Source organism: Trichosurus vulpecula, chromosome 7, assembly GCF_011100635.1.
Source record: "Trichosurus vulpecula isolate mTriVul1 chromosome 7, mTriVul1.pri, whole genome shotgun sequence".
NCBI lineage: Eukaryota > Metazoa > Chordata > Mammalia > Diprotodontia > Phalangeridae > Trichosurus > Trichosurus vulpecula.
Genome location: NC_050579.1, coordinates 184868252 through 185156609, shown reverse-complemented (window position 1 = coordinate 185156609; position 288358 = coordinate 184868252). Strand labels below are relative to the sequence as shown.

Sequence of the window (288358 nt, the reverse complement as noted above, 5' to 3'; positions counted from 1 at the left end):
ATTAGTACCTCAAATAAAAATCTGACATTTTACGTGATGTTCCACATCAGTGGAATCCCCACTTGTGCAAAGACATTTGGGGAAATGTCTTCTCATACCTCTTCTTTGGGGACAAGCTTGTTCTCTGTAATTCTTCAATATTCCCTTTTGATTGTTTTCTTGTTTTTTTCACTTACATTGTTGTATTCATTGCGTGTGTATACTCTTTGTGTGTGTATATGTTATATTAGGAAGGCAGAATTTATGATTTCAAAGAGAATCTCATATGTGTCTAAAAGGTCCGGAACCGCAGGATATAAGGAATTCTCTAGGCAGAAGGCAGGAGAACTAAAACATGTATTTACACTCCACAGTAACAAGCCCACAAACCAGCGTCCCCATTTTGATATTTTCATCAAAAGCTTCCAGGCCCAATAAGTCCGCCTCACAAGGGTAACCAGGAGGCCACAGAGAAGCGAGATAGTATAAGGCAAAATCGTATACATGCTTCCCCTCTATGGTAAGAAGATTACCCACTGGCCTCCAGTCCTTGCTCAGCACTCCAGTCAGCTCTGCTACTGGCAGCTCAGCTTCGGCTGTAGGCGTCTCTGGCTCCAACCGGAAAAGGAAGAGAGGATCTTCAAGTTGTCCTCTCCCCTCTTATAGGTTTTTTGACATCATCAAGCGCCACCTGAATGACCAGGGCCGATTGGTTCTTGACTTGGCCCCTCCCCCTAGTGCAGACCAGGTTAACACACCTTCCTTCAGCCAGCCCCATGACTCATCACACAGGAAGTTCTCTGATTTCTGGCATGGTCGCTGGGCTTCCTGCCCCGGAAGAGCAAACCCCAGTGTCCAGGGAAGCCCAATGAGGTAAGCTGAGTCATTCAAAGAAAACAAAGTCCATTCTGGTTACATATGTACATATACACACACACATATACACAATGCATATATGTGGGTGTATATAAATGTATACACATTCAAATGTGGGCATATATGGATATGTGTATATACATATACACACATACATCTATATACACATACATATATACTTACACATATACATACATATATATAGATAGACAGATAGATAGATAGATAGATAGATAGATAGATAGATAGATAGATCTTGCCCTGAGATGAGGTAAGAAGGCCAATTCGCCATTTGGCAACAGGCTGAGGGTCATGTGGATTAGGTAGGTGCTCTGATTGGCATTAGAAATCTTGCTGGACATGAGTACCTGCTTCGTCCTTAGTTAAGGTGATTGCATTTTCTTGTGCTCAGGATAATATAGAGCCATGGCCTCTATATTCAGACGAAGAATTGTCGCTGTCCCCAAATTCCACCATTCTCATAATAGATTTAAAAATGGTTGTTTAATTTGATAGAGGGCATATGACTTAACCCCAAAACAACAATATATGAAGGGAGGCCTTGGCAAAATTCTTCTATTGGTCCTGACCCCAAAGATGAGAATCTTTGATTGTTTAGTCTTGTTGTCTCCAGGCCCCAAATAACCAGGTCAGAAACATAGTAACTGCTCAGTAATCAATGTAGATGAAGATCTTTAACTACTCCATTCCTTTCAAGTATCTCTTACATTCCAGCCATATGGTCCAAAGATCAGCCTGCTGGAAGGACTCATCAGGATAGCAATTCCCCTAGGTATCTTCAGTTACCAGATTAGTGGCTGCTAAAATCCAGTTTTATATGCCTTTCTCATTATGAGTGGAGTCATTGGCAAATGAGCCAAAATATCATTCCTTAGAAGCTGGGACCTCATAGGTGGGGTTCACTGAGCTTTCGCTAGAGGCAATATGTCCTTGACAGTTGCAATCTGTTGGTGAAGGGCACTAGCAGATAAGGAACTAGGGAAAATGTGATTTTGAATATATGCTTTCCATTTAAAGATAGAAGCCTTCTATGCCCCATTCATCATATCAGACATGCCACCTTGCATTACCTAATTCACAATGGGCAACTTGGGATGAAAGGCAAATATATGGCTCTGTAGCATTGATTCAGAAGCAACTAGGACCAGGTAGTAGGTGAGCAACTTCTTTTCAGAAGTCATATAGTAAACAGTCACTTAGGGGAGCTTGAAGCAGCAAAAGCCCCATGGTTGTTTATTCTGGCCACTCCTGGGTGCCTGCCAAAGGCTCTGCTCAGTCTGGTCTTTACAAAGACTTCCAAAAAAATGAACCCCACAAAGTCATAAGGGTCCAAAGGAAGACTGCTAGACTACTTTAGGTGATTATAGCCTGTTTTGGTCCCATGAAAAAGAGGGAGACTTGTGGAGGACTCAGTAAAAGTAGGCCATCAGGCCACCCAGGTGGGGAATGTGGATGCTTCAAAACCTGAGGAGTTCAATAAGCCTTTGGATTTCCTTTTTAAATAGGGGGAGCGTAACCAGAATCATGTGTATACTTCCAGTCAACTGTATAGGTGTGTTGTAGGGTGTAGGGTGCATTCAAGGAATACTAGTACTTCTGGTGTGAGGGCTTTCCACCTTCGGTGTCCACCTGATCAAGGTCTCTCTTAAGAACTTTGGAACTGATTGAGTGACATGGGAGACACTGGCACAGGATCACCCAGAATAGCATACCCTCATCACAGAAGGTGCTGTGCTCTATGAGTAAAGCAGAACTAAAGTAGCTCAGAAGAAATATGAGATGCACAAATTTAGATAATCTGCCTCACGTGGACTATTTGTGCCCAGTCTGTGGTAGAGCATTCCAAGCTCATATTGGTCTGATCAACCATAGCCATACACACTGAAACTTGACTCTAACTACAGTGATATCATTTTGGTCCTCTTTGAGAAGGAAGGACAACAACCATTTCTTTTTTTTTTTTTTTGGCAGGGGGGAAGGCAGGGCAATTGGGGTTAAGTGACTTGCCCAATGTTACACAGCTAGTAAGTGTGTCAAGTGTCTGAGGCCGGATTTGAACTCAGGTCCTCCTGACTCCAGGGCTGGTGTTCTACTCACTGCACCACCTAGCTGCCCCAACAACTATTTCTAAAATTTCCCTGAGCAGGTTGAACACTTGATTTTCTTCAAACATCTTTTTTTTTTCATTCAAATATAGTATTTCATTGATGAAAGGAATTCTGAAGGTGAAACTTTTCCTATGATATAGAGCAACAACTTTTAACCCAAACTATTGGGGAGTTGCTCTCCATATCTTTTTCATCAGTCATAGTTAGCAGTAAAAAAAAATCAAGTCCACATTCAATATATGTTATTTACATATTTATGAATTTATACAGTGTATCCCAAAAAGACAGTGTAGTTTTAAGTTATGAAAGCTTATGGATTAATAGCTCTAAATTGCACTAAGATTTTTGGGACATTTATAAATGTGCTATGTGTGCAAATAATTTATAATTAATAGTCATAAAACTTAAATGAAAATGAAAATTTAAAAAGGATGAAGCAACATTTAATCCTAAAGTCAATAGTGAGCCACTATAGTTTATCCAATAAGGGAGTGACATGGTCATGCCTATCCTCTAAGAAAATCACTTTGGCAGCTGTGAAGAGGATAGTCTGGGGAGGGGTGTAACAACAATGCTATTTACCACTACTGTGGCTGTGTAAGGCCAGTAACACCAGCACACAGGAGGGCTGCTAGCCCAAGTTCTTTAATCTGCTTTTCTAAGAAAAGGAACTTTAAAGGGTTAACAGTGTCACTTTAATTAAACATACATATATCATTCACTTAGTTCAGGGGAAAAAGTCAGCACCCTGAATTTCAGAGCAAATACGAACAGAAATTACAAACAGAGAAAATATGAACACAGAAAATAACACAAATCAACAGACAGGCTTCTATCTGTCTGACCAAAGCTATACATACAAAGTTACCAGAGAGAGAAACACCAACATCTCTTCTAATGAGTGAGCCCCAAACAAAATGCTAACCTCAGAGTATATATGCCCTTTGTCAGGGCCCAAGGGCTTCATACCTCTCCAGGGTTTGACACCTCTGCAGGGCTTTACACCTCTTCAGGGCTTCATACCTCTTGTGACCTAATTAGCAAAAGGGTATGGGACTTCCTACAAACAAAAGCAAGGCTCAATCAAAGGTACTTGGTTGCCTTAGTGCTAAAAAGCACTCCAAAAGAAAAAACAGTAAAAAGTCTCACTTTGTTTGCCCTTACAAAGGGAGAGACAATTAGAGAGGGAAACCAATTGGAAGTCATTAAAATAGTCCAGGTAAAGGATAATGATGGCCTGAACTAGGGCAATGACAGTGAGAACAGAAAGAAGGGGACAAATGAGAAAGACATGACAGTAGAGATGACACAATTTGGCAACTGAATATCCATGTGAGGGCAAGTAAGGAGTCAAAGATGGTCATGAATAGGAGTGATTGAAAGGATAATGGTGTCCTCAACAGGGAAGTTTGGAAGGTGTGTGGCTTTGCCATTTCCTTCTCCAGCTCATTTTACAGATGAGGAAACTGAGGCCAACAGGGTTAAGTGACTTACCCAGGGTCACACAACTAGTAAGTGTCTAAGGCCAGATTTGAACTCAGGAAGATAAGTCTTTCTGATTCCAGTCCTGGCCTTCTAGCCACTGTACCATCTACACACTCCACCCGTATTTGGGTATCATGGGGAGACAGGGATATGACCCATATTCCACCCTCTGATCGGGTGGTAACACACTCCTTGGGATCAGCTCATGACCTATAAGGAGACTCCTCACCTCCCCCACACACACCCTTGGAGACCCCTGTGTTAGAGAGTTACCTAGACCACTGAGAAGTTTCAAAAGCTTGCTCTTGGTCACACTACTAATTTGTGTTACAAGTGGGACAACTATCCATCACTCTTCACTGCTTCTTACCTGTATAAATGTTGTATCTCGCTAATAGAATATAAGGTCTTATAAACAGAGAAGTTTTTTTTTTCTTTTTTATCTTTATGTCTTGCCCCAAATAAACACTAAATAACTGCTTAGTGAATTGAATTCAAGAAATAGTTGTCTGGAAGGGGGCCTATCTGAAAGATTTTGTTTACGAGTCTGTCTTTAATATGTCATTAATATCAAGGCTGAAATAGCAATTTTTAGGAATAGTTACTTTCATAAAACTAAGATGTATATTTTTAAAAAATGCCAAAGTGGAAAAGCACTATTTAAAACTTTGGAGGGAATTCAATGAGAAATATGAAAATAATTAGAAGCCTCAGACTACAATTTATTTTTGACTTTTGTTTTTGTTGCAACATGCATATGGGATGGGGAGGAAGGGGAAAGCACAATGAGGAGAAAATTGCAATGATTGATTTGCTACATAAAGTTATCTAAGCTACCACAACAATGCCATGGGTTGTGAAATTACTCATTGAATTCCTAATTGTCAATGTGGTTGTTTTGGACAATGGTGTATTTTGTTTCCTGAATGATTCAAATTAGCTGTTGGGGGTAGCAGGGATCCGCAGGATTGAGGAAGGCAGAAAGCAGCTCCATTTACCAGTAAGTACCCCGCCCTTTGTTTTGCTTTGACTTTGTACACACTCTTTTATACATTAAAGAGTGCTTTGGCTCTTTTGATGTGCTATCTTAATACTTATTTTTCAACATATGATTGGGTGAACAGATGGCTTCTAGTGATTTATAGATGCAAATGTTATAATTACAAAGTGCTAGGGGTAGGATAAATGTTGGCAGGTCATGTAGTCCATCTTAGGCCTACATCTGCTCTCTCAGGCTGATGGCTTCTTTGTCTTGCTTAGAGTGACTTACTAAAATCCTTCTGCCATGTGACAATTGGACAGGAATCTGAAGGTGGGCAAAAGCAGAACTAGGTTCCTGGTTAAACTTCAAAATTCATTGCATAAATGTATAGGATTGTGTATTTACGATTGGAAGGAACCATAAAAGTCATCAAATCCATCTCTTTCATTTTATACATGAAGAAACTGAGGCCCAGAGAAGTCAAGTCACCTGCCCATTGTCATATAACTAATAAGTATCTAAGGTAGGATTTGAACTCCTACTGCAAGGACAGCTCTTTTATTCACTACCACCATAGTGCCTCCCATCCAATCCAATCCAATAAATATTTCTTAAACACTTATTATGTATAAAATACACTGTGTACAAAAATAAAGATAGGCAGCTAGGTGGAACAGTGGATAGAATGTTGACCCTGAAGTCAAGAGAACCTGAGTTCAAATGCGGGCCTCAGACTCTTACTATCTCTAAGTAGTACTGGGGAAGTCACTTAACTCTGTTTACCTCAATTTCCTCTTCTGTAAAATGAGCTGGAGAAGGAAATGGCAAACCATCACAGTATCTTTACCAAGAAAACCCCAAATGGGGTCACAAAATGTTGTGTGACTCTAACTGAAATGACTGAACAACAACAGATTTTTTTTTTAAAAAAAAAAAAAGGAAAACTATTTTCTTCCCTCAAGGAGCTTGCACTTATTTTGGGTGCAGGATCCAACATGTAAACAAATAAGATGATTTGAAAAGAGAAAGTTCACTGACTACAAGGAAGATCAGAAAAAGCTTTTAGAATAAGAAGCTTTAAGTGGCAATATGGGGGGTGTCTCAAAATATGGCCCTCTATGAGAAGACATACATGCGTTATGACATAATTGGTGGAGGGGGGAGAGAGGGGACTATTAACATCTATGATATCACTGACACTGATTCATTGAATTATTAATTGAATTATTGCTTGATGGCACTCTGTGGAGGATCATAGAAACACACTGAAAGCTCTGAGAACTTTACTTCATCTTTTTCCCTAACTTACTTTGACAGTCTGGCTTCAGCTTAACTGACCTGAATCTTTGATTTAGTTAACTTGGTGGTTCTCAAGTTAATTTTTTGCCTGAACCTCACCTCCAGCACAGTTGCAAAGACCTAGACAGGCACCATCAGTATTCATAACAGTTTTTGGGCCACTGAACATTGAGCACGCAAATTCCTTACCGGCAATAACACCACATGTACATCTTGAATAGCTGATCCTCTAATCTGATTCCAGGTCCAATTTTTTGGTAATACTTCTCAGATATCTTCTTTTTAAAAAAAATTAAACAAGCATTTATTATCTATTCCTCTCACTGTCCTAATTGACTAGAAAAAAAGTCCTCATAACAAATATACATAGCTCAACAAAATAAATTGCTATATTGTCTATGTAAAAAAAAAGTATGTCTCATTTTGCATTTTAACTTCTTGAACATATCCTATCATATCCTATTCTTAGCCATTATTTGCACCCCACATTCCCACTTTCGTGAATCTTCTTTGTGTGACATCTAAGCTTAAGTGGGAACTATACATTTAGGATTATTATGACTATTTATTATTAATGTAGTAAATTCTCAGTGAGGAAATTGGTCTGCCAAAACAGATCACACCTCTACTATTTGTGACCTTGGAGTTGAATAGGTCATCAAAAAGTTTAAGTGACTTGCCCACAGTCACATAGCCAGTATGTGTCAGAGGCATCAAAAGTTCAGGTCTAAGGATTTAGCTTCTAGAGAAAGGGGATATGGTAAAGGCTGGTGAGAGCAAAGAGAGAGAAAAGTATTATTTCGAGGGAAGAAACAAGGTTCACTGGGGAGGGAGTTGGTTATCCTGACCAGGGCTTCTCCCAAAAAGACAGAAGCATTGAGACTAGGTTGAACCGAAGCATAAATGGATTTTATTCCACTAGACATCAGAATGTCAGACTTAGCTAGACTTAGGCCTAGGAAGTGGGAGTAGGGTAGATTGTCCAAAAGGATTCAGGACTAAAAGAGGGTCACAATGTTTAGAAACAATGGAGAGAACAAAGAAAGAAATTGTTTAATGTTTCAAACTGGGGCAAAGTTGAATTATGTGAAAATTTATTGGTGGTGAGGTATGTAAAATGTGAGTTAGTGTTGTAAGATGGGGAACCACACCAAATGTCATCACAATGAACCTCTGAAAAACTGTGAGGTGTTTGAAAATTACCAATAGTGTCCACTGATTGATTTCTCCTTTTTGCAGCCTCTGTCACTCAGTTGTCAACTGCCTTCCTGCTGCCCAACGTAGAACCCCCTGGGTCACTTTTGAGTACTGCCCCCCACACTAACTCAAAAACCCAGTGCCCTGTCTTCAACCAGCTCTCCTATGAATACAACAATTTGATAACATAATGTTTTCATATTAAGGAATAGATTCTTAAGAGTGGAATGGCAGGCCGATGGGTGAGATTTTTTTGTTTTTGTTTTTTAGAGGGCTTTCCTGACGACTGTCAAATTACATTCTTTGGCAAATGACTACATGTAAGGCAAGTGCTGTCCCAGACCGCTAAGGTTACTATTTTGCCAACTCTAGTTTTTATTGAATAAATAATTTAGAATTAATAACTATTTATTTTGAGCTGCCACATTGTACCCCAGTATCCTGTAAGAATGAGTTCTGCTTATCGTTTACCAGGTGAAGTACAATTAAAGGGGAAGCATGGCGCATGAGATACTTAGTGGAGTAGTAGCAGTAGCAGCATCTTGCATGCTAGATTTCAAGCTCCCTAGGATCTGTGTTCCAATGCTGACTCAGACCCTAGCTGTGTGACTCTGGGCAAGTCAGTTAACCTTTTTGTGTCTCTATTTCCTTCATGACCTCTATTGTCCCTTCTAGTTCTAAATCAATTTTCCTGTTAATCTTCTCTTCAAATTAACTTACAAACTGGCTTTCACCTCCCACCACCACTAATTGTTTTTCTGGAGACTAGTGTAACCAGAATGGACTTTGTTTTCTTTGAATGACTCAGCTTACCTCATTGAGCTTCCCTGGACACTGGGGTTTGCTGTTCCGGGGCAGGAAGCCCAGCGACCATGCCAGGAATCAGAGAACTTCCTGTGTGATGAGTCGTGGGGCTGGCTGAGGGGAGGTGTGTTAACCTGGTCTACGCTAGGGGGAGGGGCCAAGTCAAGAACCAATCGGCCCTGGTCATTCAGGCGGCGCTTGATGATGTCAAAAACTCTATAAGAGGGGAGAGGACAGCTTGAAGATCCTCTCTTCCTTTTCCGGTTGGAGCCAGAGACGCCTACAGCCGAAGCTGAGCTGCCGGTAGCAGAGCTGACTGGAGGCTAGTGGGTAATCTTCTTACTGTAGAGGGGAAGCATGCATACGATTTTGCCTTATACCATCTCGCTTCTCTGTGGCCTCCTGGTTACCCTTGTGAGGCGGACTTATTGGGCCTGGAAGCTTTTGATGAAAATATCAAAATGGGGACGCTGGTTTGTGGGCTTGTTACTGTGGAGTGTAAATACATGCTTTAGTTCTCCTGCCTTTTGCCTAGAGAATTCCTTATATCCTGCGGTTCCGGACCTGTTAGGCACATATGAGATTCTCTTTGAAATCATAAATTCTGCCTTCCTAATATAACTAGGTTGGGCTGTATTGCAGAATTATATAAAATTTTATGATTTCACAAGCATTTTCCATACACTGATCTCATTTCATCATCCTGGCAGATGGAAAATCTGAGGCTCTGAGAAGTAAAATGACTTTTTCACAGTCACAGAAGCAAGTGGGAAAGCCAGGACTCAAACCTAGGACTTCTTATGACAAATCTAGTATTATTTTCACAATATCTCAACTATTATTTTTTCCCATTATCGTGCCTGTGGGTTAAAGTGGAGACCAGCCAAGGTGGAGCAAGGAATTTGTGAGCCCTGGGCAAAATGTGAAATCTTCAACTCCCATATGTTATTGGCCATTCACTAACCCTTGAACCTTCACTACAGGCTAAGATAATATTTATAAAGCACTTAACCCACTGCCTAGCACATAGTAGGTGCTTAATAAATGCTTATTTTTTCCACTTTCTTCCTGCTCCCTTGATAACACAGGCAACTTAATCAGAAAGCAAATAACTGCATGTCACGGAGAGTTTAATGTTCAGCCATTAAAGATACATGCATATTTAAAAAAATTAGCCTATAAGAGTTGAAAATGCAAAATGGCATGCAATCCCCTTTTCCTTCTGCAGAGACCATGACAGACTGATAGAAAAGAGGGCAAAGGATGATAAAACTCACATAGTTTTTCCACTGTCTGTGAACAGTTGGCTTCTCATTGGTTATCCTGATTCCGGTATCTCCCCCCTCCAATCCATCTTCCACACAACTATCAAATTAATATCACTCAAACATAGATCTGACCATGTCACTCTATTTCTCAAAATCTTCATTGGCTACCTATTGCCTCTAGAATAAAATACAAAATATATTTAAATATACAATATATTTACTAGTGCTTAAAACCCTCCACTATCTGGCTCCTACCTATTATCTCGTTCTTACTTCATGCTGTTTCCCTTAACAGACCCTTTTTGAGCCAAAATGACCTGATAGGTTTCTCCAAACATGAAATTCCATTGTTTGTTTTTATGACTTTGCACAGGAAGTCCCCTATGCCTAGAATGACTTTCCTCAATTCTTTCAAAGAAGTAAGTGCCAGTTTATTCACATGTTGTTGTTTACCCTTTTCTCGAAGAGGATCCATTGACTCACATGTGAATTGAATATGAGTAGGGCAGAGATGTGCAAAGTCATGAGCCTCACTCTCTCCTCCTGAATCGCGGAAGTCTAGCGATAACAAAGATCAAGATGCAGTGAGTAACCATGGCTTTTCTCATTCATTCACGAGTCTTCTGATCCTCCCAGTCTTTAGTGCTTTCTCCCTCTTAAAATTACTTTGCAGAATATACCTTGTACTTGCTAATTGGTGTATATGTTGTTCCCTACTTCCAGCCCCTAGAAGGATGAAAATTTTATGAGGATAACAACTGTTCCATTTTTTTAATTTATTTCCCCAATACCTACCATGATGCCATTACATGGTAGGTTCTTGATAAATTTCTGTTAAATTGAATTGGGGGAGGGGGAGGGAAACACACTTCCTTCTCAAAATTGATATTCTGCAGTAATTTTCATATAAGTAGTCTGAGAGAAATTAATGTAGCTTCCAAATGCTCCTAAATTACTCCTAAGGAATAGTAAGTGTTCTCAAAGAGACTGAAGAGAACAGTCTTGGAGTATATAAGAAATATTGAAACAATTGCAACGAGCAGATGTTTTCTACAGGACAAGTGGAAATGGATTTAAATTACATCAAGAGAGATTTGGATTGGGTATTATTTCTAACATAATGATTGAATGAAGGAATGTATTAGTGAGGGTCATTGCAGACTCCATGAATTTTAAAGAAGTTGGACAATTTTCTGGAAAGAAGCACTCAGACTCTATGAGGCATTACTAATGCTACGGAATCTCACAGGTATTTCCAGAAAGTGGTTTATGCCATACTTGCACACAATGAATTGCTTCTGGAATGTGCACATATATTCTATTTCTCATATATTTGGAATAGATATGTAGATCTCTTTTTTAAATACATAACCCCCTTGAATTTTGGTCCATTAATTTGCAAGTTATATAAGTGACCACCAGGAAGTTCTAATGCTAAGCACTATTACAGAATCTCACAGGTGTCATCTAGTCCATCCCAAACCTGATAGGAATTCCCATCATGACACACATTATGAGAAACAGTTGTCTAGCTTCTCCTAGAAACCCTCTAAATGAGATCTAAAATAAGAGCTTCTATTTTACAAAGTCTAAAAATAAATGCAGATATATAATACTATAATATTTATTATTGTTATTATCATCTGATTGATTTTACCTTACAATGCCCCCAGGCAGCTTTTTTAAAACTATTGAGTCACAGAACATATACCCATCTGCATTGGTGGAGGAACGTTCCTCATTAGGAGTACACTGATAAAATTACAGAGCTAGAGGATGAATAATAAAAGCTATAATAACTAATAATTATATGGCACTTTAAGTTTTGCAAAGCATTTTACAAGTACCTCGTTACATCTTCACAATTACCCTGAGAGGTTGGTGATATTAATGAGAAAGCTGAGTCAGCCAGCCTCACTTAATAAGTGACTTGCCCAGGGTCACACAGCTAAGAAGTATCTGATGCCAGATATGAACTCAGGGCTTCCTGACTCCAGTTCGAGACCTCTGTCCATTGTGCTACCCGTCTACACATGTGTGTGTATTATAGCAGCTTATTTGCTACTTCTTTGTACTCTCCTGTTCTTAGTTTACCCGCTTCTGAATTTATGTGTACATTTCACTATAATCTGTATAGCTGTAATCAGTGCGATCAGTTTTCTTTCTTTGATATGTATTGCATGATGTCTTCTCAATTTTTTTGTATTTCTCGGATATTACTTTTTTTAATAACACATTTAGTATTCTATTAAAATGATTTACCAGAATTTATTCAACCATTCACCATGTTATTTCCACATCACCATTTATGTTATTTCCAGTTCTTTGCAATTATAATAGTTCTGATATATATATGTATATGTGTATATTTATGTCACACATACATGCAAGAATGGACCTATTCACAAATTATCAATTCAGAGTTTTGTCACGTTTAGTTATTTTTGTCAATTTAATGAAGGTAAAGTGAGGTTTCAAAGTAATTTTACTTGGCATTTCCCTAATTATTAATGAGGCTGAATGTTTTTTTCCAGCTATGGTTTCTCTAATAATTATCACTTATGCCCTTTTGCAATTTATTTAATGGTGACTGACATACTTCAATACCCCAAAGGATTAGCAAACTAAACAATATGGGCATTCCCCCAGTGATGTTCATTGAAACCCATTCGTGTTCTGCTGCCATCTGTGACTCTCATCAATGTCCTCTTAAAAGTTTGTTATATGAGATCAATCCAACATGTCAAGGCCTTCTCATATCCTCTTGACATTGTAATAAAAACCAAGCAAACGTGACAGCTCTATTTGTTATTCCAGGATGTTGAACTCAAATATTTGTATTAATTTCTTAAAAATATTTGGATGTTGAGCTTTTATCTTTCATATTTCCTATACATGGTTTTTATTTAATCTTGACTCTGTTTTTGGCATGTTATTTTTTAAGGTAACCATTAATCTTTTCCTTCTATTTGTTTAATGATTAAACTGGTCCTCACAAATATATTACTACATTATCCTCTCTTTTTATAGTTCATTTTCTTACCAGCTGGAATTATATGATGTGAGATGAGGATCTAAATTTATTTTCCCCATATGGCTAGCCAGATTTGCCAGCCACATTTATTAAATAATAATGGCAATACAATAATTATAATTAAAATAATAATATTAGTAACATCCTTACCCTAGTTTATATATACAGATTTGTCAACCACTAACCTGGTGGTTTAGTGTTTCTTCATTCCAGTTCACATAATGCTGACTCTGTGTTTCATTTAAATATAGTGTTAAATAAAACCCCCTCCATGTCTATTCTGTTATGCATTTTAAAAATTATAATTGTAAGATGTATTTAATCAAGGGATTATTTTGCATCTAATGATATGATCACATAATAATTGTATTCTCTTGCTAAAATGATGCATTGGATTGTTTTCCTAAGAATGAGCTATTCACTTATTCCTGGTATGAATCCTACCTGATATTAACAAATTATTTTAAATGTGTTTTATTCTGTTTGCTAAGACTTGTTTAACATTTTGACTATTAGTGATATTGAGTGATAGTCATTGCATTGTTTTGGTCAAATATTAGAATTTATGCCATATTTGCCTCACAAAAATAAATAGGTGGTATAGAGATTCGTTTTTTTTTGAAGAAGTTATTTATTTTTTGGAAAAAAACTCATCTATCTACTAATTTGGATTAGATTTGTGTTGTGCTAGGACTTTGGCTTGTTGTTGTGGTTGTTAATGGCATTTTGCTGAGTTGTTTGTTTATGATTGCTATGTTTTCCTCTGAAATAGGTATATTTAATTTGTCTATTTACTTGTATCAGTTTCAGTGATTTGTATTTTTGTAAATAATCAGCCAATGCATGTAACTTCTCAAATTTATCAAAATATAATTTTAAATATTCCCTGTACTGTTTGTAATTTATTTTGAATTTGGCATTTCCTTTTTAAGCTACACTGAGTTATCTCTCTTTTTGTTGATTAGAGTTCCAGCTGTTTGTTAATATTCTTGGTCTTTAATTTTTAAAATTTTGTATTCTTTTTTTTGGAGAAGGAAATGACAAACCAGTATCTTTGCCAAGAAAACCCGATATGAGGTCTTGAAGAGTAGAACACAATTGAAATGACTGAACAACTATGACATTTGTTTTCTTTTTCTTGTCTTTATTTCTCTTTGGGCTATCTTACTTTGTTGCTTTTCTAATTTCTGTAGGTGCAGTATCAATTCATTTGGCCTTTATTTTCATATTTATGAATAATCTATGTGGTATCAAAATTCTGCTTAAGGATTGGAAAAGGTCATTTGTAAATTCATTATGACCAGATGTTTGTTTTGTCAGTGATTCATTACTGACCTTACTCTCACTAAATATATTACACACTTACTCAGTAGTATAAAATTCTCTCTAAGAATTGTCTTGGTTGCATTTTATGCATTCTAATAAGTAGTATCTTCTACTATACTTTTTCAAATATTTTAACTTTTACCTCTTCCCAATTACTGTTTATTAGATTTTCTTTTTAGTCTTTAGGTATCATATCATTGTACCTTTTATTAATATTTCTTGTTTATTTATAATTTCCTTAATTATAATCTGAAATATTTATGAAAGAAACTCCAGTGGCTGTATGTGTGTGTGTGTGTGTGTGTGTGTGTGTATAATCACATATTTGCCCTTACAAACCAACACATACCTCCCAGGGTTGTCATGAGAATCAAATGAGATAACAATTGTGAAGCACTTAGCACAGTGCCTGGCAAGAGTAGGAACTTTATCAATGTTAGCTTCTATTAATTATTATTAAATTGAGCGAGGACTCTATGTGTCTCAGTATGTGATGCATTTTTGTGAAAGCTTGATGTGCATCTTTAAAACAAGTGCATCCTCTGTTTATTCTTTTCAATTCTCCCTGGATGTCTACTATTTCTAAATAATGTACTAAATTAGTAGTACATCTGGAATTTCCTTGTGGCTAAGCTTTTTATTAGGTTATCAGTTCTTATAATGGAAGAGTGAAGTTCCTTTAAATTGTTTTAGCTATGTATTAATGCAGTCTGTTAACTTTTCTGTTATAATACTGAATTGTTTGGCATATGAAAATCAAATATTTTTTTCATTCATTAAAGTTCCTTTTGGCATTGTATAATTCATGTGTCTATATCTTTTGATGTTTTGTGGTTTGAATTCAACTTTCCTGTCATTATCACTTTCCAGCACTTTAAAACTTGTAGTTGCATGATATATTTCAGACTAGCATCTAAATATCAATCCAATCCTTTTTTTTTGCACTGAATATTTCTTTTAGATTCTGCTTTTTAATCCATTCTTTAACCGTTTTCCTTTTAATGCAGGAATTTTGACCATTTGCATTTAATCAATAATGTGCTAACTTTTTTTGGCATTTTAAGTTTTCCACTTTATTTATTAATATTTTCTCAATTCATTGAAATATAATTCATTTTGATAATGGTTTCCACTGCTAAAAGTAATTTTTAAAAAACTTTTTGTCTTTTATACTATTTGCTGTATAAGATTGCCTATGATATTATGTCCTTTTGGTTAAAGATTGGAATGATCATTTTGCAATTACCAACTCCTTTTTAAAATTAAACAAAGTTATGAATTTAACAAATACCAACAAATGTGTACATTTTGACATAACAAAAAGAGAAAAAGAAGATTTGATATAAACTGAGAAATTCATTGGATGCAGTATGTTGTCATTTTTAATGTATATTCTCAAATCAGGATGTCAGCTCTAAAGCTCCCTGAGTTGTCTATGTTGCCTACTCAACTGATTTCTGATTGTCTTTGTATCTTCTTTAAATATTTCATTGACATTACTTTCTTTTCTTCATCTTCCTTCTATTCGTCACCCCACCCCCCAAAAACCCTTGCATAAAGTTAATATAATCTGACAAAACAAATCTCTACCTTAGCTTTATCGGAAAATATAGATCTCATTTTGTATCTCTGTGATATCATCTCTCTGTCAATGTCTTCATCATTAGTCTTCTCGAGTCATAGGTGGTCATTAAATTGATCAGGGTTCTTAAGAGTTTCAAAGTTGTTTTTCTTTACAGTGTTGTAGTCAGTATTCTTGCTTTGCATCGGTTCATTAAAGTCTTTCCAGATTTCCCTTAGTCCAATTCTTTCAACATTTCTTAGGATTTAATAATGTTAAAATATTCAATAATATTCCACTACATTCATATAGAATGATATGTTTGGCTATTCCCCAATTTACAGTCATTCCATTAGTTTTCAGTTTTTGCTGCAACAAAAAACCAAGTATAAGCATTTTTGCACATATGGATCCTTTCCCTTTGCTTCTGTTCTTTTTGGAATATATGCCTAGCAGTGGCATCTCTGGATCAGAGTATGAATAATGTAGTGACTTTTCAGGTATTAGTTTTAAATTGCTTTCCAGAATAGTTGGACCAATTCAAATCTTAATCAACAGTATATTAATGTCTGTCCTTTATATCCCTTCCAATAATTGTCTTCTGTTATCTTTGTCATATTGATGACTGAGATGGAACCCCAGAGTGTTTCTGTTTGAACTTTCACTTATTATTGGTGATCTGTAATCTTTTAAATATGATTATTGACAGCTTGCTTTCCTTTTTTTTCGAAAACTGCTTGTTCAAATCCTCTGGCTATTTATCAATCAGAGAATGACTTCTTTTTATATATTTAAATAAATACCCTATAACCTCACTATTAATGTCAAGGGTGCCGCCATCCTCCAAGTCACTTAGGCTTGTAATCTCAGTGTCATTCTCACTTCCTCAGTCTCACTCACCCCAATTATCCAGTCCATTGCCAAATCTTAGTCTCTTCATATTTACAATATCTTTCCATTCACACAGACACCACTCTAGTTCAGGCCTTCAACATTTCTCACTTGGGCTATGTCAATACTCTACTAATGAGTTTATTGGCTTCAATTCTCTCCCCATTCAATCTGTCTTCCACTCAGTTGCCAAAGACATTTTCCTAAAGCATGTGACTGACCATGTCAGTGCCCTACGCAATAAAACTCCAGTGGCTTCCTATTACCTCTAGGACCAAATGTAAATTCCTCCACTTGGTATTCAAAGTTCTTCATGAACTCACCTCTTTCTACCTTTCCAGTTTTCTCATACTTTACTCCCCTCCATGTACTCTATGATCCAACCACACTTGCCTTCTTGCTGTTCCTTTCATCAAATGTTCCATCTCCCATTTCTGTGCCTTTTCACTGGCTGTCTGCATGACTGAAATGCTGTCCTTTATCACCTCTGACTTGTAGTTTGGCCAGCTTCCTACAAGACTCAGCTCAAACTCCACTTTATGCAGGAAGTCATGCTAGGTCCCCTAGCTGCCAGTGCCTTCTACTTTGAGCTTACTTTCCATCTAATTTGTATATATCTTGTATATACTTAATTATTTAAGTATTCTCTTCCTCACTCAAATGTGAGCTCCTTGAGAACAAAGACTGGCTTTGCCTTTTTATCCACAGAGTTTAGCACATTGCCTGAACCATAGTAAACACTTAATACATGCTCATCAACTGACTATATCTCGGGACCTTTATGAAAGAAACAGTGCAGTTAACCCCTGATTAGCCACTTCTCTTCTAATTTTTTGCTGTATTGAATATGTTTTGTGCACAGACTTTTCTATGTCTTTTGGTATTGGGAATGTTGCCTCACTGTTTATTTCTTAGAATGATTGCTATGGTAGAACAACTGAAAGCAAAGCTATTTGCCTAGAGTGTACTACAATTCCTGGAGATCTTGGGATTGCCTGGACATCTATTGCCATTGGCAGAGGAAGAAATAGTTCTCAAAAGAAAAAAAAAACACAAACCATTAATAAACTTGTGAAAGATTGCTCCCGATTACTAAAAGTAATAGAAATGCCTATCAATTAAAGTTTCACACAGAAAATTGACAAAGATATTTTTAAATGGAAATAATAAGTGTTAGAGGATCTGCAGGAAGAAACACCAATATATTGTTGGTGGAACTGTGCCCTCATCCAAAGAGTCTGGAAAGCAATTTGAAATTATGTTTTTAAAAGTGAATCCATATCCTTTGATCTAGAGATTGCACTGCTAGACTTATATTCCCATGGAAGTCAAAGACAAAAGGAAAATTCCATATAAGCCACAAGATTCATAGCAACATTTATGCCCAATGATTGCAGAATGGCTAAGTAAATTATTGTTTATGCATGTGATAGAATATTATTGTTCCATAAAAATTATGCATATGAAGAATTCAGAGAAGCAGCAGAAGACTGGCATGTACTGATGCAAAGTAAACAGGACCGGAGGGTATGGACAATGACTATCAAACTATAAATGGAAAGAACAAAAACCATTGAATGTTGCATGATTATGATGATGGGGGAAGCTTGCCCCAGAGAAGAGATGAGGAAAATATACCTCCCTTCACTCTTCACAGAGGTAGGGGACCAAAGAATATTTTATACTGTCAGAGTCAATGGATATCTTGGTTAATTTTGCTAATGTTTCTCTCTCTGTCTCTCTGTCTCTGTCTCTCTCTCTCCCTCCCTCTCTCTCTCTCTCTCTCTCTTTCTCTCTCTCTCTCTCTCTCTCTCTCTCTCTCTCTCTCTCTCTCTCTCTTGTATTCTAAAATGAAGGTTGAGAGTGAGGTGACAGAGACTTGGGATAACAGAACAAAGGTGGGAAACTGATTCTAATGGATCATCTGATAGCTTCAGCCCCCCACACACACACACACCCTGTGGAGCCATTTTCACCTTCTAAGTTTGGAAATGCTGAGGGCAAAGTCCTTCTGTCCTTGCCCTGGTTATAATTCTGTTTCTACCCATGCCAGGGCTGCCTCCAGCTATCACATCTGAGTAGAGAGAAGCAATGTTACTATTGGTATTCAATATCATATCTTTTTCCAACAACTTATGCCATATTAGAAGAATAGAACCAGATCCCTACTGACATTTTTACTATAAATGAAAGCTGAAGATAGTTGAACATTGTTGGTGCTTGTTTCAGCTGACCTCATAAATTCTGCTGCCATAGAGCAATCTAGGGTGAGAAGAGTAATTGAAGGAGCTGGGTTGGGATCTTTTCTATAGTGAGACAGCACTATTTTGGTTATCTGGGGTCCCTCATGATTTCCTTTCTGTGTGTACCATTGGTATACCTCATTTCTCAGGAAGAGAAAATAGAAAACATCATCTATGTGAATCTAGGTGGTTTTTCCTCTGCCTGCAACCATGGTATCAAGTGACCTCAAGGTCTAGATGTAAATTACAACACTTTATTTTTATAGGGTATACACAGTAGGGCTTTGGAGCCTGACAGTAAACTACATTTTATGATATTGATTACAAACTATATTTAGTTAAAAGCAAAAAGCAGGAACACATTTTTAAACGTGTGCTAACCCTAAAAGAAAACTGAAGATTGTATTTGACTTGAAAAGGGCAAGCACAAGGAAATGGTGATGGATAAATACAATATCGGTTTATTGATCTTTTATCTTATTAAGAATAAAATGCTATTCCAATTTGGAGTCAACTAAAACTACTAAGCAGTGTCTTAGAGGGCATATGGCTAAATCAGAGCACCAAGACTATTTTATATGAGTGTTTCTCAGAGAAAAGATCAAGGCTGTCTTTTTTTTCTATCCCAGTGCTCATTGAAAAGGCTAAACCAAAAAGGCCATCATGAATGATGTTCAAAGACTTATAGCCCTGTAAGGAGCCCTACTTCCACAATTCTTGAAATGCTCCTCCTTTTCACCCCATGAACATATTTATTGCTATTGGGATACAAGGAGGTTCCTATGAGATAATAATTTGAATGGCACTGACAAGTCACACTGCTGGCAACAGTGAAGATGATTTTCTGGAAGGTGAGAAAACCACCTGGGAAAAGGCTGTTTCTGCCTTCAAGTCACTAATTAACTTTGCAGGAAGGCAGCCCTGTTACACTGCCCAGGAGGTCATGTAGTGGCACATGCTTCATTTCACTTTGAAGTAAAAAAGACAAAGGAACAAAAAGCGACCCAACATGAGGAAATTTTTCAAGAAAGAAAGTGCCAGAGCAACTGCTGGGGGGTCAGTGGCCATTCAGTCCTAAGTCTCATACTAACAGCACCTGCACCTGCTTTCAAATGCCTCCTGAGCATCACAGGTCACCAAAAGGTTAAATTAGGTTTCATATATTCCCCTTAAGAAAAGACTCTTTACTCTGCCCTCCCCACATTCTATTCTGGCCACAAGATGGACCTGAGGTATATTTGAAAGCATGTTCTTATATTTGCTAAATTTCATATTCTCCATTCTTTCAAATCTTAATTGTAAACTCAAGTAAATTGGACATTTTTATGTCTCTCAAAAACAGAAAACTAAATTGAGCTGTTTATAATTTTGAGTGGAACTCAGTTGGTTTTCTTCTCCAAGCATAAATAACCTTTGATAGAAGAATGGTTTTCCTCAGATAGACCTAGAAGGGAAATAGAAAAGCGTTTTTGTTTGTTTTTCATTCATTTGGCACCACTACATTGAATTCAAATGGTTTGGTTTTGATATTAGTTTTTATTTTCTATTTTGTCTGACTGTTTTTATTGATGGTTTTTGCTTACAAGAATAAGTACTGTAAAAAGAAAAAAGTTACGCACCCCAGATTTTAGAGAATGGGTCTTTATCATACAGATGAATTTCTAAAAAGTAAAATGTATTATAAAAAAAAGTGTCAAATTTGAGGTCACAGCCTGCAAAACTCCCAAGTGAAACCCAAACCAGATTAAAATGTAACTGGGAAATGTTTAATAAAATAAAGAAAAATACAGCATCAATAATAGCTGACCTTTACATAGCGCTTACTATGTACCAGGTACTATACTGAGCCCTTTAGAATTATTGTCTTATTTGATATAACACGTAACATAGATAATGTTAATTTGTGGTTTTCTAAGAAAAATATGTAGCTCACAAAGATCTCTTTCTATTTGAGTTTGACATGCTGGAAAGAAAGTGAGGAAAATAGAATCTTGAGAAAGTTCTTAAGAAAAAAATTTTTGGTCTAGGCTCATGATGCCATTAGTGTGGGAACCCACTTCATTGATACAGTTCGCAACTTTTCTATAAAAAAGTAATTTGCCCTGAATTACACAGCCAGTATTTGTCATAGGCAGCACTTGAACACAGGTCCTTCTGACTCCAAAATTAATCCTCAGGCTATTGTGGCACATTGCTTCTTAATTGTTAGTATGGTGTATCTTTTCTTTGATGTCCTGCTCAAGGACTTGGAAGTGACCCTAGGATCTTCCAGTCAAGGTTAGCAGAGCATAGACTCTCATAGATCTTCCTAGAATGCATGTTCTTCCTAAGAACAGTGAGGCTCCTCTCCAAAAATTAGGTTAACAAATTCTTTAGCCATGGGACCCGTGAAACAAATAAAAACACACATTGGGCCTTATTCTTGTGTCATCCATTCTACACCTACGAGGACAGGAGCAGAGAAGTGGCAAATGAGATAGAAGATACACACAATCCTAATTTAATTGTTGGTATTCAATATCATGTCTTTATCCAACAACCTATACCCTAATGGAAGAAGTGAACCACATCCCTATTGCTATAAAGGAAAGCAGAAGATAGCTGAATACTACCACTCAACAAGCATTTATTAAGCACTTACTGTTAGACACTGAAGACAGAGAGAAGTGCAATAGCATCTGCCCCTGAGGAATTGCAATTGAATTGGGGATACATCAAGTTCATACCCAGATATATACAAAAATTGACAAGAGAAAATTTTAAGCAGGTGGCATTGTTTGGGGGTGGTAGGAAAGAGGATGCATAAAGGCTTCGTATACAAGGTGGCAGTTGACCTGAGCTTTGAACAACATTCCAAACTTGAGGCACAGGCTTTGCAAAGGCACAGGGAAAAGAGGTAGAGTGCTACATAAAAGGAAGAGAAAGAAGGCCATTTTAGCTGTACTGTATATTATGCCTGAAGGAGGGTATCTTATAATATGGTATAAAAGGTAATTAGGAACAAATTATGAAGAGCTTTAGATGGCTAACAGTTAAGATTTTTCTCCTAGAAGTAATAGGGAGCCACAAGAGTTTGTTGAGAAGAGGAAGGGCAAGGTTGAATCCATGTTTTAGGAAAATCATTTTTTTAGGTGAAAATGGTTAGTGGAAAATGGATTGGAGTGGGAACAAATTTGAGACAGGAAGGTCAGTTAGAAGACCATTGCAATAATTTAATTGAGAGGTGATTAAAAAAACAAATTAGTGTCAAAGCCAGGGCTCAAAACCTTGATCTTCCAGTTCATTGTTCCTTCCAATACACCATACTGCCTCCTATACAGGGGAGTTCATTTTGAATTTTGTTTAATGCCAAAATAGGATGAATATTACCTATGAACATCTTGTGAATTTTCTCACATGGAGGAAGACCTTCAGGTGCAGAGTAATTGTCTTGGCCACCAGCTAAGAGAGGTAATGATAACACGCGGAAATTCTGTTCTGCACCTGCCAGAACGGCCATATGAACCACACAGAGCCAGTCTTTGCACACAACCTGCAACATACTTCATGTCAGTTCATTCATTCATTCAATTAATATTTTATGGAGCACCCCACCGGGAGCTTGGCAGAGATACAGCACTTCCTATAAACAAACAAACCATGAAGAGCAAAGACTCTGGGACTCCTCTGATGCCCTCAGTTGGAACTTATTGATGCCTCCTAAATGGGGATATGATGGTGTATAGAGTAACAACTTTGTTGAAGGCCATTGAGCCAGAGGAATTACTACTTACTTGGTAGCTTTTGTCTTCTCTCTTTAGAGGTGAGGGTACTTACAATTGCTAACATTTAACTCTAAGGCTTTAATGTTTGCAAAGCACTTTATATGCATTTTTTCATTTGAGCCCCAGGACAACCCTGAGAGGGAGATGCTATTATTATCCCATTTTGCAGATGAAGAAACTGAGGCTGAGAGAAATTAAGAGATTTGCCTAGTGCTCCATAGCTAGTAAGTATTTGAGGCAAGATTCAAACTTAGTAATTTCTAACTTGAAGCCCAGTATTTTCTGCTATGCCATTTCATTGCCTTGTTATAATTCATGTTCTGTTTCATTCTGGGAGAAAGAAGGGACATGTGACAGTACTGATTAAACAGGGCAGGGATGATGTTTTTGGCATAGTGCTTTGTACACAGCAGGTTCTTAAGAGGTGTTGAATTAAGGGCTGCCCAAGAGGCGCATAAGTGAATGTTTCTAAAATGGTTCTGGGAGTCTGCATTGTAAATGCATACAAAACAAACTTGATCATGGGGGTGTTATTTTTTTTTGAAGAAGCAGTATGGCATATTGGACAGGAAGCTAGAATTGAAGACTGGAAGAAGTGGATTCAAATCCTGATTCTAAAGCAAGCTGTGTGACCCTGACCTCCAATCTGAGCTATTTCCTTGCTCCATCACCTGGACTCCTTCCGGCACGTCCATACTGCTTTCTAGAAGCCTTTCCTGATCTCTCTTAATTCTAGTCCCTTCCTGCTGTCAATCATTTCCAATTTATCCTGCACATATTTTGTTCGTGCATAGTTGTTTTCATGTTGTCTCTCCCCTATCAGATAGTGAGATTCTTAAAAGCAGGGACTAGTTTTATTTGGTTGGTTGGTTTGGTTTGTTTGTTTTTTGCTTTTCTTTACATTTTCAGTGTTTAGCACTGACTGGCACAGAGTAGATTAATAATTAATAATTAATAAATAAATGTTAATGATAATAATGATTAGTAACAATTAATAATAGTAGTAGTAATAATAAATAATAGTAGTTTTTAAAGCTTAATAAAAATGCTTATTGACTGACAAAATTATGGAAAAAACTTTTATATGTATATTGAGTAAATGAATGAATTGATGAAAGAAAAAGCATTTATCAAGCACTTGATATGTGTCAAGCATTAAGGATATAAATTTTTAAAATGGGACATTCCCTGACTTCACAGAGCTTATCTTATAATAAAGAAATAATACATATAGGGACATTGGTGGCCAATGAGGGACATTTTGCTCTGGAAAGTTTTAGGGATGATAAGAAGAGCCAAGAGAAGGAGAGTGGATTCACATACGCTGAAAAATTAAATAAGCAGTTAATTTATGCAATAACTCAACACTGTAAAGTCAAACAACTTTGAAATCTGTAAGTACTAGCCAAGTATTAACCAGGACTGAGCCTGCTTAGTTTCTGAAATCACACAAGATCGGATAACATTCAGGGTTGTAAAATTGTAGACTGAGGTACAATGAGATTAAGTAGCTTTCCAATGGTCAAATATTAAGTGTCTGAAGCCACATTTGAACTCAGGTCTTCCTGATTTAAGGTCCAACACTCTATCCACTGCACCACTTGCTTGCCTCGAAAACAATGAAATGACAAATGATTCCAGAGGACCAAGGATGAAACATACCATTCACTTCCTGACATAGAAATGATGGAATTTGGGTATAGATTGAGACATATACATACATACATACATACACACATACACACATACATATATGCATATGCATATACATATGCATATGTGTGTATACATGTATGTATATATATACATACATATACATGTTATAATCAGCCAATGAGAGGTTTTGTTTTTTGTTTTACTTGACTATGCACAGTTATTTTAATGAATTTATTTTTCTTTTCCTTTTAAAAAAAATTGGTATAAGGGGTGGGAGGCAGAGAAAATACATTTCTGTCCATTAAAAGAAAACATTTTAAAATAGATTGAGGGTGGTGTTATAGATGTGGAACATTTGTGCACTTTTAGGTGAAGTTACTGTCTTGTTAGTTTTGCTTAATTGTTCTCCTTTGGTAGGAAAGAGAACTCTCACAGAGTGGGGGTAATGTGGAAATATATGTTAAGTAAAAACAAAACAGTGATAAAAAATTTTTATAAGGAAATAAATTATACTTTTAAAAGATTTTATGATGGTTAAAGCTAAAAAGGTGGGGTGGAAAAGAAAGAGGTAAGAAGAGGGGGGAAGAAGAAGGTATGTGCATGACAGCAAGCAAGATTTCCAAGGATTAGAGTGAAGCATATGTGGGCCAGCTCCATAGAGTGGACTATGTGTCTTTCTGACTAGGACGTTGCAAAGCCCCAAAGCAGGAGTTCTAAAAAAAGTATCCCATAGCATAGTCTCTAGCCTAAAGAGTTCAATGGTAAAGTGTCAGGTAAGAAGAGGGCCATGCATAGACACATACACACAAATACATATAACAAAATAGGAATATATATATATATGTGTGTGTGTGTGTGTATACTGTTGTAAACATGTGTGTACACATGTATTGTATATATAGCTATAGTTGTGTATATATTATGTATATGCCTCTGTACGTGCATATACGTATGTGTACATATGTATATTTTTATATATATGTACACACATATTTGAAGGAATGCTAATTTTCCTCAAATCTCAAGAGGTTGAAAGCTCCTGCAAAATGGAAGATACTAGTGAAATAATGGCTAAAGAGCATTCAGAATGCTGCAGCCTAAATGTATTTTAATTGAATTCTATCATTATCTTCAGGTTTTAGACTGAACCTCAGCCTATCTCATAGGGGAATTTAGAGAATGTGTGACATTATCAGTATAGCATTTAGAGCTCTTTTGAGAAAGAACTGTGTAAATGAAAGCTATTGTTATTAATATGTGGATTTTTACATTTTCTGCATGGCCTTGAGGTCTTTAATTTAACGAATGTTTCATTATTCTACATATTTGTCACCCATGTTCCTTGTGTGAAATGTAGCTTAGATATACATTTTTTAGAGCAAAGATACTGGAACACCTCATACTTAATATCTTCAGAAAAACACCTTCATGTAACTTGGAAAATTTATTTTGAGCAAATGTGACTGGGTTATGAAAAACTAGAAAACTGTCCTACCAACCATGTATACTTATCTCAAATAAGCTATTCAGAAACGTAAATTGATTCATCTTCATATGAATCTTGCAATTCTCTTTCAGTCACTTAATGCTGTTTCTCGGGGGACATACTGATGTTGAAATTACCAAATACTTACCAAATGTACATCTGGTGGTCTCCATATGCTAGGGATAGAAGACCTTCATTGAAGCTTGATTTGTAGTCTGAAGATGTTTACTTGACAGGTGCTCATTAAAGATGGCATTATAGTGTAGTGGGAAAAACATAGGATCAGTTGGCTTAAGACCTGGTTTTAAGTCCTCATGATTCTTCCTTCTCCCATCTATATCCATATACCACCACTCAAGCCCAATATTTTGGCCTTCTGAGATGACCCCGATTTCCTTGTTTCCATAATCAGTTTTCTACTCACTTCAATCCCTTGGACTTCAGTATTCCAAAGATACTCTGCTACCAATCCAGTCTGGCTTTTGAAATTACATTTGCTGTCCTCCCAACTGGAGGCCTGCATGTTTAACCACAAGCTAAGGATTGTTCTTTCCCTTTCCCCCAACCTGAGAATTTGCACCTGCCTCGGTTGGGAACCAATTGCCAATTATAGGAGAAGACACAATAAGCAGCCACCAACAAAATAATAAATGAAGGGTTCCAAAACAATGGCATTGGGGAGCAATGCCAATGACCTGCCAAATAACCTGAATTTACATCACTCAATTTATCCTTTTGACTTAAGTCACTAACTCCAATAAAATCTAGTTAAAATGAGAATGTGTTAACCAGAAGGAATCATCATAAGATGGTCATGGGTGAGGAGCGAGCATGGGAGAGTTTGAGAGAAGAAAAATCCTGGTCTTTTGACTTCTGGCTTTGAAAAAGAAGAAATGTGATTTCAGAATCTCTTCAGGTGTTTGAAGCGAAAGAAAGACTCTGGGCAGAAGCAGACATGTAGAGGATCTAGAAAACTCCATTATCTCTATCACCAGCTTATGATACTGGAGACCTCAACGAATTCTTCTTTGGGTGAGATCTGGGACTCCCTCTCTTGGTTGAACTGAGTTATCTTACTCCCAATAGGAAAACTCATTGTCTGGCATATATTCTCCTGTGTATACTTTCTCTAATATCGACTGTCTTGGATAAATGGGTTCATTTGCCACCCACTCTCCCTCCTCCCAAAAAAACCTGATAGGAAGCTTAAAGATAATCTAGTTACCCAATCATTTAACAGATGAGGAAACCAAGGCTCAGAGAAATTAAGTTACTTTTCCAAGGTCATGTAGCTACTGCATTCAAATTCAGATTCTATGACTCTAAATCCAGGGCTCTCTCCACCACATATTGGCACAAATGCATTAGCAGACATTTATTTATTATATGAGTTTGTGGGAACATAGATCTAGAACTGGAAGGGAATTTAGAGGTCATCTAGTCCTCCCCCTTCATTTTACAGGTGAAGAAACTGAGGCCCAGAAAGATTGACTTGTCTAAGTTCACACCAGGTCCTCTGACTACAAATGCAACATTATTTCCATTGTGTCGTGTTGTTTTATCCCCTAGAAATCAGTAGAGATCAGAAAGAATGAGACACAGATCAGGTAAATCTTGAAGAAGGGTAAAAGATTGGACAAAGTTCAGAGCAATGGGGCAGTGCCTTGATAGGCCATGCCCTTATGGGAGATCCTAAGTAGGAGAAAAGAACACAAAATTTTGGAATTTTTGGAGCTATAAGAGAAAAAATGAACTTTAACTAAAAGATATCTGGTAAATAGTTATCCGGCCTCTAGTTGAAGACCTCCCATATGAAAGATTCCATTACTTTCCAAGGTAAGTTGTTCCACTTTTAAATAGTACCCATCGGGGCAGCTAGGTGGTACAATGAGTAGAACACCAGCCCTGGAGTCAGGAGGACCCGAGTTCAAATTTGGCCTCAGACACTTGACACACTCACTAGCTGTGTGACCTTGGGCAAGTCACTTAACCCCAATTGCCCTGCCTTCCCCCCTCCAAAAAAAATAAAACAAAATAAGTAGTGCCCATTGATAGGAAACATTTCCTGACATCAGGCCTAAATTTGCTTCTTTGGGTCCTCCTATTTCTGCCCTTTGAGGACACCAATTTAATCCTCTTCCACAAGACAGCCCTTGAAACATCAGAAGACAGCTATCATACCCCCACCCCCACTCTACCCCTCACCATGTTTTTTCTTCTCCATGTAATATATTTCCAGTTTCGAGATGTGTAGCTTGTGGGAGAGAAATGAAAACTGACTTTTCCAGCCTCACCAATTCTCCCTTGATAGAAGGACCTAAATCAGTCATGGACCCCAAGTGGAATTTTTTTTCCTGAGCAAAGTCTCTCTGTAAGGCATGGGAAAGGCAAGAGGGAAAAGAACATGCTTATGAAAAATGAGTGCCAGCAATGAATTTAAATTTACATTTTTGAAAAACATTTGCCTACTGGTTATTATTTATTCTAATACATAAACTTTCTGTACTAAGAACATTGGCCATGTGTTACAATGGAATGAATACTTTATTCGTAATGAGAAGACATGTATTAAAAATTATCTTTGCTATGCCTCTGTTGTTTTAGTTAGTTAGGTAGCGGTACTGGGCTTGGAGCCAAGTAGACACGAGATCAAATCCAGCCTCAGAAACTTACTAGTCGTGTGACCCTGGGCAAGTCACTTAAACTCTATTTGCCTCATTTTCCTCAACTGTAAAATAGTACCTACTTCCCAGGGTTGTTGTCAGGATCAAATGGGATGAAAGCACTTAGCATGATACCTGGTACATAGTAGGTATTTAATAAATGCTTATTTCCTTCCTTCCTACCAAGACAAGTCACTTAACTTTTCCAGGCCTCACTTTCCTCATCTTCAAAATGAGAGGGCTGGACTGGAAGGCTGCTAAAAATTCCTTCCAACTTTCAATCTATGGTCTTCTAATAACATAAGCATCTTTTGAAATCCCCACATTTCAGCAAGACAGTGAGTCTTCTTATGCCAATGTCCTGCCATCAGTGTGATTCTGTATGCCCCTGTAGGTCAAGAAATGAACAAAAATCATGAGATGGATAGGACAGCTGTGCCAAAAGAAAACGTGCACACAGACAAGACTCATCTCAGAGGGAAAATAGATGGGACAAAACATGATGGCATTTGTACATGACAAAACACAACTAGCAAAGTACACAAAGTGGGACTGCCCAACTTGCTGCCAGACCTGCAAGTCCTAAAATTTAAAAGACCAGTAATTTACAACCAGTAATTTATGCAGTTCTTGTAACTCCCAGATACAAATGCAAATGTCCTGCTTTAGGAATGCTGACCTTCAAAGACCCAGAATGGAGCCTTGGCAAGCAGAAATTTTTCTCCAATTTTGCACGCAGAAGCCACAGCTTAGAATACCTAAAGTGAACCTGTCATTCTGTATATGGAGCTGCCATTTAACTGGCTTGATATAGCTCTTAATATTTAAATGGAAAAGTGTATAAAATCACTGTAGATTGTGACTAATTATGGTACATCATTTCTGTCCTCCTTCAAATCCTCCAGTGCAGGATTCTGAACTTTCCACATCTATTTTACAAAATGATGCCTCCCCCTCCCAGATATAAGGAAAGAAGAATTTAAAGGAAACTCAAGGTTAACTCTATGCTGACCATTTTTATTTTAATAATTTTATGGAAATTGTTCTAAATTGTACTGTATTCTTCTCTACCTTAGTGAATTTAGCATAATGTGATACTGTCTTAAAGATTCAGTGTCATATGTTGTGACAGCCCCCTAATTTGTTTCCCTCCCTTGACCTTCTTCCCTCTAATCCATCTTCCACACAGCTGTCACACCGTTGAACAGTATAGTTCTGACCATGTCACTCCCTCACTCAAGAAGTTTCATTAGCTCCTCATTACCTCAAGAATAAAATACAAACTTCCTTGACTTGAAAAAAGCCCTTTACCATCTGGCTCCAACCTCTCTTCCCTGGCCTATTTCATAGAACATCCCCTCAAGTACCCTATTCGCCATTTCTTGTAGATAGCATTCCATCTCCTGCCTCCATAACTTTGCATAGGCTAAAATGTTCTTTTCCCATTCCTCAGTATAGCGGAATTCTGAATGCCATCTCATGCACTAGGCATTTCCTGATCCCTAGTGTTTGGTGTTCTTTCTATGCTACCCACCCTAAAATTCTTTTATATTTCCTTTGTGTATATTTTGTATTTGTTTATTTGTGCCTGCCACAGGGTTCTTAGTTGTGTTATGAACCCCTCTGACAGTCTGGTAAGGTCTATGGACCCCTTCTAGGAATAGTATTTTTAAATGCATAAAATAAGATATATAGGATTCTAAAGGAAACCAATTGTATTGAAAGATGGTTATCAAAATAGATATTTTAAAAGCAAGTAAATAAGTTTACATTTATCCCTACTAAGTTTCATATTATTGAATCAGCTTCATTCCTTCCCCATCCCCAATTTTTGCATCCTGATTCTGTGATCCAGTGTATTAACTCTCTCTCTCTCTCTCTCTCTCTCTCTCTCTCTCTCTCTCTCTCTCTCTCCATCAGCTTTGTAATATCTGCAAATTTAATCAACATGGCGTGTATGCCTTTTTCTAAGACAGCAGTATTAAAAAATTTAAACGGCACAGGGCCAAGCATAGAAATATGTGACATTCAATTTAGCAAGCATTAAATAAGTACCTACTATGTGCAAAGCACTATGATTGGTACTTGGAATAAAAAAATCAAAGACTCTATCTTCAAGAAGCTTACATTCTGAGAGGAGAGGGGAATAAGGACAGGGGAGGATGCAACATGTACATAGATGAGTGAAAATAGAGTATTTGAAGCCCATGTGATAAACCATAAAATAGGTGGATTCAAAACTGCTTCAATAATATCTTGCATTTATACAGTGCTTTAAGGTACATATAGTACTAGATAGATGGATGGATGGATGGAAGGATAGACATAGATATTGATAAAGAAATCTCTAATATTTCTATCTATCTGTCTATATCTACTCATTTAATGCTCACAGCCACCCTGCAAGGGAGTTGCCTTTATACCTCCATTTTGTAAAGGAGAAACCTGAAAATGAGAGAGGTTAAGTAATTTGCCTAGAGTCACACAGCTAAGGAAGTGTATAAGGTAAGTTCTGAATAAAGGTCTTCCCAAGTCCCAAGTTCAGCACTCCATCCACTGGGCCACCCAGCCACTTCATTTCAACAGCAAGGGCCAAAAAGTATCTATTCATCATTCATTTGGATGCACTGGTTTCAATCTCGGAAATGATGCCTATGATGTTAACTCTTTGGCTCATCTGCCCTTCCCCAAAGTTTCCTCTGGTAGATCTCAGAATTTATCCCATGGCTTAGTCTTCATACAGGTGGGTACAAAAACTCTCAATACTCTTCAAGAAGCCTGGAAGTCAAGAACTTCCACTGCTCAGCCACGTGGTTCCCTGCTCTATGACTGCCATCTCAGGTTGAGAGGTCACACCTCACCTCTCCAAAGCTGGAGCCAGGAGCTTTCCTGTTATTACAGATTGAAGACTTCCCTCACCACTGCCTCCTGTTAAACAGGTCTTTCCAAATGGACTTCACAGACTTAATGAGCACTAGTGGATCTAGCTATCACATCAGTTTTGAATCCACCTACTGTAGGTTAGCCCATACTCTTCTACCTTTCCCACAAGAATAGCATGCGAGACTTATTAAATGCTCTGCTAAAATTCCCCAACCATATCTATGGCATTCTGCTTACCTACCAGTCTGGTTACTCTGTCAAAAAGAGAAAATGAGGTTAACATCATGCTGTGTTGTTACCTAATATTTTCTTCTGTATTTTTGAGCCAGTATAAATCAAAAAAAATGTGTCTATAATTTTCTTTTAACGATTGTCTTTTGTGGGTTTTTAAATCAACATCATATTTTCCTTATAAAAGTTATTGGGTAGACTTCTATCTTTTTCTGTATGTTGGAGTAATCGATAAAGTATAGGAATGATTACTTGTCTTAGTTCTTTTATAGCTGTTTTGGTTCAGACTGTTCTTTAGTTTCTTCTAGGTTTGTGGTTGCTCGAGAAAATTAAGAGCAATTTCTGTCCACCAAATAATTCAATCCAGTTCGACAGTGAGCTCACTATTTTCAAATATCCACAGAAATCCTTTTCTGATGCTTCATAGTGGCTTAAAGTGACTGGTTTTTTAAAGACTAAGCCAGCGGAACATAATTCTGCTAAGTTCTGTTGAGTCGTAAAAGTTTCCAGGATGGTCTCAGTGATTTAAAAAAAAGTTAGCCTAACCAAGTATGGAAAATTTCATGCTAAGAGGTCAGCCACTAGGTGAAGAATTCTTTGGCTATACTAACACATGAAGCAAAGAAAGACGCAAAATGGTCTTCAGTACTACGTGGCCACCTTCTGCTTCTTCAGTGACGATAAGAGAGTGGTAGAAAATGGGGAAGAGGATGTTAAATTGTACAATTTTAGACCTTCTTTAAACTAATTTAGCTGTAAGGGGGAATGATAAAAGGAGATTCAATTTGATGAGTTGCCCAGTCAACTTGATGAGATTACAGGACATGAGCCATTGTTCAGAGGCAACTGAGAGATACCTCCTCCCAGAGCGTAGGCATGCCCAGAAGCATAGTACTGAGTAGAGTTAGGGGACTAGGGCTACCTTCAGAAGATTTATTGACTAAAAGTTATTTGACCCTCCCTAAAAATGTAGACTAGGAATTGATCTGGATGTCCATGGTCATTTGATTTGCCCCTACCCCAATATATGAGATCATCAAAGATAAAGGGCAGCTAAGAGAGACAATGTGGTATGAAGGTCTTAAAGTATAAAGACATCTCTACCCTGTTGTAAGGTGTGAAGAAGTCCTTTGATCAAAATTGTTTGAACTGAAGGGCAACTAGCCATTTGCTACAGAGGATAGGTCATGGCCCTGGTAGTCCAATACAGAATGGAGCATACTCTCTAGGAAGTTGAAATTCAAGGTAGGAAATAGATTTGAGGAATATGATCTCTATCAGTCAAGAAGATAGCTCTGGCCATAGAAAACTGATCGTGGAAAGGAACAAGCTCAATGAACCCTCCTGAGTGACTTGCCTATCAGAGACACTCTACCCAAGGGGGAGAGAAGACACCCCAAGAAAGGAAAGGATATTAGGGTCGTGCAGTATTAGAGGTATCCCTTGCTTTGGCTATATGTGTCATCTCTACTAAAGTGTGTGTGCACTCTTCTCACTGACCTATGTAGTTGGGTTAGATAATACCCTAGGTTAATGGAGGAAAATATTTTGTAGCTAGTATTCTTATAATGCTACCTCAGTAAATGCCTAAGCTTAGAATAAATTGCACCTACTGACTGAATATTAAAGCAAGGTATCCTAGTGGAAGATCATGAGCTAGAGGTTTAGGAGTGGGCACCCATAGAGTATTTTGAACCCATGGTATCTACTTCCTCTTAGCCACCCAAGCTGCAACCTGGAGATGATGAATTGGGAGAGGATACCAAAAAGGAAATATTACAAAAGTAACAGGAAAGAGGATCAAATATTCTTTTCTCTTCAGGATTTCCTCCTTATCTTTCCCTTTGAACCTTTTCTGGAGCGTGATATGGGATCAGAAGGTAAAATTTCTTCCCACACTACAATCCTAGGATAGTTCATGGTGACTCACAAATGAAAGTCACAAGAGAAAAGGTGGAGGAGGAATCCTAATGGATAAGAAGGATTAGCTCCCTATTATAGACCTCAGGGAGGGGCAGCTGCTTCTCTGTTAGCCTGTCAACAGTAGGTAGCCTCAGCCTCTGAAATTTAATTATTATAGCACTAGTAAGCATGTTCATATTCCCTAAGGAGATGTTCCCCAGTCATTCCAAAGACTATTTCATGCCCTGTAAGTTCAATAGGTTGATTGTGGAACTCCTTTAAAAATTCCCTGATAGAAAATTTGTAAAAAGAGACAGGAAAAGTCATAACAACATAGAAGCTCAGGCTAAAATATATAGTGAAGACAAGACATGCTATATGAATTTAGAAAAGTAACTGACAAGTATAAGGTAGTATTTTTGTGTGAGACATCACGAGGGAGATGATATTTATTGGAGCTTTGAAGTACAGGTAAGACTGAATTGAATGGAGGGGAGGAAAGAAGAAGTTAGAGGAATAAGGATTTGCCAAAGGTGTGATGTTTGACATAAGCATTTTGTACAGCCTGGGCTAGGTTAGGGCTCAGGTGCAGAGCTGGGGAGGTGAATGTAAAAATTTTGGACAAGGCAGTGTGGGTCAAAATTAATAGTGGACCTTGTAAACCAAACATTGGAGGAGTCTATACTCAATGCAATAAGAGACAGGTAATTCATTCTTGATTCTTAAGCAAGGGAGTAATATGATAAAAGTAGATATATAGGAAAATTAATATGAAATCAATACGGAGTTGTAATAGATCCCTTAGGAACTTGCTTCAATATTTATTTCATTCTATTTGCACTACTCTATACTTGCATTTTTTGTAACTTCATTCAATCCATCTTGATCTTTTCATCATCTTCTCAAGCCCTTTTTAAACTCTAATTTTTCCATTAAGGTTTTTGTTGTTGTTGTTCAGTTGTGTCCTACTCTTTGTGACCCCATGGACCATAGCACACCAATACTGCCAATGGGATTTCCTTGCCAAAGATACTAGAGTGGTTTTCAATTTCCTTCTGCCGTGGATTAAGGCAAACAGAGGTTAAGTGATATAGCTAGTAAGTATCTGAGGTTGGATTTGAACTCAGTCTTCCTGACTCCAGGCCCAGTACTCTACCCACTGAGCCACCTATCTGCCAAGGTCTTAGTAACACTCAAAATTATGTCTAGCTCATTAGTAAATGCTTTTAATCAATAAAGTAATTATCATTCCTGTGGTCGTGACTCACTTATTGGAATAATGGCATCCCAGATTTCCTACCAAATGTAGGTGGATTATAGATCAAATTTAAAAGGGTCCTCAACTCTCTTTCTCATTCATAGTCTCCTGATTTGCACTGCCAAATAAACACATATATAATACTCATATCTACATAAATATTTCATATACGTAATAAATCCTCCACCCCCTTAGAACTTTCACAGATATTTGTTTGCCCCCCAGGAATGCAGTAGAAACTTTTACACACACAAAGATAGCCTTTGCTTGCTTCCAACTATATATGACTCATCCCTGGGTTGAAGCCTCCCAATTGGTTGCTAAGCCAGGAAAGCTGATGATTTAGGGTGCCACACTGGGAGACGAGGAGGTGGCTTCCAGCTGGATGCCTTCTTGGCTTCTGCACTCCCAGCACCTAGCTATATGTGATTTCAGCCAGGACTGGAGAAGGAGGCCCTTCTCTCCCCTGGAATAATAGCATCAAGGGATGCTGCTTTCCATGTTTATTGGTAATTCGGTTAGCAGGGTTTGTACTAAGGTCCCTAGATGACCTTTTCTCTTCTGTGTTTCCTTCTTTTAGCATTAACCTTGTTATCATCCAAAGGTGCTGAAAGGCCTGCCAGCTCTGGCACAAGCAGCAAGAGCTACTGGATTAGATGTGGGTGCAGCATCTGTGAGTGAGGACCAGGAGCAAGGAAAGAATCACCATTTCAGAGAATGTGAGGTCACTGAAAAGAAGATTCTGCTTTGTGTTTGATTAGACTATGCTTAATAGAGGTAAAATGTAAAATGATTAATTAGCAGCCTTAAAAAGAAACTGTTTCCCAACAAGCCTTGACTATCAGCCTGCTAACTACTTGTACAAGCAGCAGTGTCACTAATTCTGTTTTTGATTCCTTTCTAGTCATTCTATGATTATTTATTGCTTGTAATTCCTTTTCCTGTGTGGGAATAAACCATATGTTCCATATTTGTTTCATGTTTGTACATTAGTATCTTTTAATTTTTTTAACCCCCCTCTTGCTTGGGAAAACATTAGACTTTGAACCCATAGCTTTTTCTATAATTAGAAATACCATAAATAGTGACTTTCCTTTGGAAATCCAAAGTGGGGGTGCAGTGAAGCACTGTCCTATCAAGCAACCCCAGAGCAAGGAACCCATTATACAGCCACATGTGGAGTACAGAACTAGAAGAATTTCTGAGCCCCTATGAGTCACAGGACTAGTTGGCTTAAGCAACTATACTAGGTATATACTATTTTTAATGCACTGCGAGTGACCCCAAGAGCAGTGAAGAGACATATGTTGAGGGTAAATAGGTTGCAAAATATTATCTAAAGTGATTTGTGTTGCTGCTGCCTTGATATCCCTCCACACCTGTGGCCCTCTCACCTTGGAACGTCCCAGTGCCATTGACAATCTCTTCTTCCACTGGTGGGTTCCTCCCTAATGCCTCCATGTGGGGGAAAGGTCTAGAATGGCCACCCTTCATTCCCCTCCCAGCTATGCTTCTGACTTTCCGGATTTCAGCACCTTGTCCTCATGTGAGTATCTTCCTTCTCTTCTTCATCACCCAACCCTGCCACCTCAAACTTTTCAGCTCACATTTTTAATGTTATTTTTCCTCATTAGAATATAAGCTCCTTGAGGGCAGGGGCTGTCTTTCTTTTTGTTGTATCCCTAGCACAGTCCCTAGCACATTGTAAGTGCTTAACAAATGCTTTTTGCTTTACCTTACCTACTTGCCCTTTCCCCCATGGAATGTAAATTTTAGATATATTTTCTGGACTTATGGTAACATGTGCCTAACTAAGAATACTAGACATGTACCAACTCCCCTCTTTAGACCCCTGAACTTCACTTAGCCCTCACTTAGTTTTGCCTGCTCTCTATTTCCCAGCCTTACCTTTTGGGACCCATCCACTGTTCCCCAGATCCTACTTATCAAAAACATATATTCTCAGGTGATTTCATCTGATTTCTTGTTCTCTTGTATAATTATACCACTTTGCTGTGTTCAAAGCTGAAACTCATACCATTATTCACTTGGGGAAAAAACTGCTTCAGAGTGTCACAGAATCCAGAATCTAGGATTCTATTTATCATCCTAGCTTTTATGGTAATGCAGCATCAGCTATTCACTACATGTTTGCAACTTCATTTTTTCCTAGTTTGTGGAAGACAGAAACACAGTCCTTATTTGGGCTTTTGGTATCTGGAATATATATTTTCTAGTTTCCTTCAGTCCCATAACTGACCCTTACAGACTTGGACCAACTATGGGTATAATGGAGTTAATGTTAGTTACCAGTAGTTATTTGAAAGGTAAGCAGATAAAGGTGACAAAGAATGTAGCTATTGGCTTTTAAAAATCCCTAGGATTTGTAAGTGGAGAATAGAAGAGCTGACATTAGATGGCTCACTGATTACCAGTCCACAGAGCTAGGTGGCACAGTGGATAGAGCCAAGCCTAAGCTCAGGAAGACTCATATTCCTGAGTTCAAATCTGACCTTAGACACTTACTAGCTCTGTAACCCTGTTTGCCCCAGTTTCCTCATTTGTAAAATGAACTGTAGAAGGAAATAGCAACTATCTCTGCCAAGAAAACCCCAGATGGGGTCACAAAGAGTCAGACATGACTGAAGCAACAACAACATGTATCATTCCACAGCTCCATATTTATAAGCCTGACTTCAGCAGCCATTTCTTCCTTTTCTTGACCTCTTTCTTCCTGTAATGATCCTCAGGGAATAAAAAATAGTGCTCTACTTTTAGATTCCTTTATAATATGTATTATACGATATAAAGATTCTATTTACAAATTGCTCCCAGGAACGATGGTCAAGAACCTCTTTGCTTTTTACAGGCTTAATTAGTACACAGCAGAGACATTACCAGACTGACATTTGATTTCAGTGTGCCAGATAATCTTACGTTGTTGTTTTCCTGTTTCAGTGAACTGAAGACTACCATCTACACAAGCCCAAAGAAACAGTAGTGTTTTCTTTTTCTTTTTTTAAAAAATACATTATCTCTTTACCTACAAGGAGATAGCTAAAAGAATTATATGCCTGTTAACTTTTTAGTTAATGTTCTTTTTAATTTTTTTTAAATAGAAATCACATGTGAAGGGACATTCCTAACCTAAAAGAAACTTAGAAATATGGAGAATCATGGGATCACTCAATCACTAAAAGAATAGAGCAGTTTAAACCAGTAACTTGGCTATTGTGAAAGAAATGGAGGCTAATTGCAATAGCATGTATGTGCAAAAAACAAAACAAAAAAATGGGAGGATCTCTATAAATAGAAAGAAGGAAAACCAATATAGGTGGGGGAGGAGCAGGGAAAGAATCTCTCATTGATTATGAATGGAGGAATAGACTTTTGCTATGGCATTTTGATAAATGAGGAGAATTAGTAACTAGCAAGCTACTGCATGTCAAGTAGAAATGTTTATCAGTTATCTTTGGACCATGCATTCCCAGATGAAAAATCTTTCTGAACTACCCATACCACAGTGCAAATGTTAGACTATTATAATAACCACTTAAATGACCTCTTTGCTCATAGTTTTCCCTTTTTGCTATCCATTCTTCATGTAGTAGTCAAACTAATCTTCCTAAATCCAGATTTACCACACCTCAAAATCATTCAATGACTCCTTATAGCAGGGCAAACTATGGCCTCAGAGCTAAATCCATTGGCAGCCTGGTTTTGTATAGCTCAAGTGAAGAATGTTTTTTACATTAAAAAATTCTTAGCTTGCAGAGCCACATAAAAAGACACTGCCAGATTTGAACCTTAGGCCTTAGTTTGCCTATTCCTGAACTAAAGGATAAAATGCAAAATTCTCATCCTGGAGTTCACAATCTAGCTCCAACCTACTTTTCTAGTCTTTTTGCACATTTCTCTCCTTCATGCACCCTGTGTTCCAGCCAAACTGGACCATTGCGTATTCCTAAATCCTATTCTGCGCTCTCTTACCTTGCCTACCTTCCATAGATTGCTTCTTATTCCCTGAATCACAGTCCCTTTCATCTCTACTTCTTCAAATCCTTTTGGAATTATTGGGTGCTTAGTAGATACTTGTTTCCTTCCTCCTCCTTTCAAAGGATAGGTCATACGGTACCTCCTCTATGGAGTCATCCCTACATCCCCAACTTCTCCTACTCCCCACTTCAAAGTGCCTTTCTTAGGGCTCTTTGGCTTTCACCTTCCCCCCTGCACTTCTTAATTATTCATGCATTCCTCTCCCTAATTATGTACACACATTATATGGTAAGCTCCTCAAATGTAGGAATGGCATTGTTTTTCCATCTTTGCATTTTTAGCACCTATCAGAGACTTGCTTAATAAGTGTTCATTTAATTTAAGAATTTGGATAATACTGAGATAGATCTAAAATGAGAATTTTTTAAAAAGCATACATATAGTGAGTATAGACATATATAATCATTAAAAAGTCAACACATTTACTTCCCCCAAAATTGTCACACTCTTCATGATAGAGATATCCTGATTAAAAAAAAAGCTAAATGAAATTAATTTTCCTTTTTAGTGACTTTGTGGCAGGCACAGCCTCTCTGGGTCTCAGTTTCTTCACATATAAAATGAAGTAAATAGAATAAGTGACCTTTTAAGGTCACTTTCAGCTCTAAAATTCTAACCTTTTTCTTTACCCTAATTACTATTTATACCTCTCTGACTGTTTCAACTATTCCTGCCGTGTACACATTTTTATAACTTTTTTCCTGAACTTATGATTTTATCTAGGTAAATTGATCAATCAATAAACATTTATTAAATACCTATTATGTTCCAGGCACTGTCCTAAGCACCGAGGAAACAAAAAGGGGGAAAAGACAGCCCCTGCCCTTGAGGAGTTTACAATCAAATTGGGGAGACAATGTGCAAACAAATATACAACAGATCAAACTGGATACAGGATAAATAAGAGATAATTAAAAGAAGGAAGGCACTATAATTGAGAGGCTGGGGCAGGCCTTCCATAGAAAGTAAGGTTTTAGTTGAAACTTAAAAGAAGCCAAAGGCAGTTAGGTGGTACAGTGAACAGAGTGCCAGGCCTGGGGTCAGGAAGACTCATCTTCCTGAGTTCAAATTTGGCCTCAGACACTTGCTAGTTGTGTGACCCTGGGTAAGTCACTTAACCCTGTTTGCCTTACTTCCTCAACTGCAAAATGAGGTGGAGAAGGAAATGGCAAACCATTCCAGTATCTTTGCCAAGAAAACCCCAAGTGGATTTCGGGGGGTGGAGCCAAGATGGCGGCTGGAAAGCAGGGACCAGCCTGAGCTCCCTGCCGAGCCCCTCCAAAAACCTATAAAAAATGGCTCTGAATCAATTCTAGAATGGCAGAACCCACAGAACAGCAGAGGGAAGCAGGGCTCCAGCCCAGGACAGCCTGGATGGTCTCTGGGTGAGGTCTATCCCGCACGGAGCTGGGAGCTGGGAGCTGGGAACGGAGTGGAGCAGAGCCCAGCCTGAGCGACGTGGACCATCCAGAACAGAAGCTGGGCGGAGGGGGCCCTAGCGCCCTGAATATGTGAGCTGCGGCAGCTACCAGACCCCTCGACCCACAAACACCAAAGACTGCGGAGAAGGTTAGTGGGAAAAGCTGCGGGAGTGGAAGGAGTTCGGTTCGGCTTCCAGCCCCGGGGGCAGCGGAGGGGGGCAGTTACGGCTGCTGCTGCTTCTGGCTCCAGGCCCACCTGGTGGGAGGAATTAAGTGGCGGATCAGAGCAGGGGTGCACAGCCTGCAAAAGATCTGAGCCCGGTTCGGGTTGGGGGTCCTTGGGGAAGGAGCAGTGCTGGTGCGGCAGAGCTGGCACCTCCCCCCCAAACGTGGAACATAGAACTCTGTAGTCTACAAGCAGTCATACCCCACTGAAAAACTCAAAGGTCAAGTTAGTTGGCTGGGATTATGGCCAGGCAGCGAAAACGCACCGAGATTCAGTCTCAGACTCTGCATTCTTTCTTTGCTGACAAAGAAGACCAAAACATACAGACAGAAGAAATTAATAAAGTCAAAGAGCCTACAACAGAAACCTCCAAGAAAAACAGGAACTGGTCCCAGGCCATGGAAGAGCTCAAAAAGGATCTGGAAAAGCAAGTTAGAGAAGTAGAGGAAAAATTGGGAAGAGAAATGAGAAGGCTGCGAGAAAACCATGAAAAACAAGTCAATGACTTGCTAAAGGAGACCCAAAAAAATACTGAAAAATACACTGAAGAAAACAACACCTTAAAAAATAGATTAACTCAAATGGCAAAAGAGCTCCAAAAAGCCAATGAGGAGAAGAATGCCTTGAAAGGCAGAATTAGCCAAATGGAAAAGGAGGTCCAAAAGACCACTGAAGAAAATACTACTTTAAAAATTAGATTGGAGCAAGTGGAAGCTAGTGACTTTATGAGAAATCAGGATATTATAAAACAGAACCAAAGGAATGAAAAAATGGAAGACAATGTGAAATATCTCCTTGGAAAAACCACTGACCTAGAAAATAGATCCAGGAGAGATAATTTAAAAATTATTGGACTACCTGAAAGCCATGATCAAAAAAAGAGCCTAGATACCATCTTTCAAGAAATTATCAAGGAGAACTGCCCTGGTATTCGAGAGCCACGGGGCAAAATAGAAATTGAAAGAATCCATCGATCGCCTCCTCAAATAGATCCAAAAAAGAAATCTCCTAGGAATATTGTCGCCAAATTCCAGAGCTCCCAGATCAAGGAGAAAATACTGCAAGCAGCCAGAAAGAAACAATTTGAGTATAGTGGAAACCCAATCAGAATAACCCAGGATCTGGCAGCTTCTACATTAAGAGATCGAAGGGCTTGGAATGCGATATTCCGGAGGTCAATGGAGCTAGGATTAAAACCTAGAATCACCTACCCAGCAAAACTGAGTATCATGCTCCAAGGCAAAATATGGATTTTCAATAAAATAGAGGACTTTCAAGCTTTCTCAGTGAAAAGACCAGAACTGAATAGAAAATTTGACTTTCAAACATAAGAATCAAGAGAAGCATGAAAAGGTAATCAAGAAACAGAAATTGCAAGGTACTTACTAAAGTTGAACTGTTTTGTTTACATTCCTACATGGAAAGAGGACATGGATGATTCATGAGACCTCAGTATTAGGGTAGCTGAAGGGAATATGCATATATATATATATGTTTATGTATATATATAAGTGAATGTGTATGTATGTATATATCTATGTGTATATATATGTGTGACACAGGGTGAGTTGAAGATGAAGGGAAGATATCTAAAAGAAATAAAATGAAATTAAGGGATGAGAGAGCATCATACTGAGAGAGGGAGATAGGGAGAGATAGAATGGGGTGGATTATCTCACATATAGGTGGCAAGAGGAAGCAGTTTTGTGGGAGGAGGGGAGAGGGCAGGTGAGGGGGGAATGAGTGAACCTTGTGCTCATCAGATTTGGCCTGAGGAGGGAATACCATATATACTCAGTTGTGTATCTTACCCCACAGGAAAGAAGAGGGAGGAAGATAAAAAAAAATAAAAGGCGGGGGGATGATGGAGGGGAGGGCAGATGGGGGTGAAGGTAATCAAAAACAAACACTTTGGAAAGGAGACAGGGTCAAGGGAGAAAATTCAATAAAGGGGGATGGGTTGGGAAGGAGCAAAAGGTAGTTAGTCTTTCACAACATGAGTATTGTGGAAGGGTTATACATAATGATACACATGTGGCCTAGGTGGAATTGCTCGACTTCTTAGGGAGGGTGGGTGGGAAGGGAAGAGGGGAGAGAATTTGGAACTCAAAGGTTTAAAATTAGATGTTCAAAAACAAAAAAAAAAAGTTTTTGCATGCAATTAAAAAATAAGATACACAGGCAATGGGGCGTAGAAATTTATCTTGCCCTACAAGAAAGGAAGGGAAAAGGGGATGAGAGGGGAGGGAGGTGATAGAGGTGAGGGCTGACTGGGGAACAGGGCAACCAGAATAGACGCCATCTTGGAGTGGGGGGGGGAGGGTAGAAATGGGGAGAAAATTTGTAATTCAAACTATTGTGAAAATCAATGCTGAAAACTAAATATGTCAAATAAATAAATTTAAATTAAAAAAAAAAAAAGAAAACCCCAAGTGCTGTCACAAAGAATTGGATGTGACTGAAGTGACTGAACAACAAAAGAAAGCCAGGGAGATCAGTAGTCAGAGTGGAGGAGGGAGAACATTCCAGACATAGTGAATAACTGGAGAGAATGCTTGGAGCCAAGAGATGGAGTGACATTTGTGGAACAGCCAGGCCAGTGTCACTAGATCAAAGGGTACATGTGGGGAATAAGGTGTAAGAAGACTAGAAAGTAGGAGGGGGCTGGGTTGTGGAGGGCTTTGAATGCCAAATGGAGGATTTTTTTATTTGTTTCTGCAAACAATGGGAAACCACTGGAGTTTATCGAGTAAGGGGTTGACATGATCAGACATATGGATTTTTGTTTTTGCCTAATTTGGAACTTCCCCTATGGTGCAGATCAATATCTTGTCTTTAACACACACTATAACTTAGACTCTGTGCTTGGAGGCATTGAGAGGTTTAGTGACTTGCTCTTGGTCACACCACCAGTAAGTCATAAGCCAAAGCTTTCCTGATTCCACTACTAGCCCTCTATTTACTATACCATATTCTCTTCATAAAATGACATTTTAAAATAAGGTCCTAAATTTCAGCTTGGTGGTAATCAGTGAGACAAACTTGTTTATCTTTTTGACTCTCTGCACTTCAGATCAGCTATTTGGGTGGGAGGGTGAGGAAAGCAGTTTAAAGAGGACAAAAAGTGATGAGGATCATATGTGGGCACTTCAAGGGATAAAAATCTCATCCACTCAAATCTAGTAGTAGCTCACACAGAGGTGACAAAGCTGAGGGAATTGACTTGCTCTCACCTATTAAACACATAGCCTCTGAAACTAGCATCCTTGAGGCTATAGGGTTGAGACAAGTACCTGTGTACACCAGCTGGGGTTCAGGTAGCCTTTAGTTTGGGGGGTTGTTAGAACATCTTTCTGTAAAAACCAGTGAAATTAATGATTGGTAACTTTCAAAAGGACTTACCCTTGAGGGCTATTCACCTTGAAAAACACTCTTACCAAATTGTACTTCCACATATGCTTTGGAAACATGAAGCTCTACAAGGTCCTAATCTATCTTACCCATAAACTATAGAGCTTTATAAACTCAGGACACTATTCTGATTAAAATGGCAATGTGGGGCAGTAGAAATGACTAGCAATAGGAGGAAGCAAACCTGAACCCTAGTATTAGCTCCACCAGTTCCAAACTGTATGACCTTTGGCAAATAAATCAGTGGTCTCTGCTGACCTTCTAAGTTATCTTGGCCAGGAAAATTGTTTCACCCTGTCCTTTTGTGGATTCTGTCACTCCAGAATTTGTTTTGTGGCATTATTTCAAGTTGTTTGGAGGGGAATTTGGAATCCCTCAGGTGAGACCCTGCCTTTTCTCCATCATCTTGGCTCTGTCTCCCTGAATTTCTAAAAGGAGTGCCTTAATTTTGAAGTGAAAGCAGATATTTGGGACTAATAGCTTGCTGCTGGTGGCTTTTATAATTTTCTGGGTTCACACATGTGTGCTTGAGGGCTAAGCAAAGCAAGCAATCCCTGGATAAGAAGGTGTTTCTTCACATTGCTATTCACATATCCAAAGGTGAAAGAAGTTCAGTGTTTAGAGAGTCCCTGATCAATAAATGAACAACAATAATATTAGCTAGCATTGATAAAAGATTTGCAAAGAACTTTCCCTATATTAATTTGGCAGCCCTGTGGAAGATGGATAGGAGAGAATATATGTCTATGTGTGTATGTGTATGTGTTTATATAAGATCTCATACTTGTTCTGCTTAAGAACAAGGATCATACAGAGACTTAATTCTCCAGTGTCTGTATATGTGCTACCATAAGGTCATTTGTGGTTTGAGGTCACAGACTGAAATCCTTTAATGTCCACCACATATCATTAGTTCTATGGCTTACCTTGACCCTGTCAACACGAGGAAATGCTAGACTGCAGATATAACAGTAAGAATTTCACATACCACAAGACTTCCCTCACACAAGAGACTGTCTGGTGCAATGGAGTTTTGGATCTGAGTTCAAATCTCCATTCTGCTACTTACCTAACCTGGGTGATGTTGGGTCAATCATTTAACCTCTTTAAATTTCAGTTTCCTCACCTATAAAATAAAGGAGTTGGCTGGGTGACCTCTTACGTGATTTCCAGCTCTAGGTTATGGTCCTATGATGCTATAAGATCATATCAAAAGTACCATGGCTGGCTCTACAAGTTGGTGAGGACCTAGGAAGGCATCCTATTTCTTTTTCTTCCCCTAACTGGATTTAAGATTGGAACTCTCTTGGGTCTTGAAAGGTACACAAGTGATAATATAAAATATTTTGCATGGAGGTGGGGGACATTTTTTTTTCAAAAAAGAAGATAGTAGTGATTTCTTTATATTTATAATAACTTTTCCCCACACAATTATACAGAATTGAGCTTACCTGGAAAATCCTTCAAAATAAGAAATTTGAAACATTTATTGAGTTTGTGTAGCATATAAATAGATGAGAGAAATTAGAAACCATTTGTTTAAAACAAAGAAAAAGCTCCACCTACCCCTCCAAAAAAGAGAACATTAAAGTTTTCATTCTGCCCTGTTAAATACTTTTACTTGTCTGGGGTTCATTCCTATTTCTTTCTTATTCCCTGTCTACTTCATTTCTCGGAAGTAAATAACTATTGATTGATACCCTATAGCTCAGGTAGCAAAATGGTGTATTTTAGCACTTTACTGCATTAAAAGAGAGTGAGAAAGACAGATTTAAAGTTTTTTCACTAGTAGTAATTGTACCTTTTATTTTAGAAATTGTATTTCTGAAAATTATGTAATTTTGATTCTCAAGTAGTTTTCCATTCAATTTTCATGCAATAGTGAACACCAAATGGAGACTGAAAGGACTACTATACTATACATGCACGGAACTTAGCTTTTATTAGTGATTTTAGAGGGTAATGGAAAAAGCGTTCAATAGAGAATATGATTTAGAAAGGACATAAGTATGGAAAATTAGGTGATCTGCGTAGAAGTTTTCATTGACTTACCTACTGCTGAGCCTAGTTGCTTTACTCTGATGATTTCTCAATATCCAAGGTCAAGAACTCTTTGGTCCTACTGAGTCAATGACTGATTTTTGTACTTCTAACACCCCTACAGTGTCCTACAGTGTAAAAGGACTCAGAAACTGCTATGAGACTTCAAACAAAAACAGTCAACTTCCTTGACGTGTGCCAGATTTTCACATCTCAGAAATTTCCATTACTCACTGTAATATTCCATAAGCCATTTAAAAAGATCTTACTTCTTTGTGGGGCAATTCATGAGAGAGACTTTAAGTTTCTCTAGATCCTCATCTTTCCATACTCAAACATAGCTGGAATAACTCTTGTGTTAGCGGATCTTGCATAACACAAAGGTCCTAGGGACCATTTTAGGCATTTCTCATATCTCTAGGTTGTTGCTCCCATCCAAATGATTCACTAGTTGACAAAATCTAGTGTGTCATATCTAACTGTCCTTATAAGTATGTGGTTCACAAAATTTAAAGAATGTAGCAGTTTCTTTATAGGTCAAAGAAAGCAAATCAGGCTCACAATGGAATTTGTGGGAAATAGTGACCCTCACCTATAACCGATCATCCCCCAGAGACCTACAGAGTACCAATCATTTATAGTTATATACTGTGTAAGGATTGGTAGTAGCTGTTATCTTTAATATGACTTCTCAGCACACATAGCCTATTGAGGCTCTTTACAAACGGAGCAGATGGTACCTATGGTCACTCTTAATTTGTGTTCTTCTTCATAATTCGTCTGACTAATCTATACAGGGAAGCTCTTTTCTCTACTTCTAGCACTCTTTAGACCCTGAAGCAATGGTCTCCACTGCTGCCAACTCTCAGGATTTCTCCTCTGTCTTGTATAACATTGCTATGCCTGTAGTTTGTATACTAGATGGTATAGGAGATAGAGAGTATCTGTTTGGGCTTCTTCTCGCTGTCTCCATTGTGATTCCTTTAGCTGCCATAATAGAATAGCTCTTCAAGAGAAGCCTACCTTCAGAAATTTGTCCCATAAATGCTGGAGGTAGAGACTTAAGGACTTCCTTGAATTGGTCAGAGACACTTGGCATCCCTGAATTAAACAGACTCAGGCAAGGGAACCTGTTCTATATCATTTCTTTGCACTGTGGGTCTTTCTGACCTCTGGCCTCATAGGAGCTTGCCTAATAATCAGGATCACAGTTTCTTTTTCTTGTTCCAAGTGGATCTCTTTCCAATACTAGGTTGGAACAGAATGATAGTGAGTTTCAATGTCCTTTCTTAACTCATTATGCATACCTTTGACTCAGATCTACACTTCTTATTTGTCTAGAGGATCAGCATGCACAGCTCCCTGTGCAGTTTTCTACCCACTTCCAAAAATCCATCAGCCCCAAGCTTTGCTTGAGAACCAACTGGGTGAGATTTTTCAAATTACCTGGAGCTGTTTCCTAGGACACCAAGAATAGGGCAATGGGAGGTGGGGGTGGGAGGAGGAGATCTAACCATTCTAAGCATTGCCATGAGCCAGAAAAAAAGAATTTATAGTCCCTGATACACTAGTTATTTGCCATGTTGCTTTTCTTCCATAAATTTAGTGCCTTTTCTTGTCCCTAGTAAATTTCATTTTATTTCTTTTCCATAAATATTTGAGTTTCAAACCCTTTCTAGAAGTACATTCTATATTTCCTTACCCAATGTAATATATCTATGAACTTAATATGCATGTTATATATTTCATCTTATCAACCAGTAATAAAAAACATTCTATGATACTGATCAAGGCTGGCAACCTATGGTATGCAAGACATCAGGATAAGTCTGAGTAACCCTTACACTGTTGGTCCAATTAACAACACAAAAAGTCTTAGAGAAAAGGCCATTTCATGGCTGATAAAATATATTGGTCATATTAATAGCCAATAATGAATTTCATTCATCATTAGGAACGATATCCTTTTACTTCTCTCTTTCACTCCCTTTCTCACCCTCCCCTCACAGTTCAGTTGTCTGACAGACCCAGAGAAGTAATGGTGACAAATTCCTGCTCCCAACCTTCCAAGCGTCAAGACCAGTGTAAAGACAGATTTACTAGGGCATTCTAAAGAGGGACAAGAACCACATTGGACAGCAGCAGCTGTGTGAATTCTTGTGAGTCTCAAGTAGATGTAAAGCCTCTTGCGAACAAGGTCAGTTTTCATTTGACTCAGTATCCCCAGTGCCTAGCACAGTGGCTTATACATACAAGGCACTTAAAATGCTTATTGGATAAGATTGTAATAGGGACAGGAAGGGTAGGGTGACACTTCATCAAAGGGTATCTCTGCGTGGTTTAAAGCATCCAAACACATGCCAGGCACTGAAAAACTGAGCAAGGAAAAGAAAGTACAAAGATGACATTAGTTGAGTATCTCTGCATTTTAATTTTATTTGAATCTTCTTAAATATTAAAGACATATTCACTTTATATAAAGCAATAATTTAGATAACAAATACCTAACACTTACATAGTGCTTTAAGGCTTACAAAGTATCTTACAAATATTATCTCATTTTAAACTCAAAACAATCCTTGAAGAAAGGTGCTATTATCGCTATACCCATTTTCTAGGTTAAGAAATGAGGCTGAGATGTTAAGTGGCTTACCTAGGGTTACCCAGCTAGTAGGTTTCTGAGACAAGATTTCCACCCCCTACACACACACTTAATAGTATTTTATTTTTTTTCCGATTACATGTAAAGACAGTTTTCAACATTCACTTTTGTAAGATTTTGAGTTCCAAATTTTTTTCTCCCTCCTCCCCAAGATGGCCAGTAATCCGATATAGGCTATACATATGCAATCATATTAAACATGTTTCTACATTAGTCATGTTGTGAAAGAAGAATAAGAACAAAAGGGGGAAACCACGAGAAAAAAAGAGAGAAAATAGTATGATTTGATCTCTATTCAGACTCCATAGTTCTTTCTCTGAATGTAGATAGCATTTTCCACCGTGAGCCTTTTGAAATTGTCTTAGATCATTGTATTGCTGAGAAGAGCTAAGCTGAGACAAGATTTAAACTCAGGTCTTCCTGACTCCAAGTTCAGCACTATCATCCCTTGTGCCACCTAGCTGCTAGTCCTGCTTCTCACCTTGCCCTAAGACCAGTACAGTCTGTAGAGGCAGAATTCATAGTAACCGTAGGGGAAGGGTCAGTGGGGGTAAACTCCTGTTGCCTTTACTGACTGCCTTGCCCCTTCCTTGCCTACCCCACTGGTGCCACCTTTCTCACCCAAGTAGTGGGCTTCTCCACTATATCCTCAGCCCCATCCACTCTTCTCTTCATTGGAAGCAATCTATCAGTCAATCAATAAACATTTATTAAGCATCTTCTGAGGGTGCAATGGAAAGCACAAAATAGTCAAGAAGCTTACATTCTGCAGAGAGGTGGGGCGTGCAACATACACCAAAACCAAAACCAAAAAGAAGGGTGCACAAAATAATTGCAAGGTAATTTAGGGTAGGCAGTACTTAGTTAACTGGGAAATCAGGAAAGACCTTAAACAGCAGATGGCATTTGATTTGAGTTTTTAAGGCAACTCAGGATTCCAAGAGGCTTAATTAAGAAAGAAGGGCATTCCAGGCTATGTAAAGATATGGAGATAGGAGATGAAAGTGACAAATAGCAGGAAAATCAGTTTGGTCCCAGCTCCTGTGATAAGAAGTCCAGGATGGACTAAATGGGGAGGTTCATCTGAAATGTAAATGAATGATATGTCAGTTCTTTTTGTGTATAGCTAAAGATTCCCAACTGGCTTTGGAAAGCATAGGGGAGAAGCTAGGAGTCTAGCTTCTATTTCCCAGTGATCTAGAGAAGAATACTGGATAGAAACAATTGGAGGTAGCAGTGGAAAGAGAATAATGGGGGCCAATCTTTAGGGCTTAAGAAAGAAAAGAGAGGGAGAGACTGTATCAAGTATTGGTTGGAAGCCAAAAACCAAAGGAAAATTTACTGGTCCTGTTGTTGATTTTTGGTTTGGCTCAGTTTCCCAGTTTGTAGAAGAAAATAATTCAATAAATATGTTTTTTAAATGCAAAGAAGAAAACAAAGTGAAGATAGATACAAGTAGAACAATTTTTGTTACTACTCTATTAAATTTAATACATACCAAGGAGCAAATCAATTGGTTAGAAACCAACTATCCCCTTGGACACACACAAACATATGCATACACAAACATATACACATACACATGCATATATACATACACACATACATGCATATGCAAGTGCACATGCACACGAACACACACCTACACATAGCATACACATACACATATACATATACATATACATACACATCAGTGAGAATGGATCCAGGGAGCTAGCGCATTGTACCCTTTCCCCCTCTACCAAGGGTCCCTTTCACTAGACTCAAACATGTTCTAAGACCAGTTTTAGTCTTGGAGAAACTGACAGTGAATGTGGACTTGTCATTCAGTTATGGAATGCGATCAGGGTTTCTTTTCCCATTCCTTCAAACAAATATTGCTAAGCAGTAGGAGGCACAAGGACTCAGAACACAGATTGATTCCTCACTCTCAAACCCAGTAGGGCTATCGAACCCTATAGACTTAGCTCACACTGACATTTCAACTCACCCATGGATTTCAATTCACAAACTCTCAACCAAACCCACCCTCATTCATAACACTGCTTTCTCTCGCACTCACTAAAATTATCATTCTCTCAAAGTACTTCATCAGGACCGCAGTTTCTCAATTCCTGTTCTGTACACTGACTTTATACACCAGGACTCTACAAGAAGACCAACACATCTCTTCTGAAAACACACATGCCGAGTATATCTCAAGTGCACAGTGTAGTGCAAAAGCCAGATATGTTTGGAATCAACAGATCTAGGTTTAAAATCTGGCCCTACTTCTTACTTACCTGTGAGATAACAGGCAAGTCACTTAACTTCTTTGGGACTCAGGTGCTTCATTGACACAGTAAGGAAGTTGAAGTAGATGAAGTCTGAGGTTGTTCTAGATGTAACTATATGATCTTATAATTCTGATGCATCTTAATAATCCCAGGGTCATAGTGGGTAGCTACAAACAACTACCTTTTCTCAAGGCCTGGGACACACAGTTATTTTCCCTTTGCCAGAATTCTCAGACTTTATCAGTCATCACATTAACATAATGGAAAGATAAATGAGTGGTAGAAGGAAAAGATTATCAAACTTAAGGATATGAAAATTAGAGCACAGAGATTGATCTGCTCTGTCATAGCCAATGTATTTTTAATTGGTTCCCCCAACTTTTTTTTGGCTTGAGTTAAATTCTATAATTCTTATGTATATTCTTATTAACTATAAAAAGCTTCCTTACCAACTTCAGGGCCAATTTGATAAATTTTCAATGGGAGTAGAATATGGATTATTTTAATATTATAGAGAAAAATTTTTTTCCTTATCTCAGTGACCTATTTTTACTTCTCTCATATTGTTGGGATCCTTGTTTCTCTATGAGACACTAAGTAAAATTAATTTTCTTATAGTTTTATACATCTAGAGCTAAAAGGGACCTCAAAGACCATCTTGTCCCACCTTTTCATTTTAAAGATGAAGAAAATGAGGGCCAAGGATGTTAAGTGACTTTCACAAGGTTGCACAGTTAACATCAAGTATATAACTTTGGACACAAGCTCTGTGACATATGGAAGGTTTTCTTTCCATTGTACCCCATTGACTCCCTCTTATTCCACCATGTCATCTCTACCTCAGTTGGCATGTAAATCTGCCATCCAGCCACAATCTGAGTCCAAGTAGTGTAATCATAATTGATTCTGTACTTTATTCATTCACAATAGTGGCAGAACCACTTTTTCCTGCAATAGGAATAGCAGAGAGGGACCAATACTCAACAAAGCATCCAACATGTGATAGAGAGATGATAAACATTTGTTCACAGAACTAGAGTCCAAAATACACCACACAGAGAATACCCTCTACAATATAGTCTACAAGTATGTTGGGCAAATTCAATCTATACTTGAAGACCTCAAGTAAGGGGGAACCTACTGCTTCTGTAAAAAGGTCACTCCACTTTAGGGTTATTCTAATTGTTAGAAAGTTTGTCCATCATATCTGAATCTGACTCTTTCAATTTTTATTCATTGCCCCTACTTCTGTCTTCTGGAATCAAGCAGGAGCACTCTAAGCCTTCTGTTCCATAAGACAACCCTTTGTGATCTTATGTAACAAAAACTCTGGAGTCACTCTCTCAATCTCCTGCCCCCACTGGCAGGCCACACTAAGAGATGTCTATCTATACCCCACCCCCATCTTGTACTTTTAAAGGTGATTTTTTAAACCCAATGTAATTTTAAATTTTATTTCATTTGATTTGACCCAATGTTCTACCTTAGCAAGATATTTTTGACCCCTGACTTCATCATTTAGTATGTTCATTTATTCCTTCAGCTTTCTGCTGTCTGCAGATTTGATAAACATGGCATCTACGTCTTTATCTAAGATCCTAATAAATATGTTAAGCAACACAGAACCAAGCCAAGATCACTGAAACATATAATTGGAGATCTTCTAAACTGACACCAAACTATTGATTTAGTCCCAGCCATTGAACTACTTGTGAATCCAACAAATTACACCAAATCTATCTCACCGATGATTAATGGTGATGGTGGTAGTGGTGGTGAATGGTTCCTTTTTGTTTCCCTATGTAAGTTGAAATGTAGCTTGAAATCTGGTACCTTCCGGCATATGTCTCAAAAGAAGTTTTACAGCATCCAGAGTGAGTTGGCATCCTAGTTGGAAACAAATGTTCCAAATACTTGACAGTATTTCTGCACGTTATTGAGAGATAGGAAAACTGCTGCTTTGCTTGACATTCAGGTATTGTATCTAAGTATAAAACCTCAGCACACAGGTGGGTACACAAAGAAACAGTACAGCAAATGTCAAAATCCATTGCTTATTCTCACCCAGATATTACATTTTGTCAAAAACTGTAATCCCAAACCTTTTTGGGATAAGGTTATATTTGCTCTCCAGCCTAAGTCCATAAAAGGTGAAAATTTAATGTTCAAGTTCCCTTTCTTTTCAATTTTCCCCATTGTGTTTCACTGTTATAGAAGAGCCACATCTAGTTTATATTATCACAGCATTTTCAGCCAGAGGTATTAGAGACAAAACTCATTTTGAACAGAAGATTTGGAATTCTTTGATATGGTGGTTGGAGATAAGATTATTTTTACCGAGCCATAACTTTTTGCTTAAAAACAGACAGAGGGGAATGGAAGATGTTCTAGAATGGGCTTTGAAAAGGCAAAAAATGTATCTTATTTACCACTACTTGGTATGGGGTCGATCTTACAAAAGGCAAACACTTTTGTGAGAGAAACCACCCTAACCCTAACATACAGTGGGAATAGATGGCAGATAGCATCAACCTAAAGACAGAATAAATACACAAGAAGAAGAATATGTCTAAGATGCTAAGCACTACTTCCAACACAAGTAACTGGAATAATACTGAGCAATTACGCCATTGTGTCATGCCTTCCATCTTCACAGTGCTTTATTTTTTAAATAGCTAATTAATCAGCAACGACAGTCTGTTTTTCTTCTCCTGTGACTACCGGGGACAAGATCCTCTTATTATGTTTTACTTTATTATGTTGGTAGAACCTATTGAAAAACAGTTATTATTTGCATCATGAGTTCATAGATTTAGAGCAGAAGGGACCCAGAGTCCACATAATCAATGTTCTTCATCCTAGAGATGAGGAAGCCAAGGACTAGATAGATTGAATGATTTGCTCAGAGTCCTACAGGTAAGTATCAGTACTGGGACTTGAACACAGTATGGGAGTTGAACCAAATCTGGCATCCTTTCTATGGCACCATACTGCCTCATTACTAATGAGATGAATGAAAAACCTAAGCAGAAGAGTTTCTGGGTAACTAATAATTTATTAATTAGGCTAGCAAATAATCGATAAATTTCTCTAGGTAACTGAAGACAAAACCATGGAGATCCCTGAGTGCTTAAATACCTTTGGAAAAGGAGGTACTCCTGACAGGTGAAAATCAACCCTGAGAAGGTGGCCTAGCCATACCAGACCTAAAACTGTATTATAAAGCAATCATCAAAACTACTTGGGACTGGCTAAGAAATAGAGTGGTGGATCAGTAGAATAGGTTAGGTGTACAAGATACAATAGTTAATGACTACAGTAATCTACTGTTTGGTAAACCCAAAGACTCCAGCTTCTGGGATAACAACTCACTATTTAACAAAAACTGCTGGGAAAACTGCCAAATAGTATGGCAGAAACTAGGCATAGACCAACATCTTACACCATATACCAAGATACGGTCAAAATGGGTACATGATTTAGACATAAAGGGTGACACCATGAGCAAATTAGGAAAGCAAGGAATAGTTTACCTGTGGCTCTATGAAGAATGGAAGAATTTATAACCAAACAAGAGATAGAGAACATCATGAAATGCAAAGTGAATACTTTTGATTACATTAAATTAAAAACTTTTTGCACAAATAAAGGCAATGCAGCCAAGATTAAAAAGGAAGGAGAAAGCTAGGAAAAAAGCTTTTACAAAAAGTGTCTCCGATAAAGGCCTCACTGATAAAATATATAGAGAACTGAGCCAAATTTATAGGAATACAAGTCATTCCCCAATTGATAAATGGTCAAAGGATATGAACAGGCAGTTTTCAGAGGAAGAAATTAAAGCTATATATAGTCATTAAAAATGCTCTACATCACTATTGATTAGAGAAATGAAAACTAAAACTCTGAGGTACTACATCATACTTATCAGATTGGCTAATATGACAAAAAAAGGAAAATGATCAATGTTGGAGAAGATGTGGGAAAATTGGAACACCAACACGTTGTTGGTAGAGTTGTGTACTGATCTAACCATTCTGGAGATCAATTTGGAACTATGCCCAAAGGGCAATTGGGGAATGACTGAACAAGTTGTGTTATATGACTGTAATGGAATACTGTTGTTCTCTAAGAAATGATGAGCAGGCAGATTTCAGAAAAACATGGAAAGACTTACAAAAACTGATGCTGAGTGAAGTGAGCAGAACCAGGAAAACATTGCACACAATAACAACAACATTATGTGATGACAGCTTCGATGGACTTAGCTCTTCTCAGCAATCCAATGATCTAAGACAATTCTAAAAGACTCATGTTGGAAAATGCTATCCACATCCAGAGAAAGAATTATGGTGTCTGAATGCAGATCAAAGCATACTAATTTCTTTCTCTCCTTTTTTTCTTTCTCATGGTTTTTCCCTTTTGTTCTGATTTTTTTTTCACAGCATGACTAATGTGGAAATATGTTTAATATGATTGTACATGTATAGCCTATATCAGATTGCATGTTGCCTTGGGGTAAATGGGGAGGGAAGGGGGATAATTTGGAACTCAAAATATTATAAAAGTGAATGTTGAAAACTAAAAAGAAAGAAAAAAGAAAATCAACCCTGATTATGGATAATTAATGAGAGCGTAGACATATTAATGAGGAGGTGGGCTAAAAGTCTTTAGCTGCTATTGTTGAGAATATGACTTGATCATGAGACTCAGACATCTTCAGCAATCTGGACAAAGGAATCCATCTCTACCTGGAACACTCTGGTTGGTTTTCTACTTCATAAGCTGGGTTACCCTAGACCACAATGGGGGGCGGGGGGCGGTGATGTTACAAGGGCATGGGCTTACTTCCTATGGGCAAGAATTCACCTAGATTAGATTCTGTTCGTAATGTCTTCTAGTTGGATGGGGTCCCACCCAAGATCACAGAACTTGTAACCAGAGGATTTGGGCAATTTCATCTATCAGCAATTGACCCTCAGAGATTGACTGAATGACCTATAAGGGGTGGTCCCTGAATAAGGAAATAGAAAGGAAAAACCTCAATCCTAATTTAATATTTGGTCACTAATATAGTAGGAAAATAATCACTTCTCTCATTAACATACATTTACATATATATTATAGGAAGGATAGAGGGTAAAGATGGAGAGAGAGAGAGACAGAGAGAGAGAGAGAGACAGAGACAGAGAGAGAGAGAGATCTGGGAGGGAGGATATGGAGAAAAGAAAGGGGAGAAGGATGGAAGTATAGACTCCTGCCCACCTGCCCTCCTATTATCCTCCTTATCATGTATGACAATTGGTCTCTCTCTAACAACAATCTCCCACAGGGCCTCTGTCCATCATGTGTTACTTTTCCTAAAGGTTTTGCTCTCAGTTCTCTTTCTTGTCATCTCTGCTCTTCATCCTATAGCATTCTGACTATTCCCATTAAGTGTTATGCAGACCCCATGGGTCCAAGCACCTTTAACAAGACAGGTCCCAAATGGGCCTCTCCTTGTCAAAGAGGTCCTAAATTGGCCCAGCCTTCCTACAGTGCCTTTTTTCCCCATGAGTGCCTCTATGAGTTTGGAAACAGCCATAAGTGGAGGCAGAGATCAGGTTCTGCCAATAAACAGGAGCAGCACAATTACTCAGAGAACATGTGTCACTTCACTGCACTGTGTGAATTCCTGATGTTGTTTCATTGTCTCATGTGGCATATTACTGTCCTCAGGGTGGAAAAAGCTAGGAGAATATTAAGCCAAGAATATGAAAGATGGACTTTCACAGAGTGCCATGCAATCTGGAAATTATTGTACAATATTGATTTCTTAGATGATGGCTGAGACCCACTAATCATGTGAGTAAAAAAGACATATTACGCATTATGAAAATGTTCAGTTATGGACACAGTGCCCCAATACTTATTAACTCCAACCTGAATATCAAATGGCCCAGCTTCAAGAGCACACATGTTCAAATAGATGTACTTTATCACAAAGAGGCTAATCCATTTAGAAAGTAGTACATTGTGTCCCCCAATCGGAAATGTGTGCTCTCCTTGGAGCACTAAAGGTCCATGTGGGAACGAGTGGGCGTTGACAGGGTGAGGCCACTGGTACTGGTAAAGAGTCTTTTATTACCACCTGGGAAGCTATAAATTGCTCATGATTTATCCTTGTTTTTAGCCAGTCCCATAAACTAGCAATTTGGAGGCAATATAAGGTGGCGTAGAGAAGAGTGATAAATAGACCTTACATTATTCTCAGTGATTTAGAGGGTCAATTGCTTTCTTACTGTGTATGCCACAAGTAGGTTTACTTTCAGGGAGTTTGTGGATGAATTTGCTTACCTCACAACCTTTGATGATGTACTTGTTTACTAGACAGTACATCCTTTGGTTTTAATCCAAAATCTTTTACGGGTCTCATGGCAGCATCCCCCCTGAAGAATGCCATGCAGAAATCTTTCACCCTAACACTGGACTGAGAATCAAGAGACCTGGATCTGCTTCCTATACACTCAATGTGACCTAGATTCAAGTTATCGGATTCACTTCTTTAGCCTCAGTTTCCCAGTCTATCAAATTGGTTCCTCTGTGGTCTCTTCCAGTCCTTGTATTTTGTGTTATTCTATTTTTGTGACTATTGCAGGTGGCTATAAGAAGTACGTTTCTGGAATATAAAAACTGCTTGTAATACACAAAGCACTAAATGTCCTTTTAGCTCCCTATTCACAATGCTCATCTTTTTTCTGATGTCAGGAGTACAGTGTGTTTTCTGTGCAGTCTCCAAGCTGATGTTGAAAAACTAGGAAGTTTGACCATTTTCAACATCCCATATGCTTAGAATTATTTCACCACAAAATCAAGTGAGAGCTATTTTGTCCTTATGACCAGGGTTTCCATGGGACAGAATGTTGCTGGACAGTGCTCTGAAGACCTTTCTTTAGTTAGGGCAAGGTCTCACTGAAATGGGGTTTGAGGGGTTAGCACTTGGCCATGTGTCTAGTGGTCTGGGTTTTGTGAGGAAAACAGTGAGCAAACGTTGAAACTTGCCCTGTTCTGTTGTGTTCAGAATATTCTTAAAGGTCTTAAGAAAGAGAAGCCAAAGTTCCTTCATGCAGAGGGCCACAGATAAACAAGAAAGGCTTCTTCTTTGTTAAATCAAAAGTCTATATCTAAAACCAGTAGACAGTAATATTAGCAAGAAAAAAAAACACTGGAAACTTTCCCAATAAGTGCAGCTATAAAGCATATGCTCAATCATCTCTCTCTCCACTACTCTTAAAAATGAACCTATGATTTCATCAGTAATAGTGATAACTCATATTTATATGACACTATGTGCCAAGCACTGTGCTAAGCATTGTACAATTGTTATGTCTTTTGATCTTCATAACAACCCCAGGAAGTAGGTATTATCATTATCCCAGTTTACAAGTGAGAGAATAGAGCCAAGCAGAGGTTAAATGACTTGTCCAGGGTCATCTGTAAGTGACAGAGATTTGAAGATTTGAAGTCAGATTTGAAGTCAGGTCTTCCTGACTCCAGGCCTGGTGCTCTATACACTGTGCCATCCAGCTAGGAATTCCTAAAGACAAACTTTTACCAATGTAGATGAGCACCTTCTCTGCAATTTATATTCTTAGGCAGGTTCCTGGAGTACTGAGAGATCACATGATTTGCCAATGGAAAGAATATATCAGAGTAGGAACTCAAACCCAAGGCCTTCTTGCACATAGGCCAGCACTTTGTCTACAGAACTCTGATCACTATTCCCAATATCTTCCCTTTCTTTCTTGTTTTCATTTTAATTTATGAAATAACACAAGCATTTTCATAACACAGTAGAATTTTTGAAAAGATGATTGCACATGAAACTGCAAATCTATTATGTACAACTTATTATTCCTTTTAAATATATAATAAAGTGATCATGTAACTTTCTTTTGTTTTCCTTTTTTTCTTCCCTCCCCTCCCCACCCTAAAGATGGCTACCATTAGATACAAATATCTATGTATCTAAATCTATATTTATCTATCTATGTGAAAACATTCTATATGTACTTCTATTTATCAGTTCTTTCTCTGGATGCAGATAGTGTCTTCCTTCACAGGCCCTTTGTTCTAAAAATGCCAGTCTCATAGTAAGGCAAGAGAAAAATCAAAGATATAAACATTGGCAAAGAGAAATAAAATTATCTCTATTTTGCAAACAGCATGAAGTTTGACTAAGAAAACCCCAGAGAACCAACAAAGAAACAAATTGAGATGATTACTAGTGCCCTAAGTTAACAGAGTATAAAATATATCCATAGAAATAACTAGCATTTCTATACATTGCTATCAGAAGTCAGAAGGAATTGATAGAAAGAGAAATCTCAATCAAAAAGAACTTTAAAATGTTCAAATGCCTGGGAGGTAACTTTCTAAGACAGTCTTGGGATTTACAGAAATACAACTATAAAACATTATTTATATAAAGGAAGATTAAATTCTAAAATAGCTTTTACTTTCTGAAATACTATGGCCCTTAGAACTGGAGAAAAAACTTCCTTATTTGGCAGACTTAAAAAAACAGACATATATATATATATATATATATATATATATATATGTATGTATGTATGTAGATACATACAGACACATATATGAACTGCTTAAAATCTAGTTTTTATTCTTTTATTTGGGAATATCAAATTTTATTAACCAAAACACTGGCTATGTGACCCTGGATAAAACAGCTCAGCCATCTTGACCACCCAATTCCTCATTTGTAAAATGTGAATAATACATTTAGGCTCTTTTTCCTCATTAGTAAAGTGAAGGCATAATGGTGGAGTGAAGAGAAATCTGAATTTTAAATTTGAGGAGCTAGAATCGTTTCTAGGTATGCTAATTACTATTTGTATGCTTTGGGCAAGTAATCCTAATTCTTTTAGCCTGTTTCTTCATCTGTAGGATGAGAGGTATGGAGTTATACTGGATGACCTCTAAGGTACATCCTATTTCTATATATGAACACTAATATGACCTTCCTCACAGGGTGGTTGTGAGGCAATCACTGGTCTTGTAGTTAAGAAAACCTGGGTTTGAATCTTATCTCTCATACTTGCTGATAGTGTGGCCATGGGCAAGTCACTTAGCCTGTCTGAGACTCAGTTTCTTCATCTGTAAAATGTAAATGATAATATCATGGTACTTAATTCATAAGATTATTGTAGGATTTAAAGAGATAATGTATGTAAACTACTTTGTAAATTTTAAAGCACTATTTGAATGTTACCTACTATTAATAGTAGTAGTTGTAGGAGCATTAATAAACCTTAAAACACTGTAAAAATATAAGCTGTCATCATTAACATAATTATTAATATAATAATTAGTGTAATTAACTAGATGGCATCTTAAATTATTGTTTTATCATACAGAATCATCCTGGTATTTACTTTCTTTTTAAAAAAGTATTAAAACTTTGCATGAACTTTATTTTAGAAAAAGAAAAATAAGAAGACAACTAATTAAAAAAGAGAATCATTACCCATGGTGAGGCTCTACCAATATAACAAAAATGACACCACCTAAGTTAATTTACAGGTTTAGTGCTATACCAATCAAACTGCCAAGGAGCTACTTTATGGAGATAGAAAAAAATGATAATAAAATTTATTCAGGAGAACAAAATTTGTTCAAGACTTTCAAGGGGAATAATCAAAAACAAATGGGACTGAAGGGGCCTAGAATTGCAAGATTTCAAAATGTGTTATAAATCAGTAATCATAAAAACTTTACTAGTTAAAAATAGAAAATCAATAAGGAAAACAAACTAAATAAGCAAGTTACAGAAACAATAAAAAATCACAGCCTAGGATTCAAGAAACCCAACCAGCAAAATGATGAACAGAACTCACTATTAGACAAGAACTATCTGGAAAACTGGAAAGCAATTTGGTAGAAATTAGGTTGAGACTTCTATCTTATGCCATATGCTACATTAAAATTCCAATGGATATAAGACCTAAATGTGAAAGGTTACCTAACAAAAAAATAAAGTAGAAAAGATCTGTGGGTAGGAAAAAAATGTCAACCAACCCAGAGTTAGAGGTGATCATAAAAGATAAGTTGACAAGCTTGATTATGTAGAATTTAAAAGCTTTTGCATGAACAAAATCAGTGCAACTAAGAAGAGAAATTTCGATTAGAAAAAATAATTTCTGCATCAAATTCACATAATAAAAGTCTGAAATCCAAGATTTAAAGAGAATTGTGATAAATATGTAAAACCATAAGCTATTTCTCAATAGATAAATGGCTGGTGTTAATAAATGATTTTTAAAAGAAAAATTGCAAACTATCAACAAACATATGAAAGTGTTTCAAACCATTAATAAGAAAAATGCTAATCAAAACAGCTCTGATGTTGTATCTCACACTCCTTAGAGTGACAAAATAATAAAAATAGAAATATAGTCAATGTTGAAGGGGCTGTAGAAAGATAGTCATATTAATATACTGTTGGCAGAACTGTGAATTCATCCAACTGTTCTAGAAAATGATATGGAATAATGCAGGAAATATCACTGAACCGTTGACCCTGAGATCCTATGAATGGTCACATAACACATAGAAGTAAAAAAAAAAAAAAGCAAAAGCCAGTCTATCCCAAAATATTCATAGTAGTACTTTCTCCATTAGATTCATAGAATGTTAGATTTAGAGTTGGAAAGGGCATAAGATATCACCAAGTCCAAATCTCTTACTTTATAGATAAGGAAATCAAAGCTGAGAGAGATGATGTGACTTGGCCAAAGTCACATAAATAATAAATAGTAGAGTCAGAGTTTGAACCCAAGTCATTTGATATAGACTTTGACATTTTTTCCACTGCACCACGCCATATAAGTTAGATAATGTATGTAAATACATATAATGTTCATTATTTACCTCCCCTACTAGATTAAAAACTCCTCAGGGATAAGAACTGTGTGTCGTTCACCTATCTGCCTCTTATAGGACTTATGACAATAAATTAATATTATAGATGAAATGTTTATAGACGTTATCATTTACAAGTGTTTTACTTATATCATAGCATCTAATCATCACAATAACCCTGTAAGGTCACTTTATATACAAGGTCATTTTATACACAAGGAAACTGAGTTTCAAAGAGGTTAAATGTTTTTCTCATGGTCACATAGCTATTAGATGTTAAAGATAGTATTCAAAGCCAAATCTCTCCTTACTCTCAGTCGAATTTTTTCACTATAATATATTCTGTCTTTCTACATATGTATCTATGTATGTGTGTGCATATGCATGTATGTGTATTTATGTGTATACGTTGTTGTCGTGGCAGTAATTTTCAGTCATGTTCAACTCACCATGATCCCATTTGGGATTTTCATGGCAAAGATACTGGAGTGGTTTGCCATTTCCTTCTCCTGCTCATTTCACAGATGAGGAAACAGGCAAACAGGGTTAAGTGGCTTACCCAGGGTCACACAGCTAGTAAGTGTCTGAAGCCAGTTTTGAACTCAGGTGTTCCTGACTCCATGTCCTATCCATTGAACCACCTAGCTGTCTCTGTACATTTATGTACATAAATGTATATTACTCATGTGTATATATGTAGTCAAAGGGAAAAAGAACATGTACAAGATATACCAAACCAATTTTTTAAAAAAATAACACTCTTTATGGTTGCAGGGAACTGAAAATCAATCAACATTTATTTATTAGCACCTACTATGTGCTAGTCACTATTCTTAGTACTGGGGATGAAAACCATAATAAATGAAATGTAGGGAGTAGACCACAGCCCACTCTCCCAGAGCCAAGTTACATCTCATCCATCATGAGTATAGAGGTACCCTGCAAAGTTGGCATTGTCTACATTGGCTTGAACCTTCACTGGTTGTGTTCTTCCCATTGTTAGCCTCCAATAACTAGTGCTCTGATACCATTTAATCACTTAAAATAGATTAGCTTTTACAAAGAGATATTTACTTCAAAGATACAGCAAGGAAAACAGTACAAGAATTTCCCCCAGAATTTCAAGGGAACTACATGTATTGCCTTGATTTCTTGGAAGAGTGGGTTCATTCTTGGCACATTTTCTACAAAACGTTGGTCCTCCCAAGTTCACATCAAAATGTGGCATCATTGCTGGCCCAGCTGCCACTGAGCTGGACCCCAAAGGCCACTCCTTACTCTCCAGAACATTGATGCTGAGCTGGCTGCAGATCCTAGCAGACTCCCAGAATCCTGAAAGTTCAAGGTTGGAATATGCAGATTAATATCATTTATCTAACATTTAAGAACAAATGTAAAGACAAAGAACTGAGACCTATTTCATAAGGCTACATGTCAGCATTAGAGGAGAGAATGCCAAGGGCTCTGCACATAAAAATTTTGTCTTACTTGATGCCACCAGTAAAAAGTCAAAAGACCCACCAAGAGTGAGAAGCCTAAGATGATGGGACAAGGTTCTGGTCTCCAGTGCCTCTTGAAGGCACCCCCAGTTCCTACTAAACTGAAAAGGTTTCTCCTAACCACAAGGTGAGTAGACCAGAACCACTTGGAAAATGTCTACATGTGCTCCATAGTCTCTCAAAAACACTTCACTGGCATCATTTTTTATTGTCATTGGTCATCCTTTATTTTCAAAGAGGATCGATGACATTATCGAATGATAGTTTGACTTGCACGTGAATTGGATTTGAGTGAAGCAGAGGTAAGCCAAGTCATCAGCCTTACTATCTTCCAAAGTCATCAAAGTCTGGTGGCAAGACAAAAAGTCAAGATGTCTGGCATTGGCCCATGATGCAATGGATGACCTTGACATCTTTGATGTCTGACCAAGCTATAAGCACTCAACAGTGTCTGCTTCAGCTGCCTTCGTGGCTGTTGTAACAAATTGTTCTCATCTGCCCATTCTGCTGTGGGGAGGGTTCAGGGGGTGGGGCAGTGGAGTCTTCACTTACTTGAAGTAGACATCCCCTTAACACACACATTGGGGTGTGAGGCCTATCAGTTATCCTCAACATGGTTTAGGCCATCTGCTGAGACAGTTTTACCAGGGTGTGACTCCTACACATGCTACAGCTTCTTGGAACCACAAGTGAGAGTTGGGTAAAAGGTGGACACTGCAGCACTGAAAAAGGGCTCAGCAAGCCACCACACCAGAGGTGTTAGTTCCCCCTGAACATCACATGTACCCCAATACACCAGCATCATTTTTTCTGGCAACAAAAGCAGTTGCCCTAAGTAGCATCTTCCCTGTGAGTAGCATCAGATACACTCTACACATGGACCATTAGGTAAGAGTTCCACTAGCATTACAATACATTACAATACAATGACAATCTCTACCTAAAAGAACTTGCACTTTGATACTGTAAAAAGACAAATAATTAAATATAGAATAAATGTAAAGATAATAGATTCAAAGAAGTCGAATACAAGATAATTTGGGAGGAAGAATACTGGAAATTCGAGGGATCAGAAAGAGCTTTGCGTAGAAGAAGATGGTACTTGAGTTGCATCTTGAAGGATGAGAGAGACTCAATGAGGCAAAGAGAGGAGGGAGTCTATTTCAGGCATGGGGGATGGCCAAGGCAAAGACAAAAAGGTAAGAGATGGGATGCTATATCCAAAGAACAGAACGGGCAGTTTGGGTAGGCTACAGAGAGGGAGAATAATACACAATAAATCTTATGAGATAGGTTGGGGATAGGTTGGGAAAGGCTTGTAAAGCTAAACAAAAGAATTTGTATTTTATCCTGGAGACAATAGAGAGTCACAGCAGTATAATGAGAAGGGGCATGACATCATCAGATCTTTGCTTAAGGAAAATCACTTGGAAAGCAGACCTAGAGTGGGAAGATACTTTAGGATGCCACTGAAATAATCTAGGTGAGAGATGATTAGGTTCTGGACTAGAATGGTGGCTAAGTGAGGAGAGAGAAGGGAAAACTGCAAAGTGAGTGGCCATCACCCGAGGAATGATCAGGAAGAAATTTTGACATCTGAATGTAATGGAATAGGATTTTGTAATAAAAATGAGAGGTATAAAGAATTAAGAAAAACATGGAGAGATGTGGATAAAGATGCAGAATGAAATAAGTAGAACACAGAGAGTAATAGACACGGTGAATATAGCAATGTAAATGAAGCAGTCACTGAGAGGAAATGGAACTCCGAGTTATTGGAAAACCCAGAAGGATCCTGGAGAACAAATAATGAAAACATGCATTCTCCCCTACTCTTCTCCTGATCCCACAGTAGAGAAGCAGGGGACTGCTGTGGAAGAATCTATAGGCTGTATATGCATCGACACAGATGGTCCCCATATCAAATGTGTTTTAATTGTTTTTCTTTGTCATAAGGGACAAGTCATGGAGGGGAGGGGAGACTGAAATGATTGTGATGTAGACAAAAGGCATCAATAAGATGTATTTTTAAAAGGAAAGAAAACCACTTGGAAGCAGGTTGGCTTGTCCAAACTTTGATTCACTACTTAATTTTGCAGAAAGTCAGCTGTGTTACAGTGGCCTGGAGGTCGTGCAGTAGCACAGGCTTGACTCTGCCTGCATGAAAAAGGAACAAATAAATGAACATAACACAACATTTGGGACTTTTTTTTAAAGGAATCAAATGCCAAGGCCACTTCTGGGTCCAGTGACAGTTTGTTACTCAGTCTCATATCCCTGTACATAACAATCCGGTGAGTCAGGTCAAATGAGCATCATCACCCCCATCTGAAAGTTGAAATTGAGACTCGGTTCAGAAAGATGTGGGGACTTACCCAAGGTCACAGACTGTCAGAGCTAAGACTTAAATCTAAATTGTCAGACTTCAAGACTGGTAATCTTTCAAAGCTATAGCACATCAACATCCGTGACTGTGACTTCAAATTGTCAAGAAAAGATCCAACTCTGATGAAGTACAAGTTCACTATACTCTGCTTAAAAAGTCAGGGGAGTTAGTGGTACCTTTTAAGACTGGCTCTGTCACAAGCCAGCTTATGACTGTAGACAAGTCACTCCAACTCATGGTACATCAGTTGTGAAACAATTAGATTAGATTCTATGATCTCTGACTTCTTTCTTTTGAGTCTACGATTCTATCACTTTTATTTTTTTCTTAAAAAGAAACTGAACGCTAAGAAATTTACCTCATCTTCTTTCTTTAATTTTTCCTATAAGTCTCACATCCCAAAAGTTTTGAATTTCCAAAGTTTTGCTATAAATTGGTTGATTAAAAAAATAACAGCTTCTTAATAAGCCATGTTTCTTCTTTCAGAATACTCAGTTTGAATCAGGGCTGTGCTGATAAATGTTTAACAACCAGCTCTCTCTTTAAAAAAAAAAGGACCCACAACACAATTTATTTTGTACTATTAACATTTCTCCATCAGTTTCTGAGGTCTAGACAATCAACCAAATAATAAATCAAGACCTGATTTTTAGCAGTTCATAATTTTTGAGGTGTAAATGCTCACAATGGAAATTTAACCATCAGCTCTTGTGAGTCTGGTTCAAGCTGACTCCAGCAAACCATTGGAACATTCAAATTTTGAATGTTGGTACAGTTAATTCAGCATGACGCAGTGGAAAGAGAGTTAGATTTGGAATCGGAGGACCTGGGCTTGAATCTTTCCTCTAGCACTAACTTCCTCAACCTTGAACAAGCTTTTCTTCGCATCTGTATCTTCATTTATAAAGTGATGGGCTGGGACTATACGATCTCTAATAAGGCAGCTAGGTGGCTGTAACAACAATTCGGCTAGCAGTAGCTGCTGAGGTGTAAGACCCAACAAGACCACCAACAAGAGCTGCTAGCACAGGTTCTTTGATCTGCTTTACTAAGGAAAGCAACTTTGAGGGGTTAACAATCTCACTTTAATCACACATATAAATATCAGTCACTTAGTTCAGAAGGAAAAACCAGCACCCTGAATTTCAGAGCAAATACAAATAAATTACAAACATCAACAGGCAGACCTTGTCTGATTCAAATCTCAATTCATAGTTACCAGGATTTAACAAAGTCCCAACATCTGGATTTACAAGCTGGGGGGCTCTTAACAGCAGCTGCCCAGAGTGTTTTTAAGTCACATGCCACTCTTCTAGTGAGTGAGAGCCCCAAGGGAGGAGTTTATATATTCTGTTCAGGGCCAAAGGGCATCACATGTGACTCAAACCCATGTGACCTAAAAGCATCACAAACATGCTACTCAAACCCACTTGGCCTAAAAGCCTCTGGCGTCATAAACATGTGACTCGAAACACATGTAAACCAGGCTTTCCCTTGAGGCAGGGAGGTCATCAGAGACTCCTGATCCAATCAAAGAAACAAAGGCCAGACTCTTCAAGGGCACTTGATTAAATAAGTGCTAATAGAAAATAGTAGAAGAAAGTCCCACATTAATTACTGATGCAGTGGCACAGCGGACAGTGTGCCAAACCTGGAGTGAGGAAGACTCATCTTCCTAAGTTCAAATCCAGCCTCAAACAGTTACTAGCTGTGTGACCCTGTGCAAGTCACCTAACTCTATTTGCCTCAGTTTCCTCATTTGTAAAATGAGATGGAGAAGAAAATGGCAGACAACTCTAGTATCTTTGCCAAAAAACACCCAAATAGGGTCACAAAGAGTTAGTCATAACCGAACAACAAAACAATTAGGATTGGAAAAGATCTCAGTGACCGTCTAGTTCAACCCATACCAGAAAAAGAATCCTGACAAATGATCATCCTGCCTTTGCTGGAAGATCTAAGGTGGTGGTGGGGAACCAATTACCTGCCAAATTAACCCATTCTACCTTTGAATAGTTCCAGTAATTAGGATATTTTTCTGACATCAAGCTTAAATTCCCTTCTTTGCAGCCTGTACACGTTGCTTCTAGTTTTGTCCACTGGAGCTTCTACATGACAACTTTAATGCTTACAGATCACTATCACGTACTCTGGGATCCTTCTCTACTCTTCCTTCATTTGAAATAGACTCAAGGCCCTTCACTTTTCTGGTTGCCCTCCTCTGTATATTTTCTTGATGATCAATGTCTTTCCGAAAAAATTTGATGGCCAGAACTGAACATGATTCTCCAGAGCAGAATACAGTGAGGCTAACAACACCCCAACACACATACACACACACACACACACACACACACACACACACACACACACACACCTCTATACTCTTGGAAAATCTGCTTCTCTTTATGTAGGCTCTGGCTAGCATATCTCACTATTGATTCCAGTTAAATTTATTGCGGCTAAAACCCACAGACCTTTGTCAGACAAAATGCAGTGAAACCACCCCTCCTATGTCTTTTCCGTATGAAGATGATTTCTTGAACCCAAAGGTAAGATCTTGCAATTATCCTTTTAAAATTTCATCTTGTTAGATTTAGTCCAATATTTGGTCTGTCAAGAGCTTTCTGGACCCTGACTATCATCTAGTGTGCTAGTGATGCCTCCTACCTTTGTATCATCTTTAGATCTGGTAAAATACCATCTACCTATGCATTATCTGAATAACTGATTAAAAATATTAAATAGCTTAGAGTCAAGCACAGACTTCTGGGGCACTCTATGGGAGACCTTCAAAGCTGATGTCAAAGTATTAATGGCTACTCTCTAAGTCAGTCCATTCAACTCTTTCCAAGGGTATCTAAATGACTGAGCCCTCACCCAACCATCTCTTCTGCAGGAAAAGCATGCAATTTTTTAACAAACACTTTCCTGAAATCCAGGTAAAATAGATCTAAAGCAATCCTATAATCTACCAGTTTAGAAATCTTATCAAAAAAAGGAAACATGGTTAGTCTTGATGGCCTATTCTTGACGAAGCTATTCTGGCTTTTTGTGATAACATCTTCCCTCACCATCCCTTTACTATTACATTCTGTATTTTTCCAGGAATCAAAGTTCAAGTCTATTGACCTATAGACAATAGCCATTGTTTCATTTTTTAAAAATGCTCTTCTTCAATCTTACATTCCCATTACCATTTTTATGACCTTTAAAATATTACAATGACTCACCAATCACATATCAAAAATGAAGCTGCAAGTTACCATTTTTCTTCATTATTTTTTTTTAAAGAACTACAGCTTTGGTTGAAACTGACATACTTCCTACATAAGTAATTTGCCACAGAATTGGTTCCTTATTATTTTAATTTTAGGCTTTTTATCTAAAAATTAATCATTCTCTATTTGTGTACACTGGGACAAGACGTTGTTTTTATTTTATGTCTTGAGTAATTCTGGTAAGCAGAAAAACAGGTTATAATTGTAAAAGAGGTTGAAATGCCTCTGTGGGAAATTGGTCACAAACATTGACATGCCCAGAGATAATGCATTTGATCACAAGAAGAATTGTTCATTTAAATTTAATTGAATTTTAATTCCTCATGCTTCAAAACAAATTTCCATTGTTTTGTTTGATGTTATATTTTAAAGGTTGGCATATTTCCAGTTAATAGGATGTCTCCTATTAAAAACTTGAAATTAGTTTTAATGCTTAGATGAGCTTATTTTCTGACAGATCCACATTTTTTATCCTTTCCTCTTCAATCATTCCATAAAAAAATCCATGATAGCAGATACTCAGACAGAAAACTTACTTAATAAACATAAAATGGACATCTTCTGTGGATTAATTAAAGTGAGCTTCAAAATCTGAAAGCTGGTTATAATTTGGTTATTATATGAAGACAAAATAAATGTATTTGTGTGGAAACCTACGGTTGCAGCATGTTTTTACAAAATTAATTTTTTAAAAAAAAAACTTTATCCTTAATTTTTCTGGGTTATATTTTTGGTTGGATACTTGTGAGAAAGTCTGCAATATTCACAAAAGTCTTTTTACCTGCTCTGTGCTTTGTAGTATTTTGTTACTGATTAACTCACTATATACTATAAAATCCTCTTTACAATACGTATGTATGTGTATGTTATCTGTAAGAGTAGTAGCACAAGGCCTGGTACATAGTAGGACCTTAATCAATGCCCATAGACTAACGGGTGGTATGCTTCTAGCCATGTGTCCCAGAGGTAGTTTACCTGTGGAGAACTATTACTCCCTCTTGGCTGACCTCTATGCATTCTTTGTATATCTGCGTTTGGGCCCTAATTTTCTGCTTTACTCTCTGCCTTTGATCCTGCTTCATAGGCTTCCTTTTTAAAAAAAAAACTTAATTTTTTAAGATATGCAGTATGGAATAATGGGAAAGGGGGAAAGTATCAGACTCGGCCCACACCGAACTGCTTGGCTTGGACTGCTTGTGTCCACACAAATCTGAATGCACCTGTTTTCTCCTCTGGGGAAACTATATAACATGAATTAGCAATATTTCTTTTGTTTGTGCTGAGCCCCCAGCTGGCAGTCCCAAAAAGGAATGTCTCCCTCTATTTACCTGATCAACCACAGCCTTCCTTGTAACAGCCTTTGGTGAAATACATACAAATCAATAGCCCGTTGGTAAACCATAATTTTATCTTAATACTGATTTTTTTATAGTGTATGTAAAATAAGTATAAAAGAAACTTTAAAGAAACAGAAATAAGCTTTGGAACAAACATATGCTTTCCTGAGGAGAAACAGAGAAAGGGAAGGAAGAAATGACAATACCATCTTGGATTTCCCCCTCTGGCAAGTTCAGCAAAACCAGTTTCTGCCCAGACATTCCTCTTAGGCTCAGAGTCCCATCTTTCTCTCATCTCTGCATCTCTCTCCCTGCACCCATGGCAACTGCTCACCACAGTTCCTGCAGCTCTCATTTGGAAAGGCCATTGGGTCTCCAGTGAGGTTGTTGGCCCCTGGCCTCAACTAGAACAATCTCATGGGTGACTCATGCCCCCCTTAGTATCTCCGCCTTCACTAAGCGTCTCTACCTCTACTAACAGTGGCTGTAGCCTGGCTACAGTGTCATTCTGAGGTCACTGTCTCCTTGCCTCTCACATCACGTAACCAAGTCTTCTCTCTTCAGAGGGAAAGACTAAGTTTTTTAATCATAGTCTCATTGGCCTCCCAAGCTCAAGTAGATAAGTACTGGTGAATCACCCAGTTATATCTATATATACATACATATATTTTTGTATGTATATATACAGATATATGTACATGGACACCTACAGTATATATACAAAAGTATATCTAGCCACATAATACTTTTGTATATATGTAACATATATACAATATATGCATATATCATATAGGCATGCATATATGTAATATATGTATATTATATATTTTCTTTTTATAGTTGTAAAACTCAGAATCTATTCACCATACAATGGGATTATTTTATTTCATAATCTAGCATTCTTTTTCATGGTAAAAAGACAGTAATGGCTAGGTTCTCAATTTTCCATTTCAGACAGGTGACTTTATTCCTGAGTGAATGCATTATGCTCCTTCCAAAGGTGTTGAGAAACTGTCACATTGTAGATGCATTTCCTACTGACTTACTCTGACGTCGGAAACTCCAGAATATACTGTAAGCGATGTCATTTTTAAACATAGAATCAATTGTCTGGAGAGAGAAATTGAGATCGGAGACAAGTCAAAGAAAGAACACCTACTGTATAGAAATTCAAATAGCCTCCAAGACTCCACAATGCAATTGCTCAAATTGGACTCCCAATTCACAGGCAGAAAGATGGTAAATTATACTCTTGGTTCACAAAGAAAAATCAATCCAGAGAAGATGTGCTGATTTACATAGTTGATACGGCATTAAAAAAAAAACAAGCATGGAGAGAATATAGTTTTTGACACAAAAAGGCAGGTGGAGAATAAGATTTGTACCAGACAGATAATGGACAAAGGGTTGCTCAGAATGAGAATTGATAGTGAAGGAAATGGCCTTTTGGAGCAGAAGGAAGATTGCCAATATTCTATCTGTGTGATAGGCTGAAAACGGCCTCCTCGAAAATTCCAGGGGGAAAGAAAGCTGCTTAAAGGGATTCATTAGGCTCAGTAATGACATCCAGAGGTGACCATAAACTTGTGAAGAGGGTCTATCGCTTAGTGCTGTCTTATTACAACCTGGATCCTCAGTGTTATGCAATTTTCCATTCCTTTAACAGATTGGACAAGCATGCTTTGATGTGCCTTTTATTAATTTTACCAGGTTTTAAACTGTCTGAACTATAGTGAACTGCTATAATGTATCAACCTGCTCATTACAGTTCTTGTCTCCTCACGGTTTGTAGGGAATGAATGAAATAGCTAAGAAATTGAAATATGTGCTATTGTTATACTCCCCGAATGGGAGAGATGTGTATATATATGTGTGTTCGTGTCAGGGGGCATGTTGGGCACATTTTTTGAAGGCTTAAATCTATCCCCTCCACTTTTAGTCAGGTCTAAGGAAGGGCAGGAGGGAATAAGCATTTATAGTATCTATTATGAGCCAGGCACTGTGCTAAGTGCTTTTTTTTTTACAAATACTAACTCATTTTAAGCCTCACAACAATCCTGTGAGGTGATTAAAAATACTCTTTATCCTTTTTTATTTTTTATTTTACTTTTCTATTTTTATAATTTTTTATTTTATTTTTATTTTATTTTTTATTTTATTCTCTTTCTTTCCTAGTGTTGACAAGGAAGTTTTGCTAAAGGTGGTGGTACTTCCCACTCATGGAAATTTCAGTTCCTCACTTGTTGGTTTTTTTTTGTCCCTCCCACTGAAACAGCATGGCAGTGCTGGGGGGTAGGGTCAGGTGATCAGTTCAAATCCTGGTTCCAACACCCACTAATTGTGTGACCATGGACCATGTGCCTCGGTTTCCTCATCTGTAAAGTGGGGCTAATAATACTTTCACTACTGTCTACCCCACAGGGTTTCTTGTAAACCTACAAAACAAAAATGTGAGTCCTATGTCAGCTGGTAAAAATTCTCACTGGAATGATACTGTTAGGCTTGATTGTTTTACTTTGCTGCTCCCCATCTCTACTTCTCCATTCCACGTGCCTTCATCTTTATTATGTAATTTAGAAAATGCTCTCTTTTTACTGTTGTTCAGTCATTTTCAGTCATATCCAACTTTCATGACCCTATTTGGGTTTTTCTTGGCACAGATACTAGAGTGCTTTGCCATTCCCAGGCAAACAGGGTTCAGTGACTGGCCCAGGGTCACACAGCTAGTAAGTGTCTGAGGCCAGATTTGAACTCACGAGGATGAGCCTTCCTGACTCCAGGCTCAGTGCTCTATCTACTGCACCACCTAGCTACCCTCATTTTACTAGTCCTATAGGTGACAGTGTAGTCTCCTATTGATATTCTTTGGCTCAAACGTTATATAAGCACTAAAGGGCTCTGGTGCTTCAACTGAAGGGTGGACATCCTCCGCCCCATGTTCTGCCACTCTAGGCATCGAGGCTGCACACTGTGACTATCCCTGAGAGCAGCTATTTTCCTCCTCCCTTTGTGAGTAGCAGTAAAGCTTATTAAAGCTATTTCTGTGTAAGATGATGCTTTTCATTTGGACCCTCCTGTACTACATTGTATTTTCAAGAACCTCAGGCAGGCCTTGTGGATGTGTGGGTGTATACTATAGTCAGTAACCATAGAGCCATAGACTCAAAAGGTAAGACGAGCCCCCACACCACCACCACCACCACCACCACCACCATATTTATGCTCAAGGTCAGGGACTGACACCCTGAGAAAAGAGTTAATAAGAATCCATCCATCTATAATGGAGGCCCTTAACCACCTGATTGCTGTTTAATAGCTGACCTTGAAGCTTTGCCAAGAAAAAAAATTTCTAAGCTACTTATAGCTGCCACATCTCACCTAGAGATCCATAGGGATTGTCAGTGCAGAGAAAAGACAGCAAATAACCATCCTGGTCAGCAAATCATTCTCAACATCTTCATTCTATCTTATGACAGTGATCACAAGATGTCAAGAAAGTGAAAAGCGGTCCTTCATCAAGAAAAAGTCAGGGATATACAGTCTGGAGGAAACCTTTCCAGAAGTAGTCCATAACTAAGATAGGACAATCAAAGGTTTGCCCAGAGTGCTGACTTAGACTCATTTAGCATACAGGAACTATTTAGTTTAGCAATTAGCTAAAACAATTGGCCAAAATAGAAGCTGTTAGATGTTGTTCTTGCCAGTGACTGTGCCCCAGATGAGTCCTAGTCTAACCCCTACATTGGACCTTGTGTTTCGAGATCCATGGTATCTCACTGAGGTCTTCTCACCAACCAGTCTGACTGAAACTGAATCTCTCATACTAATTGCCCTAGGTGTCATTTTATGGAATTTACTCTGGCTACCAGAAATCCTAGTGCCAGTCTTGTTCATTTTACATTGTAATTAGGAGTTAGGAAATTACTGTGTAGACTCAGGAAGCAGCCAACCTAAAAATCTAACTAATAAAAAGTTCTCCATAAATTAGAGACTTGTACATGTTATGAAAGGGCAGCTGGGTGGTACAGTGGGTGGAGCGCCATGCCTGGAGTCAGGAAGACTCACCTTCCTGAGTTCAAATCTGAACTCAGACAGTTAGTAGTTGTGTGACTCTGGGCAAGCTGCTTAACCCTGTTTGCTCAGTTTCCTCATCTGTAAAATGAGCTGGAGAAGGAAATGACAAATCACTCCAGTATTTTTGCCAAGAAAACCCTAAATGGGGACACAGAGAGTCAGATGTGTCTGAAAAATAAAAGAAGGCAATGATATAATAGCAAATACAAACAGGAAGGAGGTCTGGAATAAGGGAAGTTTCAGAATTACAAGGATTTATCCAGCATTCTAAGCAAAACTGGGTACTCTGACTCTGTGCTGGTACCTATCAATTTAGGCAGAAATATCTGTAGAATAGATAAGAGCAATCAGTCCACCACAACTTGACAGAAATATTCCTTAAGAATATCTGACTCCCTTTGGTCTCAGTCAGTCAGTCAATAAGCATTTGTTAAGTACCTGCTATGTGTCAGGCACTATACCATGTACTGGGGATACAAAGAAACACAAAAGACAGTTTCTGCTCTCTGGGAGTTCATAACCTAATGAAGGAGACAACATGTAAACTTATGTCCAAATAAATTATGTACAAGATAAATAGGACACTATCAGAAGAGAGAAGGCACTAGAATGACGAGGGACTTGGAAAGGCTTCCTTTAGAGGGATTTTAGGTAGGACTTGAAGGAAGTCAGGGAAACCAGGAATTAGCCTGGTCTAATTCTATGCTTATCAATCCTCCTTCACTCGAAAATCAATCAAAAAAGAATTTATCAAGTGTCTTCTATATCCCAGGCACTGTGCCATCTAGAGCTCATGAAAGGATTTAACCAGCTGGAATAGGGTGTCCACTCTAGGTGAATCAATTGTGTTTTTGACTCACAGTCCTACCTAGGTTTTGAATTCACGCTTGTTAATTGATTGGTTGGTTGGTTAGTATGTTGGTTCATTGACAAAATGGGCCGGTTTCCCATTGCCTGACCATGGAAATCCTGGAAGGAAACTGGGAGTTATAAGAGTCAGAAAAGTGAGGAGACAGTGTATCCTAGCATGGAAGATAGCCTAAACAAAGGAAAAGAGATGCGAGAAAGATTCTCATATATGGGGAATAGAAATAGATCAGTCTGGTTTTATTTTTTTATTCTGAATTTAGCACAAAATAAAATATTTCCATATTCATATACATAGTATAACAGGAGAAATAAATATGAAATTATGGGTCTCTGTTATACATAGTTTGCCTTGCTTTGAAATACAGTAAATTCAACTTGTAAGTTTCAAAGTTACTCTTCTTATCTATGGTTTTATCTGAAGTAGGCAAACTCAACAGAAACATAGAATTCATAAAAAAGAATAATGTGCAAAGATCCTGGAAGATGTACCCTTCCACATTGTGACTTTCCCCATCGCTATTTCAATATATTGAGGGTCAGCATAAGAAATTACTGTAAATGGGAATTTGGGGCATTTTGTGGAAGCTACAGTATTTTTACTTGACACTGAACTACATATAGCTTATGACCAAATACTTGACTCAAATTTTACAATAAGGTACTGTAAACACCCCATAAAAGAAAAAGGAAAAAATTCAGATCTCTTCTCTGTTACGAAGGGAAGGCCAAAAAATTTTACATGGATTTTCCCAATAGCAAGGGTACCATGCCCCAACCCCCTCGATGTGGAAAGGATAATTGTAAAAGGCTTAAAAAGCCAGAAGAACTTATACTCTGTATTAGAGGAAAGCAGGAGCTTCTGAGGCTTCTTGAACAAGTCACATTTGTGCTTTGGGAACATCGGTTTGATAGCTTAATGGAAAATGGATTGGGGAGAGGAGAGATCTGAAGAAGGGAAGTCAGTTATCACAATCACTCAGGCCAAAGGTGTCAAGGACCTAAAGTTGGGTGGTGATGTGTGAGTGGAAAAGAGATAGATGTGAGATACATTGTAGAACTGTGAGATATCTCGTTCTACATTGTCAACAGGGAAGGGCGAGTAAGAGTGGGGAAGATGACTCTGAGGTTATGAATTCAGGTGATTAGAAAGACAATGGTCCTCTCAACAAAAATTGGGAAGTCAGACAGACGAGTATGATTAAAGGAAAAGAAGGTAGGTTCTATTTTGGACTTGTTGGGGTGCCTATGGGACATCCAGTTGGTCCTTCCAATAAGCAGTAGGAGATTCATGGCTGGAGTTCAGGAGATCCTAGGGCTGGATATATAGCTCTGGAAGTAGTCTACATAAAGATGTTAATTGGACCAATGAGAATTGAGATCGTCAAGAAAGAGGTTCTAGAAAGACATCAGAGAAGATTGTCAAGTTTCCAGGACTTAATGGGCCCAGGTCCTGAGCCATGTTCTTCATTCATTGGTCAGAGAACCTCTTCTCCAATGATGAATATATTGATTCCTCCTGCTTAGGAGGAAGAAAGGGAATAAACCTTTATACACTATAGCGCCTTTATACACTACACGCCAGGTGACATGGCAAGCATTTTACACATACCATCTCATTGGAGTCTCACAACAACCCTTGCAAGGTAGGTACTATTATTATCCCCATTTTATAACTGAGGAAACTGAGGTAACCAGAGGTTGTGACTTGCCCAAAGTCATGTGGCTAGTAAGTGTCTGAGGCCTGATTTGAACTTGTGCCTTGCTGTCTCCAGGCTGAGAACTCTATCCTCTGTATCAGCTGTCTTCTAGTCAGAAGAACAAGGATTCTGGAATTCTAGAGGGTCACTATTGCTGGGTAAGTTACAAGTGTTTCAGGAGGAGCAAGTCCCTAAAGGCTGGATAAACCCAAGTCCTGAGGTCGAATTATGTATCTAGTAAGGCTAGATTTTTATTTATTTACCAGGTAAGCAAACAGAGAATTAACGAGAGTAGGTGAATTGCCCAGAGTCATGCAGGTAAGTCTAGATCCTCTGATGCCAAATCTAGGGCTCTTTTCCACTATGTCAACTAGCCTAAAATGATCAGAGATTATTGGGCAGTTTATGGCAAAACTGAGGTAAAATATAGGACAAGTAAGAATCCATTCCTTTTGCACTATGAGAAGCTTATTTTTTTCTGATGAGTGACTTTTGCCTGCTCTGATTTTTGTGACTTTTTGGGGGGGTGGCGAGGGGAAGAATTCTAATTTCATTTGTATAGAAAGCTCGATGTAGAAATTGCCTCCAATGACATGAATTGGCAACTGCTTTTGTCTTAGGTAGGTAGGTGACAGATAAATAAATGCTAGATGAGAGAGAGAGAGAGAGAGAGAGAGAGAGAGAGACAGACAGAGAGAGAGAGACAGACAGAGAGAGAGAGAGAGACTCAACAGATGATAGAAAGATAGAGCAAGTGAGTATTTATAATTAAGTTATATATATAGCAAGCAATTACTATGTGTCAGGCACTGTGCTAAGAGCTGGAGGTACAAAAAAAGAAAACAGTATGTCCCGACTCTTAAAGATCAAGGAGTTTGTTGTTCTTGTTTGTCCTTCATTTGTATTCTATTGGGGGAGACAATATGTACATGTATAAACATACAAATAATAACTGATAGGTTCATGGTCATGTAACTGGTATATGTCAAAGGTAGGACTTGAACCATGGGTTCCTGACTCCAAGGCCAATGTACTACCCATTATGCTTTGTTGTATTTCATTTCCTAAAATGCTTTTTTGGAGGCAATTGGGGTTAAGTGATTTGCCCAGGGTCACACAGTTAGAAAGTATCTGAGGCTGGATTTGAACTCAGGTCCTCCTGACTCTAGGACCAGTGCTCTATCCACTAAAGCACCTAGCTGTTCCCATTTCTTAGGGTTTTTAAAATCAGTTGAAGTGGCTCTCTCACCTTCAAAGTTCATACCAGAAGTTATTGGAAAATCTTTTCTGACAAAAGGAAACATGGAGGAAAACCCTCTCCAAATTTTTGTGGACTGTGCTATGTGTAACATTTAATGCTTCAATTATAGTAAATTTCTCATGGTACTAGAAAGATCTCCTAAGTTACATGATCTTTCATTCTTTATGAACAAAGTTGCTAAATTATATTTGTAAGTATTTGATCTATTTTGAAAGATCCAAGGGAAAAGAGATCTTATGAATATCTTTGGTATTTTGGGGGTATCTAATTTATCAAATCAAAATCAAGGATTCATTAATTTGATCCCAAGTATGAGAACTTTTAGATCACTATAAATAAGCTAAAATCCTAGCAAAGATACTAAAAATAAGCCCCCTAATAGATTCTTCCAAATTCGAATACAACCTAAAATTAATCATCCATAATTACCAAACCTAATTTAATTAAAACTAGCTGTTCACCATCTGCTCTTATTTGTATAAATTTGAGAATCTACTATTTCATATAAAATTCCTCTATTTAACAAATTATATCAAGCATAATTATTATGTAATTAATCTCTGTTCAAATTACATTTGTTGTCACTTGACAGAAAAGTAATTTATTTGATGAAAAAAGCAGTTGACCAACTAATTACTCTGTCAAATTGGGGTCTTTAGCTTCAGTGCCTCAACATTTAAAGAACAAAAAGTTATTTTTGGTAGAGAAGAATTTCATTTGAAATGTAAAATCAAATAAGCAGCAGAGCAGAACTAAGCCTGAACGGCGATATTTGAAAGGAATAATTTCTATGGTTTATGAATTCAAGGCCTTACCTGGATCAGTGGGCAAGTAAATTCATAGGAAAGAAACACCCCATGAATAATTTTTTTTAAAAAGCCATCGAGTCAAGAATTACTTAAACCAAGAAACTGTTGAAAAATGCAAGTGCTGACAAAGCCATACTTTCTATAATATACTTAGTAACCATTTCACTTTCCAATTTTTTAATTCCTTCTTAGCTGACAAACTTATCAATGCAATAATAGGACAGAGTTTGAATAGGATAAAAATTTATTTTCAGAAAATGCTGATTCTTCTGTAAAGATAGAAGAGTTGGTGTAAAATATTGCTCCAAAATGTCCATTTCACGCTCCCTGGAAATCATAGGAATTACGTAGTTAAAAAAAAACTCGAAATGAAAAAAAAATCATGAAACTAAGATATGAAGGGTAAGAAAATTGCATCAAATATATTTTATAAGAATGTAAAGTCCAAGACAGAGGAAATTTATGTATATATACAACTAAGAGCCATTCTTCCAAATAGCTAAGTAAATAGATATGACTGGTTTTCAGAACAAGAAATGCAAATAGCCATACGAAAAAATGCTTGAAATCACTAACAATTAGAGAAACGTAAATTAAAACAACTCTAACATTTTCCCTCATATCCCTCAAAATGGCAAAGATAAGATAAAATGGAAATAGTCAACACTGGAGAGGCTATAGAGGACAACTAATACACTGCTAGTGGAACAGAGAACTAGTCTAACCATTCTGGAAAAGAATTTGAAATATGCAGAAGAAAAGTCACTAAAATCTGGACCTAATGATCTTGCTACTAGGCATATGCCCCAAGAAGGGCAAAGAAAAATCTGACACACAACAACATATTCATAGCAAAAACTGGAACAAAATTGATTTGTTTGGGTTAGGGTTTCATTTTTAATATATCATCCTAGCAAAAAAAAAAAACTAGAAATAAGTCTCCCAAGAGATTATTTCTCATTTGAATCCAACCTAAAATTAGATATCTACAATTACCAAACCTAATTTAATTAAAATTCTTATCACAATATTATTGAACAAAGGATAGTGGTAGGTTCTCTGTAGACCTGATCTCCATACAGAAACATATGACTTAGAGTGAGATAAATAAGCTCTCAAAGATGATTCAGTTAACTTTCTTCATCTCCTATTGGTCGGTGAAAGGTTGAACAAATTATGGTATGTTAATAATGGCATATTATTGCACAAAAAGAAAGGGGAATAGAAGAAGCATTTATTAAGTACTAACTAACACCTAGATATTATGCTACATGCTTTATAAATATTATTTCCAAATATTACAAGTATTATTATTTCAAATATTATTTCTTGAGTGGGAAGAATTAGGAGAAGCTTTAGAATAATTATATAAATTTATGCTTCAAATGTGGCATGTGGAGCACTTTGCAAACCTTAAAACATGATATTGATGCTAATTATTATTATTATTACAAACAGAACCAAGAAAACAACATATACAATGACCGCAATAGTGGGGCGGCACAATAACATACATCTGAGGGGAGCTAGGTGGGGCAGTGGGTAGAGCTCTGGGCCTAGAGTCAGGAAGACCTGAGTTCAGATCTGGCCTGAGACACTTAACTATCTGGGTGACCCTAGGCAAGTCACTTAACCCTGTTTGCCTCAGTTTCCTCATCTGTAAAATGAGCTGGAGAAGGAAACGACAAACCACTCCAGTATCTTTGCCAAGAAAACCCAAAAATGAGGTCACAAAGAGTTGGACACTACTGAAATGACTGAACAACAACAAAATATATAAGAACTTAAATTGGTGCAATGAGCAACATTGACTTCAGATGACAAAATATACCTCTTTTCTTCCTGATGGAAGTAGTGAGCTTAAGGTGCCAAAAGAAGCAGATGGCCAATGTTTTGGTTTGTTTAATTTTATTTTTTTCTATGGGGAGACAGGTCCTTTGGAAATTGGGAAATGGTGAGAATATTTAATAAACTCAATAAAGGTTTTTTTATTAAAGATTTTTTTTTTACTTTCTTAACGATAATGCCGAAAATGTCCAAAATTACTTTGATTTTGAGAATTAAATAGGAGAAAGGCAAGGGTAAATTGAGGAAAAGTTAGAAGGGAGCTAAGTGAGAACTGCTTAGAATGCTAAGGGATGGAACAATCACAGATTAACAAGGCAGAGAAGACCTAAGTTATGTCCCTGCTCTGACCATGCTTCAGTGAGATACAACTGGCATTGGAAAACAAAAATAAGCTTGGTAAAGAGTATAAATGAAAGCAATGCCTATCCAAACTCTGGGAAAAACTTGAATAAAGTAGGGATAGAAAGCAGCCTGATCATAAAAGCAGGATCCTGTGAGAATTCAAGTCATCCAGGATTTAGTCATTCCCTGCAGGAGATACAGAAGATGTAGCGCAGGTTCAAATATAGAATTTCATAAACATTAGAAGAAACTCTTTCCCTTTCGTATCTGCAATCCCTAGCAATTAGCGCAGTTCTTGGAATATAGTAAACAGCAAACAAATGTATTTCCATCCAGCCAGCCATTCAATCCATTCATTTTATCTAGAGAGCTCAACAATGAGACATTGTATCTGGGATTATTAATACTAGAAATGGTTTTCAGGATTTCTGAGACTATAGCAAAGATACATCTATGCCTCAACCACTTAAAATTAAGTCCAGCCCATAGCCCAACAAAATTTTTAGGTTTTTATCGTCAAGTTACTTTTCTATTTCTCTCCTAAATGAATGCAGGAGGCTTAACATCCCTGCAGTAAATGATGACTAAGAACACTGCTATAGATAAATGAAGTCAGAGGGAAAAAAAGATAAAACTTATGCTCTTTTCCTGGGCTGAGACAGAAAAGGTTTTGATTTAAAATATCTCAACTCATTTTTAATCTGATCATATAACTCAGTAGCAAAACCCAGAACCTTTCTCAGTCCCCCCTGCCACACTGTTTTTTTTTTTTTCCTCACTGGCTTAAGAAAAGTCCAGATGGCAAATCTCAGAGAGAACACTCACGGTTGCAAAGGTAGACCTTGGGTCGATGCCAAGATTATCACTTACACGATATCTGCAGATGGTGACTCACCCAATCCAGAAGGAGTAATGAATGTAGCCTCCACTTCAGCATAATCTGAATATCCAAATGAACCCAAGGGGAAAAGAAGTTAATGAAAACAGGAGTTGGGCATGTCCCCAGAGGTGGGGGTTGACTTCCTAACTGAAGATAAGATTAGAACTATATCAAAACATATGTACAACGTTGATCTTTGCTATTTGGAAGCGAGGGGGTATTTAATCTGATCGGTGAACCCGAAAAATGTGCTGTTGGAATTCTGGTGAGGAAAGAATGAAATTAATAAAAGCTTCCCCTCTCAATTTTTTTAACAGGAGAAAGATAATGAATGAAATGCATGCCCAAGAGCTGAAAAGATCATTTACAAAATATTTATTTTGTTACTGAGTTATGTGTTCAGAGGAAGAACTGGTTGCCATATTTCAAAACAAACACTTTTTTGCTTTAAGTCCAAGATGGGAGCGTAAATCTTTTATTTAATTTTTGGTTTGTTTGGTATTTTTTTTTGTTGGGGTTTTTTTTTCTTTTAGTCTCAGGGTTCAATTTTCAGAATTTGTCCAAGTAATACAAAATGGTAAACAAAACACTTAATGAAATTAGGCATGACAATTATAGCTGATTAATTTTAGCTCTGAGTCATATTTCAAAATCTCCAAAGGCCATATGACAAACTATTGAAGTTACTTCTAACTGGCTGACTAACAGGACCATGATCAATGACATTATGTCCCACTTCTTTGCCCAGGATAGTATAACACCTAGCGTTTGAGCAAACATTATTGATTGCCAGCAATGGTCTTATTCCACCTGCTAAGTTGGCAATGAGTGATTATAAACTTCTGCTGGGCAGAATAAATGTGGAGAGAGGGGATCCAACTACCTTCTCAGAGAAGACTGGATGAATTTTCACACACCATTCTATCGGCAAATATTTAGGAATGGGACTTCGGAAAACTCAGCATGGAATAGAGCTGTGGTTCTCAAACTTTTTGTCTTAGGACCCTTTTGCACCCTTTTTAAAAAATCTTTTTTTAAAAATATTTAATTTATGGAATGAAGCAAGCATTTCTATAACATTGTACAATAAAAAGGATGATTGCACATGAAACTGAAAATCTACTATGCATAACTTGCTATTCCTTTCAAATATGCAACAAAATTATGGTACACTCTTAAAAATTATTGAGGACCACCCCTCACAAAGAGCTTTTGTTTTCATGGCTTAGAAGTTAAAATGCTTTAGCATTTTTATGAAAATAGCCCTAAACTTAAAATGTCTCAGGGATACTCAAGAATCCCTGGACCACATTTTGCAAAGCACTGATGTAGAAGAAAGAGTGTTGGTCCTAGCATAAAAGAATTCAGAGTGCTGCTTACTGGTTATTTGAACAAACTACTGAATTTAGCTGGGCCCTAGTATCTTCAACTGTAAATTGAGGTATTTAGATTCAATGATTAATAATGAAAATAATAATAAACAACTTACAACTATACAGTGTATAATGGTTTACCAAATCCCTTTTCCTGTATGAAGTAGGCTGGATAAAGATCATAAAAAGAAGTGAAGAAAGTTGAAAAAGTTGGTAGAGAAGTTGGAACAAGCATTATTATCCTCAATTTCATGGAGGAGGAAATCGCAGCTTAGAGAGCCTTACACACCCACAGTTATACAACTTCTAAATTTTGTTGTTGGTGCTTGAATCAAAGTCTTCTGATTCTCAGTCCAGTGTTCTTTTCACAAGACTTTATTTACAATATTTATTTATTTACTTTATTTATTACTTTATAATATATATTTATTTATAATAATTATTTACATCTATTTATATACTATATTCACAACTCTCTTTAACTTTAAAAGTAAAAGTTTCCAAGGAAACCCCATCTGAGATAGCAAAGGGCATTTGTCATATTAATTTACAATGTTGTGTTGCTCAGTTTCCCCAGGTTTTATATAGTGCTATGATATACTATATGGTCATTTAGGAATCATAAAGTAACATGGTTTATGGTTTATACTCCTAGGAATCTCTCTTAAATTCTGCAGGTTGTATAAAATAAAATATCAGAGTCAGACCGACTAGGTCAGTCAGTCAGTCAACTAGCATTTCTTAAGTACGTACAATGTGCTCCCAAAAGGTGCTAAGCACTAAGATAAAAAAAAGGCAAAATACAGTCCTTGCCCACACAGAGCTCATAGCCTAATGAGGCAAACAACATGCAAACAACTATGTACAAACAAACTATATACAAGGCTAGGTAAATATTTTCATGTTCCACAAAGAATATGCTGGCTTGACTATTGTAGACAAATAGGAGAGTCTTAAAAAATTATTATATCCATCCATTTGAAAGTCTAACCAATGAACATGAACCTGGCCTGCCCCCTGTTTAGATTCCATCTGTTTCCATCTAACAATTAGGTCATTAGCTGGCCTGCCTTCCCTAACTCCCTCTGACCTTTCAAGCAACACTTTCTCTTCTTTGAAGACACTTACAAAATAGAAAGCTTTGTAGAGAACCCTGTTCCTTCCCTATGCCTTTGAAACAGTTCAGGGTTTTCTTTTCAGTCACCACTTGTAAATTTTCAAGGTCCATTTAAGATTTTTCAAGCTATGTTAAGCAATTTTTCTATTTATTTCTTAAATGCTTCAAAGACCATTTTCTTCCCAGTCTCAGTCTGAGCTTAGTTGGTCCTTGGAACCTTGTTACCCAACTATTCCCCTCCCTCCCCAGCATTGCCACTTCCATCCTCACCTAGTTTTGCACTACATTGTTCAGCTCTCTGGACTTCTATCTATTGCCGACTGCTTTTTTTCTGGTATACTGAACTGGGTCCTAAACTAGGAATCTGGAGGCCTGGATTCTAGTGCTAACACTTCCAGTAACATATCGTATTAGGGGCAGCTAGCTGGGCACAGTGGATAGAGTGCCAGGCCTGGAGTCAGAAAGAGGAAGACTTCTCTTCCTCAATTCAAATTGAGGCTCAGATACTTACTAGCTGTGTGACCCTGGGAAAGTCACTTAACCTTGTTTGCCTCAGTTTCCTCACCTGTAAAATGAGCTGGAGAAGGAAATGGCAAACCACTGCCAAGAAAATCCCAAATGGGGTCATGAAGAGTCAGGCACAACTGAAATGACTCAACAACAAAAACACATAGCATTATCTCATATATCTTAAACACATTTCCTAACTTCTCTAGGCCTCATCCCATTTGGGATAATAGCATCTATCTTGTCTACCTTTCAGAGCTATTGAGAAGACCAAATGGGAAGGGATGTGAAAATCCTCTGAAAAACATAAAGCACTACACAAACGTGAGCGATTGTTATTCATATTTAATCATCTGAAATAACTTTTTATAATTGTATTGAATTATTATAGTATAACAGTAAATTATAATTATTATGATAAATTATATTAGAAGTATATTAGAATAAATTACATTAATTTATCATTTAATGCAAGTATATAATTTAATATAATTTTATTATAGAGGCAGTATGGAGTCTAGAGAATTGGTCTCATACTTTTTAAAATCTTTTTATTTTAGACTTGAATGCTAAAACTTAAATACATAATAAGAAAAGAAAAAGAAACATTATAAGCACAAATATTAAAACTTATATACAAAATAAGAAAAGAAAAAACATATGTGTATAGCAGAACTTGAGAGAGGATTAAAATATATATAGCAATAAATTTCCATTTCAAAAAAGCCTATATATTAAATACTGCACATTGTGTTTAAAAGCTGTTCATCTTTGCTTCCTTGTAGGTTTTCTTTTGTTCTCTGCTGCATACTTTTTACTTTGTTTTTTTTCCCCTTCCTCCCCTTCCTTGCCTCCTATCCCAGGTTAGAGAATTGGTCTCATAACCAGGAAAATCTGTGTTCAAGTTCTGCCTCTGACACATGCTGGCTAGAGGTAACCAGGTGGTGTCCTGGATAGAGTACTGGGTCTGGAGTCAGGAAGGCTGGAGTTCAAATTCTGCCTCAGACACTTACTAGATGTATGACTCTGGGAAAGTCATTTAACTTCCCCCTGCCTCAGTTTCCTCATCTCCAAAACCAGAGATAATCATAGAATCTACCTCCCAAGATTGTTGCAAGGATCAATATTTTTTTTTGGGGGGGGGGGTGCATGATATTTGTGAAGTGCTTAACATAATGCCTAGCACATAGTAGACACTTAATAAGTGCTTCTTCTCTTCTTCCTTCTCACTTACGGAACCCTGAATAAGTCTAACCTCTCAATGCTCTAGTCTAGGGACTCTATAAAACTATAAGTTTTAGAAAAAGTGGCAACTTGAATTGTTAGACAGACTTTACTCACCAGGGAGTTCCCCCATGCCAATGAAATCCCTAAGCTAGGCTGTAACCCAAGTCCTTCTAATAATTATTATAATGGCTACCTTTCTCCTGCCTTCCCATTGTCCATACTATTTAGCACAAAACCAGTATGAAGGAGGTAGGTCTGTACCATTTATTACTGGCCTGGATGGCATTATGGTCATGACTGGCGATCCTCAGGAGTAAGCATCATTGTCAAAGCCCAAATGGAGGAAATGTTTAAATCAACCAATCCTGTCAATATCCACGTATCCTGAAGTCTCAATGATCGTTTTGTAACTTTATGACACTTTTATTATACAACCAACTTCCCCACAAATCCCTACCGATTCCATCTTCTTTCTAGAATCAAACCCAGTTAGAGACATCTTTATTTCTTTTTTTCTTCTTTTATAAAACTTTCGTCTTTCCTAAACATTCAATTATTCAGGTTGATTCCCAGGGATTGTGAACATGAGAAGCTAATGCATTCTTTATTTGGAAAAAAAAAAAACTTCTCGGAGACCTTCTTCCTAAGAGAATCCTATGATTATCCTCTCTCATCTGCTTTCCCTCCAATTGAAGAAATATATCTCTTTTTAAAAAAATCTTGAGTCTGGAAGAGCCCTCAAGCAGTCCCCAGGGAGGCCTTCAACATTTAAACTGAAAAGTTGTTGCACATGGTTCACCAAAACCATTAGATTCTCATCTACTCCATTTGTCCCACAGAAATTTGCACTGACCCAGAAAATATTTAGCAAAGCCATCTGCGACATTACTGTCATTACTTTATAGGTTTGCAAACTCAGCTCTCCAGAGACTTTCATTTCCTCTCTGTCACTTTGCCTGCAATTAGAGTATACTACCACCACCTGAGCAGTGTTCCTTGTCTTTGTGGTATTATGAGTCAGGTTTCAACCAAAGGAATAATTAACTGAGATAAGTACAATTTTCCACTCAATTGTTCATTTTCAAGTGAGAACAAAGTCTTATTATGACAATACGGAATAGCGACATTAAAAATTAAAACAAAATAAAACAGATAATAGTGATTACATAAAAATGAAAAGATTTTGTAGGGATAAAATCAGTGTAACTAGGGAAAAGGGGAAGCTGATCGACTGGGGGGAAAACCATTGAATAAAACAACTGTAATAGGGATCTGATATTCAAGATGTGGAGAGAATTAATGAAAATATTTTAAACAGAGCCATTCCCCAATGGTGAAAGGGTATTAACAAATAAATATTGGAAGAAGATTCACTAATTATTTACAGCCATGTGAAAGATTGCTCCAAATACACTAATTCAAATTCAAAGCTATTTTGAAGCTTTATCTTCTACTTTGCAAGTTGGCAAAGATGACAAAAGGTAGAAATAGTTAATAATGGAGGTGCTGTGGAAAGACAGGTATACTATTCCATGCTATTAGGGGAAGTATGCCTTGAACCAACCATTCTCGAAAGCACTTTGGAATTATACTTTTAAAAAAATGACTAAAAACTAGATACCCTCTGATTCAGAGATCTCACTGCTTGGTTTACATCCCAAGGTAGTCAAAGATAGGTCATTTATATCCTAAAATACTTGTAGCAGTATTTTTTTTTATGATAGCAAAGAATTCAGCACAAAGTAGATGCTCATTGACTGGGGAATAGCCAGACAAAATGTGGAACAAGTAATATTACTCAGCTATAATAAACAACAAATCTGTGATCCGAAAGTCTTAGTGTAATTTAAAGCTATTTAAAATAGTTTATTTAGATTATTTTTTAAAAATATAGCTTAAGTAAATTTTAATAGCTTAAATGAATAAATAGCTTTAATCTACACTAAGACTTTTGGGACATTGTATATGATGAATTCAGAGAAACATGAGAAGATTAAAATGAACCAATGAAATGTAAAGTAAACAGAACCAGGCAAACAATATACACAATGACTATAAGAATGCAAATAAAGCAGCAAAGCATCACACAGTCACTTGCTGAATAGTAATAGTTTTATGTGTCATTTTAAGGTTTACAAAGTAGTTTCCTCACCATCCCTTTAAGCAGACCTTGCTGTCAGACCTCAGAGACCTTTTTCCTAAGAGAATCCTATGTTTATCCTCCATTGTCTGCTTTCCCTCCAATTTATGAAATATATCTTTTTTTTAAAAAAAATCTTGAGTCACCCTTTAAGTGGGAAGCATAAACATTATTGTCCCTGTTCTATAGATAATGGAGCTGGAAACCAGGGTGGTGTCCCCAAGACACTAATCAAGTATATACGGGAGGGGGCATTCAAACTCAGTTCTGCCGATTTCAAATCCTAGGCACTTTCATCTGTATCTGTGCTATACTTCTCCTCTCAAAAATTAACATCCATATTTCACACATCTATATGTAAATGATTATCCATTCAAGCTGGTGGTAGAACAGGTCTCTTGGTAGAATTCTAGGAGTAAAAATGTTCCTCAACTCCCATAGCCCCTTCCCTGGAGATGCATCACCTTAAGTTGTCCGAAGCTCTGATTTAGAAGAGAAACATTCCAATTACCTATATTTTCTTCTTGTTTCACACTAAGAGTGGCTCCAAAAGCTGAAAGTAGCAAGCCATAAAATTGTTCTCAAATCCTCATGGTCCCTTCTCCCTATGTATCCAAAGGACAGTGACTACAACAGAGAGTTGGGCATAGGATCACTTGTTCTAATCATTTTCAGCCCTGACTCTTCATGACTGCATTTGGAGTCTTCTTGGCAAAGATACTGGAGTAGTTTGCCAGTTCCTTCTCCGGCTCTTTTTACAGCTGAGGAAACTGAGGCAAACAGGGTTAACTGACTTGCCCAAGAAGTGTTTGAGGCCAAATTTGAATTCAGGAAGATGAATCTTCCTGACTCCAGGCCCAGCACTCTATCCACTGCACCACCCAGCTGCCCCATAGGATCATAAATCTAGAATTTTAAGGGATTAGAATAGATGATCTAACCTAACCCCCTCACTTGATAAGGAAACTTAAGGCCTGGAGAGGTTAAATGATAGCATTTATATAGCACTTTAAGGTTTGCAAAGTACTATACATACATTATCTCATGTGATCCTCACAAGCACTCTACAAGGTAGGTGCTATTATTATCTCCACCTTATGAATGAAGAAATGAGCTGAGACAGGTGACTTGCCCAGAGTCACAGTGTCTGAGGCAGGATTTGAACTCAACTATTTCTGACTCCATCTCTAGTACTGCACTACCCAACTGTCACCCAAGATGAATGACTTACCCAGGGTCACACAGGTAATAAGTGAGAGAGGTGAATTTGAATGCCTGGGCTCTGAGTATAAAACCACTTTGCTTTTTACTGCACCTCCCTTAGAAAATAGAAGGGAGGTTTGGGGAAACAGGAAACCATAATTCGACACAAATTAGTTCAGCAAACAGCCTCAAGCACTGTCTATGTGCCAAGTGTGCAACTACAGTCTTTTTGCGTGCTTTTCTCAATATATACTGGATAACAGGAGACCAACATAAATGCAGATAATGGTACAAAGTGCACCATAAGCAGTCATGTCCCCTTATTACATGTACCAAGATTCAGGTGGGCAGACAGAGCAGCTGTGGTTGGGGGCACAAGCATCATGGAACAACCATATTTTGAAGAAAGGCAATGGATAGAACCAAGGCTGGGAGAGAAGCATGCCCCAATGTACTACATGCTGAAGGATACATCATAGCATTAGAAAAGATTCCAATCTAAATGGTGATCTACTTCCCACTGAAGTTCACAAAAGTCTGACATTTCAGTTATGATATAGATAATATAGGGATGTTGGGTGGAGGGGAGTTTGAAAAGGAGAGAACCTAGCCACCACCTAGAATAGTCCTTCTATGTCAAGGAGTCCTTAATATTTTTGTGTGTTGCAGACTCTTTTGAAACCTGTTGAAACCTATGAACTCCTTCTGAGAATAGGGATCTTAAAGTCACAAAATAAAATAAATAGAATCACAAAGAAAACCAAATATATTTAAATAAAGATATAATTTTTCTCATCTCTGTCCATGACTCCTCCTGAAATCTATCTACAGACCCTTTATGGGTCCATGGATCCCAAGTGAAGAACAACAGAATTCTGTAAGAATATGTAGCACACTTGTGCCTTTTGGAACATGACTTATTTATACCTTGGGAAATAACCGTATTTTTTATTGATAACAATTGAGAGCAAGATTAAAGAAATAAATACTTGGGTACAGTTTTGTGGATTCTTGTATTATCTATCTTCCATCAGGAATGCTGCTTGAGTTGGACTCCATGGTGCCCCCTGGTAACCAAACTCTCACTCCACCTACCTTCCCTTTCTTTGTCGTCTTCCTCCATTAGATTGTAAGCTCCGTGAGGACAGAGACTGTCTCTTTTTTTCTTATTTATATTAATATACTGCCTGGCACATAGTAAGGGGCTTAATAAACATTTATTCAATTTAATTGAATTGTTTTACTAAATCATTGACTGTGATCCATTCCAAAACCCATCTTAGACACAGAATTTATTAGAATATTCTCCTTTAAATCACCCCATTTCTCTTAACTAAGTCAAAAGTCCTTCCAGGGTATGTGTACAGATTTGGCATTTCTACTGCTCCATATGGTTTCAAGATACCTGCTGCCTTTTTTTCTTCTTCAGGCAGTGGCTTTAACTCCATTGTGGACAGTCTTTCCTACATCAACAGTAATTAATCAGCTGAAATACCATAGTCTTTCCAACTTTTCCAGTCTCTCAGCTCTCGTTACCTTATGAAGCTTCTGCTGACAGGAGAGACAAAAGTTGTTTAGCCATATGACACCCAGCATGACTCACCTGTGTAGATATCTATGATCTCCTTTTTCCAATCAGAAAAAAAGTATATCAGCTGCTCCTTCCCTCCCCCAAATGCAAAGCAGTAATTTGCACTCAATTATTACCTTAGCAACCAAAAACTTTGATGTGGGGCTTGAAATTTCAACAATCTCAGATTTACTAAGATTATTTAAATGTCAGATTATCTAAAATGATAAATATCTCTTCCAGAATAAACCATTTTAGAACATATAAATGGAAAACAATATTTTTAAATAGCTTCACTGTATCATCCCTTTTTCTTTCAAGCCATACCCCACAATATTTCTCTTTCTAGCAATAAATTAAGAAAGCATTGGTCCTCAGAAACAAATACTCAGATATTACTCACAGATTCTAATGGAAAAGCAAAACTAAGAGACAGAATATAGTATCTTCTCAATAGGTACATTGCCAGACTCCTGGAAAGAATAGCCTGATTTTACTCTGTGCTGAACATGGTATTCATTTCAAAACTGTCCAGTTTTATTCTTAAAGATGTCATATGACCTTAGAATTGTAAAGGATTAAGAGTCAACTTAAACATTTCTAGGGATGGGGTAATCATGACCACTTGAGGCAGCCAATTCCATTTTCTGACACTTCTAATTGTGAGGAAGTTCTTCCTTCTTTTGAACTGAAATCTGCCTTTTTGAATTGGTATCTGTTGGTCTTGGTGGAGCCACACTGAAAATGTCTACTTCCTCTTCAGATATTTGAAGGTAACTCTTATGTCTCTCCTAAGGCCTTACTTCTCCTGGATAAATAGCTCCACGTTCTTCAAATGACATGATTTTGAGTCCCCTCTCCATCCATTGTCATTCTCCTCTGGATAGGTTCCAACTTCTTGATGTTCTCTTATGTATGGTGCCCAGAACTGAACACAATATTCCACATGTTGTTTGAGAGAAATTGTTATTTTGCTATTAATATCCAGTTATTAGATTAGGATCCGGTCTTTTCTCCTTTCATTTCCTCATGTAAGGACCATCTCCTGTAAAAAAAAATCAATCTCTAAAGGACATCACTGATTGATGAGATGTTTCCTAGTCCTTGGGGAACATGTTCCTCAATCTTGGGCTGGAACCCACCCAACTAGGAGATCTTACTTCTGTTTAGAGTATAAAAAGAATCCAGTGTGAGTTCTTGCCCCCAAGGAAATAAGCCCCGTCCTTGTGTCCCTCCATTGGAATTTAGGGTGACCAAGCTCATGAAGGAGAAAACCAACCAGAGTGGTCTGGATGGAGATGGATTTACTTGTCCAGAGTGTTGGAGGCAGATGAGTCTCATGATCAAACCACATTCTCGGCAAGAGGAGCTGAAGTCTTCTAGCCTACCCTCTCACTAAATATCCACCAATCAGAGTTGATTCTCACTTGTCAGGGGCATTTCCTTTCAAAAAATATGCAAGACTTTCAGGTTCTCCATTTTTTGTCTCTGGTTTTCTGAGAGAAACCACTGACTATCAATTTATTGATTATTAGCTAGCCTAAATAAATTGATTATCAATTACTTAGAAACTCTGTCTCTTGAATCTGCCATCATGGGTTTTCTAAGCAAGCACAGAGCATTCTGGGATTATTACCTCCCTTGTTTTTGATAGTATACTGCTGTTAAAGGTACCCAAGAATGTATAGTGTCCGAGTATTTTGGTTCAGTTTTCTTTGCGTCTTCATTACCCCTTTGACTCATACTAAGGGCCACTGAAAACCTCAATCTCTCTCACAAAACCCACACTAACATATCTTCCCCCATTCAGTGTTTTCTCAACAAGTCAGGAAGGCAAAGAACATTTATTAAGCACTTATTATGTACCGAGCACTATGCTAAGTGCTGGGAATGAAAATGCAAGCAGAAAGAAAGACAGGTCCCGTCTTAAAGAAGTTCATTTTCTAATGGAGAAAGATAGCACAAAGAAGTAAGCTGAAAGGGAGTAATGGCGGAAAACACCTGTTCAGAAAATCTGAAGAGTCAGGAGTACAGCCTAGAGAGAAATGAAGACATGGCTAACCTGGGCATAGAGGTTCTGGGAAGAATTAACCAATTAGAGGAAAAGGTATGGAGTTCACTTCCAGTGTGCGAAGTCTAAGGGTAATATATAGTTAATTTTTAAATGCAAATTTTGATTTACCCCTATTAATCTATTCTTATTAGATTTGATCCGTCATCCTAAGCCATTAAGATCACATAGTCTCTGTAATCTGTCATCTAAGTATTAACTATCTCTCTCAGCTTTGATATCAATAGATTTGATCATTTTATTCCAGTTAAGTCTTCATACAGGTCATTGACTTAAAAAGAAAAAAAAAGGTTTAACTCAATGGCTCTGAGGACAGAGACCTGTGGCAGAGACTTTTCGTTAGATTGACATTATTCTTTGAGTATGATTGCTCAATCAGCTGACATTTTTATCCAATCTTTATTTCTCTACCTCATCCACAAATCCATTAAGTGATTTTCTCAAAGGACTTTCTGAAATTGAGTATAAAGCAACAGAGGGAACATATAATTTGGACTCAGAGAACCTTAGTTGAAATGTCGGCTCTTTCACTCCATTGTGATCATAGATCCATAATTTCACCTCTCTGGACCACGATGTACAATGAGGGATTTGGATTAGATGGCTTCTTGGGTCCCTTCCAGCTCCAATTCTATGATTCTAGATATTCTATGTCTACAGTAATTCCCTGACATCCACTTTGATTACATCATTATTGTCATCAGCAGCATCATAATTACTAACATCTATAAAGCACCTACTATGTGCCAGGTATTGTGCTAATCACTTTACAAATACTATCTCATTAGATCCTCACAAGTACCTTAGGATGTAGGTGCTATTATTATCCCCTTTTTGCAGACAAGGAAACTGAGGCAAGTGGAGGGTAAGTGACTTGCCCAAGGCTACACAGTTAGTAGAATGAATATGTACAAAGGCCTTCCAGACTCCAGACCTAATGCTCTTCCCATTGCACCACCTAGCTACTCTAGTAGAAAAAATGAGATTTGTTTGACCTCTTATTTTTTGTGACCCTAATGATCACTATTTTTCTTTCCCACAAGCTATTTCTCTACCTTCTTAGAGATAAAGCTGTTAGCAGAGCCAGTCAAGAATTTATTAGACTTTTTTTTCCTTTAGAAGCAAAGTGAGACATCCAGCAAGTATCCAGATAGTAAATCTCTTATCATTATCATATCTTGACTGTGAACTAATTTTGTAATCTGAATAAAGAAAATAAATGTATGTGGGTACCATTCAACTATCCAAGCAATAAATGTCATTCTCATATTGATACAGTTAATGTTTCCTTCTTTTATTATCCTCACACAAAGGATTTCTGCTATGTTTTCACCTTTAATTTAATGGATGTCCATGCAAGTGTATGTCCTTTTGACATAAGATGCTTCTCTCTCACCACTTTTATTACATTTGTTTCTTCTGAAGATTTGCCATCCCATTGACCTATTTCAGTAAGTCAGTCTGCCCTTTGATAGCTAATAGCTTTTATTTATTTCCTTGGGTTTCCCAAAAACCATTTGGACACAATGATCTCATAAGAAGTAAAATTACAAGTAACCTAAATAGTAATGGAGAGATGCACAGGAGGTACAGCTGGACTTCAATTTCTTATTAGTGACTTCTGTGGGAGAGGTTGAATCAACAACATCATCATGGACACATGTGACTAGAAAAGGTGGTAAGCTGATGACAAAGTGAGAGAGATGGTACAGCACTGACTCTAGAGTCAAAAGACTTGGGTTCAAATCTCACCTTTAGTGCTTACTATCTGTGTGACCTTGGGAAATTCCCTTAATTTCTCCAGATCCAAATTTCCTCATTTGTAAAAGGGAAGAGGTGGACTAAATAAACTTGAAGCTGCCTTCTAGTTCTCATGCTATTATCCTACTACCCCAACTTGGATAGGACCTGTGCTATATTCAGAACCACAAATATGAAATACCAAAATATTATAAGAACATGAGAAAGACTTCTAGCATGATGGTTAAATACTCCATGGAGAGTTTATGAGAAAACATGGACAAAATTTGCTCAGGAAGAGAGAACAAGGATGTGCTATGATCTACACTTGTTGGAAAGATTAATTATGCTGATGTTATCAAAGATTGATCAAAGAAATTATCAAAGTTGGAATATTACTGCGCTGTAATAAACAGTGAATATGATAGATACAGAGAAGCATGGCAACTGATGCAAAGCAGAATAAGCAGAAACAGAAAAACAACATGCACACTTTTCATCCATGTAAAACAATACGCAACCATGTAAATGAAAAGAATAGAAACAAAAACAAGCAAAACCTAATGTTGTGAAATTATAAAGACCAAGTTTAACTCCAAAGAAGACATATAAGAAGTCATCTCCCTACTCCCCTTCCTTGCAGAGGCAAGGAATCATGGGTATGAAACATCAAATGTCAGCTTTTTTTTTTTGATGGATTGGTTAATTTTGCTGACCTGTTTATTTCTTTTGTTGTTGTTGCTGCTACTGTCATTTGTTATGAGGGATAGTTCTCTGGGAAGAAGACAGGAAAGGAAAAAGATAAACTGAAAAATGTAGACAAAAGATATCTACAAAAAACTAAGTATTTATCTCCCATGATGTTTAAAAAGTTCAAGAGATACAATTTCTGGGTAATTGACTGTTTTATTAACAATGTTAGTATGTTATTAATAAAAGAGTTCAGTGGCATTCTCAAATGCCAAAGACCTCTCATGGTGGTGGGCTCACAGTTTATATGCCCTTGGAACAGTGGATGTACCTGAGGGTAGCAATCAATTCTGATTGGTTAACAATTAATGAGAGAATGAATATTATAATGAGAAGTGGGATGGTTCCAATGGAGGGCTAAGAGAGTGACATCACATCATTCTTGGGCAAAGAGACTATCTCTATACCCAGACCATCCCCACCCTTGGCAATCTAGACAAAGTTTCTGCCTCCACCTAAACTTGCTTGAGTGGAACACAATGGGCAGGAATTCACTTTCGATTCAATTCCTTGGAAGATTGGGTGGGGTCTCACCACCATTGAGGAGAAAGCTAGTTGAACCTTTGGAGAATGAGCTTTGAGGGGAGGGCGTTAGAAAAAGGGGAAACTCTGGATTTCTCCAAATCATTGGTTATTAATAATCATTTCTCTCACTCCCAAAAGAAAAAAAAAGAAAGAAATCTCCACAGCTTGTCATAGTATTCTGTCCTAGTCCTTCACAGTAAGTAAGCTGTCCCTTCATACATGTATTTTGTGACAAATCAAGCCCATTTCAGTAGCTGTATAGTTGGGTCTATCCACAGGCTATCATCGGTATAGTTCCCATACAGAGGAAGACATAATCTGCCTTTGAACACACTAAAACAATTCCTTGTTTTTCTTCCTTTTCCTGCTTTGCCCTTTTCCTTACCTGTTCCTTTGATAACAGTATTATTCTCCAGAAATCTCCAAATTATCCTCTCTCCTCCAATTTCTCCTTTCTGCTGCTTTTTTCCCTCAACTCCCTGCTTTCTTTAAAATTTTTTTTTGTTTAGTTCCTTCCTTTAACCTCTTTCTTCTGTCACTGTGGACTTGTCACATAGTTATTCTGTAGACAGACACTTGCTTTAAAAAAAATCATTCCTTTCTCCTTAGTATTTCTAAAATTACTTCCTTTCTCTCCAATCTAACTGCCAAGATAATTCCTTGCTCTTATAGCTTCCTGTCTTGATTATTGCAACCTCCTACTCTATTATTGTTCCCTGCACTAGTCTATCTCCTACCACAGTCACCCACCTCTTTCGTGGTGAATTCTACTTAGAATGACACCCCTACTCACTCTGTTCTGGTTTTGTATTTTTATCTTATACTTGATCATTTATAGCTTCCAAGTCTAAAAACAACTCGGGAGAGTGACAAAGTTACCTGGTGAGCCATTTTAACTTGCATAGATGCTACATGGATTTTGTAGATCTATGTTAATAACCATTTAATAATAACAACATTTAGGAGATGGAGGAGGGGGCAACCATGGTGGATAAAATGGTGGGTTTGTCGTTATGAAGACTTGAGTCTGAATCCTAACTTCTTTAGACACTTCCTTGGCCGTGCAACCTTGGATTAAACTTTTAACCTACCAGCCTTAATTTCACCTAAAAAATGAGGACAATGATATCAGCTACTTCGCTTAACTGAGTTAAGGCTCAAATGAGGTAATGTAAGTAAAACACTTTGCAAACCTTAAAGTACTGTAGAAGTGCTAGTTATTATCATTATCATTTCATCGATGTAGGAAATTCCCCATATAAAAACTCCCCCCACCACTGATGCGGATTTGTAATTCAGTCTTAAAGAGTTGGTTGGGGCACATAACTAATATGTGCTAGGGGCAACATTTGAATCCAGAACTTCCCTACTCTAAAGGCTGGACTCCTAGCCTCCTTCACAGAAAAACTGAAGGTGCTACTCTCCCTCTTAGATAAATTGAACTTCCCAAACGAGAGGCCACTCAGCTTAGTGGAGAAATGGCTGGGAGTTCAAGCCATGCCTCTGACACATAGCAGCTTTCAGTGCCCAGGCAACTCTTTCCAAAAACATAAGTTACTCACCAGTTGCAAGTCAACATGATGAAAGTAAGGTGAGTGAGGTGGACAGGGTGAAATTACATGGATGAAATCTTAGACTCAAACTGCACCGCTCCCCCCCCCCGCCCAAAATTTACCTTACAAACATCAGTGTTGATTTTTGTGACATTGAGAATTTCTTGCCTAGTTTAAGTTCTTCAGTCCTCTGCCTTTGGGTAGAAGTTACATTTCCTTTAGAACCATTTATAAAAACTCTGCAAAAGAAACTAATGCAGAATAAACACCCACCAGCCTGGTGCTGCTCATCCTTTGGGAATCAGAGTGAAACTGACATTTTATTTAAGTCAATATTTGTTTTTGGACTGGACCTATGATTTCATTGGTGTGGGAAACTCCCCCTGAGGAAATTCCCTCTGCTAATACAGATTGACAGCTGTTCTACCACTGTGCTCTCTGGGAAAAAATGCCTGGAATATGAAGAGGTTGAATGATTTGCTCAGGGCCACTAAGCTGGCACATCTCATAGGCAGGACTTGAATGCTGCTCTTTTTTGTCTCTGAGGTTGACTCTTTAGCTACTATGTTATGCCTTTCAAAAACATTCATGATCATTTTTGTGACATCTGTTATTTTCTTTCTTTCTTCCTTTCTCTTTCCTTCCTTCCTTCCTTTCTTTCTTCCTTCCTTTCTTCAATTAGCGTTAAGTGACTTGCCCAGGGACACATAGCTAGTAAGTCTCTGAGGTCACATTTGAACTCAGCTCCTTCTGAGTGACTCCAGGGCCAGGGCTCTATTCACTGTGCCACCTAGCTGCCCCCCGCTATTCATTGATTAAGGAACCATGTACATGTGCTGCATGCTACAAGAGTGCAAAGCTATGAGTCAGTCTCCTGCTGTCAGTTTGTCCTCATAGTTTCTCTGGCAAATATACCTGGCGGGAAGCTGGTATGTGTGGGAGATTAATGGCTGACTAATAGATAAGGGGTAGTCAATTAGCTCTGAATGAAGTGGGTCATTCATGATGCAAACCAATGTCCATTCTAGGGGTTCTATGAGCTGCTGTGAATGAAGTCCAAAAGTTAAAGCCAGAAATGGAAAAGATAACAGTTCCAGAAAGATAGGCAGGAAGATACAGTATGAGTTCAGAAGCAAAGGGTCCAACAAGATTGACAAAATAGATTGGAGAGATCTGGGGTATTAAATAATAATGCTTTTCACGATGCGAAGGATAAACCCAACATCAAGAGAATCTTATTGGCAGCAACAGAATAAATATGTTCCTTGTTTCTCCCCTAGCATCTCCCACTCAAGTAAAGGCCATACAGCTATAGATACAGATGCATCTTTAAATTTTTGTCCAAATTAATTCAATTCAACAAGCGCTGGAACTCTATAATTTAGCTAAAATAGTATTCTTGTTGCTCTTCACACACACCATTCCATCTCCTGTCTCCATGCTTTTAGAGTCTGTCTCCTATTCCTAGAATACACTCCCTGCTCACCTGTCTCTTAGAATTCCTAATTTCCTTTAAAGTTCAGCTTAAATACCACATGCTTCCCTGATTCCTACCCGACCCTACTTTCTCCCCCCACACCTCCACAAAGACGAAGTTACCATGTATTTATTAGACTTGTATATTGGCACATAAGCTTATTTACGTAAGTATTGTCTCCCTTGATGAAATGTAATCTCATTGAAGGCAGGCTTTCATTTTTTTCCCTTTTTATCATCAGGGATTAGCACAGCATCTAATTAGGCACATAGTATAAGCTTTAGTATTCAGTCATTTGTGACACTTTGTGACTCCATTTTGGGGTTTTCTTGCAAAGACCCTGGGGTGGTTTGCCACTTCCTACTGCAGCTCATTTTGCAGATGAGGAAACTGAGGCAAACAGAGTTAGGTGACTTGCCCAGAGTCACACAACTAGTAAGTGTCTGAGGCTGGAATTTGAACTGATGACGGTAGGTCTTCCTGATTCTAAGCTCTATGCACTGCACTACCTACCTGCCCTAGTAGAAGCTTAATATGATAGTGAAGAAGGAAAGGAGGGAAAGGAGTGGAGTGCTTGTTTATGTTAGGCATCTCAAATACAAACCCAAAAAGAAATAGTCCCTGCCCTCAAGGAGCTTGCTTGTTTTCTTCTATGATCATATTTACTTAGTCTGAGCCAAAATTCTAGTACATACCACAAAAATCTCTGAAATACAAAGATGACATTTGGGTGCAGAACACAGAATAGTAAAGTAGAAACACAGACTCCAAATGGGGAGGTCGTCTCCACATTATGCAGATTTTCAAGTTTGTCAATTCTACCTCTGAGGGAAATGTCATAAAAGCCTCCTCTTGCTGTTTTGGAACAGCAGGTTAAATCTTAAATGTTGATTTACCATTGTAAATGAGACTTCAACCTTTCTTACTTTTGCACTCTTCAGTATAGAAGAGTGTTAAATACATCAGCTTCGGAATTTATTTTGGTCTAATTGTGGCTGCAGGATTTTCCAAAAAGTAACTCACAGCCAAAGTTATCATCAGCACATAGTTTGCTCTTAGCATAAGCTAATGAATTTGAGATAAACCTGGTCCAAACATATTAAGAGACAAAGCTCTATTATAACTCAGCTCTAAGCTATCATTTATTCTCTGGAAATTTTTTTTAAAGAAAGAAATTGTGCAAGGAGCTTGCCAAAGAGCCAGATGTCACCATCACTAGACAATTATTTTCCACAGCTTGGCACCTGGGTCCCACAGTCATCATCCAAGGGGGAGGAGAAAGAGAAAGTGGAACATTTTGGTAAGCTCTAGTTTAAAATATTCCAAATGGTTCAGAGATGAAGTGAATAATATATTGCTTCTACACAAATTCCAACAAAGACATCCCAGGTCCCAGATCCAATTATGGTCTACTTGTGAATGATGGGACACTCATCACACACTTTCACACACACATACACATACACAAACACATTTACATGCACATGTATACACATAAGTATGTGCCCATTCGTACATGCTCTCTGGAGTCTGAATAAGCCTCCCATTGAAACCTGCCCCAAGAAAAGTGTTAGCTAGAAGATGTCCTGTCTCTTAAGCAGTTGACTGGAATGAATGGCCAAAGGAAATTATAAGGCTCTTCTGGAGACTTTTAAGGAGAGAATAGACCATTATATTTCTGGGAGGGATCTAAGGCAGCAATGTGCAAATACATAGGAATGGACTACATATCATCTGGTGACTTTTCCAGCCCTTTACATATGCTAAATGTCATTGGAAAATAGGAGATTTTCACCAAGAGGATACTCAAAGTGTGCAGGTCCAGAGATCTCTGCATCGTTGAATATCTGCCAAGGGGCTTTTAAGGGAAATAATATAAGGACCATCCTCAAAGAAATGTTTCAAGACAGAATAGACACAGAGCTACAGAGCATATCACAATACTGGGTTGCCTTGAAAAGGAAGATGAAAAATAACTAGGATTGTTGCCTTCAACTTCAGCTAAGCCTCAGCCTATCAAGTGATAAATAAGCATTTATTAAGCTCTTACTATATGCCAGGTAAGTGGAGAAGGAAATGGCAAACCATTCTAGTATTTTTGCCAAGAAGACCCCCAAATGAAGTCACAAAGAGTTGGACATGACTAAAATGACTAAACAAGAATAAAAATATGCCAGGCACCATGCTAAGAGCTAGGGATATAAGAAGTTCACATTCTGATAGGGAAGACAATAGATATTTGTGTGTGTGTGTTCATACATAGATATGTGTGTGTACAAATGTATATGTTTGTATATACGAATATTGTGTTATATGTTTGTATGTATATGTATTGTATAGGGGTATATGCATATATATACATATGTGTACATATAAGACACAGAGTAGATGGAAGATAACTTTATAGAAAAAAACACCAGTAGCCAAGAGGAAAAGGAAAGTCATGGAGCTGTGTCTTAAAGGAAACCAGGGATTACAAGGAGTAAAGGTAAAGAGGGAGAGTTTTCAAGGTTCAGAGGATAGTCAGTGAGTGTAAAGACACAGAGAAAGAAGACAGGAATGTTGTGTACAAGGAACAGCAAATAGGCCTTATGTCTAGATCAGGGGTGGGGTACCTGCAGCCTCGAGGCCACATGTGACCTTATAGGTCCTTGGGTCCAGCCTTTTGACCGAGTCAAAATTTTACAGAACAAAACCTTTTATTAAGGTTATTTGCTCCGTGAAGTTTGGATTCAGTCAAAGGGCTGCACTTGAGGACCTTGAGGACATGTGTCCCGGAGGCCACAGATTCCCTACCCCCGGTCGAAATCACAGTATGCATGGAAGAGAAGGATAAGCAAATCTCACTTAACAATAACTCACATTTATATCTCACTATGACTTACAAAGTACCTTGCTCAGAAGAATGCCTGTGAGGTAGATTGTGGAAATAATATTATCCCTTTTAAAGACAAGGAAATTGAAACTCTAATTGATTTGCTTGTGATTACATAATTAGTAAAGACTTGAGGAGGGATTTGAATTCAGTTCTTCTGACTATAAGCCTAGGACCCTAAACAATATGCCACGCTGCCTCCATTCATTCATTTATGTTGCTTCCTGAAGTTACTGTCTTCTCTTTCTCTTCCCCTTCAGTGACAGAAACAGTGAGCGATATATATTCATAACATCAACTTCCTCGTTTCTAATCATTCAACACCCTGAAATCTTGCTTCTGCCATGACCCTACTGAAACTTCTTTTGACAGTCACCAGCAGGGGCAGCTAGGTGGTACAGTGAATAGAGTACTAGCCATGGAGTCAGGAGAACCTGAGTTCAAATCTGGCCTCAGATACACTTATTAGCTCTGTGACCTTGGGCAAGTCACTTAACCCCAATTGCCCTGCCTTCCTCCCTCCAAAAAAAGAAAAAGAAGGTCACCAGCAACCTCTTAATTATCAAGTCCAATGGCTTTTTCTCAGTCCTCATCCTCTTTCCTGCTTCTTCATATTCCCTCTTCCCTTTCTATCCATGATGCTCTTTTCCTAATTCTCCTCCTACCTGTCTGAACAGTCCTCCTCAGACTCCTCCTAACCCCTAATTGGTGCCCCTAAATCCCCCCACAAGTTTCTCCATAGAGCCTCTTATCTTTGGTGATATCATAAATGGATTCAATGGACACAGGCATCTGATAATCTTTCTCCTGATCTCTTGTACTGCATTTCCAAAAGTGGGCTGGACATGGGGATGTTCCCCAAATCACATCAAAGTTCCCCAAATCACATCAAAGCCAATTTGCCCCATACTGAATTCATTAAGTTCTTCCCCAAATCTTGCTTCTCTCCAACAACTTAGAATTTCCCCATTTCTGTAAATGGTACTACCATACTCCCAGAAACCCAGGCTCAAAATCTAACAGCCATCTTTGGCGCTCTCTCATGTCCCACATCCAATTAGTTGCCAAATCTTATTGATTCTGGCATCCATCCTATTCTTTCTTTTACCCAGATTTCAATTTGTTTATTTATTTTAGTGTTCAACATTCATCCTATTCTTTCTACCCATATCAACACCAGCCTAGTTCAGGCCTTCATAACCTTTTGCTTAAAACCATTGTGATTGCCTCCTATCTGGACTCCCTACATCTAGTCTTTCCCCTTCTCACAACTGCCAAAATAATCTTCCTAATGCATAAGCCTCTACCCTACTCCAAAATCTTCAGCAGCTCCCCATTACCTGTGGAACAAAATAGAAGTTCATTAGCTTGGCAAGAGATGGTACAGTGGATAGAGCACTGAGTCTAGAGTCAGGAAGACCTGAGTCCAAATCTGGCCTCAGGTACTTACTAGCTATGAGACCCCGGGCAAGTCACCCAGCCCTGTTTGCCTCAGTTTTCTTATCTATAAAATGAATTGGAGAAGGAAATGGTAAACCACTTTAGTATCTTTGCCAAGAAAACCCCAAACGGAGTCATGAAGGGTCAGACACTACTGAAACAACTGAAAAACACAACAAAACCTGGCATTTAACACCTTTCATGGACTGGGTCCAATCTACATTTCTAAACTTATTTCACTTCAACAGTTCAAGAACTCTATGTTCCAGCTAAATTAAATTACTAGGTACTTATGTACTCCATTCAGCCTGTTCTGTCCCTGTGTATTTGCATGAGGTAACCTCATCCCACCTGACCCATGCCTGGAATATACTCCCACAACTTTCTTTTCCTTTAAGGTTCCACTCAGGTTCCATTTCTTCTATTAATCCTCCCATGATCCTCTCAGAGGAAAGTGATCTCTTCTTCCTTCAATTTTTCTCAAGCACTCTGCCTAGATTGTTCATTCCCCCATTCCGTGTTAGATCATATTTGCTTGTGTCCATGTTATGTCTTTCTGCTAGATTAAAAGCTCCTTGAGGTCAGGAACTTTATAGTTTTTCACTTTTGTATCCCCATTGCCCATCAAAAGGTTTTGCATTATTAGGTTTTCTATAGATGTTTGCTGAATTAAATTTAGATTTCATTATCTCTAGTCTTTGTGATTCCACAATATTCTTTCTTTAAGCTTTTAATCTGCTATACATTAAATTGTAGCTATTAAAGCCCATGTATTTTAGTTCAGTGGTTTTCTTTTACTCCTCATGAACTACATTAGCAGAGCCCAAACCCGAAAAACCTCCAACCTTCCCAATTTCTGCTTCTCACTGCCAATAAAGCCTGATCTGAATAAAAGGGGACAATATTGCTGTTTGCTTTTTTATGAGATTGATGAGGGTCATCATAAATTAGAAATCTATAATAAATACAAGAGTATGGGTAGAAATTATTAAACATTAATTCTACTGTTAAAAATCCAGCCCATCATAATCCAAGAATTTCACCTTAAGATTCCCAGCTCTTGGACTATGGTTCAAGTGGCTGGGGGGCAGGGGGGGGTGGTAGGGAGTTGTGTTCCAAAGTCTGAAATGTAGAGACCCTGAGGCCATCTTCTGAGTTTTGTTTGTTGGTGGCATTCAAAACCCTAAGTCTCCCTTTTGTGTCCAATCGATGCCCAGACCTTACGGATTTCATCTCTCCAATGTCCATTCATTCTTCATGTCAATTAAGTGCTTGTTACTTCCAGGCACTGTGCTTAGAGCTGGAGATGCAAAAGCAAAAACCAAATTAGCCCCTGCCCTCAAGAAGCTGGCATTCTGCTGGGAGAAAATAACATGCACACAAATCAATAAATATAAAAAAATATTCAAACTAAACACAAAGGATTTCCAGAGGAGAGGTAACTAGCAACTGGAGGAGGGGTGGGGTGAAAATCACTTTGGTGGTGGTCCTCCCTCCCTAATTTTTTCCATCTCCATTATCCTAATATAGGCCCTCATTAGAAACTTTTTCTATGTCCATTCTCTTCTCTCTCCATTTCTTCCTCTGTTATCTAGACAGAGTAACATGAGGTGTCCCAAAAGTCTTATTGCATTTTATAGCTTGTAGCTGTACTAAGACTTTCGGGACATTGTACTGACAATAGACTTATTCATGACTTTCCTCTGAACAAAAAAGTCTTCAGCAACTACCCATTGCCTGAGTAAATGTTTAACTTCCTTGCCTACCATTCAAGCCCCTATACAACCTGGTGCCACTCTTACTTTTCCTTCCTTATTCTTGTTGTTCTCCTACCCATATACTCCCAGCACTTGGGTCATGATCATGGGTCACCATCCCATAGGGGGTCTTGAAAAATTTGGCAACAAGTAAAAGGTTTCTGAAAGCACAATGACCAAAACTTAATTAAAAATCAAACGCATAATGAATCTGAGGTGTTTCTGGCAGCGCTTGCCCATGTTACATTGTGCAACTTCTCTGCAGCCTTGGTTCTGAACATACAACATGCTCACTTTGCAGTGTGCATGCCCTCAGGCCACGCAACACTGATGAAGGCTGCCAAAACTCAAAAAGGGGTCATGAGTGGAAAAAGTTTAAGAAGTCCTGCCAACCTACCTTTACCTCTAGACCTTAGCTTCTCACTTATGAAATGAAACAGTTGAACTAGATGGCCTTCCAGCTCTAAAGGGATGATCTTACTATCTTGTGACATTCCAATTTCAAGAAACAATATGAATGAAGACAAGATAGAGATCAGAAGGAAGATTAGGACTGGCTATTATGACCAAAAAGAGAAATGACAGATGTTGGAAGGGATATGGCAAAATAGGGACACTAAGGCACTGTTGGTGGAGTTGCGAACTGATCCAACCACTCTGGAGAGCAATTTATAACTATGCCCAAAGGGTTATAAAATTGTGCATACCCTTTGACCCAGCAATACCACTAGTAGGTATCCCAAAGAGATTAAAAAAAAGGAAAAGGACCTATATATACAAACATATATAGCAGCTTTTTTTTATGGTGGCAAAGAATTGGAAACTGAGGGGATGCCCATCAATTGTGGAATGGCCAAACAAGTTGTGGTATATGATTTTGATGGAATATTATTGTGCTATAAGAAATGAGCAGGATGTTTCCAGAAAAAAACTGGAAAGACTTATATGAACTGCTGTGAAGTAAAGTGAGCAAAACCAGGAGAACATTGTACATAGTAAGAGCAATATTATACAATGAAGAAATGTGAATGACTTAGCTATCCTCAGCAATACAAAGATCTAAGACAATTCTGAAGGACCTATGATGACAAATGCTATTTGCCTCCAAAGAAAGAAACTGATGGAATCTGAATGCAGATGGAAGCATACTGTTTTTTTTTTTTACCTTTCTTTATTTTCTTGGGGTTTTTTTTTCGTATGTGTTTCCTTTCACAACATGACTAACATGGAAATTATGTTTTATATGACTGCACATGGATATTGTTGACCAGGTTGCTTGCCTTCTCAATGAAGGGTGGTAGAGAATTTGGAACTCAAAATTGTAAAAAAAAAACAACAAAAAACCAAAGGTTAAAAATTGCTTTAACATGTAATTGAAAAAATAAAATATTATAATAAAAAGACAGTTAGGGCTGGATATATAAATGTGAGAATCATTTGCATGCAGATGATAATTGAATATTAAGAGGCTTAGTGATTTGCTCAAGGCCACAAAGCCAGCATGTGTCAGAGGTAATTTAAAAAAAAAATCATTGGGAACTTTGGAGAGACTTTAAAAATCAGTGAGAATCCATGAGCATTGCATAATGCATACAGTCACATATGTATAGACTACTTTAAAATTGTTAGAAGAAATGTGCTGCATAGATTCAAAAAATATTAGTAGTGAGGGATGAGAAAGAATAATAGATCATTTAGCTGTTTAGACTATAATCAGATGGTGGTGGTGGTGCTGGTGGTGGTGATGATGATGATGGTGGTGGTGGTGGTGGTGGTGGTGATGATGATGATAGAGGCAGATGGATTAGAAGCTGCTTCTGTCACTATCTCAAGTGACTTGAGAAAGTCACTTCATCTTTCTAATTCTCATGTTCCTCATATACAATATGAGTGGAAGGAACTCAGAGGCAAAATGATAACTGTGTTGAAGTTCTTGAAGGACCATCCTCTGGAGGGAGGGTTAGACTTGTCCTCTTTGACCCCAGAGAGCAGTCCTAGGTACAATGAGTAGAAGTTTCAAAGATACTGGTTTAGGCTTGATATCAGTGAGAACAGCTCAAAAATTGAATGTACTGCCTCAGAGGTGATGGATTTTTTCTCATCAGAGGTCTTTCAGGAGAGGCTGGATGACCATTTATTGATGATGTCACAGTGAGGATTCACTGGGCTGGCAGATAGCATCTGAGATCCCTTCCAAATCTTGAATACTGTGACCATTTGACCTCTGAGGTCCCTTTCAGTTCTAGATTTATGATCCTATTACCAGACAGACCCCCAAATCTGTGATCCAGATTCAAGAGTTTCTTCGCTGTATCTTGTCCATAGAATTCCTGATTCCCACCATAGGGCTAGACCTGTGACTGTTGCACTGAAAAAATAATAACAACCATTCCCATTTCTATGGAACTTTAAAGTATACAAAACATTGTCCTCACTACTATCCTATGACCTACACAAAAATACTCATGCAAAAAGAATTTGGATGTTTGTTAACATGGAGCAAAGTTGAAGGAGGTTTACATTTCATTTATGCTATGGGTTAGGGAACCATGCAGACAGCATGATTTGCAGATGTCTATGTGGCAACGACAGAAGCTCAGATGTATGGGCTTCCTTTTCCCAGGTGCAAGGAGTCTGTTTGTGGCAGCTGGTGATTGTGGAATCCTTAGGTGCCAGCAGCTGGAAGGCTCTATTGATAATAATAAGTTCACCCTGGTACGAAAAATTTAAATATGATGAATAAAAACAATTTCCTTTAAATTGTTAAATTCCTTTAAATATCCTTATTTTAGACGTTCTTTTGTTATTTAAAAAAAAAACAGCCAAGCAATCAAAAGCAAACTACAGTAAGAGTCTCATTTGCATGCTGCCCCTCTAAAAAGAGAATATATTCTTCCCTGTTTTTCTTCATTACATCAAGTCAGCATGCGCCATACTAATGAAAGACAGTTAGAACATCGCCTGCACAAATAAACGTTCCAGGCTCTGATTATTTATGAGGTCTCTGGAAAACATCTGAAGAAGTTGTGAAAAATGAAACTTTTCTAAATTCTCTTTTAAAAAGAACCTGCCATCCAGGACAGACTGTATACATTTCAAGTATCCCATAAGAAAATAAACTTTTAAAAATTTTTGTCCTTTTTTATGAAATATCAAATCTACCAAGCAAGGCAAAAAGACATGGAGAAAAGGGGAAGGGAACATTCCAAGAGAGGGAATGTATTGTTTGTTTATTTTCTTTGGGGTTGATATATGCTTAACTCTGTTACCTTCACAGAACAGCTAATTTCCATATAAAGTGTAACTACTTTCAATTTTACTGTGTCTTGTCTACAGGAGAGACTTTGATTTGTGGCTCCAGGCTACATCAGACCAATGCATAATTTTCTTTGAAGCCCTTCTGCTATGTAACATCAGCAAGCACCATTATGGATTAGAACATGGGTGTTTCATAAAAGGCTGTTCTCTTATAAACCAAAACAAAAAGCAGAAGGGAATTATAAATGTGTAGAACTAAAGGGAAGAGAGAGAGAGAGAGAGAGAGAGAGAGAGAGAGAGAGAGAGAGAATGAAAGAGGAAGAGTTAATTAAGAAAGGTCAGTGAATCAAAGAAAGATGACCAGAGAACAAAGATAGTAATAAATTTTTCTTGAATTTTTATTAATTGGAAGGTAAGAACACACATGTTTTTAGGACAAGAGTAAGCCTCCTACAGAAAGTCGGATTTGAGTTGAGTCTTGAAGGAAGCCAGAAAAAGCCTAGTAGAGGTGGAAGTAGAGGGAGAAATTTTCAAGCAGGGAGATAACCAATAAAGTCAGGAGATAGTGTTGCGCGTAAAGGGCATGAAGTAGGCTGGTATTACTGAATCATATAGTATGTAGAGGGGAGCAAAGTGTGTGGCGACCAGCAGGATAGGAAAAGATCTGTTTACAAAATGCTTTAAAAACCAAACAGAACAATTCCCATCTGATCCTGAAAGTAATAGAGAGTGATTAGAGTTTATTGAATAGGTGAGCAGCATGCTAAGATCATCTCTTCAGGAAAATCACTTTGGCAGCTGAGTGTGGATGGGTTGCATTAGAAGACTCGGTGTAGGGAGACCAACCAGAAGACTATATCAACAATCCAGTATGCCTGTCAATTGGGGAATGGCTGAACAAGTTGTCCAATATGATTGTGATGGAATACTACTATGCTATAAGAAATGATGAGCTCAATGATAGAAAAACACGGATAGACTTGCATGACATAATGACAAGCAAAATAAGCAGAACCAAGAGAACACTATATACAGTAATGCAATATTGTTTTAAGAAGAACTTTGAACAAATAAGTCATTTTAACTACTATAAATACTCAAACTACAAAGGACATATGAAAAAAGATACTATCCGTATCTAGAGAAAGAACTGATAAATAGAAATATGTATGGAATGATTTTACATATATACATATTTGTGCCTAATGGTAGCAATCTCTAGGGCAGAGGGAGGGAAGAAAAAAGGGGGAGAGGGGGGGATTTACATCATAACTTCAAAAAGAATAGAAAGTTGTACATAATAGATTTGCATTTTCATGTGCGATCATTTTTTAAATTATACTATGTTATGGAAATGCTTATTTTAATACATAAGTTAAAAATAAAATAAAACAATAAATTTTTTAAATAGTCCAGGAAAGAATTGATGAGGGCCTGTACCAGGATGGTGGCTATATGAGTACAGAAAAGGTGACATATCATGATGGAAAGATGTCATGAAAATAGGGACGAGAATTAACAACAGATTAGACATATGGGAGGGAGTATGACTGAGGAATCAAGAGTGACACTGAGGTTAAGAGCCTGGGTGACTGAGGGGATGGTGGTGCCATCAATAGTAATAGTGAGGCTGATGACTTTACACAGCTCTGCCTCACTTAAATCCAATTCACTTGCAAGTCAAGATATCACCGTCCTGACACCATTGGTCCTCTTCCAGGACTTACCCCTGAGGGTGTTGTGAGGATAAAGTGAGATGTTTGCAAAGTGTTTTGCAAAGCTTAAAGCATATAAATGCTATCTGCTATTATTATCATAACCATCATCATCATTTGACCCTGGAACTGTCACTTAACCTCTCAGTTGTCTATACAACTAAGACTATAAATTGCAGAAAAAGTGTCAACATGAGTTGGCATAAGAACTTTCCTTGCCACAAGGTTCCCTATAGGTCCAGTCCTATCCCTGTTAATATCTAGTGAAATCCCATAATTTTATACATGAGGAAACTAAAGTGAAGTGACTTGCCCCAAAGTAACAAAAGTCTGACTCCAAATCTTACTCTTGTTTCATTCCACCATGCTAAGAATTAGTCTGAGTCATTTTAATCATTTTAATAGGCATTTTAGGCCTAATAAATATCATACAGAGGGCAGTAGAGAGGTGCATGTTGGGTGTGAGTAAGCTGTTGCATATAAACAATGAAGAACTTTGAAGAACAGGAGTAAAAGATGTCATCCAGGAAATGGAAGAACATAACAGATGAACTGGTCATGTGTCAAAATTAAGGAATCACTGCAGTGGACAGCCTGAGTGTACCAGTGGTGTCCTTGTGATGTCAGGAAAAAGAGAAGAAGACCTCCAGCGTGCTTGGTGGACCCCCTCTTGGTAAACCTATGGGAAGTCAATGATAAGAGTTGCACAGGATGGATAGATAGCACTCTGCATCATTGGAGGGAATGTACAAATCAATGAGATCACAGATTCATGTGAGTGTTTGAATGTGGATGAAAAACAAGGAGAAGGAACCTAAGCAGGGAATGAGAGGAAAAGTGGTCAAGAAATGGGAGGTAAGCAAGAGGATTACCTAGTCAGACAAATTCTGCCAACTCCACAATTTTGTTAGAGAAGATTTTCACATTTTATGTCTTACAAAGCAGCTATATATCAGAAATGAGACTTAAAACCAAGTCTTTCTACCTCTATAACCAGCTCTTTGTACCAGGTTACTGCTTATATTGTTTGTTTTATGTTTTTAAAATGCTTTAATGAACACATAATTTTGGAAGTGAGGTATGAATCTTCTCTCCACTGGAAAGGATCTAACCTCTCCATCTTGTTCATCTCGTGAAATTTATTTTCACTCTTTTCCCATAATTCCTTCATAAAAGATCTGTGGGATGCACTAGGAGACCTTCCTCTTGTTTTGTTTTTGATTCAATAAATATTTATCAAGTGACTACTATGTGATGGGCACTATGCTAAGCACTGGGGTTACAAATAAGAAAAATGCAGTTCCTACCCTGAAGGAGTTTACAATCTAAAACACAAAAGGAAGCTGAAAAGGGAGGGGGGGGGACATACCAAGTAGTACCTGTGACGGGGGCATCAGTTGAAACCAAGCAGAACTGTTTGGTTTTCATATCTTTTGAATTACACTTTCACAACTGTCCATGCTTTGCCTCTCATTCTCAGTAAATAGTTAGTTCACGAACTATTCTGGTCATACATATTCTCAATGTTTTCTCATGTGCAAGCCTATCAGATGATCTAGAGCCTCTTTTCTAAACTCAGCGGAAGCTCATAGATTGAACCACAGTAGGTCCCTGCCCAAGCTCTACTTAATGGCTGTATTTTGGGCCCTCCAGGCTTAGAGTGAATGTCTATGGTAACTGTTTCTCTTTGGAACAGCAACCCTGAGGGTCTTCCTCTCCCAGCTTGATTTTTTTTCTTTTTTTCTAATTCAAGGGGCCATTCCTTGACTCACTTCTTAAAGAGGCCTATTCACTCAGTGGGTGTTACCTCACTCTAAGTGAGTACATGAAAAGACCTTAGCCTAAAAGGGCCAGGGTCTCCCAATGCGTCCTAGGTCATCTCCACTTGTCCTGGTAAATATCAGGCTACTGGACCCACATGGTTCTGGAGGAGAAAGTGAGGCTGATGACTTTGCCCAGCCCTCCCTCACTCAAATCAAAGTCAACCACAAGTCATGTCATCATTTCCCTGATGTCATGGTCCTTTTTGAAAATGAAGGACAAACATAACTCTCACCAGTAGGCTGGGTAGCCAGAAAGTGTCTGCTACTTGTTCCCTCCACCCTCCAGGTTCTAAGAGTTGGGAGTTGTTTTCTAATACTGTATAACTCACAGGCCCCTACCAGCATGCTTTCTCCCCATGATTATCCTCATTGATATCAATTAGTCACTTAGATTTTAGAAATAGACATTTATTATGGTGGTGTACCCCTCCTGGATCACTGCCTTGTCATGGTAGAGTGGTTTGTGTGGCTAAATGAAACTATGAGCTATGCTGTGCAGAGTTACCCAAGACACAGGCAGATCACAATGGAGAGTTCTGACAAAAAGTGATTCACTAGAGAAGGAAATGGCAAACCACTTTAGTATCTTTGCCAAGGAAATCCCATGGACACTATGTAGGACAGGAAGGCCTGGTATGCTACATTCTGCAGAATTATGAAAACTGAACAATGGTGGCATAATTGGTACAAAAACAACTTCCAGCCCAAAGCTATGACACATTATCCCACAAATACATATATGGCACCCAAGGGAAAGTGGGCTCAAACTTAGAGCACATCTAGCAAAAGGAGTGACTCAGAGTTCATGGATTCTTTTGCTAAAATCCTCAAAATGTTCCTCTCAGTTTTTTGTTCGTTTGTTTTGCTTTTGGAGGCAATCTGGGTTAAGTTAATTGCCCAGGGTCACACAGCTAGTAAGCATCTTAGGCCAGATTTGAACTTAGGTCCTCCTGACTCCAGGGACAGTAATTAGGGTGGGATGACTCTTTTACTCTTTTCTCTTTTGGAATGCTGAGGTAATCAAGTACCTTTGATGAGTTTTGCTTTTCCAGTGTAATGGCAAGCAAAGTGGACTTTTTGTTGTCTTTGTTTAGGAGTGCTTCTCAGCACTAAGGAATCTTTGATTGAATTGGGAGTCATATGGGTTTGAGTCACATGGTTATGATGCCCTCTGACCCTGAAGAAGTATATATAAACTCAGAGGTCAGCCTTTTGCCTTTGGGGGCACATTCATTGAAAGAATGTTGGTGACAAGACTCTGGGCAAGCAAGCCATTAAAGCAGCCTCTCCCCCACCCCCGCCCCAGCTTTGAAAACCCAGATGTTGGCGTTTCTCTGGTAACTATCTATTGTGATTTGATTAGATAGAAATATTGATCTGTTTATATTGTCTCTTTTTGTAATTTCTGTTTGTATTTGCTCTCAAGTTCAGGGTGCTGGCTTTTCCCCTGAACTTAGTGAATGGTATATGTATGTTTAATCAAAGTAAGATTGTTAACCCCTTAAAGTTGCTTTCCTTAAAAAAGCAGATCAAAGAACCTGTGCTAGCAGCCTTCCTGTGTGCTTTTGTTGTTGGTCTTTCACCCCTACAACAGCTGCTAGCCACATTGTTGTTACAGTGCTCTATCTACTGCACCACCTAGCTGCCCCTCCCTCTTGGTTTTAATATAACTTTTCTTCGGGGTTCCTTACAGAACTTTGAATGTGCTTTTCTCACATCAAGTCAAGAAGCATTTATTAAGCATTTACTTTGTGCCAGGCACAATTTAAGCTGGGAATACATATACAAGCAAAAAGAAATACCTTCCATGCTCTCAAAGTTTACATTCTAATGGGAGAAGATGACACATACAAGAAAACTTAAAATTTATGGACAGAGGAAGAAGGTAGCCACCAAGAGACATGATAAAGAAGGAATTTTGGAGAGTCAGGAGTAGAGCCTAGGGGAAAAGGAATAAATATGTCTTGCCTGACACTTTCCTTAAAATAGAAGCTCTGGAAGGAACTGACTAATCAGAGGAAGGTACAGCAGGATCAGAGTTATTTTTCAGGGTATCAGAGTGATCTTCCAGCATAAGAAGACTACTAAATGATGTTGAAGATGTTCCTAGAGTCAGGATCAAAGCCAAGGGAGGAACAAATTCTTCATTTCATCCATCCTGCCCCTTCCTTGCAACGCGGATACTGATTTTAGCTATTCTCAGGATGCTCCTTGGAAGACAACAGGAAGTCCAAAATCCTCCAGATACTTCAGAGCTCACAAAGTTCTCCTCAGCCAAATCGAGGATGGTGGAGACCAAAGTTAGGGCTCTTCTTTTATGCCCCAAACAATATCCTTCTCAGGAGCTTGGCTGCAAGGCTCTCTCACTTAAGCTGCCAGGTACTAAAATTTCTGAGTTTTGACTAGTCTTCTATTTTATATGAAAACCACGTCTCTCTAACCAGCACTGACACACAACCTGTATGATGTCATTTCACTTTGTCCAATGGCTTCTAAAAACTTCTAAATGAATCAAGGACTTTTCCTGCACCTAGCATAAAGCCTTTGATTAATAGGATAATTATTCTCATTTAACAAAGTCACTTTAAGTGGGTTGGGTAATTAGTTGCTTGATCAGCCCCAACTCTTATTCTAGTAACACTTTGTAGCCTACTTAATTGGTAGATCCAAAGCTGGAAAGATCCTTAGATATCCTGTTGCCCAACACCCTGATTTTGTGGATAAGGAAACAGAGTCTAAGAGAAGTTATATAACTTGGCCAAGATTAAACAAATGATAAAAGATAGAATGCAGATTTGATGCCAGGTTCTGACTTCAAATCCAAAAGTCTTTCCACTATAGCAAGCTGCTTTTTATCTACTATGAATTTTTCCTTGGCACTTTGGTTTCCACATAACTTTTGTTCTTCCAAGATCATGGTGTTTCAAGAATTACTGCATTACAGCATCACCAGGGGAATATTGATTTTAATTAGATGGGCCATTGTGGCAGTGAACACCTTGGGGGTGGGTTGGGGGCAGAGCATGTCATTGAAAGCACTACAAAAGTTTTTCCACTCAATTGTGGGCCCAGCTCATTTGTCCACATGCAGTATCAAACTATATGTATAGGGATGGAGGGATGGGGAGGGAATGAGCATTTATATAGTGCCTACTCTGTGCCAGGCACTATGCTAAGCACTTAACAATATTGTTTCATTTGATCAGGATAGAGAAAGAGGTATACCTGTGTTTTCATTGGTCTACAGAGTTCCTAATAAGATTAGCACTCTCTATGAAATTGATAGAAGACCAGGGGGATGGGGACTTCAGGTATTTTTTCCTACCTTTAAATTTCAGGTTTATAGTAAGGGGAAGGATATGGGGGGCAGGATTCACCAGGAAAGTGGAAAACCCAGGAGAAAACCAAGGTTGAATTATGAATCTAGAAAGGTCACTGAAAATACACTTTTTTTTTCTATTTTGCGGAACACTTCATGAGTTATTTGGCTCATCTTGAAAGTTTCATCTGTCTCCTACTGATTATTGTCACTGTTGTGAGGGTTTATAATGGAACAGAAGGGTTTATGATAGATTGCCACAAGACCTCATATTCCTAGTTGCCTCCATCCTGCCTTCCTCTAGTGAGTTCTTTGCTCCCTTCCTTCCTTGACAATTGTTATTGCCAGCTGTTGGCCTACTGTACAACCAGGGTCAAGAGGAAAACAATGCATGAACAGGGGGCACATGGGAATGGGGAAAGGTGGTGCTCCTGTGAGCACTGGCCCTCTGGCCCTTACTTGTGCCCCCCTCATAGCTTGATGGCCACCATTCCGGCGATGAGTTTCCCTGTTTTCCACTAGGCTAGTTCTTAGAGAGCAGACATGAAGTATTTCACCAGGATTGTCTTTGAAGCCTTTAAAATTTGGTCAGTTCTGCTGGGCCTTGAGCTGCGTTGGTATAACTTTCGAGAACCCGAGGTTTTGTTTTAGATTGGCTTGGTATGGTTTAGTTTAGATTTAATTTTATGCTGTTTTTCCTTAGAAGACATTGTCTGGACCTTATTTTTCCTTGTTGCTGCCACTATGGTGAGTAACTTACGAGGTTCCTTTTCATGGAAAATATTAGTCCTTTCTTCTTCCCCTAGTAATTTTTGATATGAAATACAGTTTTTATCTAACCCAATTTCTAGCTCTTAATTCAAGCTGATGAAAGTAGTTAATCATATGCATATTCTTCGCATTAGCAATGTCACTGTGATAACTTTCTCATTATTAGGGACAGGGCACATCATATTTCACACATAAGAGTGAATATATATGAGAGGGATAGACAGAGGTATTTTGTTCATAAATGCTCCCTTAAAAAAGTCACAGCTTTACTGCCTGTTTTTCATTCTCTACTCTTCCTTGTAATGACTCTCTTTTCAGGTTCAGTTTTTTTTTTTGGTCTCCCTGGAAAAGAAATCTATTATCCTGTCATAGCTTAACTCTTCTCTATTTGCTACTTGTTTAATGGCTTCTGAAAGAATACAAGGACTTTTCTATAACTGGCTCAATGATTTCACTTCTAACCTAATAGTGCTGCTGCCACATATAATCTTGTCATCTAGTTATTAACCAACCAGAGTCTTCTTGGTTTTATTCCATTAGACATTCTATGAACCTATTATCTTTGCATCTCTCCTATCGAACTCCTTTCTATTCCTCTCAGTAAACATTTATTAAATCCCTACTATGTGCCAGGCATTGAGCTAGACACTTATGGATAAAAAGACCAAAAAAAGTGGTGCCTACTTTCTTTTTTTAAAATTTTTAAAACTTTGTTTGTTTTATTCTGAACTTAAGAAATAAAACAAGCATTTACATGAATAGGAATAATTGCATAGAGGAAATAATTATATAGAATAGAAAAAATGATTGTACATGAAACTGTAAATCTAGTATGTATCATTTGCTATTCTTTTAAAATATATAATAAAGTTATCATATTAACTTTTTTTTTCTTTTTTTCTTTCCTACCCCCACCCTAGAGGTGGCTACCATTAGATGCAAGTATACATATATATATATATATATATATATATATATATATATATATATATATATATTTATGTGTGTGTGTATATATATATATATAAATACATATGTAAAATCATTCTATACATCTATTTATCAGTTTTTCCTCTGGATGCAGATAGTGTCTTCCTTGGTAGTTAACTTGGGTATTTATAATAGTCAAAATGACTCAGTTACTCAAAGTTGTTTTTTAAAAACAATATTATTGTTACTGTATATAATGATCACTCAGTTCTGTTCATTCAGTCTTATTATTTTGTGCAAGTCTATCCATGCTTTTCTAAGATCATCGAGCTCATCATTTTTATAGTGATTCCTGCTTTTAAGAAACTTACTTTCTACTGAGCCTGACATAAAATTTTACATATGATGATTAATAAATGATTATTGAGTGAATGAATAAATAAACTTAAATTTCTTTCCTCTTTTAGTTTATTCATATATTAGAGAAGGTACTCATACCCCTCCACCTTAACCAATCAACAGATATTATTAGGTTTTAAAAATGTGTGAACAATATTTTCCACCACCTGTCCTTTTATCAGGTCCAAACTCTAATTAGATCAAGAAAGGAACAGTTCATTGATTAACCAAACAAGTTAATCAAACATCTTGGGGCTTTAAATAGCTGCAGAAATTTCAGTAGTTAAGCAGTCAAATGGTGGACCAGTCCAATGGTGGAAAAGATACAGTTTGGAGGATACCAACCAAATACTTAATAGGGAATCCCTCTTGGCAAGAGAAAAGAGTTTCTCTTCCTTCTTCCTTCATGGACCATATAATCAGAGAGACTGGACAGTAGCAGCCAACGAATCCAGATACAAATAGGGACAAATAAAGACACCAAAAGACAGCCATCAGAAGGAGATAGATAGCTCTTGAAAAGACAAGAATGCCAGCTATAGACTCAAGAAAAGACTTCCTATAACCAGAACAAGCAATTCCATCACATAGTAGAATAGAAAAAAAGATGATCATACATGAAACTACATATGCTCTCTATAGTTAGAGCCCATGGACCTGTCAATAGTTATTTTGACTGTTTCAAATTTTATCTTTTTTTTCCCTCAAGTCCTCTATACCATTCCAACCATTTTTCCTCTTGGCAGAGAATTTACTCAGATGTAAAGGCTTTCTCAATCCAGTGGTATATGTAAAGTGTATAGCAATATTGATTTGATTCAGGCAATCAGAGCCCTATCTATTGGTCTAATTTCTCTGCTTGTATTTTCTCTGATGTTCAAGGTGCTGACCTTTCCCCTGAACTAATGAATGTAATTAAAAGTAGGATTGCTAACCCCTTTTTGAGCAGTCTTTCCTAGAAAAGCAGATTAAAGAACCTATGCTAGCAGACCATCCTGGGTATGCTAGGGTGCTTGCTGCTACACCCCCATCCCTTCATATACGCTAACTGGTATGCCTGCAATTCACTCTCTAAAACAGTTACACCCAGTCAGAAACTAAATAAAGTGAGCAGGAATATAAACTGAACAATAATCATCACAATTCACACTGCTATAGAACTTTACAATTTCCAAGCTTGCACTTTCCTCACTAGCCTGTGAGCAGAAATTATTAACCCCATTTTAGAGAAAAGGAAACTGAAGCTGAAGGAAGTAAAATGATTTCCCTAGTACCACATCACAAGTGTCTGAGGTGGGACCCAAACCCAGGTCTCCTGATTCAAAGTTCAGTGCATTTCAAAGTTCAGTGCATTTAAATTCATTTCTAAGTCATCTAGAGCCCTATCTATACCCTTCATTCACTTCCTCAATCCTTCCTTCAATAGTACTTCTAAGGAGTACTAAAATCTTTTTAATAAAAAATTGAAAATTATGGACATGAAATTGACAATAAAACTTTTCATCATACTGGACTTTATAAATAGGAATTTCTGAAAAATAATTTGCCATGGAGGGCAGCCTGGTGTCTCCAAATCGATTGGTTCCAGAAATAGCCTAGAAAAATCCAAGTCACTGGAGCAGTGTCTCAGGACCTTTTTCTATAAGGTAATAGGGCCTAGGGATATCCTGCTGAGTAAGTTGGCCTTCCCAGCCTCTCAACCATATGCAAGCTGTCATCACAAAGCATTTGGGGGGCAGTGGGTCCAGAGAGGCTAATTTACACAGCCGGATATCAATGGAAACTTTCCCCTTTTTTGCTGTGGTTTTGCTATGCAAAATTGCCCAGGTCAGATGGACTTATAGGAGCTATATCAACAAGGCTGGAGTTTACTCAGTCTCATTCTTCTAAAAATTGTAATTTCTTTTTTTTTAATCCTGGATATGTTTAATGGAGATAAGCAGGGAAACCAGCTGACTATGGAGAGCTTCATGGCACAGTAGGATAAGTGTTTAGTTTCCCAAAGTACCCCAGGGGATCCTAATGAGCCTCAGTTCTGTCCAGTTTTAATGTTCCTTGAGCTCTTTGAAGGCCAAGATAGCTTTGCACATATTTTCTAGCAGGCTAGTATAGTCCTCTGCACGTAGAACCATAGCCTCACAGAAGAGCACAATTTGAAGACAATTCAGATGTCATCTAGTCCATATTATGCCTGAAGGGGAAATTGGTAGATATACAACAAATATTTACATGACCACAAAATAATTAATTTAGGACTGAAAGAAACCTTAGATGTCATCTAGTGCAACTTTCTATTTTTTAACATTTGTTTTTTAATTATTGATTTCTTGGTTTTTAGATCATCTTCATTCTGTAACAACCTCCTTCTCCCCTACCTAATATGTCAATCCTTATAACATTTTTAAATAAGGAAAAAAACCACTTATTAAAATCAACTAACATACCAACAGAGGTAGTTCCCAACCTCTGCAAAGATGTATGTGCATTTTTTCAAATTTTCTGTAAAATGTAACTTCTTTGTCATTGCCCAGTGTACAATTTCTTTCTGTTGCCATTCTTGTTCTTTTCATTTATTTTTTTGAGAGTGGAAGGCAGTGCAATTGGGGTTAAGTGATTTGCCCAAGGTCACACAGTTAGTAAGTGTGTTAATTGTCTGAGGCCAGATCTGAACTCCGGTCCTCCTGACTCCAGGGACCATGCTCTACTCACTGCTCCACTAGCTGCCCTCCTTTTCATTTATTTTGTTGTAATCATTACAAGCATTGCTTCCTGCTTCTGGTTTCATTTTTTTTTCCTGCTTCAATTTATGTAATCTTTCTGTGTGTCTGAATTCTTCACATGCAAAGTTTCTTATGGCATATTAATATTATATTACGTTAATGAGCCACAATTTGTCTAGTTGATGGACTTTATGACCGCAAAAGAATTTTGCTACCAATATTTTAGTGTATATAGGATCTTTCCTTCCTTGACCTCCTTAGGGAATATGCCTTTAATATCAATTAAGTTGGGACTTTTTTACTGTTTTAGAATGATAAATTAAGTGTTTTTGATTGAGCCTTACTAGGTACAAAGCCCCAGGCCCAAACCCCTATCTACAAGGTGCTAAGTGTATGTGGGCATGAAGCCTTCAGGGTCCTAAGGGGAGTTGCTAAGACTACAGCCAATAGTAGGAGCCTAAGCTCTGGTAGCTCAGATGACATTTGATGATGGCTAAAGAGTGTATAAAAAGAGAGAACAGAGCTTTTCTCTGAGTCTCTTATTCCTGGAGGTGTGGGACTCTGGGCAGCTGCTCTAAGAGCCTCCAGGCTTGTCAACCCAGATGTTGATGATCTCTTGGTAACTATAAATTGTATTTGATCTGTTTATAATGTATGTTTATAATTCGTTTGTTTTTGCTCTGAAGTTCAGAGTGCTGGCTTTTTCCCCTGAACTAAATGAATGACATTTGTATGTTGGATTGAAATAAGATTGTTAACCCCCATAATGCTACTTTCCTTAGTAAAGCAGATCAAAGAATCTGTGCTGGAAGCATTCTCGTTGTTGGGCCTGTGTTGGTCTTTCACCCCCACAATAGCTGCTAGCCGAATTGTTGCAAACAATGCTTGACAATGGGATCTCTGTGTCAAAGGGTGCTTTCTTCAGCTTAACACCAAATAGTTCTCTGGAATAACTGGACCAATTTGTAGCTTCACTTCCAAAGTCCTTGCATCTTTAGCAGTTTCTTGGGCATAAGGTTAACAACAACAACAACAACAGCTAACATTTATATGTGTTTATTATGTGTCAGGCACTATACTGAACACTTTTTAATTATTATCTTATTTGATCCTCACAACAACCCTGGGAGGCAGGTGCTGTTATTATCCTCATTTTACAGATGAGGAAATTAAGGCAGATAGAGGTTAAGTGACTTGTCCAAGGTTGTATGGTTTTTTAAATAAATTTCAGTTCTTATTTTAGAAGCTATTCAACTCTTTTGACCACTTATTCATTGAGACATGGCTTTTGACCTGATATATTTGTATTAACTCCCTATATAATTTGGATATCATATCCTTATCAGCAATATGTGATGCCAAGTATTTTCTCCATCTGTGCTTTCGCTTCTTAAGCTAACTGCATTGATTTTGTTTGTGTAAATGCATTTCAATTTCATGTAATGGAAATAATTGATTTTATCTTTTGTGATAATCTTTCCCATGCTGGGTTAACAATTCTCCCCTTAGCTATAGCTGATTTCATTTTCTTCTATTTTTATAATGATATAAGGCAACATGTCATAATGGATAGAAAGCTGGCCTTGAAGTCAGGAAAACCTGGGTTCAAGTCCTGCCTGTGACATGTGTTGATTGTATGAAACTCTAGGCAAGTCAACTAACCTCTCAGTGTTTTAGACATTGAGTTGTTTTAGATAACTCTCTAAAACAGTAAGTCGATAATTAGGTATTACTCTGCATTTGGTAGAAGGTGTTTCCTAAACCAATGAAATCATAGGTCCTATCCCCCTCCTTTTTTTTCTTTTTTTTAAAGTTTTGTTAATATGTTTTGCTTTTATATTATAAATATTTTCAGATTATCTTCACCCTGAGAGCACTCTTGCAGCAAAGTAAAGTAATTAAATAAAACTGAAAAAGGTAAAGTAAAACAATTAAGTAAAACTGAAAATCTGAAAGTATATGACAATATTCCATACCTATAGCCCCCAAACATCTCCATTTTTAGTGTTTTCAATTAGTAGAAATCCCTTTCAAGCCACACCCCCACTGAAAAAAGAGAAAAGACAAATCCTTGAAAAAAATATGCATAGTTAAGCAAAACAAATTCACTCATTAGCTGTGTGTATACATGCATAGACATGCATGTTGCATGTTTAATAAATTTTATAGATAATTTCACATTGCTTTCCAGATGGCTGTAGCTATTCACATGTCTACCAATGGTCCTTCAATATATCTATTTCCTGAAAGCCCTTCCAACTTTTGTAATTTTTCTTTTATTGTCATATTTGCTGATCTAACATGTATAAAGTAGAGTCTCAGAACGATTTAATTTGTATTTCTCTAATTACTAGTGATTTGGAATATTTTTCTAAATGACTATGGATACCATTTACCAACTTGGAAACAGCTCTTATTCTTATAAATTGTAATCAGTTCCTTTTATATCTTGGAAATGAGATTTTTATCCAATAAACTTGCTTGCAAATATTTGTCTTAGTTAATTGAGTTCCTTTTAATCTTAGCTTTATTGGATTTGTGTATACAAAAATTTTAAATTTTTATGCAATCAAAATTATCCATTTTATCTTTGGTGATCATCTCTAACCCTTGTTTGATCATGAACTTTTCTTCTATCCATTGATCTGACAGGTAATGTCATCTATGTTTTTCTAATTTGTTTATGGGTGATCTTTCATATATAGATTACATATCCATTTGGAGCTTATATAAAGTGAGATGTTGGTGTAAATCTAATTATTCTATACTGATGTCCAATTGTCCTGGCATTTTTTCATCAAATAGTGAGTTCTTATCCCAGTAGCTAAGGTCTTTACATTTATTGAATACTAGGCTACTAGAAACATGTCCTTCTGTGTACTATGTCCCTAATCTGTTCCACTAACCAATCTCTCTATTTTTAATGGGTACAAAATTGTTTTGAAAATTATCGCTTTGTAGTACAGTTTGAAATTTGGCATTTCTCGACTCCATTCCCATTTTTAAAAATTATTATTTCCTTTGAATTTGTGGAACTTTTTTGTCTCCCTAGGAATTTTATTATTTTTTTCTAATTCTATAAAATAATCCTTTGGTAGTTTGATTGGTATGATATTGTCAACAGCAGTGCCTCACAGACCCCAAAACCTGCTTCCAATGCAGACCCAACAGTCGTTATTTAAGGGAGAAATAATTACAGAGAGGGGTCCCATCTTCCTCATTATCACCAGTAACTACTTTTATCTGCCACCAAAAGACAAATAAGAACAGGAATCTTGGGAGTGGTAGATCCAGATCATCAGTCCTGCTTCAGCCTAAGCCTTACAGCCATTATCCTGGAAAGCAAATCTTATGAAGAAGGGTTCAGCCATCCTCACCAATTGCCAACCAACTGCCACACGCATGGCAGGTAAGCCAACCTAGCTGAAGCAGCAAGATATCTTGAAGGAGAGACAGGAGGTAGCATGTGCCAGAGAAGTCAAATCACCACCTCCACCTTGACTACCATCTAACCTCAGACTCTGAAGTAAATAGCCCAGGGCCCTGAACCCAAGAGTCTTAGGAGTCTTGCTTCCAGACCAATGTCCTCAAACATCATCCTGAGGAGCAACCCCTGTGGAGATGAAGCCTTGAAATTGCTCCTGAAGATGTAATAGTCACAGATCCCGAAGACCCAGAAAGGAAAGCTCCTGCCACCAAGTCTTTGGCATTGACAAATAGTTCAGCAGGAGAAACATAATTGTATCAATGGAAATGACATTAAAGAAGAGGCATTACCATCTGCTTTGCCACAATACCCTAAAGACTATGGAACTTTTCCAACTGACTTGTGCAGAAATTTTCCATATGTGTTGTCTCTCTCATTAGAATGTGAGCGCCTTCAGATCAGGGACTGTCTTACTTTTTTATTTGCATCCCTGACATTTAGCACAGTGCTTTGCGCATAGTAAGTGCTTAATAGATGTTTTATTCATTCATCCATCCATTCATTGAATAAGTAAACTAACTTATGTAATATTGTCATTTTCTTATATTGATTTATTCGACTCTTGAACAATTAATATTTTCCAATCATTTAGGACTCTATGTTTGTAAGCAGCAATTTGTAGTTATATTTATATAGTTCTTGTGTGTATCTTGGTATGTAGATACCCAAATATTATAGATATTCTGCAGGTATTTTAAAATGGAATTTTACTTCCTATCTCTTCATGCTGGGTAATATTGATGATTTATATTGATTAATTTCTATCCTGTAAATTTTCTGTAGTCATTGTTTAAATTAATTTTTTAGTTGATTCTTTGGCGTTCTTTAGGTATACCATCACAACATGTACAAAAATTGAGCATTTTATTTCCACTTTGTGCTTATTCCCTCAATTTTTTTCTTATCCTATTGCGATAGTCATCAATTCTAGTATTATGTCAAATATGTGATGACAATGGTTTTCCATGTATCACCCCTGATTGTATTGGAAAGAATCCTACTTTATCTCCATTACATATAATGGTAGCTCTTGGTTTAAATAGATGCTGCTTATTATTTTAAGGAAAGGTCTATTTTTTTCCTATGTTTTCTAGTGTTTTATGAAAAATGGGTCAGCCAACTAGTATTTATTAAGCACATACTATTTAATTGGTACTATGCTATGCAATGGAAATACAAAAAAAAAGACAAAGGACAGTTCTCTCAAGGAGCTCAGAGTCTAAGAGGGATTATAGTTTGTCAAAAGGGTTTTTTTTCTGCATCTATTGATTTAATCTCAAGATTTTATTGACTTTGTTATTAATATGGTCAAGATTATAGTTTTCCTAATATTAAACCAACCTTGCATTCCTGGTATAAATCTGACCTAGTCATAGTATAAAATCTTTGTGATACATTGTCAGCCTCTTTGCTGATATTTTATTTAAAATTTTTACATCAATGTTCACTGGGGATATTGGTCTATGTTTTCTTTTTCTGCCTTGACTCTACTTGGCTGATATATCAAAAGCATAGTTGTGTCATAGAAGGAATTTGACAAGGATCTTTTCTTTTGTTATTTTTGAAAACAGTTTGTGTAATATTGAAATTAATTGTTCTTCAAATGTTTAATAGAATTCACTTGTGAATCCATCTGGTCTTGGGTTTTTCTTTTTTCTTTGGAAATTTGTCTATGTTTTGTTTAATTTTTCACTCTGAAAGTGAGTTGTTTACTCTATTTCTTGTTCTATTAATTTGGATATTTTCTATTTTTACACATACTCATTTAAATTATTTAAATTGTTGGTTTTATGGGCATATAGTTGGGCAAAATAGTTTCTGATGATATCACTTTTTTTTCATTCTGAATTCCTTTACCTTTTAAATGTTGGTAATTTGCTTTTTTATTAACCAAAATAGTAGTAGTGTGTATATTTTGTTGTTTTCCAAAAAAATAGCTTCCAGCTCGTCCAATGTTGAGCACCTCTCTGGATCTGCTCATATGGATTAGGTTCAATATGGAGACAGTCAAGATACATTTATCCTGATCTAAGCATCCTAGAATTCTATACGCCTGATTATTTGTTCTTATCCCTTCTAACCCTCTCTCCAGACTTTGCCATCATGCCTCAGTTACCCTGGAAGTTCCCTCAGCACCTGGCACAGACACACCCTCCTACCCTCGAGCAAGAACATCCCTTTGCTAAACCAGACTATTTCTCCCATTGGTGAGTTCCCTTCTGGGAACCTCCATTTTGGAAATGGACCTAGGCTAGCCATGCTTCATTCCCCTCCTAGCTGTGCTTCTGATCCTCTGGACTTCACCATCCCCCAAGATGGGTGCCTCCTCCCAACCCCTTTTCAGCCACTATTTATGGGTTGTCCTCTCCTATTAGAATATAAAGTCCTTGAAGGCAGGGACTCTTTCCTTTTGCTTCTGTTTGTATCTCTAGTATTTGGCACAGTGTCTGGCAAATAGTAAATGCTTTATAAAGGCAGCCTGGCTGCCCTGACTCTTTTTCAACTGATCAACAGGCATCATTTCAGAGGAAGGAAATTATTTTCCTTACTTATCTTCTGGATCTTGGAAGGGTCAAAGATGAAATAGAAATGACAAAAACCAATGTAGAAAGTAGAAAGTCAGAAAAGTCCTATTTTCCCCACTGCTTCCCTTGAAGGAGGAGAAAGTGATTTTTGTTATTTAAAAATCATTGCAGTACAGAAACTTACGCAATTCCCGGAACAAAGATTGTTTTTAAGCAAACATGAGTAGGAGATAGGTTTAAAGAGATGTGCCAATTGGTGGCAAAGTGCCTTACTGTTAAAACTAAGGTTAAAAGTCAGTCAGTCATCTTAACACTGCGCTAAGACCTCTGAACTACCCTCTTTCCAAAACCAACATATCCAAACAATTTCAAAAGAATTGGGCAAGTCTAAAATCAATTAGAGGGCAAAAGTTATCATCAACTCCTTCTTAAATGATTATAGAGCAAACCTCCAGGTTTCAGCACAACCAGGAACCACTGGAAAGAGAATTGTAGAAAAGGTCATAATTTCAACTTTAGCTTTCCCTTTCTAAGCTCCCAAATTGGAGAGAAAAAGGGTCCAATGTCATGCTGCCACTGCTCCTATATAGTCTGTCGCCGTATTTTGTCCTCAAATTCTGCTTAGTCATCATCCAATAAAGATGCAGATTAAATTATCTGAATCATCCTTTGTTTTCCATAGAGATTAATCTCACATCAACGAGTGGTTAAACTCATCATGGTTTCTGCAAGCACTCCTAACGCTTCACATTTTAGGCTGCTAATTGCATTGCTTACTCATTTCACCAGACAATGAATGCCAAATATTCATTTGGGGGCTAATATGTACGTTGAAAATATAAGCTTTTCGAAACAGATGGTTAAAGATATAGCTGTTGTGCACATAAAAAAATGTAATCAAATGTGAAGTGCCATTTTGGAAATTTTCTACTATAAAAGCTTAGTGAAGATGTCATCAAAAATGGACAAATAGCCTCTCAATTATAGTTACCAGGGTAATTTCTGAATGTGATCAGGTGTCCAATAATTTAACTCTAGCCTACTTGGGCAATTCTTCTTGAGGCAAAGAGTGAAGGAATAAATGTTATTTAGCCTGTTATTGGCAGAGTTGTGACTTGAGCCCTGGCAAGAGTGTGCTCTAGTCAGCTAGAACTGTCTCAAGAGAGCCAATAGCTAAATGTTCAATGTATTTTCACCTTAGAAATTGACAAATCAAGGATTCATTTATTGATTGTTTAGTCTTAAGAAAGTGATGGGAAAATGTCAGTAATGTAGATTAAATGTAAAAATATGATGATTCATTCCTCCTCCTCCTTCTCTTTGGTAGAGTTGGTTGTTAAACACTTACTAGAACATTTGTCTACTGATTCATAGCACCAGATTCAAGGAATTTGAGTTAGAAATGAGTCTCAATGGCCAGCAAGTCCCTCCCGTAGCTGAACAAGAATCCCCTCCAGAATATTATCAGTACATGATCATACAATCTCTATTTGAGGACTTCCTATGAAGACAAGAATCTACCACCTCCCAAGAGGGCCTATACACCTTTGGATAACTGTTAGAAAATATTGTCCGTATATTTTCTAAATTTACTTTTATGTATCTTCCATGCACTCACTCAAGTTCTGCCCTCTGGAGCCAAGCAGAAGAAGTCTAACTCCTCTTCCAAGTGATGACTTTTAAATACTTGAAGAGTAAATGGGTACATGATTTAGAAATGAAGGGTGATATCACAAGCAAATTAAGGGAATGTGGAATTTTACTTGACAGATTTATGGATAAGGGAAGAATTTATAACAAAACAAAAAAAGAGGGCATTATAGGGTGTAAAATGGATAATATCAATTACATTTTGCACAAACAAAATCAAATGCAGCCAAATTAGAAGAAAGCAAGAAACTGGGGGCGGGGGGGAGGGATTTTTACAGCAAGTTTCTCTGACAAAGTCCGTATTTCTCCAATATATAGAGAACTGAGTCGAATTTATAAGAATACAAGTCATTCTTCAGTTGATAAATGATCACCATGCTTCCCCTGCCTTAGATTTCTTCACATGAGCATGTCTCCATGACATACAATACTAAACTGCCACATTATCTGTTGTTTTTTTTTTCTAAGTTAAAGCATACCCTTCCAGATCCATATTCCAGTCACAGATCATATTTCGCCAAACCCAAGTGATACCTATGAGGGCAAATTTGCCTCTCTTTATACTCTCTAGGTCTTCTTGACTGCTACTTATACTGATTCCTTTCTCAGATTTTTGTCACCAGAGAGATTTTGAGTGTCATAGCCATTTTCTTCTCCCCTTGTTATAGGTATTCTCTATGGCATGTGACTTGATGAATATACGTAGGCAATTTTCTTCCCTCATCATCCTGTTTAGTTGAAAGTTCTGTTGACTAGATTTGCAAGAATCCAGGAAAATATATGCTTCCAAGTCCTTATTAAATTCACTCAGTCCTTGCCAGGACCATGTCATTGCTGTAAGCCATGGTCCAAAAATCTAAATCCCACCTCCAAAACCATCTTTTTACCAGCTGTTCACTTCTCAAATCTGCTTTTCTCTTCTGAATTTCTTGCCTTCAAAGAACAGCAGTGGTTAAGAAAAAACAAACAAAAAGAAACAAACAAGACTAGTGGTCTGGGGAGGAAGGAGAAGGGAGCAGAGCCAGCTTCCAATGGTTGGAGACAGGCATGATCAAGGAGAAACAGCTCTACCTACTCTCTTGGAGAGAGATCAGAGAAAGTTGATTATTATACAAAATGTCTTCGATAGTAACATCTTCTGAGAAACAAAAGTAAACACAAAATAAATTTTTGGAGAGGAGGGTTGTACATTAGCAACTGAGGGATCAGTGTTAGAGGCAGTACTGGAGGTCTTGGGCTGTGTTTGATTGAGAAGGATGAATTACTATGGGCCTCTGGGTTGGGGGATATGGATGAAGGAATTGCTTCTTCTAGTGCCAATAGCCTTCCTGAATTACATCTGGTGAAAGGTAATATAATGGGAGATGGGCCAATGAAAGCTCAGTCCTTATGAGCAAACACAGTATGTTCTGCCTGATATAATAAATTCGCACATGGACTTGGAAACATGTACCAGGATTCCATGACTGTGCATAAGTCTTTTGTATACATACCCTGTTCTCATTCAGCAGCCAACCAACAGGCTCTACTTTGCCAGACATTAAGTGGACAGGAGCCTTTATCTGAAAACTGTGATCCCAAAGGAATAGTATCAGATCCCCAAGCTTATAAACAGAACTGATTGCCTAACAAATTGTTAATTCATGATTACATCTATGTTAATGAAAGACAGAACAGCCAGTTATCAGTTGGGCCAAGCTTGATCTGAGGGGCCCTTCAGGATCCTTCTACCACAGAATATCCTGCCCATTGACCTGACACTGAGTCTAAAATTTACTCACTAGGCACTGCTCTCAATTAAATCATTTAAAGCTTCTACTGAAATGCCAATATATCACCTGAAAGAGGTAAATGCATTGTATTTATCAACCATTCACCACAACGATAAATTAGTTTGTCAAATTAGCCAGCTAGGGTACCAAGGAAGATGGGCAAGGCAAGGTCCAAAGTGTGTGGCTCTATCGTAGGGCTCTGGAGCACATGGGAGACTTTGAGCAGGTCCTCATGGCTGGGGGGATGGGATGCTGAAAGAAAGAAAAGAGATGCTGAGTGGGAATAGACGAATGTGCAAGCCAAACTGCCTTCTTTGCAATTTTGCCTACTGCTGACCTTGAGGCTGAGGGAAACCATGGATACAAGAAATCTATAGATACAATTGAAACCTCCTTTTATCCATTAGTTTCAGTCTTCTCTCATTAGACCTACAAGGGTTTGTTTTGCCTCCTCTCTTTTACCTATTCTCTCTGATAGATTAACCGTAAAAATGCTAAAAGGCGGGCACCAGGAAGACACAAAAGAGGAAGCATGGCCTGTTGCAGGTTAACCCTTAAGTAATCCGTTTACCTGGTCATCTGAGAGTAATTCTCTCTTTTTTTTCAGGTCAATTGACATATTTTTGTTTTTAGGTCACAACCATTTTCCATTTGTTCTTTTAAAAAGGTTAAGGAAAACTAAGAGAATGACTGCATTGACAATGACAGCATGGCCAACATTTTGTCCCCATAGTCTTCTATGTTTCCACAAAGAGAAGGGAAATGTGTCCCATCGTGTTTTCTCTGGGTCCAAGATTGATCATTGAAATTAATCTGATTTTGGTTACCATTTAACGTTGTTTTAGCTTGTTTTATGTGTTATCTCTTGTTTCTGCTTTCTTGCCTGCATGCTATATCATCTCTTAGAACACAATAATCCAATTGAAGCATTTATTGTCTAATATGTGCAAGGTTAACTCATGATTACATCTAAATGATGGGAATACAGAGAAAAAATGAAACATATTTCGTTACACACAGATGCCACAATTTTTCAGACATTTTCAATACATGGGCATCTATCTTCTTTCTAGTTTTTTTTTTCCCTACCAAAAACATGTTGTTATGAAAATTTTAGCATATATGGGACATTTCTTTTTGTCTTTCACCTCCTTGGAATTATGCCCAGTATTGAAATGTTTAGGTCATGAAGTATAAACAGTTAAATCACTTTGCTTATATAATTGCATAACAGTTCTACCAATTCACTGATCCACCAGCAATAGTGCATCAGTATGCCTGCCTTCTCATAATCTCTGCAATAATAACTATTTATTAAATTATTAGGGATGGAAGTAAGGACTGAACCTGTGGTTTCATTGGATTAGGGAACTCTCAGCTGAAGAGACTCCCTTCATCAATTCAGTTTAGCACCTTCTCTGCAACTGATGGTCTTAGAAAGTTGTCTAGCACACTGCAGAAGTTACCTGACTTACCCAGGGTCGCAGCCAGTAGGTGTCAGAGTCAGAACTCCAAATACTTCACTGACTTCAAGGTCAGTTTTCTATCCCCTACATCGAGCTGCCAATTTCATGGATGAAAGGTAAAATGGAGGAGGCAGAGTGAAAGAAAAGATCAAATTGCCCTTGGATGGGGTGTTCTGAGTTCAAGTATTTCCTCTGATATACTCCATCTCCATAGTGGCTCAGGCACTAAAAATAGAGATTATAGACAAACTGCTGATAAGTGTGGCATGGGAAATTTCCATGTTGGGAATTCCTTACACTAGCAAAATTATAGGTCCAGATCTATTTTTAGGTCAAATTTTAGTTTTTACAATGTATATTTCTCTTATTATTTGTGACAGAGCATCTTTTTCCTAAACCATTATGTGCTTGCATGGATTGTTTTGACAAGCCCTTTTTCCTTATATGCAGATTGAGAGAATTAAATTGGATGAGGTATGACCTCCCTTACAGCTCTAATTTACCAATCTAAAAATATCATGTTTAGATTTACAATTAAACTTGGGTACAAAATGTTAGAAAATATTTTACTTACCTGAAATACATATTAGAGTTGAGTCTAATTATTTCAAAAATCACTTAACTTCCTAATTTTTTCTAATTTCAATTCTGGCAAAAAATATTGGAAGTCTATATTTCCTGATGTTAATTAGAAGCAGAAATAGTGAAATTAGTGAACTATGAGAGACATAGAGACAGATGCACAGGCAGAAAGATGAAGAGAAAGAGAGAGATAACCTAGAAGAAAGACAAACCCACCAATGGAAAGAAAAGAACAAGAGAGAGCACAGGCAGTTAAAATCCAGTCAAATTAACTAATACAAGCTGCATAACCCACATCTCCAGCCCATTTTTTTTCTATCTCAGAGGTCTATCTAATCTAAGCAACTGACCTTCGGGGCTTCAAAAACTCTGAAACTTTTGATGTTTACCAGCTCTAATGGCAGTGCCCATCCCAGGAATGTACTTTTAGTGCACAAAGAATGAAAACCATTCGTTACAGTAAGTGGCCTGATGTCTCCATGAGGGACTTTAAAATACATGAAGAGGATTTTGCAAATATTGCCATGGTCTGGCCAGTGCCAGGGAAGGCCAGGGGTATAAAATGTTTTGGGCTGTGTTCATAAGGCTAAGAATATAAGGGAGGTTAGCAAACAGCTCTCCCTGCCAGGAAACAAAATAATAACAACCACCACAACTAAAAAAAAAAATTGTGCAACACGTTGTGCCTGGTAGAGAGAACAAAGGTTGCTGTCTTTCCTTAATGACAGCCCTGGGTTCTGAAATTGAGCACAGCAGGTAGGAAGCTTATATATGGATTTCAAAAGACATCTAAATGTTATACCAGGCAGTTCCTTAAAGCAGAATGGTTATAAAAATTGTTGATAGTTTGCTTTTCAACAACCCCTCCCCCACCAAAAAAAATACTCCAAGGAGAAAAAAAAAAAGAGCCAAACTCCAAAGTCCATTCCATTCTTTGCTTTACTGTCAAAATAGGTTTATTTGTGGTGGAAGTCAGGAGGGGGAGGGGAAAGGGGTGGAGTGAGGGGGAGGGGAATCTTCTGTGGCTTCCAGTGTTCAATTAATTCCCAGCCTTAGGGAATATATTTTCCCCCTTCTTCTCTTTGTTTTGATAATTGTCATTATCATTTGCTAAATGCATCCCTACATGCTATTTACTTCAATATACAGTTTCAAGACCTCTATAGATTCCCCCAGTCTAAGAAATTTCCCCAATAAATCACTGTAGTTGAGCAGTTATATCCTCAGGTCTAATGCTATTTGATTCACCATTTGATCTATTTATCATAGAACCTCAGAAAGGGGGTGGAAGAAATACATTGACCCAGTGCCCAAAGTACACATAGAAAAAAAAAGAGGGAAAAAAGAAGGAAAAAAGTAATCATTTTTAATATTCAGTGACAAATGCAAATTGATCTGCATAAAAAGAAGATTGAACATAAAAGAGTAAAATGGAATTTCACAGAGAGAAAAATGGAGTGATCCAAAGAGGAAGAGAAAACCACAGTCCTAAGCAGGATGTAGGAAAGCAGTGGTTGGACACCAGCAGTGCATAAAAAGACTTTGGTGAAAGCTGATAAAAAATTAAAGTCAACTCCTCCATGCTGGGCTACAATTAGAAAAGTAAATGTGGCCCCAGAATGAGATCTCTGGACATCAGCAAGGTTTGGAAGAGGGGATGATTTCACCTTTTCTCTTATTTTCACTAGACAACAACTGCATGGTGCAAATCACTGCCTATACATGGAGGGAGGGAGGGAGGGGGAGAGAGAGAGAGAGAGAGGGAGAGAGAGAGAGAGAGAGAGAGAGAGAGAGAGAGAATATAGAATAAGAATGACAAAAGAGGTTAGACTAACTGGCTTGTGAAGAAATAGTCTAGGGATGAAATCTGTCCAGTCTGGGGAAACAATATACAACTCTGCTGGGGAAGTGCATAAAAGAATATTACCAAGATGGGAAAGATTATCTTATTTGCTATAATTAGGTAAAATTGAATTAAGAAAAATATTCAGTTTGGACAGGGTGTGGTGATGGAAAATGTAATGTGTATATGAGGAAATCAAAACTCTCTAACATGAAATCCATACCAAGACCACAGAGGTGAATGAATTTTAAAATCATTGGAAATTTCAATCACTGTTTCTCAAGTATATTCTTGAGATGATTGGGGAGCTGGTTTAGGTTTCAGAACTCCGCCCCTACCTCAAAAAAACAGAAGAACAGGAAATAGGAATAAATGACCTAGAGATTCCTACAATCCCTGGTGGTTCTGTGATCTCTGTGTGCTTTGAATTACCTATTCTTCTCTGCATTGCAGTGAAAAAATCTAGCAATATTAAGTTCCTAACCTGAAGTCTGTATCTTCCGAATTCCAGAGATCATTATTCTGGACTGCCTCTCTGCAGGCTGTATGGGCATTAATTATATCCATAGACTGTGTGTGGGGGTGTGCACAATTGTGCACAGTAGTCAAGGGAAGGGGCTGGGGAATCTTTGATCTTGACGATATAACCCTCTAGCACGAATTGGCTGCCTTTATATTACTCTATTTTCCTCTTGTGTCTGTGAGCTTTCTTGGATGAGGCTGACAGATGGTATATTGGGAAACAGGCTGAAATGAATGAAAAAAGTGGGTGGTACTTTAGTAGAAGGTGCAAGAGATGAGAGACTAAAGTGGACCAGATTCCCAGCCTCTCAAATATTGTATCAGTGGCATCTGTTGGTTTTAAAAATCAATTTCCTTCTGATTTCTTCCTCAATCTGACTTTATGAACTGGTTTTACTTTCAGAATGCTTAAGTGAAATAAACAATCGAGTATGACTTATCTTAAGACCTTACCTTAAGCAAAAAGTAAAATTAAAATGTCTCTAATAAATGCATAGCATTAACTGACCACCTTCACTTGTGATGAGCTGAAAATATATTCTCAGAAAAGTGGTTACACTGAAAGCAGATGCCATCAGATTGGGTGTACATCTTCATAAGTCAGTGACGCAATTTGCCTTCAGCAGCGGTTAGAATGCTCACACAAACAACCAGCCTTGCAGCTATTACCCAGGAGGTGAAATTCCTTTCAGCATAGCTCCAAAAAAAAAAAAATTGGCTTGAGCTACTACAATACTATTGGATTTAGCTTTGACACTTAAAGAACTCAGTCCTTCTACCTCAAAAAGCCTGGAAAGTCAACACTGTCATCTGTAAAGCATATGTACCTCCTGGGAGGATGCATCCAATATATAACTCAAGGGAAAGCAAATCTAGAAAACCTGAATAAAGAACAAAAATGGCAGAAGCACAGAACCATTTCAGAAGCCAACACAAGATCTCATTACACTGACCAAAGTAAAGCTGTGTTAAGTATACAATCTAGTTTATCCCAACATGTTTTGAACATTTGGTCTTGTGAAAGTAGGGTTGAAAAGGGTAAGGAAAGGAACTGAACTTATAATTCCATTGGTACAGAGGAAATTCCCTGTACTAATGTAGGTTGGCACCTATCTTAGAGTATTTTCTAAAGCACTGAGAAGTTAAGTGGCTTGCCCCGGGTAACACAGCCAGTGTATATCAGGGGTAGATTTGAACCCAGGTCTTCCTGACCTTGAGCCCAGTTGTCTATACCATACTGTCTCTCAAAGAATAAATAATACATTAGTAGAAAGTCAGGCAGAGCAATCTGGCCAAGTTAGAGATCAGCACAGCCCAGAAGCAGATCAACCTGTCCAGCAGAAATGCCACACCTTGCAAAGAGCCAGGCCAGCAGAGTGATTTACCCATCATTAATGCCGTATCCCATAGCAGATTTCATGAGGACCCTCAAAAGGCAAAAAAAAGAACTTCCAGGGCTTGGAGACAGATGGTACCCCTTTGCCATACATACTCTCTCCATGTCTGTCTCACTGCATTTAATTTTTAAGTTCGTGCTCAGTCTTCCTATGATTATTATATGTATTTATGGAGAAATGTGTCCCAGGTTTTGAGAGGACTGTTTTACACCAGCTGTTCTTGCTATATCTTCTCAGTAAGTCTCTTTTCTAAACGCTAATTGGTGGCTATGGGCGTTGTTGATGGAGAGTACACAGGTAGAGGCTTTAGAGCCACAGCACTAGGAATAAATTAGGGAAAAGAGCCAAGCCTTTGTCTGAATGTTAAAGATTTTCCTAACTGGTGGCTATGAGTTATTGCAATTATACGAATAACTGACGTAAACTTTATAAACATCAGAGAAAGGGCTGCATGGACCTGAGGGCCATCGTATTGCCCCTAGGCTGAACATAAACTAATTTTTGTAACAGGGCACGACTAATTAAATCTCCAGAAAAAAAGAGGAAAGGGTGGTTGCTAAAGCACCTGAAGGAACCTAAGGCCTTGAGGCCACATGTGGCCCTCTAGGAGCCCTGATTCCAAACTTCACAGAACAAATCCTTTTAATAAAAGGATTTCTTGTGTAAAACTTGAACTCAGTCAAAAAGCTGCACCCAAGGACCTAGAAGGCCACATGTGGCCTGGAGGCTGCAGGTTCCCCACCCCTGCTCTAAACCATGCCCCACCAGGAAGGAGTTAGGCAAGACCTGAAAAGAATTCAGTGATGCCTCTATCCAGAAGCAAAGGATCCAGTACCAATCAGCCAACTCCACCTCCATAGATAGCCACCAGTGTTACCAAGTGGGGATAATGTTAACACATCTTCTCCTTGCTGTGCCATCTTCTCCTTGCTGTGGCATTGGCTCACTGATGATGAAAGTGAAAAACTGCTACAAAAACTTCTCAGAAGACGCAGTTGGTCTTTTAACATCTAGACTATTCTTTCTCCAAATCATCTTTCCCACAGCCTTTAAGCTGAGACTCCTAAAGCCCAGATCTAACTATGTCCTTCTCCTGCTTAAGAAGCTCCAAGAGCTCCCTATTGTCCCTAAGGAGGAAAAAAAAATCAAACTTCTTTGTTTAGTATTTAAAGTCCTTCACAATACCTACATGTACTAAACTGGTTCTATTTTTTTTTCCAGGCTTAAAATCTCAGCTCAGATGCTCAGGTCTTTCCTTAGTTTCTCCTAAGTTTTTCATGACCCACACTTATCCCCTTGATATTTTGTATTTACCTTGCAAATATTTCCTATCTACTTAGCTGTGTGCTTATTTCTTCTCAGTATAATGTAAGCTCTTCCAGGGCAAGCTGAGTTTTGTTTTGGCTTTTTGCCTTTGATTTTCCCAGAGTCTAGCAGGGTTTGGTGCATGGTGCATGCATGATGATTGCAATGAAATTGAATTGCAAATTCACCCAGTAATCACGCTTATCCAGTAGGAAACTATTTTATTTAGTTAAGTTCAAATCTGAAGCATTCAAAATAGTGGCTATAGTTTTCCTGGCTGACCACAAGTGAGAATTAAACCTCAGGAAAGACAAGAGGACCCAAGACCTCACTTCTGATTTAAAGTTGGCTTTTCTCATAATTACTGGCCTCAAACATTTTCTTCCATTGTAGTATGATTTACAATTCTTAGAATCTCATTTTACATCAGGGATCAGATCTGTGTTATCCTGAGTGCTTCCCTAGTGCAGCTCCCGACGCTGTTCTAGATGCCCGTGCCTTTAAAATTTGGTACAATTTTTTTAAAGAATTAAATATAATCTTGGCTTCCACATGGGTGCCACATAGGGATACCATATTGGAAATATGTCTCTACAGCACAAGATTTTCCTAACTGGTGATTCTGAGTTATCGTGATTGCACAAATAACTGATATAAGCTTCATAATATATCTCTGTCACTTCTTTGGCCCTCAACAAAGATTGGCAATGTAGATATTCAAAACCAGTAGTTATGATGGAGGCCAGGTTGCTTGGGGAACCATGAAACTCATCTAGCACCTATAATGGTACACTTTTCCCCAAATATACAAAGGTCCAAGATTAAAAAAAATAAAGAAATTTGGGTTATTAGAGGTATATTTTGTACTCATGAATAACACTTTCTTTGGGCATTTCTTTTTTTGTTTAGTATTTATTATGGGTTCATATGTCCATGTCATCTATAAACTCTAGATCCCACAAATGACCCTATTGTCATACATTTTTCCTGTGTTCCTAGTGGTTTCAGGGAGGAGTGGGAATTTTTTTCTGGAAAAAAAATGGCATTCTTCTGTTCTCCCTGTTCTTTTCATGAGTCAGCTTCCTCTGTCACATGGGTTATTAAAAAAAAAAGGTGAGAGTAATGAAAAAAAATATTACAGAGGGAAGAATGAGCCTTTTCAACTTCAGCTTTCAACTCTGTGCTGGGACACATACATTTTGTTTTCATTAAACACGAGGCCATTTTTCAGACAAAGAAATAGGCTTATTGTTTGGGGAGATATTGCAGTAAATAAATAAGGTAGATTTAAATTTCATTCACATTCAATGAAAAGGTAAAATTGAGTGCAGTTCTCAATTGTCATCAGGAATTTTTCACATGACACTTCCAGAACAATAACATTAAATCAGCATAGTGGATAAGCCAGTTTGTAAGTTGGATAGCAGGAGTTAAAGTTAAAAATGTTTAGTTTGTGTTTCTTTGTGACTGGGTATAGAATAAGGAAGATGTGGGAGGGGGATAGAATTTGTCTTGATTGAATAACTCAGATGAGGTGTAGGAAAATGGTAAGCAGCAGAAGATTGAATTTGAGATGGTTAAGTTACAAAAATAGCATCATATACCACCTGAGATATGTCTGCAGAGTAGATTCAATGCAACTGACCACAAGATGGTTGGTCTATAATTAATTATATATGTATATATTATTAATATTTATTATATACAATAATGTTTTATAACAATAATTATCATTTATTTATAATTTAGTATGATTATTTATAATGTAATTATATGGTAATATTATTAATAACATTTATTATTATTATAATAGACCACAGGACAAATCCTCTTAATAAAAGGATTTGTTCTGTAAAACTTGGACTCAGTCAAAAAGCTGCACCCAAGGACCTATAATTATTTCTTTTGGCTTGCCCAATTTCTTCCTCTCTATATCACCCCTCCACACACACACACACACACACACACACACACACACACACACACACACACGCAGCCCTACCAACAAATGCAGAAACATTTTCAGGATTTTGAGAAAGGAAGAGCAATTGTAATATCCTTTCTGTTGTTGTTATCAGCTCAAGAGAGAAAAGGTGATCATAGGGAGAGACTGAGGGAGGATGAAGTAATAATGAGAAAAACCATAAGCCCACAAAGGGAATATGGAAGTGGTAGTTGCCTTGTTACTAAGAAGAGGAAGGAGTGGTCAGGAGAGCAGATGCTGCATCTAGACAAAGAGGGAGGCATTGCTAATTGTGTTGTAGGGAGGAGATTATGACAATGAGCCAATCGTTACCTCCAAAGTACCACAGCTGGTCATCATGGACTCCTCTTCTGCATGTCCAATACTATGGAAGCCTTGGCAAAATTTGGAAGCATGAAACTTTATTTTAACCTTTTAAATTAAAATTAATTGTATGGTATTTATCTTGAATTTAATTATATTTATCAAAAACTTAGTATCAACAGAAGCAGTATAGAAAAGTGAATAGAGCATCTAACCTCTGCATTAGGAAGACCTGAATTGAAATATTCACTTCGCAACATACCAGCTATGTGACCAACGGCAAAGCACTTACCCATTCTGTGTCTCCAAGCAGTTCCCTAACACTAGAAATTAGGAAAGAGGGGATACTACAGAAGGAAAGAATGAATGAGTAAATGGATGGGCAAATATATGAGAAAATAAATGGATGGAAGAATAAAATGAATGAATAAATAGATGGGCAAATAAATATATTAGTTATTTATAAATAAATGATAAACATTAAAGGATAAGTGGGGAGGAATTATACATTAAATCATGTGTTTTCATTATGGACAGTTTGTTTAAAAATAATTATAATAGGAGTATATAGTAGCACTAGCAAGAGAGAAATAGAATCATCCTGTTTGCTTTCATGTCCCACTCTAACCTTTTCTTAATCTTCTGCATTCTTCCCCAGATTCTGTTGCTATTATTTTGTTGTTTACATTGTTGTAATCAGTGCATAGACTGTTGCTTTGGTTCTGTTTCCTTAGCCTTTTCCTGAATAATTTCATTTAAATACTTAAAGTGCTCTCCCTTAAACCAGCTAAGACAGCTCTTGGCAAGCAAGCTTCAAAATGCCAGACCTCCATGTCACTACAAATATTGGTACTGATGAGCTAGATGTCTACAGGTTATGCTTATGTTTTTGGTCCTTGCCAGATTGACTCTGAATAAAGACTAATGAGAGGTACCACTTGAGAAAACTCTTTGAGGCTGAGAGTTAACGTGTCAGTTCATCATCTCCTTTGTCTCTGTCCCACTAAGGGGCAGAGTTTTGGTTTTTTTTATTGAATCCTGAAGCCCAAGTTTCTTCCATTCTGTCAATACCTTCCCCCTTTATTGCTATTTCCCTTACTAGTCAAAAATACTTTGAAGTTTTCTTATTTATTAAAGCTAAAATTCAGTGAGACTCTATAGTTGTCAGTCTTGAGAAAATTCACACCTCAAATCCATTGCCTTTTGGGGGCTAATGGACATACCATGAAAATCTAGCAAAAAGATGAGTAATACTTCTTTTAATAAAGATACTTTTGTGTGAGAAGTCTCGTTACCAGAAGTAGAAAGAACGTAGGGAATGTAATAATATATTCTCAAATATCAGGTATGGAGGATTATGGTGTTTTAAAACCACTTTTGCGTATGTATGACATATGCTGTAGAGGCTGTGTAGCATATAGGACAGAGAGCTGGCTTTGGGGTAAGGAAAATCTGGATCCAGGTCTTGCCTCTGACGTATCCTAGATGTCTGATAGTAGGCAGGTCACTTAACCCCTCAGTAGCCCCAAGCAACTAAAAATATAAATTGTAGAACAGGTGCAGAATTGCATTGGTATAAGGGCCTTCCTCATGTTGAGTGCCCCATATGAGAAAAACTATCTAACTTGTGTTTACATGCACACACATACATACACACACACGCACACACAGACACATACATACATATATATATATATATATACACACACATACATATATATAGATATATGTCATGTCATGTTTGTTGTATTGTGTCATATTATATAACATTACATTAAATTATATTTTATTGTATTTGCAATATACCAATATAATTACTACCTAAAATGCATGTCAATGGCACAAATTTTCCATGGCTGATACTAGGGAAACAGTTCCTTGAGGCATTGGAATTCAAGTACACAAATTCATGTGCATGCATAGAAACTGCATCCAGTACAGAATCATAGACAGCAATGTTGGCTATGATCATGGAAAAACCAGAACGGGGTCAGGGGAGGGGGTAGAGGGAGAGAGGGGTGAAGGGAGGAGAAGAAGATTAGGTAAGGAGACAGACAGACAGTAACACACAGGGAGAGTTAGGTGGCACAGGGAAAGCAATAACACAGGGACCCAACTAAAGTCAAGTTCTCTTCAGCTGCTGCCCATCTTGGGAGAAGTTAGAAAGTGCTTATGAAACTGGAAAGCCGTTTAGCAGAGACTAGGTATATATACACCAACATCTCATACAATATGCCAAGATAAGGGTACATGATTTAGACATAAAGGGTCATGCCATAAGCAAATTTGGGGGGCATGGAAAATTTTGCCTGTCAGATCTATGAATAAGAGAAGAATTTGTGACCAAACAAGAGATAAAGAGCATTACAGGATGTAAAATGGATAATTTTGATTACATAAAATTTAAAAGGTTTTGTGCAAACAAAACCAATGCAGTCAAGGGGAAAACAAGAGACATAGGGAAAAAATGACAACAAGGTTCTCTGATAAATGCTTCATTTCTCAAATAGATAGAGAACTGAATATGAGTCATTCCCCAATTGATAAATGGTCAAAGGATATGAACAGGCAGTTTTCAGAAGAAATCAAAACTATCTATAGTCACATGGGAAAATGTTCTAAATCACTACTGAGTAGAGAAACACAAATTAAAACAACTCTGAGATACCACCTTACACATATTGGATTGGCCAACGTGACAGAAAAGGAAAATGACAACTGTTAGAGGGGATGTAGAAAAAAATGAGATGCTTGATCATTGTTGGTGGAGTTGTAAACTACTCTAACCACTCTGGAGAACAATTTGGAACTATGCCAAAAGGGCTATAAAACTGTATACTCTTTGACTTAGAAATCTTCTACTGGGTCTGTATCACAAAGAAATCAAAGAAAAAGGAAAAGAACATCTATGTTCAAAAATATTTATAGCAGCTTTTTTGCGGTGGCAAAAATAATGGAAATTGTGGGGATGCCCATCAATTAAGGAGTGGCTGTACAAGTTGTGGTACATGATTGTGATGGATTACTATTGTACTGTAAGAAATCATGAACAGGATGAATTGATGCAAAGTGAAATAAGCAGAACCAGAAGAACATTGTACACTTATAGAAATATTGTATGATGTTCAACTGTGAATGACTTAGCTATTCTGATCAATACAATGATCCAAGATAATTTTGAAGGACTTATCATGAAAAATGCTATCCACCTCCAGAGAGAGAACTGATAGAATCTGAGTACAAATTGAAGCATAATTTTTTCACTTTTTTTTCCTCTGGCTCTTTTTAAAAATATTTATTTATTTAATTTTATGACATTCACTTTTATAAGATTTTGAGTTTTAAATTCTCTCCCCCAACTTCCCCTGCCTCTTCCAAAGACAGCATGGTATATAAGCCATACATATATAGGTTATACAATCATATTAAACATATTTCCATATTAGTCATGTCATAAAGAATTAAAACCAAAAGGAAAAACCATGAGAAAGAAAAAACTGAAGGAAGAGAGATAAAGAGAGGGAGGGAGACAATAGTATACTTCAATCTGCATTCAGACTCCATAGTTCCTTCTCTAGATGTGGATAGTATTTTCCATCATGAATCTTTTAGATTGCCTTAGTTCATTGCATTGCAGAGAAGAGTTAAGTCTATCAAAGTTGGTCATCATACAATGTTGCTGTTACTGCGTACAATATTTTTCTGGTTCTGCTCACTGCACTCAGCAATTCATGCAAGTCTCTCCAAGTTTTTTTTTTCTGAAGTCCACTTGCTCATCATTTCTTATGGAACAATAGTATTCCATTGCATTCTTATACCACAGCTTGTTCAGTCATTCCCCAATTAACGGGCATCCTCTCAATTTCCAATTCTTGGCCACCACAAAAAGAGCTGCTATAAATATTTTTGTACATGTTTGTCCTTTTCCTATTTTTATGATCTCTTTGGGATACAGACATAGAAGTGGTATTGCTAGACCAAAGGGCATGCACAGTTTTACAACCTTTTAGGCATAATTCCAAATTGCTCTCCAGGATGGTTGGATAAGTTCACAACTCCACCAACAATGCATTAGTGCTCCAATTTTCCCACATTTTCTCCAATATTTATCGTTTTCCTGTTTTGTCATGTTAGCCAATCTGATAGGTGTGATGTGGTACCTCAGAGTTGTTTTAATTTGCATTTCCATAATCAACAGTGATTTAGAGCATTTTTTCATAAGACTATAGATAACTTTGATTTCTTTGTCTGAAAACTGCCCCTTCATATCCTTTGACCATTTACCAATTGAGGAAGGACTTGTATTCTTAAAAATTTGACTCAGTTCTCTATATATTTTAGAAATAAGACATTTATCAGAGAAACTGGTTGTAAAAATTGTTTCCCAGATTTCTGCTTCCCTTCTAATCATGGTTCCATTGGCTTTGTTTGTGCAAAACCTTTTTAGTTTAATGTAATTAAAATTATCTATTTTGCATGTCATAATATTCTCTATCTCTTATTTGGTCGTAAATTCTTCCATTCTTCATAGATCTGAAAAGTAAACTATTCCTTGCTTTCCTATTTTGTTTATAGTATCATCCTTTATGTCTAAATCATGTACACATTTTGTCTTTATCTTGGTATACAGTATAAAATTTTGGCCTACATTTGGTTTCTGCCATACTATTTTCCAGTTTTCCCAGCAGTTTTTGTCAAATAGTAAGTTCTTATCCCAGAAGTAGGCGTCTTTGGGTTTATCAAAAAGTACATTACCATAGTCATTGACCACTGTATCTTGTGTACCTAGCCTATTCCACTGATCCACCACTATTTCTTGGCCAGTATTAAGTAGTTCTGATTGATTATTGCTTTATAATACAATTTAAGATCTGGTGTGGCTAGGCCACCTTCCCTTGCATTTCTTTTCATTAATTCCCTTGATATTCTGCACTTTTCGTTCTTCCAGATGAATTTTATTATTATTTTTAGTTCTATAAAATAATTTTTGGTAGTTTGATTGGTATTGCACTAAATAAGTAAATTAATTTAGGTAGAATTGTCATTTTTATTATATTAGCTTGGCCTACCCATGAGCGACTGATGTTTTTTCTAATTATTTAGATATGACTTTATTTGTGTGATTTCTTGCTCTTTTTGCAATATGGCTAAAATGGAAATATGTTTTACATGTTTTCAAATGTGTAGTTGACATCACATTTCTTGTCTTTTCAATGGGTGGAGGAGAAATGGGAGAGAGGGAGAGAATTTGGAACTCAAAAAAATTAAATGAATGTTAAAATAAATAATTTTTAAGAGACAACAGTTGGTAATATGGATATGCATAGCCCATATTTGACTGCTTACCATCTCAACGAGGGGAGAAGGCAGGAAAGGAGGGAAGAATAGAATTTGGAACTCAAAACTTTTTAAATGTTAAAAATTCCATTATTGTGTAATTGGGAAAAAATAAAATACATTAAATAAAAAATTATAAAGAAAGAAGTTGGCCTGTGCTTATAAACACTGGCACCAAAAATGCTTTTGATCCTAGTGATATGATTACTTTCCCCAGCTTTTCTGAGAAAGGTCATTGCAAAGCAGGAACTCTGCAATCCCACATTCAAGATACTCATAAGGGACCCTGGAAACTTCATGGTTCACCTTCTTCAATATTTGGTACCCCTCTACTAACTATGTGAGTTGCATGTCTCCCTCTGGGTCAGTCAATTTGGAGTTGGAATGAAGCAAATGTAGTTCGTCTGTTTTTTCTGAGAAAAGGAGTCACAGGTACACACCTCATTCTCAGCCTTCCCCCCTCCCTGAGACAGTAAGCAATCAGATATAGGTTATGTATGTGCAATCATGTAGAACATTTCTATATTACCAACTACTTTCTCCTAAAAAATATTTATTTTTAACATTCCTTTAAAATTATTTTGAGTTCCAAATTCTCTCACTCTCTCCCATTTCTCCTCCACCCATTGAGAAGGCAAGAACTGTGATGGTAATTATACATTTGAAATCATGCAAAACATATTTCCATTTTAGCCATCTTGCACAAAGATTGAGAAATCACACAAATAAAGTCATATCTAAATAATTGGAAAAACATCAGCTGCTCATGGGTAGGCTAATATAATATATAATAAAAATGATGATATATACGTATATATGCTACATACATACATATATATGCTACACACACACACATATACATATATATATATATATATACACATATATATGCTACATATATATATGGATGCTACATAGATCTCCCTGTGGAAAATGAGAAGGAACCAAAAACCCAACTTATGTTTGTAAGACCACTGTGGCTTGAAGCTATTGAAAAGAACTACCTTCAGACTAGGTTAACGAGGTGTAACAATAACATTACTAGCAGCTGCTGTGGAGCTGTAAGGCCAACAACACCAGCACACAGGAGGGCTGCTAGCACAGGCTCTTTGATCTGCTTTTCTAAGGAAAGCAACTTTAAGGGGTTTACAATCTCACTTTAATTAAACATACATATATCATTCACTTAGTTCAGGGGAAAAAGTCAGCACCCTGAACTTCAGAGAAAACACAAACAGAAATTACAAGCAGAAATTATATACACAGAGCAAATAACACAAATTAGCAGACTGGGCTTCTAGCTATCTGTCCATAGCAATACATACATAGATACCAGAGAGAGAGAAACACCAACGTCTGGGTTTTCAAAGCCGGGGCGGGAGGCTCCTGAACGGCTACCCAGAGTCTCATCTGGCCAAGTCACAGGAACACTCTTCCAATGAGTGATCCCCCAAAGCAAAACACTAACCGCAGAGTATATATAGACTTCTTCAGGGTCAGTCCACAGAGGGCATCACAACCATGTGACTTGAACTCGTGTGACTTAGGCAGGTCATCAGACTCTTGATTCAGACAAAGGCAAGTCTCCAGCAAAGGCACTTTACCTTAGTGCTGAAAATAACTAGAACTCCAAAAGAAAAAAAGAACAAAACAAAAAGTCCCACTTTGCTTGCCATTACACTAGGCTCTTATCTGAAAATATGATTGTCAACTCTGTGGAGAGAGCTTATGCAACTGAGCAAAAAAGGCAGGAAGGAAGCAGGGATAGTGGATATAGTGTTTTTTCTTCTCATGCCAAGCATGTAGCTACTATATTTAATCAGAAGAGACAATTCTGTTGTTTTCAGAATATAGAAAATTAGCCCCTTACAATTCTGTCAAAGCACCCAGAGACTGAATTGATCTTTGTGCTTTTATACCTAAGGGGCAAAAGTTATGATGTATTAACCCTTGAGTTCAAATCCTGCCTCAGAAAATTACAAGCTATATGACCCTGGGCAAGTCACTTAACCACTCTCAGACTCAGTTTCCTCATATGTAAAGTGGGGGTGGGAGTAATAATAATGCTAACTTTACAGAACTGTTGTAAGGATGAAATGAGATAATATATATGAAGGGTTTTACAAACTTTAAAATTCTACATAAATACTAGCAATCATTATTATCAGCATTACTATTTGTTTATTTTTATTGTCATTATCGTCATTCTCATCTTCATCACTGAGCTTCAGTTCTATGCCTCAGGGCCTTTGGTCATCACGGTGGATTGCTGTGGCTCACCTTGCATTTAGCTCTGCCAGTCAGCATAGAACTGAGAAAGGAGAGTTATATAGAATTGCAGGTGGCACATGGACACAGTTTTAAAGGTCAAGTACCTTGTCCTGTGAGGTCCCTTACCAAATTCAGGGATATAATAAGTAGCAAAGAGATAATAGTATATATTTAAATATATGTATATACATATGTATGTATGCGTGTAATACATTTTGCCTTCAGTTGAAAAGTACTGCAGTTACATCACAAATATGTGACCATTATTACTGATTGACTTTATAGTCACTCTTCTGAATGATAATTTTGCCTCCCATCCCCTACCTCATCTTCCCCATGCAGCAATTTTGGACTCTCACTTTCTATAAGCATCATAGTTGAAATGATGACAAAAATTGATTCCAAAGTAGCATCTTACTCTTACCTGCTTATCCTATCACCAATCACCCCGAGGAGCTTCAGCCTTGGATAACACCCACTATCTGCCACCTTCATTCCTACATAGATGCAGCTGAACAAAGATGGAGAAAATTAAGAAATCTTAATGACTGAATCCACTACAAATTTATGTTGTATAATCTCAACTGGGCCCTCACTGCAGACAATCCTTCCATGCCTCCCTAACTTACTCACCACAACAGCTTTCCCAGACCTTTTTATAGTTCTTCAAACTTTCATTGCTCCCACTACCTTCTCAAATGAGAATACTGACTCATATTTCATCATTCATCCAGAGTGCCCTCTTCTATCCTCTTCATTCACATCACTCAGAGGCCTTTTACTTCCATTTCCTTCCTCTCCACTGTCTCACATAAAGAAGCGGCCTTTCTCCTTGCAAAGTAAAGCTTTCTGTGTACACAAGAAATTTCATTCCATCCCATCTTGTCCAAAAGATTGCCCCCTATTTCATCACCATTCTCTCACTTCTCTCCTCTCCTCTCTTCCTTTCTAAGGTGCTCTGCCCAAAGGAATGTAAATTTTGATCACTGAAACCTTGGCAAGATATCTTGGAGTTTATGGGCTAGATTTTTTCTGCAAGGGCCAGGACTTTAAACCCAAATCACTTTGGCTCTCATTGATTGGCTAACAATAGGTCCCAGCCCAAACCCCACATGGTCATTGTGTGGGCCCAGATTGCTCAGAGTGAACGTAAATAGCAGTTGTTTCTATTTTGGCCAGAAATCCTGAGGGTCTTCCCCTTCCAGATTGCTTTTAACTCGGGAAAAGAGGGCATTCTTTGTCTCATTTCTTACCTAGTCTTAATCCCTGAATGGGCATTGCCTCAGTCAAACAGACCTGGGAATGACCTTAGCTTAAAAAGACCAAGGTCTCTAACTGTATTGAGGGCCATCTCCAGTTGTGCTGATCTATTTCTTGCTAATAGTCCCAGATGGCTCTGTAGGAGAGAGTGAGGCTGGTGACTTTGTTCAGCCCTCCATCATTTAAACATAATTCACTTGCAAGTCATGACATCACTTTCCTGATGTCATGGTTCTTCAAGAATGAAGGACTAACCAGAAACAACAATCAACATCACATATTGTGTCATAAAAGGAATTTGTTAGGACTCTTTCCTTGACTATTTTTCCAAAGAGTATATATACTACAGGAATTAATTGTTTTTTAAATGTTTGGTAGAATTCACTTGTGAATCCATCTGGTCCTGGGGATTTTTTCTTAGGGAGCTTATTTATGGCCTTTTCAATTTCTTTTTCTAAGATGGGGTTACTTAAGTATTCTATTTCCTGTTTTATTGATCTGGGCTATTTAGATATTTGTAAATATTTGCACATTTTCACTTATATTGTCAGATTTATTGGCACATAATTGGGCAAAATAGCTCCTAATAATTGCTTTAAATTCTTCTTCACTGATGGCAAATTCACCCTTTTCATATTTGATACTGGTAATTTGGCTTTCTTCTTTTTTTAAATCAAATTAAGCAGTGGTTTATCTATTTTATTGGAATTTTTTCATACAACCAGTTCCTAGTTTTATTTATTAGTTCAATTGGTTCTTATTTTCAGTTTTATTAATCTCTCCTTTGATTTTCAGGATTTCCAATTTGTTGTTTAATTGAAGATTTTTAATGTGTTCTTTTTCTAGTTTTTGAGTTACATGCCCAATTCATTGATCTGCTCCTTTTCTATTTTATTGATGGAAGCATTTAGAGATATAAAATTTCCCCTAAATATTGCTCTGGCTGAATCCCATAAATTTTGCTATGTTGTCTCACTGGTGTCATTCTCTTTAATGAAATTGTTGATTGTTTCTATAATTTGCTATTTGACCCACTCATTCTTTAGGATTAAATTATTTTGTTTCCAATTAATTTTTAATCTGTATTTCCACAGCCTTTTCTTGGATCTAATTTTTATTTCATTATTATCTGAAAAGGATGTATTTGGTTGTGAGGTTTTTATGCACTAGTATATGGTCAATTTGTAGGTGACATATACCACTGAGAAAAAAGTATGTTTCTTTCCATTCCCATTCAGTTTTCTCCAAAAGCCTATCATATCTAACTTTTGTAAAATTTTATCAATCTCCTTAACTTCTTTTCTTATTTATTTTTTACTTAGCTTTATCTAGTTCTGAGAGGGGAAAGTTGAGGTCCCCCACTACTATTGTTTTATTGTGTATTTCTTCTTGTAACTCATTTAACGTCTCCTTTTAAAGTGTGGATGCATATCATTTGGTGTATATTATCTTTAGTATTGACATTACTTCATTGTTTATGATACCTTTTAGTAAGATGTAATTTCCTTCCTTATCTGTTTTAATTAGATCTATTTTTGTTTTGCTTTGTCTGAGATCATGATTGTTAACCCTGCTTTTTTTTTTTTTACTCCAGTGGAATAGATTCTGCTCCAACCCCTTACCTTTACTGTGTGTGTGTGTATGTGTGTGTGTGTGTGTGTGTGTTCCAAGTGTGTTTTTTTGTAAATAATATATTGTAGGATTCTGGTGTTTAATTCACTCTGATATCCACTTCTGTTTTGTGCACCAGTTCACCTCATTCACATTCACAGTTATGATGACTGTGTATTTCCCTCCACCCTCCCTGTTTATTCTCTCTCCCTCTCCCTGTCCCTCTCCCTCTCTGTCTCTCTTTCTGTCTCTCTCTCTCCCTCCTTCCTTTCACCCTGTGACCCCTTCAAAAATATTTTGTTTCTATCACTTCCCTTAATCTGCTCTCCCTTCTATCAACACTTCTCCCTCCTTCTAGTCCTCCTCTCCCCTCCTACTTCCCTGTAAAGTAAGATAGATTTCTATACCCAACTGAGTGTTTATGTAATTCCCTCTTTCAGCCAATTCCAATGAGAGTAAGGTTCAAGTGTTGCCCCCCCCATCTTCTTGTCTGCCCTAAAAGCTCATTTGCACCTCTTTTATGTGAGATAATTTATCTCATTCTACCTCTCCCTCCTCCCTTTTCTCAGTCCATGCCTCTTTCTAACCCCTTAATTTTGTTTTCTTGGATATCATCCTATCACAGTCAACTCATACCTGTGTACTTTGTCTATGTATATTCTTTCTAACTGTCCTAATAACAATAAAGTTCTGAAGAGTTACAAATATTGTTTTGCCATGTAGAAATGTAAACGCCTTATTTTTTCTCTTTCTTGTTTATCTTTTTATGGTTCTCTTCAGTCTTGTATTTTAAAATGAAATTTTCTGTTCAGCTATGGTCTTTTCATCAGGAATACTTGAAAGTCTTCTATTTCATTAAAAATCATTTTTCCCCTGAAGGATTATACTAAGTTTCACTGGTAGGTGATTCTTAGTTATAATCTTAGCTCCTTTGCCTTCTAGAATATCATAATCCAAGTAGTCTGATCCTTTAATATAGAAGCTGCTAAATCCTGTGTTATCCTGGCTATGGCTCTGCAATATTTGAATTGTTTCTTTCTGACTACTTGTAGTGTTTTCTCCTTGACCTTGGAGCTCTAGAACTTGGCTATAATATTCCTGGGAATTTTTATTTTGTGATCTATTTCAGGAGGTGATTGGTGGATTCTTTTAATTTCTACTTTACTTTCTTGTTCTAGGATATCAGGGCAATTTTCCTTAATAATTTCTTCAAGTATGATGACTAGGCTTTTATTTTGATCATGGTTTTCAGGTTGTTCTACAATTCTTAAATGCTTTCTTCTTGCTCTGTTTTCCAGATCAGTTGTTTTTCCAATGAGTTATTTCACATTTTCTTCTATTTTTCATTCTTTTGATTTGATTTCATTGTTTCTTGATATCTAATTATATCATTAGCTTCCACTTTCACAAATACAATTTTTAAGGAATTATTTTCTTTAGTGAGCTTTTGTACTCCTTTTCCATTTGGCCAATTCTACTTCTTAAGGAGTTGTTTTCTTCAGTGAATTTTTGTAATTTTTTTCAATTTTTTGTGTTTCCTATCCAAGCTGTTGATTCTTTTTTCTTGATTCTCTTGCATCACTCTCATCTCTTTTCCCAATTTTTCCTTTCCCTCTCTTATTAGATTTTTAAAATCCTTATTGAACTCTCCCCCAAATTCTTTTGGGGGCCTGACACAAATTCACATTTTTCTTTGAAGCTTTGTATGTAGCCATTTTGACATTGTTTTCTTCTCCTGAGTTTGTGTTTTGATCTTCCCTGTCACCATCATAACTTTCTATGCTCATGTTCTTTTTTGTTTTTGTTCTTACTCTATTTACAACTTATTTCTTTACTTTTAATTTTATGTTAAAATTGGCATCTGCTCCTGGGTTGGAGGGGGCACTGTCCCAAGCTTCAGGTTTTTTTGTACAGCTGTTTTCAGAGATAATTCTTGAAACTTGTAAATTTTCAGTTCTTCCAAGGTGGTATTATCTAAGGAGAGGTGTGGTCACTGCCCTCCTGGACTGTGCTCTGGTCTATGAACAACCAAAGCACTTTTATCCGCCCTAGAACTGTAATCAGGGTCCCTGTTTCCCTGCCACCCTATTCTCTAGCATGTTAATGCTCCTCCCCATCCTGAGACTACATCCAGGGCCTGCTACCCAGGCAATGCAATGGAGTCCTGCACCCAGTGATAGCAAAGGATCCCGTCATCTCCTTCTGACCAGTTGTCAGGCCCCCTTACTGTCCATGGGCTAAGAACTCCAGAAGTCCCTGTTGCTGATTCAGTCACCCCTAAGGACTGCACTGGCTTGCTGAGGCTTGGCCTCCTTCTGACTTACCAGGGCACCACCGGCATTAGACATTACTGGACTGTGTTCCACTCTCACCCCAGTGAAACTGACTTTTCCTGTCAACTTTCTAAGTTGTCTTTGGCTGAAAATTTATTTCATCCCCTTCTTTTGTTGCTTCTGCCACTCCAGAATTCATTTTGAGGCATTATTTTAAAGTTTTTTGGAGGGGAATTTGGGAGAGCTCAGGCAAGTCCCCATCTTCACTCTGACATCTTGGCTCTGCACTCTGTTACTGACAGTCTCTTACATATCATATCTAATGGCTTTTTCTCAATCCTCATCCTCCTTGACCTGGATTCAGCCTTTGAACCTGCCAATCACCTTCTTCTTCTTGATGCTCTTTTCTCTCTAGTTTGCTTTTTGTACATTATTCTCTCCTGGTTTTCCTCGTATTGAATCACTCCTCTCAGTCTCTTTTGCTGAACCTTCAGCCAGATCATGTATGTGGACAATAGATATTCCACAAGGCTTTGTCTTCACCCACATCTTTTATCCCTCTATATTATTTCATTTTCTCTAGTACTATTATATCAGTTTCCACAGATTCAATTATTATTTCTATGTTGATTCTCCTTATCCACTCCCTAATCTTTCTCTTGATCCATAAACATCCTTCCTCTCAAGCTCCCTCCTTTTCCTAACTACCCTATTACTATGAGGAGTACTGCCACCTTCCCAGTCAGCCAGACATAAGCCTGGTGTTGTCCTTTACTTCTCATTCTCTCTCACCACCACTTCTCCCCGTCCCCCCCATATTTAATCTGTTGCCAAGTCCTATAGATTTTTTCTTCATTCCATTTCTCACATATGCCTCCTTCTTTCCTCTGACACTGCCACCGTATTGGTACATGCCTCCATCACCCCATGCCTAGACTATTGTAATAGCCTGCTGGTTGTTCTCCCTAACTAAAGTCTCTCCTCATTCCAGTGTACTTTCCATTCACTTGTCAAACTGAAAAGTTTCTAAAGTACATGTCTGACCCTGTTACCCTCCCTATTCAATAAACTCCAGTGACTCCCTATCACTCCCAGGATCAAATATATAATGCTATTTGGCTTTGAAGACATTTCATAATCTGTCCCCCTCCCATCTGTCCAGTCTTCTTACACTTTGCTCTTTGATCTAGTGACACTGGCTTACTTGCTGTTCATTGCACAAGACACCCCATCTTCCAACTCTGAGCAGAATCATTGGCTACTCCCATTCCTGGAGTTCTCTCCCTCCTTATCCTCTTCTGGCTTCCTTGAGTTCCCTTCAGTTCCAACTAAAGTCCAACCTTTTATAAGAAGCTTTTCCCAATCTTCCTTCATATTAGTGCTTGCTCCATGATCATCTCCAACTTATGCTGCATATTTGGCTTGTATATAGCTGTTTGCATGTTGCCAACCTATTTGACTGTGAAATCCTTGAGAGAAGGGATGGTGTTTTGTCTTTCCATTCCCAGAATTTGGCACATAGTAGGCAGTTAACAAATGCTATTGATTAACTAACAAAAGATTAAGCCCCTAGGGCAACAATTCTGTCCTCTATTTCCTTGGCACACATTCACTTATTTAACAACAATCTGTCAAGTGCTAAGAGTGCTGACTATCTACTGAATCTGTAAGACCCTGAAGTGCCATAAGACATACAGAGACGTATAAGGCATACTCTGCCCTCAGAAACCTACATTCTAGACATAGAGACGAATAATAACTACCACTTATGTAGACCTTTAAGGTCTGCAAAGCATTATATAGATATTATCTTATTTAATCTCCATAGCAGTCCTGTGACATAGGTGCTATTATTAATCCTGTTTTCCAATAAGTACACTAAGGCTGAATGAGGTTAAGTGACTAAGTGTCTTTTCCAGGGCCACAAAGCCAGCAAATGTCTAAGGCTAGATTAGAACTCCCATCTCCCTGACTCTAAGTCCATCACTCTATTGACTATGCCACCTAGATTCCTCAAATATCAAACAAAGCAATAAATATGTGCCTGTGGAGGTAGCAGTTTACTTTAGGAGATGTCTGCTGTATACATGAGTATAAAGACATGAATTTTTGTAGGAATCCAGATGGAGGAGAGATTATATTTATCTTGAAATATGTAGGAAAGCTTCATGGAGGACATGGCCCCATAGTACCATGCTCTACAAGGCATAGATGCTCCAAGAATGCTTTTTGATTGACTAACTACAGCCACTTCAAAAGCAACTGCTATAGGTACTGTAAAAGTGTCTAACTTGAAGGCTTTCCTATCTTTGTTATTTATGATTCTGCCACCGTGATATTTAATTGGATAGTATTCTTTAAGAATGTGTAAAGAGATCCTTGCAAGTCAGTCTAATAGGTACTCATTAATTCAGCCAAGCTAAACGAGCTGTAAATGAAACTGACAAATGCTATTATCCCAGTTGTTATATTTTTCTTTTTTATATTCAGTAGAATAGATATTGAGGATTTCAAACTCTTGGCAATGTGCAAGGAGCCAAAGGGCCACATATAATTAATGTGAATTGGAGCAGAATTCATTCCTCTTTTATCTTTAACATGCATAAAAAGTCACTGGAATCTACGGATCTAAAAGCTTGGATTCAATCATCTTTGTACACAGTAAAAGGTGCTATGTTTAATTATCTTCATCCCATCCTGCCGTTTTCTGTCCTACAGGATTCAACAAGTCCTCCATAGTCCAAGATGGAAGAGAATTTTCCCTTTTCTCCTTCATCAAAGAGAAAAGATGAATTCTTCCAACTCCATGTAAACTCAAGTCAAGAGGTTTACAACAACAGAACTTCTAACCCTGGTTCAAGGAATAGAACTGATTTTTGTGAATATGTAATATTAGAGATGTTGAATCCAAGTACCACTTGAAGAGGGAGTAGAAGAGATCACAATAGGCAGAGACAAGGACACAAAAAGGAGAAGAATAAGGATTACAAAGACCAGTTTTCTCTACAACACAATTTGCCTAGTATTATCCCTGGTTAGACCAAGCAAGGCTTGAAAGTGTCATGAGAAACTAATGACACAGCTAATAGGAGGAAGGCAGGGTTAACTCTTTATACCCCTGTCATTTTAGGATTTTAAATGATGAGTATCAGAGATCTCAATTTTTTAATATTTTATTTTTCCCCAATTCCTTGTAAAAACAATTTTAATATTCTTTTTTTTATTTTGAGTTCCAGATTCTCTCCCTCCCAAAGTCTCCACCGCACCCCCTGACACAATAAACAACTTTATATAGGTTATACGTGTGCAGTCATGCAAAACATATTACCATATTAGTCATGCTGAGAAAGAAAACAGATGAAAAAAACCCACCAGAAAAACATTAAGTGAAAAATAACATGCTTTGGAGATTTCAATTTTTAATTCCTTTGATCTGCCTCCAATTTTATCTTTTTTTCAGAAATTGTGGTGTTCTGCACTTTGCAACTATAATTGGTGCTGAAAAGATGCACTTTTATGTCATGCCCATAAAAGGGAGCAGCTTGTGATCATTGAAAGTGCTGAGTAATTTCCCAACTGCACTTTCTCAGTCCTTTATAATCCTGTCAATAACTTGAAATTTAAGTATATGCACATATTTAATAATTTTATACATAAATGTGTATGTTTAATAAATACATATATAAATCAATTTCATATAGACTGCTTATAAACACATGCCCCTCACTAACATGTATAACCAGGAGTTCAGAATAATTCACTTTTCTATTGCCTTTAGTTTGTTAAAACTATTGTCAGAATTATAAAGGACTGAGAAATTCCACATGAGGAATTAATTGCTTGGTGCTTTTAATATCTGTCATGTAACTGTAACAGCCATACCCTTGTAAAGAAGATCTCAACAACAACATTCATAGATAGATATAGATATATAAATCCTTGATTGACACACCTCATTTATCATCCTTTCTTTTCTGATTGGAGGGCTGGAGACCAGAGTACAAAATTCCTCCTGCTGCCTTCCTTTATAGAGAAACTGATTTTTTCAAATTGGTATTTCAGTTCACTCCACTTTGCATCAGTAGCTCTGCCTGGTTTCAACTCCAAGAAACAACATACCCCGCCACTGGTCCTCCCTGGGATCCAGCCCTTTCTTGCCTCTTTTTATATGTTGTCTCTGCCATCTCATTAGATTGTAAGTTCTTTGAGGATAGGATTTGTCTTTCTTTTTATTAATTGTATCCCCAGAGATTAACACAGTGCATGACTGCCTGACACAAAGTAGATGCTTAATAATTGTTTATTGAACTGGATTGGATATGCGTGCGTAATTGCATATAGATATCCATATGTAGATATAGATAGACAGATAGACAGACAGACAGACAGGCAGGCAGGCAGGCAGGCAAGCAGATAGATAGAGATAGATCAATAAAACTTTGGAGTATATCATTTTTCACATGTAAATATGTCCCATGTTATTGGAATTTATAAAACTTCAAAGCAAACAACGAAGCCACACTTAGAAAGACATGGAAAACTATTTTCTCATCTAGCCATTAGGATGAAATTCTCCATACTTTCCACTCTAAGGTAAAACTAGACTTTCTCATCTGTCAGACCAACACAAAGCATAATCCTGACTCCTAAGCATTTTATTTGACTTTCTTACAGCTTCCCAAGGGTAGAGAAGGTGTTTTGATTCAAAGTAACCTTCCAAAAAGCTGAACCCAACGCAGTTCAATCCCTTTGTCCAAAAACTCTTGTGCATTTTTATTTATAATTTCATGCCTTGAGTCACCTTGGGTCCAACCCTAGGCACTCCTTTCCCAAAACAGAGCTAAAAGGATCCCAGAAACCACTAGATTATTATACATTGTACAAGACAAAGATCTGATGAGTAATTTATCATCACTACTTACTTCACCTGTATTCTGCAAGAAAGAGATAGAAACTGCCTCAATCTAGTAGTTTTAATGATGTAGCTGGCTACAGCTATACAGTCAAGGAAAAGAAAATGCTTGCACTCACCTGTTAGGGGACCTCACAGGATGTCTTCTTCCAGAAACAGATCCCTACCATCTCCCACATGGGCATCTCTACCTCAGGTAATCTGGGTATATGCAAAGCCCACTTACACTCACAACTGATCCAAAAAGAGCTCCTTGTTCAATAGGCTATGTAAGGAAAGGAGAACGCTCTCTCTGTCTCTCTCTGTCTCTCTCTCTCTCTGTCTGTCTCTCTCTCTCTGTCTCTCTCTCTCTCACAACAATGTTGCTAGCAGCTGTTGTGGGGGTGAAATCCAACAACACCAGTACACAGGTTCTTTGATCTGCTTTCCTAAGGAATGCAACTTTAAGAACTCTCTCTCTCTCTCTCTCTCTCTCTCTCTCTCTCTCTCTCTCTCTCTCTCTCAATGTTGCTAGCAGCTGTTGTGGGGGTGAAAGACCAACAACACCAGCACATAGGAGGGCTGCTAGCACAGACTCTTTGATCTACTTTCCTAAGGAATGCAACTTTAAGGGGTTTACAATCTCACTTTAATCAAATAGACATATACCATTCACTTAGTTCAGGGGGAAAAACTAGCACCCTGAACTTCAGAGCAAATACAAACAGAAATTACAAACAGAGTCAATACAAACAGAGCAAATACACACCATTTTCAACAGAGAGGCCTCTAGCTGCCTGACCAAAGAATTACATAGTTACCAGAGAGAGGGGCACCAACATCTGGGTTTTCAAAGCTGGGCTGGGGGGTGGGGCTCCAGCGGCTGCCCAGAGTCTTGTCTGGTCAAATCACATGACATTCTTCCAGTGAGTGAGAGCCCCAAACAAAACACTACCCTCTGAGTTTATATACCCTGTTCAGGGTTAAAGAGCGTCACAACCATGAAACTCAAAACCATGGGATGCTTCTTCAGGCATCACAACCATGCAACTCAAACCTATGTAAACTAGGCTTTCCCTTGATGTAAGCAGGTCATCAAAGACTCCTGATTCAATCAAAGAAACAAAGGCCAGACTCATCAAAGATTACAACAATGCTCCAAAAGAGAAAACACTGAAAAAAGGTCCCACCCTAATGCCCATACTCTCTGATTTCCTCTGATTTTAATCCAATAGCAGCTAAAATGAACCATGATTCTATTCCCCCTCCTTTATTAAATCAGCCTTTCCTTCATCTAGAATTCTAGATCATATTACACACCGCCATTTATTACATTATCTGCCCTTCCACAAATAAGTCACCCAGTTGGTTGAAATAACAATCAGCCAGTAGTCAATTATTTTCCACAGACAGTCTGCAGACCATGTTTTAACCTCTACTAATCTGTAGTTAGGGCAATTCTAACAACAAAAAAAAGTACTAAAGGTGGCAGTGGTGGTGGTTGAGTCATGTCTGACTCTTTGTGACCCCATTTGGGGTTTTCTTGGCAAAGAAACTGGAGTAGTTTGCTGTTTCCTTCTCTAGCTCATCGTACAGATGAGAAAACTGAGGCAAAGTTAAGTGGTTTGCTCAGGGTCACACAGTTAGTAAGTTTCTGAGGTCAGATTTGAACTCAGGAAGACGTCTTTCCTGACTTCAGGCCCAGCATTTGACCCATTGTGTCAGCTAGCTGCCCAGGACTGGCTCAACAAACAATCAAAAATCTGTTTCTTTACCACATGATCAATGGACCAGAAATTGTCGTAGAATACCTACCCATGCTCTGAAGTGAAAAGCCAAGCCCTTTTATTCCATGTCTCTGTCACATCCCAAAGCACACTCATGAAACATGCAGTCCTAGGAATGAGCCTTTATTGTCCAGTCCCCTAGTATGATGAATCATACTTAACAAAAACACCATTATAAGAGTGAAAGATCTAAAAAATGAACTAGAAGGCTCTAGGTTTAAAATTTCACCTAGAAGGATGGAAGTGGAAAGAAGGCACACTGTATCTTATGGATAATATCTAGACAATCACTTGTCTCATGGGCAGAGAAAGAAGACACCCCTTAGCAGACTGACTTCACAGCCGAAGAAGAGAATGTCCAATACTGCTTAGATTCTTCTGCTCTGCTTGCTGTGGGTCTATGCCTGTGGAGGAGCAGGATGCTAACTGACCCAAGGCAAGTAAGTCTATTAACTTTCCCACTTCTTTCCTTCCTGTGTTGCTTTGTCAGCCCAAGCCTCTGGCTCAACTTCCCTCCTTCCTCTCCCTCTCCCCAGAAAAACCCATATGGTTACAAAATCTCATGCCATGGAATCCCAAATTCTGCCAGATGCCTTTGCCACTAGAAAAATTCATCTTCTAGAGGGCTATGTGATTAGTCCTGGGAAGCTGGCCCAATGAGGCCTTCAGCCCCATCCCCTTGGCCTGCAGCTTAGGAAACTGAGGCCCAGAGGGGGTTTAGGTGACTTGCCTAAGATCACATGAGTACTAAATAGCAAAATTGAATCCAGGTTCTCGGACTCCTAATCCACGGCAAAGTAGAAAGGACACTGAATTTAGCATCCATCATTCAATCTCTCTGCAATTGTTTTCTCATCTAAATATGGGGAAAGGAGGCAAATGGTTATCTCTAAGGTCCCATCCAGTTCCACTACGTATGTGATGGTGTGATTTTATGGGTTCTTTGATGCACTTGTTTTCCTGAGTGTAACATAATACTAGTCCTGAGCCACCTCAGGCCACACAGAATCAGACTGTGGTCCTGGAAAGGGTTGGATTTCTAGGCTGTATGATTATGGCACGTAACCTTCATTTCTCAGAGCCAAAACAAGATTAGGACCCACAATATCAATGTAGCAAAGTGCTTAACTCCTCATATCCTTATGAAGCATAAGTCTTCCGCCAGTAGTCTGCATGCTGTAACAAAATCCTATATTTAAATGTTATTATAAATCCCATATTAAGGAGCAGCTAGGTGGCACAGTAGATAGAGTACTGGGCCTAGAATCAGGCAGACCTAAATTCAAATGTGGCCTCAGACAATTATTAGCTATGTGATCCTGGGCGAGCCACTTAATGCTGTTTGCCTCAGTTTCCTCATCTGTCAAACGAGCTGGAGAAGGAAATGGTAAATCACTCCAGCATCTTTGCCAAGAAAACCCCAAATGGGGTCACGAAGAATCAGACATGACTGAAATGACACAACACCAACAATATTTAGATGAGAGAAATGTGTGACTTCTTTCTGTTTCCTAAGAACCTGATTCAGACCAGCCCATGAACCTGGCACAGAGCAGAAAACTGTGGACACGATTACAAACGAGGTTCTCGAAAAGAGATATAAAGTAGTTTCATGGCACATTCATCTAAAAACATTTTCTGTGCTCAGCTGTCCCAGTAAGTGCAACTATAGACTTGTGGTAACAAGTCTCTCAGATTATCCTGGAATTCACAATGGAAAATGTTTCCAAAATCTTATAATCCATAAATCTCAGTGTTGTGGTAGCCCACTGCAATAACATGTAAAATTAAAATAATAAAACAAAATATAACCTTTATAGGAGAGCCAGGACATGGACATACTGTTGATTTCAAGCCAGAACTGGGGCTTTGGAGGTTATATCTTATGGATAATACTGTGTTGGTCACAATCCTCGTAAACAGAGTATGTAACTACCTATAAAGTGTGATTTTAGGGGCTCTACAGTTGTCAATAGACTCTGGAAATCATCGCTATATCAGAAATTCCCCAGGGGTTTGGGATAGCATATGCAAATTTAAGTGGAAGGAAGTATTCCATGTTTTGGGAATTCTCCAGGTAAAAAAGAACGCACTATAGTTAATGAGGTCATTTATACATTTTTTATGGTTCTTTGAGGCTGGTGTTGATTGGATTATGAAAACTCCCTCCCCTTCCTTTCTCCTTGGGAGAAAGTTCCATTTCCATCAGCATTTTTGGCCAAGCTGATTTCTTGGCATTCAGACTTGCAGGCAGCTCTTTTGTCTGCTTTACTGGGCTCAGCTTGAACACAAGCCACCAATTTCTCCCTGGACCTTATGTGAGAAGGTAAACACTTAAATTTGACAAAGAGGATGTGTGTGTTGTTATTCCATGGTAAAATGGGATGGCCTACATTTCAAGTCTGTTACTTTGTCTTATATAACTAAATAAAGCACTACCTTCCAGAGTCACAAATCTAGACCTGGGAAAGACTTCAGAGGCCATTTAGTATAACCCCATTATTTTATAAATAAAGAAACTGGGGCAAGGGAAGTTAGATGACTTACCCAAGGTCACATGGGCAGTAAATATCAAACATGGGATTTGAACCCACGTCTCTTGCCTCTAGAATCAGTACAGGTCCTCCCTTAAATCTGAGTCAAAAAGAAAATATAGGGTAGGGACTATGCAGACCTTGGGGAGGGGAGATTAGGAAATGAGGAAGGTGATAGAGGTAAGTTGTCCTAAAGGCAACACATAGAAATTTGATTAAATGTAGGAAATGAGGAGGAGCCAGGAGAAACAAATGAGAGAGGAAGCTTAGAATGCTTAGCTAGATATTGAGCAGCCAGGTGGTGCAGGGGTAAAGTGCTGGACCTGGAGTCAGGAAGACTTGAGTTCAACTCTGGCCTCACATACTTACTAGCTGTATGACCCTGGGCCAGTCACTTAGCCCCAGTTGCCTCCCCCTAACCAAAAAAAAAAAATGAGCTGGAAAAAGAAATGGCAAACCACTTCAGTATGTTTACCAAGAAAATCCCAAATGGGGTCATCCAGAGTCAGACAACACGACTGAAAAACAGCAGCAAAATCAATCTATCAGGAATCAGGGCCTTCAGGGACGTGGACACAGTACTCATTTGAGCTTCTGTAAGTCTTCCTCAGTTGCCATATGTAAGGAGGAATGATAAGAGCAACTCAGACCTTCTCTTGGATGAACCTGAAGGTCAGTTTCATCATTGGCTGCTTCCCTTCACAATCTGTCTAGCTTGTGTCAATGGTGGAAGTCCTCTCTCACTGTCCACAAATAGACCCAGATCAATGGATTCCTGTTCTCCCAGGAGCACACTGGGAGATTTATCACTGATATCGCAGAAATAGATCACTGATCCCTAGAAGTAAACCCAAATGGCGAGGCTCTAACATTTGAATCAATCTATGACGGAGCATTGAACTCTCCCATTCAAATGATCACAAACCTGGAACAAGGTGCATTTCATTCAACCATACCAAAGCAGGGCCAAGCGGCCAGATCAGGTAACTGATATAGGATGTGCCTATCACGGGTTCTTAATTGGCTTCTTGCTATCACAAGAAGGGGAAGTTTTATCTCATAAATCACCCAACCCCAATTCATGACTACAGCTACTTAGGCTTTCCTCATAGTGATCTGATTATTCATCCTAACTCCTCAGTTCTTCTATAGACATATCCATGGTACATACTTAGACATGTGAAAGACAGCTTGGGAGGGAGGTATGAAATGGCCACGATTATCTATCCCCACATCTCGAGGGTCCCCCATGAACTGCTGACAGCCGGTAAATTTTGATGCAAGAAGAAGGCCAGCATGTTGGGGAATACTTCTGGTCAAAGCAGACCCAAGTAGATGACAGCAGCAGTAGGAGGGCCCAAACCAAATGAGGGAAATGGGCCCCCATGAGGGTGACATCAAAAGTAAGGAGGAAAAAGGGAAAGCAGAAAGGGGGAAAAGGAAAAGATGGGAAGTACCAAGGATAGGCCAAGGATTTCATAATTTGACCTAGAATCATCTTTACTTATGGTTGGAATGAAAGTTTCTTCATCTGTCAAATGGGTATGATAACACCTCAGTATCGACAACACAGAACTCATGAAGATTAAATAGGGTATGTACATAAAGCATTTTACAAGCTTTCAAACTATGTAAATGTGAGTTTTGTCGTCTATCATTGTCATCATCAACCTTTTTTTCATTTTTTGATGTTTTAATTATCAACTTGTAAGACTTTACTTTACTTAGGAAATATTAGAACATAATGAAATTATTCACATCTTTATTACATTTCTTTGTTTTTTGGGTTTTTTTATTTTTATTTTTTGCTTTTTGCTTTTTTATCATTATGTATTTATTTAATATTTTTAGTTTTCAGCATTGATTTTCATAAGAGTTTGAATTACAAATTTTCCCCCCATTTCTACCCTCCCGCCCCACTCCAAGATGGCATATATTCTAATTGCCCTGTTCCCCAGTCTACCCTCCCTTCTGTCACCCCACTCCTCCCCATCCCCTTTTCCCTTACTTTCTTGTAGGGCAAGATAGATTTTTATGCCCTATTGCCTATATATCTTACTTCCTAGTTGCATGCAAAAACTTTTTTTTTGAACATCTGCTCTTAAAACTTTGAGTTCCAAATTCTCTCCCCTTTTTCCCTCCCCACCCACCTTCCCTAAGAAGGCAAGCAATTCAACATAGGCCACATGTGTATCATTATGCAAAACACTTCCACAATACTCATGTTGTGAAAGATTACCTATATTTTGCTCCTTCCTATCCTATCCCCCTTTATCCAATTTTCTCCCTTGACCCTGTCCCTTTTCAAAAGTGTTTGCTTTTGATTACCTCCTCCCCCTATCTGACCTTCCTTCTATCATCCCTCTTTTTTATCTCTTTCCTCCTTCTTTCCTGTGGAGTAAGATATCCAATTGAGTGTGTATGTTATTCCCTCCTCAGGTCAAATCCAATGAGAGAAGATTCACTCATTACCCCTCACCTGCCCCCTCTTCCCTACCAACAGAACTGCTTTTTCTTGCCACTTTTATGTGAGATAATTTACCCAATTCTATCTCTCCTTTTCTCCCTCTCTCAATATATTCCTCTCTCATCCCTTAATTTGATTTTATTTCTTTTAGATATCATCCCTTCATATTCAACTCACCCTGTGCCCTCTGCATATATATATATATGCGTGTGTGTGTATGTATGTAAATATGTATATATGTATGTATGTGTATATATGTATGTATATTCCCTTCAGCTACCCTAATACTGAGGTCTCATGAATTATACACATCATCTTTCCATGTAGGAAATGTAAACAAAACAGTTCAACTTTAGTAAGTCCCTCATAAATTCTCTTTCTTGATTACCTTTTCATGCTTCTCTTGATTCTTGTGTTTGAAAGTCAGATTTTCTATTCAACTCTGGTCTTTTCACTGAGAAAGCTTGAAAGTCCTCTATTTTATTGAAAATCCATATTTTGCTTTGGAGCATGATACTCAGTTTTGCTGGGTAGGTAATTCTTGGTTTTAATCCTAGCTCCATTGACCTCCAGAATATCATATTCCAAGCCCTTCAATCCTTTAACGTAGAAGCCACTAGATCTTGTATTATTCTGATTATTTTTCCACAATACTCAAATTGTTTCTTTCTGGCTGCTTGCAATTTTTTCTCCTTGATCTGGGAGCTCTGGAATTTGATGACAATATTCCTAGGAGTTTTCTTTTTGGGATCTTTTTCAGGATGTGATTGGTGGATTCTTTCAATTTCTATTTTACCCTTTGGCTGTAGAATATCAGGGCAGTTCTCTGAGATAATTTCTTGAAAGATGATATCTAGGCTCTTTTTTTATCATGATGTTCAGGTAGTCCAATATTTTTTAAATTATCTCTCCTGGATCTATTTTCCAGGTCATTGGTTTTTCCAATGAGATATTTCACATTGTCTTCCATTTTTTCATTCATTTGGTTCTGTTTTATAATATCTTGATTTCTCATTAAGTCACTAGCTTCCACTTGCTCCAATCTCATTTTTAAGGTAGTATTTTCTTCAGTGGTCTTTTGGACCTCTTTTTCCATTTGGCTAATTCTGCCTTTCAAGGCATTCTTCTCCTCATTGGCTTTTTGGAGCTGTTTTACCATTTGAGTTAGTCTATTTTTTAAAGTGTTGTTTTCTTCAGTATTTTTTGGGTCTCCTTTAGCCAGTCATTGACTTGTTTTTCATGGTTTTCCCACATCACTCTCATTTCTCTTCCCAATTTTTCCTCTACTTCTCTAACTTGCTTTTCCCAAACCTTTTTGAGCTCTTCCATGGCCTGAGACCAGTTCATGTTTTTCTTGGAGGGTTTTGATGTAGGCTCTTTGACTTTGTTGACTTCTTCTGGCTGTATGTTTTGGTCTTCTTTGTCACCAAAGAAAGATTCCGAAGTCTGAGTCTGAATCTGAGTCTGTTCTCGCTGCCTGGCCATCTTCCCAGCCAACTACTTGACCCTTGAGTTTTTTGTCAGGGTATTACTGCTTGTAGAGTAGAGAATACTTTGTCCCAAGCTTGAGGGTCTGTGCTGATGTTTTCAGAGCTATTTCTACACAGCAAGCTCTGCCACACCAGCACTCCTCCTCCCCCAAGAACTGCCAACCCCAACTGCCACTCGGATCTTAAGCAGGCTCTGCACTCCTGCTCTGATATGCCACTTAATTCCTCCCACCAGGTGTGGGACCAGAAGCAACTGCAGCTGTAGTTCTGTCCTCAGAGCTGCACCACCTCTGCTGTCCCCGGGCGGTGGCCAAACTGCGAACTCCTTTCGCTCTGTCCCCCGCAGCTTTTCCCACTAACCTTCTCTGCTGTCTTTGGTGTTTGTGGGTTGAGAAGTCTGGTAATTGCCACAGCTCACTGATTCAGGGCACTAGGGCCTGTTCTGCCTGGCTCCTGGTCTGGTTGGTTGAGGCGCAACCCACGCTGGGCTCTGCTCAGCTACCGGCTCCATGGGATAGACCTTACCCAGCAATCATCCAGGCTGTCCTGGGCTGGAGCCCTGCTTCCCTCTGCTATTCTGTGGGTTCTGCAGCTCTATAATTTGTTCAGAGCCATTTTTATAGGTTTTTGGAGGGACCTGGTGGGGAGCTCACGCAAGTCCTGCTTTCCAGCTGCCATCTTGGCTCCACCCCCCTTTACTACATTTCATGCAATCAGTCAGTAAAGAAGCAATAATTTGGGCACCTACTGTGTACCAGGCACTGTGCTAAGTATCTGGGGATACAGAGTAAGACAAAATACAGTCCTTTCCCTCAATGAACTTTAATCCTAATAAGGGAGACAAACATGCAAATAGCATGTATAAACAAGTTACGTACCAGATAATCAACAGAGGGAAGGGACTAGAATGAAGGAAGATAAAGAAAAATTTCTTGTAGAAGATTAGATTTCAGGTAGAATTTAAAGGAAGCTGGGGAAGCCAGGAGGTAGAGACGAATTGGGAAAGAAATCCATGCATGGGAAATAGTGTGAGAAAATGCCTAGATTTAGGCAACAGCGTATCTTGTGTAAGGAATAACAAGAGGGCTGCTATCACTACACCACAGAGTAAATGATAATGAGAATGGTAGAAGGACAGAAATGGAGGAAGGGTCCAAGTTATCATGGGCCAAAGAGAGGATCATATATTTGAACCTAGAAATGATAGGGAGCCATTGGAGTTTGCTGAATAGGAAAATAATACCTGTGCCTTAGGTAAATCAATTTGACAGATAAATGGAGGATGTATTAGAGTGGGTAGAGAGGAATTAGGGAAACTGACCAGCAGTCTATTGAAAGAGTCCAGGCATGAGGTGTTGAACATCTACAATAGAGTGATGGCAATGTCAGAGGAAAGAAAGGAGCATACATGAGAAATATTATAAAGGTAGAATCAAAAGGACCTGGTAACACATTAGAATTTTGGGGTGGAGGAAGGGATGATGAATCAAGGATGACACCTGGGTTGCAAGACTGGGAGGATGGTGGTACCCTCAATAGTCACAGAAGGGTTCAGAGGAAGGGAAGGTTTGGGGGGAGGAGAAGATAATAGATTCCATTTTGGACATGTTAAGTTTAAAATGCTTTGGGGACATACAGTTCAAGATGTCTAATAGGCAGTTGGTGATGCAAGAGCAGAGGTAAGGAAAAAAGTTAGGACTGGATAAATAGATCTGAAAATCTACGTAGCATCAAAATGATCATTGAATCTACGGGAGCTGATGTGGTCACCAACTGAGATAGTATATAGAAGAGCACCCCAAAGTGAGCCTTGGAGAACACCTACAGTTAGTTTTTCATGACCTGGATGAAGAGCCATCAAAGGAGACTCTGTAGGAGCCATCCTCAGGCAGGAAGAAAACAAGGGTAGAGCAGTAATATGAAAATCTAAAGAAGAGAGAGTATCAAGGAGAAGTGCACAACAGTGACAAAGGCTGCAGAGAGATCAAGAAAAATGAGGACCGAAAAAAAGACCATCAGATTTAGCAAATAAGAATTGTTAGTAACTGTGGAGAGGGGAATTTTGTGAAATGTTAAGTTTGGAAACCAGATTGTAGAAAGTTTAGAAAAGAGCAAGAAGAACAGAAGTAAAGGCACTTAATGTAGATGGCATTCACAAGGAGGTAAGCCACAAGGAGGTAAGAGGTATCGGACTATAGCTAGCAGGGATGGATAGATCAAATCATGGTTTTTTGAGGATAAAAGAGAGGGGAAGCAACCAGTAGACAGGGAGAAATTGAAGATTAATGAGGGAGTAGAGATGTTGGTGGGAACAATCTCTTGGAGAAGATGGGATAGAAAGGGTTAACTTATACATACAGAGCAATTAGTCTTAGCAAGGAAACATGATTTGTGCACTTTGGGGATCAGCATCACCTGCACTAAAACACCTTCAGTAGGTGGAGTATTCATATTTCTTATTTGTTCCAATGTATTTTGTCTTCTTATGATACCAGAACACAAAGGAGAATCACTTGTTCCATTGTCCAAGTCAAGCTGATCATTATTAGAGTTTCAAGTGAAACCAGCCAGCAACCCTATGGCTCCCTTTCTATTTCTTAGATTCATAGGAACGGTTTCATCACACAAACCAGGGTACTAACCCAATCAGTATCACCAGAGCCCAACTGGCCAGAATGTCAGGATTCCTATTGGACTTTCCTATCTACTGTAGTGGAGTCAGAGCACACAGAATCCCTTCTGTACATCCCAACTGGCATTCCCTATTTTGTTGTTGACCCTCTCCATGACATGAATGATATACTGGGCTTGGAAGTGTACGGGGTCTTCAGGGAGGACCTCTCATGTGAGGGCTTGCTGAGTCCTTTTCAGGGCACCTTTGGTGTCCACCAACTCTCACCTATGGCTCCAAGAAACTAGCATCTACAATAGCCACAGCCTGGTAAAACTGTCTTGGCAGATGGGCTAAACCAAGTTAAGGGTAACTGAAAGGCCTCAAACCTATTGGTGAGTTAAGTAGATGTCTACCCCAAGCATGTGAAGAGTTCCCCCAGTGAAATGGGTGGATGAAAACAATTTGTTCCAATGGTTATCAAGGCGGCTGAAGCAGGTACCGTGGAGCACTTAGAGCTCGGTCAGACATTGAAAATGCCAAGGTCATACACTGCACCCTGGGCCATTGCCAGTCATCTTGACTTTTTGTCTTGCCACTGGACTTCAGTGACTCTGGAAGAAAAAATGAGGCTGATGATTTTATGCGACTCTGCTTCTCTTAAATTTAATTCATTCACAAGTCAAGACATTACCCTGTGATGTCATTGTTCCTCTTCAAAAAGAAGGATGAAAACCAGCTGGGCTTGGCAGTATTGTTATTATACTTCTTCTTCTTCTTCTTCTTCTTCTTCTTCTTCTTCTTCTTCTTCTTCTTCTTCTTCTTCTTCTTCTTCCTTACTCGTATTTTGCCATCAGAAAATTTTAAAGTTTTTTAAAACAACCTCAAATTTCTCTCAGATGCAAAGGCTCATATCTTTATTAAAATTAATATTCTGCTGATGTTTTTATATGCAGCTGGTATACAAAGAATACAGAAAGTGCTGAAGAATTAGAAATGAGTCCAGCACTTAGCAAAGTGCATGGAACACTGCAGCACTTAGTGAATACTTTTTCATTCATTCACTCACTCATTCATTCATGAATATCACAGAGAACAAATTGGAGGCCATTAGTGGATACAGGCAAGCTGTACTATTTAAGAAGGAATTTAGGAGAAAAATCAGACTAAGGGATGTTATCAGATAAATATATGACAAGGAAATAAGATGACCTGGTCAAGTAGCAAAGCTGAGGAATAACAGGCAGGGATCCTAAGTGCTTCACTGGTATCTCTATTGTCTTAGGGAAAATCCAGATAGGACGCTAGCACAATGGATGAACCTTCTTGAGGAAACTTATGAAAAGACATGGTGAAGAGCTGTGGAGGACGGCAGCCATGGATGGGCTATGATTTACATTGTTGGAGAGAATTCTTGGATCGATGAGAACACTGTTCCTTCTGAGATTATCCAGATGGATAGATAAAAAAATAAGCACTTTCTTTGCTTATCATACTTAAACCAAAAAGCAAAGCTTACCTGTTGATGTGGGCCTCTTAGGATGCCAGACATGGAGTTGGAAGGGGCCTTAGAAGTCAAATAGTTTAGCCCTGACATTGACAGAGGAGGAACCTCTCAACCCAGAGAGGTTGAGACCTGCCCATGATCACATAGATAGTATGTGGAATAAAGCTAGGATTTGAATCCAGGTTTCTTCATCTATAAAAAAAAAATTAAGTCATCTAAAAGTGAAGAAACACCTTCAGAAACCTTTGGATTTCAACTCTCTACCAATCTGGCCTGAACTAGAAAATAGTCAGCTTTTAGATGCAGTATGATTTTCTTCTGAGTGTGGGTAAAAGAGACAATGACATCCACCACTGGTGTGATATGTGGGGAGAGGTATCCAGTCTAGCATTTGCTTTTAAGTCATTAAGGTCCAGAACATATAAAGCCATCCTGGAAAGTGGTTATTCTGCTTATTAGCTGAATGGTTCTAGCATTCATCAGCTTTCAAACTAGACTGATACTCAATCCTTTTCTGACTCCCTTGGACACAGTACCAGATCCCCAGGACCAGGGTAAAGTGCTTAAAAATAATGATGGCAGGATCATTCCCAGGGCCTGTTTCCATGGGAATGGGAATGAAGCAGCAGCCACAAGCAGCAGAGAACTTTTAAATTTCAGCCTGAGGGTTACAGAGGGCCATTCCATTTCCCAAATGGCATCTATGAAACTGCAGCGGGTTTTTTTTCTTTTTTACCTTCCATAACCTTTCTGATTTGAGGGTACAGAGAAAACAGGGAAATGTAGGTGTCTGACAATGAAGAATATGGCAAAAGTCCTATATGAAAATAGAATTCTATCCTCAGGAAGGTACTTCCAAACAGGCCCTCGCCTGTACAAGGAAACTGGTTCAAGGCCATCCCTCATAATGTACCATTGTTTATGATAGTTCCACCGTGTCCAGCTTCATTATGAGGGGAATGTTCAGAAACCCTGCCATCTTGTGGAATTTTAGACCTGAATCATATCTGCATTATATATGAAGACTGCCTTGTGTCTTTGAGGGATGTTAGTGAGCCAATGTGTCATTAGTGTCAACATGTGTGTATAAAACATCAGTTAAAAAATAAGATGGACAGAAATTATACTTTTCCCCACCCACCAACACTACTTTTTAAAATATATTTTATAAAAGAGGAAACATGGCATAGTGGATGCCAGCCTCAAATCTAGGAGGACCTGGGTTCAAGTTCTGCCTTTGATTACATACCAGCTATGTGATGCTGGCCAACTCCTTTAACCTTTCAGTGCTCTAAGCCAGCGGTGTTATACTCAGATAGAAATGGATTCTTCCACATATTCACTTAGAAAACCACAAATTAACATTATCTATGTTGTATCATATTTTTATTCACTTTGTTAAACATTTGCCAACTGTTAAATATTTCCCAACTATGTTTTAATCTGGTGGCCATACTCAGGAGTTTTGCTGGCACCCCTTAGCTATAAGTTTGACACTTCTGCCTGAGCAACTTTCTAAACCTAGAAGATTCATAGAAGGGACTGATCTGCATTGGTAGAGGGAATTTCCTCACCTGGGAGTCCCCTATGTTTAAGAAACCCATATTTTGCATTTACTTAACTATGTACATGTCGCTTCCCTTCTCCAGAACTAGTAGAATGGTAAGTTTCTTAAAAGAAGGAAGCACATCAGTTTTTGTATTTGTAACCCCAGTTCCAAGTATATTTTAACCATATTATAAGTGCTTAACGATGCTCCTTTAGTTGAATTAATTTTGACAAAAAAGAATACAAGAAAATTGGATAAGGAATCAGGCTAGGGATGGTGTTATCATGAATTCTAAAATAAACAGGAAAACAAAAGTTGAGCACCATTTCTTTCTTCATACTAGAGGGGGAAGATTTGGGGCAGAGAGAAGGGGGATCTACAGAGTTTTCAGGGATATACATTTTTTTGAATCAATTTGTTTAATAACACTAGATTGAAGGAGCAGAACAGCGAAGACCCTCTTGTTTATGTACAACCACCAGAAAATAGCTTGACAATTGATCATTGAGGAAAATGGTTTTCCTGGTGATGAATTGCCAGGTTAACAGCAGGATATTCTCACCATCATGCCTTCATTATCACAGTGTTACAGAAAATATGGCCTTTTGGCTATGATAAAGGAGGATTGTTGTAATAAAGATTAATATGGTGTGTGAGCAAGCACGTTAAAAGTCAAAGTGTGGTAGCTTCAGATTTATGGTTTACAATATTAAAGACACTTTATAAATAATGCTATTAATAGTGATATTTCTAATGACCCTGCTTTATTATTATGCAATGAGGTAGAACTTACACAAGTGAAACATGAGCTTAGAAATAGCATGACAGCATTTATAGGAACTAATGCAGTAGAATAAATAAAGCTGCTATGTGTGCATATACTTTTCCTTTTTTTCTTCATTCTTTTCTTTCTTCCCTCCTCCCTTCCTTTGTTTCTTCTTTTCTTTCCTTTTTATTTCTTTTCTTTTTGCTTGTGCAGTTAAGCCATATAACTCTCTGAAGGGGTTGGAAAAGTATGAGGGGCGAAATCCACTCAGGCTGCATTAATGACAAAAAATTTTGAACTCAGCATTTTCTTTGCTCAGGTGGGAAGCAATAGAAAGCAGGCCAAACAGTATCATGACTGTTCCTATCATTTGACCTCTATAAGAAAGGCTTTGGAGACATGAAACATTAAGCTAATTAACAGTTATTAATATTTCAAAATTCCCCGAGCTTTGAAAGTGTATCCTTGTATAAACACAAGGTGAAAAGGTATAGACTTTGAGAAGGATGCACTGCTATCAAAGCATTCACTGTAAACTGAAATCCGGAACATAAATTTGTGAAATCAAGATAGACCTAGATTAAGGGAGGGAAGAATAGAATAGTCTCATCAGCTGTGATGGATTTAAGCATTTATTAAGGACCTACTGTATACCAGAAAGTACCAGAAAATAGCACAAAGGAGATCTTATTTAAAGATCCCCAATCCATTATAAAGAATGTTTGATGGATTAAGACAGACTAAAGCCATATTTCTCTTAACTTTAAATATCAACATGACACTTTATTCAATTAAAAAACAGGTATTAACTACTACTATGTACCAGGCCTTGTTTTAGACATAGGAGGAGGTGCATAGTTTGGATAAAATATGGTTCTTGACCTCACAGTGCTTGTAGTCTAGCAGGAGGAGAGATACCAACACAATGAGCCACACTTTACAATACCATATCATAAGAGCATTAAAGACGTACTATGTGAAATACATGGAGAATTAATTGTTACTCATCTCAGGGAAATGGGAAGGCTTCATGGAGAAGGTAGCAGTGGATAGGAGTTTTAAAGAATTCTCTTTTCTCTATATGCTATGATACTTGGTGATCTCATCAGCTTCCATGATGAATTCATTTGTATATATACATACATATACACATATATACATATACATATGTATATGTATGTATACACCCATATATGCATATATAGACACATATAATGAATATATAATAGGAAAAATGAAAATGCAAGGAGGTGGGAGATTGATATATATTACACACATGCACACATAAGGAATACATGTATATATTACATACATACAAAATACGCATATATTACACATATAATATCGCATATATACATCTATAAGCTGGGAAATGGATATATGTAATATATTGCTAACAACATATATTACATATAATATACATAACACAAATCCATCTCCCAGCATATAGATGTATATAATATATAATGTGTATATGTGATATATGCATATTGCACATATATGTAATCTATTCACACATATTCCATATGTGTATATTTGTTTATATTTACATATACATGTGTATCTTCCTCTCCCAACTTCATGCATTTTCACTGACTGTCCCGCATTTTTTAAATACTCTGCCTCTTGGCTTCCCTGACTTTTATAAAACTCAGCTAAAATCCCACCTTCTCCAGGAAGCTTTTCCTGATTCCCTTAATACTGTTGCCCTCCCCATGAGAGTATCTTCAGTTTATCTTGTTTATGTCTTCTTTGTACACAGTTGCTTGCATTACATTGTGAGCTCCATGAGAACAGGGATTGTTTTTGCCTTTCTTTGCATCCTCAGTACTTAGAAGAGTGGGTAGCACATAGTAAGCATTTATATGCTTAATGATTGATTTTACTAGACTAAAGGAAGAATAAGGTAGGAGAAATGTGTGAACTATTATGAAGGTATAAGAGTGTCAGGTATGTTTAGGAGCTGAGGGCAGGCTAGCTAGAATTAATACGAGACAAAGCAGAAAAGGTAGATTGGCACTTAATGGAGAAATATGAATATTGGGTAGAAAATTTTACTTGATGGGTAACAACCAATGAAATGTATTCATAAGAATGTATACGTTTCCCTTTTCCTCTCACAATTCCATATCCACTCTTTAATAAAGACAAAATTATATACAAAAGACATGACAAATCAGTGGTATTACATATATTTCCCAATTCGACCAAGAATTGCTCTAGGTGTTTCATTTTCACAACTATCAGCAAAACATAGACTTCAACAGTTTAAACTTCTTAATGTTCTTGGAACATATGTTTACAAGCATTTATCTGAGTTGTTCTATTTGAATATTCACATGATATTCTTTATCCATGTTTCTACCAACTTTGCACTTTGAAATGGCAATCTTATTATTGCACTACAGTAATGCTCATTTATCTAGGGCATTTGTAATTCATTTCTGATCTTTATTCCTGGGGATTGGCTCTAGGGTTGTGAATTATGTAGAACAGTGGAACATTTGGAATGTGTGGAACACAGGAAACATTTGTGGTGTGTGTGAACAACTTATCAGTGATCATGAATCCAAAAAAGTAACCTTGCTATTATGCTACAAGATCAAAGTCCTGTACAATAAAAATTAGGTAGTTGGCATATTTGAGCCATCTGTCTTGGACCACACAGCAGGAGTGGAAGATGAATGAGTAAAATGGGACATGGATTGGAGCCATTTTACAGTTCATAAAATGCAGCATGTTATGCCAGGATAACAAATAGAGCTGACTATCTGGCAGGAAGGTTAGTAGGCCTCCCCACAACAGCCTGAGCTCTGAGTAGGCTTGAGAGACTGGTGTTCACAACTACTGGGTGAATGGTTAAACTGCTTATTCTATGAAGGGTATCTCCATGAACCCCAAATAGGGCTGAACAATAGGGATTTATGGATATGTTCTCCATGGAATAAGTAGTTTCACTATTCATCCATTTGCTCTGAATACCAGTTCCATTTCCCAGACAAACTAATAGCCACTAAAGTTCTCTACACACAGCCTGTTTCAACATTAAAAAGAACTGGTTGTAGGGTAGTAGACTATTCAGTTTTAAATTGGTAGGAAAGAGAAATAAGGAAAGAAAGAAAAAGAGAGAAAGAAAGAAAGAAAAAGAGAGAAAGAGAGAAAGGAAGGAAGGAAGGAGGGAGGGAAGGAAAGAGGGAGGGAAATGGAAAGGAAGGAAGGAAGGAAGGAAGGAAGGAAGGAAGGAAGGAAGGAAGGAAGGAGGGAGGGAAATGGAAAGGAAAGGAAAGGAAAGGAAAGGAAGGAAGGAAGGAAGGAAGGAAGGAAGGAAGGAAGGAAGGAAGGAAGGAAGGAAGAAAAGGGAAAGGAAAGGAAAGGAAAGGAAAGGAAAGGAAAGGAAAGGAAAGGAAAGGAAAGGAAAGGAAAGGAAAGGAAAGGAAAGGAAAGGAAAGGAAAGGAAAGGAAAGGAAAGGAAAGGGAAGGGAAGGGAAGGGAAGGGAAGGGAAGGGAAGGGAAGGGAAGGGAAGGGAAGGGAAGGGAAGGGAAGGGAAGGGAAGGGAAGGGAAGGGAAGGGAAGGGAAGGGAAGGGAAGGGAAGGGAAGGGAAGGGAAGGGAAGGGAAGGGAAGGGAAGGGAAGGGAAGGGAAGGGAAGGGAAGGAAAGGAAAGGAAAGGAAAGGAAAGGAAAGGAATGGGTGAGTGAATGAACAAATTGATGAATGAATAAATGAAAAAGTATTTCTTAAACATTAACTATTTTCTAGAGACTGAGGTAAGTGCTGGAGGTAGAAATGCAAAAAACAAAACAGTCCCTGCCCTCAAGGAGCTTTTATACAAATAGAACTTACATTTTAACAGAAAAACAGGTCTTTGGAGTAAGGTTTAGGAAATTCGAATGTTTTTTAATTGGACAGATGCTAAGAGCAATCCTTCAAAATGGGGGAAAATCGAGTGATAATAAGTTATTCCCCCAGGATAAAAGGGAAGAGTTCAGTCCATTCTGCTAATCATAATGGCACCTAAGTAGACTTTGATTACGTCTATCCAAAAGAAATTGAGCAGAGGACTGAACAATTTTCCAAATAATTTATCATAGCACCATGCCTGGCACAAAATAAATACTAAAGAAATGATTATTTTAATACTTTATCTTATTAAAATCCTCTTCTAAATTTAATAATTTAGCTGGTACATTTATGGTCCAATGGGACTAATTTAGTAGTTCATTGAGTGTAGACAAAGAGGATTTTACTCCCCTGAAGTTCCCCCATGAACATAGTTTTAACTAGGGTGGAGCAATTAAGGTTTTGACCCTGGGCCCTAAACCTTAATTTGCCACCTCGACAGTGGCACTGAAAGCTACCAAATGGCAAGTTTCTGCCCTCCCCCTCCCAACTCCTCAAGGAACTAAAGCTCTCTGGCTAAGGCTTTTAGCCAAAATGACTGTATACCCTCTGGCTTATATGCTTCATTAACTTCCAACTCTTCAAACAAATCCACTGTTAATTTCTTCAAGTCTATAAAGTCTGAAAAGTCATCAATTATACCTATTCCCTTTACCATTTTAACTCATCCAAATATTTCTACAGCTTCAGAAGAAAGCCTCTAAACCTTGGAGACACTAGTTCTTCAAAACTCGTCTTCTCCAGAAACTCTATTTTCCATGCCCAATATAATGAAATGTTACCATAACACCTGCTATTTCCTTCCTCTCTCCTTCTTTGCAGGATTCTCACAGATCATCTTCACCACCCTCGCGTCCTGTTGTAGACTCAACTCTAGTTGAGTTCCTCCCTTAACTCGGTTGTGTCCTGTTGCCATCTCCCAAGAATAGCAACCTACCCAGCACTGTCTTCTTGATATTCCTTAGGTTCCTCCTGGCCCCAAATTCAATTGTATTTGTTCTTAAAAGTTGATTTGAGGATATATTTCATTTTGTTTGCCATTAACACATTTTATATAAGTTTTTCTTGGTATTTTTTGAGTTTTTTTAATCACCATATTTTTCCCAGAATCTTTCCCTCTCTTCCTCCCAGAAAGCCATACCATATAACAAACAGTATTTTTAAAGACAAAAGAAAAGAAAAGAAATCAGTATAACTGATCAATACATTGAAAAATCCAAACATTTATGCAAGGTTTAACACTTGCAGACCTCCCACCTATGTAAAGGGGTGGGGTAGAAATATCTCATCATAACTCTTCTTTAAAGCCATCCTAGTTCTTCATAATTTTGTGACATTAATTTTTTATTTGTTGTTGTTTCCACTTACATTTTTGTTGTGGTTGTGTTGTTTTCCTGATTCTGTTTATTTCATACTCCACACCCTGGTATAACTATCTTGGCAGGCAGGCTAAGTCAGGTTGAGGGTAACTGACAGACCCCAAACCCATTGGTGAGTTAGGTGGATGTCTACCCCAAGCATGTGAAGACCTCCCCTGGCAGAATGGGTAGATGAGAACAATTTGTTCCAATGGTCATGAAGGTTGCTAAAGTAGGCACTACAGAGTGCTTAGAGTTTGGTCAGACATCTGCACCCTGGTCATCCTCTGCACCCTGAACCATACCCCGTCATCCTAACTTTTGTCTTGCCATTAGACTTTGATGATTCTGGAAGAGAATGTAAGACTAATGACTCTGTGCCACTCTGCCTCACTTAAATCCAATTCACATGCAAGTCATGTGATGTCACTGGTCCTCTTCGAGGTCTTTCCATGATTCTTTGTATTTATCACATTCCTCTTTCCTTAGACCTCAGTAATATTCTATTGTACCCATTTACCACAATTTGTTTAGGATTCCCCAACCAATCTCCTTCATTTCAATTCTTTGCTATCACAAAAAAATTGTACTATAAATATTTTGATATATGTTGGAGCAGAGGCATATTTTATTCTTCTTTCCCTAGTTGCCAAAATTTCCAGTTACAGCTCTATGATTTGCTTCTCGATAATGTAGATGCAGCTCTAGGGGATGTGGGAAGATATTTCTTGCTTTAGTGAGGGCTCCATAAACCACAGTAGATCAGTAAAGACCTTTGAGGGCTTTTCTAACTCTAAACCTATGATCTTATGATCCTAAGGCTCAGGAAAGGAAAAACAGCCCAAAGGAAGAGAACCACAATAGAGTGTCCTAGTGAAGAAATTGGCCATAACTTTTCCAGGCATCAGTATCTGTCCTGAACACAGGTTGAGAGCATGAGGACTACAGAATGGATAGATAGGGACAAGCAGTGACTGAGGCTTGAGGGAGGAAGCAGAGAGTTGAGAAATCCCGGTGATTGATATGAGAACTTCTATAAGAGGTAAGTTCTAAGGAAATTTGGGTGCTGGGTCTGGAAGACCTGAGTTTAAATCCAGCTTCAGACACTTATTTTTTGTGTGACCCTGGGAAAGTCATTTAACCCTATGTGCCTTAGTTTCCTCCTCTGTAAAATGAGCTAGAGAAGGAAACAGCAAATCACTCCAATATCTTTGCCAAGAAAACCCCAAATGGGGTCATGAAGAGTCAAACACAACTGGAAACAACAAACAACACAACAACAAAGAAATTTTGATTAATCTCAGAAGGGTTGGCAGCAACCCTCAGTAGCGCATGTATATCAGCCTTCCCCGTGGCAGGTATGCCACTAATTTTGGGATGGGGGTGTTTGTTTTCATGAGTAAGAAGCTATTTTCTAAAGGAACTAACAAAATAAGGAGAGAGCTCCAGGAAGTCCAAGATCATAACATCTATAATTGTGCTAAAAACCTGAAACATACCCTTAGCATATACAGAGCAGCATCACTTCAATAAATCATGATGAAGTATCGATCCATAGTCCTTCCATATTTGAAGCCTACAGACTTACCTGGGCTATCTATTATCTTTGGCCTCCAAGCCTAGAAAATCAGTCCATCAACTAAAATTTATTAAGTGCTTACTATGTACCGGGCAATGTGCTAAGACTGGGAATTCAAATACAAACATAAAGATAGTCCCTGCTCTCAAAGAGCTTACTTTCTTATGGTGGAAGACTATACATAAAAGGAAACCAAAAGAGGGAAGTAGGATGGTACCTGATGTGAAGGCACCCAGGACAGATATCTCTTCATTTCTCACCCAGCTGATGCTGGTCTGGGTATCTTCCTTCAATGAAGGTTCTGGGAGGAGCCATCCAATCAGAGGGAGGGGCCAAAGAACCAGAAGGTATTTCCAAGGTATGAATTCCAGGGCTGAAGTGATCTCCTAGGATGAAGAGTTTTCTAGGACAGAGTGAAGGAGTCCAGATTGTAGATTGGTAAGAAATGAATGTCTAACCCAATTTGTAATACCTCCCTTCATACTCATCTAAAATGGACTCTTTGGTAGCCTTGTGATGAAATTTTAAAAGCTAATACTCCTAAGGAGGAAAAAAGAGCAGTCAAGTGTAGGAGAATGCCAGGTAGACTGCACAGACATGAAAATACAGAATGATGGGGCATCGTGATGCATTAGCCGTATGTGCACATCAGCTGGAACGCCATTAGAAGCACTGCCTTGAATTTATAAAAAAAAAAAATTAACATCACTAGGTTATTGTAAGATCATATCAGATGTTGTTGTTGTTGTTCAGTTGTTTCAGTCATGCCCGACTCTTCATGACCCCATTTGGGGTTTTCTTACCAAAGATACTAGAGTGGTTTGCCATTTCTTTCTCCAGCTCATTTTACAAATAAGGAAACTGAGGCAAACAGGGTTAACTGACTTGCCCAGGGTAGTATAGCTAGTAAGTGTCTGAAATGAGATTTAAAGTCAGGTCTTTCTGATGCCAGGCCCAGTGCTCTATCCATTGTGCCCCAAACTAGTCAACATTCTGGCCAAGATAGTCATTTACTCTTGTGGTTCAGTCATTTTTCAGTCATGGCCAACTCTTTGTGATGCCATTTGGAGTTTTCTAGGCAAAGGTGCCGGAGTGGTTTGCCATTTCCTTTTCCAGCTCATTTTACAGGTGAAGAACTGAAGCAAACAGGGTTAAGTAACTTGCCCAGGGTCACACAGCTAGTAAGTGTCTGAGGTCACACTTGAACTCAGGAAGAGGCATCAGAAATTACTCCAAGCCCAGTGCTCTATCCACTGCAACACTTAGCTGTCATTTGCATATCAGACACTCATACCCAATGTGATCTCCTATCAGCTTCAGATTTGTCTTGCTCAGAAGTAGCAATAAATCCTGTAGCGGTTTCTTTGGGATTTCAGAGTCAACTCTTGGATTTGGCCCAGAAAGGCAGGAAAAGTAAAATTCCTTTGCGGATTTTTTTTATATTGACATCATTTGGTTCTAACCAATCACAGAAGCCTCCTATTGCTTTGTCTTTGTCTAAACCAGTTTAATATTTATCGGGTTGAATCGTAAGCCCTTAGATCTAGACAAAACATTATAGCTTTGAAATTTCTCAAGTACCCTAATGTTCATCCAGTCCAACTGCCCCATCTCCTTTATTTTATGAATGAGGAAATTGAAGCCCAGAGAGGTGACTTAGTCAAAGCTAAGTGGCAATAGACACTGCACCCAGAATCGGGAAGACCTAAGTTCAAATCCAACCTCAAAAACTTACTAGCTGTGTGACCCTGTGAACATCACTTAATCATTATCTGCCTCAGTTTCCTCAATTCTAAAAAAGGGGTAATAATAGCCCCTACTTCCCAGAGTTGTTGTAAGGATAAAATTAGACAATGTTTAGCACAGTGCCTGGAGCTTGGTAGATCCTTAATAAATTCTAGTCTCCTTCTGTTTTTCCTTCTGACCCGACATCCTGTGCACTTTTGCTACATCACATTATCAAACCTTTGCTTTTGGAGGGTGTGCTTTGGCATTGCTGTTAGAGAAAAAGACTGACAGAAATGCAATAAGAATTTGAGGGTGGGAGAAGTGGGGTTCCATATAATTGAAAATATTTTCCATGAGGCAACCACCAGGCATTGTTTAAGTTGCTAGCACAGAATCTTTCTTTCCCTTTTTTGGATTAGTAGAAAATAAAACTAATATTTTTCAGACAGTGCCATCGCATATTTTTTAGAGGAAGCTCCATAATTTCATTTTGTTCTAAGACATGATTTGAGGATTTCTTTGGCACTTTTTGCAAATGTCAGTCAAGCTTCGGATTCCTTCTCAACATCAAGGGGTTCAGCTAATAGTTACCACCAGGGAAGCACTCTGGGGCCTTGAAAGAAAGGCAAATAGCCTCCTACTCTTTGATTCCTTCAAGCCAGTACATGAGCTGACAGGATTTATTCAGAAATGAACTTGAAGGTGTCCCTGTGCAAGAGAGACTTTGAATTTTATCTAAGGAAGCAGAGCTGCAAGAAAAAGAAGCCTTTACAAATACCCCCATGAAAACCACTCACTTAGTAGAATAGCTTCCTATTTCCAGGAAAGAAGTAGGAAATAATTATAAAGGACAGTAAAATAAGGTATAACGAAAAGAAGTAAGTGAAAGGCTCTCTGATGTTAAACAGATAGAAGACAGATGGAAGAAATAAAGGGACTGTATCTTTACATATACCTTAAAGGACTGAGATGTAGTAGAAAAATGAAAGATGCAGGGATGCAAGTTCTGAGAAAGGATAGATTACCTATGGGGTAACCCTCACTCCCCTCCAAAAAATTACTTTGTATTTACATTGTATATATTTTGTATTAACATCTGTCTACCAACATGCTAATTCTCCAGTGTGGAATGTAAGCATCTTGAGGGCAGGGACTATTGTTTTTGTTTGTTTGTTTGTCTTGTGTTCCCAGCATCTATCACAGTGGCTGGCATGTAGTAAGGACTTAACACATTTCCAATGTCCTCTAACCCTATAATTCCTCCATTTGTGATGCTCCTGTGGGTCCCTATTACCTCTGGGATAAAACACAAACTCTTCTATTTACAGTTCAAGACTGTCATGTTTGTCTCCAGCTTGTACTTCCAATCTTGTGGCACAGAATTCCCTTTATGTTCACTACTAGCCTATTTACTGTTCCTCATATTCAAAATTCCATCTTCCATCTCTTTGTCTTTGTATGGGCTGCTTCGCTTCTGCCCATTCCCTTGCTTCTACCTCTTAGAATGCCTAATTTCTTTTTTAAAAAAATATTTTATGTGCATATCCTTTGGCTCAGCAATACCACTTTTAGGGCTGTATCCCAAAGAGATCATAAAAATGGAAAAAGGATCCACATGTACAAAAATATTTGTAGCAGCTCTTTTTGTGGTGGCCAAGAACTGGAAATTGAGGGGATGCCCATCAATTGGGGAATGGATGAACAAGTTGTGGTATATGAATGTAATGGAATACTATTGTGCTATAAGAAATGATGAACAGGCGGACTTCAGAAAAACATGGAAAGACTTAAATGAACTGATGCTGAGGGAAGTGAGCAGAACCAGGAGAACACTGTACACAGTAAGAGCAACAGTGTGCGACAACTGACTGGGATAGCCTTAGCTCTTCTCAGCAATGCAGAGACCTAAAACAATTCCAAAGGACTCAAGATGGAAAATGCCATCCACATCCAGAGAAAGAACTATGGAGTCTGAATGTAGATCGAAGCAGACTATTTTCCTTTTTTGTTTCTTTTTCCTTTATGTTTTTCTTTTTCATGGTTACTCCCATACATTCTAATTCTTCTATACAACATGACTAATGTGAAAATATGTTTAATAAGAATGTATACATAGAACCTATATCAGATTGCATGCCATCTTGGGGAGGAGAGGGAGGGGGAGAACATTTAAAACTTATGGAACTGAAGTTTGAAAACTAAAAATAAACTTTAAAAATATTTTATTTTTCTATATGTTAAAGCAATTTTTAACATTTTTAAGTTACAATTCTATCCCTTCCTCCCTTCCTCTCCTTAACTCTCCTTAAGGCTGTAAGTAATTCAATATAGGTTATACATGTGCAATCATATAAAACATTTCCATATTAGTCATTTAGTACAAGAAGACTCAAAAAGAGAATGAAAGAAAGAAAATGAAAAATAACATCCTTCAGTTTATATTAGGACAATATTAACTCTTTCTCTGGAGGCAGATAGCATGCTTCATCATGAGTCCTTTGGGTCTTGGATCACTGTATTGCTGAGAATAGCTGTCATTCACAGCTGATCACCATACAATATTGCTCTTCCTACGCACAACATTGTCCTGCTTCTACTCACTTCACTTTGCTTCAGTTCATGTAAGCCTTTCCAGGTTTTTCTGAAATTATCCTGCTTGTCATTTCTTATAGGATGATAATATTCCATCACAATCACATACCACAATGTGTTCAGCCATTCCCTAATTGATGGATATCCCCTTGATTTCCAATTCTTAGCCACCACAAAAAAGCTGCTACAAATGTTTTTGTACAAATAGGTCCTTTTCCCATTTTAAAAAAATCTCTAATAGTTCTAAATTAGAATGTTTAATTTCTATCAAGGTTCAACTCAAAGTCCACCTTCTGCAGAAGGTCTTTCTTAATCTCCAACCCAGATGTTAGTGACATCTGCCCCTTTGTTACTTGTATTTACTTTGAGTATATGTTGAATTTACTCATCTATGTGTATTTTATTTCTCCCAGGTAGTACACAAGTTCCCTAAGGAGAAGGACTGCTTCATTTTTGTCTTTGTATCACCAGCATGTTGCACAATTCTTGTTGCACACTGTAACAGGGACTTAATTAATGCTCGTTGAATTTAATTGAATATGCAGCAATGAGTAAACATCTGGAAGCAAGACCACATGTTCCTAAGTCCTAAAAACTGATGGATATTAAAGGATATAATCTCTGAGGATTTAGTTGAAAGGAGAGTGTAAAGGGCTAAGAAGACCTCAAGGCAAGAATTTATTATAGGCCTTAAAAATAAGATGAGAAAACTGGCACAGTCATTTTCAAGTGGCCTATCAAAATTACTAGGGTACGGAACTCAATGAAAATGGGAGACATTAATGACCCAGGTGTCCATCAGCTATAGAAAAGTATAGTGGGTCAGACATTGACAATGAGTAAGGATATTTGGAACATAGTGTTCACCAAGAGAAATGTGTTTTATCCTCTTCTGGAGTTTTAAAACATTTTAGTATGTCAGTGGCTCTGTGATTCATCAATGTGAGATTCCTCTCTGATGGTACAGGTTAAAACCCGTACTTGGCTATTTATGCTGTGGGATTCTTGCCCATGTGCTCCAGAAGTCCTTCATAGATGACCTACTCAACATTGTTGTTCTTCAGTCATTTTTCAGTCGTATCTGACTCTTTGTGACCCATTTGTGGTTTTCTTGGTGAAGATCCTGGAGTGGTTTGTCATTTCCTTCTCCAGTTTATTTTACAGATGAGGAAACTGAGGCAAACAGGAATTAAGCAACTTACCTGGGGTCACATAAGTAGTAAGTATCTGAGACCAGATTTGAACTCTGGAGGATGAGCCTTCCTGACTCCAGGCCTGGCATTCTATCCACTGTGCCACCTACCTACCCCCTACTCTACATACTGGAGGCCTTTATCTAGTTCCTTTAACATTCTTTTGGGCACCAATACAGCACTAGGATTGTCCTTCATTTCTCCCTCACTTTCACTATCTGACCAGCCCCCATCTCTTTCTAATACTAGATTTCCTGAATGACATAACTTATATAAACTTCTTGTATGTGTCATCATTGAGAATAAGCAGGAGGTTCTTTGTGTCTGCCATGCATTGATCCCTTTTCCTTTCAATCAAGGAAGAGTAGTACTGTAGAAGGAGCACTGGACCCAAAATCAGAGGACCTGGATTCAAACTGTGGTTCAGTCACTTACTAACTGTACTATGTGCAGTAAGTCATTTAGCCTCTCTTGGACTCAGTTTCTTTATCTACAAAATGAGGGGGTTGGGCTAGATGGTCTCTAGCCACATTTTTTATATCTCAATATCTGATCTTATAACCTAAAACGACAAACAAGATTTTCAAAAATAAGATACCTTCATCTTTTGTCCAGAATTAAGGCCCTTGACAATTTGTCAAACTCCCCTCCCCCCCCCCCACTATCTCTCTTTGGGCAGTTATGTTTCTCAGTAAATAGAGCACCAAGCCTAGAGTCAGGAAGATTCATCTTCCTGAGTTTAAATCTGGCCTCCAGCACTTAGTAGCCATGTGACCTTGGGCAAGTCACTTATCCCTGTTTGCCTAGGCTTTCTCATCTTTCAAATGAGTGGAGAAGGAAATAGAAGCCACTCCAGTATCTTTGCCAAGAAAATCCCAAATGAGTCATGATCGTCGGACACAATGAAGATGACTCAACAACAACAAAGATAGTAAGCACCATGAGAGAAGAGACTATATTTTACCTAAACTGTACACACAATGTTGCGCCTAGTTCTATACACATTAGTATTTAATTGTTTAGTAAATCAAATTGAATTCTAACTATTTGGTCCTCAAAAACTCAGAAGAATAATTCACTGAAGAGGATTTGATTGTTGTTATAGCAATAATACTCACTCAATTTGCCAAGGGATGGCCTGTCATTTAGAATATATGGCTAACCTTCAGAATAAGAAAATGATTAGAAGACAGCACGCAGAGGTTCCACTGGGAGGAAAGTAAGACTCTTTGAAAAGTAAAGATATGCAAACACAGAGTAGGGAACATTTTATTTGAGTAGGAAATGATAAGTGCATGATTATCAAGCTATCACCAAATATTAGGTGCCTACTAACTATAACAATGGATCACAAGTGAATGTGACCCAGATACTGTTAAGAACAAAAGTTAAAGTTGGGAATTTAAGTTTTCCAACAGTAGATAATAAAGATAGACGATTGGTCCAACCTCACTCTAAAATTCTTCCTAAAATACCTCTTTCATTATTTGACATTACTGCTCAAAAGCTTTTAATGGCTCCCCTGTGCCTAGAGTATAAAGTTTAAATTTCTTACCCTGGAATTCTCAGCTCCTCCAAAATTTGATTCTAACTTATCATTCATAATTTAACCCTTTTTACTCACATAAATGAGTTATTTCAGCCATAATGATCTACTCGTTTCTAAATCCATCTTACATATTTTCACCTCTATATCTTTGATCACACTATTCCTCCAGACTGGAATAATGTCTCCATGCCTACCTAAATCCTACTTGTCCTTCAAAGTTCAGTTAACAGTGATCTCTCATCCTCCTCTAAACTCTGATCAAATCATGGAATTCTGAAATTGGAAGGAACCTCAGAGGCCATATAGTCAAACACTTAGTCAAAACATGAAATTCTTCTTTAACTTAGGTAAAAAGTAGTCATCTAATAGACTCCTGGATGGCTCCAGTGATGACAAGTCTAATTTATGAAGCTGAATTGCAGAGTCTCAGAGTTGGAAGAAACTTCAGAGGCTAACTAGTCAAAACTGCTCCTGACTGAACAAAAAAAAACCCTCTCCAACACTCCACACAGGTGGACACCCAGTGATGAGAAAGTCACCACCACTAGAAGCAGCCCATGCCATTTGGGGACAGATCTAATTTTTAGAAAGTTCTATTTTTGAGCTTAGATCTCCCTCTCATCAAGTTCCATACAATGCTACTAGTTTTTTTTCCCCTAGAGTCAAGAAGAACAAATTTAACCTCACCACCCAGAACAATCCTTCAAGTACTTGAAGGTAGCTATCATGCCTTTCCCAAGTATTACTCTCTCAAGGTTAAATGCCCCAGTTCCTTCAATCAATCCTCATAAAGTATGGTTTCCAGTCTTCCCACCATCCTGGTCCACCTTCTTGGAATACAGTCATTTCCTTCCTAAAGCATGATACCCAGATTTTAGATAATATTCCAGATTTTATCTGATGAGGATACAATATAACAAGATAATAGATCCATAGATCTACAACTAGAAGGGGCCTCAAAGTTCATTTAATCTGACTCTTCCTTATAATATAGGAAACTGAAGTCCAGGGTGACAGAAGTAGTAAGTACTAGAGGTAAGATTTGACCCCAGGTCTTCTGACTCCAGAACCAGTACTCTTTCCACTGTGGTTGTTGTTGTTGAGTCATTTCAGTCATATCTGACTCTCTATGACCCCATTTGTGGTTTTCTTGGCAAAGATACTGGCGTGGTTTGCCGTTTCCTTCTCCAGTTCATTTTACAGTTGGGGAACCAAGGTAAACAGGATTAAGTGACTTGCCCAGGGTCATACAGCTAATAAGTGTCTGAGGCTGCGTTTGAACTAAGGTCCTCCTAACTCCAGGCTCAGCACTATCCATTGTGCCACCTAGCTTCCCTTTCCACTGTACCCCAAGGCTGAGTTCTCATCTCTAGTTTTTGCAGCCTATGATTGAGTTAGTTTTTTTCCTCTGCTATGACACACCGATGATCCATATTGAGTACAGAGTATACCAGAACTCCCAGATTTTGTGAGCTCTTTAGCCACATCAACTTCATTCTGTGCAGCTGATACTTTGAGCCTAAGTATAGGACCTTATTGTTAACCTTAGTGTATTTCATCTTATTTCTTGTCCCATCATGCTAACCCACCAAAATCTTTTAGCTTTATCATTCTGTCATCCAATGTATTCACTATCTCTCCTAGATGAATATTTCATTCATGCCACTGTCCAAGTAGCTAATAAAAATGTTAAACAAAAACAGACCAAGGATAGATTTTTTGGCATCCCACTAAAGATTACTCTTCAGTTTGGTACTAATCACCACTCTTTGAGTCAACTCACTTCCTAAAACAACTGACTTTGGTTTCATCCAACACAAATACATATATATATACACACACACATATTACATATCCATATTATTTCCTTGACCCACCAGTGCAGTAACCCAGTCAAAAAAAGGAAGTTAATTTATTCTACAGTGATCCATTCTTCATGAAGTCATATTTAATGATTATTACTTCTCTTTATAAATGCTTATAAATCATAGCTTTAATAAAATAATCTAGAATATCCCAGGACTGGAATATCAAGTGCAGTAATTTCTAGTTAGATAAAAATTGTTGTTCAATTGTTTTAGTCATGTCCAGTTTTTCATGACCCCACTTGAGGTTTCCTTGGCAAAGATAATGTAGTGTTTTGCCATTTCCTTCTTAAGCTCATTTTACAGATAAGGAAACTGAGGCAAATAGGATTAAGTGACTTGCCCAGGGTCACAACAGCTTGTAAGTATCTGAGGCTATATTTGAACTCAGATCTTCTTGACTCCAGGACTTGCACTCTATCCACTGTGTCATCTAGCTGCCCTAGATAAAAATAAGAAGAAAACAAATATACCTTCTCTTTAAAAAAAAGTAAGGACACCTATCAATCTTCATTTCTATGGCATCATTCCCATCCTCCATAATTCTTCGAAGAAGTGGCTTGGCATTCACATCTACCAGTACTTTCAACACCCTGTGATTTAATTCATCTGGTCCTAGTCACTTGAACTCATTGTGGATAGCTAGTTATAATCTTATCATATTCTCATTTATTTGGGGTTTCCTGTTAACCATTTTGTTCTATATTTCCCAGTCATAAAATTATTCTCCTTGGTAAAGAAAACAGAAGCAAAATATGAGTTGAATAGCTCAAAAAGTGTACATACCCTTTGACCCAGCAATAGGGCTTCTAGGGCTGTATCCCAAAAAGATCATAAAAATGGGAAAAGGTCCCACATATACAAAAATATTTATAGCAGCTCTTTTTGTGGTGGCCAAGAACTGGAAATTGAGGGGATGCCCATCAATTAGGGAAAGGCTGGACAAGTTGTGGTATATGAATGTAATGGAATACTATTGTGCTATAAGAAATGATGAGCAGGCAGACTTTGGGAAAACCTGGGAAGACTTACATGAACTGATGCTGAGTGAAGTGAGCAGAAACAGGAGAATATTGTACACAGTAACAGCCACAGTATGCAGTGACTGATTTGATAGACTTGGCCCTTCTCGTCAATGCAAGGACCTAAAGCAATTCCAAAGGACTCATAATGGAAAATGCCATCCACATCCAGAGAAAGAACTATGGAGTCGGAATGCAGAGTGAAGCACTCTTTTCTCTTTTGTTTCGTTTTGTTTTGTTGCTCATGGTTTCTCCCAATAATTATAATTCTTCTATGCAACATGACTAATGTGAAAATGTGTTTAATAGGAATGTATTTGCAGAACACATATCAGATTACATGCTGTCTTGGGGAGGGAAAGTGGAGGGAGGGGGAGGAAATTTAAAACTTATGGAAATGAATATTGAAAACTGAAAAGAAATAAATATTTTTAAAATGAGTTGAATAGTTCTGCCTTCTCTCCATCATCCTATCTAGACCCAATATTAATCTTTCTCCATATTTAATCTTCTTCTCAGCCCCCATAGAGCTTTTAAAATTTGTATCCTTAGAATTTATCACAAGCTGTGTATTATGTTGAGCTTTAGCTATGCTGAAACTATTCTCACACAATTTTACTTTTGGATTCATTCTGTTATCATCTCTAGTTACCATTTCCTTTGTATGTCTTTTTTTTAATCTTAGCTGGTCAAAAATTACCTATACATCCATAACAGTGCTTTAGACAGCACCCCCCCCTCAACTGATACTGCTCTCTCTAGAGCTATCAATGATCTCTTAATTACTAAATCACAGATTGTTGTTCATCCTTCATTCTGGAAGAGGATCAATGACATCAGGAGGGTAATGTCTTGACTTGTAAGTGAACTGGATTTAAATGAAACAGGGCTGTGCAAAGTCATCAGCCTCACTCTCTCCTCCAGTTATCTGAGTCCAGTGGCAAGACATAGGTCAGGATGACTGGAGATGGCCCCAGATGCAGCGGAGAGACCTTGACCTTTTTAAGCTAAAGTCTTTCCCAGGTCAGAGTTGGTCTGAGGCAACACCTATTCAGTGATTTAGTGATTTAAGGCTTTGTAAGAAATGAAGCAAAAGATGGTCCAGTTTGCCTATTCAAAAAAATCAATCTGAGAGTGGTACACTCTCAGGGTTTCTGGCCATAACAGAAAGGATTGCTATTTATACTCAATCTGAGCCATCAAAATCCAAACAATGACCAAGTGAAGGTTGGTCTGGGACCTATCAGTGAGAGCCAAAGTGATTTGGCTTTTTCTTAGTCCTTATTTTTCTTAACTTCTCTGCAGCCTTTGACACTGTCAGAGACCATTCCCTCCTGGATGCTATTTCTTTTACAGGTTATCATGACATTAATGTTTCCTGGTTCTCTTCCTTAATTTCTGACTCCTTTTCAGTCTCCTTTGCTGGATCTTCCCCAAGTTTATTCCCACTGTCCATAATTATCACCCACAGTTATATCCTTGACCCTCTTCTCCTGGCCCTCCCTCTATACTATCTTGCTTGAAGATTTAATCAGCTCCCATCTCTATGAAGATGATTCTCAAATCTATTTATTCAGCTTTAACCTCTCTCCTGAGCTGCAGACTCATATTACCAACTGCTTAATAGACATCTCAAATTCCTAAAGTATCTCAAACTCAACATATCTAAAATTTATCCCTTCCCCACAAATCCTCCCCTCTTCTGAACTTCCCTTATTACTTTCAAGGGTATGACCACCCTCCCAGGCACCAAGGCTTACAACCTTGGTGTTACACTCTCCTCCTCACTTGCACTCATCCCACATATCCAATCTGTTATCTTTTTTCCTGCTTACACATTTTTTCTCCCACACATTCACTTCTTTCTACCCACATAGCCATCACTGTGGTTCAGGTCCTCAACTTCTCATGCTTTGACTGTTTTAATAGGCTTCTGGTTGGTCTCACCATTTTAGTCTATCCTCCCAATCAGCTGCCAAAATGATCTACCTAAAATGCAGGTTGTGGTCATGCCAACCCTTCCCTAATTCAATAAACTCCAATGCCTTCCTATGGCCTCTAGGATCAAATATAAAATCCTCCATTTAACTTGTAAAACCTTTCACAATTTGGTCCATTCCTACCTTTCTAGTCTTCTTATACTTTACCTCCCTCCACATAATCTGTAATCCAGCATCACTAGCTTTCTTGCTTGTTGCTAATACAGGGCACTCCATATCCCTACTCTTTGCCCTTTCACTGGCAATCCACCATGCCTGGAATGCTCTCGGTCCTTATCTCTGCCTCCTGATGTTCCTGGCTTCCCCCAAGATTCAGTTTAAATCCTACCTTCTGCAAGAGGTCCTTCTTGGTCTTCCTCTCATCTTCACCCTTAGTGTCTTCCTTTTGAGTTTCTTGAGGTCAGGGACCTATGTTTTTTTTTTCCTTTTTTGCATCCCCTGTGCTTAGGACAGTATCTAGCACATACTAGGTACTTACATAGCTGTGACCCTGAGCATGTCCCATTAAATGCTTGTTGACTGACTGATTCTTTCTCACTGAAATACCTTCTTTCCTTAGCATTTCATTCTTGAGAGTATCCTATCCCTCAGAGGATAATTCCCACGACACGATTTGAGGATATGTAATAATAATAATAATAAAGCATCAGTCAGACTTTTTTGCAACTAATATTCTTCATCAGACTAAATCTTTTTTTGCTTTTTTTTGGGGGGATGGGGCAGGGCAATTGGGGTTAAGTGACTTGCCGAAGGTCACACAGCTAATACATGTGTCAAATGTCTGAGGCAGGATTTGAACTCAGGTCCTCTTGACTCCAGGGCTGGTGCTCCACTCACTGCACCACCTAGCTGCCCACATCAGACTAAATCTTTATAGTCACACAGTTGACAGGTGCAAAGGATACAACATCTCATTGTGCCTTCTGCTCACTGTGCTTTTTGCTTATTGATTGTCAAAAAAACCAAGAAGAAGATTTGGTAGAATGAAATGCTACCTCTTCCTCTTCCTCTTCCAACAAGTTGTTTTCAAAGAATATGTCAAAATTAGATCAGCTTCTTTGAAAGGTGTAATAGCAGAGTTGTTTGTTTATATCAAGTAAGGAGACATATGTTCCCAATAGTTATTTGCCACTGTCATGGAAAATCTCCAACTTATGTTCAATTCAAAGCAGGCTTTCTTATATGATGTTGTCCAGTGGCTCCTATTTGCAGAAGGCATTATGTTGATCATATGAAGTCCCTGAACATTGGATAGCCTCCTAAAAGAAACCCATTGGGATCTATTTCATACTTTGCAAATGAACCTGTGACTGCATTGTGATTGGGAACTTCTGAGTGAGAAAACATCTACCAATACTGGCTGATACCTTTGCTAACAACTTATAGTTTTAGTGATTCCTAACCACTCAAAAAATTTTGTTCACTCTAACCATAGTTTTAAAAGTGCATGAAAAATTCTTATGGTCCAGACAATGATGTGCAATTCAATGGACAAACCATAGAGCAAATGTCTCCTTAAATAAATTATGGACAAGAACTTCAGATGAGTGATGAACTGGGCCCCAAATTTAATAGAAGAGTGGAATGGATTACACTTGGAAAATTGTAGTTCTTTTCATAATCTCAAGCTTCTCCTCAAAACAAGGGCCCACCTTTTTGACATAAATATTCTTCTGGTAGTTCTGCAAATCAAGGAATAACAGCCTCCAAAGGATTAAAGTTGCAGGTCACCCAAAGGGCAAAAGGAAGATAGATGAATGGTAAGTACAAATAGGCTGCAACATATTACCAATGAACCACTCCACTGCCCTTTGGGATCTTTTCCATTTTTCATCTCTTTATTGTCCTTCCAGTTTCATCCTTAAATGCCCTCAGGATGACTTGGCTTAGTTGAGTCATTCCACAAACTTCCTTTAAACTGGCTTTTCCCTCCACTGCTTCTCAGTGTTTATGAGAAAAAAGTGTTCAAGGACTCCCACCACTTTTCTCTGGAAGATTTTAGAAAGGAGTGTATATTCTAAACTACTGTTGCCCTTAGCTTTCAAATCCCTCCACTTGTCAAGGAGATCAACATTGGTGGTTTCTATGTTCTTTTTGTCTCTTCTGTTTAGTAGTGGATTTGCATTGGTTAAACTTCCATATGCAATTACTATGGTGGATATTGATTTCCTTTTTATCTATCCATTTGCCATTTTCATCACCAGTGCCTTGTTTAGGTAGATTAGACTAGAATTGTTTTAACGTTCTTCATTTCTCATTCATTTTTATTCTTCTAATTCTACACTATTTTTTAGTTTTGTTTTAACAAATTAGTGATCTGACTGTATATGGATACTACTCCAGGAATAATTTTCGCAATAGTAATAAATCATCTCATATCTCTTAAAATATATTCAGTTTCATCTTTGTTATTTGTTGTTAGCCACTAGTATCTCCCAATTCTTTTAAATTATATATTAATATGAATGTAAAACTGGAAAGCAGATTAGATTATAATTGTTTAATAAAGTAAATTAATTCATTTATATATGCATATGTGTGTGCATATATATAGAAATATATATGTGTATATATGTATGTATGTATGTGTGTGTGTGTGTATATATATATATATATATATATATATATATATATATAGTATGTGTGTGTGTGTAAAACATCATCATAAACATGAGTAATCTACTGCCTTTCTTCTCATTCTCTTCTTAACTCCAAGTCATGCCTACTAGCCATGGGTGTCCCTCAGGTGTCTGTCGTAGGCCCTGGTCTCTTCTCCCACTCTACTACCTTACTTAGGGATCTCATTATTTTTCATGGTTTTAATTATCACACCTATGCTGATGAGTCTCAAATCAACTTATCTAGTCCTAATCTCTCTACTGACCTCCAGTCTAGCATCACCAACTGACTAATTGAACATCTCACACTGGATGTCATATAATCTTATGTTCAACATTTCCAAAGGTGAACTTAACTATCTTTCCTCCCAAAGTCTCCTGTATTCCAAACATCATTATTACTGTAAAGGGGAACACAATCCTACTAGTAACCCGAGTTCACAATATAGATATCATCCTCAACTCATCATTCTCTCTCACTCCCCATCTCCAATCCATTGCCAAAACCTATCAGGTTTGCCTTCCTAACACCTCTTGAATATCCCCCCTTCTCTCATCTGACACTGCTGGTGTCGCTTTGGTGCTAGTCTTTATCATCACATACCTAGACAATTGCAATAGCCTAATAAAGCTCCAGTCTCTCCCTTACTCCATTCTATTCTCCACTCAGCTGTCAAATCTTCCTAAAGCACAAGTCTGACAATATCACCCCCATATGCTTCCATATAAGGATAAAAAATGTGTAATCTATTTGGCATTCAAAGGTCTTCATAACCTACTACATTCTACCTTTCCAATTTTCTTACACCCTTTACCCTTACACTCTGCGATTCAGTGATACTGGCCTTCTTGTGCCTGGAATAAGACAATCCATCTGGTTATTCCCCATTGCCTAGAATGCTCTGCATACTCATCTCCACTTCCTGGCTCACTTGACTTCCTTCAAGTCCCAGCTAAAATCCCATCTTTTACAAACACCTTTTTTGGTATTCTGTGCATTTTTGTATAAACTCCAAGGTCATGAATTTTGTAACTGCCCTTCTCCTTGGATATTGTCTACTGTAAATTACTAGTCTTCGTTACTGATATTTCTCTTCCCATACATTACCTGGTAAGCTCTGTGGTAGAAGGCTTGATAGATTTATATGATCATTCTCTTTCCTCTTTCCATTTTTAAAAAAAGTTTACTGCATTATTAGACAGCTTCAATGAATAAGAAATTCTTCCTTTAATTTGAATTAAAGTCTGCCTTCTTGTAACTTCCTATTTCTTCTTTGGCAGAGTTCTGCCCTCCAGAACTACACTGAATAAGTTTATTTCCTCTTACACAAACTACTTAAAGTCTTACTTAAACTACTTAAAGTTAACTTCCATATCTCCACATTTTCTCTTAAATTTTTTCACTGAAACCTTCTGTTTTTATGTCACTTTCATTACGTATATATCTATATATACATATATATACATAGAGAGAGATATATGTATATTCCCTTTCCCCAGAAAGGAGTCCATTGTAACAAAAAATAAAAAGGTACAGGGGAAGGCAGTTTAGCAAAAATTAAGGAACATTTCAACTGAGGTTGAGATTACATACAGTATTCTACAACTATTGCTTCCTACCTCTGCAAAGAAGGGAAGAAGGTGCATTTTCTCATCTCTTCTTAAGGGCCACATTTGCGTATTAACATTACACTGCACATGTGGTTGTGTTTTTTGCTATTGTTTTCCTTTCCATTTACACTATTGTAGTGATTGTTTTCCTAGTTGCACTTACTTTACTTTGCATCAGCTTCTGTAAGTCTTCGCATGCCTTTCTGGATTCTTCATATTCATCCTCCACATCTTTTCTTAAGCAACTAGGTCATATAGTGGATAGAACACTGGGCCTAAACTCAGGGAGACCTAGGTTCAAATCTGGCCTCAGATATTTACTGTGTGACCCTCAAGTAAGGAAGACCTAGGTTCAAATCTGGCCTCAGATGCTTCCTAGCTGTGGGATCCTGGGAAAGTCACTTAACCTCTGCTTGCTTCAGTTTCCTCTTCTGTAAAATACCGATAATAATGCATCTATCTCACAGGCTGTTGTGAGGATCAAATGTAAAGTGTAAAGTGCTTAGCACAGTGCCCAACACATAGTAAGCATTATACAAATGCAGTAGTAGCTGTTCTTACCCAGAATTAATAAGACAAACTGTGTCTTTCTCAAATTGTAACCTCTAATTGTGATTGAGACCTTTTAACATCTATGCTTGGGCCTGCAAGTTCATCAGAGCTGGTTTGAGTCTGAACTCCAACATTTCCTAGTTGTGGATCCCTTGCCAAGTCACTAACTTTCTCTTTGCATGTTTTCTTATCTATAAAATAGTCATTATCCTTACATTGCTTGCCTCATGTGGTTATTATGTAGAAAACATCTTATAAAGCTTAAAGTAGAAATTAAATTTTACCCATAATTATCAAGATATACCCCAGGACCACTTCCAGTTCATTCTGGTCCCATACGGAAGCAAAACAACTTGTTTTTGTCCCATGAGAAAGTTTATCTTTCTAGGATAAAGATCAGATACATGTAACATAGATAATTGAAATGAGTAGGATCTATACAAACATATACAACCACGCATTCAAAGGGTGGGTATGGCTTCCTACCAAACTAAATGAGGAAAAATCTCTGAGGATGTTTTTCCCAAGCAAAAATCAAGGTAGTACATACATGCTTAGAGTATTCACTAAAAGCCTTCAATCAATGGGTCTAGAGGAAAAAAATTGAAAACTTCTGTACCCCCTGATGGCAGAGATATGGGGAATGATTAGGATAGAATATTATAAATGTTCTTAGATATGGCCACTGTATCGATTTTTTTTTCTTAATCATTTTTCTTTGTCACAAGGGAAAGTTCAAACTGAAGGGAGTGTTCAAATGACTATGCTGTAATAACAACAGGCATCAGTCTAACATTTTTCAAAAAAAGAAAACCTTCCTCCAAAGCTGGAAAGGGGTCAGTATCAAAATGACTAGCAAAATGCCATGCTTCTTATGAGCTTTCACTATGGGGAGCATCAGGTTATGCAAAGGATGGAGCATCATCTAAGTTAATTAGCCTTAGTTAATCAAAATGTTTTGTCTCCCTGCCTGCAACATGAGCAGAATTTCTGCAGTTGGACAGAGACTTGTGGCCATGCTGGTACTAAGCTAGAAAAAGTCCCTGATCACAGTCACTGAACAATTTTTTCAACAAATCTTCACAACGTAGCTCATAATCCTTTCCTCACGCTGTGTCACACTACTCTGGATGTGCAATATATTGTCCATGGCCATCTCAAAATGGAGTAACCAGAAGCGAATACAATATTCCAAATGTTTTCTAACCCAGTGCAAAATACAAGCTCATAGGAAGCATGGAGTTTTGCTAGTCATTTTGATATTGACCCCCTCCCAGATTTGAAGGAACGGTTTCTTTTTTGAAAAATGTTTAACTGATACCTGTTCTTGCTACAGCATAGTCATTTGAACATTGCCTTCAGGTTGGCAGCATGTGATATATTGACATTATATGGATACCACTACAGCACACAAACTGTTTATCTGTTATCCTTCATGTTAGCTACGCCATTGGCCAACATCCTCTTCTGGCTACAGATTTCTATGATGATACAATTTATACCACTAATAATTTGCATTTCTTCCATGTATGGTGCAGTTGATCAAGTGCCAAACTTGTAACCAAGGTGCTTCAGTCTATTTGTCACCAATCATCCATCTCTCCAATGCCTTTTTGGTCACCTACAACTTTAATCTTTTGCAGACTCTGAAGAAGTAGCATAGTGTAATGGATAGGGCACTGGAATTGGAAGACTTGGGATCAAATCTTGTCTTAGATGCTTAGTAGATATGTAACCCTGGGCAAGTCACTTAACCTCTCTGTGCCTCAGTGTCTTCATTTGAAAAGGGGGAGAATGTTCCTTCCACTTCTAGAGCTACGGTCCTATGATTATAATCCACGAATTAGAGCCATATAGTATCAGCAGAAGATATTTGAGGTTAGAAAGATAGACCTTTTGTTTCTGGGTCAAGTGAGAGGTCATTCAACCCATGTCATAATTTCCCAAAGGCAAAGCAGCCTATGGTATGACTGAAGCCTCACTAAATCTTAATAATTGCAGGATCATTGAAGAAAGTAATTTTTCTTACATCACGTCTTTCTGGGAAACTAGGGCAATTTGAAATATGAGTTGGTGGCTCCTTGTTGGAGAAGACTTTTTGATTTCTTCAGAATCATATGTACTTCCTCAAACATGACAGTGATATTTGAGTCCAAATATGGTGGCCTCATACTGTATTAATGGATAAAAAAGCTTGTTGTATAAATTTTGGCAGATTTTTGCCATTTTTACCTTTTTGTCACTCGTTTTAATTGTAAATGACAAAACAATGATATTGCTTAACTGAGTGTCTTGCCAAAAGTTCTGGAAATTTTTTTGTACTCTCCATAGCTTTTTTTCTTTGCTCTTTTATAAGGCAATACTGTTAATAATTTCAGAATAATTTCAGAAAGGACCTTTTGACTCTATAAATTTTGAATTATTGTGATTAAATTTTATCTTATTAGCTTGGGCCTAAAGTTCTAGTCTATTAAATTCTTTTTACAACTTGATTCTGTTATCTAACTTGTTAACTATCCTTTTTTACTTTAATCTGTGAATCTAATGAGCACAAGCTAGTCTCTTCTTACCTTGTCAAGCTTCTACTTTAGTCCCCTCCACATGCTCTGTAGTCCAACTACACCCTCCTATAATGCAGCATTCCATTTCTCATCTTTGTTCCTTTGGAGTGGGTGGTCTCTGTGTCTGGAATGGTCTGCTCTATCACTCTACCATCTGACTTCCCTGACTTTCTTCACAATGCCACTCAAATCTTCTTATATCAGAGTCTTTCCAGGTCCTCCCAGCTATTAATGCCTTCTTGTCTCATACTGCTTTCCACTATATGGGTGTGTATAGATATAGATAGATATAGACATAGATATGTGTGGATACGTATATATAAACATAGATATAGGTATGGGTATGTGTATACACAAACAAGTATATGGCTATAAAATAACATATAATATAAAATGATATATGTTTGTATATGTGTTTATATATTTATATATAATATTATGTGTTTATATTTTTAAAATGTATTATATCTAATTTTATGTATAATATGTTTTAAATGTATTTCTATTTATTTCACATATAATGATACACTTATATTTATATATATACATATCTATGGATGCAGTTTTTTAAATATCCCATTTACTATACGTACATACATGTGTATATGTATGTATATATATATCACCTATTTTTTACGTGTTATCTCCTCCTTAGAATATTAACTCCTTGATAGCAGGGGTTGTTTTTATTTCTCTCCACATTCCTGTTGCTTAGTACAATGCCTGGCACATTGTAAGTCATAAATAAATGCTTTTTGACTGAATGAATGAATGACTAAACACAGGTCCTTGATAAAAATGTTGAGCAAGATTAAAGACAAATTGCTAGATAATTCTACTAGCCACCTCTCTCCAAGTTAACAGAGATCAATTAATCAACTTTTTTGGGAATGAAATCATTCAACCACTTCTGAATTCACTTACCTATACTATCATCCAACCAATATTTATCTATTTTGTTCATTAAAATATCATAATACACATAATGCATAATTCACATGCAACTCCAAAGTCTAAATACATTATACCTATCACAGTCTCCTAATTGACCAATCTAGTAACCCTGTTAAAAAATAAAAAATAAGGAAAGTCTGATATGACTTTTCATAGTGAATTTATGTTGTCTCCTCACACTTACCACTTCTCTTTCTAACTGCTCAAAAGCTGCCCATTGGACAATTTATCCAATGAAATATTGAAAATGAATTATTATATACAAAAATTTTGAGGATTTGGAAACAGAAGTGTTGTATGAATTAATTATAAGACATGTTGCTGTCTTCATATTTCTGACATACCTCCCATTCTTCACAATTCCTCAAAGATCACCATCAGCAGTTGTCAACCATAGATACAAGGTGTTGCTGTTGTTGTTTTTCAGAACCCTAATGAGTAATTTGTCTAAGTCAGGAGATTTGCTGTCACACAGGCTAAATAGGTGCTCAATTAATGATTAGATCAGGCCCCTCTACCTAGAGAAAAAAAGGGAATATGCATATAGAAATAGCTAGAGTGAGTTATGAACATCCACAAGTACTTCCATGACTCCAAGGGATTTTTCCCAGCCTCTGCATTTAATTATTTGACTCGTTCATGATTGGTGTCTGAGATTTGCGTACTCTAATAGGAATACCCAACTCCTTTGCCTGAGACAGTATAAAAACATACTGTCCCTAACACCTGATGACAAGCCAAGGATCAGACTACTGTTGCCTAGATGGAACCCACATTCTTGGAGCAGTTGTGTGTGTGGCTTCATTTCTCTGGGCTAGATAAATATAGGGACCTGGTAGGTAGCAGTAAATAGAGAAGACAGGATAAATGTGAAAGATGCTATGCAATGTACAAAACTTTGCAATTTTTTTAGAGCCACTGAAAGAGACACAACTGGGCAGTTAGATAAAGTTGGAGTAGAAGAATTGTCTAGCACCATTACAGACCCAGTAAAAGTTTTGTATCATGAGTTTGTAATGGATGAAATCTGTTCAGTTTCATGATTTTCTCCAGATTCCTGGAGTTTGAAGAGAGAAATTACATGTTGAGGTTTAAAAGAATTGAGAGTTAACTAAACAAAAGTGGTAGAAGGTCAGGGGGACAAAAAAATTATTGGGTAGTCACAAGTAAGACATTGAAGTGACAAATCAAAGGTACAGGGTTGGATATACGGGCAAATAATCAGAATGAAAGAAATAGATGGAGACAAAAAGGGATGCATCAATAAATCAATCAACAGTTATTGTGTCTACTATGTGTCAGATACTGTGATGGGTGCTGAGGATGCAAATAGAACAAATGAAACAAGCCCTACATTCAAAGAGCTTAAATCCTAATAGGGAAGACAATAGCTGAAAAAAAGTGAAGAGTGAGAAAGAGACAGAGAGAATGTTTGTCAGACTTCTGTAGTCTTAAGATTGTACTTGGTGCCCTGTCATATAGGAAAAGGACAGTTTTCCAGTAATTGCTGAGTCTGTGATAAAAAAGCTTTTCGGATAATTCTTTGACTGCACTTGTGATATGGTGCTGATTCTCTGACCCCATTGTCCTCTCTAATACACTGTAGGCAGAATGAGATCATAGGCAAACTGGAGTTCTAAGGAAGGCTAAGTTAACACATCCTAGAATTCTATCATAAGCAGGTCAAGAACCATGTCTTTCGAAGCAGAATGTACAATATTGGAAAAATTATTTGACATCTGAAATCATGCCCTCTGCCTGCCTATTTAGTTAAGGATGTATTCCATAGTCCTAAGATCCTTGAGAGTAAGGACTGGTTTGCTTTTATCTTTGCCATCACCAGAGGCTAGCACAATGCCTTGCATGGAGTAGGTGCCTAATACATGTTTAGTTAATTGAACTGAATTGAATTTGCACTCTGAAAATCTTTTGTAATCCCCTCTGAAAATAAATCTGTACAAAATAGTCTGTGTAAGCTATCCATGGATACTTATCACCACTTTCAGGAGATGCCATGCCATCTGTGAGGCCACAGGCAGTTTGGCATGTGAATGCAGTGGCTCAGCCAGAAAAGGTGATCTGCTATTCTATTTTCTATATTTTACCTTATGTCCTTCAAAATAGCCAGGTTTACAAAGTTCTCCCCCACTCACCCACCCTACCCTATTCCTACTCCCCGACCTTGGTCGTTTCTCTCCCTCCCTCTCCATTTTCAATTTAAAACCCACTTAATTAAATCGGCAAGTCTCTGTCCAAACATGTTTTTGCATCTATTATGCCATATATTTCATCCATTATGGTCCAAAAAATCCAGTCCCATTCTTCAGCATCATGTACATAGTCAGTTATTTGCTTGTCACATTTTCCTATCTCTTCAAAAGTTCCAACCTTTCATAGGAATTAGTAATTTTAAAAATCCTATGGCCCTAAACTATTCAGTTTCCTGCCCAGGATTTCATAGTTCTCTGAGCTTTATAAGATTTCCTCTGGTGGGGTCCTCTGGTGGGTGAAGTAGGTAGCAGTTTAGTTAGTCTCTACAGATTCCCAGATGTCATATCTTGAATTTGGAAGACAGGAAGAAAAGGCTTTGTAGATATTGTGTGGCTTCAACAATTCATAATTTCTCTCCTTGCCATACTCCTCCAATTCATACTTTTTCACCTGCTAGTCTCTTAAAATCTTATTTCAATTCCTTTCCTAAGTCTCAGAAGCTTTTCCTTCACTTACTTTTTGCATTATTTCTTGTAGCCCAACAAGATACTTAATTGTTTTACTAGCAAACTGAATTAAACCTAGATGTTCCTCAAACCCTCTCATATTTTTCAGGAAGACAAGTTTGTATTTCATTCCCCATGGCTGATGATTTCTTCCAGAAGATGGAAAAAGATTTTTGTTGTTTGTCCTTTGTTCTCACAAAGTACCATGACATCAGGAGTGTGGTGTCATGGCTTGCAAATGAATTGGATTTAAGTGAGGCAGGGCTGTGTAAAGTCACCTGCCTTACTCTTTTCTCTACAGCCATCTGAGTCTAGTAGCAGGATATAGAACAGGATGACTGGAGATGGCCTCTGATGCAGTGGGAGACCTTGGCCTTTTTAACCTAAGGTCTTTCCCGGGTCTCAGTTTGTCTGAGGCAATGCCCATTCCATGATTAAAGCTAGGCAAGAAGGAATGAGGCAAAAAATTCTCTTTTACAGTTAAAAAAATCAATCTGGGAGGGGAAGACTTTCAGGGTTTCCGGCCAAAAAAGAAATAGTAACTATTTACACTCACTCTGAGGCATCCAGGCCCAAACAATAACCAGGTGGAACTTGGGCTGGGACCTATTGTTGGCCAATTGATGAGAGCCAGAGTGATTTGGGTTTAAGGTATGGTCCTTAAAAAAGAAATCTAGCAGGCAAACCCCAAGATGCCTTTCAAGATTTCAGCAACTAAAATTTATATTCCTTTGGGCAGAGCTCCCACCGGTAAGAGTATGATTCCCTATGTGGACAGAGGGAGTGGAAGGAAGGAAGGAAGAAAGGAAGGAAAGAAGGAAGGAAGGAAGGAAGAAAGAAAGGAAGGAAGGAAGGAGAAAGTTGCATTGCCCAATTGGAACTGGCCTTCTCTAATTCCCAATATGGAAAGAATTATGGCTTTATTCCTTAACTATGCCCCCTCCTGCAAAAGCTAGGGCCCTCTAAGATAATCTTAAGCTTTCTCTGTATGTAACTTGTAAGCATGTATGACCTTATTTATTTATATGTTATCTTCCCCATGAGAACATAAGCTTCTTGAGGGCAGGAACTATTTTTGGCCTTTCTTTATATCACCAGTACCTGGCACAGTGCCTGACACATAGTGTTTAATAAATGCTTGTTGGTTTTTTGATAGATTAATTGATCACTGTCAATAGAAAACCACCTGTTTAGCACATTTATTCAGCTCATTGCTCATGCACTTATTATTTGTGTTAGTTACTTGTCACTTACCCTAAACTGCCTCAGATAGTAGTCATAAACAGTGCCTGGCACAAAGTAAATGCTTGTTAATTATTTGGCCTTACATGTGGCCAGTACCCCCAAACCATCACCCCAAAAATCTACTCAGCTTTGGGTTCAAGGAATTCATAATAATTCTCCAAGTCTCCTTTCAACTCTAAATTCTTTACTGAAAAGACCAAGCAGTTTTAACATTAATTACATGATGTTACACAAAGGTGAAACAAAAACAATTTGCATAAAATAGCAAACATTGAGATGTTGAGAAAACACACTGACAGCAAGCATTCTTTATAAGCATAGTTGCAAGCAAATCACCTCACCTCCTCTCAACCCCTTAGGAATGAGAGATTTCAAGTCTATCCTGGTTGAGGGCCCACAAGCCAGCCCTGGTCCCAAGATCAAGCTAGTGAAGCTGGAAACACTAGAATGACAATCTACTCATCACCACAAAAATGTTACATCTTCCAAATCTGGTAATTGCTGTTACTAGATACAGGAATGTTGCTCCTATCAAGGACGGTGGAAGGAGGCAGGGGTTGAGATCTGCCCAGGATCTGGAAGAGTGTAGACCAAAACAAGTCTCCAGTCCAGAAATGGCCAGTATGCATGAAGCCTCCTAGGAGTTCATTAGTATGGCTGTATTAGTGCCTAGCATTTGACCTCACCTGGATGGGGAAAGAAATCTCCAAGTCTCTTAAACCCCCATCAGGACTTTGCATGCTACTCCATTCATCATTCCCTGGCTTTCTCCTGCTCTCTCCTTTTGCCAGAATGTTTGTGAAAACATTCAAGCTTATGGTGCCAAGATGGAAGAGTGAGGAAGGAACCCTCTGGAGCTCTCCCAAATTCCCCTCCAAACAACTTGAACACTACCTCAGAACTGTTCTAGGAGCAGAGGAGCATCTTACCAGCAGAGGAGGAGAGGTCTGTCTCACTGGGGTGAAGGGGAGTGAGGTCCAAGAACAGGAGAAGCCAGCCTCAAATCAGGGGACCTACAGCAGAGCTCTGAATCTGGGGCAATCCACCTATGTGGCCCCACCCTCCTGCAAGCCAGCAACCCCCTAAGCAAGCCAGCAGTTTCTCAGCACAGTAAGGCTCCACCCCAGCAGCCCCACCCCTAGCACAAGCCATTAACAGAGCTTTGAACCCTTTGTTGACCAGTAGTGAGGCTCCACCCCAGGTCAAGCCAACAGTGAGAGGCCCTCACTAAGAGACACCCTGTTTCAATAACAACCCAGCAGCAGGGCTTCACCACTGGGGCAGGTCAACAACAAGATCCCTCCTCCAGGAACAACTATCAGAAAGACTATATCTATAGCAATCCAGCAGGGAGACCCTGCCCTTGGTGCAGGCCAGCAGAGAAACAACATACCCTGGAAAGGTCAACAGGGAGCCCCACTCCCCAGCATAAGTCAGAAGGGAAGTGAACCCTCTACTACAAGCAAGAAGCTAGTTCCTGTATCCCGATGAAAGCCAGAAGCAAGACCCCGAGCCTCAGCAAAATATTTGGTGCAGTGCAGGACCAGAGCCCAACTCTCACATAAAAACACCAAATAACTAAATATACTGAAAAAAATGAGAAAAATAAAGAACTCGACTATAGAAAGTGACTATAGTGACAGGGAGAATCAAAGCACAACTTAGAGAAGGGTAATAGTATCAAAATGGCTACATGTGAGGCCTTAAAGAAAAATGTAATTTGGTGTCAGATCCAAAGAGAACTCTTGGAAGAGTTTAAAAAGGATTTTAAAAAGCAAATTAAAGAAGCAGAAGAAAAATTGGTAAAGAAATGAGAGCATTGCAAAAGAATCATGAAAAAAGAGTCAACAGCATGGAAAAAAGATATACAAAAATTCGCTGAAGAAAATAACTCCTTAAAAATTAGAATTGGGCATATGGAAAAGGAAGTATAAAAGCTCACTAAAGAAAATAATTCCTTAAAAATTAGGATTGAGCAAGTGTAAGCTAATGACTCCATGAGATATCAATATGTGATAAAACAAAAGTAAAAAAATTAAGAAAGAAGAACTCCCAAAATGAAAACTCCCAGGAACATTATAGCCAAATTCCAGAGTTTAAAGATCAAAGAGAAAGTACTGCACACAGCCAAAAAGAAACAATTCAAATATCATGGAGCTACAATCAGAATTACACAGCATATGGCAGTTTCCACATTAAAGAACAGCAGGATTTGGAATATGATATACAGAAGGCAAAGGAGTTAGGATTACAACCAACAATTACATACCCAGCAAAACTGAAAATAATCTTTTGTGGGAGGGGGGGAAAGGATGCTTGATGAAATAGAGGACTTTCTAGCATTCTTAATTAAGAGACCAGAACTGAATTAAAAAATTGACCTCCAAATACAAGACTCAAGGGAAACATAAAAGGTAAAAAAAGAAACAAGAAAGAGAAAACATAAGACATTCAATAAGGTTAAACTTTCTATTTCCATATGGCAAGATAATATTTGTAACTCAAAAAAAAGTATTACTGAAAGGGCATTTAGAAGTGTATACATAGACAGAGAGTGTGGATATTAGGTGACTTCAATGGGATAATACCTTGAAAAATAAAGGGATGAGAAAGAAGATTGTGGTGGAAGAAGAAGGAGGGGGGAGATAGAATAAGGTAAATTGTCCCATATAAAAGAGGCATGAAAGAACTATTATAATGGAGGAGAAGATAAGGGGAGAGGGCAAAGCTTAAATCTTACTCTCATCAGAATTGGCCCAAAAAAGGAGCAACATACACATTGAGTTGGATACAGAAATCTACCTTACCCTGTAAGGAAGCAAAAAGAATGGGGATAATGAGATGGGGGAGGGGAGACTGATAAAGGGAAGGCAGATTGGGGGAGATGACAATCGGAAGTCAAACACTTGTGAGAAGGGAGAGGGTGGGAGTAAGAGATAAACAAGGGAAAAAAGCATGGAGGGAAATACAGTTATCATGACTATAAATATGAACGGGATAAACTCACCCATAAAACAGAAATGGATAGCAAAATAAAATTTTAAAAAACAGAATCTGACTATATGTTGTTTACAAGAAACATAGCTGAAACACAGAGATACACATAGGGTAAAGGTAAAGGGCTGTAGCAGAACCTATTATGCTTCAGCTGAAGCAAAGAAATCAGGGGTAGTAATCATGATCTCAGATGAAGCAAAAGCCAAAATAGATCTAATTAAAAGAGATAAAGAAAAAAACTATATCTTGTTGAAAGATACCATAGAAAATGAAGTAATATCAATCCTAAACATATATGCATTAAATGTTATAGCATCTAAATTTTTGAAGGAAATGTTGAATGAGTTGCAGGAGGAAATAGACAATAAAAATATACTAGGGGGGACCTCAACTTTCTGCCTTAGAAACTAGGTAAATCTAACCAAAAAATAAACAAGAAAAAAGTTAAAGAGGTGAACAAAATGCTGGAAAAGTTGCATATGATAGATCTCTGGAGAGAATTGAATGGGAATAGATAGGAATGTACCTTTTTCTCAGCAGTGCATGGCTCCTACACAAAAATTGACCATGCATTAGGACATAAAAACTTCATAACCAAATGCAGAAAAGCAGAAAGAGTCAATGCATCCTTTTCAGATTATAAAGCAATAAAAATCACATTCAATAATGGGCAATGGAAAGACTAAAAATTAATAGGAAACTAAATAATCTAATCCTAAAAAATAAGTGGGTCAAAGACCAAATCATACAAACAATAGATAATTTCATTAATGAAATGACAACAATGAAACAACATACCAAAATTTATGGGATGCAGCTAAAGCAGTACTTAAAGGGAAAATGTATATCTCTAATTGCTTGCATCAACAAAATAGAGAAAAAGCAGATCAATGAATTGGGCATGCAACTAAACGAACTAGAAAAAGAACAAATTAACCCCCCCCCTCAATTAAATACCAAATTGGAAATCCTGAAAATCAAAGGAAAGATTAAGAAAATTGAAAGTAAGAAAACCACTGAACTAATAAATACAACTAGGAGCTGGTTTTAATGGGGAAAACAATAAAATAGTAAACCATTGGGTTAATTTGATTTTAAAAAGGAAAGAAAAAAACCGAATTACTAGTATCAAAAATGAAAGAAGTGAATTCACCGCAAATGAAGAAGGAATTAAGACAAATGTTGGGAGCTATTTTGCCCAATTGTATGCCAATAAATTTGACAATCTAAATTAAATGGATGAATATCTGCAAAAATACAAATTACCCAGATTAACAGAAGAAGAAATAAAATATTTAAATAACCCAATCTCAGAAAAAAGAAATTGAACAAGCCATTGATGAACTTCTTAAGAAAAAAATCCCCAGGGCCAGATGGATTCAAAATGATTTCTACAAAACCTTTAAGGAATAATTAATCCCAATACTATATAAACTATTTGGAAAAATTGGTAAAGAAGGAGTTATATGAAACTTTTTATGACACAAATATGGTAGTGATACCTAAACCAGGAAGAGCCAAAATGGAGAAAGAAAATTATAGACCAATTTATTTAATAAATATTGATGCAAAAATTTTAAATAAAATACTAGCAAAGACATCACAATTTACCACAAGGATCATACACAACTACCAGGTGAGATTTATACCAGGAATTCAGGGCTGGTTCAATACCAGGAAAACTATCAGAATAATTGACCATATTGATAATAACAACAACAGAAACCATATAATTCAGAAAAAGCCTTTGACAAAATACAATATCCATTCCTATTAAAAACACTAGAGAGCATAGGAATAAATGGAGCTTTCCTTAAAATGATCAGTAATATTTATCTAAAACCATCAGCAAGTATTATCTGTAATGGGGATAAGTTAGAAGCCTTCCCAATACAATCAGGGTGAAACAAGGATGCCCATTATCACTTCCATTATTAAACATTGTAATAGAAATGTTAGCTATAGCAGTAAGGGAAGAAAAAGAATAAGCAACAAAAAAACAAAACTAACACTCTTTGCAGATGATATGATGTTATACTTAGAGAATCAACTTAAAACTGCTTGAAAATATTAACAACTTTAGCAAAATTGCAGGATATAAGATAAACCAACATAAATCACCAGCATTTCTTTATATGACCCACAAAGCCCAGCAGCAAGAGGTAAAGGAAAATTCCATTTAAAATAACTGTAAACAATATAAAATATTTGTGAGTCTACCTGCCAAGACAAACCCAGTATCTGTATGAATACAACTACAAGACACTTTCCATACAAATAAAGTCAGATAAAAACAGTTGGAAAAACATTTTTTCTTTTGTTTTTTGGCAGGGCAATTGGAGTTAAGTGACTTGCCCAAGGTCACACAGCTAGTACATGTGTCAAGTGTCTGAGGCCAGATTTGAACTCAGGTCCTCCTGACTCCAGGGCTGGTGCTCTACTCACTGCGCCACCTAACTGCCCCTCAGTTGGAAAAATATTAATTGCTCATGGGTAGGCTGAGGAAATAAAATAAAAATGACAATTCTACCTAAATTAATCTATGTATCTATCCATACCAAACTATCAAAAAAAATACTTTGTATAGCTAGAAAAATAAATAACAGAATTTATCTGGAAGAACAAAAGGTCAAAGGAATCAATGAAAAAAAATGTGAAGGAAAGTGGCCTAACAGGAGCAGATCTCAACCTGTATTATAAAGTGGTAATTATCAAAACAATCTGGTACCAGCTAAGAAATAGAATGGTGCATCAGTGGAATGGATTAGATACAAATTACAAAATAGTAAATGACCATAGTAATTTGGTATGTGGTAAACCCAAAGATCCAAGCTTTTGGAACAAAAAATCATGATTTCACAAAAACTGCTGGGAAAACTAGAAAACAGCACAGCAGACCAATATCTCACACCATATACCAAGATAAGAAATGGGTACATGATTTACACATAAAGGGTGATACCATAAGCAAACAGGAGAGCTTGTAATACTTTATCTGTCATATATATGGATAAGGGAAGAATTTATGACCAAACAAGAAATAGAGAGCATTATAAAGTGTAAAATAAGTAATTTTGATTGTATAAAATTTAAAAGTTTTTCCATAAACAAAACCAATGCAACCAAAGTTATAAGGAAAGCAGAAAACTGGGGGGAAATTTTTGCACCAAGTATCTCCAATAAAAGCTTCGTTTCTCAAATATATAGAGAACTGAGTATAATTTATAAAAATACAAGTCATTCTCCAATTGATAAATGGTCAATGGATATGAACAGGCAGTTTTCAGACAAATAAATCAAAACTATCTATAGTCACATGAAAAATGCTCTAAACCACTATTGATGAGAGAAATGCAAACTTAAACAACTCTGAGGTATTGCCTCACACTTATCAAACTGGCTAATATGGCAAAAAAGGAAAATGATAAACTGGGAGGGGATATAAGAAAACTGGTACACTAATGCACTGTTGGCGGAGTTGTGAATTTATCCAAACATTCTGAAGAACAATTTGGAACTATGCCAAAAGGGCTATAAAACTGTGCATACTCTTTGATCCAGCAACACCACTGCTAAGTCTGTATCCCAAAAAACCCAAAATAGGGGAGGGGAAAGGATGTAACTCTTCAAAAATATTTCTAGCAATTCTTTTTCTGGTGGCCAAGAATTTGAAATTGAAGGGATACCATCAATTGCAGAATGGCAAAACAAACTGTGGTATATGATTGTGATAATATGAATATGAATATTATAATAATATGAATATTATTGTGCTATAAGAAATGACAACCAGGATGATTTTAGAAATACCTAGAAAGATTTACATGAACTGATACAAAGTGAAGTGAACAGAACCAAGAGAATGGTGTACACAGTAACAGCAATATTGTTCAATGAAGAACTATGAATGACTTAGCTATTCTCAGCAATACAATGATCCAAGAAAATCCCAAAGGACTAATGATGAAGCATAGTATCCACCTCCAGAGAAAGAACTGGTATTGTTTGAATACAGACTGAAGCATCCTCTTTTTCACTTTTCTTTCTTTCGTTCTTTTTCTTATTCAAATCTTCTTGTACAAAATGACTAATATGAAATATTCTACAAGATTACACATGTATAACCTATATCTGATTGCTTACTGTCTCAGGGAGGGGAGAAGGAAGGAAGGGAGGGATAGAAATTGGAACTTGGAACTTTAAAAATACAAATGTTAAAAAATTGTTTTAATATGTAATCAGAGGGAAAATAGTATATATATATATATGCATATATATACAGATATATATATATATATTTTTTTTTTAAACTCATAGGATCATAGATGTAGGTTTGGAAGGAATCTTAGAGGTCATCAACCCCTTCATTTTATCTATGAAGAAACCATCTAAGAGTGATTGAAGGTCATATAGTGAGTAAGTGTCTGAAATAGGATTTGAACTCACACTTTCCTGACTCCAGGTTTGGTTATCACCAGCTGCTAAATGCTGCTGCCACAAAGCAACACATGCGTCCTGCAGAATACTGAGTTTCTTAAATTGCACTGATTTGTAGGATCATATAGGATTGTGTGGTTTAGGCACAGTCCACAAAAGCCTATCCAAGCCCATGCTAGAGCTGCACCATCAAATGATATGCTATACATACACACACACGTATATATATCTATGTATGTGTGTAACTGTATATGACACAGCAAAGCACTGAATAGCCTAGCATGGCATAGATTTAGAGCTAGATGAGGTCAACCACTCATTTTACACATGAGAAAACTTAGAGGGCTAGTGACTTTCATAAAGTCACCTAGGTTTTAAGTGACAAAACCAGGATTTAAACCCAACTCATCTAACTCCAAACCCAATATTCTTTGCACTGTCCTAGATTGTTTCTTGTCTCTTCAACTAGACCATGAAATCCTCTGAGAATAGGAACCATGCCCAAAACTTCATCATATTGTACATATCTTGTGCCCAGCACATAATATGTTCAATAAAGTTTTATTATATTGGTTCTTCCACTTTTCTGAGGTATTGTCTGGATCACTGTAGTTACTTTGGCGGTATCCTATTTTTGGACAGATGCTGACGAATTGGAGTGTATCCATTGGAAAGTGACCATGTTGGTGATATTGGAAGCTGATGAAATTTTGCCTGGAAAAGAGAAGGTGTAGGAGGGCCATGATAACAGTCTTCAAGTATTTGAAAGGCTGTCTTGTGGAAAAGAGATAAGACTTGTTCAGCTTGGCCCCAGAAGGCAGAACCAGGAGCAAACCTGCTCCTCCTTCTGGTTTTGCTATTTTAATCTGTGGTACCACCATTCACTGCCTCCTGTGTGCAAAACATTTTTGCTATCTTAGACTCTTCCATCACCTTCATCTCACATATCTGATCATTTACCAAGTCTTGCTGTACTTCTGAAAGATCTTATCCATCTGTCCCTCCTCTTGATATTCCCACTGAAACCACTTTGATATAGAATGACCCATTACCATTTACTTGGACTATAATAATAGCCTACTAATACATTTCCTTTCCTGCACTATCCCAAGCCTCAATATATCCTTTATGCTATTGTTAAAATAATATTTTTTGGGTATATATGTGGATTTATCACTCTTCCAATGAAAATTCTCAACAGCTCCCTACTATCTACTAAATAAAGTTCATATTATTCTAATTGATATTTATGGCCCCCCATAACCTAGAGGTACCTTATCTTTCCAAACTTGTCATCCGTCATTCCCCTTCATTTACTCTAGCTTCAACCAAACTTGACAATTATTTCCCCTACCCCCATTCCAAGTATGGTCTGTCCTTTTCTACTTCTGTGCCTTTATTTATGCACATAAATACATCCATGGCTTAAGTAATAACCCACACTACATGATTCCCTGAATGCCCACAGTAAATTCACCATCACTAGACTGTCCATTCTTTCTTGTTTCCTCAATTAGATCAAAAGGAGGGGAGAAAAGAAGGAAAGAAAGACAGAAAGAAATATAAAAAGAAAGAAAGAAAGAAAGAAAGGAAGGAAGGAAGGAAGGAAGGAAGGAAGGAAGGAAGGAAGGAAGGAAGGAAGAAAGGGAAGGAAGGAAGAGAGAGAGAGAGAGAGAGAGAGAAAGAGAGAGAGAGAGAGAAAAGAAGGAAGGAAGAGAGGAAGAAAGGAAGGAAGAGAGGAAGAAAGGAAGAAAGAAAGAAAGAAAGAAAGAAAGAAAGAAAGAAAGAAAGAAAGAAAGAAAGAAAGAAAGAAAGGAAGGAAGGAAGGAAGGAAGGAAGGAAGGAAGGAAGGAAGGAAGGAAGAAAGAAAGAAAGAAAGAAAGAAAGAAAGAAAGAAAGAAAGGAAGGAAGGAAGGAAGAAAAGGAAGGAAGAGAGAGAGAGAAAAGAAGGAAGGAAGAAAGGAAGAAAGGAAGAAAGGAAGAAAGAAAGAAAGAAAGAAAGAAAGAAAGAAAGAAAGAAAGAAAGAAAGAAAGAAAGAAAGAAAGAAAGAAAGAAAGAAAGAAAGAAAGAAAGAAGGAAAGAAAGAAGGAAAGAAAGAAAGAAAGAAAGAAAGAAAGAAAGAAAGAAAGAAAGAAAGGAAGAAAGGAAGGAAGGAAGGAAGGAGGGAAGAAAAGGAAGGAAGGAAGAGAGAGAGAGAGAGAGAAGGAAGAAAGGAAGAAAGGAAGAAAGAAAGAAAGAAAGAAAGGAAGAAAGGAAGAAAGGAAGAAAGGAAGAAAGGAAGGAAGGAAGGAAGGAAGGAAGGAAGGAAGGAAGGAAGGAAGGAAGGAAGGAAGGAAGGAAGGAAGGAGGGAAGAAAAGGAAGGAAGGAAGAGAGACAGAGAGAGAGAGAGAGAGAGAGAGAGAGAGAAGAAGGAAGGAAGAAAGGAAGAAAGGAAGAAAGGAAGAGAGAAAGAAAGGAAGAAAGAAAGAAAGAAAGAAAGAAAAAAAGGAAGGAAGGAAGAAAGGCAGGCATTTATTAAGTCTATGTGCCAAGCTTGGAAAATACAAATACAAAATCAGTACAATCCCTGCCCTCAATGAATTTACGTTTTGATAGGAGGATACAATGCATGTAAGGGAATGGTGACTAGGAAAAGGTATTCTGAAGTAACAAGTAAGAAGGATGTTGCTTGGAGCACTAAGGAAGTGTATTGGCATGTCCTTCCCAAAAGCAATAGTTGTATTGACATTATTATAATTCCCCAAGCAAGAGATAGAAGGTGGGGTGGGATGACAGTTAGAGATTGAGGAATAGTACAAACTCAAGAACAGGGCAAGAAGATGGCCAAGGTGGAAAACTAGATGGGATGAGGAACATGGCCTAGGGCAGGGGTAAGGAACCTGGAGCCTCAAGGCCACATGTGGTCTTGTAGGTCCTTGGGTGCAGCCTTTTAACTGAGTTCAAGTTTTATAGAACAAATACTTTTATTAAGGGAATTTTATTCTATGAAGTTTGGATTCAGACAAAGGGCCACACTTGAGGACCTAGAGTCCTTGAGAACCACATGTGCCCTCGAGGCAGCAGGTTCCCCACCCCTGGGATTCTGGGGTCTGCTAAATATGTGACTGTATACACACTTACACACACACATACACACATGTGTATATATACATATATATGTGTATACATATATGTACATACATACATACATACATACATACAGTATTTGAGGGCAGACTCCATATCTTATACTTCTTTGCACAGTAGATGGAGCCCCAGACTTAAGACAAGAAGACCAGAGTTCAAATCTTAACTCAGACACTAGCTATTTGACTTTGAGCAAACCACTGAACTCTCTAAGATTCAATTCCCTTACCTGTAAAATGCAGAAATTAGACTTGATCATCTTAGTTCTCTTCCAGCTCTAAATCTATGATCATATGACGTCCCCACAGTGCCCAAGACGGTACAGGGCATTTTACAGGAACTCAATAAGCATTTGCTGAACATTGTCTAGATGACCATTTGTGAGGGAGATTGTAGAAAAATTTCCTGTTCATATGTGGGTTGGACTAGATGACTGCTAAGCTCTCTCTCTCTGAGGAGCTATGATTTTTAAATAACTTTTTACAAAGACATGTTCCTTTATATCAAATTCTCAACTCTACTCTTAGAAAGGATGAACCAGGAGACACTGCCCCTATACTATGAGCTTATCTTATGCAAAAGAGTTCATGACACACATACAGAAATGTTAAGAACCCCTGTTGTAGAGCCTTCTTCCTTGGGAATTGTTGAAAAAAAGAAAAGATAAATCATGGATGTCTAAGTTCGGGAGTTCTTAACCTGGGGTCCAAGTCCTCCCAAGTGGTGGTCCATGGATAGATTTTAGTGGAAAAAGGGCTATGAACTTGAATAAGAAAAAAAATTAAATATTTTCACTAACCTTTCACTGCAATTTAGCATTTCCAGCAATTAGTTAAAAATATTCTTCTGAGAAGGGGCCCATAGGCTTCACCAGACTGTCAAAGGGGTACAAGACACCAAAACAGGTTAGGAAGCCTGGTGTCAACTGGACCAAACCAGCCTCTAACCTGTGGATGGCCAGAGCCAAACAAAGCAGGTTAGAGACGGGAGAGTCAGGAATCAAACAGAAGTTTATTTCAAAGTGAGGGAAATGGTTTGCAAGAAAGGAAGCAGATTAGACACATGTGCTAGGGCCATGCCCCTAATGGGGGGACCCAAGGCAGTGTGGGGAGATCACAATACTTAGACCAAAGGCTGTGCAGTGAGCTGTAGTCCTGACAATGAGGGATTACAGCAACAAAGTGACAAGTTTGATTCATAGCAGAGTTTTGATATGAGAACATGGATTTAGCAGGTCAGAGAAGCTCAGAGAACACCTGGTGCAGGTCAAAGCAATACAATAATTATATGATTTTGCCAGAGTGAGATCATCCAGAGAGTAAGTGCAAAGGACTGTTGTTATGCCAAGTTCAGGGCACAGTTTGTTCGCTGGGCCTTAGCTCTGGAAAACAGTGTGTCTCCCGTTATCTTGACTCTGGTTTCAATGTGAGAGAAATAATTATTTCTCTCTTATGTAATTATTGAATCAGGACCAAAGATTTTCCCCTTTTCTACTTCCTCATCCAGAAATCAACCAGTGTGGGAAATCTTGGCCAAAGACTGTGGATTCCTGCTCATTGCATTTACTCAGACAGGTCTGGGAAAATGTGGCTTCTCCTTTTTGTCAGATATGTGACATAGAAATTGATAGATCTCTTTTACTCAGACTTGGGTGATCCAAGTGATATACCTCAAGACCCTCACTGTAATGTAGCCCATCTCTCATTGTAATATTCATTCTCCCATTAATTGTTAACCAATCAGAGTTGATTGCCACCCTCGGAACATCCACTCTTCCAAGAGCATATAACTGTGGGCATACCACCATGACAGGGTCTTTGGCATTCAAGAGTGCCATTGACCTCTTTTTATTAATAAAATGATTAAATTACCAGAAATTATGTCTCTTGAACTTTTTAAACGTCACAAATGTTAACCACCTCCTTTGAAACAGGGAACTGGATCCCACGATTTAGAGTCCCTTCTGTCACTGTGAAATCTCTTATAGGATTCTAGTGTGATTGAGGGAATCTAATAAGAAAGAAGCCATTAGAAAGCAATTTGCTTTTCTAATTTGTCCCTTTTTATACTTGAGACATGATACTTGATCCTCACTGTTGAGGGGTCATCTTTTTCAATATTTTTTCAAAAGCTCCTATCTATCAGATCCACATAGAACAAGTATGGACAAGTCAGAGGGAGACCCTGTCTGATTTAATGGAAATCTTGAATCAGAGTATTTTTTTTAAAAGAAGTCCAGTTTTATTACTTTCAAGTACATACTATCAGTCAAAGTAGGCTAATAATGGTGCCTAGTAGATTTCCTTGGGGAAACTGCTTTAATGAATAGATAAGACTGTGTAATTAGCATATCAATTGTATGTAAATGATGCTTTTAATAGGCTTAGAATTGTTCTTTTAAAGAATTTAAACAATCTCCCCCATAAGCTTAAACCATTAATTTACTCAGAAAACTTTTCTTCTTAGGTGATTCAAAGGTAAACTTTGTCCAGGCCACTATCCAAATTCCAAATAAGTAGAGATTGAATTTATGAGGTTTTAATCCATTTTTAGTCCTTGCCATTTAGAAGGGGGATGGGGGGGAGAGCATAAAATTGTCAATCTGGAGTAGTGAGAACTTTCTGAGAATAATATTACTGAAATAGCATTGAGTTTTGACAATTTGAAACAAAAAAGAACCCTATTATTATTACTGGCAGTTGGATTGGATTTTGTTTTTAATGGAAAAGAAAACAAGACAGAAATGGCTTTAAGGAAAAAGGGGTAATTTAATTTTTTTTAAAGGTAGAATTGCCCAGATATTTCCGACATAAACCAAGCAAGACAGCAAAAGGGCTTTCAGCCTAAGTGCGTGCTAGAAACAGATTTCTCACAACAACTGTATCTGGCTTGTACTTCATTGACCCCTGCTCTCACTACCTTTCCTAAAGGATCTTGATCTGTACAGAGAAATAAACAATATGAATATGAGTGCTGTCACAAGGAAAAAATACAATGGATTTTTATTAAGCATGAATACAAAAACTAGAAACAAAAGAAAAGAGCTTTATGTTGTAGCAAAGAAAATACTGGGCTGGGAAGCAATAGACCAGTATTATGCTGTATCTTTTCTGAAACCTAGCCTTGTAACCTTGGACAAGTCAGTTAACCTAAATGAGGCCTCATTAGCCTCGTCTGTGAAGTAAAGGAAATGGACTAGATGTTTTCTAAGGCTGCTTCCAATGTACCAGTGACTCATGATTCTGATATATCCTACCCCAAACCTCTACCTCTTTTTGTTTTTTTTCCATTTCCTAAGACAGAGTATGATTTAAGGTAAATAACTCTGAATTTTTGGTCACATTACCTAGGCTTATATCCTAACTCTGTCACTTACTATCTGTGCAGCCTAAAACATCTCATATCCCCTCTCTGGTCTTATTTTTTAGCCTGTAAAATGCTGCTCCCTAGATGACATTGCTATGGGAGAAATATCTCCTCTCTGAGTTCATAAAGTGGGTAACTGCTATCAGATATATATTTATCACCATGCAAAAATTGTAGAGGTAAAAGTCTAGGCTTTTTGATAATGCTCAAGCGTAAGTTCAAGTCTCAGAGAAAATCTGAACAATCATTAGGATTCTAACCAGGCTTCTTATAGGCAAAATTATATCAGAATTATACGGAAATAATTCTCTTACATATTGCAATCTTGTGCAAATATTCTTCTTGGGACATAAAGTTAAAGAAAAGATAGATCCATAATTCCATCCTTCCTTCAATGTCATGAAAGCTGAACAAAGAGAGTCATAAGGTAGGAGGTAAAGTAGATAGAACACTGGTGTGGAATCAGGAGGAGTTATATACTCATGAGTTCAAATCCAGTCTCAGACACATACTAGCTATGTGACCCTGGGCAAGTCACTTAACCCTGTCTACCTCAATACTTCATATGTAAAATGAGCTGGAGAAGGAAATGGCAAACCATTCCAATATCTTTGACAAGAAAACCCCAAATGGGGTGACAAAGAGTCAGATGTAACTAAAACAACCAAATAATTTCATATATCCTCTAAGGTAACAAACCTTGTCAAACTAACTCTATGTAAACTAAATCAAGTTATAGGTTAAACTGCATTTAGAGGATTCACAAATAGGGCGATTGAGGAGGGGGATTTAAATTTTGCCAAGAAGTTAGGAGAAGTTGAGATTCTTTCTCTGGTTTCTCATTTGAGGAATGTTTAAAGCTCTAAGTACATTTTTATGTCTCATGGGATAGATCTTGGTCAAGTGTAGGCTAATATTAAGACAGATGTTTAGTTAACCAAAATTTGTAGGAGGAATGGCCCCAAGTAATGAATAATAAAAGGAAATCCAAAATTCCTATATATTAATATCTAAGCTCCTTTTCAACTCTAAAATCATGATATCGTACAAGGAATTCTCTCTGGTTTCTAACATGGCAACCCTAGGACAAATTAATCAGCAGATTTTGCCCCAGGGTAGGGCTATGATTAAATCTTTTCAAGAGGAACACAAGATCATGGATGTAGAGTTAGAAGAAAACTCCAAGATAACCTAGTCCAATAATTTCATTTTATAGATGATAGTGCTAAATCTCAGAGAGATTTGCCCAAGATCACTCAGGTCCAGAGACACAACCCAAACTTAGATCCTCTAAATCCAAATTCACTTCTACAATTTGAAAATCAAGAAAAATACATTATCAATTTTAACTAAATTTAAAAGGACAAAAGCAGTTGTGGCATATTGCTATTAAATTAATATTTATTAAATACTTATTACATGCAAAGGTGTGTTTTGGTTTCCAAGTGGTACTGATTCAATCATTAAAAGTGGCCACATGTTTTAGGAATCATAGTTGTATTGATTTCTTCATTTAGCAGTCAAAGGGACCTCAGAAACCATGTTATTCAATTCTCCCTGTCTCTGTCTCATAGATGAGGAAACCAAGGACCAATGAGGTTAAGACACTTGTCCAAGGTCACACAAGCAATAAGTAGAAAAGCCAGGATTTGAATCCTGGTACTCCAACTCCAAACAAAATAGTTTTTCCACTGTACTGCATCACCTCTCAAATATTTTAAATGATCTTCTGTGAATTAATTCATATAGGTTCAGAGTAAGAAGACAACTTAGGGATTCTCAACCTGGGGACCAGGATTTATTTTTTTAAACATGTATATTGATAATTATATTTCAATATAATTGTTTCCTTTGTTGTGCTATGTGTTGTATGTATTTAAAATGCTATTTTGAGAACAGATCCATAGATTTCACCAAACTGCCAAAGGGGACTATGGCAAAAAAAGGTTAAGAACATTTTAGCAGTTTCACAGCAGAACTGATTACCCTCCATATAGGATTACTTACTGGTTGTCATCCTGCCTCAGGAGGCTCTATGTGTGTCAATCTGTATCTATCATTTGCTGAGTGGAGACACAAGAATAGCCTGTGTCCCTTCAGCATATATAAAATGTTCTCAGGGCCAATGGGGCTTGGCCAGTTGGAAAGGGGAAATCCAGTGGAGGAAGGTGATGAGATATTCTCACAGCCTGAGGCAGCACTTCCTCAGTCCCCATTCTCTTCCACCCTCACAATCTTGTTCAAGGTATTGATTTGTTAGGCAAAACTATTGATTTAAAAAAATTTTAAACTATTGATTTGCTCCTGTGGCTGTTTTCCTCCATCAGGGTGTGAGGTGCCTACTGAAAAGGTCTTGCTTTCTCCACATCTATGGTCCCTCCATAGCTACCCACTTTTTATATACATCCTGTATATAGATGGGGGCTTAGAAACAGTGAGAAATGAAGGAAAAGACTTGTTTCTTCCATTGTTGATTCTTAGTATTATGGAAGTGATAAAGTAGATCAGTGGGAGAATGGGGAAGAGGTACAAATAGAGGGAATAGAAGAAAGAAGTCCAGGCATTTGGCACTGAGCCAAGGTATTGAATCAGCAGAACAAATCTATCCATGGCAGATTCAGGAAATATGTTACAGGCTGAAACTACCTTCAGTCAACATAATTCTTCTGTTTAGATGATTCCTAGATAATCAGGTTGGTTTAGAGAGACTTAAGTGACTCTATCTGCTGATGAAGTAATCCTAGAACAGTGTGATTCCATCTGAGTAGACCAGGTCATTTTTTCACCCAGGGCCCAGCCCATTCCCTTCTCAGAATAATGTTTTAAAATGAATAAAATTAAAAACATAGCGTTGTGAAGGAAATCAATTATGTTACAATAGTTATAATTTTTTAATTTATAAATGTCAGGTTAAAAACCCCCTCCTATAGAAGCAAGTGCTTGACTATGTCTAGTTCTGTTGTCCCAACAGGATGAAAGTTTCAAGGGTGCCATTTCAGACACTGTTTTAGAGTACAAGACACAGTTAGCCCTAAATCAGGGGAAAGGGTGAATGATGCTGGGCATTCTGATTGAGAAGCCAAAAAAATGTGAGTTAATCCTTGCCCATCATTCTCCCCGTGGCCAACAGGGGCCTAGATGGTATCACCATGGACCACACGTGAAGAAGAGTTGAAGATAGAAGTTGGATTATGGTCTCTCAGTTCTCAGCTCGTAAAATAAGATTGCCACATATCAAATCCTATTAGCTGGTTTCAGATAGCCGAAGCTCCCATTACTTTTCATTCATTCATTCATTGATTTATTCATTCATTCATTTGTTTGTTTGTTTTAGAGTAGGTGTCCCTACCTCACTCAGGCTAGAAATTCAGCAGCCATTCATGAGCTCTTCCCCACTGCTGATCTGCATAGAAACTTTGACCTATTTTGTTTCTGACCTGGACCAGTTCACCCTTCCTTAGGCAGCCTGGTCAACCCCAGCTCTCAGGAGCTAACTGTATTGGTGCCAAACTTAGTGAGGACACCCAATTATTGCAACTCAGGACTCCCAAGCTCATGTGGTCCAACAACCTCAGTCTCCCCAATAGCAGGGATTACAGGCATGGACCACCACTCTATGTCTATTTTTTTTAAAAATGATAACAGTGTTGGATTTAGATCTTTTATGTACATTGCTCCCTAATCATCTAATAGACTTAATCTGCTTGTTTAGGAATGGACTTCATTTGGTTCCTCAAATTTATTATTATTTTCAATTTCATTCAGAAACTAGAAAGTTTAATTACCTTTTTGTAGTCTGAAAAAAAAGATTCTGATCTTTCCAGTCTACAATTTTTCTGTCAATAAGCTGTCTATGCCTTAGTCGACTCTTTTTATGTACCCACCGCTTGCTCCCTCCTGCCTTAGCTTTCCCCTTTTGAGATCATCCTGTAACAGGAAATTTTCTATGCTTAGGACCCTCCAAGCTAGAAATTTTCAACTTCCTAGCTGACTGGCACCTCCCTGCCTATAACCTCCAGAGTAGAAAACCAATCAGACCCACCTATTTTGTTGGCAGGACTTCTTGGAAATGACCAGATAGCCCTACCCTTGGCTAATGCCCAAGAGGTGGGTACTAAGGTACCCTTCTGTCCCATGGTGGGAAATAAAGTCTACTCTACAGAAATTAAAAAGACAGAAGTTCTGATAGAAAACTTCAGAATAGCAATTGTTCTGAGGATAAAGGAAACCAAGGAAGTTTATGAAAGTGAAGTCACAGAGTTAACTCCATGTGAGACTGAAAATGCTATGAATGGCAAAACCATCAACCATGTAATTATAGGACTTAAAGCAGCAAAAAGAATCAAACAGTTGAAACTGGACACTAGCATCTTTGAAAGTTTGTAAAAGAGCCAGTGTAGACCAGAGATGTGATATACATAGATATACATACAGAGAAGTGATATACATACCACAACAGTGGTGCAGTGAAGAGGCAAGGCAGGTGTGATACCTATGCTAATGAATTCTACTTTGAAGCAGAAGAATGTGTTCCTTTGCCAAAGCGCAATATGGAAAGGAAGTAAGAAAGAAAGAAAGAAGAAGAAGAAGAAGAAGAAGAAGAAGAAGAAGAAGAAGAAGAAGAAGAAGAGGAAGAAGAAGAAGAAGAAGAAGAAGAAGAAAAAGGGAAGGAAGGAAGGAAGAAAGAAGAAGAAGAAGTAGTAAGAGGAGGAGGAGGAGAGAGAGAGGGAGGAAGGAAGGAAGGAAGGGAGGGAAGGAGGGAGGGAGGGAGGAAAAGAAATTATTCAGGCTGTGACCCTCCATGACTTGGATGGTTGCCAATGCCAGGCCCCAGGGTGGATAGGACATCTTTTCCATGATGGGCCATTTAATGAAGCCAAAGACTGAAATCACAGACGAAATGCAATGGGAGGTTAACAAGGTGGTCAAGAAGTTCACTGACCTAGACATAGCTGAGTTGGTGCCTGGTGTGCTATTTGTCAACAAGGTGCACATGTTGGACCTCAAATGCTTTACCTCTCTGCACCTTGGAGTCCTCCATCACCATCATCACTCTTTTTGTTTCCAACCAGGACAACTGTGTCATCAGGGGTACTGAGGATGTGATCTCTCCTCTTGGAATTCCCCTTGACCTTCTGGACTGAGTAATGATCACCCACACTATGTTGTATGCCCCACAAGAAATGAAACAGATAATAAAAATCAAAGACCAGACAGAAGGGATAATATCAGTGAGGGAACGTTGAACCACGTGGGAGAAATTGGTGCTAAGACAACATTAAGATGCTCAGGGCAGCTCCTGATCCCAGCCAACCTGCTGGCAAAGATCAGTGGGAAAGACAATATCAGCAAGGAACATGAGAAAGAAATTAATGAGCTCTTCTATGATGCCAAGTCTTCAGCCCAAATCCTAACTGATCAACAGGATAAATATACAAAGTAAAAAGATGGTGGCATTTTGACCCCTTTGAGTTGAAATGGAAAGACACCAATAATGTGCCCTGATTCGCTAAAATAGCAAAGATGTAAGGATGGATATTTCTGGAGCAGAGAAACCTCTGGACTTAATATCTGCCTTCCAAGTTATGAGCAGTTAGTTATACTATCAGTTTTGTGTGAACTTATTAATTTAAAATTATCATATCTTCTCCCATAGTTGCCGTGTTTCAAACTTCACCTGGAATATCCTCTAATAAATCTTTTTAGTTTTAAAAAACTCCCTTTAAAATACCTGAGCTGTCTTAATGCATGAAATGAAAGAAGACCCAGAAATCCCAGCAAGAGCTTGATGTAAACATGTATTAAGTCCTAGGAACAGCCTCTTATAAAACCATCATGGACTGTCATTCCTAAAGCTCTCCAGTAACATCTCTAGTTATATCCCTTTCATGCCCTTCCCAATCTGCCTCTGGGTTTGTTGATCCCAGACCCAATTTGGGGAGCGGATGCTTCTCCACTACAACATATTTAGGGCTGGAAAGGGCAGGGATCTTATAAGCCATTGAGCCTGAACCTCTCTTTTTACAGATGAGAAAAATGAATTTGAAAAAAATTAAATGATTTGCCAGGATCACACAACCGGTAAGTGTCCGTAGCATGATTTCTGTCTCATTCTTCTTGACTCCAAATCCAATGTCCTATCCACTACACACACTGTCACTTATTTCCTTTTTAGCCCCTGCTACACCTTTAATGCTCCCTTAGTGTGGCATCAGTTTGTTGTTGAGTTGTTTCAGTCTTGTCTGACTCTCTATGACCCCATTTAGGGTTTTCTTGGCAAAGATACTAGAGTGGTTTGCCATTTCCTTCTCCAGTTCATTTTACAGTTGAGGAAACTGAGCAAACAGGGTTAACTGATTTTCCCAGGGTCACATAGCTAGTAAGTGTCTGAGGTCACATTTGAACTCAGGTCCTCCTAACTCCAAGGCCAGAGATCTATCCACTACACCACCTAATTGCCTTGGCATCAATTTAGCTACCCGGTATTTCCATCTTTAAAAAAAACATCTGAACCTCTGATTTCTGTGGTATAGGGAACTCCCATTTAGAATCTTAGCTAGTTGCCTGAGGCCCTGAAAAGTTAAATGACTTGCCCAGGGTCACACAGCTGTTCTATGTTGGAAGGGAAACTTGAACCCAGGTCTTCATCACTCCAAGACCAGGTCTCTATCTGCTACTGAATGCTGTTTCTTGTGGCCTAAAAAACAATTTTAAGGACCTATTGCTATTAGCATTGACAGCCTCATCAAATTATACTGAAAAATTCCTTTTAGTCTCAGCAATAGACCCCAAAACACCATCGCACGGGTGCCTATCTGTCTTTTTATTAAAAAAATTGATATCTTTTATTTTTATATCACATTCATTCTTAATATATCCTATTCCCTTCCCCTGCCCAGTGAATCATTCCTTATAAATAAAAGAAGAAAAAAAGAAAGGGGGAAAAAAGCAACTTAGCAAAAATAACCAACACATCAGCTGTGTCTGGCAGTATCTATAATATTAAAATGTCTGACAAAATATGCAGTATTCCATAATCTAGATATACTTTCTATATCCTATGACACCTGGATAAGTGCCTGTCACATAGTAGGTATTCAATAATGGCTTGTTAAATGAATGAATGAATGAATGAACATCAAAGGTAACCATCTTACAACTCTAATAAGTTTGTCTAAAATGCCCCCCTTTGACCTGTATGTACAAAAATACAAATCTTTTTGTGCTGTCAAAGAATTGGAAATCAAGGGGTTGCCCATCAATTGGAGAATGGCTGAACAAGTCATGGTATATGAATGTAATGGAATACTATTGTGCTATAAGAAATGAGGAGCAGAGGGACTTCATTATAATCTGGAAAAACTTATATGAACTGATGTTGAGTGAGGGGAGAGAACCAGGAGAACATTATACATGATTACAGACACACAGAATCTGTAAGGACTAGCTTTAATAGACATGGCTCTTCTCAGCAATACAAGGTTCTAAGACAGCTCCAAAAGACTCATGATGGAAAAAGCTATCCACATCCAGGAAAAGAATTACAGAGTCTGAGTGCAAATTAAGGCAAACTATTTGCTCTTTTTTTTCCTTCTTTTTTGGTTTTGTTTCTTCTTTCTCATGATTCATTCCACTGGTTATAATTCTTCTTTACAACTCGACTACTGTGTAAATAAGTTTAATGTGAAAGTATATGTAGAACCTATATCGGGTTACATGCCATCTTGGGGGGGGAGGGGGGAGAAGAGGAAGGGGGAGAAAATTTGGAACTCAAAAATTTGTGGAACTAAGTGTTGTAAACAAAAAATAAAAAATAAATTGAAAAAACAAAATGCTCCCTTTATTGTGACTTGCTGACTCAGTGAAAGATAGATTTTGTTCAATTTCATAAGAAAAACTCAGTGAAGACACCCAGCCCACTCCACTGAAATTGCTGCATTTTAAACCAAATATAACTTTCTCTTTGGTAAGTGGAACCCACCTTCCCACTCTCACTAACTGAAAATGTTAGCTTGTTAGCCTTGCTAGAGTTATGCTTCTTTCTGTCAATGATGTTATGATAACAACATTAGACACGGCAAAAGATCAGAGGGCGCTCTCATAAGCACAAGCATTTAGTAAGTCTGTTCTTAAACCTGATTTTGATATGCTGAAGTGTAGGAGAATTGATTTTATATGCGACCTGACTGTATTTTTAAAATAGCAGAGCACTGAATTAGAGATAAAGGGGTAGTATTAAGGGAGAGTGAGTGGTGGATTCTTGGCTTATCTGCAATGACAATCCTTGGTAGGGTATATATGGGTCATTCAAGATATAGAGCAGCTAGTTGGTGCAGTAGACAGAGCACTGGGCTTGGAATCAGGAAGATTCATCTTCATGAATTCAAATCTAGTCTCAGACACTTACCAGCTGTGTGACCCTGGGACAATCATTTAATCCTGTTTGTCTCAGTTTCTTCATCTGTAAAATGAGCTGAAAAAGGAAATGGTAAACTACTCCAGTATCTTTGCCAAGGAAACTCCAAATGGGGAGTCTGACACGACTGAAATGACTCAACAGCAACAAGAAGATAGAACAAAGGATAAGGAGGAAAATTGAAGGCCTTAGACTGCTAAAGTGGAAGAATCCTATCATGGGATCATATATCTGGAGTTAGAATTGACCCATCTAGTGCAAACCCCTCAATTTACAGATAAATAAGAAAAAGAGAGAATTCCTCTATCCCTATTTCTCCTCCATTCTCCCTCAGCAAGCCATTGGGTAACATCCCAGGTGCCCACTCAGGCAGACTGACACTGTTTTGAAACAGATTTCAGTGTTCAGCCTTTTCCTGTAAGCTGTCCAGATAAGGGTTTGTTTGTTTGTTTGTTGCTATACAAACCTCCAGAAGTCAAATTTTTGCTTTGGGCTTTCATATAGTCCCTCATGTGAAACTGAAAGAAAATAAAAACCTGGAAGATATGGGAAGGGTAAAAAAATAAAATAAATAAAATAAAAAGAGATAAGCTAGGGATTTTATATTCAGTGAACAAAACTCTTGTTTTCATTGACTGCGAGGTTCTATTCACTTTCATAGATCAGGACTCTGGTCTGTACATTGGGGTTTCAAGGAAGACTGCACTTATAAATTAGTAAAATGCGTGAGTCATTCCAAAGTTTCTTTTCATCCAAGATTCAGCTTCCAGCCTAGCAGAACATTGCAGCAGCTGTCCTAAAGGCAGCCCACCCGTCATTAAAACACCATCACTAGGATTCAGTCTGTTTTAGGATGAAGTTATGGAGTTTCTGCTCATCAATACATTAATTTCCCACTTTTTCAACTTTGGATTGAATTTCTACCAGCCCTAAGAAATGCCTGAGAGAGTGTGCATGTCTCTGTATATGTCTGTGTGTATGTGCTGGTGATAGGGAAAACACACAGGTTTATGGGTCCTCAGACAGAGCCTGCCAAAGGGTTACGGGACAGATAGCTCCTTAAAAGAAAGTTCAGATCAAAGCCTAACCTTAGCCCTCCTGTGCTTGAGATATTTCAGAGATGTGAACTGTTCCTGTGTGTAGCAGGTTTCCAGGAATACAATGAACCGGATTGGTGACACCAAAGGAAATGAAGTAGGACTGCAAAACTCAGTGAAAGGCATAGGGGTACTCCAATGAGAAGTGTGGTATTTCTGTGGGTATAAATTAACCTCCCAGATCATAGGGTTCATTAGGCAAAGTTAGCCAAAAGACAAAACAGGGCCTAGAAGGAAAGACATCATTAAGCAATTCAGCCTTGCATAGATTTTGGAGAGGTGGAGGGGCAGTGGGGGCGGGGTGGGGCCTGTGGGCAATGAATCAAGTTTCCAAACAATTTAATTTATTAGAGACCTAAATCATACTTGATGACCAAATCAAGTGGAATAGGAGAAACCAATGCATTTCGTGTTCTGTGCCTGGTTTGGAATAAGTGTATTATTTCATTCACGCTTGTCTTTGTTGCTTGAGTTACAAAGAGGAGCTGGTTGGATCCATGTGTGACATAATTTCCCTTTTTTTGTCCATTTTTTAAAGCTGTCAAAGGGCTATCACTAAGAAAAATGTAGCTAGAGTCCCACTGAAGCTTGAAACCTGTTAAATGTGAGTGCAAAGTGCCGTGCTACTTCAGGGCCCCATGGAAGGGGGAGGCAGCCAGAGTGGTTTGAAGTCTATCTTCTCAGAGATTATGGAGCAGCAGCAGGGGATAACGAACGAGCTTCCTCTGAGACACAGAAGATTGGCAGTTCTGGGTTTCTGTGCAATCAATATTGTTTATGGATTGCTTCTGACACGACGACGCCAATTTAAAAACACGCACACACATACACATGAGAATTTGGGGGAAATTACCCAAATGCTTAAATCCTTCCCGGGGGCAATGGTTTTCAATAGGAGGATTTTTTTTTCCATGAGAAATTCATGCAGTGAATACATTTTAAAAATAATAATAATCTGGCTGCTTCCCCGAACAATAGCATGTCCATATTGACTGCTTAGATTGAAAAGAGGGTCCTTATTTGGAACGTGTGTGAAATTAGGCCATCGGAAAAGAAACAAGACAAAGGATGCCCAGAATGGTTGCAACAAGCCCCTCATGCCGTCTAGTCACTGACAATGCCTGGGAAACAAGAGGCTTCCATATACAGCCAAGAAACCTACACCAGAATGATGAACACAAAGAGACAGACAAAGCCGAGCATGGAAATGAACGATAAGCAGAGATCTGTAGCCATCAGGAAGGAGAGAAGAGGAGGCAGCTGCAGAGACAGGAGGCCGGAAAAGATAGAGAATCAGGCTGCAAATAAACGCAATGATGGTAACCAAGATGAGAGAGCTGAAATTAGCGAGCTGTATTCCATTGCTATTAGGTTTCACTGTGCTCTCTCCTCTGGATATTGACTGCTGATAAACAAGACTAGTTTCAGGATTGAAGCTATATTACTTTTCTGAAACAGACGGAGGAGGAGGGGACCAGTTATGGCAGAGTTGAAGTTTGGTTTAAAAAAAAACTGTTTCTGAAACTGGAGTAAACAACAAGGGCTGCATTTTCCAAAACAAAAGAAAAAGGATCAGCACTTGTGAAAAAAGCCCATCCCACCCACACCCTGGCAGGCTCCAAAGATGTGGGCCTGACTTGTCGGAAAGTAGCATCTTAAGGGAGAGTGCCACTCACAGTCATCAATATCGCCGCTGGGCGTATAAAGCTGCATCCCACAGCCAGGGACTTCAAGACACTTTAGCTCAGTCTTGAGGCACTGGAGTCATTCCTGTCACTCCTAGAAGTCAGTCCATATCTGGAAAGCTAGTGACACTCATCACGAGAAGAAAGGACAAAATAATCAATAAATATTAATTAAGCACCTACTATGTACCAGTTACTGTGCTGCGCACCAAGGGATACAAATAAGAAACAGAAAGATGGCCCCTGCCCTTGAAGTGCTTATAATCTAATGGGCAAAGACCAGTGGTGGGATTCAAATAAATTAACAACCTGTTATCCGCTGAACCCAGCAGAGGCGTCGCCACTGCTGACATGGCAGGCTAAGACCCCACCCCCACTAACAACCGGTTCCCCCAACTCAACCCAAAATTAGGTACCAGTTCTAGTAAACCAGTACAAACCAGCTGAATCCCACCACTGGAAAGACAATGCACAAAAGGAAGCTGAAAAGGAGGCGAGGGGCGGGTGTGATATTCGTAGACTAAAAACCAATCAGAACAGTTGATGGAAATTAAATTGAATGGAAAATTCTGGGAAGTTTGGGAAGAAATTTATTGCTCTGCCCTCCAGCCCTTCAGTCACAGGGGAGAGCCAGCTGAGGGTACTGATGAAGCATGATGCGTTATCAAAGCTGAATCAGTCTCCATGATGATGGGATATCAGATAAGGAGCAAAATCTGAGGATGTACTTGGGCCATTTTGTTTCATGGACCAGACCTATGATTTCAATGGGTGTGAGAAACTTCTCCCACCGACGCAACTAAACAACTAATATGCAGCTTATTGTTACAGAGAGTTGACTGGGGCACTGGGAGGTTGGCTTGCTAATCCACGGTACCACAGTTAGTATGTATTGGGGCAGTACTGGAACCCAAGTCTTCTTAATGTAAAGACTTGCCTTTTATCCACTTCCTCCCACATTAACTCTTGAGGTTACCACTATACTTTCAAAATACTTTGCACATTTTCAACCCTCCCCATTTCAATGAAGAATCTCAAAATGTCTCATTCAAGAAGAGTGAAGTTATATGTTATCATGTAACAAGCCCTGGTTTTGGAGTCAGAGGACTTGGGTTTGAATCCCTTTTCCGAGAATTTACTACCTGTGTGACCTTCTACAGTTCCTTAAGTTTCATGAGCCTCAATGCCCTCATATGTACCATGAGAGGGTTGGGCTAGCTGATCTCTGAGGTGCTTCCCAGCTCTGGATCTACGATTCTATAAAATATATTCCAACAGGTCATGGGGTCAATTTTCCTACTGTGGATTGCTTCTGACATGACCGTCCCAGTTTAAAAATAAGCATACATATACACCTGAGAGTTTGGGGGGAATTACCCAAATGTTTAAATCCTTTCAAGGGATAAAGATTTTCAATAGGACTTTTTCATGAGAAAAGATTGAATTAAAGCCACTGGTATTTACCCATGAGGGTCTCAGACGATCGAAATGCTGTTTTGCAAAACCAGGATTTTGTCCGACTAAGCCATCCTCTCTGGGGTATTTTCCAGGGCATTATGCAAAATGAGACTCCAGAAAGCTGTACGGTACTTTAGGCTAAAGAACAGAGCCAGACAAAAGCCCTCCAAACAGCTGAGAGGTTGAAGGAAAGGAGAAAGAAAGATGTTCCCTTTTTGTGCCACGTCCCTCACTTTCTCCCTGCAATTGGTTTTGAGAAATTGCTCCTAAGCTCTCACACAAAAGAAAGGTAGGAGAGAAAGAGCTGTCAAAGAATATTGTTCTTCATTCTGTTATGACTCTCATCTTTGCTGGATGTTTACTTGGAGAAAATTTCATTTGATGGGCTGTAAGTCTATCACGAGTTAATGGCTGCAGGGATGGACCCTCAAGGCTCAGCGTACTATACATGGGTTTAGAGGCAGAGGCATTGTGTCTGGTTTGGCAAGGTAGCATTTTTTCTGGAACATATATAAGTGCATGCAAGCATGTGTGTGTATGTATGTTCATGCTCCAGAAACACAAGAATTAAGATTTGTCCTTCACTGCTCTTCCCCATCCTCAAACTGGAGGGGATGAGGGAAATCTATCTTTAAGAAGGATGGCAAAAAAAAAGAAAGAAAGAAAGGTGGCTCTGTCAGAATCCTAATAACTCTAGGAAAATTATTTCCACAGCATTTGGTCCTCTGATGATGTCTGTTCCATTTCCTCATAGTTCAGAAGGCACCATCCCTCATTTGGATTACAGAAAGTTGATGGGATGTCTGGGTCTCATTATAACAAGACTCCAGAGGGGGTGGGTGGGAGGATAAAGCTTTTTTGTCTCTCTCTCTCTGCCTTTGATATGATGTGCCAGCTGTAAAGAATTAGGTACTGCCCCTCCCTTTTTAAAAGAAAACTCAGAGATAACATGGTGATGGAAGGAATGTCATTTCCTCTTTTATTTTTCTTCTTCACGCCAGAAGAAAAGATTCCTTTGTATTACCTCTAGGGGAACTAGTCCTGTTAATAACAAGTTGATTCATCTCACAAGTGGATGCAGCCCCCAATTCTAAATGTTAATCGGCTGGCAGCTCTGGGTGGGGGGACTTGGTTTCGGCTGGATACTCTGGCTGGCAGTAACCCATCTTGCAAGAGTTGAATCATGCCTCTGAATCACCGCCAGGCTGACAGGATGGTGTTTTGGGGAAGTTCGCAGTCCTGTCAAAAACCTGCTGTTGCCATTGGCTGATATTATGCAAGCTCTTAAAAGATATTTATTTATATTCTCCTTTTGGGTTTGGGGTGTGTGTGTGTGTGTGTGTGTGTGTGTGTGTGTGTACATGGATATGTGTATGTGTGTGCATGTCCTCAGCCACTGGAGTTCCGAGAGACACAAATTGCCCCAGGGCTTGATGATCAGATAATTGGATCATATATTTAGAGCTAGAAGCGACCTTAGAAATCACCCAGTCCAACTCCTCATTTTTCAGGACAGGAAACTGAGGCCCAGAGAAGTATAATAACTTACCCAAGGTCATACAGGCAGCAAAAAAATAAAAAGAGCTGAGATTCAATCCAACCTGATTAACTCCACTCTTTCAGTCCTTTCCTCTCCTTCTTAGGATTTATATAATGTTGGGGGAGGGGGCTCAGCTACAAAGAAAAAAGAGATGAGGCAGCTGTGTGTGACTGCTATTTGAAAATTCATCCATCCATCCATTCATCTATTACCATGTTATCTATGAATTTTCTCTTAAAAAATGAGGGGGGGGAGCAATACGTAAGTGTGTCCTTACTGAATCATTTATATAACACTTTAAGGTTTGCAAAGCACTGTGTATATACAGAGAGAGAGGAAGGGAGGGAGAGGGGGAGAGAGAGAGAGACAGAGAGAGACAGAGACAGACAGAGAGAGACAGAGACAGAGAGAGAGACAAAGAGAGAGAGTTGTAGATATACTTATATAGACACAGATATATATATCTATATCAGATAGATAGTTTAGATAGATAAGATCGATAGATGATAGATAGATAGATAGATAGATAGATAGATAGATAGATAGATCTAACTTCATTTAATCTTCACAACAGCCCTGTGAGGTACATACTATAATTATCTTCATTTTACAGATGAGAAAACAGACTGAGAAAGGATAGTGCCTTGCCTAGGGTCACAAAACTAGTAAGCATCTGAGACTGAATTCAAATTCAAGCCTTCCTGACTACAAGTCCAAGCCTCTATCCAGTACCCCACCTATATATTCACTTCCAAGGTGCTGTTCTCTTTCAATCCTAAATTGTTTTCTTATGCCCAGGGTAACAGAGTTTTGTTTTGTTTTTTTCCCAAATCAATGTATAACTTCTCAGATGGAGCCTCTGAGAGATTGGCACTTGCTTAGGGAATGGCTCACACTTGTCTTGACTGCGTGGGTGCTCACCAGTCAGCCTCTTAGAAACCTTACTTAGACTTAGGCTTCCCAGTTCCTCTCTTCTATATTATCTGAGTCAGGAGTTTAGGTTTCTATCCAAAGTCCAGGAAAGTCTCCCACTATATCAGGTAAGGCTTGGTTCAGAAATTTCTTAGGCAGGGAGAGAATAAGTGAATTCATTTCTATTCCTAATTTAAATCATAATGGAGAGGCAGATTGCTCTGATAGGTACATTTCTGACTGAAGATTTAAAAACCTGAGTTCTGCCCTGAGCTGGGGTGCTGGCTTAGCTCTGCCAAGGCCTATACATTGCAATGTAAAATACACAGTTATCAATTATAGGGTGAATTAAGACTCTCTAGACAGATAATCTAGTTAATTCAGGCCTGAAAGAAAATAAAAAATAATACTGTGACAGCCACATTAAAGAGAGTTCATCCATTGTCTTGATGCCTAATGTTACTGTCCTCAAATTCTCAGATGAAATCAAATGAAAGTGAAAATTATCTTTGATTTGAGCCTCCAGGGAAAAAGAAGGGTGTCGGGTCGTTGTTGTTTTGTTTTGACTTTTTTTGGGGGGAGGGGGGTTAGTATTAGTTAAAAGAGTTGGGATTTTCTTTAGAATATTTCCTAAGCAGATCTTTGGCAAGGGGTAGGAATATGTCTAGACACAAGTAGAGAAGGTGTAGAAGGCAGGTTGTTTCAAGTTCTGCCTTGGGCACTGGGAGCAGCTGCTCTGGTACATCCCAGGGAGAATGACCTTGGCCATTAACTTGAGCCTTTGGATGGAAATTTCACATGAGGCTGTTTCAGAAGGAATAGTACCCTTCAGGGATTGACATCTGAAAGGCATTACAATCAATTCCACCAGGTTCACTGATCTTTCTTTCACTGCAACCCCCTTGCTGGTTGAAACACAAAATAGGAGAATGGAAGCTCATGTTTTCTTAATTTGTCAGTTCACTGTTTACTTAAAAATGAATTTCAGCTAATAACCTTAAAAAGGCATTAAAATTTCCCCTTAAAGTAACTATTGCTTAATAAATCAAAAAAATAACCATCTAAAAATACACTCCAATGATGCATTCACGCCAATCATCCCTGTAAATGAAATACATAACAGCTGCTTTGGTTGTCTTTGTGCAGCACTCTCTTTTCCATCTTCCATATTGCTGCCAAAAGAATCTTCCTAAAGCACAGATCTGATCATGTCACTATGCAGCTCAAGAACCTTCAATGAATCCCTATTTTCTCTGGGATAAAAATATAAGCTTCTCACCTAGGCCCTTAGAGCCCTGCCCTCTGGTTCCAGACTACCTTTCTGGGTTTATTTCACACTATTCCCCCTCTACTCACTATTTTACAGTCAACCAGGCCTCTTTACTGATTCTGCAACTCAGCACATAGGCTATTCTCATGTCAGGAACGTACTCCCTTACCTCCATCCTTTAGAACCTTTAGCTTCCTTCAAGCCTTGGTTCACTTGACAACAGCTATGGAAGCTTTTACTGATACTTCTTGGAGTCAGTTCTCTCTCTCCCTCCATGTTGAATTCCTCAGCAACTGGTTTTTGTTGTGTCCTTTGGTTTTGTTTGTTGATATTTGTGTCTGCCCCCCAGATCCTAAACTGTGCTTTATTCCTTTGCTCGTAGTAGGTGCTTAATGAATGCTTGTCCAATTGAATTGGATGGAACCTCTACTTAACAAGAGGAAACCATATCATAAGCAATCTTTAAACCAAATAATGAAGCTTCGCTGTGAAGACCCAGTTCTGAAGAAATTAAAATGCTCTTCCTCCTCAATCGTGCATCAACTGTCCAAATCTTAGGCTAATGTATAGAAGTCTTTCCTTCACTTACCCCCTTTTATTCTACACTCCCTGAGTCACAGTGCCAGCTTCTCATACAAAATGCCTCCACGCACTCCCCTTCCAAAAAAGAAACCAGGAGGAAATCAGAGGTCTATATCTCCTCTGTCAGGACATACCAGCACTGAGTTACTCTCTCAAGCCAATCATAAACATAAAATCAGTCTCATTTTGAACACCTCACCTTAGGAAGGCAACGTGATAAAGTCAGTGCAGCAGAGAAAGCTCAAGAATTGGACGCAAGAAGGACCTGTGTGGCCCTGGGCAAGTCACTTAATCTTTTTTTACCTCAATTTTTTTCTCCTCTGTAAAATGAATATAATAATAGCACCTACCTCATAGGGCTGTTGGTAGATTCAAGTGTGGTACTATATGTAAAGTGCTTTGCAAATCTTAAGGTGCTATGTAAATGTCGTATCGATAAAAGGTTTGAGAGATGTTGTTTCTGGGTAATTTATCATTTTATTAATCATTGCTAATGGATAATTAATAAAAGGGTTCAGTGGCCCTCTCTAATGCCAAAGACCCCTCACGGAACCCACTCAATGTTTATATGTTCTTAGAAAAGTGGGTGTTGCTGAGGGCAGGGAACAACTCTAATTGGTTAACAATTTATGAGAAGAATGAATATTATAATGAGAGGTAGGCTTATTCTAATGAGGGGTTGAGGGATATCATTCTGATCACTCAGTCTTAGATAAAGAGACTTATCTCTTATCCAGATTACCCCTGCCTAGGGCAATCTAGACCAGGGGTGGGGAACCTGTGACTGCTAGGCCACATGCGGCCCTCTAGGTTCTCAAGTCTGGACTTTTGACTGAATCCAAACTTCGCAGAACAAATCCCCTTAATAAAAGGATTTGTTGTGCAAAACTTGGACTCAGTCAAAAGGCCACACCCGAGGACCTAGAAGGCCACATGTGCCCCCAAGGCCGTAGGTTCCCCACCCCTGATCTAGACAAAAAGGGGTCCACCTCTGCTCAGATCTGGCTGACTAGAACCACAATGGGCTGGAATTCACCTTAGGTTAAATTCTTTGTAAGGCTCTGCAGCTGGATGGGGCAACAACCGCACCTAGGTAAGGTGGTCTAGGTGGGGTAAATTTGGGGAAAAGGTCAGGGATCTTCCCAATAATTTGTTATTTAATAATCATTTCTCTCAATGTTAGCCATTACTATTATTATTGTTGTTGTGTTGTTGTTACTATTGACTGAAGAGCTGGAGGACCTGAGAGAAAATCCCACTTCTTTTTTTAAATGGTATTTTGTTTTTTCCAATTACATGTAAAGACAAATTTTCACATTTATTTTTTTAAAATTCTGAATTTCAAATTTTCTCCCTCACTCCCTCCCTCACCACTAAGATGGTAAGCAATTTGATATAGGTTTTATATTTATAAAACATATTTCCATGTTAGTCAAGTTATAAAAGAAGGAAACAGACCATAAGGAAAAAACATGAAAAAAATTAAGAAAGTGAAAATAGTATGTTTCTATCTGCATTCAGACTCCATCAGTTCTTTCTTTGGATAGAAATAGCAGAAAATCCCACTTCTGATGCTTCCTATCTATATGACCTTAGGTAAGTCATCTCATCTCCTCAGGCCTCCATTTCCTCCCCTATAAAATTAATGGGTTGGACTAGACACCTTCTAAGACCTCTTCTAGCTGTCATCCTATGATCCTTCCTGATCTCACCTGAATGTGCAAACTCCACATTCACACTTGCCCCTTCTCAACCTCCCACACACTCCCAGAACATCCAATTAGCTGATTCTCCCCCCACAGTACAGCAACCCCAGTTCCCTGGGCTGCTTTGCCAAACCACCAATTCATATAGTGCAGGCCTGAGGCCACTTCCTGACACTCCTGAATACCCTCTACAGGAATGTGTTCACTGACTTCCTCTTGCTGCCATCCCCACAATGGTAGAGGACAGAACTGAGAGGAAGTAGTCCTCGACGGGTCACATCTGTGTCTCCTTTCACCTCTCTCAGCCCTCTAGTGTTTCAGGCTCCTGATGCACTATCTGTTTGACTCACACAACTGATTCATCTTCAAACACAAAAGGATGACAGTGTGCAGACACACAACCTACAATTTTCTTTCTGTGCTGTTTACAACCCATATGTGGAAAGCTGCCCATTTACAGAGAAACATGCAAAACTGTGAATGGCCAGATGGGTCTTTTCTGCAAAACTGTTAGGGCCATTCAAAACCAACCCAACTGCCAAATCCTTTGAAAGAGGGATGGTAGCAAGACAAATGTCACACACCTGCAGACAGACAGTTTTGAAAAGAAATGGTGGCACAAGTCAAGGAGTATACTAAGTCTATTTTTAAACATGGGAGGGTGATGATCAATGGCACAAAAGCCATCACTGAAGAGTGGTATGATTGGCTGTTTGATTCACTGAATAATAGGCTCTCCTCCACCTAATTTGAAAGCCTTCATTTTTTTTTGACAAGCTCTTTAATTTACCCAGTGAATACACAATACCTAGAATTAAATTGTATGTAAACAAAGCAGGTTGATGGATTAAATGCATTAAATAAAGTACATTGCATGAATACTTTCTTATCACTTACCACTGATAGGGGAATCTTAAGGAAATTAAGATGACCTTATCTTTTATAGCAGAAATTCTATACTCTCCGTCTATGCCTCTCTTCTCTAATGAGGCGCCAGAGAAGAATAATGGAAGGGGAAAAGGATCCAATAAATGTGTGCTGACATGGTAACGGTGGGGGTGAGGGTTGGGGGTGGGAGTGGGGGCGGTGGGCATTGTCTCTTCTGCATGAGTTCATACTGAAGGACTGTATTCTACCGCAATGTCTAGCATACAGAACTCCGAGGAGCTCATCTAGGATCTGGGCAGCAACACAAACAGGAAGTTCCCTATCCTAGCATTCTCTAATTTTTGCTTCTGGTAGCCTTTCAACCTTGTATAGAATTACCATTGCTGTGCCAGAGTCTATTCTCTCTACTGAGAAAAAAATTAGAGCTGAGGAGCATTAAGTGGCTGGCTCCTCCTGGCCATGGTCAGGATTCTTTCCAAGGAAGGGAATTTGGATAATAAACATTTATTAAGCACTTGCTGAGTGCCAGGTACTGTGCTGAGCACAAGGAAAGGCAAGAGACAGTTCTAGAATTCCACACAACAACATCAACAACAACAATGGTAGAACCAACAAGTGAACAACAATGCTTGATACAGAATAAGAAATATTCAACAGAGGAAAGGCGCTAGAATTAAGAGCGACTCGGAAAAGCTTCCTCTAGAAGGTGAGATTTTAGCTGGGAAGCCAAGAGAAAGAAACGAGGAGGGAGAGCATTCCAAGCATGAGGCTATCTCTTCTCTCTGTCACTCTGTAACGGCAACCACACTGGCATACCCAGGACGGCTGCTAGCATAGGTTCTTTGATATGCTTTTCTAAAGGAAAGGAACTTTAAGGGGTTAGCAATCTTATTTTAATTAAACATATGTATAATTCACTTAGTTCAGGGGAAAAGTCAGCACCCTGAACCTCAGAGAAAATACAAACAGAAATTACAAGCAGAGAAAATAGTACAGATCAACAGATATGGCTTCTAACTGTCTGAGAAATTATCACAGATCAACCAATACATCCAACTGTCTGACCACAGCAATAAATACATAGTTACCGGAGAGAGAAGCACCAATATCTGGGTTTTCAAAACCGAGGGACTCCTTAACAGCTACTCAGAGTCTCATCTGACCAAATCAAACGAACACTCTTCCAATGAGTGAGCCCCCAAAGCAAAACTTCACCTCAGAGTACACATACCCTTCTCAGAGCCACAGGGCATCATAACCCTTGTGACTCAGTGCCTAATTAGGAATTAGCAAAAGGTGTGAGCTTTCTTGCAAGCAAGCTTCCTCCCAAGGCAAGTCCCGCCCCCAATGGGCTCCACCTATGTGAGGCCTATTAATGGGCAGGGAAGATCTTCAAGTCCCATAAACTTTACACACTCACACATGCACACATATGTAGTCTCTTGGGTGGTGGCTACTCCACGCTAGCCATGATAATTTATACGCCTCAATTTGTGTACAGTAGGACAAAGAGTATTTCTATCTCTCCTTTGATTCAAGTGCATCTCAGTGCACAGATATATTTCTATACACAAGGAAATAGTCAATAATCAAGCACTAAATGTGGTTAGCAAGTCTTTGGGGATCACATCCCCATATGTTAGAAATAAGAAACCTCTTCCATTAAAACAGGCACAATTGTAGAATTTTTTTAAGTATCATTCATAATGTAGCATTCCAATCAAAAGAACCAAAATGGTTTTTGTTCACCAGTGACACAAGCCTGAATGTTCTACAAGATACCATTTGGGATGTGCTATACGGAAGACTAAAGCCCGCTTAGGTCACATCCTGTGCTGTCTCCTAATAGTCTGTGCAAGAACAACGTAAGTTTCTCATGAACCCTAACAGCAAGCAATATTTCAAGTGTACCTCATAACTTAATAAACTGAATTGCCATTCTGCTAAAAGGTATTTACGTGAACCAAGGAAAATCCATAACCTGTTATTACTCCACTCTAGCCTAGTCTCTGCCCTCATTTCAAATTTTGCCCTTCCCCCATTTTGTAAAGGCCCTATTATGTCATCCTATTTTTCTCTGAAGACAACTTAATATTCCTTGGATGGGATAGGGAGAAACGCTTCTGTTTGCACTCAATAATTTTTAAAACATAAATTAGTGACAGCATGAGAAGACATATAAACTGATTCAGAGAGAAGTAAGCAGTACTAGGAGGACAATATATGCAATGACTATAATAATATAAATTAAAAGAAAGCTAAACTCTAATTCTATGATCCCATTATTCTGTGATCTGAGTAATTATAGGGAGAAATTTGGGTGTCTGAAAACAGATAATGAAAAATTCCTCTCTGCTCTCAGCAGAGAGGTGGGAAAGATCAAGGGCTGAATATTGCATATTCCATCAGACAAGATCACTCTACCTAGAGTTGGCTTCAGTAGCTAGTGGAGAGGATCAAGACATATTCAGAAATGACTTTGATGTAATGCACCAAAAAAGCAGTCTTAAAACTTATGTAAAATCAGAAAACTTAGATTAGAATCATAAATGAGGTTTGAGTCCATGCTCGTGATAGTCAGGATGGCTACATATGGCAAATTGACAGCAATCATACATAGCCAAACTAATATAAACAAATTGGCTGCATGTATATAAATGTCACACAATGGAACCATGATACAACAGCAGTGGTTGTTCAAGGTGATTACCAAGAAATGGTGCCAATTTGTTAACAAGCATATCAGAACATAGCCATCTAAATGATCACTGTCCTTCTCAGAGCAAGAACTTTTGAATATACATTCACTCCAAAAGTAACACCTTTGCTCAACACTCTTTAGGAACTCTTTCTTTGGGGGCAGCTAGGTGGCATAGTAGACAGAGGGCTGGGTCTGGAGTCAAGAAGACTCACCTGGCCTCAGACACTTACTAGCTGTGTGACCCTGGACAAGTCACCTAAACCTGTCTGCCTCAGTTTCCTCATATGTAAAATGAGCTGGAAAAGGAAATGGCAAACTACTCCAGTATCTTTGCCAAGAAAACCCCAAATGGAGTCACTAAGAGTCAAGCACAACTGAACAACAACAAAAAAAATCTTTGAGATTCCCTTCAGAGCCATTCATTCTCTTTAGTGACTCACATGGGGACATACTGTCTTCCTTTACAAGTAGAATTAAGTCTTAAGAATATCCAAATATCATTCAGAATCATATTTCATAAAAAACTGGCTAACACTTTGGGAATTAAAATATTAGATGTATTAACCGAAAGAAAAAAAGAGAATGAGGTTGATTTTATTCATGTGACTTATCAACTGGCCATAAAGTCAATTCCAAAAGATTAATTTAAAACATATTCTGACCAAAAAAAGCAACATTAGCATAAACATATGGCCTCCCAAAAAGGGCAACACCCGTATGTTCATATAAATTTGGGTCACTATATCAAGCATCTCCGATTTCTATATCAAGGGCCTTTGATAGTCATGGTTTGGAAAATTCCTCTGCCATGAGACACAAAGCCTCTACAGTAGTGGTTTTTACCCTGGGATACACAGACCCTCAAGAGATCCATGGGCATATTTTAAGAGATTCATGATGAGAAAAACTGGCATCTTTATTTTCACTAACCTTTAACTGAAATTTAGCAGTTCCTTCAATTATTTAACAACATTATTCAGAGAAGGGGTCCATAGGCTTCACCAGGCTGCCAGAAGAGTCTATGACACCAAAATATGCTTAAGAACTCTTGATTTATAATTCAGTAGATAAGTCTTAGAGAGTTTTCTGAGGCTTGGAAAAGTTAATTATATGCCAATGGTTATACAGCATACATGTAGCTCTTTATATATTACCCCATTCTGCCTCTACAAGTGTATATGTTTCTTTAAAAACAAACAAACAAAACCCTGGTTACATCATTTTCTTCATATTTGTGGCTTCTGTTAAGCCACAAGTAGAAGGACATTCCCTATGGAGGACCATGGGTATTTCTGAGAGTCACAGAGACTCTCCTTTCTGACATTAACCAAGTCATTGGCCCAAGACTCCTCTCACCTTCCTGGAATTTGTTCCTCCTAGTGTTAGAGTCAAAGCAGAACACCCTAGCAGAGAGGCATGCGTCCAGAGAGTGAGCCAACAGATAGCACCCCGCAACCCTGGTGCATTACTCTACTGTCGCCAACATCGGCAACAGCCAGAATAGGGAAGAGACATCGTTGGGCATATGGAAGCAGATGAGAAATCTATAGTCACAAAAATACCATGACAGTGGCCACTGCCCATAGAAACATTTCTCCAGCTAACTAGGGAACTGCCAAAGTGCCTTGCATCCTGGCATAGGGCCTCTCACTATCCTTTTTGTTGCTACAGGAGATATGCCAACCCTACTGCTCACACTGGCCGACTTTGAGGTCCAGGCTACAAGTATTTATTAAGCACTTAATATGTGCCAGACCCTGTACATCATGTTCACCATTGAGCTCAGAGGACGAAAATAGCGATACCCTTTATGCAAACTTTCTCTCATCTGCTATTGTTTTCAAGGTCTTCCATGATCTGTCTCTAACCTGCATTCAATCAAATGAAGTCATCTATACCAAGTATTTTTCAAACCTTAATACATTCCACTAATGATTATTATTAACTATTATTATTTATTACATTCTTATTTCACTGTACTTATTTTTATAAGGTCCAAAAGCCATTCAAATAGCATTAGCCACTGCCTGATATGTGGAACAAAATCCTTCAATATCTCTGCCCATTGGAATCCTCTTCCTTGAAATTGAGCTTAGAATCTGGCTCCTCCATGAAGCTTTCCTTCCCTTCTCAAATTCTTATCACTCTCTGCTTGACCATTCTATATACTTAGGATACCCTAAGTTATTGTATAGTTGTCTGTACAGGTATCTTATCTCTGCAATAGCTTATTAGATCCTTGAAGGCAGGGTCTATCTTTTTTTCACCTTTCTATCTACAATACCAAGCATAATGTCTTGTGCTGCTGAATAAAATTGACTTGCCCTAAAAAGGCCAAAATAACATTTCAGAAATGTGCCCCCTTCTGGTGTACCTGCTGTGGCCCTGCTCCGACTCCCATACAGAAAACCCTTTCACTTCATTATCTCATTAGATTGTGAGCCACTGTTCTGTAGCCCTCTGTAGCTGTCCTATCTGATTGACTGATGCTGGATAGAGAGCAAACCTTGAAAAGAAGAGGAGTTGGGTTCGAATTTTACCTCTGATGAATATTACCTATGTGACCTGAGCAAGTCATTAACCTCCTGGTGCCCTAAGCTGAGAAGGTGTAGACCTGCAAATGGTAGTGGTAGTTTTCTCACTTGGAAGTTACCTGTACTGATGAAATTGCAGGTCCAGGTTCTAACACTACTTAACCTGTTTTCGTGTGCTATGGAGCTTTTCATTATGATTATTTTCCAAATTTTTTACTTTATTTTTTATTATTTTATTATTCTCCAAATAATGTATTTCTTTTTAATTCACAATTGAAAGAAATAGTAAATTTCAGTTTGGGGTTAGTGGAAATAAAGATATATTTTTCCCATTCAAGTTCACAGAACTCCCTGAAATCTTTCCACGGATGGATCCACAGACCCCCAGGTGAAGGACCCTTGCAAACCCCTAGACTGTGCTCTCCCAGAATTCATATGTCTTCCTACATAGCTCTGCATGCACTGGTGAATTATTAGAAGAAGATAGCTGGACTCTGACAGCCAGAGGAAAGAGAACATTCATTCTGGCCCAATGTTCCCCCCTCCCTCTCCCCACCCTGCCACCCAGGATTTTGCTTTCTATTGCTTTCTATGGCTCAATAACTTCCTCTCTTCTTGACAGAGACCCCACATACGTCTGTTAAGTTGCATGTAGTAAAGTGTGCAATAACTACAAAGACAACAAACTCGAAGAAAAAAATTGTCAATCTAACTGATAAGTTCGAGACTCTCAAGATAAGATTTTGAAAACACACAGAAAAGATTGTCTGAATGCTCGGTGTGCTGAAGCCTGAAAACCTTTTGAGGCAACACATGTAATATATTCCCAGTTGTTAAAAGACAACATCTCCGAAATCATGAAAGACTTGGAAGACGGAATGAAAATAGAGGCTTGGTTTTTGTTTTGGGGGGAAGTTGGTTGTTTTTTTCCCTGATTCTCATCAGAATGAGCTACTATTTATTTACCTTGAAGGTTCATGCAGCTGAACCGTTGGCTCTTCTTCCCTTGAAGTCAATAATGAGTAGGGACTGGAATGGAACCAGAAGAGGATATGCTGGTAAATGCTTAATAATTGATTTTTAAAAATTAAAATAATAAAAATTCCCCCACAACACACTTTTAATGCGAATTTACACTACTAGCATTTCCTCTAACACTTTCTTAAGTTGAGATAATCAAACCAGCCCTGGTTTAAACTGTATGCCTATTTCTTTTAGCTCATACTAAACATTTAACAATAAGCCCTCAGGAGCCCCATGAGCTGGCTTCAGCAGCCTTCTGGAACTAGACTGGAAACTAGCACAATGGTGATATTTTTAATGTACTACATTGAGGTACATTTTGCATAAAAGGGGTTACAGTCAGGGTCTCACATGTTCAGTTGTTTTTCAGTCCTGTCTGACTCTTCTTGACCCCATTTGTGATTTTCTTGGCAAAAATACTGGAATAGTTTGCCATTTTCTTCTCCAGCTCATTTTATAGGTGAGGAAACTGAGGCCAACAGGGTTAAATGACTTGCCCAGGGTCACACAGCTAGGTAGTGTCTGATGCCAGATCTGAACTCAGGAAGATGAGTCTTCTTGACTCTAAGCTGGGATCTTATCTGCTGAGCCACCTAGCTTCCCTATAGTAAGGGCCTGCCCTAAGCAAAATCATAAAATAGAAAGATTAGCATTGGTTTACCTGTACTTTCAGCATCCCCTTCAGGGTGACCTCTCACCCTACCCCAGATTCCCCCTCCCTTGAATTTATCCTATTTTTCTAAGAGTTGAATATCACAGGGTCATAGGATCATAGATTCAGGGTTGGAAGCAAGCTCAGAGGCCATCTAGTCCAACCCCCTCATTTTACAGTTGAGGAAAACTGAGGCCCACCCACAGAAGTTAAGTGATTTGCCCAAGGTCACATAGGTAATAATTGATAGGATCAGAATTTGAACCTATTTCAAATTCAGGGAGCCATCTACTGCACTACATTGTCACGCAGTAGCTACTAAAGTTCTTTTTTTTTTTTTGGAGGGGGGAAGGCAGGACAATTGGGGTTAAGTGACTTTCCCAAGGTCACACAGCTAGTGTGTCAAGTGTCTGAGGCCGAATTTGAACTCAGGTCCTCCTGACTTCAGGGCCGGTGCTCTACTCACTGAGCCACCTAGTTGCCCCTAATGGATTTTTTTTTTTTTTTACCAAATTTCTAGTATCATTGAGGTACCTTTTCTTAAGTTCCCTTTGTTGATAACGGAAACCATGGTAAATATATACCTGAGATTTTTCAGCACTATTGAAATTTTACATATTCTGTCTCATTGTCCCCCCCCAAAGAAAAAGTCTTTATCACAGCACATGTCCCAATTTGGGGCTTGAAAATATGCTCAGCATATCAACACTTTCATAGATCAATGTTCCCATCTATGTGGCTAATCTCTAGAAGGTACAGATCACGGTCTGTCCATACCTCTTCACTTTGACTCTCTTCCATGTCCTCCCATAAATCCTCCCTGGAAGTCCACTCAAAGTGCTGAGGACCTTCCTCTCTACTCTTTGACATTGCATGAATATCAATGGAGCATGCAGGCTGTCCATCACCACAAGACAGGCCCACCTGCTTTTCAAGGTATGTATCTTTCTGATGAGATCCTTTAGGCCAGGTAGCTGATAATTACCAGACAATGCATTAAGAGCTCATCAAAAAAAATTTTTTAAATAAAAAAAATAAAAATTTTTTAAAAAGAGCTCATCTTTCCTACAGACATTTGCATTTTCAAAGGAATGGAGCCCCTCCCATTGTTCTTTACTGCTACCTTTCCCCAAACTTGAAGCTTGGGAAAGTTTTACTCTACCACAACTTTGGGGGGTTAGTAGCCAGTAATAGTTATTCTCTTTTTTTACTTTGTTGGCTATTATGAACTTGACAAATGTGATCAAACACTAACATTTCCAGGCACAAAGAAGAGAAAAACAAGATTGTATATGAAACAGTGAATCTCTATTACTTATAGCTTTTTATGGGCTATATTAAATTTAATATGGTAGTAACAGTACTACCTTGCTTTTCTGGATGCTGTTCTGGGCTTCTTTCTGATCACTTCTTTGGATTTTTAAAGTGTTTCATTGATGCTCTGCTCTTTTCTTTCTTTTTTATTTAAAGGGTGGCATTGCTATCACCACCACTCCTACCCAAATGCACCCTCAAAAAAAAATAAAGCCTTGTCTTTAATAAATAAGTATTGGAGAGAGGGCCTGTTTTTTCATTGGTCAGTCCCTTATTGGCAATTTGTAATTTTGGAGGGTTGCTAAAGCAATGAAAAGTTAAGTAATTTGCCGAGGGTCACACAGACAAAAAAAAAAATTCCAGAGTCAGAATTTGAATAATTAATGATAGTCAGGTAAAACAAATATACATGATTGCCTTGTCTGAAAATATCTTGTTATGTCTCTAGTCTATAATAAGTTCTTCTAAGAGTTGAGAAGCATGTTCCACTATCTGTCTTCATGGCTGGTCCTTGTATTGGGGGGACTGGGGAAACAGGCGTATCAATACACCATCAGTGGACATTGACTTGGTCCAACCGTTCTAGAAAGCAATTCAAAACTATGCCCCAAAAGTTATTTAACCGAGCATACCCTTTGACCTAGTGGTACCACTACTAGGCCTATACCCTGCAAAGAGATCAAAGATAAAAGAAAAGAACCTATATGATAAAAAAAAATATTTATAGCTGCTCTTTTAGTGGCAGCAAAGAACTGGAAACTGAGGGGGTGTCTATCAGGGATTAATAAATAAGTCATGGTATATGAATATGATGGAAAACATTGTATGGTAATAAATTATGAAGAGGCAACCTGGGAAGATTTGTATGAACTGATGCAGAGTGAAGCAAGCAGAACCAGGAGGACAATTTGCACAAGAATGACAACATTGTAACAACCAATAACTTTGAGAGACAAAAGAATTCACATTAATGCAGGGAGCAAGCACATTTCCAGAGGATTCAGAGTGAAAAATGCTACCCCTCCTAACAGTGGAATGATGGACCCAAAGTGCAGATTGAGATACACTTTTTTTGAATATCATTCAAAAACATTTATTAAACACCTACTATGTGCTAGACACTGTATTAAAGACTGGACGTGACCAATATTGGAATTTGTTTTACTTGACTATATATATTTGTTACTACGGCTTTGATTCTCTTTCAATTGATGGGGATAGAGGCTATGGTAAGGAAAGAAGACACATTATGGTTAATTTAAAAAACTAAAATTTGATTTAAAAAAAATGTGACAGGACACTGAGTGCCAATCTTTGCACTCAGGTAAGAAAGCTCTGATATAAATTTCTTCTCCCACAGGGTAGGAAATGGGCTTGTCAATAATACTCTGACCCTATTATAGGGTCAAAGAGAGGAATTCTGGCAGAATTGCTTACTCACCCAGTAGGCATTGGATTTGAACATATATTTACATAAGCAATGTTTTATCATCTTTCTTTTTAATTATCTTATTCTTCCGCTTTCCCTTTTTTTCCATCAATGTCACTACCCAATGACTGCCTACTACCAACAATAAAACTCTCCCTTGAACTTAAATGTAAGTACGCTGAAGGGGTAAGACATTGGCAAGGGGCAGGTTTGAAGACCAGTCTTCTAAAGGAATGATTGATTTTTGCATTGATCAGAGTTCTAAAGCCTTTAAATGTTGTTTTCCTTGTCTCACTTTGTAAATTGTTTTACTGGATCTTCTTACTTCATTCTGCATTATTTTATAAAAGTTTTCATGAGTTTCTCTGAATTATTCACATTTATCACTTCTTTTAGAAAAAACAAATCATTAATGCATCTTGTTTAAACAAAACAATCCCATCCCAATAAGTCCCTCCAAATACCATATCTTAAAAAAAGAAAGCCAAGCAAAACTGTCTGATATAGCAATCATGACTAATAAATCATAAAACATTATGCACTTACGGTTTGTCAGTTGTTAATAAAGAATGTGTTTTAACATCTGTCCTCTAGGAATAACTCTGGTCTTTTTATTTGATCAGAATTTTCGTCTTTTAATGTTGTTTTTAATAACATTATGGTAGTCACTTCACTCCATCAGTTCATACAAGCCCTCCCATGTTTCTTTGGATTCCTCATATTCTCTGTTCTTTATAGCACAATAATATAATATTATATTCATATGCTATTTGTTCAGCCCATTCACCACATAAGCACATCATTTTTTTCCTCAGCTTTTTTGCTATTGCCAAAAAAAATGTAAGTGCTCTATTTTGTTATATACAGGACCTTTCTGTCGCTGACCTCCTTAAAGCAGAAGGCCAGGAATAAGATTGTTGGGTCAAAAAATATGAAGAATTGAGTTACTTTTCTTACATAATTCCACATTGTTTCCTAGAACATTTGGACTTATTCACAGCTACACCAACAGTGCATTAAGTGTGCCTGTCTTCCCACAGCACACTGACTATTTCCATCCTTTACCATCTTTGCCAGTTTTTTGGGGTGTGAGGTGATACCTCAGAGTTGTTTTAATTTACATTTTTCTTATTATTAGTGATCTAAAGTATTTTTCACATAGTTCTTGATAGCATTTCTTAATTTGAAAATTATTCACATCCTTTAACCACTTATCTGTTGGAGAATGGCTCCTAGGTTTGTTTATGTCAATTCCCTATAAATATGGGGATATCTGAACATTTTTGTTATTCTATAATTTATTTTTTCCTTTCCTTTAATTAGGACTTTAACAAGCATCAACAAACATGAACATTTCAATATACAAAAAAATAAAAATAGAAACGTATATGCAACTGTGAACATGAAATTTCTTGTATTTACATTTAACAGAATAGTGCCAACTCTTCCCTGGTTCTCTCTGTCCCCTTCTGAACTTCCTTCTGATTTCTTCTGTGCATTTCTTTAATGTCTTGTTGGCAATTATGTCTTTCTTTTCTTTTTCTTCTCATCATTATCATTATCCACAAACTTCATCCTGTGACCCCCCCCAAAAAAATCCCCTCGCATCACAAATAAGTAGAGGCAAACAAAACAAATTCACTTATCTGCTTTATCTGAGTATATATCTCTCATTCTTCACCTCTAGTTATCACCTCTTTGCCAAGAAGTGAGAGGCATGCTCCGCCATTAGGCTTTTAGAGTTGTGATTGGTCGTTGCATTGATCAGAGTGACTAAGTCTTTTAAAATTGTTTTCCTTTATGCTATTATAGTCATTCTATATTGTCTTATATTCATTCTTATTCTGTTTGTACTAATTTTGTTTATGTAAAACATTTTAAATATATTTACAAGGTATTCCAAAAGTACTGGTACCAAAGAGTAAGTCTAAAGCTTTCGGGACAACTTGTATGATCAAAGGGTACCTAGATGGTCCAGTGGACAGAATGCTGGGCCTGGAGTAAGGAAGACTCATCTTCCTGAGTTTAAATCTGGACTCAGACATTTACTAACTGTGTGACCTTGGGCAAGTCACTTAACCCTGTTTCCCTGTTTCCTCATCTGTAAAATGAGCTGGAGAAGGAAATGGCAAACCACTCCAGTATCTTTGCCAAGAAAACCCCAAATAGAGTCACAAAGTATAATCAAAATTACTTATTTTGTCTTTTAAAACCATCTCTCTTATCTGGTTATGAATTCGCCACCTTATAAAAAATCCAACCTTCCATTTGTTTTTTGTTTTGTTTTGTTTTTTTAATGATGTGACAACCATTTGGAAGTTATTAAGGCATATGGTAAAGATGCTGGTTTAGACACAATTTCCACCAAACTGTTTTCCATCAATGTCACTCTTTTCTCCTCAGACCTGTAAAACCCAGTATTTGACTCAGTGGCACCCCCCCTTAACATTGTACTTGGTTAAGGTTTTTGCAACCACCAACTTCATACTGAACTGTGTTCAGTGTTAAGCCATGGGAGAAAGGGTTTTTTGCCCTACTCCCTAAAATGAACACACAAATTTTCATTAGTCCATTTTAAATTATTTACTGTAAACAAAGGAACAATATATATGTATAGAATATAACAACACATTAATAGGGGAGTTCACAAGTTACAGAGATTCTTCTGGGATAATCCTGGTTCCACATGCTAACCATTGGAAAATAGCTCATCTTTTTCTTAGTTTCTTCTTCCTTCCTGATCAATCTCCTTTCTGCTAGGTCTTGCCCTTGATGTTATCAGAGGCAGCTAGGTAGTCCCAGTGAATCGAGTCTTCCTGACTTGAGGCCCAGCACTCTATTCACTGTGCTACCTAGATGCCCATATGCAAGCACACACACACACACACACACACACACACACACACCCCAACACATCAGTGGAGGTAATGTGATATATATATATATAATATATATATATATGATATGCATACACACACACACACCCCAACACATCAATGGAGGTAATGTGATAGATATATATATAGATATATATATACATATATATGATATGCATATACACACACATACACACATACCTGTATAATGTATATATGCAAATGTATATAAATACAAACATACACACATACCCATTAGAGATATATACACGTATGTATATGTGAATGTGTGTGGTGTATGTATATGTATATACATATGCATATATACATGTCTATATATGTAGATACACATGTGTGTGTGTGTATGTGTGTGTGTGTGTGTGTGTGTGTGTGTGCCATTGGAGGTAATGTGGTCATTTGAAGAATCTTGACTGTGGAGTCAGAAACCCTGGGTTCAAATCCTATCTTTGGTACTTCTGACCTTTGTGACTTTGGACAAATCTTTCTCCTCTCTTGGCTTCAGAATCCTCATCTATAAAATAAAGAGAATTGGACTTCTGGTCAGTGAGGTCCCTTCTAGATCCGTGATCCTACAAGTTTGCCAGGAAGATGATTGAAATAATTACATTGAACCAAACCATCAACCAGGTGTCATATTCCCCCTAATGTGGGGTTCTCAGCTACTCCAAAATTGATAGCAAGACCAGTGAGAACTTTGCTGCACTATCACTAAAGCCTTGCCTTCAAAAAGACAATCCTCTTTGGATAATAGACCATCAAGTCAGACACACCAAGGAGGCAAAACCGTGTCTGGTGGAGGTAAGCTTAGCACAGCTGATAGCCATTCATACAAGCAGAATCAGACACTGTCCGAACTTTGAAAGTCCCAGCCAGCATCCCGGCCACGGTAAGGGGCACATAACATGCATGGAGGGAAGCTGGATGCCGGCTGGAAGGTTCTGATAACTGGGGAAGTCAGCTGTAGCGCCTGGCCACCCGCTGACAGACACAAGAGCGATTTAATGAAATTCAGGGCGTACAATGAAAAAGCAAGTTTCATCTGCCTCCCTTTAAAAGGGAAAGAGCTTTAAAATCACGGGGGACCGTTTTTACCCTCCATTGAAGTGCAATAATCCAAATACTGCATCAGCCCAAATTTCCTCTCTGCTGTTGTGATCAGGAAAGAGCTTCTGCCATTGGAATATTTAACATCATCATCTCAGGCTTTGCTTAAGGCCCTTAGAATACAGGCCACTTGGTCTTATTTCTCTAATAGTTGCCTCCAGTCTTTGCATTCCCAAAGCTTCCATCCTGAAGGATGTTTTCCTTAAGGAGCAGCTCAGAATTACTTCACTGATTGCTGTGTAGCCTTACTATGATTGAGAGACACACCGAGAGGAGAAGAGGCTAAGCACATCATTAAAAATATGATCTTCCTCTGAAAACCAATGCCAGGAAAAAAATAGAAGTAATAAAGGTGGGGACAAGAAGAGATGGTCAAATACCTTCGGATATTTAATAGACAGATAGCAACTATAATAATCATTAAACCACAGTTCCGTAAAGTGCCTCCAAATGTGAAAATGAAAAAGGAAATCAGACCTCCTTTGTTGGAGGGTGGAAGAGGAAGCTATTTCTTCCAAGGTCCCTAGTTTGCTGTAGGAAAATTCAACACAGCTCATATCCTTTCAACCCTGCGTACCATAAATTATCTAGTAGTATGCTTCCAGAAAAACCACTCGATTTCCCTTATATATTAATCTTTATACTCTTAGCCTGCCCTCTCCCATTCACTAATTGGATAGACCATCTATCATGGGGGAATTAGATGGTGTTTTGGGTTGTTGCAACTCCCCACTGGCCAGTTACCCAGTCTCTGAGCTGTGGTACCATTCCTGCAAGATGGCACCACCATTACAAATTGCCTTTCCAGATATTTACATATCTCTGCCTCATCCCACTCATTTTGCCTTGTGAGGGTGGCAGTCTAGGGTTAGGGGTTTAGGCTATAGTCCTATTCTCTGTGCTAAAGTATATTTCCCATATATTAGGGTCAGACATTTAGAGGAAGAAGTGACCTCTGAGGCTATTTAGTCCAGTCCTCTAATTTTACAAGTAAGGGGAGAGGGTGACCTGCCCAAGCTCACACAGGGAGTAAACACCAGAGACAGAATACAAACCTGGATCCTCTGATCCCAGATAGTTCTCTTTTTGTTGTACCACCCTACCTCCCCTGAACAGGCTCAATGTATAATAAGACATAATATAACAACAGGTATCTTTAAGTGTCATTTGGCTTATGGCTCTTACCATTTTTCCCCTTATAACTTTTGGCATCCAGTGGGAACTGGGTTATAATTCATTGAGCTCATGAAGAAAGGAAGGTGCTGACAAGTGGGAAAACCTTTACGATTCTGATTTTCAAAAGTAAAGCTAGTATTATATCTGCTTACATGCTCTATCCTCCCAGTAGAATATAAGCTCCCTGAGGGGAGGGGCTGGTTTTCATTTTGTCTTTATATCCCTGATCTCTGACATAGTTGCACATTTGTTGTTCAATCGTTTCAGTCATGTCTAATTCTTCACAACCCTATTTGGGTTTTTCTTGGCAAAGATACTGGAGTGGTTTGCCATTTCCTAATGCAGCTCATTTTACAGATGAGGAAACTGAGGCAAACAGGATTAAGTGATTTTCCTAAGGCCACACAGCTAGTAAATATTCGAGGTTGCATTTGAACTTGGGTCTTCCTGACTCCAGGCCCAGCGCTCTATCTCCTGAACCACCTAGCTGTCATAGTTGCACACAGTGGTTGCCTGATAAATGCTGATTGAACTGGAGTCAAAAAGTGTGAATGTTTCCTCATATACCACTGTAGCATCTTAAAGGAATAAAGACTTTAGGATGCACAAGGAAGGAGAATATCCATTAGCACAGAGTTCATTCTAGTACAATCCCTTTATTTTCACTAATGAGGAAACTGAGGTCCAAAAAGCAAAGAGACTGGTCCAATATGATTCAGGTAGTGAGAAGCAGAGCTGGGAATTGAATCCAGGCCTCTGACTTTAGAGCCAGTGGTGTTTCCAGTACAACCATGCTGTCTCTCCAGTCCATGCCAACGGCAACCCTCCTTCAGCAGCCTCTCAATCGACTCCATGTGTTATTGCCAGCAAAAAGCACACACCACAATACGAAGAAGCTGCCAACTTGTCCTATTAGAGTCAAATCTTCATCTTTTAAAGAACAAAGCACTAGAGAGATGCAAGGAATGGCAAAACTCCTAGATCAATCAGGGAACCTTTCTAAAGCCCTTATGATGAGCAAGATGCTCTCCCGAAGGTCGCCTCTTGCTAGAGCCTGTCACTGATGAGACCCTGGCTAAAATCTGCTTAGATTCCTGACTGATCTGTTGCAAAAGCTGAAGCACGGGAAACAATCCTGAGGTCTCTGCCCTGTTTTCATTGATTTAGACACCACTGTTTACAAACCTGCCAACGGAGCTAACCTCCTTTATCGACTTGAGACAGCTGAATTCCAAGACATGCAATTATAGTTAGTTGAATTAGTGCGGCCCCCACCTTGCTCCATTGATTCCCAGGAGACAGAGAGGCAGAGTGGTATGTCCAAAAGAGCATTGTATCTGAAGTCAGAGCACCTGGGTTCAAATCCTGGTTCAGGCAATTACTTGTCTTGAGTAAGACTTACCCTTTCTGGGGCAGCTAGTAGAGCACCAGTCCTGGAGTCAGGAGGACCTGAGTTCAAATCTGACTTCAGACACTTGACACGCTTACTAGCTGTGTGACCTTGGGCAAGTCACTTAACCCCAATTGCCCTGCCTTCCCCCTGCAAAAAAAAAAAAAAAAGACTTACCCTTTCTGAGCCTCAGTGTTCTCATCCATAAAATAAAGCAGTTGGATTAAATGACTTCTCAAGGTACTTACAGCTCTAAGTCCTATGACTTTGCTAACACAGACAAGCTGGATTATAGGGTGAGTCAAATCTTATTCAGCCTATTTCAACTCACAAGAAAACAAGGATCTAATCACGGACTACAGAATCATCACAGCTTCAGTTGTTCAGTCATTTTTCAGTTATGTCTAGCCCTTTTTGATCTCATTTGGGGTTTTCTTGGCAAAGATACTGGAGTAGTTTGCCATTTCCTTCTCCCGCTCATTTTACAGATGAGGAAACTGAGGCAAGTAGGGTTAAGCAACTTGCCCAGGGTCACACAGCTAGTAAGTATCTGAGGTTGGATTTGAACTCAGGTCTTCCTGACTCCAGGCTCAGCACTCTATCTACTTCACCACCTACTGCCAATCATCGCAGCAGTATGCTTTAATAAACAGCCCAAAGAAAATTAAGGTTGCCTATCAGCCTTAAGCAGGCCCGTGCTACACATGTCCAAAAATCTCTGCCAAGGCTGAAAAGTGTACTTGAATTTTACTGCTTCAACAGCACCCTGTAAAATGACATACTACCTAAAAGGCCAAAAAAATGATTAGATTATAACAAGCAATCCAGCATAGATTGGAAGACGCTAACAGACAGAATCTGACATTGGAAGTGTCACATTCTGGCAGGAGCAGACAGTTGTGATTAGTGCAAATCAGTGCACCAATGTGGAGCAGTGCCAGTAAAGAAAAAGAAAATTAAAAGAAAGCAAAGCCAAGTAGCCTCCAACAAAAGATAAAAATGAACAAATCACTCTGCAGTGAGCTTCCCAATTCCATTTAATGGCACCGCTATTATTGTCTATTTCCCAGACAAGAAAACTTAGGGTCATAGGATCATGGATTGACAACTAGAAGGGACCTCTGAGACCACCAAATTCAACCTCTGCAGTTTTATACAAAAAAAATAAGTCCTAGAGAGTTTAAGCGACTTGTCCAGGGTCACACAATTGGTCAATCTCATCCAAGTAGTCTATTCCTCCTTTAAAATCCCCCTTGCATTTTCCTCTTCCTCTCCACTGTTTCAGTTCATGCCCAGTTCTTTCTCACACCTTGTCAGATTACTATAGCATCCTCACAGTCCTCAGCATCTCCAGATCATGCTCCCTCTAAATGAGTCTGGGCATTGTCATTAAAGTCATTTCTAATCATCTTTTTTTTTCAGATCTGACCGCAAAAGAAAAATTCTAATTGATTTAATTTTTCCATTAACAAGCATTATTTTCTTTCCTTCTCATCTTCTCCCTCCCTCAACAAATAAAAGTAAAAGAAAACCCTTATGACAAACATTCATAGTCAGGCAAAACAAATTCCCACATTGGTTATGTGCGTCTCATTCTGCACAGAGTCCATCACCTCTCTGTCAGGGGATGGGCAGCACTCTTCATTATCTGCCCCCTAGAATCATGGATGTTCATTGTGTTGATCAGGGGTCTTAAGTCTTTCAAAGCTCTTCACTGTTATAATGTAATTTTTTATTGTATAAATTGTTCTTCCGGTCCCCTCATTTCACTCCAAATCAGTTCGTATAAATCTTCCCAGGTTTCTCTGAAGCTGTCCATTCCATCATTCCTTACCACACAATAGTATTCCATTACATTCATATACTGTACTGCTAGGTTTATACACCATGTAGATCAAGAAAGAGGGAAAGGACCAATAGGTATAAAGATATTTCCGGCAGCTCCCTTGGGGTAGAAGGCTAATCTTCAAACAGTGCCTTCACAGAATCACAGAATCACTTCAAAGTGGAAAGAAACCTCAGGGGCCATCTAGTTCTACCTAAACTTTAGATTCCAGGGGCAGCATGTCTGACGAGAAGTTATCCAGTCTCTACTTGCAAATATCCAGTGGTAGAGGAAAAGGAAACCATACCTCCCTGAGCAGTACATTCTATTTTGGATAATTCTAATTGGTTTTTTACTGTTGCTCAGTCATTTCAATCATGTCTGTCTCTTCATGATGCTATTTGGAGTTTTCTTGGCAAAGATACTGGAATGGTTGGCCACTTCCTTCTCCAACGCATTTTACAGATGAGGAAACTGAGGCAAACAGGGTGAAGCGACTTGCCCAGGGTCACACAGCTGGTAAATGTTTGAGGCTAGATTTTTAATTCAGATCTTCCTCACTTGCAGACCCAGTGTTCTTTCAACTGCATCAAAGTTTTTATTTACATCTAATTTCCATCATCTTTCTCCCTTGCTCAGCCAGTCGAAGAGACTCCCCATCGCCTAGGGCACCAAGTCTAAGCTCATCAACCTGTTTTCAAAATCCATAACCTAACTTCACCTCACTCACTTATCGAGCTTCATCTCCCACAACCTGTCAGTAAAAATTCTCCACCCTATTCAGAGTAGCCACTGAACTGTTTCCTGCACTTAATTATTTAGCTGGATCCATGTTCTCATCATTTGGGGTACGCCTTCCTAGGTGGATTATAATCTATCTGTGCCCTATCTGGTTTCCTCCAAGACTTGGCTCCAGAGCTACATTCTATAAGAGATCTTTCCTACTCCCCTCCCACTAGCTATCCCCACCCCCACTGCCCCATCTAGGAAGTTAATGCTTCCCCTTCCACCCAAAGTCACCTTGTATCTATTTGTCGATATACATACATGTACAAATTGTTTCTCCCGTTCAAATATAAGCTCCTTGAAGGCAGGGATTATTTCATTTTCCTATTTGTATTCCCAGTGCCTGGCACAGTACCAGATACATAGTAGTCTCTTAATAAATGCTTGTTGAGTGATTTTCCAAACTATAAGATTCTAGTCCAGGTTTTGCCATATACCCTTCATAGAGGATTCTCAAAATGCATAGGAGGCCTTCCACTGGTTCTTTTAATGCTTTGAAGATACCAAGAAAGCCTAAGGCTGTCAGTCATGGAATTTCAGATCATTCAATCTGTAAAATAAATTTGTATTGCACATAATCTGAATTCTATTCATAGAATTGTTTTATTCCTTGTCTCAAGCCCTTCTCAGTCCCTCTCACTCACTGCCGTTACCTTCCTTCTGCATTCACCATAATAGTATTAACAACCACTAGCATCGGTATAGCCCTCTACATATGAAAAATGCTTCACAAATTGTATGTTATCTGCCCCCATTAGAGTATGAGCTCTGCAAAGGCAGGCACAGCTGGTTTTACCTTTCTTTGCATCTCCATTGCCTAGCACAGTCGCTGGCACATTTAACAAATCAATTAAATTGAACAAATTTAACAGTGTTTAACAAATGTTCATTGACTCACTGAGTGACTAAAGATCTGACTATTCTCCATCCTCTACACCAGATGTTAGTCTATAAGCTAGAGCTGTCTTCAGAATGATGCATTTGCTTATCACTCTCCATGAGCATCATAAGGTGATATATACAAACATCCCATGAACTGATGGTTCTTTTTTGCTTTTTGGTACGTAATAATAACAGCTAGCATTTATATTGTACTTTTAGGTTTGCAAAGTACTTTACCTACATATTATTATCTCATTTGAGCCTCGAAACAACCCTGTGAGGTAGGAGTAATAATTATCTATGTTTAGAGATGAGGAAAATGAGGTGACAGAGGTTGAGTGACTTGATCAGAGTCACATAGCTATTAAGTATCCAAGGCAGGATTTGAACTCTAGTCTTCCTGCCTCCAACTCTAGTACCCAATCATCCTGTGCCATATAGCTGCCAATGAAGCCAACTCCTTTAATCACTTTTCCAAGAGAAACTCGTAAATTCCATTTAGATGTACCTACTTAATATTTTCTGGTTTGTTTAATAGCAAGAATTCCTTTTTTTCTTTACTTAAGAGTATTTTATTTTTCCAATTAAATGTAAAGATAGTTTTCAACATTCACTTTTATAAGATTTTGAATTCCAAAATTTTTTTTCTCCCTCCTTCCCCTCTCTCCTCTCCAAAATGGCTAGCAATCTGATATAGGCTATACATGTACAATTATATTAAACGTATTTCCACATTAGACGTGTGAAAAAAGAAGCAGAACAAAAGGGAAAAAAAACATGAGAAAGGGAAAAAAGGGAAAATAGTATGCTTCAATCTGCATTCAGACTCCATAGTTCTTTTTGAATGTGGATCACATTTTCCATCTTGGCCTTTGTTTCTTTGATTAAATCAGGAGTCTTTGACGACCTCCTTGGTTTACATGGGTTTGTGTCACATGTTTGTGATACCAGAAGCTTTTAGGCCATGTGGGTTTGAGTCGCATGTTCTGACTCCCTTTGACCCTGAACACAGTGTATAAACTCAGAGGTTGGCATTTTTTCTTTTGGGGCTCTCACTCACTGGAAGAGTGGCATGTGACTCTGGGCAAGCCATTGTAACTGCCCCCTGGCTTTGCTAACTCAGACTCATTGGTTCTTTGGTAACTATTAATTGTGATTTGATCTATTTATATTGTCTCTGTTTGTAATTTATTTGTATTTGCTCTGAAGTTCAGGTTGCTGGCTTTTCCTCCTGAACTAAGTGAGTTTATATATGTATGTTTGATTAAAGTGAGATTGTTAAGCCCTTAAAGTTACTTTCCTTAGTAAAGCAGATCAAAGAACCTGTGCTGGCAGCTCTTGTTGCTGGTCCTTTTGGGTCTTACACCTCAACAGCAGCTGGTAGACAAATTGTTGTTACAAAGTGATGAAACAGGAAGCAGAAATCAGGGGCCTGTGTTGCCAGTTCAGGTCACAAGAGTGGCTTAGAATACAAGACTGATTCCAAGATCGAGGTATGCAGAGAAAGCAGATGGTTAGAGGCCAACCCCTTGGATGAATCCGAGAAGACTGTAGTACTCTAATAAAAACCCACTGCAAATGAAGTCTCTTTTAAGATAGTCAGCTTAGGTACACCCAGATAATTCTGCCCCCAAGGTAAAAACATTTGGTTGTAACCCTTGCCCTTTTATCCACAGTCTTGGCCATCCCTACCTTTTTCCCCATCCCAGTCCTTCTCTGCCTCAGATGCCTGGATATTAGAAATTTGTATCTTCCCCTATTAAAATCTCACCTAGTCCCAATGACTAGGCTCTAAGATTTCAAAGTACTATACAATATATCGTCTCATTTGATCCTCATAACAATTCAGTGGCCTTCTAGTTTGATTCATGCACAAAAGCAATCCCCATGATGTGGCTAACAAAGCTGATGGTAATACAGATGGCCAAAGGTTGTCTGACCTCTGCTGAAAGACCTCATTGAATATTCTGTCCTCTCTTAAATTTAGAGTCACCTAACTCTCTTGGATTCTCCTCTTAATCTGTCAGTTCCTCCTGCAGCCCCCATTTTGAGTAAGTGCACAGAGGAGTTATATTTACTCCCTCATTCCACTCAAGGTTCCACTCCTGACTTCTCTCTCCACAATTTTCCAGCAACCTTCTCACCCTGGAAGACTCCTCTACCTCCATGCCTCAGCAGCTTTCTCATCCTGGAAGATTATTCTGTCCCCGTGACCCTTTCCTCTGATAGGTCAATTCCTCCTGGATGATCCATTTTAAGAAAGAGCCCAAACCAGCCATATTTTTAATCCTTCATTCCTCTCTGGGCTCCACTCCTGAATGGATTTCTGTCCCCAAACATGCCATTGTGTTGGTAACTTCACCCAAACTTCATATTCCTTTTATAAATTGTCTTCTCCCATTAGAACATAAACTCCTTGAGGGCAAGGAGTTTTTGCTTGTATTTACATTCTAGCACTTAGTACAGTGCCAGGCGATACAATAATCTAAGAGCCAGAGCCCTTCAAGTAGTGTGTCCACTCCTTTGGGTCATCAAACATTGAAAGTACCAGCTTTAGCACAGCACTTAGTAAGCAATTAATAAATGAGTATTAACTTGTTGGCACAGTCCTCTAATTGTTCTATCTCTATGTCCTTTGTTGGCTTCTGGTCCTCTTCAATATCCCTTATGAAAGGCTCTGTCCCCAGTATTCTCTTTAATCTTTACATTCTCATCTTCATCAATCTCGTTTACTCCCACAATTTCATTTACCACCTCTATACAGAGGACTCTTGAATCTATATCTCTGAGTATTGACCCCTTTTCTAAATTCTGGATCTGCATTTCTAGTTGCCTACAGGACATTTGCACCCAAGTGTTCTGCCAACATTCCAAAAACTCAACATGTCTAAAACTGAGCACATTCTCTTCCTCCCTAAGCATACTCTGCCTTCTCTCCTCAGTCACTTTTCTACAACACCATTATCCATTCAGTCTCTCAGGCTTGTAAGTTTGTCGACTTTTTCCCTCTCTCTCACTTCTCCTGTCCAATTAATTTCCAGGCTCTGTCAATTCTATACATACATTTCTCTCAAATCTGTCCTTTCCTCTTTTACCCCACTGCCAACACACTGGAACAAGCTCTCATTACCACCCACCTAATCTATTATACCAGACTTCTGACAGGTCTTCCCCACTCTATTCTCTCCCTGTTCTAATTCATCCCTATTACCACTGCCTAAATAAGACTTCATCTTGATCTGGTCACATCACTCCTATCCTCAAAGAATTTAAATGGCTTACTATTCCTGCTATCATCATCATCATCATCATCATCATCATCATTATTGCTACTATTATTACCAGGGCTGCTGCTGTTAGGTGGCTTAGTGGATAGAGGGAGAAGCCTGGAGTCAGGCAGACCTGAGTTCAAACCCAGCCTTGTAATAACAATGTTGCTTGCAGCTGCTGTAGGGGTATAAGACCAATAACACCAGCACACAGGAGGGCTGCTAGCACAGGTTCTTTGATCTGCTTTTCTAAAGGAAAGCCACTTTAAAGGGGTCAACAAACTTACTTTAATCAAACATATATGTATATATATACATATATATATACACACACACACATATATGTGTATATGCATGTGTGTGTGTGTGTGTGTGTGTGTGTGTGTGTGTAATTCACTTAGTTCAGGAGAAAAGTCAACACCCTCAACTTCAGAAAAAATACAAACAGAAATTACAAGCAGAAATTATATAAACAGAGCAAATACAAACAGCAAAGACCAACAGGCAGGGTTTCTAACTGTCTGACCAAAAGCAATACATATATAGTTACCAGAGAGAGAAGCACCAACATCTGGGTTTTTCAAAGCCTAGGGGCTCCTTAACAGCTACCCAGAGTCTCATCTGGCTACCTCACACAAACACTCTTCCCATGAGTGAGCCCCAAAGCAAGATTCCAACCTCCAAGTATACATATATACTTCTTCAGGGCCACAGGGCATCACCACCCTTGTGACCCAGGCTCATGTGAGTCAGGTTACCATGTGACTCAGGTTTAAAGCAGGTCACAGGGGCCTATTAAGGGATGGGGAAGATCTTCAAATTGTATTAACATTACAAGCTTCTGATACTCATTAGCTGTGTGACCCTGGGAAAGTCACTTAGCCACTGTATGCCTCAGTTTCCTCAAAAGGGGACCATAATAGCACCTCTACCCCCGGGGGTGGTGGTAAGGATCAAATGAGATATTTATAAAGCACTTAGCATAGTGCCTCACACATAGTAGGTACTTAATAAATGCTTATTCCTCTTATTGTTTCCCAAAAAAAGCAGCATGATATTTTTTTTAGATTTTTTTTTTTTGCAGGGGGGAAGGCAGGACAGGTGGGGTTAAGTGATTTGCCCAAGGTCACACAGCTAGTAAGCATGTCAAGTGTCTGAGGCCCGGATTTGAACTCAGGTCCTCCTGACTCCAGGGCCAGTGCTCTACTCACTGAGCCACCTAGCTGCCCCACAGCATGGTACTTTTGTGAAAAAGTATTAGATTTAGAGGGTCAAATCTTCACCATTGCTTACTATCAGAATCTGAGCACCTGACCCCTTAGTTTTTTTATCTCTAAAATGGGAATAATAATGGCAGCTCTGCTTCCCATGACTGTTTTGAGGATTGAGTGAGATAACATATATAAAGGGCATTCCAAGTCGATGTGTGTGACCCCGGACAAACGCCTCACCTCCCTGTCCATTTGTTTCCCCATCTGTAAAATGGCGGGGTTGGATAAGGCAACCTCAGCGTTTCCTTCCAACCCTAAACCTGTGATCCTTTTCCTGGTATTTAAAGACTTCCACAATCTGGTGCCACCATTCATTCCACTGTTATCTCATATTCTTCCCTCCATGCACTCTACGCCCCAGCCAACCTTGGCAGCTGTCTGCGCATACTGTTGTCTCATGCTTCCATCCCTTTGATGGAATCCCTGGAATATTCCACACCCCTATTGTTGCCTGATGAATTCCTGTCTAGACTTAGGGCCCATTCTCTCCTCTCCCCACTCCATTTGTAATGAAGTCACCTAGCAGAACTCACATAGTACTTTGCTTTATAACTCTAATATTCTCCCCATTTCGTACTGTGTATTTTCGCTATCAGGCCTGTTGTCTCTTTCCCCTAGTAAGACTATTAGCTCTTGAGCCAAACACTAAGGTAAAATTTGTTATCTACCCCAATGCCTAGAACAGTGTTTAAAAACCCTACTTTTATAGTGCATGCTCCCAAATCCTTAATTCTCCTGTTATATCCTACCCATAGCAAGGCCAACACATGTAGGCAATTAAGGACAATTCCTGCTCAGGGAAAAGGTAGGATCCAAACTGGGAGGAAACAAAGTGAACAATAAGCTGAGCCAAGTTATTACTAGGGTATCTGCAAGGGAACAAAATGCAAGGAAATGAGACAGGCAAATTAGTAGCTGATGCGAAGATTCAGGCCAGGAAGTGTCCATCTAATGAAGAAGCACAGCTTCCGGGAGTGTCAAGCAGCTGGTTATTTGCCTGGTTCGACCTCTCTTCCTGCTTGTTTTTTTAAATCTTTAATTAAATGTTTAATTAGAACTTAGCATTGAACATCGATACAAACAACTAAACATCCGTAGTAACCATTTACAATTAAATTAATTTCTCTTCATTAGATAAAGGCATGAGGCTTCTGTGTAGTCTACAAATCTTTGGCCTTTCTCCCTCGTTCTTCCTCGCCCATGATTTCTGATATGTTTCTCATCATTCTCATAATGAACGATATCAACGTATCACTTCAGATCTATTTCTCATCATTCCCACCTTTGCCTCGAAGTCACCAGGTATCAAAGTATATGTTGATTTAATCTGGAAGCTCTTATTGAGTTCCCCATGGAATTTCTCTTCATTCTCTGCACCCGGTAATAGTGCTTGGCTAGGTATGGTTATTTCTCCAAAACTTATCGTAACATGTAAGTGGTGATCAAATGTCCCATGAAATAATATTTCTTATTGCCTTTGGGTATATCATCAAACTCACTCTGCCAATTACGACATTTGGTCGGCCAAAAGGTAGAGCGCTGGACTTGGAGGGAGGAAAACCAGAGTTAGAATCCTGCTTCAGACACTTCCTAGCTGTGTGAATCTGAGCATTTAACCTCTCTCTGCCTCAGTTTCCTTATCTGTAAAATGGGGATAATAACAGCGCTTACCTCCCAGGGTTGTTGAAAGAGTCAAATGAGATGTGTGTAAAAGGCTTTGAAAGCCTTGAAGCACTAAGTGCTTATCACTGTTGTTGTTAACTATCATTATTATTTGTGCCTCCAAAGAGTGCCTGTGGTCCATCCTTCCATAAGGGAATAATGAGCATTTTATAGTATCTACTACATGCCAAACACTGTACTAAGCAACTTAACAAATATTATCTCATTTGAAAGACACCAAAGTCATGGGGGAAAAGTCTTGGACCTAATTAGTACGGCAAAAAGGCAAACAAAAGAATGTCAGAAACCACTGACCTCTAATATCCCACCTATACATAATCTTTATGAGACTCATCTGCAATTTTCTTCTTTCTTCTGGTTTCTTTTATGGAAAAAAATGTGGGTATCAATTTGATTCAGCTCTTCAGGCAGTGCATCCACTCCTTTGGGTCATTGAACAAGGATTTTGTGTTTAGATGATTATAAATCAAGTTAAAGTTTATAGAAAATATTTTCTAAAAGTGTGATTTTTAATACCTTCTAGCCACTTTTCTGCTACTCTGTCAGCGTCACTAAGGAAGCAGAGGGGGATGATCAAGGGCCATTTTTTTGTTGCTGTTTTCTTAGTTTCCTGGGTTGTTTTGGCTAAAGAATTTATCACTAAGTGGCCAAATCACCGGTGGTAAGCCTTTCTGTACTTAGCTGATCCTTAAAGGAAATTCAATCTGTTGCCAAGACCATACCTCATCATGATTACTGTCTTCAGAAAAATAATCATCAGGCGCTGGTTAGAAGCACTCAATAACACAATTATATTTTAACAGACAAGAGAAGACTTATTATTAGCATGTGTGACAACCCTGAATCAGCTATCTGTATACGCTTAGACAATAAATTTGTTAGAGCAAAGATCAGGATTAGTTTTTTAAAAACCTAGGAAAAGAGTAAGGAGCAAAAGATATAGCATAAAACTGAAACTATTCACTCCTGACCTAAACTAGTGATATTTTAAAAAATATGTGTAGAGCAATAGTAATGATAGGAATGATGATGATGATGATGATGGGGAGGAGGGGGAGGAGGAGGAGGAGGAGGAGGAGGATGATGATGGCGGCAAACATTTATAAAGCATTTACTTTGTGCCATGTTAGGTACTTTACAATTGTTTGTTAGGTAAGTTGGGTACTTTACAATTGTTTTCTCATTTGATCCTCACAACCCTGGAAGATAAGTGCTATTATTTGACATTTGACAGTTGAAGAAACTGAGGCAGACAGAGGTTAATTGACTTACCCAGAGTCACATGGCTATTAAGTGACTGAGACAGGCTTTGAACTCAGGTCTTCCTGACTCTAGCTCCAGTATTCTAACTACTATGCCACCTACCTACTCCTAAATTATAATAATTTTATATAAAAGTTCAACCAATGTAAACCAATTGCCATAAGAAGAAAACCAAGAGACCAAAAAAGCATTTTAATCAGCATACCCTTGACTTATTTGCCAAATGCAGAAAGAAAGTGGCCAAAGGCAACACTGGTTTATAGGATATAAACTGGTTTATAAAATCTTACCAAGGAAGATGGATTATTACGATCAGTATCACCTCATATAACAGAGAGAAGCAGTGGAGCATAAAACCAGTTTAAAGAAAGTTTGGCAAGGCAACCAACTAAGTAAAGTCATCCCAAGGGAATTTAAGATGAAAATTAAAGAAAGAAAAAAATAGAAAAATATTAGCAAATTTTTTATAAGAAACCGTTTTCACCATCAAGGACAGTAGAACCACTACACTTGCAAAGATCCAGATGTGCTTATAGAGAAGGAAAAGATGACACTAAAGAGAACAAAAATGGGGAAAGCAGCTGATTGGACCAAATTACACATAAAGGAAATTTCTGCTGATGGTAGCAAAAATATCAGGACATTAAGGGATTGATTCACAAGTTATCAGAAAGATACTAAAGGCATGTAGAAGGGAAAAAAATCTTGGATCTTATTAGTTCTGCAAAAAAGTAACTGAGAGAATAGAATGTCAGGAACGACCAACCTCTATGCCTACTTTCCTATCTCTAAGAGAAAGGTATTAATGATAATTACATTTGCCATCAAAAAATTAAAACTTGTAGAAAACACAAGATCTCATTGTGTTTATTGTTTGTGAATGATTTTAAAAAAATACAGACTATTAAATTTGGTGGACCAAGGCATCACCCTAAAGACTTTCTTCCCATGAAGTATCTCCCATCCATGCATAAAAACCATTCAAGATTCCTTGAAAGACATAGCAATATAAATAACCTTGTTCATTTAACTTTTGACCACAAACATGAGGCAACACATAAAAAAGGGAGATATTTGCTCACCAAAGGGAAAGCTAGGTGCCACAGTAGATAGAGTGCCAGGCCAGGAGTCAGGAAGTCTCATCTTCCTGAGTTAAAATCTGTCCTCAGACACTTACTAGCACTGTGACCCTGGGCAAGCCACTTAACCTTGTTTGCCTCAGTTTCCTCATCTGTGAAATGAGCTGAAGAAGGAAATGACAAACCGCTCCAGCATCTTTTCCAAGAAAACCCCAAATGGGGTCATGGAGAGTCGAACAGGACTGAAATGACTCAACAGCAAACAACAAATGCTCGCCAAAGGTATTCACCACTGTGATGAAGGAGATCCAGCAGATTCCAGGTTGAAGAGGAATTCCCTGTTGACAATGAAGTCTTCTTGATACTCTTTTTTGTTGCTGATATTTTGTGGATTGTTGTAGGATCATTGCAGAGCCTCCTGGAAGACATCCATAACCACCGAAAAGAATTTGTCCTGATCATCCACACATGAAAAACCAAATGGATGAAGAATATTTTTACCCAGATTATGACATGTACTAGATGAGCAGAGAGGTGGACAACCTAAGTGCACCTTGGGTATTCTCAGGATGTCTGGAGAAAGTAGGCAGGCCTCTAGAATAGTGGATAGACCCTTCATAGTGAACTTGAGGATGGTTATAGACAATGGTTACAGAGGATGGGCAGGCATGGATAGGTTGCCATCGCCATCACTGGAGGGAACATCAAAATCTATGAAATCACAGGTCCAGAAGCAGCTAGGTGGTACAGTAGATAGATCTGAATTCAAATCCAGCCTCAGACACTTACTATCTATATGACCCTGAGCAAGCCACTTAATCACCATCTGCCTTGGTTTTCTCAACTATCAAATGGGAATTTGAAGAGCAACTACCCCCACAGAGTTGTCAGGAGGATCAAATGAGATAGTATTTGTAAAGAGTTTAGCACAGTGTCTGGCATGTAGAAGGAACTTTATAAACGCTCATTCGCCCCCACCCTTCAAGTAATTTTGGTGCATAACCCTAACCCATAACCCTATCATAACCCTTTTTCTGTGACTCGTTCTAATTACCCATCAAGATTCTTAGTCATTTTTTCTTATTCATTTTTCCTCCTATGATTACACTTAGTATATGCTACATTCTTCTGATTCTACTTTTTTTACTTAGTATTATTTTATAAAGTTCTTTCCTGACTTTTTTTTGTTTTCCTCATTCTTTTTGGTCTTAATTGCATTATACCATTCCATTCTATTAATATGGCATAGGTTTTTTAATCACCCTCCCCCATCCCTATTGTTAGACATTTAGGTTCCTTCCAATTTTTTGCAATTACACTTAATGCACCATAATGTCTCTTAAGACTAGGCTAATTTTCAGGTTTTCTGGCCAATAGGTCATATTCAGTATTCTAGCAAACGGCACGTTCTGACCCTGTGAATGCAGCATGAATATGCATGTGTTTTGCCCTGTGTGCCCATGTCTGTTTTCCTTTTTCTAGGGGCACCAAGGTTTAAGGCAGATTATGCAGAATGAGAAAATCAGTGGCTACAATGTCTTTGAGAAGTGCCAAGCTATCTAAGCATGCTTTCATCAGATACCTCTGTAGTACATATCTAAATATCAATTATCTTTCCTTTCAGGTTTGTCTACTAATTTCTCTATCTCCAGTTATCTTTTTAATGCCACCTTAACACTAAAATATCTAAGAGATGTCACTTAGTAAATATACAAATATTTCCAATTGAACCCAGAAATGTGGATTCTGATTTAAATCTTTTTCACTCCCCAAAGGAAGGGAAAATGTAGTAGAATTCCAGAGGCTCAGAATATGATGTTTCCCTTGAATACATCATGGGGCCACTCGTCAGCAAACATGAAAAGTAGCCCAGCTGCGAACCTAGAAGATAGCTTGATGGAGTGGAAAATTCATGAGCCTGAGGGTCGAGAGACCTGTGTCTAACATAAATGCAGGTTGGACATGTAGTCAGAGAGTCACTGAACCTCTCAGAGTCACTGTTTGTTCATCTGTGAAGTACGGATAATGCTCATTGCAATACTCATCTCACCAGAGTATTGTGAACAAAGTGTCTTACAAACTTAAAAAGGATATAAGGAAATGAGGTGTTATGATTACTATTTGATCCAGTGAAAGAGGTGCACGGGCACATCTAAATGTGAATGCCCAGCAGTTAGTGGGTAAAGCCAGGATCAGATCTATGGAGGACAAACAACCAGTAAGTTATGAATAAGTGTTTGAGGCAGGATTTAAACCTAGCTCTCCTGACCCATCTGGTCCTTTTCCTGCTACAATCCATTGCCTCTCCAGCATTGTCTTGCCCTTTATCTCACAACACTGCTCTGCACCAACTCAATCTCTCCAACATCGATGCTAACCCTCAATCTATTCTCCATCTGCTAGCTACTGTATACATACTCAACTTCTATTAGAAACAGCCAGGACCAGATCTCACACTCCTGTGAGAAACGCTTACCACCTACATCAAAACATCCTCTTAAATGCCTTGATAGCTCAAGGAATAATCAGTATTTACTAAAAGCCCTATTCACCTTGTACTCAGAGCTATGTCTGTTTTTAACTCTGAAGTCCAAGAATCTAAGAATATCCTTGCTGGTGGCAAAGGGTCTCTGTACTCAGCTTCTAGAGCAAAGGGGTTGGGATAAGGAATGTTAGAGCAAAGGCCTTGCCTTGGGAGGTGGGAATGGAAAAATAAGATGAAACAGTGGAGGGCACCCCCCAAATTCATACAGTGGGTCCCAAGACAAGGCTTCCCAAGGTTCAAGGTATTTTGTGGGTCTGCCACTACTCAAACCTACAGCTCAAGAATCACCAATCTGTGTGTTTACCCAGTCAGCCAGAGGAAATCATCAGCTTTAAAAAAGGCTATTAATGAAATACCATAGTATATTCCCTTGCCCCCAATCAAGTGCAGTGCCCACAAATATGCACACACCATAGGGAAGAGTGTAAGCACATAAGGCACATGTGTGCCTGGGGCATGCACGCAAAAGGGAAATCTTCTAGTGATTCATTGAATTCCCTCCAGGTATGCTCCCCACCAGACTTTTATGGCATTTAGCCCCTGTCAGCTGTGCAATCTCTGCCAGGTGTGTGGTCTCTGCTAGGCTTTGCTCCCTGCTGATCTCACCTATCTGCTGCCATTTTGCTCCACTGGTGTGGTGGTCACTGGATTCCCATCACACCCAGCTCTGCTGGGAATGAGATTACAGGGCTTTTTTCCACATCCAAAGCACACACAGAAAGCACTTGGCTAAGTCTTTAAAAGATTCAGATTTGTCAGCCCAGTGATCACTGAATGGTTTCAGAGGGGTTAGGTCAAACTGTTCTTTCTGGCCCTTGGGCTCCTTGTTCTCCTCAATAAGATATCTATCAAGTGAGATCATTGAGAGGTTTAGCAGGGGCAGCATAATTCTTTTAAAAATCCTAGAAAAGTCCTTAGGTCTTGAAAATTCTTTGGATGAGACCACTTGACAAGTACTTTATTATTCTCTGTGTCTCTGCTTATGCCTTCATGAAATACTGTGCAACCCACATACTTGATAGAGGCTCGTATTTGGTATTCAGTCTATTGAAACTCCAAAATCTTTTCCAAAAAGAAAAGAATGCTGTCTAACTATGCCTCTCCACCTTCTATTTGTGACGTTGATTTTTAACCCTGTTTTGAGACTTGGTTTATTCATGTTAATAATTTCCATCATCTTATTAGATTTAGCTCAGTGGTCTAGCCTACAAGGATCTTTGTGGGATCCTGATTCTGTCATTTAGTTTGTAAGCTATAATTGTATTTTCCTGTCTTACATACCTCCACCATCAGGGATTCATATGGACTGCCAGACCCCGTGATAGTATCACTGGGCAATAGTACTTTAGATGCTTCCCAAAGATCTGCCATTACAGATGGTCAGCATCTACAGACTGTCTCAAGAAGGCCAGAAGTCAGTGAACTATACTCTGTGGGTTGTTCCTTGAATATATCCCAAAGTCTGTTCTTGGAATGAGAATACATTTATGGGTTCTTTTCACCTGGACTCAGAGGACTTCTTTCTAAAGTGACAGAAAAGATTGCAAACATAGTGTCCTATCATGCTGGGCAGTGGAAACCAAGAGCATATTGTGTTCTGCCCCTTCTCTGAGAGACACCTAAGGACAATACTTTTAAAAGACTAGGATTCCTGTAGATTAAATGAAAAGGTCTGTTCCTAAGTGGGCTACATCAGACGGGGCCTTTTCAGAGCTTCACCCTCAACTATTCTTTCAGTACTCCTTGGGTACTAGAAAATCACCCAAATTGGACTTTTCTCCTGAGTTAATCAGGGCTCTTGTAATTTCTCTGTCACCATTTGCTTCTATCTTCCTAAAAGTTTTTGCGGGACAGCTAGGTGGTGGATACAGCGCTGAGACAGAAAGACCTGAATTCAAGTCTGGCCTCAGACACTTACTGTGTGACCTTGGACAAGTCACTTAACTCTGTTTACTTCAGTTTCTCATCTATAAAATAAGCTGGAGAAGAAAATGGAAGCAACAACAACTTTTGCACCATATACATAGATAATCAACGCCAGAGGATTCTTGATTTATCTCTAGAAGGGGCCTCAGAGGCCATTTAGTCCAAACCCCTCATTTTACTGATTAGGGAATTGAGGCCCAGGGAGGTTAAAAATAAGTTTCCCATGATCTCACGAGTAGTAAGTAACAAAGACATGATTTGAATCCAGTTCCTCTAACTCCAAAGCCTGTGTTCTTTCCATTGTACCATACTGTCTCAAGTACTGAGTCCGTTTTATTTATCTTATGTCATCCTCACGATCTGCAATAACTCGCTAATACCTTGTCTAGACAGAAACTGGTCCCCACCGATGTGGATACTCCAGGGATGTTCACCAGGTCTAGACCTACCAGATCCATTGTGTCCACCTACTTCATGACACTAATGAACATCTGCAGGTCCACTGTGATGTAGCCCACTTAGAAATAGACCTTTTCATTTAATCTACAGGAATCCTAGTCTTTTAAAAGTATTGTTGGGGGAGCTAGGTGGTGCAGTGAGTAGAGTACCGGCCCTGGAGTCAGGAGGACCTGAGTTCAAATGTGGCCTCAGATACTTGACATGTGTGACCTTGGGCAAGTCACTTAACCCCAATTACCCTGCCTTCCCTACTCCAAAAAAAAAAAAGAAAATTAAAAAAAAATTTTAAAAGTACTGTCCTCAGACGTCTCTCAGAGTAGGGTTAGAACACAATATGCTCTTGGTTTCCACTGCCCAGCATGACAGGACACTATGTTTGCCATCTTTTCTGTCACTTCAGAGAGAAGTCCTCTGAGTCTGGGTAAAAAGAACCCATAAATATCCAGTGATGCAGAATTTAGGGCCTAGAGAAAATCTCTTTCCATGGCCTAGTCCTCGTTTTCCAACACTATCTCAGTGGGGATCTGCTTCTATTGAACTAAGTGTTCTTTGCTTCTCAAATACATGTGGTTTGTGCAGCCGTCTAGCCCCACTTTGTAGCAGAAAATAAGTCTCTGCTTCATTGACTATTTTCTATTGGTGCTTCCTTGTGTCAGACTGTTGTGACCTCTACTCTCCTAATTCTTTGCTTTCCAAGAGTAATCAGTCTGGCCACTGCTCCTTTTCTCAGAAGGTTCTCGTTACATTCCAGCCTTTGACTCTAGATGACCGGAGGTGGCCTTTTGCCTTGCTCTGCCATCCATACATGAAAAGAGGATCTAGTCCTGGTTGAAGTTATCTTTTCGTGTGTTAGCACATCCTCTAAGAATCTAGACTTTTCCTCAAAAATTTCCCAATCTTAGCAGCAACTTATCATAAATCAGCTATTTCTGATCTCAGTCCCAATTGCTTCAGGTCCATTCTCAGTTCTTAGGGTATTATCATAACCTCATGCCCTTGTGCCAGAATGACTTCATCCACATTCTTGGGTTTGAACACTCCTTGTTCTATCAGCCTCAGCAGCAAACTCTCCACATATATCACAAGGTCAGAGGGTATCTTTGAGCTGAAATATAGTCTTGAGAAACTTAGCATTCACTTGCTGCCCTGTCTTGTCACCACAGACAACTTTAGGATCACTGGAATCATCAATTTAGAGCTGGAAGGGACCTCTGAGGCCATCTAGTCTTTCTCATTTAATAAATGAGGAAACTTAGACCTCAGGAGGTTAAGGTACTTGCCCAAAGTCAAACAGGTAGATTAGAAATGGTGTTTGAACCACTGATGTCCAGTTCCAAAGCCAGCACTTTTTCCATACTATATTACTTCAGGATTGGCAGCGTTCACATTCCTTAAGATTCAAAAGCTGGTCCTTTATGGCTTTTCAGGAACTTGGCTATTTTTTTTTTGTTTTGCATTAGCTTCTTGGTAATCCTCCTGTACTTCAGCTGGATGGCCAAACAAATAGTCAACTGGAGCTTCCCCAGGGTAACATGGGTCTATTATTGGGAAGGTTCTTAGTCTATGACAATCCCTCAGTGAGAGAAATCTAGACTCGTTTATGTTTGTGAGTATAGAAACTTTTTTAAACATAAATTTTTCATTAATCAGTTGCTCCAGTTGTCCCACCAACATTCAGCGCCATTAAGGCTTACAATTGTCTAAGCAAGTTTTTGTCCTCACAGAAAGGCTTAGTGATAGGTCTTCATACTTCTGATTATTTTCTCTCAATAAAGATTTTATACTTTTATTTTTATATATTATATAAATATATATTATATATTTGTATATATTATATAAATATATTATATATTTATATATAATATATTATATAAATATATGTTATATATTTTTATATATTATATAAATATATATATTATATATTTATATACAATATAATATATTATATAAATATATATTATATATTTATATAATATATATACTATATATATTTATACCCATTTGAGTAATTTACAGAAAATAAGGTTTTGCCTTTATTTTCTAATTGTCTGTTAAATACTTCAAATTTATCTAGAGCAACTATGGCATCTTGCAGAGTAATTGAATATCTTCTTTGCTTAGGTCATGAGGTACTCCTTTGATGAGTGTGTTTGGGTTTGGGTTTCTTTTTTTAGACTTAGTCTTTCCATCTTACCCAGGCTGGAAGTGTGGGGGCTACTACTCATAGAGCCAATCCCACCACTGATCAGGATAAGAGCATTGACCTGCTCTGTTTCTGACCTGGACGGGCTCTCCTCTTTATGGGCAACCCAGAGACCCTCTGCTCATGGGGGCTTATCCACACTGGTACAGTACTTAGTGTAGACACCTGATCAACATAGCCCACTGCAGCTCAGAACTGCTTGCCATATCCTCCAGCTAAAGCCTCCCTGGCAGTAGGGATTACACATATGCACCACCATGCCTAGAGACTCACAATTTTCTGTTTGTCTGTAGGTACAATGCTGTACACCAATGTTCTAAAGGCTTGATAGCTATACTACTCATATCAGCCCTGCATATTCATGTTGTATATAGTAATACAACTGCTAGCATTATGCACCATGTAACAGTTATTTTAAAACAATGAAATTGGCTTGTAAATACCTTAGAACCTCAATTGTCTAACTGTAGCCTAAAAACAAAAGAAAAAAATTATCCAGTGTATATCTTTACCATACAAAGGCAATGAAGATGAAAACCCTAGATATTAATTTAAATATGCCATAATGTAGCACCTGAGGGCACCCCCCAATTCACAGTGTGAGTCCTCTGTACCCAGAAAACCAGCAATAAAACATTCTTCCCAAAACCTGGAACCCACTCTTCCACAAAGGCATACACTATCAGTGCATACACTACCTGAACAGTGAATATAAACAGAAAGCTGATGCGACCCAAACATATACAATGAGAGGTAAGACACAACTCTAATGCTGCCAGACTAATGTCTTAGAAGATACCATTGCACTATCCCTATTAGTCCTTCCCTATCCTGGTCTCATGTTGCATGCATAGTTAGGAAAAGGTTTAATTGCTACTTTTCTCATTATACTATTTCATCAAATGTCATTGCTTTGAACCAATTATGGGGCAGCCAGGTGGCACAATGGATGGATAGAGCACTGGGCTTGGAATCAGGAAGACCTGAGGTCAAACCTAACCTCAGATACTTACTAGCTGTGTAACCCTTGGCAAGTCATTTAATTCCAATTTGCCTCAGTTCTTCATCTGTAAAATGGGGACATTCTGGAGAAGGAAATGGCAAACCACTTCAGTATCTTTGCCAAGAAAACCCTATGGACTAAGTTGTAAAGAGTTGGATATGACTGAATGCCTGAGCAACAGCAATTTCATCAAATGGCATTGCTTTGAACTAACTATATCCTCTAATTAAAATAATAATAATAAAAATAATAATAAAAATAATAATCCCATTGGTAGGGACTCATAGGCTATAGTTTGAGTGGATGAAGGTTGACAAATCAGCTTGAACCATACATGGGTAGTCTAGTCTGGGGGAAAATCCCTGAAAGCTGGGATAGTTCCTGCAGGTGCTTAAAAAAATAAGAAGAAGATTCCTGGTGAGCTTTCTCTATGAGGAGACTTATAAAAAAGTTTTTCTTCAGTTTTAATTTATTTGAATTAGAGAATTTCTGATATCTCCCTTCACCTTGTTCTAAGTTCTAGGTCTAATATTGATGTCTTTGTCACACTTTAAAACTCATTTGTAGTATAAAAATTCTTTATATTTTTCTAGTGTTCTACAGTTTATAATGAATATTCATGTATGCCATTGTCTCCTTTTATTCCCATATCAACGCTATAACATAAGTCAAATTAATATCCCCCTTTTCCAGCCCAGAAATATAAAGCTTAAAAAGATAATTACTTGCCTAGGTCTCACAAGCAATAAGTGGCCCAGAGAAGACTTTAACCAAACCATCCTGACTAGGAATCCAGTGGCTTTCCATTCATACCACAATGTGAGCAGAGCTTATCCTGGGTAAAATCATGATGTAAGCAAAGTATGTCTATAATACCAGAACCTATTTCTATGGTCTTTTTGTGGTTTCACTCTCAGCTCCTACCCAGTCTATCCCAGCTCCCCCTGTCATTAATCTAATCAGCCCCAAGAGATGGAAAAACTAAGGGGTTTTTATTTTCAAAATAAATGAACAAAAATGCTGCCAGCTTTATATTGCAGAAATTATGATTACTAACTGTTGCTCCCCAGCTTCACTCTACCATGACATTCCGGAGTTGGGAATTGTAAAGGAAACCCATATTTCTCTGAATGCTTTATTGATCCACAAGACTTGAGCTAGCCTCTTTGGGGAATAAGCATTCAGCATACAGTATTCCACCTGTAACAACACAGAACTGCTGTGGGGCCTAGGTGAGAGAGTACTCAATTTATCCCTCGAAAGGGACTCCTAGTTCTGGGCTGATGCACACAGACAAGGGTCAGTCCTAGGAGAACCTGCTTCCTAAAGAGAGAAGTCAGGATCTTTTACTCAAACTCTCAGGTTTTTTAATCTTCCTTACTCCAGGAATCCTAGGAAAAAAAATTTCTTAAAGTTTAGGTATCATTTTTTCTAGGGTATCCCCAAAAAGAGTAGAAAGGTCTTTAGTGAACAATGTAAATCAGATATAGGACAGCTATTTATTTCCGAGAGAGAGAGAGAGAGATGCTTAAAGCACAAAAAATTCAGAAGTGCATCAACAAAAAGCAATAAAACTTGAAGCACTTAGTGGAATTACTCACTTCTTTTTCAGCTTTTGTGCTATCTACCTGTCTATGTCTTCTGGAATGCCAGATCAGGAGTTGGGCTCTTCTGTCAGACATCTTCTGTTTCAAGAAGCATCTTCCAGCACTGACTGAAGGAAGTCAGGTACTCCTGAAATAGCCCCTTCTGAAAAGTCCTTCTCTCATGATCACTGTTTGGTCATTAATTCTCAGGAAAAGAAATGCAAAGCAGAAGAGGCAGCCAGGGACCCAATGTCCAAACTCAGGCTCACCCAGGCAGGAACCCCTGGTCTGGTGGCCACCTCACCACTTTTTTGCCTGCCCCTCAAAGTAAGTCCCCAAAAGATGGGGATACAAATAAGAAAAAGAGATAGTTTATTTATTTATCATTTATTGATAGTTTATAGATTGTTAACAGATACTATGTGTCCTTTAACTCTGACAGTATGATACCAACACTGACCATTGTATTTTATGAAAGAGAGAAGAAGTAAGAAAGAGAGGGAAACAGGGGAAAAGAGAGAGAAAGAGAGAGAGGGAAAGAGAGAGAGAAAGAGAGAGAGAAAAGGAGAGAGGAGGGAGAGAGGAAAGAGAGGAGAGAGAGGAGAAGGAGGAGAAAAAGGAAAAGAAGAATGATAAAGGAAGAAAGAGAGAGAAGGAGGGAGGGGGGAGGGAGTGAGGGAGAGGGGGGAAGAGAGAGAGAGAGAGAGAGAGAGAGAGAGAGAGAGAGAGAGAGAGAGAGAGAGAGAGAGAGAGAGAAATTATTAGTGCCGGTATTCAAACTTATGGGGGGTCTTAAATTCCAAAAGCCAAAAAAAAAAGTTAATTGCAGAAGAAAATCACCTGGCCATTTCCCTACTTTAGTTCCCACAAGGGACCTTCCTCCCATCTACCAGTGCATCTCATTGAGAAGTGAAGTATGAGTGGGGAAAATAGACTCTATTTGGCAGCAGTTTAATCTCAAGTGAAACCAAGTAAAGAACTTCACTATATCCTGGAAAGACTACCAAACTAGTTACAATAATGCAACAAAACTGTGGGTCACTCAGCCAATATGCGTCAGAGACGGGACAAAAACCCGGGTCTTCTAGCTCCAAGACTAGCCCTCTATCCCTTCTGTCACAGCGATGTCTCATACTTCTAACAAATGTGAAAAATACACCTATCTTGAGAACGAGGTATCAAAACTTGTAGAACTGGCAGAAGCAATATTTTGCATGTTTTTTTGTTTTGATTCCTTTCCTGTAACAACTGATCTCTCCTGCGGGCTTCGCGATCCAGTACTAGGGAAAAGCTCTTTGCCCCTGAAGCGCCCGGTTCCTCTCGCCACGCCGCCTCTGCGTCGGTCCCGTAATCGCTGTCATTCCTGTAAGATTGGGCTTTGTACACCAAAGCAGACTTTTAAAAGCTTTTGTGATCAGGATCTTAACAAACAACAACAATCGGCAGTAATAGTAGTAGAAGAAATAAAGAGCAGTAAGTACCTTTGCTAAGTGGCGCTCCCACTGTGGCCTTCTTGTAGACTTTCAAAACGATGGAAATCCTTTGTCTTCTCCTATTCGGCAGGAGGCCTTCCTGTTTTGTATCTTTTTTTCTCTCATTCTCTTTTTTTTATTTTTTTAAATCCTTTTAGAAGAGTCAAAGGCATAACACACTTTGAAATGTATCATTCAAGTCTCATTCAATCTCTTTTACAACAGTCTGCCCAAGGATGCAGGGAGACCTCCAAGCTGGTGTGAGAGGACAGGCCCCTAGGAAATGCTTTTAACAGGCTTTAGAATATCATCAAAATCTTGGAGACAATCTGTCAGGAGCTGCCGGATGCTGATGACTGAACTCTTGAACTACAAACCCACGAGAAAAAGATGCAAGGAATTCAGGATTGGTTTGCCAAGTCAGCATGGTCTTACGGATCAATAATAAATCCAGAGTCAAGTCTTAGAGTAACTAGTGGGAAATTATGTTTCTTTTCAATGATAGAGCTGAAAAATAACATGCTTCTTTGCTACCCCCAAAAGTGCAGCATCCAAAAACTTATTGATCGACAAAGCCTTTTTAGCAAAGAAAAAAGTCCCACCTTTCTGCCTCTCCCCACTTGCCTCAGAAACATTACAGGCTGCCCCTTCTCATCTCAAGGGTGCTTGCTTCAACCCCACCTTCATCTCTTTGCAGGACTTCTATCACCAATGTGCCTTCCAAGTAAACAAAGGGCAGGAGAACTAGACTTGGAAGGGATCATAGATGACATTTAGTCTACCCCTCTCATTTTACAAATGGGGAAACTGAGGTCTAAAGAATTGAGTACACTTTCCAAGGTCGTAGAGGTTACAGAGCTGGGATTCTAGCTCAGGTTCCATGACTCCACATTTGGCATTCTTTCCACCGTAGTATGTGGTTTCCCATTTTGCGTACAGGCACTTGTCATTGCTTCCATCATCACTGCTCTGGTGATTAAGATTTGGCAAAGCCGAATTTAGAATCAGAAAACCATTGAATACCTCCGTGAGCTTTGGCAGCCCACTTAACTTCTCTTTGACCTCAGTCTTATTAACTATGAAATGAAGTTTGGTGTAGATGATCTCTACAGTCATATTGAACTCTGGACCTATTCTCTAGTCCCCACAAATCCATCTCCACAAAAGTTTCCTGGACCGGTTAGATCAACAGCAGAGGGTTTCCCTGTCCCTGTCCTGGCATGGCTCAGAATTTCTACAGCTTCTTCCTCCTCCTCTAATTTTTCACTTGGATCATGCAATTACTTTTCCCTTAGAATGGACAGAAGGAAGGAAACAATGATTTATTAAGTACCTACTAGGTAAAGCTAAGCGCTTTACAGATATCACCTAATTTTCTCTTTACAACAACCCTGGCAGGTAGATGCTTTTATTATCCACATTTTGGTTATTGTTCAGTCATTTTAACTGTGTCCAACTCTTTGTGACAAAGATACTGGAGTGGTTTGCCATTTCCTTCTCCAGATTATTTTACAGATGAAGAAATGGAGACAAATAGGGTTAAGTGACTTGTCCGGTCACACTGAGGCCAAATTGGAATTCAGGAAGATGGGTCTTCTTAACTCCAGGTCTTGCAATTTCTCCACTATGCCACCTAGCTATCCCCATTTTACAATTGAGGAAACTGGAAAAGGCAGAAATTAAGTGTCTTTCCCAGGGTCATAGAGCTAACATAAGGCTAGATTTGAACTTGTCTTCCTGACACCAGGTCTGGTACTCTTTCCAGTGTACCACCTACCTGCCTCCAGAATCTCTACCCCTAATATGGACATGACATCAACACTTTTGTAATTGATGGTACATTGAATTCTGATTCTATTTTATGTGCATGACCTTTACTTCTCTGTGTTGGGATGATCAGTCTTTGATTATAAGGATCCAAAAAGGAAAAGATATGTGTGTCCTCCTTCCTGGACAGGGCTTAATGTAGTGACATACAACAATAATAAATGTTTGATGATGATAAAATTGAATTTAAAAGGCTAGATTCTTCCTTGGGAGACTAGAGACAAGATGGGGCAGAAGTTGGCGTCTAGCTTCACCCCCAAATCAAGAGCTCATAAACAGTGGTACTGATGATAATAATACTATTCTCTCTGGCACGTTACTTGTATAAAGCAGATCTTGGCCAAAAAGAAGAAAAATAGTGTCAGAAGGACCTTGTTATAGCCCCACTTTACTTATAGCATGTTACATGAAGTGAGAAGCAAGCATCGCATAATCGTAGTCAGTGTTGACATAGCACTTTAAGGTTCCTAAAGCACTTTACATATTTTATCACGTAGTGGGTAGAAAGCTGGACTTAGAAATAGGAAGACCTGGTGGGATTCCGATCTCACTCCAAGCAAATATTGGCTGTGTGACCCTAGGGAAATCACTTAACCTCTCAGTGTGCTAAGCAACTCTCTCAGCCTGTAAGGCTGAAAGATGGCATGATAAATAGAGCACTAGATTTGGAGTCAGTCACTCCAAATTGTCGACGAATGTTTTATTTTGTTCTAATACCAGACCTAAACTAACAGAAGATGTCGCTGAATCAGGCCCACCCATTTACATTATTCAATTCGTCCTATGGAGTATTGCTTTTCTTCCAATACCACCCACATCCTATGTATTCCTCTTCTGGAATATTTTTAATGCTTCCCCATTAAAGAATGCAGGATAAAATTTAAAGTCCTCCACAGTCTGTCTCCAACATACCTTTTCAAATTTGAATGGGACTAATCCTTATCATCCTCCACTTGTCCCTCATGTACATTCTCCCCTTGCTCATGCCCTATTCCCTATCTGAAATGGCCTCCCTTCTTCTTGCCACCCTACCCAGACCCAATCCATCCTTTGCCTTTGGAACCCTCTTCAAAGATTAATTTCTTCACGAAGCCCTTCCACGACCACCCTAGGGTACGTAATTTGCCACCTTTTCTGGAGTCCCTATCATTGGAGAGGTGATTTAATGAATAATGTGTCAGACTTGGAATCAGAGAGACTTGAATTCTGATCCTCTCTCAGACACTTACTAGCTGTATTACCCTAGGCAAATCACAAATTATCTCAGTCCATTTCCTCAGCCGTAAAATGAGGACAATAGCTCCCACTTCACAGGGTTGATATGAGGATCAAATGGAAAAAATACATGTAGAAGTGCTTTGCAAACTTTAAAATGCTATGTAAATAGGTCACCATTAACTGTTACTGTTATCACCTTTATTTCCCATATAGTCCTTTAAAATACACTACTAAGAGAGCTCTCTCAAACACTTGTATGCAGCTTAATCTTTCGTATGTGAATTGTCTTCCCAACCAGAGAGTGAGCTCCTAGAGAATGGAGAACTGGTGTAATACTTCTTTATATCATTCCTCATGTTACCTTGCACCATCCAGTATATAGAGTAGGTGTTCAGTAAGTATTTGTTTACTGAATGATGATGACAAATCATGTGGACATTGTGGGGGAGGAGAGACAGGAAATAAGGTTGAGGGTATTGTGTGTATGTGAGAGACAGAGACAGATAGGAGAGACAGACAGAGAAAGCTATTTTCTTTGTTAATAAACGTTAGTAGGTCTGGGAGATGACGCCCTGACCACAGTCACTAAGATGACATTGGGGAACAAAAAGAGGGATTTAGTCATTTGTCTTCAGAATTTGGGGGAAAATCCGACATTGTGGTGAAGATACAGTTCACGAAAATTAATCTGTGAGACCTAAGGGATTGCCGAGAACAATCTATAATTGGTATGTGGCATTTCAAACCCTCATGTTTCCTAAATTTATTCTCTGGCATATATTGCTAGGAATCCTGACATGGCCCCAGGAGGCAAGATCATCAGCTATATTTGGCATTCCTGTCATCTCTGGGCTCTGCCTCAGTGTACCGCCAAGATAACAAGCATTTCTGCAATTCTAAGCATAATGTATATGCCACACACACAAGGAGGGACTCAGCCATAAAATGTGTGCCAGCTTCATTATGCACAGCTCGTTAGAGTCTGATATCTGATTTGTACCACCCACCCCCACTTTAAAAAAAAAGAAAAAGAAAAATAGAAAGAAGGAAAAAATACTTTCCATGCAAAAAGGAGCAAAAACAATAATTTATCTGATAATTTACTCCTAGGAGTGGGGAGAATGACAGAAGATGCAGACGTCAAAAGTAAATTCACCCCGAAGTCATACATGATCTTTGCATTGTATTTATTCCATAAATTAATTCAGCGGCAATAGGCTTTCAGAAGCAAGCATCTATTTCATCCCAGGGAAGAAACAGCACTTGCCCAGAAACTGGAAGCCACACATGCCCACTCAACTTCTCTAATGAGGTCTGTTCTTACCAATTTCCTTTCCTGCTTGACAGAGACAAGAGAGCTATTCATTCTATCATTGTGGCCCACACCTATCAGCCTCTCCCCCAACTTGATGACTACTGAATTTTATATATAGCTGATCTCCCCAGGGATCTGTAATTATTCATCTTTCAGAAGGCACAAGATCTATAACTCACAAGTGCTATAGACACAAACCCAGTTTAGAGGTTTATCTCCCAAGTGAAGGAATAATCTGTCTTCACTGGAGGGATAGGCTACTGCCATTTAACGGATGGATCCTGAGTGCAGAGGAAAAAAGAAAAAAAAAGACTGTCTCAAAATGAAGGACCTGAGTACACAAATGCACATGGGATAGTGATAAGCAAGGGAAAGAAACAGTGCCACCTTTAGCCCCTAAGACTATCCTATGATTTGGAAACTGTCAAAAATCCTCAGCTCCATGTCTGGAGTCATGAATTACTCCTAAATGAGCATCTCCTTTGCGACTGATGGCAAGGCCTGATTTCATAACAGGCAGGAGACCCAGTAGTTGATCAAGGCATTCAAGCTGCTCTTTCCATCGCCGCTGATGGTTTCAAAAGTCCCTGGTGGCATGTGTCTCGGTTCCTCACCCCACTGCCTCATCTCCAATTGAAAACACAATTCATTTCATCCCTGTGTGTTTAGGCATCGCAGCAGCCATCAGTACCATCTCCAGCCTTTGATTTTCGGTGTTCCTCTGGTTTTTATTAATACGGCTTTTTTACCCATTGAAGTATTAGAAATGTTACGTATGCTGAATGTTAGGAAAGCTTTGCTAAGCTCTGGCCAGTCTATCCACTCAGTCAATGCCTGTACATTGCCCACAAGTCTCCTTAGTATGTTTTTGCCTATGCCAGCCTCTTTCAGACCAGCTGGAAAGTGACAGGGAAGCTACTTTGTTGGAAAACAAGGAGCCTGGTATTCCTTTCCAGCAGAGAAAAATAGGGACAATAGATGACTGGGAAATGGCAGAAGAGTAATCTTCCTTTACTACCCTCAATATTTCTGTAGATTATCATCTTTTGGGGGCAGGGGTAAGGAACTTTTGCTGTCAGTTAATTCTTTTTATGGGATCACCAATCACCAAGTATTTATTTAGCATCTACTGTTTGACAGACATTGTTTGAGGCACTAGGGAGTCAGAGATAAATCAAACGGCCCCTGCCCTCAAGTACTTTACATAGATTTAGGAGGAAACAGATTCAAGAGTAGGAAGGACCCTTTGATTGCTAGCTCAACACTCTAAGGGGTAAATTGAGGACCAGAGATCATAAGTGATGTGTCTAAAGTCACACAGGTAATAAGTGACAGAGACAGAATTTAAACCAAATCCTATAGCTATAAATCCTTCATCTTTAAAATTTAAACTCCTAGTGTTCGTTCATTAGCTAGTCTCTGCTGCTTACAATTCCTTGTGAATATACCCAATTGCCCAGATTATAAAATCTCTTAATCATGTTTGATGCTTGTTTGGGGTTTTTTTTCCCTGATCTCTGCAGTGTAGGGACTACTGGAAGTTCTGAGATTTCCAAAAAAACAAAAACAAAAGCAAAAAACCACAGTGGTCTCGATGCAGCTGAGACAGGAAGATTATATTCTCCTTCCAGGACACAGCATTTTTTCCTGTGAAGGCCAAAATATTAATGGCCTTTTCTTAATGCCAGATAACACAGCAGCCGTATCTAATTTGGTGACTGGAATGACCCTCGTGACTCTAATCATTTAATGCTCCTGTGCCCATCAATCTTATCCCCATGACTCTCTCCTCCTCTTTCTCTGCCTTGAGAAATGTTTTCAAGCCCTTTTGGTCTGTGTTCCCTTGTATTCATTGGTTTTCACCCTGTTTGGATTCTTCCTTTATTTTCACTGCTGTTTTTTTTTTTTAACACCTGCTAATTTTAGGAGAAGCTACCAGTTTAATTGACAGCCTGTTGACTACCTAGGTTTGGTCATTAATAAAGATGTTAAAGAAGACAAGAGCCGATGTTAGCCCTTGCAGCTGTCTTCTCAATGTCTCAAGTAAATACTATGTGATTATTTTCTTATCCAATTTCTTTGTTTCTGGTCTTTCTAGAAGTCTTCAGCCCAAGTCACTATGCTAGAGAGTTAGACAATTTGAACCAACTATACACATTAAAAAATACAGCTGTGTTAACTACTTCACCAAAGACCAAATTTCAAGGGTACAGTATAAAATATCTACATATATATATATGTATATGTATGTATATATATATGGATTATACATATATGTGGATATTTGTATATCCATTTTAATGCAATGTGGTTTTAAAATTATTTTTAAAAGCTTCCTTTTGAAATATCTTCCTATATTATTTATATTGGGCAGCAAGGTGGTTGGAGTATGGGCCTGGAGTGAGGAAGACTCATCTTCCTGATTTCAAATCTGGCCTCAGACACTTACTAGCTATGTGACCCTGGACAAGTCACTTAACCCAGTTTCCTACTGTGTTAAAAGAGGTGAAGAAGGAAATGGCAAACTACCAGTATCTTTGCCAAGAAAATCCCAAATGGGGTCATGTAGCATCAGACACAACTGAAAAATGATTGGACCAATAAAATATTGCTTATATTACCTATATTGTAGTTTTTAACTCCACAACTTTTCTCATATAGTCATCTTTTCTTCATTCACACGGACCCTTCTCTAGTTAGGACTCGTCACTTCTCACCTGGACTATAATAGCCTCTCAGCTTGGGTTTCTTGCCCCAAATTTCTCCCCATTCTAATAAGTCCTCCATGCAGCTGCCAAAGTGGTTTTCCTAAGCACTAGCCCGACCACGTCACCTCATTAACCAATAAACTCTGCTAAGTTCTTGTTATCTCTAGAAGCAAATATAAACTCCTCCTTTTGGAATTTGAAACTCTTCACTTCACTATTTGGGTAAGCCCAAGAGCCCCAGAATAGCATGCTCCCCAGCTCACCACTCCTGCTTCAAGTCCAGCCTCAACGTCTATCTTCTAAGCGAGAAACAAAGAATAGCCATCCCCATCACCATGGAGCCATCACGAGTCATCTTGACTGTTGTCCTACCACTGGACTTCAATGACTCAGAAAGAGAGGTGAGGCTGACAACTTTGTACAACTCTACCTCACTTAAGTCCAATTCATGGGCGAGTCAAGATATCACCCACGGTGTCATTGGTCTTCTTCAAAAACGAAGGATGAATAACAACAACCAACCGTGATCTGTGGGGCAAAATAGAGACAGAAGATGGCATACACAGAGAAGGTCAAACTACTACCATAGCTATGACCACACTCTCCCCTCACATGCTGATGGAGACAATCCAGAGACCCAAGAACGGCAGCACTACCCAGACCACTGGCCTCACTTTGAGCACCACTCCCTATAGACATCGTTAAGGAGAATGGCCTCTATGGAAAAGGGGGTCACCATCCCAAAACTAACTCCTGCCCAGTTGACACCAAATGCACAGATAAGTCTGAGAGCCTCCGGAACAGCAGTAATCCTCACTCTGCCAATCCTGCTACCAGCCTGACCCCAGCAACAACTGCCCAAAGGGAGCAACTTTTGTGGGGATTTGACATGACAGCTGTCCCTGCAGCCACAATCCCTTCAGCAATCACAGTTACTGAAGACCAGAAAATTCTCACTGCTGAAGTCCTTAGCACTTTCATATGGCATAACATCATTTATAAAAATAGTTAACTCTCACATAGTGCTTACCATATACAGTGTGCTAAGCACTTCACAATTGTTATCTCATTTGCTCATCGCAACAACCCTAGGAGGTTTTTCTCCATTTTACAGATGAGGGAACTGAGGCAAGCAGAGGTTAAGTGACTTTGCCAGCGTCAGACAGCTAGCACACGTCTGAGTTCAAATTTGAACCTAGGTCTCCTTGACTCCAGGCCCAGCGCCCTACCCGCCATGCCACCTGGCTGCCTCATTAGTACTCAGAAATTGAATATGGTTTCATCAGTGGAAGCAACACTAAAGAAGAGCCTGTGCCTAGCATGGATCTGCCTCCTATCTGTGTCTTCTTTCTTTTTGCTCGATGCTTTTTGAGATCTCAGAAGGGAGCTGGTATTTTCTCTCCTCCTGGGCACTAGGATATCAACCACTGGAACAATAGTGATGGCAAAAGCAATAGATTTAAACCAGCTGGGAGGGAGTCACCCATAGAGAGAGAGACTGTTGGAAAGAAAGAGCCCCCTTGGCATTGATTGAGCTGTTTGTAGCGGACATGAAATGTGAACTTGCTAATAAGGCAGCCTTCCCAAGAAACTTTGCAAATGTCTCAATGAGGCTTCAAGAAGAGTCTCTCCTTTGATTGTATTTCTATGATTACTTATTGCTTAGCATTCCTTTTTTGTGTGGGTATAAAACTATCTGGGCAGCTCACTGGTGCAATGGATAGAGTACAGGGCTTGGAGTCAGAAAGACTCATCTTCCCGAGTTCAAATCTAGCTTCAGATACCTACTAGCTGTGTGACCTGACCCTGGGTGAGTCATGTAACTCTGTTTGCCTCAGTTTCTTCACCTGTAAAATGAGCTAGAGAAGGAAATGGCAAATCATTCCTGTATTTTTGCCAACAAAATCCCAAATGGGATCTCAGAGTCAGACATAACTGAACAACAACAAATAAAACCACCTGTTCTGTACCTGATTTGTACTTTGGGTACCTTTCTTTACTTCACCCGAGGGGACCCTTAGACTAGAGGCAAAATTAGAATCATTCCTGAGAAATATGAAGTGAGGGTAGAAATAGCTTCATTCCCTTACTAAGGGATCATAGATCAGATTTAGAGCTGGAAGGTACCTTAGAGATCACTGAGTCAAACCCCTTCATTTTACAAGTGAAGAAACTGAGGCCTGGCATGTGAGTGACTGGCCCAAGGTCAGACAACTAGTAAATATCTAAGACAGGATTGAAATAAAGGTTTTCTACCTCCATCCCCAGCTGTCTATACACCATACCAAGCTGATTCTCAAATCTATAATATCTGGCATTCCCAAGAAGTTTCCAGACTAAGTACTGAGTGGGGCCAACCCTGCTTAGTTTTGGACATCAGATAGGCTCAGACCCACTTGCAGTGGAGGAAACATTCTTTAGTTTACTGACAATCTGGCCCTCTCCTACCTTGCAGTCTTTTTACACATTATTCTCATGTACTCTGGAATCCAAACATACTTGCCTTCTTACTGTTTCAGAAAACACTGTCTCCCATCTCCATGCTTTTGCAATGGCTGTTCCCCATGCCTGGAATGCTCTTTCTCTTTACCTTTACCTCTTAGAATGCCTGGTTTCCATCAAGACTCAACTCAAGAACCATTTTCTGCGCAAAGCCTTTCCTGCCACCACCACCACCTCCCTGCTACTAGTACCTTCTCCTCCCCATCCAGATTACTTGCACATTTGCTTTGTATGAGAGAGAGAGAGAGAGAGAGAGAGAGAGAGAGAGAGAGAGAGAGAGAGAGAGAGATAATGGAGATACAAAGACAGATATAAACTGATAGATGACAAATAGCAAGATTAGATGGATGATAGAGACAGACAGAAAGACAGAGAGAGATGATAAATAGTAAGATAGATTGATAGAGAGATGATATATAGATAGATTGATAGATAATAGATAGATGAGAGAGAGAGAGAGAGAGAGAGAGAGAGAGAGAGAGAGAGAGAGAGAGAGAGGACAGATGATAAAGACAGAGAGATAGAAAGGTAGGGAAATAGGTAGAGAGACAGAGGGAGAAAATGAGAGTGAGAAACAGGGACATGATAGAGAAACAGAGAGATGATAGAAAAATAGATGGATAAGAAAAATAGATATGTCTTTTCTCCTTGTTCGAATGCAAGTTTCTTAAAGACTTCTTTGTTGATTGATTATGTTCCATTTTTTGGTCAGGTTTTCTTTTTTTAAGTTTCCTAATGTTATTTAATTCAATCCATATATGAGACATTTACTAAGCACCAAGTGCCGAGGATACAAAAACAAAATAAAAACTAGGACCTGCTTTTCAGGAGCTTTCCTTGCCTTCTTCAATAGATGTTGATACATAAGCTGCTATGCTCATCATAATCATTTCATGGTGAGATGGGGATTATATGAAATGGTATTTCCTGCCTCTTTTCTCATCCCTATAAAGTACTGATGAGAAGGGTATATTCAAGGACATCCTTGGTATAGGGTAGCTAGGTGGCACAGTTGCCAGAGCACAGGACTTAGAGGCAGAAAGACCTGGGTTTGAACGTTGCCTCAAAACCATGATGATGTTCAGTCTTTTTTCAGTTGTATCCTACTCTTTGTTGCCCCACTTGGGATTTTCTTGGCAAAGCACTGTGGAGTGGTTTGCCATTTCCTTCTCCAACTCATTTTACAAGTGAGGAAGCTGAGGCCAAAAGGACTAGCTGTGTAACCCAGTGCAAGTCACTTTGCCTTTCTCAGCCTCCGTTTCCTCATCTGTAAAATTGGGATAATAATAGCATTGATCTCACAGGGTTGTTGCTAATATGTTGACTTAATATGTAAAGCACTTTATAAACCTTAAAATGCTATGTAAATGCTAGTTATTTGTTGTTATTTATTATTATTATGAGGAAGAAGAGGAGGAGGATGACAAAACAAGCAGAATTTTACTAAAGATTTTATACAGCAGGGTCCATCTCAGAGTCACACAATGGACAACTGAGAGCTATAAAGAGTTTGTCCATCTCTATTTATGGTTTCTTGATTGTGAAAAAAAATAAAAGTATTTGACTTGGCTCTTTTCCAATGAGGTTACTCCTGTGCACATGTCAAAAGCATGTAAGATGCCCTGATAGACATAATTATGGGGACAAATTTGAACGTCAGCATCAAGTGAGGCATAAAACAAGGACTCTCATGCTCACTAAGGCTGCCCTTCACAAAGTCCAAAGAGAAGAAGAATTTGTTCTTGATGGTGAAGCTCATCAAATGCCCCTGCATGATGCTAACATTATTCTGGTGTCACTGAACCCCAGCCTCATGAGCAAAAGCCTCAGTCATTCAAAGGATATCAGCCTTGACATTCACAGAGGAAAAAACTAAGTGGACAAAGAAGACCTTTGGCCCAGATTATGACTGACATTGATTGAGTGGTCAACTAAGTGTATTTTTGCATCTATCTTGAACAGGAGCCAAAGGTGTATAATGAGCTCAGCTCAGAACTCAATGGGAGGAGCCAGGGCAGGGCGGGAAGGGGCTGGGTGGAGGGACAACTGAATTACGTTTGGAAAAGTTCACAGTGATTTTACTAATTCCCCAAACTGCAAAAGTCTATCTTTTTAAAATCAAATATTTTCATGTTCATGGAATGCCAAGACCTCAGAAAAAGTAACACTGAAAGTGACTCAACATCTAAAGTTACCTTTTTTCTACTCTGTAGTTATTTACTTTTTCTATTCCTTTTCTTTATATTTTATCTCCCCTATTAGTATGTAAGTTTCTTACTCTTTCTGTGTTTTTGTCTTTCTTTGTACTGTTAGAATTTTAGTGCTACACTTGGCACAGAGTTAGTATTTAATAAATGTTATTTAATATATGTATTTATTAATATATAAATGTATTTATTATGTATATATAGAAACATATTTTAAAAATGATTGATAGAATGATTAAATGGTGGATCTAAGCATGTTGTGACATACTACCAATGATGATTTGCTCATGAGAAGTAGGTTAAAGAAAAGTCAAGCATCATCAGAAAAAATCTAGAACAGAAAAAGAGGCCCCATTGGTCATGTACCAAGAACAAAAGACTACAGATGGCCAGCCTGAGTTTTGCACTGGTATTCATGAAATATCTAGAGGCCTAGATGAAAGCTTCTGGGTAATTAGACAAATCCTCTATTTAGGATTTATGGGAAAATATGGACAAAAATTCCAGAATATGAAGATGAGTCAATGGGTTGCAATATGCATTAACGGAGAGCATATTGCCATCTGCAAGAGAATCAATTCATTCAAGTCTCTGAAGCCCAGTCATACTAAGTCTTGATTAGCACACTTTTATTTTATATTTATGAAGTTTCTCTATATATTCATAATTTAGTAAGCATTTTTGTTAGACTTCCATGAAGCCATTTTCTACCCTTAGAGAAGTAAAAATCAAAGCTAAAATTATAATTTCCCTCTTTCATTCAGAGATGCTCAAAGGTCTTAGATCTATATCCATCATAAATCTTGTAGTCAACAAAAATGTTGAGTTTGGGGGGCCTCTTTGAGATCTATAAGGTCTATATGCAACAGGCTGTTTCTCTAGACATGATCCTTCCTCCTGCCTACAACTATACCCTGCCTCTT

The 288358-nt window shown here is 38.4% G+C and overlaps 1 pseudogene; it reads left to right on the top strand.

The window, feature by feature from the left end:
- Positions 1-93334: 93334 nt before the first annotated feature.
- Positions 93335-222075, top strand: LOC118857728 (annotated as a pseudogene).
- Positions 222076-288358: the final 66283 nt, after the last annotated feature.